General features: G+C 37.8%; 2 protein-coding genes, 1 non-coding gene and 1 pseudogene across 3 annotated transcripts; 2 read left to right on the top strand and 2 right to left on the bottom strand.

The window, feature by feature from the left end:
- Positions 1-34,540: 34,540 nt before the first annotated feature.
- Positions 34,541-49,582, bottom strand: ANGPTL5 (angiopoietin like 5). The gene is made up of 8 exons (XM_068556222.1): positions 49,487-49,582; positions 47,141-47,285; positions 45,401-45,504; positions 44,418-44,511; positions 42,135-42,235; positions 40,380-40,500; positions 38,104-38,289; positions 34,541-34,860 (listed from the first exon to the last, which is right to left on the bottom strand). Exons 1-8 carry the CDS (start codon positions 49,580-49,582, stop codon positions 34,541-34,543), a joined length of 1,167 nt encoding a protein of 388 aa, XP_068412323.1.
- Positions 49,583-54,561: 4,979 nt separating this feature from the next.
- On the top strand, positions 54,562-253,953 carry CEP126 (centrosomal protein 126). The gene is given in 12 exon segments (XM_068556065.1): positions 54,562-54,689; positions 61,067-61,186; positions 202,321-202,466; positions 209,591-209,702; positions 231,982-232,180; positions 237,102-239,262; positions 243,296-243,408; positions 246,337-246,412; positions 248,017-248,226; positions 253,832-253,866; positions 253,868-253,897; positions 253,942-253,953. Coding segments are annotated over 12 exon segments (3,342 nt in total).
- LOC137771751 (motile sperm domain-containing protein 1 pseudogene) lies at positions 233,109-234,311 on the bottom strand (annotated as a pseudogene).
- A 14,474-nt stretch (positions 253,954-268,427) lies between the features above and the next one.
- LOC137772717 (small nucleolar RNA SNORA57) lies at positions 268,428-268,546 on the top strand. Its single transcript, XR_011075522.1, has one exon. It is a non-coding gene; the product is annotated as a small nucleolar RNA SNORA57 (small nucleolar RNA).
- The last annotated feature ends 19,812 nt before the right edge of the window (positions 268,547-288,358 follow it).

The following is a 288,358-nucleotide window of genomic DNA, read 5'->3' as shown; positions in this document are numbered from 1 at the left end:
AAAGCAATGTTTCATCCATATTCGCACCTCTAAAATCTTGAAAAAATTCAGGGTAAGGATTCATACCACATTCCTACTTGGTTTCCTAGTTTGGCCACTGCTGAATGTAGATAATTCTTAGAAAATGAGAGAGAAATATTTTAAGCTTAATCAGGTCTAGACTCCCTTTACCATTCTTATGCATGAAAATCTGATTGAACTGCAAGTGTCTGCAACTCTTTGTCTAAGGCCTTTCTTGACTGAGTACAGAACAGACCAGAAGTACCAGGGAGTAGCCACCAATCAATGACTTATGGGAGCCCTTCGTTGGGTTAAGTCTTAGAGGATTTCTTCACTGCTTCCCAGAGTTTCCCAGAAGGATTAAGACTCAGTTGATCATAGAAGTAACCTGCTTAAAAACACACCGTATTTGGCTTCCATTCTTTTTCTGTATCATTCACATCTCTACTCCCTTATTGGTGCTTTCTGAGATTATCTCCTAAATAACCACTTATGTGCAAGTCCTTGTCTCAGGGTTTTCTTCTGAGGGAACCCAGTGTAAGAGAAATCTATGTCAGGAACAATGGATTGTAAGTTAGTTCCTTTATAATTAAAGGAAACTTTATTTAGAGGGAGAACACTCAGGAAAACCCTCACGATTTCATTTACAAAATCAGTCTATGACAGAAATCCAAAAATACTGATATCAAGGAAAAATCATAGAAAGATATCCTCAGTTTGTGAACCCTCATTCCCAGTTTGTAGTCTCAGGACTGTTTTCAGCTTCCAGTCCTCCCAGAACTATCACTGCTACCATGGTCCCTGGGGTCCACAGTATCTGAACCTTGTTCCCAGCTAATCTCGGGTTCTTACAGGGCTATTCTTTCTGTCAGCTTCCCTTCCTGGGCACACCAAAGGTTGACTTCTACCAAAGTACTATGTGACACTTTCTGTCTCTTCCCCTTAATCACATGTGCTTTTCCTCTGTTCAAACCTAGACATCTTATGACACTAGTCACTCCATAACAGGCCCAAATTTCATTAGTCAGCTTGGGGAAGCTAGATGCTCTGATATTGAAGGTAATCTGAAAGTCTAGGAAAACCCATATATCCACTTCCTTATGGGGCAGGGAGATGGACATCATGTATATAGACCCTGAGCAACTAATAAAGGAAGCAAAAATTAAGCTGCAACATGGATTAGCTGTAATGGGATGTTAAGAACGGCGACTGCATTTCATCAGCATCTACTATCTGAGCAAATTAAATTCTTGCTCTCTGCTCCATCAGGGCTCAGGAGCGTGGTACAGTGATATTGGGGGAGTGTTAAATAACCTTGTCCAGCTATAGTAATGGGCTTAGAGGACACCAACATGAGGGGTAAAACTTGAATTCTTATTTAAAAGTAATAAAAACTCAAACTCATCTAAGCTAAATGGGGCATTTATTTTAATGATAGTTTCTATGAGCTCTGAAGGGAGATCAAGAATCTTGTGATAATTGAAATTTCTGCTGCCCATCTTCAAGAGGAAAACTGAAAGCCTATGGTCTTTACATATACATGCTCCTGAAGGTCAGACTCCAGCAGTGCAGTCCTATCAAAGAGGATGGGTTCATTACAAAGAGATACAAATCTGTCCCTGGCCCTTAATGACATATTAAAATGGACTCTCCATCACAAGCTTGTACTTTAATGTTTGTAACTATGTCATCATAACTCCACCCCAACTGATAAAGCAGCCCTCTTAAAAAGAGTGAAGACATAAAGCCTAGACAAGTATTAGAAACAACCCTTTGAGCACAAGGAGAACTTCTCATTAACCTCAACCTTTTTCTCTAAAACTCCAAATTCAAGATGCATTTCTATTACCTGAACAAGTTCCTAGGGAAATCATGGGGATGAGGAAGGACACAAGGCTAGCTGGAGGCTGCAAGAGAAAAGAAAATAAGCATTCTCCAGCCTGTGATGCAATTCCAGGCCAAACCACCTATGGACAGGAACCACTAAACAGGCTCTGGGGAAAATTTAGACTGTCAGAGGCAGATGTGACACAGGGTCCAGCCTGAAGGGAGCTGAGCCCAAGGTATCCTGGCCTCCAGGAAAAGAGTGCTTACATAGAATCATCATAATGGAAACTCAGGAAGAATAATAAAGAACAGAAAAGAAGAGACCTAGCAATAACTGGGGATCAGAGCTCTTTCCCTCACTACAGTAGCAGAATATTGTTTCAATACAATGAGGCAATGGTTCCAGAGTTCATTACTGTTTGACTCCCTGTTCTACAAGAATATTTGATTGAGGGAATGAGACATGTGCCATTCATCAGGGAGGATCAGGGAGTCTATCTTCAAGTAAATAAACTTGGAAGTCCCAGGAATGGTTTTGAAATCAAAAATCAATGGCTAGGAATGACCATCATTAAAAACTCTACAAATAATAAATGCTGATGATGATGTAGACAAAATGGAACTCTTTTGCACTACTGGTGAGAATGTAAATTGGTAGAGCCTCTATGGAAAACAGCATGCAGGTTCCTCAAAAAATTAAAAATAGATCATATGGTCCAGCAATCCCACTTCTGGGTATATATCAAAAGGAAATGAAATCACCATTTCAAAGAGATATCTGCACCCCATGTTCGCTACAGCAACCTAAATGTCCATTGGCAGATGAATGGATAAAGAGAAAGAAAAGAAATGTACATAATGGAACAATATTCAGCCATAAAAGAAAAGAAGGAAAAACTGCCACTTGCAACAACATGGATGAACCTTGAGGGCATTACGCTAAGTGAAATAAGTCAGAGAAAACCAAATACTGTATGATCTCACTGTGGAACTTTAAAAAAACCAAACACACAAACAAAAGAAGCCAAGCTCATAGAAACATAAAGTAGAATAGTGATTGCCAGGGGATGGGGACTGGGGGAAATGAGGACATGTTGGTCAAAGGTACAAACTTCCAGTTAGAATATGAATAAGTTCTGGGGATCTAATGCATAGCATCATGACTATAGTTAACAATACTGTATTGTATACTTGAAAGTTGCTAAAAGATTAGATCTTAAATTTCTCACAATAACCAGAAAAAAAGATAATTTTATGAGGAGAAGGATGTGCTAACTAACTTCATGGTGGTAATCATTTTGCAATGCATATATGTATCACATAATTATGTTGTACACCTTAAATTTGCACATTATATTCCAATTTTTTCTCAAAAACTGGAGAAAAAAAGAATCAATTGCTAGAGTGACATCAGCAAAATGATGGAGTAATAAGCCAAAAAAATTGATATAAAACTGAATTATAAAAAGAACTCAATTAATCCAAAAATGGAGAGGTAAAAAAAACAAAGAACACATGAGACAAATACAAACAAAGAGCAAGATAACTAACTAATCATATCAATAATTACATTAACTGTATATGGTTGAAAATCCTCAATTTAAAGGTGGAGATTTTAAGATTGGATAAGAAAGCAAAACTGAACTATACACTACCTACAATAAACACATTTTAAATATAAAGATACAAATACATATTTTAAGCATGGTATATCCTTTTCCATTCCAACACTAATCAAGCAAAAGCTGGAGTGGCTACCTTAATAACGAACACAGAACCCTTCAGAGAAAAGAGTATTTTCAGAAATAAAGAGGGTCCTTTTTTTATAATAGAGTAGTTAATTTATCAAAAGACATAAGCCTTTATCTGCCTAATAATCTAGTTCATAAATTATCTCAGCAAAATAGAGATAGAAGGGAATTTTTTCAACCTTATAAAGGGCATCCACAAAAACTTACAGCAAACATCATACTTAATGGTGAAAGATTGAAGGCTTTCTCTAAGATTATTGCCTAAGACTCCAAGTTGGGAAGAAATAAAATTATCTTTATTCATAAACAATGTGATCATTGATGTAGGAAATCTAATCAAATATATTTTAAAATTACTAGAACTAATAAGTAAGTTTATCAAAGTTACAGGAAACAAGATCAATACAAAAATCAATTTTAGAATGGTAAAAGAAATGGTGGTAGATCCAACCATGGAATACCACTTAGCAAGAAAGAGTGAGAAACGATTGGTATACACAAGGAAGCTCAAGGAAATTATGATGAGTGAAAAAAGCCAACTTCAATAATTCAAAACAATACACTGTACTGTTTCATTTATACAACATTCTTTAAATAACGTAATTAAAGATATGGAGAGCAGACTAGCAGTTGGGAAGAGAGAGAGCCTGCTGCAGGGAGCACAGTCAGGAAACCAACAGCCTTCAATGCCAATTCTTTCAGGATCCCTCAGTGTTTGACTTGAAGCCACAATCTTCCTGGGCAGCTCCTGCCAGTGATTGGTCATGTGGGGAATAATAAGGCCTGGTAATTTCTGCCCAGTATTGGACACTTCTAATAGAGAATCTTTGCTCTAGAGTTCCCTGATAAGCTAACCAAATCTTTCTCAAACCTAAGAAATCTGAACCACAATCTGAGGTTCTTCTTATCTAATCTTCCTTCTTTTCCTTTCATGGGTGTCAGACATATATCACATTCTTATTCCATTTCTATTCCTGCCTGCTCCCATTCCCTTTACCTTCCACAAGTATTGCCCCCAATTAATTTATTACAGAAGACCCTTTCAGAGGTGATAAGGAGGAACTACTGCCCCTCAAATGCCAAAGAAAGACTTTGTTCAATAACAGAACCACAGGTCACTGTATAAGTATTACCTTATTTGATGAATTATATAGAAAAGTGTCCAGATATAATAGCTTGGCTACATGCCCAATCTATCATTGTATCATGTGCCCTAATGCCTGTAGACCATGTTTTTGTGGATGAAGGACAATAATCAAGGTAAAGAATGCTAGGCAAACAAACCAATGTCAGTTGAGTTGACTTGGTGGGCTTATATACCTACTACCAATAGCCCATTGTCTGCTAAAAGCATCTATGGGAAGCTCTTGGCATAATCACACTATATTTTGGCCCACTGCTACCCATGTGGCATTATTCTGTGAAACTGAACATTTTGGAGTCCAAACTATACAGTCAAAACTACCCAAGAAATAAGTACTCTATGGTAACAACACTTTGGGTGACTAAACCAGCATTGGTCAAAACACCGTATAAGAGTCCTGGGTGAAAATGGTCTAGGAGTCCTAGAACAAGCCAAATTTATCTTTAAAGAAGAGAATCATAGTGAGGAAAAAACTTATTGGCCCATGTTTTATGCTTAGCAGAGATGTTATTTCAGGAGAAACGGAAAGAGTGAAAGGAGCCTGGACAGGTAGTACAGCTTTTCAGAAGTGAATAGGAGACTCAACAGATAGAATGCTAAGACTCACACTGACCCAGGATGGACGAGTAAGCATGTTCCTCCAGATGGAAGAAGAAAGAGGGGCATTCGTTGAAAACAATTAGAAGCAATTGTTTAACATTGCAGCAGTCTAAAGTAATAGATAAGAATTGGGAAACACAATAGTTTAATCAGAAAACTTAAAAGGAAAAGCTGGCAAATAAAATGTCAATAGAGGCTTTAAAAAGCTGCATATCTTTCAGTATAAAGCATAGGAATCTTCCTGGGATTTTTCTAGATTCCTGAGAATCAAGAAGACCATTTGAATGTGTAGAGCTGTGTGAACTCACAGGGCTATGTGCATGCTCAGGAAAGACCTAAGAAAGCCCTAAACTCTTGCCTCTGGCTGACCTTAAGTTTCTGCACAAGAAGAAAGTGAAGGCTAAGCCAGTGTTGTCAAATGCCTGACTGAGTGTTGAAGGCATGTCCCCAACACACATACAGAGGCACTTAGTAGAGACTGGAAGCCTTATTGATTTCAGGCACTTAAGGAAATCTGTGTCCAATCATTAACTGACCACTAAGCTAACCAAGTACACACTTCAGTGGCCACACATGAAAAAGAATAAGGACTTTACAAAATTAGTTCTGAAAACTCACTAAACAAAAATGCAAATAACAATAAAAGCATCAAAAACAAAAAGCCCTGAAGAATGGAGAAGAATCTGAATTCCAGAGTTGCCACATTATATTATTTTAAATATCCAGTTTTCAACAAAATATTATAAGACATGCAAAGAAACAAAAAAGTATGGCCAACACACAGGACAAAAACAGAATAAAACCAACAAATAAAAACAACCAATCAATAGAAACTGGCCCTGAGGAAGCCCAGATATTGGACTTAGTAAACAAAGACTTTAAATTCACTGTTTAAATAAAGAAAAATAACCGTATCTAAAGACTCATAGTATAAGAATGATGTCTCATCAAATAGAGATTAACAATTTAAAAATAGAAATTATTTAAAAGAACCAAATATAAATTCTGGAGCTAAAGAATATAATAACTGGAGTAAAAAACTCATTTGAGGAACCCAACAGCAGATTTGAGCAGGCAGAAGAAAGAACTATAAAACTTGAATATAGGTCAATTGAGATTACCTAGTCTGAGGATAGAAAGAAAAGGGAATAAGGAAAAATGAATAGAGCCTCAGAGTCCTGTGGGACACTATCAACTGTACCAACATATCGCATAGTGTGAATCCAAGAAGGAGAGGAGAGAAAGAAAGAAGCATTAAAAAATCTGAAGAAATAATGACCAAAAACTTCCCAAATTTGATGAAAATCATTAATCTACATATTCAAGGATCTTAAGAAACTCTAAATAGGATACACTCAAAGATCAGATTAAAATGTTCTAACATTGATTGTGGTGAGGGTTGTACAACTCTGGACATACTAAATGACGTTGAATTGTACTCTTTAAATGTGTGAATTTGAGTAGTATGTGAATTATAGTCTCAATAAAGCTGTTTTTTAAAAAGAAGGAAATGAGGTACTGATACATGTTACAACATAGATGAAACTTGAAAATATTATGCTAAGTGAAAGAAGCCAGTTACAAAAAGTCACGTATTGTCACATTTATATGAAATGTTCATAATAAGCAGTTCCATAGAGAGAGAAAGTAGATTCGTGGTTTTGCAGGGGCTTGGGGAGAAGGCAAATGAGGAATGACTGCTAATGCATACAGGGTTTCTTTTGGGAGTGATGAAAATTTTCTTCAATTACATAGAGATAATGGTTACACAATTTTGTGAATATACTAAAAATACTGAACTATATACTTCTAAGGGGTGACATTTATGGTTTGTAAATTATGTCTCAATTCTTAAAAAAGCAACTCCCTCTCCTCCAAATATTTCAGTGGTGGAAGGAGATAAAATTATTGTTAAGTTTGTACATGATTATGCTGGAAATTTGGCAAACTTGGTTTAAAAAGGCATTTAAGCAATACCTATTTAAAACAATATTCATTGGGAAACAGTTATTGTTTTGGAAAATGTCCTTTTTTGTTTTATGTTCTGTAAATAGCCCAAGTTTCAGGGAAAAGAATAATACGCAATATACAATTTAAAAGGCATGACCAGTAGTCAGAGTGTAGATTATATAGGATACTTATGTTACACCTGGACCAGAACAACACTGCTTATCTCTGGGAATGCCTGGGATCCTGGCACTGACTCTTAGCCAAGATAAGGGCAGTGAGCTAATGATTTATGATGTGCTGTTTAAAGTTTGACCTCTCCTGGTGTCAGCCAGGACCAGCTTTTTTTATTGATTGCTTGTACCCAGTGTAACCAGTTGGACAGCCTGGTTTGGCTATGTCACCAAGAGAGTCATAAAAGACCAAGATGGAAACTTAAATTCCTCTCCCAAAACAAAAATCTATCATCACACAATTCTTGGTAATTCAATCTGGATACAAAATACATCCTTGTGCAAATAAGAACACTGGGGAGCTACACTGGGATGTTTCTTGGGCTCCAGACGCTTGCTTGCACTCTCTTTCTCCTGCTGTTCTATATCTTTTGCTTTTATTGATCATGATCTGTGAGGCCTTGTAAGTCTTTCAATTATCCAACCTAATATACTCTGTACTAGTAATGCATTCCATAAGGCAAATCTTTTTTATAAAAAGTAAAGGAGGGCAAGTTTCAGAAATTCTATTCCACTGAAGCTCTTACAGTGTGAACAAATATAAGCAGAGTGTAGTCCCATTCTTGGGACAGTGCCAACATATCCAGCAGTTGTTCATGAAAAGAGATGCCAAAGAGAATGTAGCTCCTTCCATACCTCGAAACTCAAACCTGGTTGCTGAATTCAAACCACCAAAATTGGTGCATTTGATAGACACAGGTACAGGAGTTATATTTGTGAAAGAGGAGCTTATGCTGCTGAAGAATTTTCTCAGTGAGTCAAAGAACTAAGCGTCAGGCAACCAACCCCTGAATCTAAGAATCTACATTTAAGTACCAACCCACCTCATATCATCTAGCATCTAGAAGATGGTCTAAGTCAAAGACTCTCATAACCTTCCAGAGTACTTCAGCAAACTTATTACAAACATCCTCTGATCGTGTCTAGGTTGGAAAAGGGTTGGGGTTAAAATTTACCAGAACAATCCTGGAACCCAAACATCCAGTTCAGGAGGACAAGATCCCCCAGAATCCCCCACACAATTCACTGTCAGGTGCTCTAGACCCACCAGAGCCTTCCTCACATACAATCCTATCTCTCTGGCACGGGTGTTCAAATTTCTCCAAATTCCACCATTGATAAAGTATCAGGGGTGCATGGTTCCTTATCCTCACAGCTTTGGAGTAAGCTTTGATGCTTCCCTCTGCTTTTCCTGAGTTCACAGTGTCAAGAAAGTACCCAGGGAAAGGCCTGACTCACCGATTCTAATTACCAGACCCACACCCTTTTGGTTGCTATTTAACCACTCTCATTCATTCTATCATGGTGACCTGTCATCCTTTTCACCCAAAGTGTAACGAGCGGACAACCTGACTTGCTGCCACCCCAGAGGATTTTAACAATTTGCTGGTTCTCAAGATACTGGCTTGCATTTGTCACTCACTCTCATGGCCATATCCTAGACCTCACCATCTGGAACCATATGGCTCTAAGATCCATGCATTCAGACAGAACTCTGGCCCCAGCAGCCAGTTCTTCCCACTTGCTTAGGTGATAAAAAGGACTCCCATGGCCTGCAAGAGCCCTAATGCAGGAATTCCTTCCAGGGAATAATCAAGGCCAGTGTAAACCCCTCTGAGCCATGGATTCACTTGTCCTCTTTGAGATACCTTTGAGTATTTCTGTGAAAGCTGACCACACAGGGAGGAAGTGGGTTGTTTTTGTTTGTTAATTTTTGGGTGTGAAGGAAGCCAGTTAACCTTTCCTTCAGGACCCCCTATTTCCTAGGGGAGAGAGTGAACACTGAGGAACAATTCTCTAAAGACTCTCCCAGGAGAAGGCTCTGATCTTAGTCTTAGTTCCAAGGAGAATGACTCTACCTCCCAAGGCAAATTGAAAAACAGTGAAGGACTTTTTTTAAACACACACACACACACACACACACACTACAAACTGCTGACTTTATTGTTCCTCACACATTTGCTTAAGGCAAACATAAATCATTATTCTGCCTAAACTGTTTCCATTTTAAGCTCAGTGTTGGCTCTGTTAGGCCAGTGCATCACCAGCTGAGCACCTAAGAAGAACAATGTGCAGCCTAAGCCATGATGTGTCATCTGGCTGCTCTTATAAGTGTCTGCCCTCAGTGCCCAGAACACTTATAAACACCCATGGGATACAGACACCTAGCAGGGAACTGACTAAATTGGAAACATTTGACCTGAGACAAGACAATGGTTCACATATACAACAGTTGCACTATAAAGAAATGTATAACTGTTTATATTCATAGTCATTTAGAATTAATAGTTAAATTTAAGCACTGCTGCCCAGATGATAGACTTGTCAGATTATCAGCTGCTTTGATATTTTTAATTTAGGATACTAAGTCTGTTTACTTCTTGCATATCTGGCAGATTTTAGGTGTCTTACTTGAGATATTTATGAAGTTTTACCACCCCAAAAAATGTATTTTTGAATCAAAATACTCCAAGTATGAAATTATAGTATTGTTAAGATGTAAATTAATTGTGTTTTCAAACGTGTTTCTAAGAAATCTGTATAACTTATAAGAAATCAAAGTTCTCCTTAAACCATTTGTTTCAGTTTCGAAAGACTAGCCTTCCTGAAATACAAAATGCCTTGGGCATTAGTGGAAAATGAAATACTTTGTCTTATTCCAGGCTGCTTAATGCATTAGATTCTTAAACGCCACGTAACAAGTATTTGATTTCTTAAACTCTGCTTTTATAGAAAACAAAAAGCATGACTGTATTAAATTATAATACTAGGAACCATAAAATGAAAATAGCCTTTTATATGCTTCAATATTACCAATTTTTCTCATTTCTGTTTCTCAACATTTCTAGTTATGCTTGTTTATTTGAATTGAAAGCACAGGTCCTGTGAAGCTCTTACATCATTTCTTGGATTGTAAGCAACCACTATGAGACTGATGGCAAGCCTGGTTGTGGCTGATTTCAGTAGAAAATATAGTTCTGTTTTTGTTTTCTCCTATCTACCTTCATATCTCCTATTACATCAACAAATGGCTTTCCAAGTTTTTCTTTATAAATCACTGAAAATTTATTTCAGACTAGCAAAGGAATTGACTTGTCCTTAGTTATAAAAACATTCACAGCACAGTAGTACAATGTGAACAAGAAATATATTGGGGGCAGGGCCAGACGTATGTAAGCCTCCATATGTCACTACATCCAGCTGTTTCGTCATGGTGGAAGGGGTTCAGAAGACCTGTGTTCAGGGGGGAGTGGCCAAGATGGTGGAGTAGAAAGACCCTGAGCTCACCTCCTCCTACAGACACATCAAAATTACAACTATTTAAAAGCAACTATTGATGAGAAAGCCTGGAAGACTAGCAGAAAAGATCTTCTATACATAAAGATATAAAGAAGGAACAACAACTAGATGGGTAGGAGGGGTAAGGGCACAAAATAGTCAAGACCTATAACCCCAGGTGGGCAACCCACAAACTGAAAGATAATTACAATTGCAGAGGCTTTCCCCAAAGAGTGAGCGGTCTGAGCCCCACATTGGGCTCTGTAACCCAGGACTCCTGCACTGGGAAGACAAGCCCCCAGAACATTTGGATTTGAAGGTCACAGGGTTTACTTTAGGGAGACCCTGAGTGCTGTGTGAAATAGAGACTCCACTCTTAAAATGTGCACACAAAAATCTCACATGCTTTGGGATCCAGAGCAGAAACAGTAATTTGAAAGGAGCCTGGGTCAAACCCATCTGCTGATCTTGGAGACTCTTCAGGATAGGTAAGAAAAAACTGGAGCTCACCCTGGGGACATAAACACTGGAGACAGCCATCTGGGGGAGTTTGTTCTACCACAATGACACTGGCACTGACAAGTGCCATTTTGGAATCCTCCCTCTAGCTTTTTAGCACCAGAACCAGGCCCTACCAACGAGCCTATAGCATCAGTACTGGGATACCTCAGGCCAAGCAGCTAGCCACAAGAGAGTCCTATCCACCAGCAGGCCAGCTTCCTTAAGACCCCCTAAGGCCACAGCAGCCCCAGGACCCAGCCCTGCACACCAGTGCATCAGCACTAGCCCCAGGACCCACAGGGCCCTGCGGCCAGAGACTCCAGGACCCAGATCCACTCACCAGTGGGCCAGCACTAGCCCTGGGACAAGCCTTATTCACCAGTGGGCATACACCTGCCCCAAGACACACTGGACCCCAGCCCCATCCACCAGCATGCTGACATACCAACTGTGGGACACCCAAAGCCCCACAGCCAGAGACCTTGGGACATGGCTCTGCCCACAAGTAGACCAGCACTATCCTCAGACCCCAGCTTCACTCACCAGTGGGCAGCCCAAGCCCTGAGATTCCTTGAGCATCAGTCCTGCCCAACAATGGGCAGACATCAGCCCCAGAATCACTGCAGCCCCACAGACTACAATGTTAGGATGCAGCCCACCCACTAACAAGCCAACACCAGTGCTGGGACACCATAGGCCCCTCAGCCAGAAGCACAGGAAAGCAGCCCCATGCATGAGTGGGCTGACACACCAACTCTGGGACCACGAGGGCCCTATAACCAGAGATCCCAGGACCTGGCTATGCCCACCAATGGGTCGCTACTAGACCTGGAACCCCAATTTGCCCTGACCCCACCCACAAACAGGCCAACAATAGCTCCCAGTTGCCTTGGCCCCTCAGCCTCCTGCCGCAAAATCCAGCTTCACTCACCAGTGGGCCAACATAAGCTTTGGAAAACCCCAGACACTATAGCCAGCCATGTCAGAAACTGGCCCCACCCACCAGCAGGCCAACACTAGGTCCAAGACCCCTGGCCTCACAATATTCACCCCAGAAACAGGCTCCTCCAACCAGTTGGCCAGCTCTAGCCCTGGGACACCCCCTCCAGGGCTCTGCAGCCAGCTGCCTCATGACCCAGCTTGACATATCAGTGGCTGGCAGCCTCCACACAAGGCAAGCCCTGGTAACCAACAAGACTGGGGGCCAGCCATGCCTACCAGACCACACACAGTAAGAAGTAAGCATGCCACAACAGAGGAAAACACACAGCCCACATAAGGGGCACCTCTGGAGCATCTAGCTCTGGTGACTAGAGGAGAGTATGCTGCTGGGACACATTTGTAGGATGACTCGTACAAATGGGCACTTCTCCAAGGTCAAGAAACCTAACCAACCAAATACATTAGAATAAAAACAGCAAATTAGGTAAAATTGCAGAGGAGTATGTTGCAAAAAAAGGAAGAAGATAAAACCCAAGAAGAAGAACTAAGTGAAGTAAAGATAGCAATCTGATAAAGAGTTTACGGTAATGATCATAAAGACACTCAAAGATCTCAGGAGAAGAATGAATGAATGAACACAATGAGAACTTAGAGTTTGCTAACAAACAGTTAGACTATGTAAAGAAGAAACAATAAGAAATGAAGAATGTAATCACTGAAATAAAAAGAAAATACACTAAAGGGAATAAACAGTAGATTAGATAATACAGAGGAACAGATCAGTGTGCTGGAGGACAGGGTAGTGGAAATCATTGAAGCTGAATAGAAAAAAGAAAAAAGAATGAAAAGAAGCGAGGACAGTTTAAGAGACTTCTGGGACAACATCAAGCATACTAAGTCACATTATAGAGGGCCAAGAAAGAGAAGAGAGAGAAAATGGGGCAGAGAACATATTTGAAGACAAAATAACTGAAAACTTCTCTAACCTGGAAAAAGAAACAAACATCTAGGTCAAGGAAGTACAGAGAGTACAAAACAGGATTAACCCAAAAAAGACCACACCAAGACATGCTGTAATTAAAATGGCAAAAAATTAAAGATAAAGAGAGTTGCATACCAGGGAATTCCCATAAGGCTATCAACTGACTTTTCAGCAGAAACTCTGCAAGTCGGAAAGGAGTGGCACGTATATTTAAAGTGACGAAAGGGGAAAACCTACAACCAAGAATACTCTACTTGACAAGGCTTTCATTCAAATTTGAAAGAGAAATCAAAAGTTTTATAGATAAGCAAAAGCAACAGGAGTTTGGCACCACCAAACCAGCTTTACAACATATGTTAAAGGGACTTGTCTAAGCAAAAAAGAAAAGGCCACAATTATAAATATAAAAATTATGAAAGGAAAAAAATCTCATTAGTAAAAGCAAATATAAATTAAAGTTAGTAAATCAACAACATATAAAGCTAGTATGAAGGTTAAAAGACAAAAGTAGTAAAAAAAAAAAAGTGTATATTCACAATAAGTAGGTAAGGGATACACAAAACAAAAGATTGTAAAATATGATGTCACAAATAGTAAATGGAGTGGGAGGAGTAAAAATGCAGGGTTGTTAAAATGCATTCAAACTAAAGAAATCAACAACTTAAAATAATCATATATAGTATGTCTATATCTATAGATACAGATATGATATTGATACATAGCCCTCATGGTAACCACCAACCAAAACTCTATAACAGATATACACACACAAAAGAGAAAGAAATCCAAACACAAAACTAAAGATAGTCATCAAATCACAATGGATAAGAGCAAAAAAAGAAAAGAACAAAAAAGAACTACCAAAGCAATCCCCCCCAAATTAATAAAATGGCAATAAGTACATACCTATCAATAATTATTTTAAATGTAAATGGATGAAATGTTCCAATCATAAGACATAGACTGGCTGAATGGAAACAAAAACAAGACCCATATAAATGTTGCTTACAAGAGACTCACTTCACATATATGAGACAAAGTCTGATTGAAAGTGAGGAGATGGAAAAATGTATACCAGGCAAATGTAAATGAAAAGCAAGCCAGGGTATCAATACTTATATCAAACAAAATAGATTTAAAAACAAAGACTATAACAAGAGACAAAGGAGGACATTACATAATGATCAAGCGATCAATCCAAGAAGAAGATACAATAGAAATATATGTACCTATCATAAAAACACCTAAATACATAAAGCAAATATTAACAGACATAAAGGGAGAAATTGACAGTAAAATGATAATAATAAGAGACTTTAACACCCCACTTACTTCAATGGACAGATCATCCAGATGGAAAACCAATAAGGAAACACTGACCTTAAACAACACATTAGTTCAAATTAGTTTAATAGAAATATATATAGAACACCCCATCAAACGCAGCATACACATTCTCTTCAGGTGTTCATGGAACAGCCTCCAAGATAGATAACATGCCAGACCACAAAATAAGTCTCAGTAAATTTAAGAATATTGAAATCATGTCAAGGAACTATTCCAAAAAAAAAATGGTATGAGACAAGAAATCAACTACAATATTAAAACGTCAAAAAACACAAAAACATGGAGGCTAAACAATATGCTACTGAACAACTAATGGGTCACTGAAGAAATCAAGAGAAAATTTTTAAATTCCTGGAGATAAAAGAAAACAGAAACACAATGCTCCAAAATCTATAAGACACAACAAAATAGTTCTAAGAAGGTAGTTTATAATGATACAAGCCCACCACAGGAAAGAAGAAAAATCCCAAATAAACAACCTAACCTTACACCTAAAGCAACTAGAAAAATAAGAATAAACAAAAGCTAAACTTAGTAGAAGGAAAGAAATCATGAAGATCAGAGCAGAAATAAATTAAAAAGAGACTAAAAACACAATAGAAAGATCAATGAAACTCAGATACTGGTTCTTTGAAAAGAAAAACAAAATTGATAAAAATTTAGCCACACTCATCAAGAACAAAAAAGAGAGCCCAAGTAAATAAAATCAGAAATGAAAAGGGAGAAATAGACAAGCCTCCCAGTCCTGGAGAGGGTGGGGAGGTGTCACCTTCGCCGCCTTCCTCCCTCCACCCCTTCCCCCTGTAGGGAGATGCTGAAGGACCCTTTTGTGCACTCCAAGCTCATTTCAACGCCTATCAACTTCAACCACCTGGTGCACGTGGGCCTTGCAGACGGAAGGCCCAGTGCCAGGTGCCTGCCCCCGGTGAGTGTGAGTCCTCTGGAACAAATCCCAAGCCTCCCTGGTGAGGCTGAGCCAATCACCGGCCTCTGCTTACCTGGGACCCGGGACCTCAGGGCGTCCAGACGGTATGCAGTTCATTTGACCTGGTTCCAGCCTTCCACACTGTCCCCAACAGGCCTCAGAAGAGAAGGGCCGAGGTGCCCGCAGCTCTGGCCCGCAGTGGCCCCACAGCTTCTCTGAGGCCTCACGGCACCCAGCTTCCATGGGCAGTGATGGCCTTGCTGGAGATGCAGACCGCAGTCTCAGAATGGCCCCAGAGCCTCCCCCCAGCCCCTGAATCTGAGAGCTCCCCTTGACACCCTCCAGTGGGGCCCAACCCCCAATCCCAGGACTGAGAGATGTGAGGGAGCAAACAGCTTGAGGAACGTCCTATTCTGGCTGGTAGAGGACGTGTGGAAATTCAGACTCAGGGAGGGTCTGGGCTGGGCAGCCATGGCCTGGGTTGCCAGGACAGGGCAAGGGGTGGGGGTCTGACTCCCAGCCCTCATCCCGCCCTTCGCTCTGCTCCCAGCCCCAGCCTGTGCTAGCCATGGGGAATAGGATGGCCCCCTTCTGCCCTGGGGGACCCCTGTGCCAGTGTCCAGGGGTGATTTTGCCAAAGCTCTCACTTCAAGGACCAAGCCCCAGGAGTCCTGTGAGCAAGAGTCCAGAAGAGGGACAGAGAGGGGCCGGGTTCCTGGGAGCAGACTGGGGTCTTGGCTGTGGACTGTCTAACCCCCAAGGAGGTTGAATTGGGGCATACCCCAGTCTCTGCTCAGGGTCAGGGCAGGAAAGACAGGCTCTAATCCAGAGGAAGAAGTAGAGGTGGAGGGAGAGGATGTCGGTGAAGGAGGTGAGAGAGGCAAGGGGGAGGAAAGGAAGTGCAAGAGGAGGGGATAGTGATTGGAAGGAGGTGAAAGCCATCCAGAGGAGAAGGAGAGAAGGATAAAGGAGGAGCGATGGAGAAGAGAGAGGCCAGAGGAGAGGGGTGGAGGGAGAGGGAGCTGGGAGAGCACACGCACAGGCACTGTCTGGGGGGAGCCGGTGGGGTTGGGAAGAGGGAAGGTCTCCGTGGGCCAACTGACATTATCATCTAATCTGTCCAGGAGGAAGATAACTCCGAGCCAGGGATGGGATGGGGGGGTATTTATAAGGGCTGCTTGGTGGGAGATGGGCAACCTACCGGTTTCCAGGCACACTCTGGCCATTCACAGAAAGGCGGGGGGTCCTTTTTCTCAAAGCTTCAACCACCTGCATATTAGGGGATCATAGGGGCGTTTTATTATTGATCACAGTCATTATTATTGTTATTATATTGTTATTTTTATTAAACCTCCACCTACTGATGAGTAGGGAGCAAAATAAGTATTTATCTCCTCAAATGCCATTTTCCTGGGAGGGATAGACACTGACACTCTGTGAAGCAGTAAGAAACCAATAAAGACAACCTTGTAAGCTAAAAAGAAAAAAAGAAAAAAAAAAGGAAAAAGGAGAAACGCCAATACCACAGAAATAAAAAGAATCATACAATATGACTATGAACAATTATATACTCATAAAATGAATAACCTAGAAGAAATAGACAAATTCCTAGAAATGTACAAACTCCCAGGACAACCAGGAAGAAATAAAAAATATGAACAGACCGATTACCAGTAGTGAAATTGAAACAGTAATAAAAACAACTCCCAAAAAACAAAAGTCCAGGACGAGATGGCTTCACAGATGAATTCTACCAAACATGTAGAGAAGAGTTAACACTCAACTCTATACCAATAAAGTGGACAACCTGGAAGAAATGGACAAATTCTTAGAAAGTTATAACCTTCCAAAACTGAACCAGGAAAAACTAGAAAATATGAACAGACCAATCACAAGTAATGAAATTGAAACTGTGATTTAAAATCTTCCAACAAACAAAAATCCAGGACCAGATGGCTTCACAGATGAATTCTATCAAACATTTAGAGAAGAAATAATACCATCCTTCTCAAATTTTCCAAAAAATTGCAGAGGAAGGAACACTCCCAAACTCATTCTATGAGGTCACCATCACCCAGATATCAAACACAGACAAAGATACTACAAAAAAAGAAAATTACAGACCAATATCACTGATGAATATAGATGCAAAAATCCTCAACAAAATTCTACCAAACAGGATCCAACAACACATTAAAAAGATCATACACCATGATCAAGTGAGATTTAACCCAGGTATGCAAGGATTCTTCAATATACACAAATCAATCAATGTGATACACCATATTAACATATTGAAGAATAAAAACCATATGATCATCTCAATAGATTCAGAAAAAGCTTTTCACAAAATTCAACACCCATTTATAATAAAAAACTCTCCAGAAAGTGGGTATAGAGGAAATATGCCCACTTTCAACATAATAAAGTCCATATATGAAAAACCCACAGCAAACATCATTCTCAATGGTGAAAAACTGAAAGCATTTGCTCTAAGATCAGGAACAAGACAAGGATGTCCACTGTCACCACTATTATTCAACATAGTTCTGGAACTCCTAGCCATGCCAATCAGAGAAGAAAAAGAAAAAAACGGAATACAAATTGGAAAAAAAGAAGTAAAACTCTCACTGTTTGCAGATGACCTAATACTATACATAGAGAATCCTAAAGAGGCCACCAGAAAACTACTAGAGCTAATCAATGAATCTGGTAAAGTTGCAGGTTACAAAACTAATGCACACAAATTTCTTGCATTCCTATGCACTAACAACGAAAGATCAGAAAGAGAAATTAAGGAAACAATCCCATTCACCATTGCAACAAAAAGAATAAAATACCTAGGAATAAACCTACCTAAGGAGGTAAAAGAACTGTACTCAGAAAACTATAAGACAGTGATGAAAGAAATCAAAGATGACACAAACAGATGGAGAGGTATACCATGTTCTTGGATTGGAAGAATCAATATTGTGAAAATGACTACATTGCCCAAAGTAATCTACAGATTCAATGCAATCCCTATCAAATTTCCAATGGCATTTTTTACAGAACTTGAACAAAAAATCTTAAAATTTGTATGGAGACACAAAAGACTCCGAATAGCCAAAGCAATCTTGAGGGGAAAAAATGGAGTGGAGGAATCAGACTCCCTGACTTCAGACTATACTACAAAGCTACAGTAATCAAGACAATATGGTACTGGTGCAAAAACAGAAATATAGATCAATGGAACAGGATAGAAAGCCCAGAGATAAACCCACGCAGCTGTGGTCAACTAATCTATGACAAAGGAGGCAAGGATATACAATGGAGAAAAGACAGCCTCTTCAATAAGTGGTGCTGGGAAACCTGGACAGCTACATGTAAAAGAATGAAATTATAATATTCCCTAACACCATACACAAAAATAAACTCAAAATGGATTAAAGACCTAAATGTAAGACCAGACACTGTAAAACTCTTAGAGGAAAATATAGGCAGAACACTCTTTGACATAAATCACAGCAAGATCTTTTTTGATCCACCTCCCAGAGTAATGGAAATAAAAACAAAAATAAACAAATGGGACCTAATGAAACTTCAAAGCTTTTGCACAGCAAAGGAAACCATAAACAAGACCAAAAGACAACCTCAGACATGGGAGAAAATATTTGCAAATGAAGCAACTGACAAAGGATTAATCTCCAAAATATACAAACAGCTCATGCAGCTCAAATTAAAAAAACAAACAACCCAATCAAAAAATGGGCAGAAGACCTAAATAGACATTTCTCCAAAGAAGACATACAGATGGCCAAGAAGCACATGAAAAGCTGCTCAATATCACTAATTATTAGAGAAATGAAATCAAAACTACAATGAGGTATCACCTCACACCAGTTACAATGGGCATCATCAGAAAATCTACAAACAACAAATGCTGAAGAAGGTGTGTAGAAAAGGGAACCCTCTTGCACTGTTGGTGGGAATGTAAATTGATACAGCCACCATGGAGAACAGTATGGAGGTTCCTTAAAAAACTAAAAATAGAATTACCATATGACCCAGCAATCCCACTACTGATCATATACCCTGAGAAAACCATAATTTTAAAAGAGTCATGCACCCCAATATTCATTGCAGCACTATTTACAATAGCCAGGTCATGGAAGCAACTTAAATGCCCATTGACAGATGAATGGATAAAGAAGTTGTGGTACATATATACAGTGGAATATTACTCAGCCATAAAAAAGAACGAAATTGGGTCATTTGTAGAGACATGGATTGATCTAGACAGAGTGAAGTAAGTCAGAAAAAGTAAAACAAATATCGTATATTAACGCATATATGTGAAACCTAGAAATATGGTACAGATGAACCAGTTTGCAGGCCAGAAATAGAGACACAGATGTAGAGAACAAACATATGGACACCAAGGGGGGAAAGTGGAGGGGGGGGGGGTTGGGATGAATTGGGAGATTGGGATTGACATATATAAACTAATATGTATAAAGTAGATAACTAATAAGAACCTGCTGTATAAAAAATAAATAAAATAAAATTCAAAAATTCAAAAAAAAAAGAGTTAACACCTATCCTTTTCAAACAATTCCCAAAAAATGACAGATGAAGAAACACTTACACATTTATTCTGCCAAGACAGCATCACCCTGATACAAAAAAAATAACAACAAAGATATTACAAAAAAAGAAAATTACATGCCAATATCACTGATGAATATGATGAGTATGGATGCAAAAATCCTCAACAAAATATTTGCAAACCAAATTCAACAACACATTAGAAGAACCATACACCATGATGAAGAGGGATTTATCCCAGAGAAGCAAGGATGGTTCAATATCCACATATCAATCAATGTGATACACCACATTAATAAATTGAAGAATAAAAATTATATGACCATCTCAATAAATGTTTTAAAAAGCTTTTGATTAAATTTAATACTCATTTATGATAAAAACTCTCAACTAAATGGATATAGAAGTAACATACCTCAACATAATCAAGGTCATATATGACTAGCCCACAGCTAACATCATATCAGCTGAAAGCAGTGAAGCTGAAAGCATTTCCTCTAAGATTAGGAACAAGACAAGAATGCTTATTCTCACCAATTTAGTCAACATAGTATAGTCCTAGCCACAGCAGTCAGACAATAAAAAGAATTAAAAGAATCCAAATTGGAAAGGAAGAAGTAAAACTGTCACTGTTTGTAGATAACATACTATACATAGAAAATCCTAAAGATGCCAACAAAAACTATTAGAATTCATCAATGAATTCGTTAAAGTTGCAGGATACAAAATTAATATACAGAAATTTGTTGAATTCCTATACACTAACAATCAGAAAGATAAATTAAGAAAACAATCCCATTTACAATCACATCAAAAAGAAAGAAATGCCTAGGAATAAATCTAACTGAGGTAAAAGACCTGTACTTAGAAAACTATAAGACATTGATGAAATGAATTGAAGAAGACACAAATGGATGGAAATATATATCTTGTTCATTGATTGGAAGAATAAATATTGTTAAAATGACCATACTACCCAAAGCAATCTACAGATTCAATGTAATCCCTATCAAAATACCAATGATATTTTTCACAGAACTAGAATAAATAATTCTAAAATACGTATGGAAATACAAAAGACCCCAAATAACCAAAATAATCTTGATAAAGAAGAAAAAGCTGTAGGTGTCATACTCCCTGATTTCAAACTATACTACAAAACTACAGTAATCAAAATAGTATGGTACTGGCACAAAATCAAACACATAGATCAATAGAACAGAATAGAAAGCTCAGAAATGAACCCACACTTATATGGGCAATTAATCTATGACAAAGAAGGCAAGAATAAACAATGGGAAAAACAGAGCTTCTTCAATAAATGGTGTTGAAAACTGGACAGCTACATGCAAAAGAATCAAACTGGACTACTATCTCACATCATGCACAAAAATAAATTAAAAATGGTTTAAAGACTTAAATGTAAGACCTGAAACCATAAGACTTCTAGAAGAAAACATAGACAATAGCTTTTTGACATTGGTCTTGTTAATATTTTTTTGGATATTGTTCCTCAGGCAAGGGAAACAAAAGCAAAAATAAACAAATGGGACTACATCAAATGAAAAAGCTATTGCACAGCAAGGGAAACTATCAACAAAATGGAAAGGCCACCTAATGAATGGGAGAAGATATTTGCAAATGATATGTCTGATAAGGAGTTAATATCCAAAATACACAAAGAACTCATACAGCTCAACATCAAAACACAAACAACATAATTAAAAACTGGGCAGAGGATCTGAATAGACATTTTTCTAAAGAAGACATACAGATGGCCAACAAGCACATGAAAAGATGCTCAACATCACTAATCATCAAGGAAATGCAAATCAAAACCACAATGAGATATCACCTCCCACCTGTCAGAATGACTATTATCAAAAAGACAACAAATAAGAAGTGTTGATAAGGATGTGGAGAAAAGGGAACCCTCATGCACTGTTGGTGGGAATGTAAATTGGTGCAGCCACTATGGAAAACAGCATGAAGATTTTGCAAAAAATTAAAAATAGAACTACTGTGTGATCTAGCAGTGCCACTTCTGGGTATTTATCTGTGAAAAACAAAAACACTAACTGGAAAAGATATATGCACCCCAGTGTTCATTGCAGTATTATTTACAGTAGCCAAGGTATGGAGGCAACCTAAGTGCCCATCAATAGGTGAATGGATAAAGATATATATGTAATGAAATTTACACTCAACCATAAAAAAATGAAATCTTGCCATTTGGGACAACATGAGTGGACCTAGAGGGCATTAAGCTAAGTGAAACATCAGACAGAGAAAGACATATACTGTGTAATTTCACTTATATGTGGGATCTAAAAAACAAACAAATGAACAAACATAACAATACAAAAACACAGTTACAGATAGAGAGAAGAAACAGGTGATTGCCAGAGGGGAGGGAGGTGGGGGAAGGAAAGAAATAGGTGAGGGAGATTAAAAGGTACAAACTTACAGTTGCAAACTAAATGAGTCACAGGTAAGAAATGTAGTGTGGGGAATATAGTCAATAACCAAGTAATATCTTTGTATGGTGCCATAAATAGACAATCATGGTATAGAAATATTGAATCACTATGTTGTATAACAGGAACTAACATAGTGTTGTTGATCAATTATACTTCAAAAACAAGCAAAAATTATACTTCAAAAACAAGCAAACAAACTCATAGAAAAAGAGATAAGATTCATGGTTATCAGATGAGGAGTTTGGAGGGAGGGGAATTGGATGAAGGCAGTCAAAAGGTACAAATTACCACTTATAAGACAAATAAGTAGTAGAGATATAATGTACAACATGATAAAGATAATCAACACTGCTGTACGTATATATGAAAGTTGTTAAGAGTAAATCTTAAGAGTTCTCAACACAAGGATAAATTTTTTTTCTATTTCTTCAATTTTGTACCTATATGAGATGATGAATGTCCACTAATCTTATTGTAATAATCATTTCATGATGTATGTAAGTCAATTCATTATGCTGTATACCTTAAACCTATACAGTGCTGTAAGTCAATTATATCTCAATAACACTGGAAGAAAAAAAAGAAGCCCCCCACCCAAAAAATGACCTGCATTCAAATTCCAGTTCACCTACACATAAGTGGTATAGTTATGGGAGGTATGTACTGGATTTAAATTTCTTCATCAGTAACTCATAGGATTTTTATAAGGACTAAATCAGATCTGTGAGTAAATACTAAATGTTAGCTATGACCGAATATTCATAACTGTGTATGTGGCTATGTTATGGAATTGGGAAAAACTGGATCCTTCTGACTATTCCTCAGCTCTAGATGAGTATTATCAAAGGTGTGCTCCAACAAGTTCATGTCAATTTACACTAAAACAAAACATATGGTTAAACCCATTTCCCAACTTCTGTACAAACACTGAGTAGTGTTACCTCATAAATGCTGACAGGTCCAATATTAGGTCTTAATTTTCATGATGATTCATGACAAAATTTCATGTTTATTGACCATTTATATTCTGTGAATTGCTGTTCATGTCATTTGCCTATTCTATAAAGATTTCTTTTATTTTAGAATGCATCATACATAAGAAATAGAATTTTTCATTTGCTGAAATACTTTTTCTAGTTTTTCACTTGTCTCTAATTTTGCTTCTGGTGTTGGGGGTATATCGATATTCAAGTAATCAAATGAAATATTTATGCCAAGCCTATAGAGAGACCTTCAAGATGGCAGAGGAGTAAGATGTCGAGATCACCTTCCTCCCCAAAAATACATCAGAAATACATCTACATGTGGAACAACTCCTACAGAACACCAACTGAACGCTGGCAGAATACCTCAGACTTCCCAAAAGTCAAGAAACTCCCCACGTACCTGGGTAGGGCAAAAGAAAAAAGAAAAAACAGAGACGAAAGAATAGGGATGGGACCTGCACCTCTGGGAGGGAGCTGTGAAGGAGGAAAAGTTTCCACACACTAGGAAGCCCTTTCACTGGCGGAGTTGGGTGGTGGGCGGGAGGGAAGCTTCGAAGCCATGGAGGAGGGCACAGCAACAGGGATGCAGAGGGCAAAGCAGAGAGGTTCCCTCACAGAGGATCAGTGCTGACCAGCACTCACCAGCCTGATAGGCTTGGCTGCTCACCCGCCGGGGCGGGCGGGGGCTGGGAGCTGAGGCTCGGGCTTCGGTCAGATTGCAGGGAGAGGACTGGGGTTGGCTGTGTGAACAAGGCCAGAAGGGGGCTAGTGCACCACAGCTAGCCAGGAGAGAGTCCAAGAAAAATTCTGGAACTGCCTAAGAGGCAAGAGACCATTGTTTCGGGGTGTGCGAGGAGAGGGGATTCAGAGCACTGCCTAAACAAGCTCCAGAGACAGGCGCGAGTCGTGGCTATCAGCGCAGACATCAGAGACGGGCATGAAACGCTAAGGTTGCTGCTGCAGCTACCAAGAAGCCTGTGTGTAAGCACAGGTCACTATCCACACCTCCCCTCCCAAGAGCCTGTGCAGCCCGCCACTGCCAGGGTCCCATGATCCAGGGACAACTTCCCCAGGAGAACACATGGTGCACCTCACGCTGTTGCAATGTCACACCAGCCTCTGCCGCTGAAGCCTCGCCCCGCATTCCATACCCCACTCTCCCCCCGGCCTGAGTGAGCCAGAGCCCCCTAATCAGCTGTTCCTTTAACCCTTTTTTTCTAGGCAGGAACAGATGCCCTCAGGCAACCAACACGCAGAGGCGGGGCCAAATCCAAAGCTGAACCCCAGGAGCTGTGTGAACAAAGAAGAGAAAGGGAAATTTCTCCCAGCAGACTCAGGAGCAGCGGATTAAATCTCCACAATCAACTTGATGTCCCCTGCATCTCTGGAATACCTGAATAGACAATGAATCGTCCGAAAATTGAGGCGGTGGACTTTGGGAGCAACTGTAGACTTGGGGTTTGCTTTCTGCAAATCTAATTTTTTCCGGTTTTATGTTTGCCTTAGTTTAATATTTAGAGTTTATTATCATTGGTAGATTTGTTTGCTGATTTGGTTGCTCTCTTCCTTTTTTTTTATATGTAGAGATATATAGAGATTTTTTCCTTTTTCTCTTTTTGTGAGTGTGTATGTGTATGCATCTTTGTGTGATTTTGTCTGCATAGCTTTGCTTTTACCATTTGTCCCAAGGTTGTCTCTGTCCTTTTTTTATAAATTGGTTTACTTTTTTTAACTTTTAATAATTTTTATTTTAATAACGATTTTAATTTATTTATTTTTTCTTTCTCTCTTTTTTTCTCCCTTTTCTTCTGAGCCGTGTGGCTGACAGGGTCTTGGTGCTCTGGCTGGGTGGCAGGCCTGTGCCTCTGAGGTGGGAGAGCAGAGTTCAGGACATTGGTCCATCAGCAACCTCCTGGCTCCACATAATATCAAATGGCAAAAGCTCTCACAGAGATCTCCAACTGAATGCTAAAACCCAGCTCCACTCAAAGACTGGCGAGCTCCAGTGCTGGACACCCTATGCCAAACAACTAGCAAGATAGAATCACAACCCCAACCATTAACAGAGAGGCTGCATAAAATCATAACAAGGTCAGGGACACCCCAAAACACACCACCAGACACAGTCCTGCCCACCAGAGAGACAAGATCCAGCCTCATTCACCAGAACACAGACACTAGTCCCCTCCAACAGGAAGCCTACACAACCCACTGAACCAAACTTACTCACTGGGGGCAGACACAAAAACAAGGGGAACTACTAATCTGCAGCCTGCAAAAAGGAGATTCCAAACAGAGTAAGTTAAGCAAAATTAGAAGACAGAGAAACACACAGCAGCTGAAGGAGCAAGGTAAAAACCCACCAGACCAAACAAATGAGGAGGAAATAGGCAGTCTACATGAAAAAATCAGAGTAATGATAGTAAAGATGATACAAAATCTTGGAAAAAGAATGGAGAAAATAAAAGAAACATTTAACAAGGACCTAGAAAAACTAAAGAGCAAACAAACAATGAGGAACAGTACAATAAATGAAATTTAAAATTCTCTAGAAGGAATCAATAGCACAATAACTGAGGCAGAAGAACGGATAAGTGACCTGGAAGATAAAATACTGGAAATAATTACTGCAGAGCAGAATAAAGAAAAAAGAACGAAAAGAATTGAGGACAGCCTCAGAGACCTCTGGGACAACACTAAACCCACCAACATTCGAATTATAGGGGTCCCAGAAGGAGAGGAGAAAAAGAAAGGGACTGAGAAAATATTTGAAGAGATTATAATTGAAAACTTCCCTAATATGGGAAAGGAAATAGTTAATCAAGCCCAGGAAGCACAGAGAGTCCAATACAGGATAAACCAAGGAGAAGCATGCCAAGACACATATTAATCAAACTATCAAAAATTAAATACAAAGAAAAAATATTAAAAGCAGCAAAGGAAAAACAACAAATAACATACAAGGGAATCCACATAAGGTAAACAGCTGATCTTTCAGCAGAAACTCTGCAAGCGAGAATGGAGTGGCAGGACATATTTAAAGTGATGAAAGGGAAAAACCTACAACCAAGATTACTCTACCCAGCAAGGATCTCATTCAGATTTGACAGGGAAATTAAAACCTTTACAGACAAGCAAAAGCTAAGAGAATTCAGCACCACCAAACCAGCTTTACAACAAATGCTAAAGGAACTTCTCTAGGCAGGAAACACAAGAGAAGGTAAAGACTTACAATCACAAACGCAAAACAATTAAGAAAATGGGAATAGGAATATACATATCAATAACTACCTTAAATGTAAATGGATTAAATGCTCCAAACAAAAGACATAGACTGGCTGAATAGATAAAAACAAGACCCGTACATATGCTGTCTATGAGAGACCAAGTTCAGACATAGGGACACATACAGACTGAAAGTGAGGGGTTGGAAAAAGATATTCCATGCCAATGGAAATCAAAAGAAAGCTGGAGTAGCAATACTCATATCAGATAAAATAGAATTTAAAATAAAGAATATTACAAGAGACAAGGAAGGACACTACATAATGATCAAGGGATCAATCCAAGAAGAAGATATAACAATTATAAATATATATGCACCCAACATAGGAGCATTTCAATACATAAGGCAACTGCTAACAGCTATAAAAGAGGAAATCAACAGTAACACAATAATAGTGGGGGATTTTAACACCCTACTTACACCAATGGACAGATCATCCAGACAGAAAGTTAATAAGGAAACATAAGCTTTAAATGACACAGTAGACCAATAGATTTAATTGATATTTATAGGATATTCCATCCAAAAACAGCAGATTACACTTTCTTCTCAAGTGCACATGGAACATTCTCCAGGACACATCGTATCTTGGGTCACAAATCAAGCCTTGGTAAATTTAAGAAAATTGAAATTGTATCAAGTATCTTTTCCAACCACAACGCTATAAGACTAGATATTAAATACAGCAAAAATCTGTAAATTATACAACATATGGAGGATAAACAATCACTACTTAATAACCAAAAGATCACTAAAGAAATCAAAGAAGAAATCAAAAAATACCTAGAAACAAGCGACAATGAAACATGACGACCCAAAACCTATGGGATGCAGAAAAAGCAGTTCTAAGAGGGAAGTTGATAGGAATACAATCTCAGCTCAAGAAACAAGAAACATCTCAAATAAACAAGCTAACATTACACCTAAAGCAATTAGAGAAAGAAGAAAAAAAAAAAAAAAAACCCAAAGTTAGCAGAAGGAAAGAAATCAAAAAGATCAGATCAGAAATAAAGGAAAGAGAAATGAAGGAAATGATAGCAAAGATCAATAAAACTAAAAGTTGGTTCTTTGAGAAGATAAACAAAATTGATAAACCATTCACCAGACTCATCCAGAAAAAAAGGGAGAAGAATCAAATCAATAGAATTAGAAATGAAAAAGGAGAAACAGCAACTGACACTGCAGAAATACAAAGGATCATGAGAGACTACTACAAGCAACTATATGCCAATAAAATAGACAACCTGGAAGAAATGGAAAAATTCTTAGAAAAACATGACCTTCTGAGACTGAACCAGGAAGGAATAGAAAATAAAAACAGACCAATCACAAACACTGAAATTGAAACTGTGATTAAAAATCTTCCAACAAACAAAAGTCCAGGACCAGATGGCTTCACAGGCGAATTCTATCAAATATTTGGAGAAGAGCTAACACCTATCCTTCTCAAACTCTTCCAAAATATAGCAGAGGAAGGAACACTCCCAACTCATTCTACAAGGCCACCATCACCCTGATACCAAAACCAGACAAAGGTGTCACAAAGAAAGAAAACTACAGGCTAATATCACTGATGAACACAGATGCAAAAATCCTCAACAAAATACTACCAAACAGAATCCAACAGCACATTAAAAGGATCCTGCACCATGATCAAGTGGAGTTTATCCCAGGAATGCAAGGATTCTTCACTATATGCAAGTCAAACAACGTGATATAGCATATTAACAAATTGAAGGAGAAAAACCGTATGATGATCTCAATAGATGCAGAAAAAGCTTTTGACAAAATTCAACACCCATTTATCTTAAAAACCAGAAAGTAGGCATAGATGGAACTTATCTCAACATAATAAAGGCCATATATGACAAAGTCACAGCCAACTTCATCCTCAATGGTGAAAAACTGAAACCATTTCCTGTAAGATCAGGAACAAGACAAGGTTGTCCACTCTCACCACTATTATTCAACATAGTTTTGGAAGTTTTATCCACAGAAATCAGAGAAGAAAAAGAAATAAAAGAATCCAAATCAGAAAAGAAAAAGTAAAACTATCATTGTTTGCAGATGACATGATACTATACACACAGAACCCTAAAGATGCTACCAGAAAACTACTAGAGCTAATCAATGAGTTTATTATAGTAGCAGGATACAAAATTAATGCACAGAAATCTCTTGCATTCCTGTACACTAATGATGAAAAATCTGAAAGAAAAATTAAGGAAACACTCCCATTTACCATTGCAACAAAAAGAATAAAATACCTAGGAATAAACCTACCTAAGGAGACAAAAGACCTGTATGTAGAAAACTATAAGACACTGATGAAAGAAATTAAAGATGATACAAATAGATGGAGAGATATACCATGTTCTTGGATTGGAAGAATCAACATTGTGAAAATGACTCTACTACCCAAAGCAATCTACAGATTCAGTGCAATCCCTATCAAACTACCAATGGCATTTTTCACAGAACTAGAACAAAACATTTCACAATTTGTATGGAAACACAAAAGACCCCGAGTAGCCAAAGCAATCTTGAGAAAGAAAAATGGAGCTGGAGGAATCAGGCTCCCTGACTTCAGACTATACTACAAAGCTACAGTAATCAAGATGGCATGGTACTGGCACAAAAACAGAAATATAGATCAATGGAACAGGATAGAAAGCCCAGAGATAAACCCACGCACATATGGTCACCTTAATTTTGATAAAAGAGGCAAGAATATACAATGCAGAAAAGACAGCCTCTTCATTAAGTGGTGCTGGGAAAACTGGACAGCTATATGTGAAAGAATGAAATTAGAACACTCCCTAACACCATACACAAAAGTAAATTCAAAATGGATTAAAGACCTAAATGTAAGGCTAGACACTATAAATCTCTTAGAGGAAAATTTAGGCAGAACACTCTATGACATAAATCACAGCAAGATCCTTTTTGATCCACCTCCTAGAGAAATGGAAACAAAAACAAAAATAAACAAATGGGACCTAATGAAACTTCAAAGCTTTTTCACAGCAAAGGAAACCATAAACAAGATGAAAAGACAACCCTCAGATTGGGAGAAAATATTTGCAAATGAAGCAACTGACAAAGGATTAATCTCCAATATTTACAAGCAACTCATGCAGCTCAATATCAAAAAAACAAGGAACCCAGTGCAAAAATGGGCAGAAGACCTGAACAGACATTTCTCCAAAAAGATATACAGATTGCCAACAAGCATTTGAAAGGATGCTCAACACCACTAATCATTAGAGAAATGCAAATCAAGACTACAATGAGGTATCATCAGTCAGAATCGCCATCATCAAAAAATCTACAAACAATAAATTCTGGAGAAGGTGTGGAGAAAAGGGAACACTCCTGCACTGCTGGTGGGAATGTAAATTGATAGAGCCACTATGGAGAACAGTATCGAGGTTCCTTAAAAAACTAAAAATAGAACTACCGTATGACCCAGCAGTCCCACTACTGGGCTGAGAAAACCATAATTCAAAAAGAGGAGTCATGTACCACAATTTTCATTGCAGCTCTATTTACAATAGCCAGGACATGGAAGCAACCTAAGTGTCCATCGACAGATGAATGGATAAAGAATATGTGGCACATATATACAATGGAATATTACGCAGCCATAAAAAGAAACAAAATTGAGTTATTTGTAGTGATGTGGATGGACCTAGAGTCTGTCATACAGAGCGAGGTAAGTCATAAAGAGAAAAACAAATACCTTATGCTAACACGTATATATGATATCTAAAAAAAAAAAAGTTTCTGAAGAACCTAGGGGCAGGGTAGGAATAAAGATGCAGACATAGAGAATGGACTTGAGGACATGGGGAGGGGGAAGGGTAAGCTGGGACGAAGTGAGAGAGTGACATAGATTTATATATACTACCAAATATAAAATAGATAGCAAGTGGGAATCAGCCACATTGCCCAGGGAGATCAGCTCGGTGCTTTGTGACCACCCAGAGTGGTGAGATAGGGAGGGTGGGAGACACAAGAGGGAGGGCATGTGGGGCTATATGTGTATGTATACCTGATTCACTTTGTTATAAAGCAGAAACTAACACACCATTGTAAAGCAATTATACTCCAATAAAGATATTAAAAAATAAAACTATTTATGCCTTTGAAATAAAAGATTTACTGTTACCTTTGCCTAATATTTATCCAATAATTTGGGCTTTTTAATGTATTTAATGGATCTGTAATCAATTTTTGTACAATTAGATGTTCCTTTCTATTTTCAAATTGTTAGTAATTTTCCCTCTTTGCCATTCTTCAATCTGTCTCCTCCCCCACTAATATAAAACTCTACTTTTCCTGTATACTACATTATATATTTTTTAATAATTATAGAATTTGTACTCTACTGACCTTTCTGCTTTCCTCATAATAATTATTTTGTCACTTTATTGCAGTAGGCAGAGTTCTAAGATGGCCCCAAGATTCCCAGGCTCTTTTTTACATATACCTTCTCCTAGTTATTCAATTAAACACTAATTTATTTACGGCTTCAAAAAGATTTTGCAGATGTAATTAAGGTCTCAAATCACTTAACCTGAAGATAAGATTATTCAGGTGCATCTGACCTAATCACATGAGCTCTTTTTAAAGCAGTGAATTTTCTGTGGCTGGTCTAGCTGGCTGCACAGTAGGAAGTTAAAGAGCTGTTCTGGCTGCCCTGGAAGAAAACAAATATCCACCCTATACACTGCACCTCGGACCACATGGCAAGGAACCGCAGGCAGCCTCTATGAGCTGAGAGTGGTCCCAGCTCACAACTAGATGGACAACTGGGGCCTCAATCCTACAACCACACGGAAATAAATTCTACCAACAACCAATGAGTTTGGAAGAGGTTCCTGAACCCAGAGGAGAGCTCAGCCTGGATGACATCTTGATTTGAGCATCATAATACCTGAGCAGAACGGTGAGCTGGTAAATGAGTGTCATTTAATTTAAAGTCACTAAGTTTGTGGTAAATTGTCCCATAGTAATTTTTAAAAACTAATATATTTACAGTATCAATTCTTTTTCAAACATTATCTGTTCTCATTCATTACACTTCCAGAAGCTCTTCAAATTTTCTCAAGTAAAAAAAACCGTATTGACAATTCATGGTGTCCTTATGTTAAATTTATGGATTACTATTTGGATCCAAATAGTCTCCCTCCCTTTGGTATGAAGGAACAGGTTCAGAGGATCTGCAGTGGCTCAATGGAAAGAACAAGCTGGTACCAGCTGCTGAGTGAGTGAGCTCCCCCTTTCAAACAAAGCCACTTTCTCAACCATGAAATTGTACTGTTACAAAAATGCCCTCCCATAATGCACTATTCATTAGCATAAGTAGGCTCTCCTACCTGCCAGCCTGTACATTTTTTCCCAATAAACACTATTTCATATATGCCAGTGAAGCAGTGTGTCACTGATCTCCTTGGCATGACCTAAGTCCTCCTCACATATTGTTCTTGCAACTCCAAACTGCTCTTGGCTCTCAAACCCACTACTCCATTCATACATCTGGGGATATTTGCACCAAGTCCTCTATTCAAAGAACATGATTGTGCTGCTATTTAGGGTCATTTATGTTTCTTGGTAATGTTTTATAATTATTTTTAAATAGATTATTAACCTACTTCTATAGCTCTCAAAGCTATTATGAATGTTAACCTTTTTATTTATAACTAATATATGCTGGTATAGAGAGAAGCTTTTGGATCTGTATAGTTTCTTTTGATTTTTAACTGGACACAGTTTCAATTTTACTGATAATTAAATTGACAAAATAATAAATTATTTGTATTTTTAAATGAGACCATTTATCCAGATAAGTCCTCAGATTCTGAAAGAATGAATCTACAGTGATGTCATGCAGACCTTGGGTATGTTACTCCAATCTTTTATGCCTACTTCTAAGAGATGTAGGCATGGTGTTGGGATAATAGAGAGCAAAAAAAGAACCGTTGTCTTGATAACATAACTTCCCCCAAGGTTAAGGTCACTTCATTTCTGGAAGTCTGAAGCTCAGCATTATTATCCAAAATATACCTTCTCCTTTGCAGTGGGGGTTGAGGCCTCTTAATACTTTCACACCTTCTCATAAGGCATCCTGGGGGCCACTGTCTCTTACCCATTCAAAGTCAAATACATCTTCCTATTCCCAAACCCAGAGAAATTAAAATTTCTTGCTTTTGTCTGGGTCTGTCATTCCCTTAACATCCCAACATTTATTCCCATTCTGCTTTTACCCTCAACATTTCCATTATCTCCATAACCTTTATGGTAGGGTAAAAATTTGAAGCCCTTAGACCTTGCAGTACAATAAAGGAGATTCCCCTGTATAGGACCAAGAATTTCAAGGTCCAGAATCCACACATTAGACGTAGCTTGCTGAGTAGCAAAATTCTTTTCTTAATTGTATATAAATTTGTTTCTGGTACTCATATCACTGCAGGCAGTGAACCTACAGTTCTCTGCTCCTGCAACCTAGTAGGCATCTTACCTCACTGTCAAGAAACAGAGCCTCAACTGTGCCTTTATGAGATGGACGGGAAGCCATGGGGAACCATGCTCAACCATTTGCAACTGTATCCCATCTATATTCTGTACATGGTTTATTCACTGCTTGGTGAGGAGATCAAAGTGAAAGCAATCTTGAAAGGTGACCATGTCATTTTTGCTCATCCCTGAACTCAGATCAGGTTCTATGTTCTGATTAAACTAAGCCCTCTGCTGTACTCAGATAACTCACCATGATCTCTGTACCCTCATATGTATTTTTAATTCAGACCTCCTCCCACCTCACTTTTCAGCTACTTCTACCCATTGTATAACCCTAACTCTGGACAAAGTACTTTTCTGTTCAACCTTAATTTTCTTAATTAACTAAACGTGGTCTAGCACATTCCTTGCTGTGTTTTCCCATGGAAGGCTTGCCACTCCAACTCCTTCCAACTTCCTAAAAAAAGCTTGCTCCTAGAGCCACCTCTAGACCACTGATTCATTGTTCTTTCTCCTTCAATTAAATCTCATACCATTCCTATTGCCTTAAAAAGAGTTAGGATATAAATGTGTTTTAGAATGCAACTGATCAGTATGCAAGTAAGTTCATTACAAATAAGAATAAATTTATTAACCACAATAAAATAGGAAAACAAGAAGGACTTTATTTTTGCAGCAAACTCTTATTACCTGTGAAATATTATGGAATCACCTGGAAATAGTAAGGTTTTTAAACTATGTGAAGTTTATATATTACTCTGCACAAAATTATTCCTTGTAACTGTCTTCAATAGAAATTATCTGTAGATTATATATTTAGCCATTTCAAATAAATATAGAAATAAGTATAACACTTTCTTTAATTTTCCTAATAATGCACTATGGTTTACATGCTTTAAAGAAAAGGGAAAATTCTTTAAAAGGACAACAGACTCCAGGTAGATAGGTTGCAATACACTCAAAACAAATTTTATTGTATATTGTTAATATAATTAGTAGTAAAAGCATACGTTGAACCATGTTTTCCTTTATAAAACTACAAAATTAAAGATTTCTATTTAGACTCATAATACCTAGAAGTCACCTATGGTTAAATTTTGGCTAATATGCTTGAAACACTCAGTAAAAAGAGAAACTATGTAAAATTGTTTATATATTATCAAAAACAACTGTGGAACACTCATTACAATTTAAAATGAGATTACTTAAAATATGGATTGTAAATTCTTCTAATTTTCATTGAAACAGATTTAATCTTGACAGGTGAGTTGTTTTTGGTCCATGTGCCCCATCGAATTCCAGTTGCAAGCAATTTTCCAGGGAAGTAATGAATGCCATTCAGATTTGCGAGACCACACTGGTTGAACCACCAGCCGGTATTGTTACTGAAGTGGCTGCAGCTCTTCACAGACTGACCACTGATGGAGCATGCAGGGCGACATCCATCATTATCAACATCTGATGTGCTAAAAGGCATTGCATTTTGATTATCTTCTTTTCTGAAACCCCGGAATGCATCACCTAGGTAAAATAGATTTTTTTAATGACGAAATTTAAAGGCATTTTTTGTAATTTTAATCAACATTTACCAACCCATTATGCAAAAGCATTACATCCCAGAACTAAGGTTTAAATTATATTTTACTAGGTGTTATATTAAAATCTCTTCTCCGGGTGCAATATGCCAAGATCTGGTAATGAATTCCTCAACATGATAGGCATGTTTAAGTAGACATTTGTTGGAACAAATTATGGTGGTCTGTGATGGCCTAGGAAAACTTTGCATATTATCAGTTAATAAATTGAAAACTATTAAATCGTTGCATGATTGTATGAAAGGACCAAACAGTAGCAGTATAAATTGAATGATAGTTTCCTTCGTATGCTTTAAAAACTAAATCCCATCCCTTACCCCTGGTAACCACTAATGTGCTCTCCATTTCTACAATTTTGTCACTCCAATTATTTCATATAAATAGGCTCAGAATATGTAAAAAAAGAATAAGTGGACATTCGATATAAAATCACAAATCACAAAATGGAAGCTTGGCTGTGTAGAGAGAAGCAGATAATTTAGGTCAAAAATATGGTGTATAAACCTGTCATACTTTGGGGAAGAGTAATACGGTAATTGGTAATTTAGGAAGAGAAAATAATTTACACACAAATTTTTATACCAGTACCATTTTACATCACTTTAGGTAGAGAGGTATGGATGAAGGTGAAACCTCTACCTTTAAGGAACAAATTTATAACTGCAAAAGTTGTTTGATTTTATTTAGGGGCCACCAAGTTTATATTAAATGCCCAATGCCCTCAAGAAAAAAAATCAGCTATACCACTGAGGTATGCCTTTTCTTCATGGCTCTCCACATGATATGCATACTAATTGGATAGTTGTTAAAACACCACCATATTTTAAAGACTTACACTGGACATTCTATGTATGGTATCCCTGATAGTCACAGTAATCTTCAAAGATTAAGTATCTTGGCCAAGGCAACCTGGCTAACTAAGTAGCAGGGGTAGAAGTCATGTTTGTTTGTTTCTTTTAAATCACATAAATAAAAGATTCTAATTAGTCCCATTGTACTTAGATTTCACTTATAGATAAAATTTGCTAAAATGTTTGAAACACTAAGTAAAAGTGAAGCTATGTAAAATCTTTGAAGAATTCAAAGCCCACGTTTGTTTCATTATGTTCCAAATGTTTGGCATCTTTTGAGATGTCTTTGAGGAACCTGGAGAACTTCACTAATGGTAGTGGCCTATCCTGTACCCCAGCCCTGTCTCTGACCATGTACTTCATAGGAACAAAATGTCAAAATTGCACATATTTGCAGGGAGAATATCATTTTCAATACCACATGGTGCAAAACCTTTCAGAAGTTCAAATGAGAAAGACAACACTTATGGACCATTGCCTAAATTATATGATCCCTCCACAGATACTCTCCCTAGTTAAGTCCAACCATCAGAAGGATCATACATTATATGAGCTCCTAACTGGATTATATTTAATAATTTACTCTAAAAATATAATGCATAGGTCTATTTTTAAAGAAATGGCCCATTAAAACTCACTGTTACGTTTTCTGTCCGAGTGTGATTAGAAAACATGACACTTTGTTTTCTCTAAGAACCCAGAAAAATGTCTCTCAAGTTTTAAAACCAGGACAATGTGTCCTCATGGAACAACTGTGCTCCTCAAATGTTCAAATTTCATATTTCTATTTTTGCTCTGAGCTCAAAGTCAAATGTCTGGCTCACCTCTACCAAATACCTGATCATACTTAACTATACTGTTATCTTTACATTCTTTTGACATCTTTTTCTTTATTTTGATTATATTATGTGATGAACATTTGAAAGTTACTTAACAACTTTATTGGGAAAAGGCAGAATAGGGCAGGACAAAATTTGAGGCTTCCAAAATGAAAAAATTCTTTCCATTATAAACTGTATCCTCTAATGAGATCCTAGTCATCTTCTAGAGAAATCCCACATAAACTTTTCCTAACATTGTATGTTCCATATTTAGATAGTTCTTTACTCTTTTAGAGATGAAGCCTCAAAAATTATATAACTCCTTAAAATTGTCCCTATATGTCAATATTTAAATTTCAGACTTTTACTTAATATCCTAAGTCTAAACCCCCTCAGATATCAGAGATTCCATCCATACCAGGCAACTTCTCATGTCCAGTAATTTTCCTCCCTCTGTGCCTTGACTCAAGCTGCTCTGTTTGCCAACATTCATTTGTCAAAAGCCTATCCATTCCTCCAAGTACAGATCAGTGATTCTCAACTATAAGGATGCCAACATATCCATCTAGTGAATACAAATACCTGGGCCCAAACTTACTGGATCAGATTCTGCATGAGTATGTACTTTCAAAAAGCATCCCAGGTTGACTCTAACATTAATTCTTTGTTGAAAACTACCCTTCCATGAAGATTTTCTGGATGCAATCCACTGGAATCATTCTCTCTTTCTCTTTGGCCCCAAAAGCTCTATCGGTATTCTGTGTTTTCAGTTTTATTTAATCTCCCCCTCTATATTGTGATCAGTTAAAGAACTGGGAACACAACTCATTCATTTTTGGATTTCTAACACTAAACATACCTAATGAACAAGTACCATGATGAGCAATGAACAGGAGAGCTGAATTTAGTATTAACTCAAATTTAAAATATCAGCATCAAAATATGAATTTAACATCAAGTATTTTGAAGTTCTAAAAATTTAACTTATTTGGAAATGAGTAGATGTACCGAGATATAGCCAAAAAAAGCCCCCACTAAACTAGTTGTTCTATCAGCCTGGGTCCTTGCCCTTGCCCAGATGTGATGAGCTGGGACTCGGGCAAGTCACTTAATCTTTCAGGTTTCTTCACTTGTAAAGTGAGAAGAGTGAAGAGCAGCTCTAACATTCTATGACTTCTAAACACCAGCCTCTCAGTACATGAAAATGTAAATAATGCCTTCCCAGCCTGCCCCACAGATTCGCTATCTAAAGAATCAATTGTGATTACATATGGCAAAATTGTTTTAAAGTGTATAAAGCACTTCAAAATCACGAGGTGATGCAACCATCATAGCAGAGTTTCAAAACTCAAGACTTAGCCAGTTTTCTCATTCCTAACCTATTCTGTTATCAGTTACGTGTCATATACCAAAAGAAATGCATTACTTTTATCTTCATCTAATATTGAGTCAGCTATATTTAAATCTTTTGGATAACTTTAGGAATAAAAAACTTACCAGCATTTCCCGAATATCGTCCTAAGTGCATTTTAAAAAATCTTGTTTCATCCTCTAGCCAAAAATTATCATATGATGCATAAGCGAATGTGTCATCTTCAGATTCCAGTGCCACATACAGCATAAAACCGGTATTCTTCTGATTCACTATGTAAAAAATCTTTTTCAGCCCTAGCCAAAATTCACCTATTTAAAAAAAATGCTTTTTTAAATATATTTTAATACAAGTTAGATAACCCTCTGTTATTAAGTGTTTGATTTTGCTTAGCGTTATAACTAACTCCAATAACTCCAAGATGGCACACATAAATTATTTGAGAGACTAGATTGCCCTGGTTCAAATTATCAGTGTTTGCCTAATTTACCAAAATATATATATATGTGTATCTTCCCACTTCTACTTTACTAGACTTGGGATAACCAGTCTCTGTTTCATTTTTTTATCTCCCCAAATTAAATTCAAAAATTCATTTAAAGGTCACGTAAAAAGTCAAGTTTTACCTTAAGGCATGTCAACAAAAAATGAGTTCAAATATTATGGCAGGTAACAAAATGATGTGTACCAGTAAATATAAGAGGTTTAACCTCCAAATCAGCAACTCCTAAAGAAATATTTTCTGAAAATGCTCAGTAGAAATTATTTTTTCTGTCTTTGAGAATAATGTTTTGTGAACAAATATTTCTTTGTTATAATGCAGCTCGTCAGTTACTTATGAATGAGGACATAAGGTAGCGACACTGGAGCATACCCAGGTTAAGGGTCAATATTTCCAAGATGATTATAGATCCAAGATGGATTATTGAGCTCCCTAATTCAGACTGCATTCTTCTCGCATGTTCTAGCCAATGGCTTTCTACCTCCCTCTACCCACTGTGGCATAACCTAAATGTGGACACTCCTGCTCTGAAGTATATACCTCTGCTTGAATCATGAAATTACTGAAGGAAGTAAGGATCTAGTCAGAGCAAACTTCAAGAATTGGGGGACAATGTGACAGCATTCAAATCTTAAAACTATAGCTAAGATACTAAGTCACTCTCCAGGCCTTACAGGGGCATTTTAGCTACATTCCCACTTAGAACTGAAAAGTATTCTGAAGAAATACTGGAAGAAAGGAAGTATAGGAAGTAAAAAAGAAGTACAAGAAGGAAGGTGGGCCCGCTTAGTTTCTCACAGTCTGACACTACAATTTAAGTGTCCTTGCCATCTTTCCCCTCTACCCCAACTTCAGATTTAACTGAACAGTACATTTTCCTTAATCCCAAGTTTATTTTTTTAAATAGGCCAAGTACAAAGCAGTCTGCTTATGTGAAGTATACCTGCCTGAAGACATTTTTTGTCAAAACTCAGATAATTTTCCCATGGAAATAAGCATTAAGTAAGGAAGATAACAACTTAGAGCCTGCAGATCTATGACAGCTCAATTCAGAAGGCAGCCCTTACTGGAAAATTGGAGGTAATGCTAAGAAAACACAAGTATATCAACTGCATTCCATAGCATGGCAGCTATTTGGCCTTACTTATGACATTTTATTACATTTCATGTCCCTTCTAACACCATTGGCATGCTGTAGGGTTTTTAGCAGTAGGACAAACACCACCACTTATTAAATCCTTGGATGACATTATTATGGGATGTTAGAGACTTTAAATTATAACAACAGTAACTTAAAATAATAGCATAAAAATGATCAAAGTCACCTGAAAATGTTCCAATTAATGTAAAATTCTGCAGGGTTCAGAAATACTGGTGCTTCTATTCACCAGCAAAAGTTGATGCTGCCATGTGGTAATAACGTGAACAGATTTTACAGTTCACCTGGGGTTTACATTTTCCAAGTTTTGAGCATAGTGATTTTTACTGACATTTACGTAATTTGAATTCCTACAGCCATTGACCTCAATTTTCTATTTCGTATGCTTGTGTAGACACAGCACAAATCTCAAGAATTTCAAGGTCCCTGCTCATTCAGGTTTTCATTCTACAAATAGTTGTTGAGTATCTGCCAGAATTCTGCTGGGTGCATAATCAATACTTAATAAATAAGACAATTTAGAATTTTCACTCAAATCACATTTCAACTAAAAATAAAGATTTTCATATCCCAACTGAAGACCTGTTTAAGTAATTTGGCATATAACCAGAGGGTAATTTGTCATATTTTTATATTCACAAGGATTTGCTATTTTTACTAACAGTTTGACCAATAGAGACAGAGTCCATAGGCATATTATCAAAAAGAAGAAAAAAGAGGAGAAATAAATAAAATTTGACCTAAAAGGTCACCAAATCCATCCAGATAATCGCACCATAACCTTTGGAAGTCAATTATCCCATCAATCCTTTTCTGTATCACAGTCCAACCACCTCCTCTGTAATCCATGTCACACATTACCTAAAATAAACCCAGAAAAGACAAAAGTAACATAATATTATTTTCATTCTTTGATATAAAATTCATACTTCACCCTTAAAGCCTAGAGAAAGAGAAGATACTTCCACTGAAAGTTTCAGTGCAACTGTATGTCATTAATGTATTCAGATATTTTTTAAATCTCTAGAAATAATACTGTTTATTATAAAACAAACCTAATTGCGGTCCCTGTATCAGTCATTTTTTTAACATATGTGTTTGTAGCATTTTAAGGTTACCCTCTTATTCCTCAACTCCATAAATATTTTTCAGTTGAGTAATAACTGTACCAATCTGATGTGCCAGAGTGATGTATTTCTTTATAAATTAACTTTTCCTTTTAATTAAAACACTGATTTTTTAAAAACAGCGTTAAATATGCCTGTGTGCCTGTCTTTGATTGCTTTTTTTCCTCCAAAAGCCTGGAAGGCTGTGTTCAGACTGGGATTTTCAGACAGAAAGGCATGATTTGTGCCCCATCTCAGCAGGCACTCATAGGTGCATCTGTGGTGCTCTGTTAAATGCCTCTAAGAGGACAACCATAGGGGACCCATAGAAGTGACACAGTGAGAAAATCAGAGCAATCCTCCCCATCAGAAACTTCCCACACACAGACAGAAAAAGGCAGTGTGGAGGAAGTTAGGGAACCAACACTTTCCCACCAAAGAGGTAATTATGCATCCCACTCTTCACAAAATTAGAAGCCTTCCCTTTCCACATCTATTCAGGCCCATTTTTGAATCTGTAGGTGAAGTAATTTAGGTAATTTAAAATTATTTCCCACTTAGTTCCCAATTTTTGACATCCTGTCAATAGATGTCAAAAAATAATGTTAGTATCTCTGAGATGAGAAACTGGTTTAGAAAAAAATATTTTAATAAAAACTATCAATAAGGTATGATATTGGTATTATAAATTTCTTATGCACAAAAAAGTAACCAGAAAATTATATATATATAATTTTTATATATTATATAGACTATATGTAATATAGTAATATTATAATACATAATTTTAATAACACATAATTTCTAGTAGAAATTTCTTCTAGAAATCATGGTATAGAACTACTAAGGATAAATATAAGAGTAATTTATTTGATTTGATTTAAGAAATGGATCAGGTTCTCAATCTGTCTCACAATTCAGTGAAAGGTTTTTTTAATTATTAATTTCTTATACAATCACAAAAAATCACTTATCATCCAAAGAAAGTATAACCAAGTGTAGGAAGAGAAACTAAAGTATTTTTAGCAAGCCCCAAGGCAAAGCACACAATTATTTTTTAATATCCATAAGCTAATTCAAGCAAGTAAGTATTTATTTTGCATAGTTCTGCCTACTGTAAGGATAACATAAGATCTTGCACCAAATGGATTTACTTTAAAGAGTGTAACCATGAACACTCAAATAGAAAAGTGAAAGACCCTCTAGTTCTTTTATTGGTTTGTGGTTTGGGCAAAGAATTCCAGAAAACAAAAATTTTGAAACTGGAACTTATACTGATTTATTTTAAAATTTTTAAGAAAAATTAAAATATTAAAACAATTAAAATTCTAATATTATTTAAATAAATTAGATGCCTATCCTATTCCATATAATAAGGGAAAACTTTACCTCAAATGGGTAACTAGATCCTTCTGGGTGGATTATATACAAACCACTTGGTGTTTTAGTGACAGAACCAATGGTATCTTTAATATCAGTACAATCTAAACCTAGAAAAGTAAAATTAGTTATTTAGGATATTTCCACATATACATTTAAGACAATCATTTTATAACAGAGAATTGACAGTGCTATCTGAAATTATTATTATTAAAATGTTCAGTAATGATGATTTTAACTTTTTGAAAATGAAAAGTTATCTCAACTTTAGAAATAAGAAACTAGATAGATGTAGGAACTGGGATTGAATAAGTTATGCTGCAATAAACCTTCACTAATAACTAACTCACTGTTATTGATTAGTATTCCATTTGGTATCAACATTTATTTAATATGTTTTATGATTATGCATTCTCTTGTCCAATAAATAATGCCCTTTCAGAAATCTAGGCTTATTTTGGGAACATAATGTGTAACAGAAATCTGTGTGAATGAGGAGGAGAAAATCCAAAGGAATAAGTAGATTAATTACTATTGACACATCCTTTCTCCACTATTTGAAATTTCAGAGATTCTAGTGTTTGGGGGCCCACCATTACAAACAGGCAAAGGGAGAGGAGGGGGAAATCACTTTCTTCACCAGAGAAAATGATGCTGAGGCTAGAGCCTGCTCTGTTGACAATAGCTAGAACTGTAGCAGTCTATAATCACCTTCTCTTAAGCACTCCCCTTTCCAGGGGATTGTAAATATATTATGTAGATACGATATTATAGTTTACTCTGATATACTTTACTTTGTGTTATCTTTTATAAATGTGATAAAACAAATTCAACCCTTACAGCATCAGTTACCAAGAGAACAAACACATGAAAGCCTGAGACTTCAGAGCCAGAAGCTTGGGTTAGATTCCTAGTTCTACTATTTACTAGCCAGAACCATTAGCTAAGTTACTTACCTACTTTTCTTCATGTGCAATATTGTTATAATAATAATACTATCTACTTCATAGTGTCATTCTGACGATTTACATAGTAAGACATTATATCAATATAAAGCACTTAGCACAGTGCCTAGCGCACAGTAAATATGCAGAAAATGTCATCTACAAAAAGGTAGCTATAAAAAATTGCTTGCTTTCCCCTTCACTTCTAGAAGATATAGATTTGTTGCCTTTCTTCTGAATTGCTAAGAGACATTTTCATAATAACTTTATGCTCAGAAATATGATAATAGAAGTTTACAATGAAGGACTAATCTGAGTTGGAATATCTGCTTTGCCATCACCATCCAAATAAATATGAACAGGTTATTCAGATGTTTCTGGGCTCCATATTCCTTATCTGAGTATGGTGATCATCATAGCAAACACTTATACTGTCTTACTATGCATCAAGCAATATTTTAGGAGCTTTTGGTGTATTTATTCATTTAATCCTCATAAGAACCATATGAGGTAGGTACTATCAGTTTACTGATGAAGAAACTGATATCAAGGAAACAGTGGATGAGGGATTTGAAGACAGGTGATCTGACACCAGAGTCCATGCTCATAACCACCATGTTACACTACCTACACTACTCACTTATGGGAAATAAATGAGATATAATCGAATAACAAAAAATAACATGTGAAAGTGCCTGTCATAGTACCTGACACATAGGTGATTCTCAGTAACAGTTTATTTCCTTCTCTTTGTAAGGAAAAAAAGAAAGATCATTCATTAGGCTGTCAATAAATATTTACTTGCTTGGAACTTCTTGTTATTAATTCACAACTGTAAGATATATAGGGCACTTTTCTTAGAAACCCATGACTTTAGGAATTACTATACAGTGTTTTAGTATAAACAGTGCTAAATTCCAGTTTTTTTTGTCTTAAGTTTCTTTTTCTTTCCAAATTTTATGTCCCAATTTGAAACATCTCAAACATGTTAAAAATACTTTTTACAGGTGGGAGGAATTCTGAGACCTTCTTTTCTTCTAACTGAAGATTGATTATTAATATTAAAATGTAAAAGGAGAGCCTGAATTCAGTTACATAAAACTATGCAATTTTCAACAGATTCAGAATATCTGCATACAGCCATAGCTTTCAAATGGTCAGAAAAGCTTCCCAATTCAGGAAAGTACACATTGTCTGGGTTGAAATTTGGCAGGTATTACTCCTCCAGTCTGTTAGATGATAATGAGCTGTATTTTTTAAACAGAAGTTCTAAATGCATCAACCTGTCCAGGAAATTTTTAAGCAATAAAAGACAAGTATGAAAAGGGTGAAATACCAAAGTTCTCACCATGTGACTGAACTGGTCTGTGAGGAAAAGTATCCAGCTGTTTTCTAAAAACTTCTGTAGTCAAAAGGAGAACTCGATTCATGAGCTCATTAACCTAAACACACATGCATACATTTAAGCAAATTTATACTTGAACAAAACTCTCTTAGCTGAATTTTATAAGTGATATCTCTAAGCCTCTTATAAATCCAGCTTTGAAATATATATAATGCCCATTTTTCTTTTGAATTCCTTACTGCTCTAAGCAGTAAAGAAAGGCATTACTAAATAGCAATCATTAAATTGAGTACTGTTTTCCTCCTACACGTTGCTTTCATCTGCCCAATTCTGCATTTAACTGCCCTTGCAGATCTGTTCTTTGTATCTTGCCTGCTCCTTTGCTGTAGTTTCTTATCTGATCTCCCTGTCTCCTCCCTCTGCTCTTCCTCAAGTCATCCTCCTCACTAGCTGTCAATCTAATCATCGCATTTCCCTGCTCAGACACTTCAATGACTCCTTGGTGTGGCATGAGTTAGCTCCTATTTGTTTAAGTCAGTTTTCCTTATACACCTCAACCTCACCAGCCACTCCACCCCTGCACCACTTCAAGCAGTTCCCCAGAATGGAAGGTCCTACTCTTCTTACCCAACATTTGTGACCTTTGAAGCATTTATCCATCTTTCATGATTCAGTTCATAATCTCTGTCATCTGGGAACACTTCTCATAGCTCAGATATTGAATTTCTTTGGTGCATCCCTCTGACAGCATTCACAACATTTTCAATACATTTTTCTGCTCCCTTAGACTGTATAAGCTTTAAGTGAAGATCTTTTTTTGTTGTTATTGCTTTCTGTTTGCCTGAGGCTTACTATGGTGCCTCTAACATAGTAGGCACTAAATAGATGTATGCACTTTAATGTATTAAAAAATTAAACAATTATACCTCTAGCTAAGTATATCAATGTACACATACAATAACAACACAATTCTAAAAAATCCATACCTGATTAGATAAATAATCCAAGGAATCTTGCTGCTCATCCATCATATTTCTTAGCAGTTTTTTGGTACTTCGTGTATAAGAAACAATAGAATTTTGCAAATTTCCTTAAATCATAATAAAATGTGTTTGCTAAATATTATTTTGTTACAGAAAACAAGTACAGTGAAAAATAATTTCAAAATGATTTTGGATAAATATGTAACAATAAAGCTCAATCTAATACATAGAATTGCATATTCTAGTCAGTACTTTTTTGTTCAACCCAGGATTATCCAAGAAAACAATTGTTTCAATACCTCCCAATGAAAGTATGCTTCCTAATAATTTAGATTACCCCCAAATAATTTAATCTGATATAAATGAGAGACAACTTTCTGAATATCAATTCTCACTTTATAAGATGAGAGGTACAGAAGCAGGAGGTCCAAGACTCATCAATTCTTACTACATAAGAAAGTAAAAGGCAATAATTCCATATCATGTAAGTTAATTTTAAAAGTAAATCTTTCTTTAATTTTTTTTCTATTAATGCTATATTGTTATATAAACAAATTACAAACACACATACATATATACCCATAATAAATCTTAGTCAAAAGTTTTAGCTGGTTGGTTTCTGGTTAAACTTTTACTATGTATTTTTGTTTTTATTTTAAAACAATCTTACTTATAGAATAGTTTCAAGAACAGTATGAAGAACTTTTTCTTAATTCTTTTGAGCATGCCACCATGATGCCCCTGGATACTTCAGTGTGTTTTTCTTACACCAAAGACATTCTCCCCAACACAGCCATCAAAATCAGGAAATAAACATTGACTACCATGTACTTCTCAGATTTTATCCAAGTTTATTCAGTTATACTGATGATGTCCTTTACAACAAAAGGAGTCACACATTATGGCATACATTATTCTTTTAAAAATTATTTATTTCTATGTTCCTAACTTTTACTCTAGCAGTAGAATCACATTAACAATTCGTGATATTTTAAAATCTACCTCACCCAGCTTCATCTCTCATTTTTACTTTCAGTCTCTCACTTTCTATTAGACACTCCCTGGATTTAGACATCTGTCTTAATGGATCTAAAGCCACACTCATAGGTTTGAAAAGCCTGAGATACCTGTATTATACATAGAATTAAACACAATAAAGTGAGCTTTTTATACTTTCTGACCTAGGAGTTACAGTCCTATAAGAACTGGATCAGAACCTCCTCCATTTCTGATCCCCCGTCTCACTTCACCGCCTATGTACATATAAATAGATCATGAAAATTACTGCACTGTTACTAGTTTTAAACAAAAATGGAGATTTTAAAACTTTTTATTTTTTATACTTTGCCACATAAATTCGCTGTGAATTTGTATTATATCTATTGTAGAATTTACTCAATATTAGTGAATTCCCTCTCAAAACTCAGGTGAAATTTGCCATTTGTTCAGACGGAAGTAAGAAAATAGTGCTAGGCGAATTGATACTATCAGTGCCTTCTGGCTCGCCCCTTCCCTATGTGGCTAGTTGGTGTCACTGGGCCATATTACATAGAAGAAGGATTTGTTCATTTATCAAACACTTACGAAGCACCTACTATGTGCCAAACACATAAAACTCCTGGCCTAGGATGATCAGGATATATATAAAATGACCCACACAAATGCTAAGCTATATTTTTCCATCTCTACCCTAGAAATAATAAATCATATACCTGTATAATTGTGGTTATTTTTAATACTTACTACACATGAAATGTTTTTCTTCTCGTGTAATCTTAGTTTTAACATCACATGATTCCTCACAATCTTCTTTATAAACAGTAGCATTACTTTTACTTTCACCTTTTGCATTAGATTCATCTTCTACAATGTTATCTACTGGAGAATCCTTTATATTAAAAAAATAGAAATAAGAAAAAATATATGAAATATGTTGTATTACCTAATATGTCATAAATAAGAAGAGTGTAGAAAAAAAGATGAGATTTCAGGACATATACAAGGATGATCATTAGAAAAAAACATAATTAACTGGTTAGTTCAAACTTCCACAAATAAACCTTATGGGTAAATTCTAGGTATGAACAATAAATATATGTTAATTCATTATTTTTGCTCTCCTTTTTTCTTCTCCATTTCCAAAAGGAATCATTTAGGGTCTACGTTCTAGTGTGGTGGCTCTATGGCCTTGACCTTTAACTTTTACACATTTCCATGTGCAATATAGTTCTGACCATCCCTCTTCCAGGAATTGTGCAATTTGAAGTTCTTTGAATGGGTACTAAGAAGGTTACCTGAGATGCCTACATTTCTATGCCAAAAACACTTTTTGCCACTAGTTATTAGGAATCGTGGTTTGGGGGAAATGTGCAGGAGAATTGTTGCTTTTGTATAAGCTAAAGTATTTACAGATTTGAAAGGTAAAGTATGCATAGATTTAAAAGGTACCAGTGAATATTTAAAAAGGATAAACAACAAGGACCTACTGTATAGCACAGAGATCTCTGTTCAATGTTATGTGGCAGCCTGGATGGGAGGGGAGTCTGAGGGAGAATGGATACATGTATATGTATGGCTGAGTCACTTTGCTGTGCAACTGAAACTATCACAACATTGTTAATTGGCTATACTGCAATATAAAATAAAAAGTTAAAAAAATAAAAAAATAGAAGGTAGCAGTGATAACAGAAAAAAAGCATGGAATTTTGCTTTGCAAAATCAACAGATATCATTTTAAAAAGCCAGCAACCTTATATATAGAATGGATAAACAACAAGGTCCTACTGTGTAGCACAGGGAACTATATACAATATCCTGTAATAAACCATAAAGGAAAAGAATATGAAAAAGGATATATATATATTCAGTTACATATGTATAACTGAATCACTTTGCTATACAGCAGAAATTAACACAACATTGTAAATCAACTACGCTTCAATAAAATAAAGTTTTAAAAAATTAAATTTAACTTAAATTAAAATAAAAAGCCAACAACCAACTACAAACCTGTGATTACTAGTGGGGAGAAGGAAGGAGAAAGGTGCAAGATGGGGTAGGAGATTAAAAAGTACTAACGACTATTCAAAAAGAAAAAAGAAAGAAAGCCAATTACAGATGTCATTCTAAAGGTATCTGTTGTTGTTGGCACACTACTGGTTTTTTTAATGTTAAAACATTCTTTGGTAGAAGTTATGTGATTTAAAATAACTCTGTAATTTAAAGAACATAATAACAAGCTTTGTCCTCTTTGACCTGGATATTGAGAGAAAGGTAAAGAGCTAATCACAATATAAAAGATATTTGCCCAAAAAGATGCTTACATTTTGTTACATAGATCTACTTTTAACTTTTTGCTCTTTCCCCTAAACTGCTATAATAATTGACATAGTAGATGTTTTCAAAAACTTAGGTTACAACTATATTTTTTAGATCTAAATAAGATTCTTAAATTTTTAGTATAGAGAATTGTTATTAATATTTCTGTAGCTTTTTTAGAATTTATTCTTGCTTCAACTTTGGAATTTAGTATTGATACAGTGGTAAATACATTTTATAACATTTAACAATTATAAGCCAACATTTAAATGTATAGAGATCCAAATCACCATCTACTCATAGTATTTCATACACTATCTTAGATATCAATCACTCTGACATTGTTTTGAATAAAATTTTCTAATTTTAAATTTTAACATTTCCTAGGTAACCAGTCACAAGACTATATTTGAAGTATGAAAGTTTATAGAATAGTTTTTTTTTAAGCAAAGTGAATTTTTTTTACTACCTACCAGATATTTCATTATTAAAGTTAACTGGAAAGTTGTTGGCTAGTTTTTAACCAAGGCCTGCAATTTCTTTAACAATTTTTCACAAGAAATGTATTAAGAGTCAATCTTCAGTTTATGGTTTCCTAAGCTTAAAAGTAATATTATTTAAGCATAAGTCTCAGCATTTCTATATAAACACTTTAATTTTCCCATAAATCATATTGAGTACTGTAATTAATCTTTTCAAACATCTAATATATATCTTGAAAACTATATAATCATGCTTTCCTAGCTGAAATAATATTGCTGAAATTCTTACCGTAGAATGATGCACACAGTTACCTTGTATAACTTCTCCACAAGTAAAAATACATAGATTTAATAACAAGAGTGAAGCTTGGAAAAGATAAATCATATTTTTCTTGGTTGGAGAAATGAAAATTTTCTTCAAATATCAGTCAGCTTTGTGTGGAAAGAACTCTAGTACACAGAGTCTTCAGTCAAAAATTTCTGGAAGGTGTACAACAAAAACAGAAGCCAGTACTTACTAGTTTCCATGCCCTCGTTTGAAACACCCTTCATATGAGAAACAAGGTAGCCTCTAGAGATCCTGTCATTTTAAGTTATACAAACCCTTTTTTTATCACTACATGCCTGCATTGCAAATCCATGCTTTTGGAATACAGGCAGTAGCCAGCCAGCTAGCTAGCTAAATCAAGTAAGCAAGCAAGAATTTATAGCATCATCTAGTTTTTATGTCAGATTTTTTTTTCCCTTAGAAAAAATGCCTGTGATAAGGTATAGCTCTATAATTGCAAACCAGTTTGCATAAAAATAGTAAGAAAGTAGAAATGAGTGATGTAGAGGGAAGAATATTACATTGGAACTATTTCTACAAAATACTAAGTAGAAATTTAATCAGTGTGGACACCCAGAGCAGATAATTCAGACTTAAAATATGTTTGCAACTGAATTTAGCTATCACAGATGGTCACATTAACCACATAATGCCAAATTTCTAGGACTCTAATTGATTTGTATGTTTTACATCAATAGTGTTAAAACTTCAAAAATTGTGAATATAAGGGGACTATTGCTAGTGAAAATTACCGCTCTCTGAAAGTTGATAGATCAATGTCTGTGGTGAATTTTCAAATTCTCCATGATAGTGGCTCCTGTTTTTCACCACTTGTACATGCCTAAGTCTTCACTATCCTAAAATTAAGATTTTCCTGAGTCTTGTTTCCTATTCAAGGTATTATTTTCTCCATTTCCTTTCCTAGCCCAAGAACAACAGGGCAGAGATCATAGTTTTTGTGGTACTTGCATAGTGATTGGTATGGTATAGGCACTAAGATATCAATTAATGAAGTAATATCTTAAACAAATTATCTATTTTCTGACTTTACATCCTCACCATGCACTATTTAAATGCAAACACTCTTATCTCTTATTCTACTGAAAATTTCTCATTTTCTCCAGTGAGGCAGCATGGGGTGGTTGGGAGTGCTGGCTCTGGTACCAGAATGCCTGGGTGAATCTTGACTCACCACTCCCTTGCTCTGGAAACTTGGGCAAAATTACCTAATATCACTATAGCTTACTTTCTTTGTAGAACGAGGATTGTCATGTGGATTCATTTATTTAATATATGTAAGCACTTAGCACAGTGCAAGAGAAACGACAAGTACTCAAGCGTTAGGTGGTATAATTATTATATTTTTTATTATTATCATCATTATTATTTGACTTGTTCTATAATACAGTTCTAACATTGCTGGCAATACTGATGACCTTTAAAATCTATATTAGAACTAGATGAGTATGTATCTTTAATCTTAAATTTCTAGTTGACGTCTCATAAAGTTGAAAAGAAGATGGCAGAACTTTAGCAATTTTAAATCAGCCAGATGTTAATATACTTTGTTCTTTCACAGCTTGCCCAGAGACAAATTCAGGAAATTCTTACTTGAGCAAGAAAATACTTCAGCAGAAAAAGTAATAGCCTCAGCAAGAAAATACTTCAGCAGAAGAAAAAATAGCCTCAGCCAAGATGAAAGTGAAAGCTCAAGAAATTGTCCATCACACGCTGCCTCACATAATTCACAAGGTTATAACGGTATCCAAATTAGATAAATTACGTGAACATGTTTTGTAGCCATAAAGTGGTTATTATATTTTCTTTTGTAAATAGAACATCATTAACAATTTCTGAAACCATGTTAATGAAGTTGGGTGTCTAATAGGCATCTCACATTTAACATACTTGAAACCTAAATCTTATCCCTTCTCCCACCCTCAACCTACTCCTCCCCATTTTAGGAAATGGCAATACCCTTTATGCAGTTGGCTCCAGCTCCAAATCTGAGAATCACATTTGACTCTTTTTTAAAAAATTCCACTGACTTGCCACAACCATGCATCAACACATCTTACTGGCTCAAGTTTAAAATCTGGAAGACTTCTTGGCACCTCTATTACTACCATCCTAGTCCAAGCCGCCATAATCTCTCACCCAGCCTACCGTTCAATCTAGTCTCATTGTTTCTAGCCTTATCGACTGTAGCCTAGTTTCTCCATAGCCACTAGAGTGATCCTTTTGAAAGATTAAATTAGATCTTACTCTCCTACTCAAAAGTCTCCAATGGCTTTCCCTCCACTGGAAGCTGGATTTTATATTAATTTATATTAATTCCTTGTATACTACATAAGTCCCCACTGCACTAGAAGGACATCCCCCATGCACTGCTCCAATTTCAAGTCCTAGCACACTTCCCCGACCCCACTCTTTTCTAGATACAGTGATCTTCTTGCCGTTCCTTGAACATATCAAAGAAAATTCTGCCCTCAGAGCCTTTTGTATTTAAAGTACCCACTGCTTCTAGATAATATTCTTCATCCAAATATTTGAGTGGCAACCTTCTTTCTTCATTCAGACCTCTGCCCTAATTTCCCTTCCTTGGAGGCCTTCCCTGAGCACCGTATCTAAAATAGAACTGACATCAGTCTCTATCCCTCTATACTACTCCATTTTTCCTCATAGCACTTTTCACTACCTCATATATTCTAGTAGGAAAGAAAAACAAATGCAAGCTTAATGAGCATAGGGACTTTGAAGTTTTGCTCACTACTGTATCCCAGCACCTAGAAAGTGCTTGGCACATAGTAGGTGCTCAATATTTATTTCCTTCATAAAAGAATGAATTATTTTATGGTTTTTAAAGTGTGAAAAGTTAACCATTATATTTAATTAATATGTCTCTTTTAACAAAATAGAGAGACTTTAGTGTAATACTCTTTTTTATTGCTTAAATCATACTTATCTTTCCTGCCAAGAGATAAAACTTATAAATGTCTCAAAATATCTTTCTATTATCCAAATATCTAATCTTAAAGCCTTTTTTTAGAATCAATACAACTTAATAAAGGACTGTACAACTTAAATAAAACATGAAAAACTTGCTTAACATTTTGAAGAAAGGAATAAATAATTTAAAGGTGAAAAAATAGATCTGTAAGTTTTTAAAAAGCTGGTAACATTGTGTTTAAATTTTCTTTTCTTCTTGGGTATCATTGTAAAGCAACATTTGAATGAAGAATGTTTATGTGAGTAAACATCTGTAGGCAACTAAGAAACCAAGTTATGCTTCTTAATGCTAATACACCATGTGACAAAGCAATAAGGTGCCTATGAGTGATGAGATATCAAACTAATAATACAGAAAAAACTAGACTTTCAGGAAGGCTAGCCATGCCCAAATACTTCAAACAGTAAGCACAACCTCCTCACTTTTATTTGCACTTTACACTGCCCTCCTTTGCTTACGCTCTCTCAAATTGGCCCTGGAGAAACAGACTTGTGATGATAGCAGTGGGAATAGAATCAACTTAAATTCCTGTGACTAGGCCAGTTAAAAATTTGCAAAGATAGCTAATCATCCCAGTATACACATTTAGCCTTTCTTTGTCAAGATTATCTATTCTACCCTCTTGGTATGGTCCTGAAGGGGGCTTATGTGTTTTGTGTTTTAACTCAAAACTGGATTTGTTGTGGCACTTCTAAATCTCAGTCACCAGAACACATTCCAGTTTGAGTCATTGTATCCAACTTTGCAAAAACTCTGTTTTAAATAGCTTCAACTGGAAAAGTTTATTATTTGAACTCTAAAAATGAACAAATTGATTCACAAAGACAGAGGTATTTGAATGGTGGGCGAGTGATTTTTATTCTGTTTGTACATTCTGCTTCCAATCTGGGAGTTTCTTCCACACAAAAAGAAAGAAAGAAAAAAAAAAAAAAAACCTGGCTGAAATACAGTCAGAATTTATATGTACTTTTAAAATGAGCTCCAACAAGAGTTTCAGCCTTTTTTCAAATTTTTACTTGCAAAACCACTAAACCTGGTGGCTAAAAAATCCAATTTTCCATAAAAGCTTGGAACAATTTCAATATGATTATCTCTTTTGGCATATCTTCCCAGGAGATTACTAAATTAAATCTGCACTACTTTCCTGGCCGCCGATGCTTTGATGGTCTATTTCCAGAATCTGGCAGCAAGGCTGGCACCATTAAAAGCCTTTGCAATGCGACGTTATAAGTAGGAAAATGGCAAGGAAGACGACTTGCAGACGGAATGGCAGAAGCGTCAGGGAGTGGGTGAGAGAATGCAGAGAAAGGAAATTTCCACTCCACAAACCCTTTTAAAAGAGATGGTGTTTGGGGATAGTGATGCTCCAGAAAGACACAACCCAAACCCCACAGCAGGACTCGGTAGTTAAACAACAAATCCTACCCTGAATTATCCCCGAGGCAATCATTTCAGAATCCCCACGGTGGCGTTTGCCTGTATCTGAAGATTTTGCGTCTCACTGTCTTTCATCACTCTCAATACCCTCACGAAAACATCATCATAAAATGGGAGGTAGAACGGAGTCAGGCTCCGAGGCACAAGTCAGCTCCCCATTCCTGCGAAGACTCGGGTCCCTGAGGATGCCAGGGTTCCCGGCCGCCGCCCACAGTCAGCTCAGAGGGGTGGGGGGAGTAGGCGGGAGTCCGCGCCTGCTATTGGCTGCCTCGGGCGCCCCGCCCCCACACCCTGGTAGCCGTCGCGAAGGACGCGGTGTCGGTTGGTTGTCAACATGGCGGAGGCGTTGGGGTCGCGGCCGCCACCTCTGCCATTGCCAGGCAAGGTCGCCGCTGCTGCAGCTGCCGTCGCCACCACAGCCAAGAGCGCCGCTGTGCGGGAACCAGAGCTGCCGCGGCCAACCTTCCCGCCGCTGTGACGCGGGGCCTGAGAGACGGAGTGCAGGGAGGGGCGGAGGAGGAGGAAGCCGGAGCTGCCATGAGGGAGGCGCTGTGGGCGAGCCGAGAGGCGGCGCTGAGGTGAATGAAGGATGATGACCGGGAGGCCCGGAGCCCGGAGCGCGGTCGCGGGACTGGGCACTGAATCCTCGGACACCCGCGTCAGAGCCCCGCTCAGCCCTCGGTTGAGCGGCGGGCGTCACCGACCTGGCGCTTACCTGTATCCTTCCAGCCGTGGCTGCCGGGGTAGCGGTGTTGGAAGCGGGGCCCATCTTTTTTCCCATTAGATTCCCATCATCACAGATGCAAGGTGATAGCAACTAGCTAGTCATCTTAGTGCGGATATTTGTTTCAGTAACTCTCGTTGCTCCCCTTAAACCTGAAATACCATTTTATCCTATTCTAGGACCAATTTCCCGGCCACCTTGTTATCTCACCCCCATTCAACTTTGGTGCAAATTTTTTGTGAGTTTTCAAATAGATCAACCGTGTGTTCTATGGGGATTGTTTTGTCTTCTCGAGTTATGCCCTTATGCCCTTTCCTTCATATTATCCACCCCCTGATTAATCATGCTGCTTGGAGAAAAGAATTCCACAAATAGGTGAAATGTTTTGCCCTCCTGAAACAGTCCGTTTTAACAGTTAACCTAACACTTCCCTAATTTATTTACCAGAGCTGCTAAAGCCTAACACAGTTGGTTAATTTGTTTTGTTTTCCATCCTCTGCCCAGGCTGTTGTCAGAGAGACAACAGACAGAAAATGAGAAGCAAAGGGCCCGGAGGCTTTGCACTGGATTATCTCTGACCTGTCCCTAAGAATTAGTCTAGCCCACCTTTGATATTGCTGTTGGTTGCATTGTAGAAAATTGACAGAATGAAAGAGTTTTGTTTTCAAAATATGTAAACCATGTTTATTCCTTCAGAGAATGTTATGATAATTAGAGTGTAACCTTTGTATTCTCAAAGGACTTGGTTGGTAGTGATGGTGCTGTATAATCATCTTCATTCTTGTCAGAGAATGGAGTGTCTTCACTTTTCAAGTTAAACCCCATTTTCTTATCCTTGTTGTCTTCCACTTCTGGGATGTTGCACTTTTAAAAGCAAGTCAACAAACAATTTTCATTTAGTGTCTGCTCTTTGACTAGGTGCTTGGGATACAACTCTAGTGAGGAAGACAGATATGTACAAAGCTTAACTGATGGTGAACTATCCCCCCTCTGATCATGCTTTCCTCAAGCTTTTAACCCTTCTGTCTTTTCTTTCTTTAGTCAACTTCTCAGAAACCCTGACCTGCAATAGCAGCTTCTAATTCATTTCATCTATTCATTATTAACCCCATTCACTGTGGCTTTTGCCCTTACTACTCCTCAAAACTGTCCTCGCTCAAGAAGTAATCTGAAATAAACTGTATTGCTTTCTGTATGGATTTGATTCTGTCCCCTTGACATTGTATTTTCTTGGACCCCGAACTCCTATTACACTGACCCTGATTTATAGCTAAATCAGAAAATAGGGAAGCACTGTAAGTGGCTCATTGGCAAAGTGTGTCTTTCCATCATTTTCATTAGTGAAATGGTCATGAACTTAACATTTTTAAATTTATGAGGTATGAATATTGATACAACAAAGGAAATATTTGTAAATAAATTCAGCAGTACCTCAAAGGAACAAAACCAAATAGACATAATTCCAGAATTATGTTGGTTTCCTATAAAGAAATGTATTGCTAAAAATATACTTGAATTCTAAATATATAGTTAAAATTATGAAAGTTGTAGGTGATCATTTCAATAGATGCCCAGAGCTTTGCTAAAATCCAACTTTTGCTAGTATGTGTGTATATATATGCATCTGTATGTATATATAATATATAAGTATATATAATATACTTTTTGCTAGTTTATATATATATATTTGCTAGTATATATAAAATTAGTATATATATTTAAATTGGGATAGAGGAATTCTTTTGAACGTAATAAAGACTATGACACTAAATCAAGAATATCATTATGTTACTAGTTGGAGAAACACTTAAGCACCTTTTGTATTATTTTGGATGTTCTTAGTATCTGTAATGTTTCATATTGGATACCTGGTACAAAGTAGGTATGCAAATTTATTGAATTAATGACTAAATTAAAAAAATGAACTGCAGACTTAAAATAAGCAAGTGGCTTGGTAAAATTTCTACATGTGACTTCCAGACATGAATTCAATACTCAGAGGCCATCCGGCTTTCTGTTGTAGTTCTCTCACTCAAGTCAGAATTTCCTAACTCTAAAGGCAAGGAACAAAACCTTATGAAGTTCATCTAATTAAAATTAGCTGAAGTTCTCTAATTTCAATTTCTTAAAATAATTCAAATAGAAATAGAATAAAGAAGTGAAGGTCTTTCATGTCCCCTTCACACTATGCCTCTTGTTTTCTCATAAATATCTCCAGTCTTTTCCCCTTCTATTTTATCCTAGCCCCCACCTTGCCTCTCTTTATTCCCTACCCAGTTTACACCCTATTCTTAATTATCTACACATATTCTCTCACCAACATCCTTGGTTCTTTGCACTCCTATTCTTCCTCAACCACCCAGTAACTACTACAACCCTATTTCTCTACTCCTTCACTCAACAATAAAAATGCTGTCAGAGAAAATAATCACAAAACCACTACAGCTTGATGGTTTCCAGCTTCACCAGAACAAGAACAGGGTTCTCTCTTGTTCCTCTTAATTAGTTTCTGTGCCAGGTCTTGATCACCTCCTGTCACTCGCAGGAGACTGTCTTACTACAATACTTCATAAGAGAATGGATGCCATGAACTCCCTCAGGTCCCTCCCAACAAACAACACAAACCCTCCTACTCCCATCACCACCTTCAATCCCCTACCCTGCTTTTTATTTCACGCTTGCTGATGGGATATCACTTTTACTGTAGAAGGTGAATCCATCCACTTGTGCCCTATTTTCATCACCTCTCTTCTCAGTAACCCTGGATTGTAAATTATCCTAACTCTCTCTTACAATTTACTTCCAACTTTTGTCAAATAACCTTCTTTCCCTACAGCCTGTAAACATGCTCTGGTCTTAACTATCCTTAAAACTAACAATCAAACCCTTTTAACTGTGTTCTACTACCTCCTGTCTCCTTAGTCAAACCTCTAAAAAAGTGTAGTCTAAATTCACCATCTCTACCTTGAGTCACATTTTACACTACATTCCAAAATATGCTTGAACTGATAAAAAGGGTAAATATAAAAATAAATACAAAATCATAAAGGAAAACTGACAGAAAATAGAACTTCACCTTTTTCATAGTTTGAAGGTATAGTAACTTTACCTTTTGAAAAGAAAGAATCAATTTCAAGTGAAAAATATCTCAAAGATAACTCATTAATTTAAAACTTCAGTGTAAGGGGAAATTGTATAATTAAATAAAATAAAATTATCTGGGGAAAATACTTGTAGTAACTATGATAGAGGGTTAATATTTACACTATTCTATCTCTATTGAATTTGCTGAAATTGATTTTTTAAATGACGTTCTTAATAGATAAATGTCCAGTGACTGAACTAACAATTCACCAAAGAGGAAAATAAAAATTAGTTGCCCAACATGGCAATTATTCTATTTTGCTAATACATACATAATAAAACATGACTTTCCATTCGGTCTTTCTAAAAAAAAGTACTGCCTTATGCTCATGAGGTGTAGAAACTCATGTTCATATATTTCTAATGACATGTAGATTTATAGAACCCTTTTAGAAACCAATTTGTCTGTGAGGCACTAAAAGCTATAAAAATGTGTATACCTTTTATCCTAGTTTATCTACTGAGAATTTTCTCCAAGGAAATCATTCAGTAAGCTTTTATTAAGCCATTACCATATTCTAAGCACCATGCCAGGCATTGGAGTTACAGAAATATAGAGGAGACACATATGACGTACCCATGAGGGTGTCAAGTCATCCAGTGAGGGTTAGAAAAAGCTTCATAGGGGAGGAACTGCTTGAGGTGTCCCTGAAAGGATGAGTAGAATTAGCCAGCAAGTGCCAAAAGATAATGGCATACTACATCATGGCTTGTTCTGTTAATAAGTATCTTAGTGTGGCTGGACATCGGAGTCATGCAGGGAAATGTTGAAAAATGAAGTTGAAAAAACAGACCAGATTATAAAATGCTGTATATTCCAAGAAATTTGTAATGCATCATGAAGGTGATAGGGAGATTTTAGAGAACAACAAAGAATGAGAAACTCAATGAGATTTGTGTTTAGCTGGTTTTGTGGAGGTTCAAATGGAGGATGGCAAGTTTAGGAGTACTGTAATAAGATGAGTTAGAAGACTACTGAAGTAGTCCAGGCAAGGGATTTAGAGCACCTGAGCCAAGTCTGTGGAGAGGTACAGAGAAGAAGGAAAAGAATCTGGATGGCTCTAATAAACTTGACAAGAGTGTGGGTTATATGATTCATAGTTATTAGTGATGGTAACATATTTAAAACAACCTAAATGAGCTACACTTAGAAAAAGACTAAATTGGGAGAGGAAGAGATGAGGATGAGGTGGGGTAGATTAGGCTATGCTTTTAAATTATAATCATTATGTATTACGTGCCCATAGTATTCTTGGGTTTGTTGTTGGTTGGTTTTTCTATTGTTAAATATATAAAAATTACCTTCCTTTGAACAAGTATTTAACAGTGATTCTTATGGAAATATCTTACCTTTACAATACAGCTTGTATGAAAAATAAAAGTTTAACCAGCCATCTAATATTTTTTAAATTTGGATACCATACTTTGAAGAGATGCAAAGGCAGCAGTATTTTTTACACCTCGGCAGGCAATATTATATATGTATTATATATAATACATATGTATATTATATAGAGAAAGAGACATTTAATTAAATCTAGCAATATATAGTTGTCAGAACATTATTACAAACATTACATTTGTGATTTTCTTTATGTTCCTGTGGTGAGACTTCAAGCATGTTAAACAGAGAACAGAATTATCTCCACGTGCATCATATTCCTGCATATTTCTCACCTGAGCCAAAGCAACTTCTCCCTTTTCTCCCCCCCACAATGTTGCTCTTGGGTACTCTGAAAGGAAGTTGCACTTTCCCCCACTGCCATGTTGTGACTTCGTAGTTAGCCATCTTGTTAAAGTCTGACTCCTTCTAATAAAGTACTCTATTAGAGAAGAACAAGCTATATCTTTAGCTGTCTCTGTGCTAACAAAAAAAAAAAAAAAAAACAGGTTGCTTCCCTTTCTGTTCCATTTCTATAAATCCTTCAAAAGAAACTTTAAGTAAAAATATTGTGTGTGAGTGCGTGTATTTGTTTATGGTGAGGTAGTGCAAAATTTTATAATACAGGTAAATTAATTATGAGCAATGGCATAACAATGGTTAAATAGCAAAATAATTGAAAGCTCCCATTAGCAAAGTTTGAAATGACCAAAAAGTTCAAATAAACGTGCTTGTTTTGAAATATATAAGGTTTTTTTTACTATGTTGATGCTGAAGCACTGCAGGATCCTAAAATTAACACATTTTGAATTAACAACTTATGTACAGCATAACTTATTATTTAATGTATTTCTTATATTCTGTTTTACCATTAATATTTATGGCATATAAAAAAATCTTGATTAAATAGAACTCTTAAAGAGAATTGCAAACCTTTATTTTGAGGGGGGAAAATTTAAACACACTGTTTATTCTAAAAAGACAAATAGGCATGCCCTGCAATAAATAACTTCAGTACAATCTTGTATGCATCTACATCTAATGATGAGGTACTGAAAATGGTAATTGAATGACCACTTTTTAAAACTTCAAAATCATTAAAAACAGAAAAATACTGTGATAAATTTGATAAAGGCATTCAATAATGCCAGTTGAAATGTAACTAAATAAGCTCGGACATCAATTAACCATATCAATTCAACTTATTTAAAGAAAGTTTAATTTTATACAGTAAATTTCAAATGAATGGATAATTAGGATAACTAAAATACTCCGTATCTGGCAAAATTCTGAGTAAACATTACTGTGTATGGTTTTCCTAATGGTTTGTTTTTTAACTTATGAGTAAATCACTAAGTAAACTATATTCCCAAACTTTCCAGTTATATTGCTATTTGATTTTTAATATTTGAATATGACTTTCATGCTATGGATTAAAGGATCTACTGAAACATTTAATTCATCTGCTTTCTATTAATGAGATATAACCTTCTTTCATTTTTCTATATACATGCCTAAGATAGTAACTTGTTAATAAGTACTCAAATATCTGTATAATGAATGAAAAGATATGTAGTCTCCTTATCTGGGCTCATTATGTCTAAAAGTAATTAATTTTTTCTCCAAAGAAAGTAAGATGTATCTTCAGTTCTAATACCAAGTTGAGAGTTTTTTTACATAAAACATGTGCCGGTCATACACTAACACTGATGTGTACACATACTAATTGTTCCACAAAAAATCATTACATCATTAGTATGAGGCTGTAATTGTATTTATCAGATAGCACTGATACTCATCCACTAAAGACATAAACCACTGTCCTTAACTTTATGCTGCCATTAGAGATATGAAAATCCATTTTGAGAAAAACTTAGAAGAAGAGCGCCAAATATTACTGCAGCAACAAAAAATATGTCGAAATCAAGCACGTAAATATTTTGTGGAGTCAAACCGGAGAAAAAAGTAAGTAACTATTTTATTCAGAAGCATAGAAACTCAAAGTCATAAATTAATCATTTCTCTACTTTGTAGCATTTTATGAACCTAAGTCATGACAGTGTTTTATCTATAAAATTGATCAAGATTTTTGTGGCTTTTAAATTTTATTGTTTTTCTGCCACAGCACAAAGATAGTGATGTATCATCTAGTTTACTGACCATGACTGTAGCAGTCTTTTCTTGTCATAGAACTTATTAGTGTCATATTCACTTCTTAAAATGACTATAAAAAGAATTCTTCATTTTTTGTAACATTTTGTGATAAAAGGTTACCAATTAGCATTTAGGCTCTATTAGAATATATTTGATTTTAATTCATTATTCACTTATATATAATTTTTCTATATGTGCTACCCTCATTCATCCAGTTAGAAAAATGAGGGAAATATGAATAATTGTGGAAATATGATAAAAAAAATTTTATAAATGATTGCCATTAAAAAAAATGCTTTCTAGTATAAACTGGAAACTAAATAAAGATGCAAACCATCCTATCCCTGCTTGACATTTTTCAAGATGTGTTTGAATTATTAGATTTTTTTAATACAGAGTGGTTATGCCATTTTTATTGTTGTTTTTGCTACCTTGTTCATAGTTCTACAATAGGTGAATAGTAGAAAAGCCCTAGAATTTATTACTACATCATTGGGCATATGTTGCAAATCCCATTTGGGGAATACAAAATTGTTTATCTGTAATTTTTTTCTGGCACTGTATTCTCTTTAGATTAACTATATTGCCTGGCGTAGATGAAAGTATTTAATGAAGCTTGTTTTTGTTTTATATTTGTGTATTTCTGTTTTTCTCCTACCTTTCAGCTCCTGAAGCTTATAAAAGGCACATGATAGGCGTTCAATAAAAATGAATAATCATATGTTGAAAGGGTCATGGGCTTTGGAATCAGAGATCTAGGTTTAAATCCTAGCTTCATGAGTTAGAGCAAGTTATTTAATCTCTTTGAGCTTCAGTTTCTCATTTATGATTGGAATTAATACAATCTTTTTCAAGGAATTGTTACATAGAGCAAAAAAGGTAATATTAGAGATGAATAGTTGAGAACGCATGTACAAGTATTTGTCTGTCACACAGTGCTCTTCATTAAGCTTATTTTATTGATTAATAAATTAATATTTGTCAATTGTATATTTTCTAATAATTGTCTTGCTGTATGAAATAACAGGCTTTATATGTGGAATTTGATTCATAAAGTTCCTACCTGTCTTCTCTCATCAAACACCCATAAGAATTCTGATGTAGAAAATATAGAAGAAAATTTTTGGTTTAAAATTCTAAGAGGCAGAACATTTTCCAATGCAATTTCATTATGTTTTATTTTTCTGTCACCTACAGAGGGGTTAAAAAAAAAAACCCTTTTTGTTTTTGTAAAGCCACATAAAAATTTATTTTAAAACACTAATCTTTTGTTTCTATATTTTACCTTTTAAAAGGGGACCAAATTATTTGTGCACTTCTGAATTTCAGAATATGTCTATCATTATGGATTTTTTGGCCTATCTATCTATGCTTAACCTCATCTAAGTTTATGCTGTCTATTCATATTATGGTCATAGAGTTTAGAAAAAAATATTTTTCCTACAAGTAGAGATATTCTCCTAACACTGTTTTTTTCTACAAAAAGAGACAAATTTATACTTTGACATTATCAGTACTGTTTCCCCAATAGTACTCAAAAGATGTTCATAGCACCAAGTGCTCTTTGTTTACTTGCATTAATCGCTTAAAATCACACACATTTAAATTTTCTTGTTATTTATTATTTTTTGCATTTCTATTGCCAGTATTTTTCTTGTATGTTTTTATCACATTCTTAAGTTTTCCATTCTGTCACTCAGTGTCCATACAGTGGAGTCCCCTTTGTTTCCCTCCAAGTCCTCCTCCCTTCATCACTAGGTACTGCTACAATAGATACCGGTTACCTTTTAGACCTAATGCACAACGGGCATCTGAGACTTCCCTTTATTGGTCTCAGGATTGGAGCCACAGTTTCTTGCCTCATAGCATCCCTTTTTCTGTTTTGTTTTATAACATTAGTTTGCTGGATCATATCCTCAGGTAACTTTCTAGTAGGCTGCTTTGTGGACCAAGTAATTTTAATATATACACACATAAAGAAAATTAACTTATTTCCTACATTGTTTTTAATTTTTAACTTTAGAACTATCTTTTGAAAAATTAGTGAATAGGCAGCAAGCATAGCTAATTGAGTACCAATTATTAAACATCATATTGGGAGAAAAAATAATTTTCGTTAATCTATTTTATCACTAAACGTTAGAAATGTCAATAATCTGACTTAACGTGACTTCATGAGGAAAATAAATTGAAATAAATTTTAGGAAGTAAAGAACTCAAAAGGAACCTTCAGATAGTTTTAAAACAATGTAATATAAGCATGTAGGCTTAAAAGTTCAGATGATCAGACAAAACTCCTATGGAACTGTATAACTAACTCGCAGAATAAGAAAGAAAAGGACAGAATGGGGAAAACTGCCCAAATAAAGAGAAGAGGAAACACTACCAAGTGGTGAGAGACAAGCACTTAGGAAAAATCACTAAAATCTATAATTAAAAAAGATTCCTTACATATCCTATAGGCAGAAAAAAAAATTATCTAGAGAATCACGGAATGAATTACTTGGTGAACATGAAGTATGGGGTAGCTGCATTATCTATTTGTGAGAATGATGGAGTTTGGAGTTCCCCATGAAGCAGGAAAAATGTACCTTAGAATAAATAAGAAGGAATTATACTTTAAGCAATAAGTCATATTAATCAAACCTGCATATATAGAAGTTTGGTATAAGCTAAAAAATATAAACAGATTCAAATAAATCCAGATATCGGTAGGTTTAAATATCCATGGGTATATTATCCATAATATATTCATAATATATTAAAGGAAAGTTAAAGGAATTTAGTATATTTAGAAGTTATCTTTGACCATTTAAAATGTCATACAGGACAGCATTTATTCATTCAACTAACAGTTACTGGGTTTCATATACTAGAGGTTAAAAATAAAATGTATGATTCTTGCCCTCAATTTACTAATAGTGAAGTAATAAAGGATGGCAATGCTATGCAATAAATACTATGATTGAGTCACCTACAAGGTGCTGTAGAAGTACATCTCATATACTGCAGGACAAGGAAGAACTCCTGGAAGAGTAAAGTCTTATTAGATAACCAGGAGTTAGGGTACTTAAGAGATAAAGGAGGGCAATATGTGAAAAAGCTAATGTTATGAAATAAAAGACAAAAGTTTTATGTGATTTAGGCACAGCAAAATGTGGAAGGGTATCAGGAAAGGAAGTTATAGAGTTGATAGGAGTCATTTCATAAAATAACTTCTGTGTCAATCTAAAGAAATTAAACCCTATCCTTAGGACTCTGAGATGTTGTTGAAAGAGTGATATCAGAGAAGTATCATGATCATGTTTATATTTTATCTCATTGTAGCAGAGGGGTAGAGGATGAATTGAAAGCACAGGCTGGAGGCAAAGAAGACAGGTAGAAAGCTGTTATAGTGATCTAAGCCAGAGAAAGTATGAAGGTAGAGTAGGGATTGAGTAGGTAGGGTCAATAGGAGTCAAAGGTCAGTTATGTGTGGTGCATGAAGAGCATTGTCAGAAATGGAATACTTATCAATTATGCAAATGTTATTGACATTTTTAATATAAATCTTTCTGAATTGCAATGCATATTTCTGTAATCTTTTATACAAATTATGATAAATGCAATTTGATCTATTCTTTATACCTTAGAATCATTATTATGAGCATCAAATATTCTACTCTGTTATATTACTGTATTTGTCCTTGAGCTATTAAGCTTTATTTAGTTTACAGTACTAGCCTCAACTGGTAAGCTTGGTGAATTCTTTTTTTTTTTTAATTTAATTTTTATTGAAGTATAGCTGTTTTACAATGTTGTATTAGTTTCTACTATACAGCAAAGTGAATCAGCTACATGTATACATATATCTTCTCTTTTTTGGATTTCCTTCCCATTTAGCTCACCATAGAGCATTTAGTAGAGTTCTCTGTGCTATACAGTAGGTTCTCATTAGTTATCTATTGTATATGTAGTATCAATACTGTATATAATCAATCCCAATCTCCCAATTCATCCCCCCCCACTTTCCCCCTTGGTATCCATACGTTTGTTCTCTACATCTGTGTCTCTGTTTCTGCTTTGCAAATAAGATCATCTATACCATTTTTCTAGATTCCACATATATGCGTTAATATACGATATTTGTTTTTCTCTTTCTGACTTACTTCACTGTGTATGACAATCTCTAGGTCCATCCACATCTCTACAACTGACCCAATTTCATTCTTTTTTATGGCTGAGTAATATCCCATTGTATATATGTACCAGATCTTCTTTAACCAGTCCTCTGTTGATGGACATTTAACTTGCTTCCATATCCTGGCTATTGTAAATAGTGCAGCAATGAACATTGGGGCACATGTGTCTTTTTTAATTATGTTTTTCTCTGGGTATATACCCAGTAGTGGGATCGCTGGGTCATATTGTAGCTCTGTTTTTAGTTTTTTAAAGAACCTCCGTACTGTTCTCCATAGTGGCTGTACCAATCTGCATTCCCAACAACAGTGTAACAGGATTCCCTTTTCTCTACACCCTCTTCAACATTTATTGTTTGTAGATTTTTTGATGATGGCCATTCTGACTGGTGAGAAGTGATACCTCACTGTACTTGTGATTTGCATTTCTCTCATAATTAGTGATGTTGAGCATCTTTTCATGTGTTTGTTGGCCATAAGTATGTCTTCTTTGGAGAAATGTCTGTTTAGGTCTCCACCCATTTCTTGATTGGGTTGTTTCTTTTTTTTGACATTGAGCTGCATGAGCTGTTTGTGTATATTGGAGATTAATACCTTGTCAGTTGCTTCATTTGCTAATATTTTCTCCCATTCTGAAGGCTGTCTTTTCATCTTGTTTATGGTTTCCTTTGCTGTGTAAAAGCTAATAAGTTTAATTAGATCCCATTTGTTTATTTTTGTTTTTATTTTCATACTCTAGGAGGTGGGTCAAAAAAGATCTTGCTGCAATTTATGTCAAAGAGTGTTTTGCCTATGTTTTCCTCTAATAGTTTTAGTGTCCAGCCTTACATTTAGGTCTTTAATCCATTTTGAGTTTATTTTTGTGTATGGTGTTAGGGAGTGTTCTAATTTCATTCTTTTACATATAGTTGTCCAGTTTTCCCAGCACCACTTATAGAAGAGAGCATCTTTTCTCCATTGTATATTCTTGCCTCCTTTATCAGAGATTAGGTGACCGTAGGTACCTGGGTTTATCTCTGGGCTTTCCATCCTGTTCCCTTGATCTATATTTCTGTTTTTGTGCCAGCACCATACTGTTTTAATGACTTTGTAGTATAGTCTGAAGTCCAGAAGCCTGATTCCTCCAGCTCTGTTTTTCTTTCTCAAGATTGTTTGGGCTATTCGGGGTCTTTTGTATTTCCATACAAAATGTTAAATTTTTTATTCTAATTCTTTGTAAAATGCCATTGGTAATTTGATAGGGATTGCATTGAATATGTAGATTGCTTTGGGTAGTATAGTCATTTTCACAATATTGATTCTTCCAGTCCAGGAACATGGTATATCTCTCCATCTGTTTGTGTCGTCTTTGATTTCTTTCATCAGTATCTCATAGCTTTCTGATTACAGGTCTTTTGCCTCCTAGGTAGGTTTATTCCTAGGTATTTTATTCTTTTTGTTGCAATGGTAAATAGGATAATTTTCTTAATTTCTCTTTCTGATTTTTTGTTATTAGTGTATAGGAATGCAAGAGATTTCTGTGCATTAATTTTGTATCCTGCAACTTTACCAAATTCATTGATTAGCTCTAGTAGTTTTCAGGTGGCATCTTTAGTATTTTCTATGCATAGTATCATGTCATCTGCAAACAGTGACAGTTTTACTTCTTCTTTTCCAATTTGGAATCCTTTTATTTCTTTTTCTTCTCTGATTGCCGTGGCTAGGACTTCCAAAACAATGTTGAATAAAAGTGGTGAGAGTGGTCATCCTTGCCTTGTTCCTGAACTTAGGGGAAATGCTTTCACTTTTTCACCATTGAGAATGATGTTTGCTGTGGGTTTGTCATATATGACCTTTATTATGTTGAGGTAGGTTCCCTCCATGCCCATTTTCTGGAGAGTTTTTATCATAAATAGGTATTGAATTTTGTCAAAAGCTTTTTCTGCATCTATTGAGATGATCATATGGTTTTTATTCCTCTATTTGTTAATATGGTGTATCACATTGATTGATTTGCATATATTGAAGGATCCTTGCATCCCAGGGATAAATCCCACTTGATCAGGGTGTATGATCCCTTTAATGTATTGTTGGATTCTGTTTGCTAGTATTTTGTTGAGGATTTTTGCTTCTATTTTTATCAGTGATATTGGCCTGTAATTTTCTTTTTTGTGATATTTTTGTCGGCTTTTGGTATCAGGGTGATGGTGGCCTCATAGAATGAGGTTGGGAGTGTTCCTCCATCTGCAATTTTTTGGAAGAGTTTGAGAAGGATAGGTTTTAGCTCTTCTCTAAATGTTTGATAGAATTTGCCTGTGCAGCCATCTGGTCCTGGACTTTTGTCTGTTGGAAGACTTTAATCACAGTTTCAATTTCTTTACTTGTGATTTGTCTGTTCATATTTTCTGTTTCTTCCTGGTTCAGTCTTGGAAGGTTGTACCTTTCTAAGAATTTGTCCATTTCTTCCAAATTTTCCATGTTTTGGCATAGGCTTGTAGCAGTCTCTTATGATCCTTTGTATTTCTGTGGTGTCAGTTGTAACTTCTCCTTTTTCATTTCTGATTTTATTGATTTGAGTCCTCTCCCTTTTTTCTTGATGAGTTTGGCTAAAGGTTTATCAATTTTGTTTATCATCTCAAAGAACCAGCTTTTAGTTTCATTGACCTTTGCTATTGTTTTCTTTGTTTCTAATTCATTTATTTCTGCTCTGATCTTTGTGATTTCTTTCCTTCTACTAACTTTGGGTTTTGTTTGTTCTTCTTTCTCTAGTTGTTTCTAATGTAAGGTTAGGTTGTTTATTTGAGATTTTTCTTGTTGCTTGAGGTAGGATTGTATTGCTACAAGCTTCCCTCTCAGAACTGCTTTTGCTGAGTCCCATGACATTTGAGTCATCATCTTTTTGTTGTCATTTGTTTTTAGGTATTTTTTGATTTTCACTTTGATTTCTTCAGTGATCCATTGGTTATTTAGTAGCTTATTGTTTAGCCTCCATGTGTTTGTGTTTTTTATAGTTTATTTTCTGTAATTGATTTCTAATCTCATTGCGCTGTGGTTGGAAAAGATGCTTGATATGATTTCAATTTTCTTCAATTTACCAAGGCTTGATTTGTGACCCAAGATGTGATCTGTCCTGGAGGATGTTCCGTGTGCACTTGAGAAGAAAGTGTATTCTGCTGCTTTCGGATGGAATGTCCTATAGATATCAGTTAAGTCTATCTGGTCTAATGTGTCATTTAAGGCTTGTGTTTCCTTATTAATTTTCTGTTTGGATAATCTCTCCATTGGTGTGAGTAGAGTGTTAACATCTCCCACTATTATTGTATTACTGTCAATTTCTTTTATGGCTGTTAGCATTTGCCTTATGTATTGAAGTGCTCCTATGTGGGTGTATAAATATTTGCAATTGTTATATCTTCTTCTTGGATTGATCACTTTATCCTTACGTAGTGTCCTTCCTTGTCTCTTATAACAGTCTTTATTTTAAAGTCTATTTTGGCTGATGTGAGTATTGCTACTCCAGCTTTCTTTTGATTTCCATTTGCATAGAATATCTTTTTCCATCCCCTCACTTTCAGTCTGTATGTTTCCCTAGGTCTGAAGTGCGTGTCTTATAGACAGCATATATATGGGTCTTGTTTTTGTATTTATTCAGCCAGTCTGTGTCTTTTGGTTGGAGCATTTAATCCATTTACATTTAAGGTAACTATCGATATATATGTTCCTATTACCATTTTCTTTATTGTTTTGGGTTTGTTTTTGTAGGTGTTTTTCTTCTCCTGTGTTTCCTGCCTAGAGAAGTTTCTTTAGCATATGTTGTAAAGCTGGTTTGGTGGTGCTGAATTCTTAGCTTTTGCTTGTCTATAAAGCTTTTGATGTCTCTGTAGAATCTGAATGAGAACCTTGCTGGGTACATTGTTCTTGGTTGTAGGTTTTTCCCTTTCATCACTTTAAATATATCCTGCCACTGCCTTCTGGCCTGTAGAGTTTCTGCTGAAAAATCTGCTGATAACCTTATGGGGATTCCCTTGTACTTTATTTTTGCTTTTCCTTTGCTGCTTTTAATATTTTTTTCTTTATATTTAATTTTTGTTAGTTTGATTAATATGTGTCTCGGTGTGTTCCTCCTAGGGTTTATCCTGTATGGGACTCTCTGGGCTTCTTGGACTTGGTTGACTATTTCCATTCCCATGTTTGGGAAGTTTTCCACTTTAATCTCTTCAAATATTTTCTCAGAACCTTTCTCTTTCTCTTCTTCTTCTGGGACCCCTGTAATTTGAATATTGGTGGGGTAATGTTGTCCCAGATGTCTCTGAGACTGATCTCATTTCTTTTCATCCTTTTTTTCTTTATTCTGTTCTGTGGCATTTATTTCCACCATTCTATATTCCAGCTCACTTATCCGTTCTTCTTCCTCAGTTATTCTGCTATTGATTTCTTCTTGTGTATTTTTCATTTAAGTTATTGTGTTGTTCATCACTGTTTGTTTGTTCTTTAGTTCTTCTAGGTCCTTGGTATCTTCTCAATCCATGCCTGCATTCTATTTCTGAGATCTTGAATCATCTTAACTATCATTACTCTGAATCCTTTTTCAAGTAGATTGCCTATTTCCTCTTCATTTATTTGGTCTTGTGTATTTTTACCTTGCTCCTTCATCTGTAACCTATTTCTCTGTCATCTCATTTTATCTAACTTACTGTGTTTGTGGTCTCCTTTCCGCAGGCTACAGTGTTGTAGTTCCTTTTGTTTCTGTTGTCTGCCCCCTGGTGGGTGAAGTTGGTCCAGGGGCTTTTGTAGGTTTCCTGTTGGGAGGGACTGGTTCCTGAACTGGTGGCCGGAGCTGAGTCTTGTCCCTCTGATTGGCAGGGCCTCATCAGATAGTGTGTTTTGTGCTGTCTGTGAGTTTAGTACAACTTTAGGCAGCCTGTCGGCTAATGGATGGGACTGTGTTACTGTCTTGCTGGTTGTTTGGTGTGGGGCGTCCAGCACTGGCGCCTGCAGGCAGTTGGGTGGAGCCGGGTCTTGCTGTCAAGATGGAGACCTCCAGGAGAGCTCATATCGCTTAATATTCCCTGGGGCTGGAAATTCTCTGGCATTCCAGCATCCTGGACTCAGCGCTCTTACCCCTGAGTCTCAGGCCTGACCCCTCGTTGGGGAACCATGACCCTGCAAGCTGTGTGGCACAGGCAGAAAAAAAAAAGAAGACCAACAAAACCCAAGACAAATGATAAAAACAAAACGAAAGAAAGAAAGAAAGAAAAGAAAACAAAAAAAACACAAAAATCCAGAGAACAACCTAACAACCCAAAAACAAAAACAAACAATAAAAACAAAACTAACGAAAACAAAGAACAGAACAAAAACAGAAAGCAAGCCGAAAAAAAGAAAACATTAAACACACAAAAATGATCAAAAACAAAACAAAAACAAGAAATATCACAAAACAAAAAAGTAAAGTAAAAATTAAAAATTAAAAAATATATATTTAGAAAATTTTTAAGTTAAAGCAAAAAAAGAAAAACGTAAAGAATAAGTAAAGAATAAAATATAATTAAAAAACAGAAGAAAACAACAACAGAACAAAATGAAACAAAAAACAAAAAGGAAAAAGGGAGAAAAAGATAATACTAGTAATAATATTTTCCTGAGTCCTTCACTGTCAGTGTCCTTGCCCCCCACTGACAGCAAGCCACAGTCAACCCCCACCTCCCCAGGAGGCCCTCCTGTACCTCTAGGTAGGTCTCTGGACCCACCATGGGCACTGTGGGGGCAGCTCAGATTCTGACCTGGCTCAACTCCCACATGCACTTGCCCCCAAAGTCCACAGCTGCCATAGTTACACCAGTCTCAGTTGTGGGAGTACTCAATGTCCATTCAGACATTCCACAGGTGCAGGGTTTACCAAGCAGATCACTGGGATTTAATCTGCGGCTTGTGCAGCTGCACAGAGAGATTTCCATTCCTCTTCCTTAGTCAGACAGCCCCTGGGGCTCAGCTGTGGTTTTGGCCCCACCTCTTCATGAGGGCCACCCTCAGGTTTCTGTTTGCCACCCAGGTGAGAGAGAGGCAAAAGCAGTGGCCGATTGGGTCCCTCAGTCTGATTGGGGCACTTATTCGCTCAGGCCAGGGAGAGAGAAGGAGGCCACAGCTGTGGCACATGCAAAGTGCTTGCGGCAGAGACCAGCAGGAAGATGCAACAGACTGGGATGTGTCTGGTGGGAGTCCCTCCCAGTGCCCATGGAGGCAGGGGCCAGCAGGTGGGGAAGGGTTTTGCAATGGTGACCCTGCCCCTTGCACACCACTCAACAATGACACCTCGTTTCCAAGGCAGACCATGCTTCCTCTAGCAGCATTCCCAGCCATGGAGCCCCTCACTCCCATCTCCTCAAGTTGTCTCTGCCCAGCCAACAGCAGTCCTCTCCCCAGATCCACTCTTCTAACACCACACCTTAGCACTCAGCTCCCGCCAGAATTGGCGGCTTCCTGTCTCAGGCTGGGGTGCCCAGGGCTGATTCTGGATTAGGCTTTGGCATGGGCATCATGCTCAGGCCCCATGTGCAGTCAAATGAGGCTTTGGCAGTGGTGGAGCTCAGGACTCTGGAGCCTGTGCACCAAGGAGACCTTGGCTTGAGGGGCGGGTGGGCCTGCTCAGACGGGTGCCCCTCCCAGTGCCCACAGAGGCAGGGGGCTGGCGGGTTGGGAAGGGAGTTGCAGTGGCGGCCCCACCCCTTGCATGCCACTCAACAATGGCACCTTGTTTCTATACTGCTCCTGGATTCTTCAGAAAACTTTCCAGGTTGTGAAGCTCCTTACTCCTGTCCCTTCAGGCTGTCTCTTCACAGCCAGCAGCTGTCCCCTCCCTGGGTCCACTCTCCAAACTGCACTTTCCAGCACCCAGCCTCCCTCAACCCCTGGAGACACACAACTCAGGCTGGGGTGTGCAGAGCAGTGGCATGGGCCATGCACACAGTTCTTACTTTGTCCTGCCTTCCACAGACCAGTTGTTGCATTTCCCTTCAATCCCACAAAGGTCCCTTTCTGCCCCAGCTGATTTCCCTGCCATGAATGGGCTTTTGTGAGTGCAGGAACCTCTCCTCACCTTCAGTTCCCTGCCAAGGATGATGGTTCCTTCCTGTTTCCTTTTCTTTTTCTTTCTTTCTTTCATCCGTCCTAGTTGTGTGGGGATTTATCTTGTCCTTTTAGGTGTCTGGGGGCTTCCACTAGTGTTCAGCAGATGCTCTGTGAGAACTGATCCATTTGTAGATATATTCTTGATGTACTTGTGAGGAGAGGCAAATTCCGAGTCCTCCTATTCTGCCATCTGACTCCTCCTCCACAAATTTATTCCTTTTTGATGTTAGTCTTTCTTTTTCTAGAAGCTCCCTCACCTTTCTTCTTTTATATTTCTAATACATTATTACCTAAGTAAACAAAGGATTTTGTTGGAACTGAATCTAATAAGAATTCATGTGAATAAGGACCTAAGAGACTCTTATGATTAAAATTTATGAGCTTCAGTTAATTGATATGGACATGTTTATTTTGGCTGACACCTCAGCCTTTAGAGAAATGAGGTGCTATTATATTTTGCCTTTGTAGTATGTACATTACTAATTCTCTGTGTTAAATCAGAATATGGATCTTTGTTGTTTGGGTATTTTCCCTTCCAATAGTGTGTTAAGGGTCATTTTTAATTTTTTATTTGTTTTCTTTTCCAGCAAAGTGACAGACAATAAGTTGGAAATATGATATTCAACATAGATTGGGGGATTTCAAAGAAGTTTAAGTCTTGGCAAGTACAGGATTAATAACCTCTGGGACATATGTGTTTCTTTGCCAAGCAGTGAAAACTGACAGTATATTCTTCAGTTGTTTTATTTCTTATAGGATGTTGGCATTATTGTTTGTTTAAAATGTTATTCTTTATTTTAAAAAATTATATTTCTCCAATTGTATTTTTTAATTTAAAAGTGTAATATTTTATCCTATTTTAAATGTCTTTAATTTCTATCTATCTCAAAATAGTGCTGAGTTTTAAACTTAAATGTGATCATATCTCTAGAAAGTTATATCTATATAAATCTGAATTATGGTTCCAAACAGGAAAAAGAAATGCATCACAAATGGCCGGTCTCCAGTTCTAGCGGTGGCCCTTGTGACCTCAGTTACTCTTTTATTTTTTTTTAACATCTTTATTGGAATATAATTGCTTTACAATATTGTGTTAGTTTCTGCTGTATAACAAAATGAATCAGCTATGCGTATACATATATCCCCATATCCCCTCCCTCTTGCGTCTCCCTCCCACCCTCCCTATCCCACCCTTCTAGGTGGTCACAAAGCACTGAGTTGATCTGCCTGGGCTATGCAGCTGCTTCCCACTAGCTACCTATTTTACATTTGGTAGTGTTTATATGTCCATGCCACTCTCTCACTTCGTCCCAGTTTACCCTTCCCCCTACCCGTGTCCTCAAGTCCATTCTCTACATCTGCATCTTTATTCCTGTCCTGTCCCTACCTTCTTGAGAACCTTTTTCTTTTTTTAAACATCTTTATTGGAGTATAATTGATTTACAATGGTGTGTTAGTTTCTGCTTCATAACAAAGTGAATCAGTCATACATATACATACGTTCCCACATCTCCTCCCTCCTGGGTCTCCCCCCCTCCCCCCCTCCCCATCCCACCCCTCCAGGCAGTCACAAAGCACCGAGCTGATTTCCCTGTGCTATGCAGCTGCTTCCCACTAGCTAGCTACTTTACATTTGGTAGTGTATATATGTCCATGCCACTCTCTCACCCTGTCACATCTTACCCCTCCCCCTCCCCATATCCTCAAGTCCATTCTCTAGTAGGTCTGTGTCTTTATTCCCGTCTTGCCACTAGGTTCTTGATGACCTTTTTTTTTTTTTCTTAGATTCCATATATATGTGTTAGCATACTGTATTTGTTTTTCTCTTTCTGACTTACTTCACTCTGTATGACACACTCTAACTCCATCCACCTCATTACAAATACCTCCATTTCATTTCTTTTTATGGCTGAGTAATATTCCATTGTATATATGTGCCACATCTTCTTTACCCATTCATCCGATGATGGACACTTAGGTTGCTTCCATGTCCTGGCTATTGTAAATAGAGCTGCAATGAATATTTTGGTACATGAATTTTTTTGAACTATGGTTTTCTCAGGGTATATGCCCAGTAGTGGGATTGCTGGGTCGTATGGTAGTTCTATTTTTAGTTTTTTTAAGGAACCGCCATACTGTTCTCCATAGTGGCTGTATCAATTTACATTCCCACCAACAGTGCAAGAGGGTTCCCTTTTCTCCACACCCTCTCCAGCATTTATTGTTTGTAGATTTTTTGATGATGGCCATTCTGACCAGTGTGAGATGATACCTCACTGTACTTTTGATTTGCATTTCTCTCATAATTAGTGATGTTTAGCATCTTTTCATGTGTTTGTTGGCCATCTGTGTATCTTCTTTGGAGAAATGGCTGTTTAGGTCTTCTGCCCATTTTTGGATTGGGTTCCTTGTTTTTTTGATATTGACCTGCATGAGCTGCTTGTAAATTTTGGAGATTAACCCTTTGTCAGTTGCTTCATTTGCAAATATTTTCTCCCATTCTGAGGGTTGTCTCTTCGTCTTGTTTATGGTTTCCTTTGCTGTGCAAAAGCTTTTAAGTTTCATTAGGTCCCATTTCTTTATTTTCATTTTTATTTCCATTTCTCTAGAAGGTGAGTCAAAAAGAATCTTGCTGTGATTTATGTCATAGAGTGTTCTGCTTATGTTTTCCTCTAAGAGTTTTATACTGTGTGGCCTTATATTTAGGTCTTGAATCCATTTTGAGTTTATTTTTGTGTATGGTGTTAAGGAGTGTGCTAATTTCATTCTTTTACATGTAGCTGTCCAGTTCTCCCAGCCCAACTTATTGAAGAGGCTGTCTTTTCTCCATTGTATATTCTTGCCTCCTTTATCAAAAATAAGGTGAGCATACGTGCATGGGTTTATCTCTCAGCTTTCTAACCTGTTCCCTTGATCTATATTTCTGTTTTTGTGCCAGTACTATACTGTCTTGATTACTGTAGCTTTGTAATATAGTCTGAAGTCAGGGAGCCTGCTTCCTCGAGCTCCATTTTTCGTTCTCAAGATTGCTTTGGCTATTCGGGGTCTTTTGTGTTTCCATACAAATTGTGAAATTTTTTGTTCTAGTTCTGTGAAAAATCCCAGTGGTAGTTTGATAGGGATTGCATTGAATCTGTAGATTGCTTTGGATAGTAGAGTCATTTTCACAATGTTGATTCTTCCAATCCAAGAACATGGTATATCTCTCCATCTATTTGTATCATCTTTAATTTCTTTCATCAGTGTCTTATAATTTTCTGCATACAGGTCTTTTGTCTCCTTAGGTAGGTTTATTCCTAGATATTTTATTCTTTTTGTTGCAATGATAAATGGGAGTGTTTCCTTAATTTCACTTTCAGATTTTTCATCATTAGTGTATAGGAATGCAAGAGATTTCTATGCATTAATTTTGTATCCTGCTACTTTACCAAATTCATTGATTAGCTCTAGTAGTTTTCTGGTAGCATCTTTAGGATTCTCTATGTATAGTATCATGTCATCTGCAAACAGTGACAGCTTTACCTCTTCTTTTCCCATTTGGATTCCTTTTATTTCTTTTTGTTCTCTGATTGCTGTGGCTAACACTTCCAAAACTATGTTGAATAATAGTGGTGAGAGTGGGCGACCTTGTCTTGTTCCTGATCTTAGAGGAAATGGTCTCAGTTTTTCACCATTGAGGACAATGTTGGCTGTGGGTTTGTCATATATGGCCTGTATTATGTTGAGGTAACTTCCCTCTATGCCTAATTTCTGCTGGGTTTCTATCATAAATGGGTGTTGAATATTGCCGAAAGCTTTTTCTGCATCTATTGAGATGACCATATGGTTTTTCTCCTTCAGTTTGTTAATATGTTTTATCACACTGATTGATTTGCATATATTGAAGAATCCTTTCATTCCTGGAATAAACCCCACTTGATCATGGTGTATGATCCTTTTAATGTGCCGTTGGATTCCGTTTGCTAGTATTTTGTTGAGGATTTTTGCATCTATGTTCATCAGTGATATTGGCCTGTAGTTTTCTTTCTATGTGACATCTTTGTCTGGTTTTGGTATCAGGGTGATGGTGGCCTCGTAGAATGAGATGGGGAGTGTTCCTCCCTCCGCAATATTTTGGAAGAGTTTGAGAAGGATAGGTGTTAGCTCTTCTCTAAATGTTTGATAGAATTCACCTGTGAAGCCATCTGGTCCTAGGCTTTAGTTTGTTGGAAGATTTTTAATCACAGTTTCAATTTCAGTGCTTGTGATTGGTCTGTTCATATTTTCTATTTCTTCCTGGTTCAGTCTCAGCAGGTTGTGCATTTCTAAGAATCTGTCCATTTCTTCCAGGTTGTCCATTTTATTGGCATAGAGTTGCTTGTAGTAATCTCTCATGAACGTTTGTATTTCTGCAGTGTCAGTGGTTACTTCTCCTTTTTCATTTCTAATTCTATTGATTTTAGTCTTCTCCCTTTTTCTTCTTGATGAGTCAATTTTGTTTATCTTGTCAAAGAACCAGCTTTTAGTTTTATTGATCTTTGCTATTGTCTCCTCCATCTCTTTTTCATTTATTTCTTATCTGATCTTTATGGTTTCTTTCCTTCTGCTAGCTTTGGGGGTTTTTTGTTCTTCTTTCTCTAATTGCTTTAAGTGCAAGGTTAGATTGTTTATTTGAGATGTTTCCTGTTTCTTGATGTAGGCTTGTATTGCTATAAACTTCCCTCTTAGAACTGCTTTTGTTGCATCCCATAGGTTTTGGGTCGTGGTGTCTCCATTGTCATTTGTTTCTAGGTATTTTTTGATTTCCCCTTTGATTTCTTCAGTGATCAGTTCGTTATTAAGTAGTGTATTGTGTAGCCTCCATGTGTTTGTATTTTTTACAGATCTTTTCCTGTAATTGATATCTAGTCTCATAGCGTTGTGGTCGGAAAAGATACTTGATACGATTTCAATTTTCTTAAATTTACCAAGGCTTGATTTGTGACCCAAGATATGATCTATCCTGGAGAATGTTCCATGAGCACTTGAGAAAAATGTGTATTCTGTTGTTTTTGGGTGTAATGTCCTATAAATATCAATTAAGTCCATCTTGTTTAATGTATCATTTAATGCTTGTGTTTCCTTATTTATTTTCATTTTGGATGATCTGTCCATTGGTGAAAGTGGGGTGTTAAAGTCCCCTACTATGATTGTGTTACTGTCGATTTCCCCTTTTATGGCTGTTAGTATTTGCCTTCTGTATTGAGGTGTTCCTATGTTGGGTGCATAAATATTTACAATTGTTATACCTTCCTCTTGGATCAATCCCTTGATCATTATATAGTGTCCTTCTTTGTCTCTTGTAATAGTCTTTATTTTAAAGTCTATTTTGTCTGATATGAGAATTGCTACTCCAGCTTTCTTTTGATTTCCATTTGCATGGAATATCTTTTTCCATCCCCTCACTTTCAATCTGTATGTGTCTCTAAGTCTGAAGTGGGTCTCTTGTAGACAGCATATATATGGGTCTTGTTTTTGTATCCATTCAGCCAGTCTGTGTCTTTTGGTGGGAGCATTTAATCCATTTACATTTAAGGTAATTATTGATATGTATGTTCCTATTCCCATTTTCTTAAATGTTTTGGGTTTGTTATTGTAGGTGTTTTCCTTCACTTGTGTTTCTTGCCTAGAGAAGTTCCTTTAACATTTGTTGTAAAGCTGGTTTGGTGGTGCTCAACTCTCTCAGCTTTTGCTTGTCTGTAAAGGTTTTAATTTCTCCATCAAATCTGAATGAGATCCTTGCTGGGTAGAGTAATCTTGGTTGTAGGTTTTTCTCCTTCATCACTTTAAGTATATCCTGCCACTCCCTTGTGGCTTGCAGAGTTTCTGCTGAAAGATCAGCTGTTAACCTTATGGGGATTCCCTTGTGTGTTATTTGTTGTTTTTCCCTTGCTGCTTTTAATATGTTTTCTTTATATTTAATTTTTGATAGTTTGATTAATATGTGTCTTGGCATGTTTCTCCTTGGATTTATCCTGTATGGGACTCTCCGTGCTTCCAGGGCTTGATTAACTATTTCCTTTCCCATATTAGGGAAGTTTTCAACTATAATCTCTTCAAATATTTTCTCAGTCCCTTTCTTTTTCTCTTCTTCTGGGAGCCCTATAATTCGAATGTTGGTGCGTTTAATGTTGTCCCAGAGGTCTCTGAGACTGTCCTCAGTTCTTTTCATTCTTTTTTCTTTATTCTGCTCTGCAGTAGTTATTTCCACTATTTTATCTTCCAGGTCACTTATCCGTTCTTCTGCCTCAGTTATTCTGCTATTGATCTGTCTAGGGTATTTTTAATTTCATGTATTGTGTTTTTCATCATTGCTTGGTTCCTCTTTAGTTCTTCTACGTCCTTGTTAAATGTTTCTTGCATTTTGTCTATTCTATTTCCAAGATTTTGGATCATCTTTACTATCATTATTCTGAATTCTTTTTCAGGTAGACTGCCTATTTCCTCTTCATTTGTTAGGTCTGGTGTGTTTTGACCCAGCTCCTTCATCTGCTGTGTGTTTTTCTGTCTTCTCATTTTGCTTATCTTACTGTGTTTGGGGTCTCCTTTTCACAGGCTGCAGGTTTGTAGTTCCTGTTGTTTTTGGTATCTATCCCCAGTGGCTAAGGTTGGTTCAGTGGGTTGTGTAGGCTTCCTGGTGGAGGGGACTAGTGCCTGTGTTCTGGTGGCTGAGGCTGGATCTTGTCTTTCTGGTGGGCACGTCCACGTCTGGTGGTGCGTTTTGGGGTGTCTGTGGCCTTATTATGATTTTAGGCAGCCTCTCTGCTAATGGATGGGGCTGTGTTCCTGTCTTGCTAGTTGTTTGGCATAGGGTGTCCAGCACTGTAGCTTGCTGTTCGTTGAGTGGAGCTGGGTCTTGATGTTGAGATGGAGATCTCTGAGAGATTTTTGCCATTTGGTATTACGTGGAGCTGGGAGGTCTCTTGTGGACCAGTGTCCTGAAGTTGGCTCTCCCACCTCAGAGGCACAGCCCTGATGCCTGGCTGGAGCACCAAGAGCCTTTCATCCACACAGCTCAGAATAAAAGTGAGAAAAAATAGAAAGAAATAAAGAAAGAGGATAAAATAAAATAAAATAAAGCTATTATAATAAAAAATAAGAAAAAAATTATTAAGAAAAAGTATATTAAGAAAAAAATTTTTTTTTAATTTTTTATTTTTTTATTTTTTTTTTGGCTGTGTTGGGTCTTCGTTTCTGTTCAAGGGCTTTCTCCAGTTGCGGCGAGCGGGGGCCACTCTTCATCACAGTGCGTGGGCCTTGCACTGTTGCGGCCTCTCCCGTTGCAGAGCACAGGCTCCAGACGCTCAGGCTCAGTAGTTGTGGCTCACGGGCCTAGCCACTCCGCAGCATGTGGGATCTTCCCGGACTGGGGCACGAATCTGTGTCTCCTGCATTGGCAGGCGGATTCCTAACCACTGCACCACCAGGGAAGCCCCCAAGAAAAAAAACTTTTTTTTAATTTTTTAAAATAAATTTATTAATTTTTTATAATAAAAAATCAGAAAAATTATTAAGAAAAAATTTATTAAGAAAAATTTTTTTTTAAATAAAAAATATGAAAATACTTGTTAAGAAAAATAATTTTTTTAATTTTTAAAAATAGAAAATAAGGAAAAAATTATTAAGAAAACATTTATTAAGAAAAAAAATTTTTTAAGGAAAAAAAAAAACAAAAAAAAATAATGGATGGACCGAACCCTAGGACAAATGGTGAAAGCAAAGCTATACAGACAAAATCTCACCCAGAAGCATACACATATACACTCACAAAAAAAGGAAAATGGAAAAAATTAATATATCCTGCTCCCAAAGTCCACCTCCTGAATTTGGGATGATTCGTTGTCTATTCAGGTATTCAACAGATGCAGGTACATCAAGTTGTTTGTGGAGCTTTAATCCGCTGCTTCTGAGGTTGCTGGGAGAAATTTCCCTTTCTCTTCTTTGTTCGTACAGCTCCCAGGGTTCAGCTTTGGATTTGGACCCGCCTCTGCGTGTAGGTCGCTTGTGGGCGTCTGTTCTTCGCTCAGACAGGACGGGGTTAGAGGAGCAGCTGCTTCAGGGGCTCTGGCTCACTCAGGCCGCGGGGAGGGAGGGGTACGGATGTGGGGCGAGCCTGCGGCGGCAGATGCCAGCGTGACGTTGCAGCTGCCTGAGGCACGCCGTGCGTTCTCCCGGGGAAGTTGTCCCCCGATCACGGGAGCCTGACCGTCGTGGGCTGCACAGGCTCCCGGGAGGGGAGGTGTGGAGAGTGACCTGTGCTTGCTCACAGGCTTCTTGGTGGCGGTAGCAGCAGCCTTAGCATCTCATGCCCGTCTCTGGGGTCCGCGCTAATAGCCACGGCTCACACCCGTCTCTGGAGCTCGTTTAGGCGGCGCTCTGAATCCCCTCTCCTTGCGCACCGCGAAACAAAGAGGCAAGTAAAAGTCTCTTGCCTCTTCGGCAGCTGCAGACTTTTTCCTGGACTCCCTCCTGGCTAGCTGTGGTGCGCTAACCCCTTCAGGCTGTGTTCACACAGCCAACCCCAGTCCTCTCCCTGCGATCCGACCGAAGCCCGAGCCTCAGCTCCCAGCCCCCGCCCGCCCCAGAGGGTGAGCAGACAGTCCTCTCAGGCTGGTGAGTGCTGCTGTGTGCCGAGCCTCTGTGCAGGAATCTCTCCACTTTGCCCTCCGCACCCTTGTGGCTGCGCTCTCCTCCGTGGCTCCGAAGCTTCCCCCCTCTGCCACCCGCAGTCTCTGCCTGCGAAGGGGCTTCCTAGTGTTTGGAAACCTTTCCTCCTTCACAGCTCCCTCCCACTGGTGCAGGTCTCGTCCCTATTCTTTTGTCTCTGTTATTTCTTTTTTCTTTTGCCCTACCCAAGTACGTGGGGAGTTTTCTTGCCTTTTGGGAGGTCTGACGTCTTCTCCCAGCGTTCAGTGGGTGTTCTGTAGGAGCAGTTCCACGTGTAGATGTATTTCTAATGTATCTGTGGGAAGGAAGGTGATCTCCGTGTCTTACTCTTCCACCATCTTGCCCAGACCCCCTACGTCTGCATCTTTATTCCTGTCCTGTCCCTAGCTTCTTGAGAACCTTTTTTTTTTTTTTTTAGATTCCATATATATGTGTTAGCATATGGTATTTGTTTTTCTCTTTCTGACTTACTTCACTCTGTATGACAGACTCTAGGTCCATCCACCTCACTACAAATAACTCAATTTTGTTTCTTTTTATCGCTGAGTAATATTCCATTGTATATATGTGCCACCTCTTCTTTATCCATTCATCTGTTGATGGACACATAGGTTGCTCCCATGTCCTGGCTATTGTAAATAGAACTGCAATGAACATTATGGTACATGACTCTTTTTGAATTATGGGTTTCTCAGGATATATGCCCAGTAGTGGGATTGCTGGGTCATATGGTAATTCTATTTTTAGTTTTCTAAGGAACCTCCATACTGTTCTCCATGGTGGCTGTATCAATTTACATTCCCACCAACAGTGCAAGAGGGTTCCCTTTTCTCCACACCCTCTCCAGCATTTATTGTTTGTAGATTTTTTGATGATGGCCATTCTGACCAGTGTGAGATGATACCTCACTGTACTTTTGATTTGCATTTCTCTCATAATTAGTGATGTTTAGCATCTTTTCATGTGTTTGTTGGCCATCTGTGTATCTTCTTTGGAGAAATGGCTGTTTAGGTCTTCTGCCCATTTTTGGATTGGGTTCCTTGTTTTTTTGATATTGACCTGCATGAGCTGCTTGTAAATTTTGGAGATTAACCCTTTGTCAGTTGCTTCATTTGCAAATATTTTCTCCCATTCTGAGGGTTGTCTCTTCGTCTTGTTTATGGTTTCCTTTGCTGTGCAAAAGCTTTTAAGTTTCATTAGGTCCCATTTCTTTATTTTCATTTTTATTTCCATTTCTCTAGAAGGTGAGTCAAAAAGAATCTTGCTGTGATTTATGTCATAGAGTGTTCTGCTTATGTTTTCCTCTAAGAGTTTTATACTGTGTGGCCTTATATTTAGGTCTTGAATCCATTTTGAGTTTATTTTTGTGTATGGTGTTAAGGAGTGTGCTAATTTCATTCTTTTACATGTAGCTGTCCAGTTCTCCCAGCCCAACTTATTGAAGAGGCTGTCTTTTCTCCATTGTATATTCTTGCCTCCTTTATCAAAAATAAGGTGAGCATACGTGCATGGGTTTATCTCTCAGCTTTCTAACCTGTTCCCTTGATCTATATTTCTGTTTTTGTGCCAGTACTATACTGTCTTGATTACTGTAGCTTTGTAATATAGTCTGAAGTCAGGGAGCCTGCTTCCTCGAGCTCCATTTTTCGTTCTCAAGATTGCTTTGGCTATTCGGGGTCTTTTGTGTTTCCATACAAATTGTGAAATTTTTTGTTCTAGTTCTGTGAAAAATCCCAGTGGTAGTTTGATAGGGATTGCATTGAATCTGTAGATTGCTTTGGATAGTAGAGTCATTTTCACAATGTTGATTCTTCCAATCCAAGAACATGGTATATCTCTCCATCTATTTGTATCATCTTTAATTTCTTTCATCAGTGTCTTATAATTTTCTGCATACAGGTCTTTTGTCTCCTTAGGTAGGTTTATTCCTAGATATTTTATTCTTTTTGTTGCAATGATAAATGGGAGTGTTTCCTTAATTTCACTTTCAGATTTTTCATCATTAGTGTATAGGAATGCAAGAGATTTCTATGCATTAATTTTGTATCCTGCTACTTTACCAAATTCATTGATTAGCTCTAGTAGTTTTCTGGTAGCATCTTTAGGATTCTCTATGTATAGTATCATGTCATCTGCAAACAGTGACAGCTTTACCTCTTCTTTTCCCATTTGGATTCCTTTTATTTCTTTTTGTTCTCTGATTGCTGTGGCTAACACTTCCAAAACTATGTTGAATAATAGTGGTGAGAGTGGGCGACCTTGTCTTGTTCCTGATCTTAGAGGAAATGGTCTCAGTTTTTCACCATTGAGGACAATGTTGGCTGTGGGTTTGTCATATATGGCCTGTATTATGTTGAGGTAACTTCCCTCTATGCCTAATTTCTGCTGGGTTTCTATCATAAATGGGTGTTGAATATTGCCGAAAGCTTTTTCTGCATCTATTGAGATGACCATATGGTTTTTCTCCTTCAGTTTGTTAATATGTTTTATCACACTGATTGATTTGCATATATTGAAGAATCCTTTCATTCCTGGAATAAACCCCACTTGATCATGGTGTATGATCCTTTTAATGTGCCGTTGGATTCCGTTTGCTAGTATTTTGTTGAGGATTTTTGCATCTATGTTCATCAGTGATATTGGCCTGTAGTTTTCTTTCTATGTGACATCTTTGTCTGGTTTTGGTATCAGGGTGATGGTGGCCTCGTAGAATGAGATGGGGAGTGTTCCTCCCTCCGCAATATTTTGGAAGAGTTTGAGAAGGATAGGTGTTAGCTCTTCTCTAAATGTTTGATAGAATTCACCTGTGAAGCCATCTGGTCCTAGGCTTTAGTTTGTTGGAAGATTTTTAATCACAGTTTCAATTTCAGTGCTTGTGATTGGTCTGTTCATATTTTCTATTTCTTCCTGGTTCAGTCTCAGCAGGTTGTGCATTTCTAAGAATCTGTCCATTTCTTCCAGGTTGTCCATTTTATTGGCATAGAGTTGCTTGTAGTAATCTCTCATGAACGTTTGTATTTCTGCAGTGTCAGTGGTTACTTCTCCTTTTTCATTTCTAATTCTATTGATTTTAGTCTTCTCCCTTTTTCTTCTTGATGAGTCAATTTTGTTTATCTTGTCAAAGAACCAGCTTTTAGTTTTATTGATCTTTGCTATTGTCTCCTCCATCTCTTTTTCATTTATTTCTTATCTGATCTTTATGGTTTCTTTCCTTCTGCTAGCTTTGGGGGTTTTTTGTTCTTCTTTCTCTAATTGCTTTAAGTGCAAGGTTAGATTGTTTATTTGAGATGTTTCCTGTTTCTTGATGTAGGCTTGTATTGCTATAAACTTCCCTCTTAGAACTGCTTTTGTTGCATCCCATAGGTTTTGGGTCGTGGTGTCTCCATTGTCATTTGTTTCTAGGTATTTTTTGATTTCCCCTTTGATTTCTTCAGTGATCAGTTCGTTATTAAGTAGTGTATTGTGTAGCCTCCATGTGTTTGTATTTTTTACAGATCTTTTCCTGTAATTGATATCTAGTCTCATAGCGTTGTGGTCGGAAAAGATACTTGATACGATTTCAATTTTCTTAAATTTACCAAGGCTTGATTTGTGACCCAAGATATGATCTATCCTGGAGAATGTTCCATGAGCACTTGAGAAAAATGTGTATTCTGTTGTTTTTGGGTGTAATGTCCTATAAATATCAATTAAGTCCATCTTGTTTAATGTATCATTTAATGCTTGTGTTTCCTTATTTATTTTCATTTTGGATGATCTGTCCATTGGTGAAAGTGGGGTGTTAAAGTCCCCTACTATGATTGTGTTACTGTCGATTTCCCCTTTTATGGCTGTTAGTATTTGCCTTCTGTATTGAGGTGTTCCTATGTTGGGTGCATAAATATTTACAATTGTTATACCTTCCTCTTGGATCAATCCCTTGATCATTATATAGTGTCCTTCTTTGTCTCTTGTAATAGTCTTTATTTTAAAGTCTATTTTGTCTGATATGAGAATTGCTACTCCAGCTTTCTTTTGATTTCCATTTGCATGGAATATCTTTTTCCATCCCCTCCCTTTCAATCTGTATGTGTCTCTAAGTCTGAAGTGGGTCTCTTGTAGACAGCATATATATGGGTCTTGTTTTTGTATCCATTCAGCCAGTCTGTGTCTTTTGGTGGGAGCATTTAATCCATTTACATTTAAGGTAATTATTGATATGTATGTTCCTATTCCCATTTTCTTAAATGTTTTGGGTTTGTTATTGTAGGTGTTTTCCTTCTCTTGTGTTTCTTGCCTAGAGAAGTTCCTTTAACATTTGTTGTAAAGCTGGTTTGGTGGTGCTCAACTCTCTCAGCTTTTGCTTGTCTGTAAAGGTTTTAATTTCTCCATCAAATCTGAATGAGATCCTTGCTGGGTAGAGTAATCTTGGTTGTAGGTTTTTCTCCTTCATCACTTTAAGTATATCCTGCCACTCCCTTGTGGCTTGCAGAGTTTCTGCTGAAAGATCAGCTGTTAACCTTATGGGGATTCCCTTGTGTGTTATTTGTTGTTTTTCCCTTGCTGCTTTTAATATGTTTTCTTTATATTTAATTTTTGATAGTTTGATTAATATGTGTCTTGGCATGTTTCTCCTTGGATTTATCCTGTATGGGACTCTCCGTGCTTCCAGGGCTTGATTAACTATTTCCTTTCCCATATTAGGGAAGTTTTCAACTATAATCTCTTCAAATATTTTCTCAGTCCCTTTCTTTTTCTCTTCTTCTGGGAGCCCTATAATTCGAATGTTGGTGCGTTTAATGTTGTCCCAGAGGTCTCTGAGACTGTCCTCAGTTCTTTTCATTCTTTTTTCTTTATTCTGCTCTGCAGTAGTTATTTCCACTATTTTATCTTCCAGGTCACTTATCCGTTCTTCTGCCTCAGTTATTCTGCTATTGATCTGTCTAGGGTATTTTTAATTTCATGTATTGTGTTTTTCATCATTGCTTGGTTCCTCTTTAGTTCTTCTACGTCCTTGTTAAATGTTTCTTGCATTTTGTCTATTCTATTTCCAAGATTTTGGATCATCTTTACTATCATTATTCTGAATTCTTTTTCAGGTAGACTGCCTATTTCCTCTTCATTTGTTAGGTCTGGTGTGTTTTGACCCAGCTCCTTCATCTGCTGTGTGTTTTTCTGTCTTCTCATTTTGCTTATCTTACTGTGTTTGGGGTCTCCTTTTCACAGGCTGCAGGTTTGTAGTTCCTGTTGTTTTTGGTATCTATCCCCAGTGGCTAAGGTTGGTTCAGTGGGTTGTGTAGGCTTCCTGGTGGAGGGGACTAGTGCCTGTGTTCTGGTGGCTGAGGCTGGATCTTGTCTTTCTGGTGGGCACGTCCACGTCTGGTGGTGCGTTTTGGGGTGTCTGTGGCCTTATTATGATTTTAGGCAGCCTCTCTGCTAATGGATGGGGCTGTGTTCCTGTCTTGCTAGTTGTTTGGCATAGGGTGTCCAGCACTGTAGCTTGCTGTTCGTTGAGTGGAGCTGGGTCTTGATGTTGAGATGGAGATCTCTGAGAGATTTTTGCCATTTGGTATTACGTGGAGCTGGGAGGTCTCTTGTGGACCAGTGTCCTGAAGTTGGCTCTCCCACCTCAGAGGCACAGCCCTGATGCCTGGCTGGAGCACCAAGAGCCTTTCATCCACACAGCTCAGAATAAAAGTGAGAAAAAATAGAAAGAAATAAAGAAAGAGGATAAAATAAAATAAAATAAAGCTATTATAATAAAAAATAAGAAAAAAATTATTAAGAAAAAGTATATTAAGAAAAAAATTTTTTTTAATTTTTTATTTTTTTATTTTTTTTTTGGCTGTGTTGGGTCTTCGTTTCTGTTCAAGGGCTTTCTCCAGTTGCGGCGAGCGGGGGCCACTCTTCATCACAGTGCGTGGGCCTTGCACTGTTGCGGCCTCTCCCGTTGCAGAGCACAGGCTCCAGACGCTCAGGCTCAGTAGTTGTGGCTCACGGGCCTAGCCACTCCGCAGCATGTGGGATCTTCCCGGACTGGGGCACGAATCTGTGTCTCCTGCATTGGCAGGCGGATTCCTAACCACTGCACCACCAGGGAAGCCCCCAAGAAAAAAAACTTTTTTTTAATTTTTTAAAATAAATTTATTAATTTTTTATAATAAAAAATCAGAAAAATTATTAAGAAAAAATTTATTAAGAAAAATTATTTTTTTAAATAAAAAATATGAAAATACTTGTTAAGAAAAATAATTTTTTTAATTTTTAAAAATAGAAAATAAGGAAAAAATTATTAAGAAAACATTTATTAAGAAAAAAAATTTTTTAAGGAAAAAAAAAAACAAAAAAAAATAATGGATGGACCGAACCCTAGGACAAATGGTGAAAGCAAAGCTATACAGACAAAATCTCACCCAGAAGCATACACATATACACTCACAAAAAAAGGAAAATGGAAAAAATTAATATATCCTGCTCCCAAAGTCCACCTCCTGAATTTGGGATGATTCGTTGTCTATTCAGGTATTCAACAGATGCAGGTACATCAAGTTGTTTGTGGAGCTTTAATCCGCTGCTTCTGAGGTTGCTGGGAGAAATTTCCCTTTCTCTTCTTTGTTCGTACAGCTCCCAGGGTTCAGCTTTGGATTTGGACCCGCCTCTGCGTGTAGGTCGCTTGTGGGCGTCTGTTCTTCGCTCAGACAGGACGGGGTTAGAGGAGCAGCTGCTTCAGGGGCTCTGGCTCACTCAGGCCGCGGGGAGGGAGGGGTACGGATGTGGGGCGAGCCTGCGGCGGCAGATGCCAGCGTGACGTTGCAGCTGCCTGAGGCACGCCGTGCGTTCTCCCGGGGAAGTTGTCCCCCGATCACGGGAGCCTGACCGTCGTGGGCTGCACAGGCTCCCGGGAGGGGAGGTGTGGAGAGTGACCTGTGCTTGCTCACAGGCTTCTTGGTGGCGGTAGCAGCAGCCTTAGCATCTCATGCCCGTCTCTGGGGTCCGCGCTAATAGCCACGGCTCACACCCGTCTCTGGAGCTCGTTTAGGCGGCGCTCTGAATCCCCTCTCCTTGCGCACCGCGAAACAAAGAGGCAAGTAAAAGTCTCTTGCCTCTTCGGCAGCTGCAGACTTTTTCCTGGACTCCCTCCTGGCTAGCTGTGGTGCGCTAACCCCTTCAGGCTGTGTTCACACAGCCAACCCCAGTCCTCTCCCTGCGATCCGACCGAAGCCCGAGCCTCAGCTCCCAGCCCCCGCCCGCCCCAGAGGGTGAGCAGACAGTCCTCTCAGGCTGGTGAGTGCTGCTGTGTGCCGAGCCTCTGTGCAGGAATCTCTCCACTTTGCCCTCCGCACCCTTGTGGCTGCGCTCTCCTCCGTGGCTCCGAAGCTTCCCCCCTCTGCCACCCGCAGTCTCTGCCTGCGAAGGGGCTTCCTAGTGTTTGGAAACCTTTCCTCCTTCACAGCTCCCTCCCACTGGTGCAGGTCTCGTCCCTATTCTTTTGTCTCTGTTATTTCTTTTTTCTTTTGCCCTACCCAAGTACGTGGGGAGTTTTCTTGCCTTTTGGGAGGTCTGACGTCTTCTCCCAGCGTTCAGTGGGTGTTCTGTAGGAGCAGTTCCACGTGTAGATGTATTTCTAATGTATCTGTGGGAAGGAAGGTGATCTCCGTGTCTTACTCTTCCACCATCTTGCCCAGACCCCCTACGTCTGCATCTTTATTCCTGTCCTGTCCCTAGCTTCTTGAGAACCTTTTTTTTTTTTTTTTAGATTCCATATATATGTGTTAGCATATGGTATTTGTTTTTCTCTTTCTGACTTACTTCACTCTGTATGACAGACTCTAGGTCCATCCACCTCACTACAAATAACTCAATTTTGTTTCTTTTTATCGCTGAGTAATATTCCATTGTATATATGTGCCACCTCTTCTTTATCCATTCATCTGTTGATGGACACATAGGTTGCTCCCATGTCCTGGCTATTGTAAATAGAACTGCAATGAACATTATGGTACATGACTCTTTTTGAATTATGGGTTTCTCAGGATATATGCCCAGTAGTGGGATTGCTGGGTCATATGGTAATTCTATTTTTAGTTTTCTAAGGAACCTCCATACTGTTCTCCATGGTGGCTGTATCAATTTACATTCCCACCAACAGTGCAAGAGGGTTCCCTTTTCTCCACACCCTCTCCAGCATTTATTGTTTGTAGATTTTTTGATGATGGCCATTCTGACCAGTGTGAGATGATACCTCACTGTACTTTTGATTTGCATTTCTCTCATAATTAGTGATGTTTAGCATCTTTTCATGTGTTTGTTGGCCATCTGTGTATCTTCTTTGGAGAAATGGCTGTTTAGGTCTTCTGCCCATTTTTGGATTGGGTTCCTTGTTTTTTTGATATTGACCTGCATGAGCTGCTTGTAAATTTTGGAGATTAACCCTTTGTCAGTTGCTTCATTTGCAAATATTTTCTCCCATTCTGAGGGTTGTCTCTTCGTCTTGTTTATGGTTTCCTTTGCTGTGCAAAAGCTTTTAAGTTTCATTAGGTCCCATTTCTTTATTTTCATTTTTATTTCCATTTCTCTAGAAGGTGAGTCAAAAAGAATCTTGCTGTGATTTATGTCATAGAGTGTTCTGCTTATGTTTTCCTCTAAGAGTTTTATACTGTGTGGCCTTATATTTAGGTCTTGAATCCATTTTGAGTTTATTTTTGTGTATGGTGTTAAGGAGTGTGCTAATTTCATTCTTTTACATGTAGCTGTCCAGTTCTCCCAGCCCAACTTATTGAAGAGGCTGTCTTTTCTCCATTGTATATTCTTGCCTCCTTTATCAAAAATAAGGTGAGCATACGTGCATGGGTTTATCTCTCAGCTTTCTAACCTGTTCCCTTGATCTATATTTCTGTTTTTGTGCCAGTACTATACTGTCTTGATTACTGTAGCTTTGTAATATAGTCTGAAGTCAGGGAGCCTGCTTCCTCGAGCTCCATTTTTCGTTCTCAAGATTGCTTTGGCTATTCGGGGTCTTTTGTGTTTCCATACAAATTGTGAAATTTTTTGTTCTAGTTCTGTGAAAAATCCCAGTGGTAGTTTGATAGGGATTGCATTGAATCTGTAGATTGCTTTGGATAGTAGAGTCATTTTCACAATGTTGATTCTTCCAATCCAAGAACATGGTATATCTCTCCATCTATTTGTATCATCTTTAATTTCTTTCATCAGTGTCTTATAATTTTCTGCATACAGGTCTTTTGTCTCCTTAGGTAGGTTTATTCCTAGATATTTTATTCTTTTTGTTGCAATGATAAATGGGAGTGTTTCCTTAATTTCACTTTCAGATTTTTCATCATTAGTGTATAGGAATGCAAGAGATTTCTATGCATTAATTTTGTATCCTGCTACTTTACCAAATTCATTGATTAGCTCTAGTAGTTTTCTGGTAGCATCTTTAGGATTCTCTATGTATAGTATCATGTCATCTGCAAACAGTGACAGCTTTACCTCTTCTTTTCCCATTTGGATTCCTTTTATTTCTTTTTGTTCTCTGATTGCTGTGGCTAACACTTCCAAAACTATGTTGAATAATAGTGGTGAGAGTGGGCGACCTTGTCTTGTTCCTGATCTTAGAGGAAATGGTCTCAGTTTTTCACCATTGAGGACAATGTTGGCTGTGGGTTTGTCATATATGGCCTGTATTATGTTGAGGTAACTTCCCTCTATGCCTAATTTCTGCTGGGTTTCTATCATAAATGGGTGTTGAATATTGCCGAAAGCTTTTTCTGCATCTATTGAGATGACCATATGGTTTTTCTCCTTCAGTTTGTTAATATGTTTTATCACACTGATTGATTTGCATATATTGAAGAATCCTTTCATTCCTGGAATAAACCCCACTTGATCATGGTGTATGATCCTTTTAATGTGCCGTTGGATTCCGTTTGCTAGTATTTTGTTGAGGATTTTTGCATCTATGTTCATCAGTGATATTGGCCTGTAGTTTTCTTTCTATGTGACATCTTTGTCTGGTTTTGGTATCAGGGTGATGGTGGCCTCGTAGAATGAGATGGGGAGTGTTCCTCCCTCCGCAATATTTTGGAAGAGTTTGAGAAGGATAGGTGTTAGCTCTTCTCTAAATGTTTGATAGAATTCACCTGTGAAGCCATCTGGTCCTAGGCTTTAGTTTGTTGGAAGATTTTTAATCACAGTTTCAATTTCAGTGCTTGTGATTGGTCTGTTCATATTTTCTATTTCTTCCTGGTTCAGTCTCAGCAGGTTGTGCATTTCTAAGAATCTGTCCATTTCTTCCAGGTTGTCCATTTTATTGGCATAGAGTTGCTTGTAGTAATCTCTCATGAACGTTTGTATTTCTGCAGTGTCAGTGGTTACTTCTCCTTTTTCATTTCTAATTCTATTGATTTTAGTCTTCTCCCTTTTTCTTCTTGATGAGTCAATTTTGTTTATCTTGTCAAAGAACCAGCTTTTAGTTTTATTGATCTTTGCTATTGTCTCCTCCATCTCTTTTTCATTTATTTCTTATCTGATCTTTATGGTTTCTTTCCTTCTGCTAGCTTTGGGGGTTTTTTGTTCTTCTTTCTCTAATTGCTTTAAGTGCAAGGTTAGATTGTTTATTTGAGATGTTTCCTGTTTCTTGATGTAGGCTTGTATTGCTATAAACTTCCCTCTTAGAACTGCTTTTGTTGCATCCCATAGGTTTTGGGTCGTGGTGTCTCCATTGTCATTTGTTTCTAGGTATTTTTTGATTTCCCCTTTGATTTCTTCAGTGATCAGTTCGTTATTAAGTAGTGTATTGTGTAGCCTCCATGTGTTTGTATTTTTTACAGATCTTTTCCTGTAATTGATATCTAGTCTCATAGCGTTGTCGTCGGAAAAGATACTTGATACGATTTCAATTTTCTTAAATTTACCAAGGCTTGATTTGTGACCCAAGATATGATCTATCCTGGAGAATGTTCCATGAGCACTTGAGAAAAATGTGTATTCTGTTGTTTTTGGGTGTAATGTCCTATAAATATCAATTAAGTCCATCTTGTTTAATGTATCATTTAATGCTTGTGTTTCCTTATTTATTTTCATTTTGGATGATCTGTCCATTGGTGAAAGTGGGGTGTTAAAGTCCCCTACTATGATTGTGTTACTGTCGATTTCCCCTTTTATGGCTGTTAGTATTTGCCTTCTGTATTGAGGTGTTCCTATGTTGGGTGCATAAATATTTACAATTGTTATACCTTCCTCTTGGATCAATCCCTTGATCATTATATAGTGTCCTTCTTTGTCTCTTGTAATAGTCTTTATTTTAAAGTCTATTTTGTCTGATATGAGAATTGCTACTCCAGCTTTCTTTTGATTTCCATTTGCATGGAATATCTTTTTCCATCCCCTCCCTTTCAATCTGTATGTGTCTCTAAGTCTGAAGTGGGTCTCTTGTAGACAGCATATATATGGGTCTTGTTTTTGTATCCATTCAGCCAGTCTGTGTCTTTTGGTGGGAGCATTTAATCCATTTACATTTAAGGTAATTATTGATATGTATGTTCCTATTCCCATTTTCTTAAATGTTTTGGGTTTGTTATTGTAGGTGTTTTCCTTCACTTGTGTTTCTTGCCTAGAGAAGTTCCTTTAACATTTGTTGTAAAGCTGGTTTGGTGGTGCTCAACTCTCTCAGCTTTTGCTTGTCTGTAAAGGTTTTAATTTCTCCATCAAATCTGAATGAGATCCTTGCTGGGTAGAGTAATCTTGGTTGTAGGTTTTTCTCCTTCATCACTTTAAGTATATCCTGCCACTCCCTTGTGGCTTGCAGAGTTTCTGCTGAAAGATCAGCTGTTAACCTTATGGGGATTCCCTTGTGTGTTATTTGTTGTTTTTCCCTTGCTGCTTTTAATATGTTTTCTTTATATTTAATTTTTGATAGTTTGATTAATATGTGTCTTGGCATGTTTCTCCTTGGATTTATCCTGTATGGGACTCTCCGTGCTTCCAGGGCTTGATTAACTATTTCCTTTCCCATATTAGGGAAGTTTTCAACTATAATCTCTTCAAATATTTTCTCAGTCCCTTTCTTTTTCTCTTCTTCTGGGAGCCCTATAATTCGAATGTTGGTGCGTTTAATGTTGTCCCAGAGGTCTCTGAGACTGTCCTCAGTTCTTTTCATTCTTTTTTCTTTATTCTGCTCTGCAGTAGTTATTTCCACTATTTTATCTTCCAGGTCACTTATCCGTTCTTCTGCCTCAGTTATTCTGCTATTGATCTGTCTAGGGTATTTTTAATTTCATGTATTGTGTTTTTCATCATTGCTTGGTTCCTCTTTAGTTCTTCTACGTCCTTGTTAAATGTTTCTTGCATTTTGTCTATTCTATTTCCAAGATTTTGGATCATCTTTACTATCATTATTCTGAATTCTTTTTCAGGTAGACTGCCTATTTCCTCTTCATTTGTTAGGTCTGGTGTGTTTTGACCCAGCTCCTTCATCTGCTGTGTGTTTTTCTGTCTTCTCATTTTGCTTATCTTACTGTGTTTGGGGTCTCCTTTTCACAGGCTGCAGGTTTGTAGTTCCTGTTGTTTTTGGTATCTATCCCCAGTGGCTAAGGTTGGTTCAGTGGGTTGTGTAGGCTTCCTGGTGGAGGGGACTAGTGCCTGTGTTCTGGTGGCTGAGGCTGGATCTTGTCTTTCTGGTGGGCACGTCCACGTCTGGTGGTGCGTTTTGGGGTGTCTGTGGCCTTATTATGATTTTAGGCAGCCTCTCTGCTAATGGATGGGGCTGTGTTCCTGTCTTGCTAGTTGTTTGGCATAGGGTGTCCAGCACTGTAGCTTGCTGTTCGTTGAGTGGAGCTGGGTCTTGATGTTGAGATGGAGATCTCTGAGAGATTTTTGCCATTTGGTATTACGTGGAGCTGGGAGGTCTCTTGTGGACCAGTGTCCTGAAGTTGGCTCTCCCACCTCAGAGGCACAGCCCTGATGCCTGGCTGGAGCACCAAGAGCCTTTCACCCACACAGCTCAGAATAAAAGTGAGAAAAAATAGAAAGAAATAAAGAAAGAGGATAAAATAAAATAAAATAAAGCTATTATAATAAAAAATAAGAAAAAAATTATTAAGAAAAAGTATATTAAGAAAAAAATTTTTTTTTAATTTTTTATTTTTTTATTTTTTTTTTGGCTGTGTTGGGTCTTCGTTTCTGTTCAAGGGCTTTCTCCAGTTGCGGCGAGCGGGGGCCACTCTTCATCACAGTGCGTGGGCCTTGCACTGTTGCGGCCTCTCCCGTTGCAGAGCACAGGCTCCAGACGCTCAGGCTCAGTAGTTGTGGCTCACGGGCCTAGCCACTCCGCAGCATGTGGGATCTTCCCGGACTGGGGCACGAATCTGTGTCTCCTGCATTGGCAGGCGGATTCCTAACCACTGCACCACCAGGGAAGCCCCCAAGAAAAAAAACTTTTTTTAATTTTTTAAAATAAATTTATTAATTTTTTATAATAAAAAATCAGAAAAATTATTAAGAAAAAATTTATTAAGAAAAATTATTTTTTTAAAATAAAAAATATGAAAATACTTGTTAAGAAAAATAATTTTTTTAATTTTTAAAAATAGAAAATAAGGAAAAAATTATTAAGAAAACATTTATTAAGAAAAAAAATTTTTTAAGGAAAAAAAAAAACAAAAAAAAATAATGGATGGACCGAACCCTAGGACAAATGGTGAAAGCAAAGCTATACAGACAAAATCTCACCCAGAAGCATACACATATACACTCACAAAAAAAGGAAAATGGAAAAAATTAATATATCCTGCTCCCAAAGTCCACCTCCTGAATTTGGGATGATTCGTTGTCTATTCAGGTATTCAACAGATGCAGGTACATCAAGTTGTTTGTGGAGCTTTAATCCGCTGCTTCTGAGGTTGCTGGGAGAAATTTCCCTTTCTCTTCTTTGTTCGTACAGCTCCCAGGGTTCAGCTTTGGATTTGGACCCGCCTCTGCGTGTAGGTCGCTTGTGGGCGTCTGTTCTTCGCTCAGACAGGACGGGGTTAGAGGAGCAGCTGCTTCAGGGGCTCTGGCTCACTCAGGCCGCGGGGAGGGAGGGGTACGGATGTGGGGCGAGCCTGCGGCGGCAGATGCCAGCGTGACGTTGCAGCTGCCTGAGGCACGCCGTGCGTTCTCCCGGGGAAGTTGTCCCCCGATCACGGGAGCCTGACCGTCGTGGGCTGCACAGGCTCCCGGGAGGGGAGGTGTGGAGAGTGACCTGTGCTTGCTCACAGGCTTCTTGGTGGCGGTAGCAGCAGCCTTAGCATCTCATGCCCGTCTCTGGGGTCCGCGCTAATAGCCACGGCTCACACCCGTCTCTGGAGCTCGTTTAGGCGGCGCTCTGAATCCCCTCTCCTTGCGCACCGCGAAACAAAGAGGCAAGTAAAAGTCTCTTGCCTCTTCGGCAGCTGCAGACTTTTTCCTGGACTCCCTCCTGGCTAGCTGTGGTGCGCTAACCCCTTCAGGCTGTGTTCACACAGCCAACCCCAGTCCTCTCCCTGCGATCCGACCGAAGCCCGAGCCTCAGCTCCCAGCCCCCGCCCGCCCCAGAGGGTGAGCAGACAGTCCTCTCAGGCTGGTGAGTGCTGCTGTGTGCCGAGCCTCTGTGCAGGAATCTCTCCACTTTGCCCTCCGCACCCTTGTGGCTGCGCTCTCCTCCGTGGCTCCGAAGCTTCCCCCCTCTGCCACCCGCAGTCTCTGCCTGCGAAGGGGCTTCCTAGTGTTTGGAAACCTTTCCTCCTTCACAGCTCCCTCCCACTGGTGCAGGTCTCGTCCCTATTCTTTTGTCTCTGTTATTTCTTTTTTCTTTTGCCCTACCCAAGTACGTGGGGAGTTTTCTTGCCTTTTGGGAGGTCTGACGTCTTCTCCCAGCGTTCAGTGGGTGTTCTGTAGGAGCAGTTCCACGTGTAGATGTATTTCTAATGTATCTGTGGGAAGGAAGGTGATCTCCGTGTCTTACTCTTCCACCATCTTGCCCAGACCCCCTACGTCTGCATCTTTATTCCTGTCCTGTCCCTAGCTTCTTGAGAACCTTTTTTTTTTTTTTTTAGATTCCATATATATGTGTTAGCATATGGTATTTGTTTTTCTCTTTCTGACTTACTTCACTCTGTATGACAGACTCTAGGTCCATCCACCTCACTACAAATAACTCAATTTTGTTTCTTTTTATCGCTGAGTAATATTCCATTGTATATATGTGCCACCTCTTCTTTATCCATTCATCTGTTGATGGACACATAGGTTGCTCCCATGTCCTGGCTATTGTAAATAGAACTGCAATGAACATTATGGTACATGACTCTTTTTGAATTATGGGTTTCTCAGGATATATGCCCAGTAGTGGGATTGCTGGGTCATATGGTAATTCTATTTTTAGTTTTCTAAGGAACCTCCATACTGTTCTCCATGGTGGCTGTATCAATTTACATTCCCACCAACAGTGCAAGAGGGTTCCCTTTTCTCCACACCCTCTCCAGCATTTATTGTTTGTAGATTTTTTGATGATGGCCATTCTGACCAGTGTGAGATGATACCTCACTGTACTTTTGATTTGCATTTCTCTCATAATTAGTGATGTTTAGCATCTTTTCATGTGTTTGTTGGCCATCTGTGTATCTTCTTTGGAGAAATGGCTGTTTAGGTCTTCTGCCCATTTTTGGATTGGGTTCCTTGTTTTTTTGATATTGACCTGCATGAGCTGCTTGTAAATTTTGGAGATTAACCCTTTGTCAGTTGCTTCATTTGCAAATATTTTCTCCCATTCTGAGGGTTGTCTCTTCGTCTTGTTTATGGTTTCCTTTGCTGTGCAAAAGCTTTTAAGTTTCATTAGGTCCCATTTCTTTATTTTCATTTTTATTTCCATTTCTCTAGAAGGTGAGTCAAAAAGAATCTTGCTGTGATTTATGTCATAGAGTGTTCTGCTTATGTTTTCCTCTAAGAGTTTTATACTGTGTGGCCTTATATTTAGGTCTTGAATCCATTTTGAGTTTATTTTTGTGTATGGTGTTAAGGAGTGTGCTAATTTCATTCTTTTACATGTAGCTGTCCAGTTCTCCCAGCCCAACTTATTGAAGAGGCTGTCTTTTCTCCATTGTATATTCTTGCCTCCTTTATCAAAAATAAGGTGAGCATACGTGCATGGGTTTATCTCTCAGCTTTCTAACCTGTTCCCTTGATCTATATTTCTGTTTTTGTGCCAGTACTATACTGTCTTGATTACTGTAGCTTTGTAATATAGTCTGAAGTCAGGGAGCCTGCTTCCTCGAGCTCCATTTTTCGTTCTCAAGATTGCTTTGGCTATTCGGGGTCTTTTGTGTTTCCATACAAATTGTGAAATTTTTTGTTCTAGTTCTGTGAAAAATCCCAGTGGTAGTTTGATAGGGATTGCATTGAATCTGTAGATTGCTTTGGATAGTAGAGTCATTTTCACAATGTTGATTCTTCCAATCCAAGAACATGGTATATCTCTCCATCTATTTGTATCATCTTTAATTTCTTTCATCAGTGTCTTATAATTTTCTGCATACAGGTCTTTTGTCTCCTTAGGTAGGTTTATTCCTAGATATTTTATTCTTTTTGTTGCAATGATAAATGGGAGTGTTTCCTTAATTTCACTTTCAGATTTTTCATCATTAGTGTATAGGAATGCAAGAGATTTCTATGCATTAATTTTGTATCCTGCTACTTTACCAAATTCATTGATTAGCTCTAGTAGTTTTCTGGTAGCATCTTTAGGATTCTCTATGTATAGTATCATGTCATCTGCAAACAGTGACAGCTTTACCTCTTCTTTTCCCATTTGGATTCCTTTTATTTCTTTTTGTTCTCTGATTGCTGTGGCTAACACTTCCAAAACTATGTTGAATAATAGTGGTGAGAGTGGGCGACCTTGTCTTGTTCCTGATCTTAGAGGAAATGGTCTCAGTTTTTCACCATTGAGGACAATGTTGGCTGTGGGTTTGTCATATATGGCCTGTATTATGTTGAGGTAACTTCCCTCTATGCCTAATTTCTGCTGGGTTTCTATCATAAATGGGTGTTGAATATTGCCGAAAGCTTTTTCTGCATCTATTGAGATGACCATATGGTTTTTCTCCTTCAGTTTGTTAATATGTTTTATCACACTGATTGATTTGCATATATTGAAGAATCCTTTCATTCCTGGAATAAACCCCACTTGATCATGGTGTATGATCCTTTTAATGTGCCGTTGGATTCCGTTTGCTAGTATTTTGTTGAGGATTTTTGCATCTATGTTCATCAGTGATATTGGCCTGTAGTTTTCTTTCTATGTGACATCTTTGTCTGGTTTTGGTATCAGGGTGATGGTGGCCTCGTAGAATGAGATGGGGAGTGTTCCTCCCTCCGCAATATTTTGGAAGAGTTTGAGAAGGATAGGTGTTAGCTCTTCTCTAAATGTTTGATAGAATTCACCTGTGAAGCCATCTGGTCCTAGGCTTTAGTTTGTTGGAAGATTTTTAATCACAGTTTCAATTTCAGTGCTTGTGATTGGTCTGTTCATATTTTCTATTTCTTCCTGGTTCAGTCTCAGCAGGTTGTGCATTTCTAAGAATCTGTCCATTTCTTCCAGGTTGTCCATTTTATTGGCATAGAGTTGCTTGTAGTAATCTCTCATGAACGTTTGTATTTCTGCAGTGTCAGTGGTTACTTCTCCTTTTTCATTTCTAATTCTATTGATTTTAGTCTTCTCCCTTTTTCTTCTTGATGAGTCAATTTTGTTTATCTTGTCAAAGAACCAGCTTTTAGTTTTATTGATCTTTGCTATTGTCTCCTCCATCTCTTTTTCATTTATTTCTTATCTGATCTTTATGGTTTCTTTCCTTCTGCTAGCTTTGGGGGTTTTTTGTTCTTCTTTCTCTAATTGCTTTAAGTGCAAGGTTAGATTGTTTATTTGAGATGTTTCCTGTTTCTTGATGTAGGCTTGTATTGCTATAAACTTCCCTCTTAGAACTGCTTTTGTTGCATCCCATAGGTTTTGGGTCGTGGTGTCTCCATTGTCATTTGTTTCTAGGTATTTTTTGATTTCCCCTTTGATTTCTTCAGTGATCAGTTCGTTATTAAGTAGTGTATTGTGTAGCCTCCATGTGTTTGTATTTTTTACAGATCTTTTCCTGTAATTGATATCTAGTCTCATAGCGTTGTGGTCGGAAAAGATACTTGATACGATTTCAATTTTCTTAAATTTACCAAGGCTTGATTTGTGACCCAAGATATGATCTATCCTGGAGAATGTTCCATGAGCACTTGAGAAAAATGTGTATTCTGTTGTTTTTGGGTGTAATGTCCTATAAATATCAATTAAGTCCATCTTGTTTAATGTATCATTTAATGCTTGTGTTTCCTTATTTATTTTCATTTTGGATGATCTGTCCATTGGTGAAAGTGGGGTGTTAAAGTCCCCTACTATGATTGTGTTACTGTCGATTTCCCCTTTTATGGCTGTTAGTATTTGCCTTCTGTATTGAGGTGTTCCTATGTTGGGTGCATAAATATTTACAATTGTTATACCTTCCTCTTGGATCAATCCCTTGATCATTATATAGTGTCCTTCTTTGTCTCTTGTAATAGTCTTTATTTTAAAGTCTATTTTGTCTGATATGAGAATTGCTACTCCAGCTTTCTTTTGATTTCCATTTGCATGGAATATCTTTTTCCATCCCCTCACTTTCAATCTGTATGTGTCTCTAAGTCTGAAGTGGGTCTCTTGTAGACAGCATATATATGGGTCTTGTTTTTGTATCCATTCAGCCAGTCTGTGTCTTTTGGTGGGAGCATTTAATCCATTTACATTTAAGGTAATTATTGATATGTATGTTCCTATTCCCATTTTCTTAAATGTTTTGGGTTTGTTATTGTAGGTGTTTTCCTTCACTTGTGTTTCTTGCCTAGAGAAGTTCCTTTAACATTTGTTGTAAAGCTGGTTTGGTGGTGCTCAACTCTCTCAGCTTTTGCTTGTCTGTAAAGGTTTTAATTTCTCCATCAAATCTGAATGAGATCCTTGCTGGGTAGAGTAATCTTGGTTGTAGGTTTTTCTCCTTCATCACTTTAAGTATATCCTGCCACTCCCTTGTGGCTTGCAGAGTTTCTGCTGAAAGATCAGCTGTTAACCTTATGGGGATTCCCTTGTGTGTTATTTGTTGTTTTTCCCTTGCTGCTTTTAATATGTTTTCTTTATATTTAATTTTTGATAGTTTGATTAATATGTGTCTTGGCATGTTTCTCCTTGGATTTATCCTGTATGGGACTCTCCGTGCTTCCAGGGCTTGATTAACTATTTCCTTTCCCATATTAGGGAAGTTTTCAACTATAATCTCTTCAAATATTTTCTCAGTCCCTTTCTTTTTCTCTTCTTCTGGGAGCCCTATAATTCGAATGTTGGTGCGTTTAATGTTGTCCCAGAGGTCTCTGAGACTGTCCTCAGTTCTTTTCATTCTTTTTTCTTTATTCTGCTCTGCAGTAGTTATTTCCACTATTTTATCTTCCAGGTCACTTATCCGTTCTTCTGCCTCAGTTATTCTGCTATTGATCTGTCTAGGGTATTTTTAATTTCATGTATTGTGTTTTTCATCATTGCTTGGTTCCTCTTTAGTTCTTCTACGTCCTTGTTAAATGTTTCTTGCATTTTGTCTATTCTATTTCCAAGATTTTGGATCATCTTTACTATCATTATTCTGAATTCTTTTTCAGGTAGACTGCCTATTTCCTCTTCATTTGTTAGGTCTGGTGTGTTTTGACCCAGCTCCTTCATCTGCTGTGTGTTTTTCTGTCTTCTCATTTTGCTTATCTTACTGTGTTTGGGGTCTCCTTTTCACAGGCTGCAGGTTTGTAGTTCCTGTTGTTTTTGGTATCTATCCCCAGTGGCTAAGGTTGGTTCAGTGGGTTGTGTAGGCTTCCTGGTGGAGGGGACTAGTGCCTGTGTTCTGGTGGCTGAGGCTGGATCTTGTCTTTCTGGTGGGCACGTCCACGTCTGGTGGTGCGTTTTGGGGTGTCTGTGGCCTTATTATGATTTTAGGCAGCCTCTCTGCTAATGGATGGGGCTGTGTTCCTGTCTTGCTAGTTGTTTGGCATAGGGTGTCCAGCACTGTAGCTTGCTGTTCGTTGAGTGGAGCTGGGTCTTGATGTTGAGATGGAGATCTCTGAGAGATTTTTGCCATTTGGTATTACGTGGAGCTGGGAGGTCTCTTGTGGACCAGTGTCCTGAAGTTGGCTCTCCCACCTCAGAGGCACAGCCCTGATGCCTGGCTGGAGCACCAAGAGCCTTTCACCCACACAGCTCAGAATAAAAGTGAGAAAAAATAGAAAGAAATAAAGAAAGAGGATAAAATAAAATAAAATAAAGCTATTATAATAAAAAATAAGAAAAAAATTATTAAGAAAAAGTATATTAAGAAAAAATTTTTTTTTTAATTTTTTATTTTTTTATTTTTTTTTTGGCTGTGTTGGGTCTTCGTTTCTGTTCAAGGGCTTTCTCCAGTTGCGGCGAGCGGGGGCCACTCTTCATCACAGTGCGTGGGCCTTGCACTGTTGCGGCCTCTCCCGTTGCAGAGCACAGGCTCCAGACGCTCAGGCTCAGTAGTTGTGGCTCACGGGCCTAGCCACTCCGCAGCATGTGGGATCTTCCCGGACTGGGGCACGAATCTGTGTCTCCTGCATTGGCAGGCGGATTCCTAACCACTGCACCACCAGGGAAGCCCCCAAGAAAAAAAACTTTTTTTAATTTTTTAAAATAAATTTATTAATTTTTTATAATAAAAAATCAGAAAAATTATTAAGAAAAAATTTATTAAGAAAAATTATTTTTTTAAAATAAAAAATATGAAAATACTTGTTAAGAAAAATAATTTTTTTAATTTTTAAAAATAGAAAATAAGGAAAAAATTATTAAGAAAACATTTATTAAGAAAAAAAATTTTTTAAGGAAAAAAAAAAACAAAAAAAAATAATGGATGGACCGAACCCTAGGACAAATGGTGAAAGCAAAGCTATACAGACAAAATCTCACCCAGAAGCATACACATATACACTCACAAAAAAAGGAAAATGGAAAAAATTAATATATCCTGCTCCCAAAGTCCACCTCCTGAATTTGGGATGATTCGTTGTCTATTCAGGTATTCAACAGATGCAGGTACATCAAGTTGTTTGTGGAGCTTTAATCCGCTGCTTCTGAGGTTGCTGGGAGAAATTTCCCTTTCTCTTCTTTGTTCGTACAGCTCCCAGGGTTCAGCTTTGGATTTGGACCCGCCTCTGCGTGTAGGTCGCTTGTGGGCGTCTGTTCTTCGCTCAGACAGGACGGGGTTAGAGGAGCAGCTGCTTCAGGGGCTCTGGCTCACTCAGGCCGCGGGGAGGGAGGGGTACGGATGTGGGGCGAGCCTGCGGCGGCAGATGCCAGCGTGACGTTGCAGCTGCCTGAGGCACGCCGTGCGTTCTCCCGGGGAAGTTGTCCCCCGATCACGGGAGCCTGACCGTCGTGGGCTGCACAGGCTCCCGGGAGGGGAGGTGTGGAGAGTGACCTGTGCTTGCTCACAGGCTTCTTGGTGGCGGTAGCAGCAGCCTTAGCATCTCATGCCCGTCTCTGGGGTCCGCGCTAATAGCCACGGCTCACACCCGTCTCTGGAGCTCGTTTAGGCGGCGCTCTGAATCCCCTCTCCTTGCGCACCGCGAAACAAAGAGGCAAGTAAAAGTCTCTTGCCTCTTCGGCAGCTGCAGACTTTTTCCTGGACTCCCTCCTGGCTAGCTGTGGTGCGCTAACCCCTTCAGGCTGTGTTCACACAGCCAACCCCAGTCCTCTCCCTGCGATCCGACCGAAGCCCGAGCCTCAGCTCCCAGCCCCCGCCCGCCCCAGAGGGTGAGCAGACAGTCCTCTCAGGCTGGTGAGTGCTGCTGTGTGCCGAGCCTCTGTGCAGGAATCTCTCCACTTTGCCCTCCGCACCCTTGTGGCTGCGCTCTCCTCCGTGGCTCCGAAGCTTCCCCCCTCTGCCACCCGCAGTCTCTGCCTGCGAAGGGGCTTCCTAGTGTTTGGAAACCTTTCCTCCTTCACAGCTCCCTCCCACTGGTGCAGGTCTCGTCCCTATTCTTTTGTCTCTGTTATTTCTTTTTTCTTTTGCCCTACCCAAGTACGTGGGGAGTTTTCTTGCCTTTTGGGAGGTCTGACGTCTTCTCCCAGCGTTCAGTGGGTGTTCTGTAGGAGCAGTTCCACGTGTAGATGTATTTCTAATGTATCTGTGGGAAGGAAGGTGATCTCCGTGTCTTACTCTTCCACCATCTTGCCCAGACCCCCTACGTCTGCATCTTTATTCCTGTCCTGTCCCTAGCTTCTTGAGAACCTTTTTTTTTTTTTTTTTAGATTCCATATATATGTGTTAACATATGGTATTTGTTTTTCTCTTTCTGACTTACTTCACTCTGTATGACAGACTCTAGGTCCATCCACCTCACTACAAATAACTCAATTTTGTTTCTTTTTATCGCTGAGTAATATTCCATTGTATATATGTGCCACCTCTTCTTTATCCATTCATCTGTTGATGGACACATAGGTTGCTCCCATGTCCTGGCTATTGTAAATAGAACTGCAATGAACATTATGGTACATGACTCTTTTTGAATTATGGGTTTCTCAGGATATATGCCCAGTAGTGGGATTGCTGGGTCATATGGTAATTCTATTTTTAGTTTTCTAAGGAACCTCCATACTGTTCTCCATGGTGGCTGTATCAATTTACATTCCCACCAACAGTGCAAGAGGGTTCCCTTTTCTCCACACCCTCTCCAGCATTTATTGTTTGTAGATTTTTTGATGATGGCCATTCTGACCAGTGTGAGATGATACCTCACTGTACTTTTGATTTGCATTTCTCTCATAATTAGTGATGTTTAGCATCTTTTCATGTGTTTGTTGGCCATCTGTGTATCTTCTTTGGAGAAATGGCTGTTTAGGTCTTCTGCCCATTTTTGGATTGGGTTCCTTGTTTTTTTGATATTGACCTGCATGAGCTGCTTGTAAATTTTGGAGATTAACCCTTTGTCAGTTGCTTCATTTGCAAATATTTTCTCCCATTCTGAGGGTTGTCTCTTCGTCTTGTTTATGGTTTCCTTTGCTGTGCAAAAGCTTTTAAGTTTCATTAGGTCCCATTTCTTTATTTTCATTTTTATTTCCATTTCTCTAGAAGGTGAGTCAAAAAGAATCTTGCTGTGATTTATGTCATAGAGTGTTCTGCTTATGTTTTCCTCTAAGAGTTTTATACTGTGTGGCCTTATATTTAGGTCTTGAATCCATTTTGAGTTTATTTTTGTGTATGGTGTTAAGGAGTGTGCTAATTTCATTCTTTTACATGTAGCTGTCCAGTTCTCCCAGCCCAACTTATTGAAGAGGCTGTCTTTTCTCCATTGTATATTCTTGCCTCCTTTATCAAAAATAAGGTGAGCATACGTGCATGGGTTTATCTCTCAGCTTTCTAACCTGTTCCCTTGATCTATATTTCTGTTTTTGTGCCAGTACTATACTGTCTTGATTACTGTAGCTTTGTAATATAGTCTGAAGTCAGGGAGCCTGCTTCCTCGAGCTCCATTTTTCGTTCTCAAGATTGCTTTGGCTATTCGGGGTCTTTTGTGTTTCCATACAAATTGTGAAATTTTTTGTTCTAGTTCTGTGAAAAATCCCAGTGGTAGTTTGATAGGGATTGCATTGAATCTGTAGATTGCTTTGGATAGTAGAGTCATTTTCACAATGTTGATTCTTCCAATCCAAGAACATGGTATATCTCTCCATCTATTTGTATCATCTTTAATTTCTTTCATCAGTGTCTTATAATTTTCTGCATACAGGTCTTTTGTCTCCTTAGGTAGGTTTATTCCTAGATATTTTATTCTTTTTGTTGCAATGATAAATGGGAGTGTTTCCTTAATTTCACTTTCAGATTTTTCATCATTAGTGTATAGGAATGCAAGAGATTTCTATGCATTAATTTTGTATCCTGCTACTTTACCAAATTCATTGATTAGCTCTAGTAGTTTTCTGGTAGCATCTTTAGGATTCTCTATGTATAGTATCATGTCATCTGCAAACAGTGACAGCTTTACCTCTTCTTTTCCCATTTGGATTCCTTTTATTTCTTTTTGTTCTCTGATTGCTGTGGCTAACACTTCCAAAACTATGTTGAATAATAGTGGTGAGAGTGGGCGACCTTGTCTTGTTCCTGATCTTAGAGGAAATGGTCTCAGTTTTTCACCATTGAGGACAATGTTGGCTGTGGGTTTGTCATATATGGCCTGTATTATGTTGAGGTAACTTCCCTCTATGCCTAATTTCTGCTGGGTTTCTATCATAAATGGGTGTTGAATATTGCCGAAAGCTTTTTCTGCATCTATTGAGATGACCATATGGTTTTTCTCCTTCAGTTTGTTAATATGTTTTATCACACTGATTGATTTGCATATATTGAAGAATCCTTTCATTCCTGGAATAAACCCCACTTGATCATGGTGTATGATCCTTTTAATGTGCCGTTGGATTCCGTTTGCTAGTATTTTGTTGAGGATTTTTGCATCTATGTTCATCAGTGATATTGGCCTGTAGTTTTCTTTCTATGTGACATCTTTGTCTGGTTTTGGTATCAGGGTGATGGTGGCCTCGTAGAATGAGATGGGGAGTGTTCCTCCCTCCGCAATATTTTGGAAGAGTTTGAGAAGGATAGGTGTTAGCTCTTCTCTAAATGTTTGATAGAATTCACCTGTGAAGCCATCTGGTCCTAGGCTTTAGTTTGTTGGAAGATTTTTAATCACAGTTTCAATTTCAGTGCTTGTGATTGGTCTGTTCATATTTTCTATTTCTTCCTGGTTCAGTCTCAGCAGGTTGTGCATTTCTAAGAATCTGTCCATTTCTTCCAGGTTGTCCATTTTATTGGCATAGAGTTGCTTGTAGTAATCTCTCATGAACGTTTGTATTTCTGCAGTGTCAGTGGTTACTTCTCCTTTTTCATTTCTAATTCTATTGATTTTAGTCTTCTCCCTTTTTCTTCTTGATGAGTCAATTTTGTTTATCTTGTCAAAGAACCAGCTTTTAGTTTTATTGATCTTTGCTATTGTCTCCTCCATCTCTTTTTCATTTATTTCTTATCTGATCTTTATGGTTTCTTTCCTTCTGCTAGCTTTGGGGGTTTTTTGTTCTTCTTTCTCTAATTGCTTTAAGTGCAAGGTTAGATTGTTTATTTGAGATGTTTCCTGTTTCTTGATGTAGGCTTGTATTGCTATAAACTTCCCTCTTAGAACTGCTTTTGTTGCATCCCATAGGTTTTGGGTCGTGGTGTCTCCATTGTCATTTGTTTCTAGGTATTTTTTGATTTCCCCTTTGATTTCTTCAGTGATCAGTTCGTTATTAAGTAGTGTATTGTGTAGCCTCCATGTGTTTGTATTTTTTACAGATCTTTTCCTGTAATTGATATCTAGTCTCATAGCGTTGTGGTCGGAAAAGATACTTGATACGATTTCAATTTTCTTAAATTTACCAAGGCTTGATTTGTGACCCAAGATATGATCTATCCTGGAGAATGTTCCATGAGCACTTGAGAAAAATGTGTATTCTGTTGTTTTTGGGTGTAATGTCCTATAAATATCAATTAAGTCCATCTTGTTTAATGTATCATTTAATGCTTGTGTTTCCTTATTTATTTTCATTTTGGATGATCTGTCCATTGGTGAAAGTGGGGTGTTAAAGTCCCCTACTATGATTGTGTTACTGTCGATTTCCCCTTTTATGGCTGTTAGTATTTGCCTTCTGTATTGAGGTGTTCCTATGTTGGGTGCATAAATATTTACAATTGTTATACCTTCCTCTTGGATCAATCCCTTGATCATTATATAGTGTCCTTCTTTGTCTCTTGTAATAGTCTTTATTTTAAAGTCTACTTTGTCTGATATGAGAATTGCTACTCCAGCTTTCTTTTGATTTCCATTTGCATGGAATATCTTTTTCCATCCCCTCCCTTTCAATCTGTATGTGTCTCTAAGTCTGAAGTGGGTCTCTTGTAGACAGCATATATATGGGTCTTGTTTTTGTATCCATTCAGCCAGTCTGTGTCTTTTGGTGGGAGCATTTAATCCATTTACATTTAAGGTAATTATTGATATGTATGTTCCTATTCCCATTTTCTTAAATGTTTTGGGTTTGTTATTGTAGGTGTTTTCCTTCTCTTGTGTTTCTTGCCTAGAGAAGTTCCTTTAACATTTGTTGTAAAGCTGGTTTGGTGGTGCTCAACTCTCTCAGCTTTTGCTTGTCTGTAAAGGTTTTAATTTCTCCATCAAATCTGAATGAGATCCTTGCTGGGTAGAGTAATCTTGGTTGTAGGTTTTTCTCCTTCATCACTTTAAGTATATCCTGCCACTCCCTTGTGGCTTGCAGAGTTTCTGCTGAAAGATCAGCTGTTAACCTTATGGGGATTCCCTTGTGTGTTATTTGTTGTTTTTCCCTTGCTGCTTTTAATATGTTTTCTTTATATTTAATTTTTGATAGTTTGATTAATATGTGTCTTGGCATGTTTCTCCTTGGATTTATCCTGTATGGGACTCTCCGTGCTTCCAGGGCTTGATTAACTATTTCCTTTCCCATATTAGGGAAGTTTTCAACTATAATCTCTTCAAATATTTTCTCAGTCCCTTTCTTTTTCTCTTCTTCTGGGAGCCCTATAATTCGAATGTTGGTGCGTTTAATGTTGTCCCAGAGGTCTCTGAGACTGTCCTCAGTTCTTTTCATTCTTTTTTCTTTATTCTGCTCTGCAGTAGTTATTTCCACTATTTTATCTTCCAGGTCACTTATCCGTTCTTCTGCCTCAGTTATTCTGCTATTGATCTGTCTAGGGTATTTTTAATTTCATGTATTGTGTTTTTCATCATTGCTTGGTTCCTCTTTAGTTCTTCTACGTCCTTGTTAAATGTTTCTTGCATTTTGTCTATTCTATTTCCAAGATTTTGGATCATCTTTACTATCATTATTCTGAATTCTTTTTCAGGTAGACTGCCTATTTCCTCTTCATTTGTTAGGTCTGGTGTGTTTTGACCCAGCTCCTTCATCTGCTGTGTGTTTTTCTGTCTTCTCATTTTGCTTATCTTACTGTGTTTGGGGTCTCCTTTTCACAGGCTGCAGGTTTGTAGTTCCTGTTGTTTTTGGTATCTATCCCCAGTGGCTAAGGTTGGTTCAGTGGGTTGTGTAGGCTTCCTGGTGGAGGGGACTAGTGCCTGTGTTCTGGTGGCTGAGGCTGGATCTTGTCTTTCTGGTGGGCACGTCCACGTCTGGTGGTGCGTTTTGGGGTGTCTGTGGCCTTATTATGATTTTAGGCAGCCTCTCTGCTAATGGATGGGGCTGTGTTCCTGTCTTGCTAGTTGTTTGGCATAGGGTGTCCAGCACTGTAGCTTGCTGTTCGTTGAGTGGAGCTGGGTCTTGATGTTGAGATGGAGATCTCTGAGAGATTTTTGCCATTTGGTATTACGTGGAGCTGGGAGGTCTCTTGTGGACCAGTGTCCTGAAGTTGGCTCTCCCACCTCAGAGGCACAGCCCTGATGCCTGGCTGGAGCACCAAGAGCCTTTCATCCACACAGCTCAGAATAAAAGTGAGAAAAAATAGAAAGAAATAAAGAAAGAGGATAAAATAAAATAAAATAAAGCTATTATAATAAAAAATAAGAAAAAAATTATTAAGAAAAAGTATATTAAGAAAAAAATTTTTTTTTAATTTTTTATTTTTTTATTTTTTTTTTGGCTGTGTTGGGTCTTCGTTTCTGTTCAAGGGCTTTCTCCAGTTGCGGCGAGCGGGGGCCACTCTTCATCACAGTGCGTGGGCCTTGCACTGTTGCGGCCTCTCCCGTTGCAGAGCACAGGCTCCAGACGCTCAGGCTCAGTAGTTGTGGCTCACGGGCCTAGCCACTCCGCAGCATGTGGGATCTTCCCGGACTGGGGCACGAATCTGTGTCTCCTGCATTGGCAGGCGGATTCCTAACCACTGCACCACCAGGGAAGCCCCCAAGAAAAAAAACTTTTTTTAATTTTTTAAAATAAATTTATTAATTTTTTATAATAAAAAATCAGAAAAATTATTAAGAAAAAATTTATTAAGAAAAATTATTTTTTTAAAATAAAAAATATGAAAATACTTGTTAAGAAAAATAATTTTTTTAATTTTTAAAAATAGAAAATAAGGAAAAAATTATTAAGAAAACATTTATTAAGAAAAAAAATTTTTTAAGGAAAAAAAAAAACAAAAAAATATAATGGATGGACCGAACCCTAGGACAAATGGTGAAAGCAAAGCTATACAGACAAAATCTCACCCAGAAGCATACACATATACACTCACAAAAAAAGGAAAATGGAAAAAATTAATATATCCTGCTCCCAAAGTCCACCTCCTGAATTTGGGATGATTCGTTGTCTATTCAGGTATTCAACAGATGCAGGTACATCAAGTTGTTTGTGGAGCTTTAATCCGCTGCTTCTGAGGTTGCTGGGAGAAATTTCCCTTTCTCTTCTTTGTTCGTACAGCTCCCAGGGTTCAGCTTTGGATTTGGACCCGCCTCTGCGTGTAGGTCGCTTGTGGGCGTCTGTTCTTCGCTCAGACAGGACGGGGTTAGAGGAGCAGCTGCTTCAGGGGCTCTGGCTCACTCAGGCCGCGGGGAGGGAGGGGTACGGATGTGGGGCGAGCCTGCGGCGGCAGATGCCAGCGTGACGTTGCAGCTGCCTGAGGCACGCCGTGCGTTCTCCCGGGGAAGTTGTCCCCCGATCACGGGAGCCTGACCGTCGTGGGCTGCACAGGCTCCCGGGAGGGGAGGTGTGGAGAGTGACCTGTGCTTGCTCACAGGCTTCTTGGTGGCGGTAGCAGCAGCCTTAGCATCTCATGCCCGTCTCTGGGGTCCGCGCTAATAGCCACGGCTCACACCCGTCTCTGGAGCTCGTTTAGGCGGCGCTCTGAATCCCCTCTCCTTGCGCACCGCGAAACAAAGAGGCAAGTAAAAGTCTCTTGCCTCTTCGGCAGCTGCAGACTTTTTCCTGGACTCCCTCCTGGCTAGCTGTGGTGCGCTAACCCCTTCAGGCTGTGTTCACACAGCCAACCCCAGTCCTCTCCCTGCGATCCGACCGAAGCCCGAGCCTCAGCTCCCAGCCCCCGCCCGCCCCAGAGGGTGAGCAGACAGTCCTCTCAGGCTGGTGAGTGCTGCTGTGTGCCGAGCCTCTGTGCAGGAATCTCTCCACTTTGCCCTCCGCACCCTTGTGGCTGCGCTCTCCTCCGTGGCTCCGAAGCTTCCCCCCTCTGCCACCCGCAGTCTCTGCCTGCGAAGGGGCTTCCTAGTGTTTGGAAACCTTTCCTCCTTCACAGCTCCCTCCCACTGGTGCAGGTCTCGTCCCTATTCTTTTGTCTCTGTTATTTCTTTTTTCTTTTGCCCTACCCAAGTACGTGGGGAGTTTTCTTGCCTTTTGGGAGGTCTGACGTCTTCTCCCAGCGTTCAGTGGGTGTTCTGTAGGAGCAGTTCCACGTGTAGATGTATTTCTAATGTATCTGTGGGAAGGAAGGTGATCTCCGTGTCTTACTCTTCCACCATCTTGCCCAGACCCCCTACGTCTGCATCTTTATTCCTGTCCTGTCCCTAGCTTCTTGAGAACCTTTTTTTTTTTTTTTAGATTCCATATATATGTGTTAGCATATGGTATTTGTTTTTCTCTTTCTGACTTACTTCACTCTGTATGACAGACTCTAGGTCCATCCACCTCACTACAAATAACTCAATTTTGTTTCTTTTTATCGCTGAGTAATATTCCATTGTATATATGTGCCACCTCTTCTTTATCCATTCATCTGTTGATGGACACATAGGTTGCTCCCATGTCCTGGCTATTGTAAATAGAACTGCAATGAACATTATGGTACATGACTCTTTTTGAATTATGGGTTTCTCAGGATATATGCCCAGTAGTGGGATTGCTGGGTCATATGGTAATTCTATTTTTAGTTTTCTAAGGAACCTCCATACTGTTCTCCATGGTGGCTGTATCAATTTACATTCCCACCAACAGTGCAAGAGGGTTCCCTTTTCTCCACACCCTCTCCAGCATTTATTGTTTGTAGATTTTTTGATGATGGCCATTCTGACCAGTGTGAGATGATACCTCACTGTACTTTTGATTTGCATTTCTCTCATAATTAGTGATGTTTAGCATCTTTTCATGTGTTTGTTGGCCATCTGTGTATCTTCTTTGGAGAAATGGCTGTTTAGGTCTTCTGCCCATTTTTGGATTGGGTTCCTTGTTTTTTTGATATTGACCTGCATGAGCTGCTTGTAAATTTTGGAGATTAACCCTTTGTCAGTTGCTTCATTTGCAAATATTTTCTCCCATTCTGAGGGTTGTCTCTTCGTCTTGTTTATGGTTTCCTTTGCTGTGCAAAAGCTTTTAAGTTTCATTAGGTCCCATTTCTTTATTTTCATTTTTATTTCCATTTCTCTAGAAGGTGAGTCAAAAAGAATCTTGCTGTGATTTATGTCATAGAGTGTTCTGCTTATGTTTTCCTCTAAGAGTTTTATACTGTGTGGCCTTATATTTAGGTCTTGAATCCATTTTGAGTTTATTTTTGTGTATGGTGTTAAGGAGTGTGCTAATTTCATTCTTTTACATGTAGCTGTCCAGTTCTCCCAGCCCAACTTATTGAAGAGGCTGTCTTTTCTCCATTGTATATTCTTGCCTCCTTTATCAAAAATAAGGTGAGCATACGTGCATGGGTTTATCTCTCAGCTTTCTAACCTGTTCCCTTGATCTATATTTCTGTTTTTGTGCCAGTACTATACTGTCTTGATTACTGTAGCTTTGTAATATAGTCTGAAGTCAGGGAGCCTGCTTCCTCGAGCTCCATTTTTCGTTCTCAAGATTGCTTTGGCTATTCGGGGTCTTTTGTGTTTCCATACAAATTGTGAAATTTTTTGTTCTAGTTCTGTGAAAAATCCCAGTGGTAGTTTGATAGGGATTGCATTGAATCTGTAGATTGCTTTGGATAGTAGAGTCATTTTCACAATGTTGATTCTTCCAATCCAAGAACATGGTATATCTCTCCATCTATTTGTATCATCTTTAATTTCTTTCATCAGTGTCTTATAATTTTCTGCATACAGGTCTTTTGTCTCCTTAGGTAGGTTTATTCCTAGATATTTTATTCTTTTTGTTGCAATGATAAATGGGAGTGTTTCCTTAATTTCACTTTCAGATTTTTCATCATTAGTGTATAGGAATGCAAGAGATTTCTATGCATTAATTTTGTATCCTGCTACTTTACCAAATTCATTGATTAGCTCTAGTAGTTTTCTGGTAGCATCTTTAGGATTCTCTATGTATAGTATCATGTCATCTGCAAACAGTGACAGCTTTACCTCTTCTTTTCCCATTTGGATTCCTTTTATTTCTTTTTGTTCTCTGATTGCTGTGGCTAACACTTCCAAAACTATGTTGAATAATAGTGGTGAGAGTGGGCGACCTTGTCTTGTTCCTGATCTTAGAGGAAATGGTCTCAGTTTTTCACCATTGAGGACAATGTTGGCTGTGGGTTTGTCATATATGGCCTGTATTATGTTGAGGTAACTTCCCTCTATGCCTAATTTCTGCTGGGTTTCTATCATAAATGGGTGTTGAATATTGCCGAAAGCTTTTTCTGCATCTATTGAGATGACCATATGGTTTTTCTCCTTCAGTTTGTTAATATGTTTTATCACACTGATTGATTTGCATATATTGAAGAATCCTTTCATTCCTGGAATAAACCCCACTTGATCATGGTGTATGATCCTTTTAATGTGCCGTTGGATTCCGTTTGCTAGTATTTTGTTGAGGATTTTTGCATCTATGTTCATCAGTGATATTGGCCTGTAGTTTTCTTTCTATGTGACATCTTTGTCTGGTTTTGGTATCAGGGTGATGGTGGCCTCGTAGAATGAGATGGGGAGTGTTCCTCCCTCCGCAATATTTTGGAAGAGTTTGAGAAGGATAGGTGTTAGCTCTTCTCTAAATGTTTGATAGAATTCACCTGTGAGGCCATCTGGTCCTAGGCTTTAGTTTGTTGGAAGATTTTTAATCACAGTTTCAATTTCAGTGCTTGTGATTGGTCTGTTCATATTTTCTATTTCTTCCTGGTTCAGTCTCAGCAGGTTGTGCATTTCTAAGAATCTGTCCATTTCTTCCAGGTTGTCCATTTTATTGGCATAGAGTTGCTTGTAGTAATCTCTCATGAACGTTTGTATTTCTGCAGTGTCAGTGGTTACTTCTCCTTTTTCATTTCTAATTCTATTGATTTTAGTCTTCTCCCTTTTTCTTCTTGATGAGTCAATTTTGTTTATCTTGTCAAAGAACCAGCTTTTAGTTTTATTGATCTTTGCTATTGTCTCCTCCATCTCTTTTTCATTTATTTCTTATCTGATCTTTATGGTTTCTTTCCTTCTGCTAGCTTTGGGGGTTTTTTGTTCTTCTTTCTCTAATTGCTTTAAGTGCAAGGTTAGATTGTTTATTTGAGATGTTTCCTGTTTCTTGATGTAGGCTTGTATTGCTATAAACTTCCCTCTTAGAACTGCTTTTGTTGCATCCCATAGGTTTTGGGTCGTGGTGTCTCCATTGTCATTTGTTTCTAGGTATTTTTTGATTTCCCCTTTGATTTCTTCAGTGATCAGTTCGTTATTAAGTAGTGTATTGTGTAGCCTCCATGTGTTTGTATTTTTTACAGATCTTTTCCTGTAATTGATATCTAGTCTCATAGCGTTGTGGTCGGAAAAGATACTTGATACGATTTCAATTTTCTTAAATTTACCAAGGCTTGATTTGTGACCCAAGATATGATCTATCCTGGAGAATGTTCCATGAGCACTTGAGAAAAATGTGTATTCTGTTGTTTTTGGGTGTAATGTCCTATAAATATCAATTAAGTCCATCTTGTTTAATGTATCATTTAATGCTTGTGTTTCCTTATTTATTTTCATTTTGGATGATCTGTCCATTGGTGAAAGTGGGGTGTTAAAGTCCCCTACTATGATTGTGTTACTGTCGATTTCCCCTTTTATGGCTGTTAGTATTTGCCTTCTGTATTGAGGTGTTCCTATGTTGGGTGCATAAATATTTACAATTGTTATACCTTCCTCTTGGATCAATCCCTTGATCATTATATAGTGTCCTTCTTTGTCTCTTGTAATAGTCTTTATTTTAAAGTCTATTTTGTCTGATATGAGAATTGCTACTCCAGCTTTCTTTTGATTTCCATTTGCATGGAATATCTTTTTCCATCCCCTCCCTTTCAATCTGTATGTGTCTCTAAGTCTGAAGTGGGTCTCTTGTAGACAGCATATATATGGGTCTTGTTTTTGTATCCATTCAGCCAGTCTGTGTCTTTTGGTGGGAGCATTTAATCCATTTACATTTAAGGTAATTATTGATATGTATGTTCCTATTCCCATTTTCTTAAATGTTTTGGGTTTGTTATTGTAGGTGTTTTCCTTCTCTTGTGTTTCTTGCCTAGAGAAGTTCCTTTAACATTTGTTGTAAAGCTGGTTTGGTGGTGCTCAACTCTCTCAGCTTTTGCTTGTCTGTAAAGGTTTTAATTTCTCCATCAAATCTGAATGAGATCCTTGCTGGGTAGAGTAATCTTGGTTGTAGGTTTTTCTCCTTCATCACTTTAAGTATATCCTGCCACTCCCTTGTGGCTTGCAGAGTTTCTGCTGAAAGATCAGCTGTTAACCTTATGGGGATTCCCTTGTGTGTTATTTGTTGTTTTTCCCTTGCTGCTTTTAATATGTTTTCTTTATATTTAATTTTTGATAGTTTGATTAATATGTGTCTTGGCATGTTTCTCCTTGGATTTATCCTGTATGGGACTCTCCGTGCTTCCAGGGCTTGATTAACTATTTCCTTTCCCATATTAGGGAAGTTTTCAACTATAATCTCTTCAAATATTTTCTCAGTCCCTTTCTTTTTCTCTTCTTCTGGGAGCCCTATAATTCGAATGTTGGTGCGTTTAATGTTGTCCCAGAGGTCTCTGAGACTGTCCTCAGTTCTTTTCATTCTTTTTTCTTTATTCTGCTCTGCAGTAGTTATTTCCACTATTTTATCTTCCAGGTCACTTATCCGTTCTTCTGCCTCAGTTATTCTGCTATTGATCTGTCTAGGGTATTTTTAATTTCATGTATTGTGTTTTTCATCATTGCTTGGTTCCTCTTTAGTTCTTCTACGTCCTTGTTAAATGTTTCTTGCATTTTGTCTATTCTATTTCCAAGATTTTGGATCATCTTTACTATCATTATTCTGAATTCTTTTTCAGGTAGACTGCCTATTTCCTCTTCATTTGTTAGGTCTGGTGTGTTTTGACCCAGCTCCTTCATCTGCTGTGTGTTTTTCTGTCTTCTCATTTTGCTTATCTTACTGTGTTTGGGGTCTCCTTTTCACAGGCTGCAGGTTTGTAGTTCCTGTTGTTTTTGGTATCTATCCCCAGTGGCTAAGGTTGGTTCAGTGGGTTGTGTAGGCTTCCTGGTGGAGGGGACTAGTGCCTGTGTTCTGGTGGCTGAGGCTGGATCTTGTCTTTCTGGTGGGCACGTCCACGTCTGGTGGTGCGTTTTGGGGTGTCTGTGGCCTTATTATGATTTTAGGCAGCCTCTCTGCTAATGGATGGGGCTGTGTTCCTGTCTTGCTAGTTGTTTGGCATAGGGTGTCCAGCACTGTAGCTTGCTGTTCGTTGAGTGGAGCTGGGTCTTGATGTTGAGATGGAGATCTCTGAGAGATTTTTGCCATTTGGTATTACGTGGAGCTGGGAGGTCTCTTGTGGACCAGTGTCCTGAAGTTGGCTCTCCCACCTCAGAGGCACAGCCCTGATGCCTGGCTGGAGCACCAAGAGCCTTTCATCCACACAGCTCAGAATAAAAGTGAGAAAAAATAGAAAGAAATAAAGAAAGAGGATAAAATAAAATAAAATAAAGCTATTATAATAAAAAATAAGAAAAAAATTATTAAGAAAAAGTATATTAAGAAAAAAATTTTTTTTTAATTTTTTATTTTTTTATTTTTTTTTTGGCTGTGTTGGGTCTTCGTTTCTGTTCAAGGGCTTTCTCCAGTTGCGGCGAGCGGGGGCCACTCTTCATCACAGTGCGTGGGCCTTGCACTGTTGCGGCCTCTCCCGTTGCAGAGCACAGGCTCCAGACGCTCAGGCTCAGTAGTTGTGGCTCACGGGCCTAGCCACTCCGCAGCATGTGGGATCTTCCCGGACTGGGGCACGAATCTGTGTCTCCTGCATTGGCAGGCGGATTCCTAACCACTGCACCACCAGGGAAGCCCCCAAGAAAAAAAACTTTTTTTTAATTTTTTAAAATAAATTTATTAATTTTTTATAATAAAAAATCAGAAAAATTATTAAGAAAAAATTTATTAAGAAAAATTATTTTTTTAAATAAAAAATATGAAAATACTTGTTAAGAAAAATAATTTTTTTAATTTTTAAAAATAGAAAATAAGGAAAAAATTATTAAGAAAACATTTATTAAGAAAAAAAATTTTTTAAGGAAAAAAAAAAACAAAAAAAAATAATGGATGGACCGAACCCTAGGACAAATGGTGAAAGCAAAGCTATACAGACAAAATCTCACCCAGAAGCATACACATATACACTCACAAAAAAAGGAAAATGGAAAAAATTAATATATCCTGCTCCCAAAGTCCACCTCCTGAATTTGGGATGATTCGTTGTCTATTCAGGTATTCAACAGATGCAGGTACATCAAGTTGTTTGTGGAGCTTTAATCCGCTGCTTCTGAGGTTGCTGGGAGAAATTTCCCTTTCTCTTCTTTGTTCGTACAGCTCCCAGGGTTCAGCTTTGGATTTGGACCCGCCTCTGCGTGTAGGTCGCTTGTGGGCGTCTGTTCTTCGCTCAGACAGGACGGGGTTAGAGGAGCAGCTGCTTCAGGGGCTCTGGCTCACTCAGGCCGCGGGGAGGGAGGGGTACGGATGTGGGGCGAGCCTGCGGCGGCAGATGCCAGCGTGACGTTGCAGCTGCCTGAGGCACGCCGTGCGTTCTCCCGGGGAAGTTGTCCCCCGATCACGGGAGCCTGACCGTCGTGGGCTGCACAGGCTCCCGGGAGGGGAGGTGTGGAGAGTGACCTGTGCTTGCTCACAGGCTTCTTGGTGGCGGTAGCAGCAGCCTTAGCATCTCATGCCCGTCTCTGGGGTCCGCGCTAATAGCCACGGCTCACACCCGTCTCTGGAGCTCGTTTAGGCGGCGCTCTGAATCCCCTCTCCTTGCGCACCGCGAAACAAAGAGGCAAGTAAAAGTCTCTTGCCTCTTCGGCAGCTGCAGACTTTTTCCTGGACTCCCTCCTGGCTAGCTGTGGTGCGCTAACCCCTTCAGGCTGTGTTCACACAGCCAACCCCAGTCCTCTCCCTGCGATCCGACCGAAGCCCGAGCCTCAGCTCCCAGCCCCCGCCCGCCCCAGAGGGTGAGCAGACAGTCCTCTCAGGCTGGTGAGTGCTGCTGTGTGCCGAGCCTCTGTGCAGGAATCTCTCCACTTTGCCCTCCGCACCCTTGTGGCTGCGCTCTCCTCCGTGGCTCCGAAGCTTCCCCCCTCTGCCACCCGCAGTCTCTGCCTGCGAAGGGGCTTCCTAGTGTTTGGAAACCTTTCCTCCTTCACAGCTCCCTCCCACTGGTGCAGGTCTCGTCCCTATTCTTTTGTCTCTGTTATTTCTTTTTTCTTTTGCCCTACCCAAGTACGTGGGGAGTTTTCTTGCCTTTTGGGAGGTCTGACGTCTTCTCCCAGCGTTCAGTGGGTGTTCTGTAGGAGCAGTTCCACGTGTAGATGTATTTCTAATGTATCTGTGGGAAGGAAGGTGATCTCCGTGTCTTACTCTTCCACCATCTTGCCCAGACCCCCTACGTCTGCATCTTTATTCCTGTCCTGTCCCTAGCTTCTTGAGAACCTTTTTTTTTTTTTTTTAGATTCCATATATATGTGTTAGCATATGGTATTTGTTTTTCTCTTTCTGACTTACTTCACTCTGTATGACAGACTCTAGGTCCATCCACCTCACTACAAATAACTCAATTTTGTTTCTTTTTATCGCTGAGTAATATTCCATTGTATATATGTGCCACCTCTTCTTTATCCATTCATCTGTTGATGGACACATAGGTTGCTCCCATGTCCTGGCTATTGTAAATAGAACTGCAATGAACATTATGGTACATGACTCTTTTTGAATTATGGGTTTCTCAGGATATATGCCCAGTAGTGGGATTGCTGGGTCATATGGTAATTCTATTTTTAGTTTTCTAAGGAACCTCCATACTGTTCTCCATGGTGGCTGTATCAATTTACATTCCCACCAACAGTGCAAGAGGGTTCCCTTTTCTCCACACCCTCTCCAGCATTTATTGTTTGTAGATTTTTTGATGATGGCCATTCTGACCAGTGTGAGATGATACCTCACTGTACTTTTGATTTGCATTTCTCTCATAATTAGTGATGTTTAGCATCTTTTCATGTGTTTGTTGGCCATCTGTGTATCTTCTTTGGAGAAATGGCTGTTTAGGTCTTCTGCCCATTTTTGGATTGGGTTCCTTGTTTTTTTGATATTGACCTGCATGAGCTGCTTGTAAATTTTGGAGATTAACCCTTTGTCAGTTGCTTCATTTGCAAATATTTTCTCCCATTCTGAGGGTTGTCTCTTCGTCTTGTTTATGGTTTCCTTTGCTGTGCAAAAGCTTTTAAGTTTCATTAGGTCCCATTTCTTTATTTTCATTTTTATTTCCATTTCTCTAGAAGGTGAGTCAAAAAGAATCTTGCTGTGATTTATGTCATAGAGTGTTCTGCTTATGTTTTCCTCTAAGAGTTTTATACTGTGTGGCCTTATATTTAGGTCTTGAATCCATTTTGAGTTTATTTTTGTGTATGGTGTTAAGGAGTGTGCTAATTTCATTCTTTTACATGTAGCTGTCCAGTTCTCCCAGCCCAACTTATTGAAGAGGCTGTCTTTTCTCCATTGTATATTCTTGCCTCCTTTATCAAAAATAAGGTGAGCATACGTGCATGGGTTTATCTCTCAGCTTTCTAACCTGTTCCCTTGATCTATATTTCTGTTTTTGTGCCAGTACTATACTGTCTTGATTACTGTAGCTTTGTAATATAGTCTGAAGTCAGGGAGCCTGCTTCCTCGAGCTCCATTTTTCGTTCTCAAGATTGCTTTGGCTATTCGGGGTCTTTTGTGTTTCCATACAAATTGTGAAATTTTTTGTTCTAGTTCTGTGAAAAATCCCAGTGGTAGTTTGATAGGGATTGCATTGAATCTGTAGATTGCTTTGGATAGTAGAGTCATTTTCACAATGTTGATTCTTCCAATCCAAGAACATGGTATATCTCTCCATCTATTTGTATCATCTTTAATTTCTTTCATCAGTGTCTTATAATTTTCTGCATACAGGTCTTTTGTCTCCTTAGGTAGGTTTATTCCTAGATATTTTATTCTTTTTGTTGCAATGATAAATGGGAGTGTTTCCTTAATTTCACTTTCAGATTTTTCATCATTAGTGTATAGGAATGCAAGAGATTTCTATGCATTAATTTTGTATCCTGCTACTTTACCAAATTCATTGATTAGCTCTAGTAGTTTTCTGGTAGCATCTTTAGGATTCTCTATGTATAGTATCATGTCATCTGCAAACAGTGACAGCTTTACCTCTTCTTTTCCCATTTGGATTCCTTTTATTTCTTTTTGTTCTCTGATTGCTGTGGCTAACACTTCCAAAACTATGTTGAATAATAGTGGTGAGAGTGGGCGACCTTGTCTTGTTCCTGATCTTAGAGGAAATGGTCTCAGTTTTTCACCATTGAGGACAATGTTGGCTGTGGGTTTGTCATATATGGCCTGTATTATGTTGAGGTAACTTCCCTCTATGCCTAATTTCTGCTGGGTTTCTATCATAAATGGGTGTTGAATATTGCCGAAAGCTTTTTCTGCATCTATTGAGATGACCATATGGTTTTTCTCCTTCAGTTTGTTAATATGTTTTATCACACTGATTGATTTGCATATATTGAAGAATCCTTTCATTCCTGGAATAAACCCCACTTGATCATGGTGTATGATCCTTTTAATGTGCCGTTGGATTCCGTTTGCTAGTATTTTGTTGAGGATTTTTGCATCTATGTTCATCAGTGATATTGGCCTGTAGTTTTCTTTCTATGTGACATCTTTGTCTGGTTTTGGTATCAGGGTGATGGTGGCCTCGTAGAATGAGATGGGGAGTGTTCCTCCCTCCGCAATATTTTGGAAGAGTTTGAGAAGGATAGGTGTTAGCTCTTCTCTAAATGTTTGATAGAATTCACCTGTGAGGCCATCTGGTCCTAGGCTTTAGTTTGTTGGAAGATTTTTAATCACAGTTTCAATTTCAGTGCTTGTGATTGGTCTGTTCATATTTTCTATTTCTTCCTGGTTCAGTCTCAGCAGGTTGTGCATTTCTAAGAATCTGTCCATTTCTTCCAGGTTGTCCATTTTATTGGCATAGAGTTGCTTGTAGTAATCTCTCATGAACGTTTGTATTTCTGCAGTGTCAGTGGTTACTTCTCCTTTTTCATTTCTAATTCTATTGATTTTAGTCTTCTCCCTTTTTCTTCTTGATGAGTCAATTTTGTTTATCTTGTCAAAGAACCAGCTTTTAGTTTTATTGATCTTTGCTATTGTCTCCTCCATCTCTTTTTCATTTATTTCTTATCTGATCTTTATGGTTTCTTTCCTTCTGCTAGCTTTGGGGGTTTTTTGTTCTTCTTTCTCTAATTGCTTTAAGTGCAAGGTTAGATTGTTTATTTGAGATGTTTCCTGTTTCTTGATGTAGGCTTGTATTGCTATAAACTTCCCTCTTAGAACTGCTTTTGTTGCATCCCATAGGTTTTGGGTCGTGGTGTCTCCATTGTCATTTGTTTCTAGGTATTTTTTGATTTCCCCTTTGATTTCTTCAGTGATCAGTTCGTTATTAAGTAGTGTATTGTGTAGCCTCCATGTGTTTGTATTTTTTACAGATCTTTTCCTGTAATTGATATCTAGTCTCATAGCGTTGTGGTCGGAAAAGATACTTGATACGATTTCAATTTTCTTAAATTTACCAAGGCTTGATTTGTGACCCAAGATATGATCTATCCTGGAGAATGTTCCATGAGCACTTGAGAAAAATGTGTATTCTGTTGTTTTTGGGTGTAATGTCCTATAAATATCAATTAAGTCCATCTTGTTTAATGTATCATTTAATGCTTGTGTTTCCTTATTTATTTTCATTTTGGATGATCTGTCCATTGGTGAAAGTGGGGTGTTAAAGTCCCCTACTATGATTGTGTTACTGTCGATTTCCCCTTTTATGGCTGTTAGTATTTGCCTTCTGTATTGAGGTGTTCCTATGTTGGGTGCATAAATATTTACAATTGTTATACCTTCCTCTTGGATCAATCCCTTGATCATTATATAGTGTCCTTCTTTGTCTCTTGTAATAGTCTTTATTTTAAAGTCTATTTTGTCTGATATGAGAATTGCTACTCCAGCTTTCTTTTGATTTCCATTTGCATGGAATATCTTTTTCCATCCCCTCCCTTTCAATCTGTATGTGTCTCTAAGTCTGAAGTGGGTCTCTTGTAGACAGCATATATATGGGTCTTGTTTTTGTATCCATTCAGCCAGTCTGTGTCTTTTGGTGGGAGCATTTAATCCATTTACATTTAAGGTAATTATTGATATGTATGTTCCTATTCCCATTTTCTTAAATGTTTTGGGTTTGTTATTGTAGGTGTTTTCCTTCTCTTGTGTTTCTTGCCTAGAGAAGTTCCTTTAACATTTGTTGTAAAGCTGGTTTGGTGGTGCTCAACTCTCTCAGCTTTTGCTTGTCTGTAAAGGTTTTAATTTCTCCATCAAATCTGAATGAGATCCTTGCTGGGTAGAGTAATCTTGGTTGTAGGTTTTTCTCCTTCATCACTTTAAGTATATCCTGCCACTCCCTTGTGGCTTGCAGAGTTTCTGCTGAAAGATCAGCTGTTAACCTTATGGGGATTCCCTTGTGTGTTATTTGTTGTTTTTCCCTTGCTGCTTTTAATATGTTTTCTTTATATTTAATTTTTGATAGTTTGATTAATATGTGTCTTGGCATGTTTCTCCTTGGATTTATCCTGTATGGGACTCTCCGTGCTTCCAGGGCTTGATTAACTATTTCCTTTCCCATATTAGGGAAGTTTTCAACTATAATCTCTTCAAATATTTTCTCAGTCCCTTTCTTTTTCTCTTCTTCTGGGAGCCCTATAATTCGAATGTTGGTGCGTTTAATGTTGTCCCAGAGGTCTCTGAGACTGTCCTCAGTTCTTTTCATTCTTTTTTCTTTATTCTGCTCTGCAGTAGTTATTTCCACTATTTTATCTTCCAGGTCACTTATCCGTTCTTCTGCCTCAGTTATTCTGCTATTGATCTGTCTAGGGTATTTTTAATTTCATGTATTGTGTTTTTCATCATTGCTTGGTTCCTCTTTAGTTCTTCTACGTCCTTGTTAAATGTTTCTTGCATTTTGTCTATTCTATTTCCAAGATTTTGGATCATCTTTACTATCATTATTCTGAATTCTTTTTCAGGTAGACTGCCTATTTCCTCTTCATTTGTTAGGTCTGGTGTGTTTTGACCCAGCTCCTTCATCTGCTGTGTGTTTTTCTGTCTTCTCATTTTGCTTATCTTACTGTGTTTGGGGTCTCCTTTTCACAGGCTGCAGGTTTGTAGTTCCTGTTGTTTTTGGTATCTATCCCCAGTGGCTAAGGTTGGTTCAGTGGGTTGTGTAGGCTTCCTGGTGGAGGGGACTAGTGCCTGTGTTCTGGTGGCTGAGGCTGGATCTTGTCTTTCTGGTGGGCACGTCCACGTCTGGTGGTGCGTTTTGGGGTGTCTGTGGCCTTATTATGATTTTAGGCAGCCTCTCTGCTAATGGATGGGGCTGTGTTCCTGTCTTGCTAGTTGTTTGGCATAGGGTGTCCAGCACTGTAGCTTGCTGTTCGTTGAGTGGAGCTGGGTCTTGATGTTGAGATGGAGATCTCTGAGAGATTTTTGCCATTTGGTATTACGTGGAGCTGGGAGGTCTCTTGTGGACCAGTGTCCTGAAGTTGGCTCTCCCACCTCAGAGGCACAGCCCTGATGCCTGGCTGGAGCACCAAGAGCCTTTCATCCACACAGCTCAGAATAAAAGTGAGAAAAAATAGAAAGAAATAAAGAAAGAGGATAAAATAAAATAAAATAAAGCTATTATAATAAAAAATAAGAAAAAAATTATTAAGAAAAAGTATATTAAGAAAAAAATTTTTTTTTAATTTTTTATTTTTTTATTTTTTTTTTGGCTGTGTTGGGTCTTCGTTTCTGTTCAAGGGCTTTCTCCAGTTGCGGCGAGCGGGGGCCACTCTTCATCACAGTGCGTGGGCCTTGCACTGTTGCGGCCTCTCCCGTTGCAGAGCACAGGCTCCAGACGCTCAGGCTCAGTAGTTGTGGCTCACGGGCCTAGCCACTCCGCAGCATGTGGGATCTTCCCGGACTGGGGCACGAATCTGTGTCTCCTGCATTGGCAGGCGGATTCCTAACCACTGCACCACCAGGGAAGCCCCCAAGAAAAAAAACTTTTTTTTAATTTTTTAAAATAAATTTATTAATTTTTTATAATAAAAAATCAGAAAAATTATTAAGAAAAAATTTATTAAGAAAAATTATTTTTTTAAATAAAAAATATGAAAATACTTGTTAAGAAAAATAATTTTTTTAATTTTTAAAAATAGAAAATAAGGAAAAAATTATTAAGAAAACATTTATTAAGAAAAAAAATTTTTTAAGGAAAAAAAAAAACAAAAAAAAATAATGGATGGACCGAACCCTAGGACAAATGGTGAAAGCAAAGCTATACAGACAAAATCTCACCCAGAAGCATACACATATACACTCACAAAAAAAGGAAAATGGAAAAAATTAATATATCCTGCTCCCAAAGTCCACCTCCTGAATTTGGGATGATTCGTTGTCTATTCAGGTATTCAACAGATGCAGGTACATCAAGTTGTTTGTGGAGCTTTAATCCGCTGCTTCTGAGGTTGCTGGGAGAAATTTCCCTTTCTCTTCTTTGTTCGTACAGCTCCCAGGGTTCAGCTTTGGATTTGGACCCGCCTCTGCGTGTAGGTCGCTTGTGGGCGTCTGTTCTTCGCTCAGACAGGACGGGGTTAGAGGAGCAGCTGCTTCAGGGGCTCTGGCTCACTCAGGCCGCGGGGAGGGAGGGGTACGGATGTGGGGCGAGCCTGCGGCGGCAGATGCCAGCGTGACGTTGCAGCTGCCTGAGGCACGCCGTGCGTTCTCCCGGGGAAGTTGTCCCCCGATCACGGGAGCCTGACCGTCGTGGGCTGCACAGGCTCCCGGGAGGGGAGGTGTGGAGAGTGACCTGTGCTTGCTCACAGGCTTCTTGGTGGCGGTAGCAGCAGCCTTAGCATCTCATGCCCGTCTCTGGGGTCCGCGCTAATAGCCACGGCTCACACCCGTCTCTGGAGCTCGTTTAGGCGGCGCTCTGAATCCCCTCTCCTTGCGCACCGCGAAACAAAGAGGCAAGTAAAAGTCTCTTGCCTCTTCGGCAGCTGCAGACTTTTTCCTGGACTCCCTCCTGGCTAGCTGTGGTGCGCTAACCCCTTCAGGCTGTGTTCACACAGCCAACCCCAGTCCTCTCCCTGCGATCCGACCGAAGCCCGAGCCTCAGCTCCCAGCCCCCGCCCGCCCCAGAGGGTGAGCAGACAGTCCTCTCAGGCTGGTGAGTGCTGCTGTGTGCCGAGCCTCTGTGCAGGAATCTCTCCACTTTGCCCTCCGCACCCTTGTGGCTGCGCTCTCCTCCGTGGCTCCGAAGCTTCCCCCCTCTGCCACCCGCAGTCTCTGCCTGCGAAGGGGCTTCCTAGTGTTTGGAAACCTTTCCTCCTTCACAGCTCCCTCCCACTGGTGCAGGTCTCGTCCCTATTCTTTTGTCTCTGTTATTTCTTTTTTCTTTTGCCCTACCCAAGTACGTGGGGAGTTTTCTTGCCTTTTGGGAGGTCTGACGTCTTCTCCCAGCGTTCAGTGGGTGTTCTGTAGGAGCAGTTCCACGTGTAGATGTATTTCTAATGTATCTGTGGGAAGGAAGGTGATCTCCGTGTCTTACTCTTCCACCATCTTGCCCAGACCCCCTACGTCTGCATCTTTATTCCTGTCCTGTCCCTAGCTTCTTGAGAACCTTTTTTTTTTTTTTTTAGATTCCATATATATGTGTTAGCATATGGTATTTGTTTTTCTCTTTCTGACTTACTTCACTCTGTATGACAGACTCTAGGTCCATCCACCTCACTACAAATAACTCAATTTTGTTTCTTTTTATCGCTGAGTAATATTCCATTGTATATATGTGCCACCTCTTCTTTATCCATTCATCTGTTGATGGACACATAGGTTGCTCCCATGTCCTGGCTATTGTAAATAGAACTGCAATGAACATTATGGTACATGACTCTTTTTGAATTATGGGTTTCTCAGGATATATGCCCAGTAGTGGGATTGCTGGGTCATATGGTAATTCTATTTTTAGTTTTCTAAGGAACCTCCATACTGTTCTCCATGGTGGCTGTATCAATTTACATTCCCACCAACAGTGCAAGAGGGTTCCCTTTTCTCCACACCCTCTCCAGCATTTATTGTTTGTAGATTTTTTGATGATGGCCATTCTGACCAGTGTGAGATGATACCTCACTGTACTTTTGATTTGCATTTCTCTCATAATTAGTGATGTTTAGCATCTTTTCATGTGTTTGTTGGCCATCTGTGTATCTTCTTTGGAGAAATGGCTGTTTAGGTCTTCTGCCCATTTTTGGATTGGGTTCCTTGTTTTTTTGATATTGACCTGCATGAGCTGCTTGTAAATTTTGGAGATTAACCCTTTGTCAGTTGCTTCATTTGCAAATATTTTCTCCCATTCTGAGGGTTGTCTCTTCGTCTTGTTTATGGTTTCCTTTGCTGTGCAAAAGCTTTTAAGTTTCATTAGGTCCCATTTCTTTATTTTCATTTTTATTTCCATTTCTCTAGAAGGTGAGTCAAAAAGAATCTTGCTGTGATTTATGTCATAGAGTGTTCTGCTTATGTTTTCCTCTAAGAGTTTTATACTGTGTGGCCTTATATTTAGGTCTTGAATCCATTTTGAGTTTATTTTTGTGTATGGTGTTAAGGAGTGTGCTAATTTCATTCTTTTACATGTAGCTGTCCAGTTCTCCCAGCCCAACTTATTGAAGAGGCTGTCTTTTCTCCATTGTATATTCTTGCCTCCTTTATCAAAAATAAGGTGAGCATACGTGCATGGGTTTATCTCTCAGCTTTCTAACCTGTTCCCTTGATCTATATTTCTGTTTTTGTGCCAGTACTATACTGTCTTGATTACTGTAGCTTTGTAATATAGTCTGAAGTCAGGGAGCCTGCTTCCTCGAGCTCCATTTTTCGTTCTCAAGATTGCTTTGGCTATTCGGGGTCTTTTGTGTTTCCATACAAATTGTGAAATTTTTTGTTCTAGTTCTGTGAAAAATCCCAGTGGTAGTTTGATAGGGATTGCATTGAATCTGTAGATTGCTTTGGATAGTAGAGTCATTTTCACAATGTTGATTCTTCCAATCCAAGAACATGGTATATCTCTCCATCTATTTGTATCATCTTTAATTTCTTTCATCAGTGTCTTATAATTTTCTGCATACAGGTCTTTTGTCTCCTTAGGTAGGTTTATTCCTAGATATTTTATTCTTTTTGTTGCAATGATAAATGGGAGTGTTTCCTTAATTTCACTTTCAGATTTTTCATCATTAGTGTATAGGAATGCAAGAGATTTCTATGCATTAATTTTGTATCCTGCTACTTTACCAAATTCATTGATTAGCTCTAGTAGTTTTCTGGTAGCATCTTTAGGATTCTCTATGTATAGTATCATGTCATCTGCAAACAGTGACAGCTTTACCTCTTCTTTTCCCATTTGGATTCCTTTTATTTCTTTTTGTTCTCTGATTGCTGTGGCTAACACTTCCAAAACTATGTTGAATAATAGTGGTGAGAGTGGGCGACCTTGTCTTGTTCCTGATCTTAGAGGAAATGGTCTCAGTTTTTCACCATTGAGGACAATGTTGGCTGTGGGTTTGTCATATATGGCCTGTATTATGTTGAGGTAACTTCCCTCTATGCCTAATTTCTGCTGGGTTTCTATCATAAATGGGTGTTGAATATTGCCGAAAGCTTTTTCTGCATCTATTGAGATGACCATATGGTTTTTCTCCTTCAGTTTGTTAATATGTTTTATCACACTGATTGATTTGCATATATTGAAGAATCCTTTCATTCCTGGAATAAACCCCACTTGATCATGGTGTATGATCCTTTTAATGTGCCGTTGGATTCCGTTTGCTAGTATTTTGTTGAGGATTTTTGCATCTATGTTCATCAGTGATATTGGCCTGTAGTTTTCTTTCTATGTGACATCTTTGTCTGGTTTTGGTATCAGGGTGATGGTGGCCTCGTAGAATGAGATGGGGAGTGTTCCTCCCTCCGCAATATTTTGGAAGAGTTTGAGAAGGATAGGTGTTAGCTCTTCTCTAAATGTTTGATAGAATTCACCTGTGAGGCCATCTGGTCCTAGGCTTTAGTTTGTTGGAAGATTTTTAATCACAGTTTCAATTTCAGCGCTTGTGATTGGTCTGTTCATATTTTCTATTTCTTCCTGGTTCAGTCTCAGCAGGTTGTGCATTTCTAAGAATCTGTCCATTTCTTCCAGGTTGTCCATTTTATTGGCATAGAGTTGCTTGTAGTAATCTCTCATGAACGTTTGTATTTCTGCAGTGTCAGTGGTTACTTCTCCTTTTTCATTTCTAATTCTATTGATTTTAGTCTTCTCCCTTTTTCTTCTTGATGAGTCAATTTTGTTTATCTTGTCAAAGAACCAGCTTTTAGTTTTATTGATCTTTGCTATTGTCTCCTCCATCTCTTTTTCATTTATTTCTTATCTGATCTTTATGGTTTCTTTCCTTCTGCTAGCTTTGGGGGTTTTTTGTTCTTCTTTCTCTAATTGCTTTAAGTGCAAGGTTAGATTGTTTATTTGAGATGTTTCCTGTTTCTTGATGTAGGCTTGTATTGCTATAAACTTCCCTCTTAGAACTGCTTTTGTTGCATCCCATAGGTTTTGGGTCGTGGTGTCTCCATTGTCATTTGTTTCTAGGTATTTTTTGATTTCCCCTTTGATTTCTTCAGTGATCAGTTCGTTATTAAGTAGTGTATTGTGTAGCCTCCATGTGTTTGTATTTTTTACAGATCTTTTCCTGTAATTGATATCTAGTCTCATAGCGTTGTGGTCGGAAAAGATACTTGATACGATTTCAATTTTCTTAAATTTACCAAGGCTTGATTTGTGACCCAAGATATGATCTATCCTGGAGAATGTTCCATGAGCACTTGAGAAAAATGTGTATTCTGTTGTTTTTGGGTGTAATGTCCTATAAATATCAATTAAGTCCATCTTGTTTAATGTATCATTTAATGCTTGTGTTTCCTTATTTATTTTCATTTTGGATGATCTGTCCATTGGTGAAAGTGGGGTGTTAAAGTCCCCTACTATGATTGTGTTACTGTCGATTTCCCCTTTTATGGCTGTTAGTATTTGCCTTCTGTATTGAGGTGTTCCTATGTTGGGTGCATAAATATTTACAATTGTTATACCTTCCTCTTGGATCAATCCCTTGATCATTATATAGTGTCCTTCTTTGTCTCTTGTAATAGTCTTTATTTTAAAGTCTATTTTGTCTGATATGAGAATTGCTACTCCAGCTTTCTTTTGATTTCCATTTGCATGGAATATCTTTTTCCATCCCCTCCCTTTCAATCTGTATGTGTCTCTAAGTCTGAAGTGGGTCTCTTGTAGACAGCATATATATGGGTCTTGTTTTTGTATCCATTCAGCCAGTCTGTGTCTTTTGGTGGGAGCATTTAATCCATTTACATTTAAGGTAATTATTGATATGTATGTTCCTATTCCCATTTTCTTAAATGTTTTGGGTTTGTTATTGTAGGTGTTTTCCTTCTCTTGTGTTTCTTGCCTAGAGAAGTTCCTTTAACATTTGTTGTAAAGCTGGTTTGGTGGTGCTCAACTCTCTCAGCTTTTGCTTGTCTGTAAAGGTTTTAATTTCTCCATCAAATCTGAATGAGATCCTTGCTGGGTAGAGTAATCTTGGTTGTAGGTTTTTCTCCTTCATCACTTTAAGTATATCCTGCCACTCCCTTGTGGCTTGCAGAGTTTCTGCTGAAAGATCAGCTGTTAACCTTATGGGGATTCCCTTGTGTGTTATTTGTTGTTTTTCCCTTGCTGCTTTTAATATGTTTTCTTTATATTTAATTTTTGATAGTTTGATTAATATGTGTCTTGGCATGTTTCTCCTTGGATTTATCCTGTATGGGACTCTCCGTGCTTCCAGGGCTTGATTAACTATTTCCTTTCCCATATTAGGGAAGTTTTCAACTATAATCTCTTCAAATATTTTCTCAGTCCCTTTCTTTTTCTCTTCTTCTGGGAGCCCTATAATTCGAATGTTGGTGCGTTTAATGTTGTCCCAGAGGTCTCTGAGACTGTCCTCAGTTCTTTTCATTCTTTTTTCTTTATTCTGCTCTGCAGTAGTTATTTCCACTATTTTATCTTCCAGGTCACTTATCCGTTCTTCTGCCTCAGTTATTCTGCTATTGATCTGTCTAGGGTATTTTTAATTTCATGTATTGTGTTTTTCATCATTGCTTGGTTCCTCTTTAGTTCTTCTACGTCCTTGTTAAATGTTTCTTGCATTTTGTCTATTCTATTTCCAAGATTTTGGATCATCTTTACTATCATTATTCTGAATTCTTTTTCAGGTAGACTGCCTATTTCCTCTTCATTTGTTAGGTCTGGTGTGTTTTGACCCAGCTCCTTCATCTGCTGTGTGTTTTTCTGTCTTCTCATTTTGCTTATCTTACTGTGTTTGGGGTCTCCTTTTCACAGGCTGCAGGTTTGTAGTTCCTGTTGTTTTTGGTATCTATCCCCAGTGGCTAAGGTTGGTTCAGTGGGTTGTGTAGGCTTCCTGGTGGAGGGGACTAGTGCCTGTGTTCTGGTGGCTGAGGCTGGATCTTGTCTTTCTGGTGGGCACGTCCACGTCTGGTGGTGCGTTTTGGGGTGTCTGTGGCCTTATTATGATTTTAGGCAGCCTCTCTGCTAATGGATGGGGCTGTGTTCCTGTCTTGCTAGTTGTTTGGCATAGGGTGTCCAGCACTGTAGCTTGCTGTTCGTTGAGTGGAGCTGGGTCTTGATGTTGAGATGGAGATCTCTGAGAGATTTTTGCCATTTGGTATTACGTGGAGCTGGGAGGTCTCTTGTGGACCAGTGTCCTGAAGTTGGCTCTCCCACCTCAGAGGCACAGCCCTGATGCCTGGCTGGAGCACCAAGAGCCTTTCATCCACACAGCTCAGAATAAAAGTGAGAAAAAATAGAAAGAAATAAAGAAAGAGGATAAAATAAAATAAAATAAAGCTATTATAATAAAAAATAAGAAAAAAATTATTAAGAAAAAGTATATTAAGAAAAAAATTTTTTTTTAATTTTTTATTTTTTTATTTTTTTTTTGGCTGTGTTGGGTCTTCGTTTCTGTTCAAGGGCTTTCTCCAGTTGCGGCGAGCGGGGGCCACTCTTCATCACAGTGCGTGGGCCTTGCACTGTTGCGGCCTCTCCCGTTGCAGAGCACAGGCTCCAGACGCTCAGGCTCAGTAGTTGTGGCTCACGGGCCTAGCCACTCCGCAGCATGTGGGATCTTCCCGGACTGGGGCACGAATCTGTGTCTCCTGCATTGGCAGGCGGATTCCTAACCACTGCACCACCAGGGAAGCCCCCAAGAAAAAAAACTTTTTTTTAATTTTTTAAAATAAATTTATTAATTTTTTATAATAAAAAATCAGAAAAATTATTAAGAAAAAATTTATTAAGAAAAATTATTTTTTTAAATAAAAAATATGAAAATACTTGTTAAGAAAAATAATTTTTTTAATTTTTAAAAATAGAAAATAAGGAAAAAATTATTAAGAAAACATTTATTAAGAAAAAAAATTTTTTAAGGAAAAAAAAAAACAAAAAAAAATAATGGATGGACCGAACCCTAGGACAAATGGTGAAAGCAAAGCTATACAGACAAAATCTCACCCAGAAGCATACACATATACACTCACAAAAAAAGGAAAATGGAAAAAATTAATATATCCTGCTCCCAAAGTCCACCTCCTGAATTTGGGATGATTCGTTGTCTATTCAGGTATTCAACAGATGCAGGTACATCAAGTTGTTTGTGGAGCTTTAATCCGCTGCTTCTGAGGTTGCTGGGAGAAATTTCCCTTTCTCTTCTTTGTTCGTACAGCTCCCAGGGTTCAGCTTTGGATTTGGACCCGCCTCTGCGTGTAGGTCGCTTGTGGGCGTCTGTTCTTCGCTCAGACAGGACGGGGTTAGAGGAGCAGCTGCTTCAGGGGCTCTGGCTCACTCAGGCCGCGGGGAGGGAGGGGTACGGATGTGGGGCGAGCCTGCGGCGGCAGATGCCAGCGTGACGTTGCAGCTGCCTGAGGCACGCCGTGCGTTCTCCCGGGGAAGTTGTCCCCCGATCACGGGAGCCTGACCGTCGTGGGCTGCACAGGCTCCCGGGAGGGGAGGTGTGGAGAGTGACCTGTGCTTGCTCACAGGCTTCTTGGTGGCGGTAGCAGCAGCCTTAGCATCTCATGCCCGTCTCTGGGGTCCGCGCTAATAGCCACGGCTCACACCCGTCTCTGGAGCTCGTTTAGGCGGCGCTCTGAATCCCCTCTCCTTGCGCACCGCGAAACAAAGAGGCAAGTAAAAGTCTCTTGCCTCTTCGGCAGCTGCAGACTTTTTCCTGGACTCCCTCCTGGCTAGCTGTGGTGCGCTAACCCCTTCAGGCTGTGTTCACACAGCCAACCCCAGTCCTCTCCCTGCGATCCGACCGAAGCCCGAGCCTCAGCTCCCAGCCCCCGCCCGCCCCAGAGGGTGAGCAGACAGTCCTCTCAGGCTGGTGAGTGCTGCTGTGTGCCGAGCCTCTGTGCAGGAATCTCTCCACTTTGCCCTCCGCACCCTTGTGGCTGCGCTCTCCTCCGTGGCTCCGAAGCTTCCCCCCTCTGCCACCCGCAGTCTCTGCCTGCGAAGGGGCTTCCTAGTGTTTGGAAACCTTTCCTCCTTCACAGCTCCCTCCCACTGGTGCAGGTCTCGTCCCTATTCTTTTGTCTCTGTTATTTCTTTTTTCTTTTGCCCTACCCAAGTACGTGGGGAGTTTTCTTGCCTTTTGGGAGGTCTGACGTCTTCTCCCAGCGTTCAGTGGGTGTTCTGTAGGAGCAGTTCCACGTGTAGATGTATTTCTAATGTATCTGTGGGAAGGAAGGTGATCTCCGTGTCTTACTCTTCCACCATCTTGCCCAGACCCCCTACGTCTGCATCTTTATTCCTGTCCTGTCCCTAGCTTCTTGAGAACCTTTTTTTTTTTTTTTTAGATTCCATATATATGTGTTAGCATATGGTATTTGTTTTTCTCTTTCTGACTTACTTCACTCTGTATGACAGACTCTAGGTCCATCCACCTCACTACAAATAACTCAATTTTGTTTCTTTTTATCGCTGAGTAATATTCCATTGTATATATGTGCCACCTCTTCTTTATCCATTCATCTGTTGATGGACACATAGGTTGCTCCCATGTCCTGGCTATTGTAAATAGAACTGCAATGAACATTATGGTACATGACTCTTTTTGAATTATGGGTTTCTCAGGATATATGCCCAGTAGTGGGATTGCTGGGTCATATGGTAATTCTATTTTTAGTTTTCTAAGGAACCTCCATACTGTTCTCCATGGTGGCTGTATCAATTTACATTCCCACCAACAGTGCAAGAGGGTTCCCTTTTCTCCACACCCTCTCCAGCATTTATTGTTTGTAGATTTTTTGATGATGGCCATTCTGACCAGTGTGAGATGATACCTCACTGTACTTTTGATTTGCATTTCTCTCATAATTAGTGATGTTTAGCATCTTTTCATGTGTTTGTTGGCCATCTGTGTATCTTCTTTGGAGAAATGGCTGTTTAGGTCTTCTGCCCATTTTTGGATTGGGTTCCTTGTTTTTTTTGATATTGACCTGCATGAGCTGCTTGTAAATTTTGGAGATTAACCCTTTGTCAGTTGCTTCATTTGCAAATATTTTCTCCCATTCTGAGGGTTGTCTCTTCGTCTTGTTTATGGTTTCCTTTGCTGTGCAAAAGCTTTTAAGTTTCATTAGGTCCCATTTCTTTATTTTCATTTTTATTTCCATTTCTCTAGAAGGTGAGTCAAAAAGAATCTTGCTGTGATTTATGTCATAGAGTGTTCTGCTTATGTTTTCCTCTAAGAGTTTTATACTGTGTGGCCTTATATTTAGGTCTTGAATCCATTTTGAGTTTATTTTTGTGTATGGTGTTAAGGAGTGTGCTAATTTCATTCTTTTACATGTAGCTGTCCAGTTCTCCCAGCCCAACTTATTGAAGAGGCTGTCTTTTCTCCATTGTATATTCTTGCCTCCTTTATCAAAAATAAGGTGAGCATACGTGCATGGGTTTATCTCTCAGCTTTCTAACCTGTTCCCTTGATCTATATTTCTGTTTTTGTGCCAGTACTATACTGTCTTGATTACTGTAGCTTTGTAATATAGTCTGAAGTCAGGGAGCCTGCTTCCTCGAGCTCCATTTTTCGTTCTCAAGATTGCTTTGGCTATTCGGGGTCTTTTGTGTTTCCATACAAATTGTGAAATTTTTTGTTCTAGTTCTGTGAAAAATCCCAGTGGTAGTTTGATAGGGATTGCATTGAATCTGTAGATTGCTTTGGATAGTAGAGTCATTTTCACAATGTTGATTCTTCCAATCCAAGAACATGGTATATCTCTCCATCTATTTGTATCATCTTTAATTTCTTTCATCAGTGTCTTATAATTTTCTGCATACAGGTCTTTTGTCTCCTTAGGTAGGTTTATTCCTAGATATTTTATTCTTTTTGTTGCAATGATAAATGGGAGTGTTTCCTTAATTTCACTTTCAGATTTTTCATCATTAGTGTATAGGAATGCAAGAGATTTCTATGCATTAATTTTGTATCCTGCTACTTTACCAAATTCATTGATTAGCTCTAGTAGTTTTCTGGTAGCATCTTTAGGATTCTCTATGTATAGTATCATGTCATCTGCAAACAGTGACAGCTTTACCTCTTCTTTTCCCATTTGGATTCCTTTTATTTCTTTTTGTTCTCTGATTGCTGTGGCTAACACTTCCAAAACTATGTTGAATAATAGTGGTGAGAGTGGGCGACCTTGTCTTGTTCCTGATCTTAGAGGAAATGGTCTCAGTTTTTCACCATTGAGGACAATGTTGGCTGTGGGTTTGTCATATATGGCCTGTATTATGTTGAGGTAACTTCCCTCTATGCCTAATTTCTGCTGGGTTTCTATCATAAATGGGTGTTGAATATTGCCGAAAGCTTTTTCTGCATCTATTGAGATGACCATATGGTTTTTCTCCTTCAGTTTGTTAATATGTTTTATCACACTGATTGATTTGCATATATTGAAGAATCCTTTCATTCCTGGAATAAACCCCACTTGATCATGGTGTATGATCCTTTTAATGTGCCGTTGGATTCCGTTTGCTAGTATTTTGTTGAGGATTTTTGCATCTATGTTCATCAGTGATATTGGCCTGTAGTTTTCTTTCTATGTGACATCTTTGTCTGGTTTTGGTATCAGGGTGATGGTGGCCTCGTAGAATGAGATGGGGAGTGTTCCTCCCTCCGCAATATTTTGGAAGAGTTTGAGAAGGATAGGTGTTAGCTCTTCTCTAAATGTTTGATAGAATTCACCTGTGAGGCCATCTGGTCCTAGGCTTTAGTTTGTTGGAAGATTTTTAATCACAGTTTCAATTTCAGTGCTTGTGATTGGTCTGTTCATATTTTCTATTTCTTCCTGGTTCAGTCTCAGCAGGTTGTGCATTTCTAAGAATCTGTCCATTTCTTCCAGGTTGTCCATTTTATTGGCATAGAGTTGCTTGTAGTAATCTCTCATGAACGTTTGTATTTCTGCAGTGTCAGTGGTTACTTCTCCTTTTTCATTTCTAATTCTATTGATTTTAGTCTTCTCCCTTTTTCTTCTTGATGAGTCAATTTTGTTTATCTTGTCAAAGAACCAGCTTTTAGTTTTATTGATCTTTGCTATTGTCTCCTCCATCTCTTTTTCATTTATTTCTTATCTGATCTTTATGGTTTCTTTCCTTCTGCTAGCTTTGGGGGTTTTTTGTTCTTCTTTCTCTAATTGCTTTAAGTGCAAGGTTAGATTGTTTATTTGAGATGTTTCCTGTTTCTTGATGTAGGCTTGTATTGCTATAAACTTCCCTCTTAGAACTGCTTTTGTTGCATCCCATAGGTTTTGGGTCGTGGTGTCTCCATTGTCATTTGTTTCTAGGTATTTTTTGATTTCCCCTTTGATTTCTTCAGTGATCAGTTCGTTATTAAGTAGTGTATTGTGTAGCCTCCATGTGTTTGTATTTTTTACAGATCTTTTCCTGTAATTGATATCTAGTCTCATAGCGTTGTGGTCGGAAAAGATACTTGATACGATTTCAATTTTCTTAAATTTACCAAGGCTTGATTTGTGACCCAAGATATGATCTATCCTGGAGAATGTTCCATGAGCACTTGAGAAAAATGTGTATTCTGTTGTTTTTGGGTGTAATGTCCTATAAATATCAATTAAGTCCATCTTGTTTAATGTATCATTTAATGCTTGTGTTTCCTTATTTATTTTCATTTTGGATGATCTGTCCATTGGTGAAAGTGGGGTGTTAAAGTCCCCTACTATGATTGTGTTACTGTCGATTTCCCCTTTTATGGCTGTTAGTATTTGCCTTCTGTATTGAGGTGTTCCTATGTTGGGTGCATAAATATTTACAATTGTTATACCTTCCTCTTGGATCAATCCCTTGATCATTATATAGTGTCCTTCTTTGTCTCTTGTAATAGTCTTTATTTTAAAGTCTATTTTGTCTGATATGAGAATTGCTACTCCAGCTTTCTTTTGATTTCCATTTGCATGGAATATCTTTTTCCATCCCCTCCCTTTCAATCTGTATGTGTCTCTAAGTCTGAAGTGGGTCTCTTGTAGACAGCATATATATGGGTCTTGTTTTTGTATCCATTCAGCCAGTCTGTGTCTTTTGGTGGGAGCATTTAATCCATTTACATTTAAGGTAATTATTGATATGTATGTTCCTATTCCCATTTTCTTAAATGTTTTGGGTTTGTTATTGTAGGTGTTTTCCTTCTCTTGTGTTTCTTGCCTAGAGAAGTTCCTTTAACATTTGTTGTAAAGCTGGTTTGGTGGTGCTCAACTCTCTCAGCTTTTGCTTGTCTGTAAAGGTTTTAATTTCTCCATCAAATCTGAATGAGATCCTTGCTGGGTAGAGTAATCTTGGTTGTAGGTTTTTCTCCTTCATCACTTTAAGTATATCCTGCCACTCCCTTGTGGCTTGCAGAGTTTCTGCTGAAAGATCAGCTGTTAACCTTATGGGGATTCCCTTGTGTGTTATTTGTTGTTTTTCCCTTGCTGCTTTTAATATGTTTTCTTTATATTTAATTTTTGATAGTTTGATTAATATGTGTCTTGGCATGTTTCTCCTTGGATTTATCCTGTATGGGACTCTCCGTGCTTCCAGGGCTTGATTAACTATTTCCTTTCCCATATTAGGGAAGTTTTCAACTATAATCTCTTCAAATATTTTCTCAGTCCCTTTCTTTTTCTCTTCTTCTGGGAGCCCTATAATTCGAATGTTGGTGCGTTTAATGTTGTCCCAGAGGTCTCTGAGACTGTCCTCAGTTCTTTTCATTCTTTTTTCTTTATTCTGCTCTGCAGTAGTTATTTCCACTATTTTATCTTCCAGGTCACTTATCCGTTCTTCTGCCTCAGTTATTCTGCTATTGATCTGTCTAGGGTATTTTTAATTTCATGTATTGTGTTTTTCATCATTGCTTGGTTCCTCTTTAGTTCTTCTACGTCCTTGTTAAATGTTTCTTGCATTTTGTCTATTCTATTTCCAAGATTTTGGATCATCTTTACTATCATTATTCTGAATTCTTTTTCAGGTAGACTGCCTATTTCCTCTTCATTTGTTAGGTCTGGTGTGTTTTGACCCAGCTCCTTCATCTGCTGTGTGTTTTTCTGTCTTCTCATTTTGCTTATCTTACTGTGTTTGGGGTCTCCTTTTCACAGGCTGCAGGTTTGTAGTTCCTGTTGTTTTTGGTATCTATCCCCAGTGGCTAAGGTTGGTTCAGTGGGTTGTGTAGGCTTCCTGGTGGAGGGGACTAGTGCCTGTGTTCTGGTGGCTGAGGCTGGATCTTGTCTTTCTGGTGGGCACGTCCACGTCTGGTGGTGCGTTTTGGGGTGTCTGTGGCCTTATTATGATTTTAGGCAGCCTCTCTGCTAATGGATGGGGCTGTGTTCCTGTCTTGCTAGTTGTTTGGCATAGGGTGTCCAGCACTGTAGCTTGCTGTTCGTTGAGTGGAGCTGGGTCTTGATGTTGAGATGGAGATCTCTGAGAGATTTTTGCCATTTGGTATTACGTGGAGCTGGGAGGTCTCTTGTGGACCAGTGTCCTGAAGTTGGCTCTCCCACCTCAGAGGCACAGCCCTGATGCCTGGCTGGAGCACCAAGAGCCTTTCACCCACACAGCTCAGAATAAAAGTGAGAAAAAATAGAAAGAAATAAAGAAAGAGGATAAAATAAAATAAAATAAAGCTATTATAATAAAAAATAAGAAAAAAATTATTAAGAAAAAGTATATTAAGAAAAAAATTTTTTTTTAATTTTTTATTTTTTTATTTTTTTTTTGGCTGTGTTGGGTCTTCGTTTCTGTTCAAGGGCTTTCTCCAGTTGCGGCGAGCGGGGGCCACTCTTCATCACAGTGCGTGGGCCTTGCACTGTTGCGGCCTCTCCCGTTGCAGAGCACAGGCTCCAGACGCTCAGGCTCAGTAGTTGTGGCTCACGGGCCTAGCCACTCCGCAGCATGTGGGATCTTCCCGGACTGGGGCACGAATCTGTGTCTCCTGCATTGGCAGGCGGATTCCTAACCACTGCACCACCAGGGAAGCCCCCAAGAAAAAAAACTTTTTTTAATTTTTTAAAATAAATTTATTAATTTTTTATAATAAAAAATCAGAAAAATTATTAAGAAAAAATTTATTAAGAAAAATTATTTTTTTAAAATAAAAAATATGAAAATACTTGTTAAGAAAAATAATTTTTTTAATTTTTAAAAATAGAAAATAAGGAAAAAATTATTAAGAAAACATTTATTAAGAAAAAAAATTTTTTAAGGAAAAAAAAAAACAAAAAAAAATAATGGATGGACCGAACCCTAGGACAAATGGTGAAAGCAAAGCTATACAGACAAAATCTCACCCAGAAGCATACACATATACACTCACAAAAAAAGGAAAATGGAAAAAATTAATATATCCTGCTCCCAAAGTCCACCTCCTGAATTTGGGATGATTCGTTGTCTATTCAGGTATTCAACAGATGCAGGTACATCAAGTTGTTTGTGGAGCTTTAATCCGCTGCTTCTGAGGTTGCTGGGAGAAATTTCCCTTTCTCTTCTTTGTTCGTACAGCTCCCAGGGTTCAGCTTTGGATTTGGACCCGCCTCTGCGTGTAGGTCGCTTGTGGGCGTCTGTTCTTCGCTCAGACAGGACGGGGTTAGAGGAGCAGCTGCTTCAGGGGCTCTGGCTCACTCAGGCCGCGGGGAGGGAGGGGTACGGATGTGGGGCGAGCCTGCGGCGGCAGATGCCAGCGTGACGTTGCAGCTGCCTGAGGCACGCCGTGCGTTCTCCCGGGGAAGTTGTCCCCCGATCACGGGAGCCTGACCGTCGTGGGCTGCACAGGCTCCCGGGAGGGGAGGTGTGGAGAGTGACCTGTGCTTGCTCACAGGCTTCTTGGTGGCGGTAGCAGCAGCCTTAGCATCTCATGCCCGTCTCTGGGGTCCGCGCTAATAGCCACGGCTCACACCCGTCTCTGGAGCTCGTTTAGGCGGCGCTCTGAATCCCCTCTCCTTGCGCACCGCGAAACAAAGAGGCAAGTAAAAGTCTCTTGCCTCTTCGGCAGCTGCAGACTTTTTCCTGGACTCCCTCCTGGCTAGCTGTGGTGCGCTAACCCCTTCAGGCTGTGTTCACACAGCCAACCCCAGTCCTCTCCCTGCGATCCGACCGAAGCCCGAGCCTCAGCTCCCAGCCCCCGCCCGCCCCAGAGGGTGAGCAGACAGTCCTCTCAGGCTGGTGAGTGCTGCTGTGTGCCGAGCCTCTGTGCAGGAATCTCTCCACTTTGCCCTCCGCACCCTTGTGGCTGCGCTCTCCTCCGTGGCTCCGAAGCTTCCCCCCTCTGCCACCCGCAGTCTCTGCCTGCGAAGGGGCTTCCTAGTGTTTGGAAACCTTTCCTCCTTCACAGCTCCCTCCCACTGGTGCAGGTCTCGTCCCTATTCTTTTGTCTCTGTTATTTCTTTTTTCTTTTGCCCTACCCAAGTACGTGGGGAGTTTTCTTGCCTTTTGGGAGGTCTGACGTCTTCTCCCAGCGTTCAGTGGGTGTTCTGTAGGAGCAGTTCCACGTGTAGATGTATTTCTAATGTATCTGTGGGAAGGAAGGTGATCTCCGTGTCTTACTCTTCCACCATCTTGCCCAGACCCCCTACGTCTGCATCTTTATTCCTGTCCTGTCCCTAGCTTCTTGAGAACCTTTTTTTTTTTTTTTTTAGATTCCATATATATGTGTTAGCATATGGTATTTGTTTTTCTCTTTCTGACTTACTTCACTCTGTATGACAGACTCTAGGTCCATCCACCTCACTACAAATAACTCAATTTTGTTTCTTTTTATCGCTGAGTAATATTCCATTGTATATATGTGCCACCTCTTCTTTATCCATTCATCTGTTGATGGACACATAGGTTGCTCCCATGTCCTGGCTATTGTAAATAGAACTGCAATGAACATTATGGTACATGACTCTTTTTGAATTATGGGTTTCTCAGGATATATGCCCAGTAGTGGGATTGCTGGGTCATATGGTAATTCTATTTTTAGTTTTCTAAGGAACCTCCATACTGTTCTCCATGGTGGCTGTATCAATTTACATTCCCACCAACAGTGCAAGAGGGTTCCCTTTTCTCCACACCCTCTCCAGCATTTATTGTTTGTAGATTTTTTGATGATGGCCATTCTGACCAGTGTGAGATGATACCTCACTGTACTTTTGATTTGCATTTCTCTCATAATTAGTGATGTTTAGCATCTTTTCATGTGTTTGTTGGCCATCTGTGTATCTTCTTTGGAGAAATGGCTGTTTAGGTCTTCTGCCCATTTTTGGATTGGGTTCCTTGTTTTTTTGATATTGACCTGCATGAGCTGCTTGTAAATTTTGGAGATTAACCCTTTGTCAGTTGCTTCATTTGCAAATATTTTCTCCCATTCTGAGGGTTGTCTCTTCGTCTTGTTTATGGTTTCCTTTGCTGTGCAAAAGCTTTTAAGTTTCATTAGGTCCCATTTCTTTATTTTCATTTTTATTTCCATTTCTCTAGAAGGTGAGTCAAAAAGAATCTTGCTGTGATTTATGTCATAGAGTGTTCTGCTTATGTTTTCCTCTAAGAGTTTTATACTGTGTGGCCTTATATTTAGGTCTTGAATCCATTTTGAGTTTATTTTTGTGTATGGTGTTAAGGAGTGTGCTAATTTCATTCTTTTACATGTAGCTGTCCAGTTCTCCCAGCCCAACTTATTGAAGAGGCTGTCTTTTCTCCATTGTATATTCTTGCCTCCTTTATCAAAAATAAGGTGAGCATACGTGCATGGGTTTATCTCTCAGCTTTCTAACCTGTTCCCTTGATCTATATTTCTGTTTTTGTGCCAGTACTATACTGTCTTGATTACTGTAGCTTTGTAATATAGTCTGAAGTCAGGGAGCCTGCTTCCTCGAGCTCCATTTTTCGTTCTCAAGATTGCTTTGGCTATTCGGGGTCTTTTGTGTTTCCATACAAATTGTGAAATTTTTTGTTCTAGTTCTGTGAAAAATCCCAGTGGTAGTTTGATAGGGATTGCATTGAATCTGTAGATTGCTTTGGATAGTAGAGTCATTTTCACAATGTTGATTCTTCCAATCCAAGAACATGGTATATCTCTCCATCTATTTGTATCATCTTTAATTTCTTTCATCAGTGTCTTATAATTTTCTGCATACAGGTCTTTTGTCTCCTTAGGTAGGTTTATTCCTAGATATTTTATTCTTTTTGTTGCAATGATAAATGGGAGTGTTTCCTTAATTTCACTTTCAGATTTTTCATCATTAGTGTATAGGAATGCAAGAGATTTCTATGCATTAATTTTGTATCCTGCTACTTTACCAAATTCATTGATTAGCTCTAGTAGTTTTCTGGTAGCATCTTTAGGATTCTCTATGTATAGTATCATGTCATCTGCAAACAGTGACAGCTTTACCTCTTCTTTTCCCATTTGGATTCCTTTTATTTCTTTTTGTTCTCTGATTGCTGTGGCTAACACTTCCAAAACTATGTTGAATAATAGTGGTGAGAGTGGGCGACCTTGTCTTGTTCCTGATCTTAGAGGAAATGGTCTCAGTTTTTCACCATTGAGGACAATGTTGGCTGTGGGTTTGTCATATATGGCCTGTATTATGTTGAGGTAACTTCCCTCTATGCCTAATTTCTGCTGGGTTTCTATCATAAATGGGTGTTGAATATTGCCGAAAGCTTTTTCTGCATCTATTGAGATGACCATATGGTTTTTCTCCTTCAGTTTGTTAATATGTTTTATCACACTGATTGATTTGCATATATTGAAGAATCCTTTCATTCCTGGAATAAACCCCACTTGATCATGGTGTATGATCCTTTTAATGTGCCGTTGGATTCCGTTTGCTAGTATTTTGTTGAGGATTTTTGCATCTATGTTCATCAGTGATATTGGCCTGTAGTTTTCTTTCTATGTGACATCTTTGTCTGGTTTTGGTATCAGGGTGATGGTGGCCTCGTAGAATGAGATGGGGAGTGTTCCTCCCTCCGCAATATTTTGGAAGAGTTTGAGAAGGATAGGTGTTAGCTCTTCTCTAAATGTTTGATAGAATTCACCTGTGAGGCCATCTGGTCCTAGGCTTTAGTTTGTTGGAAGATTTTTAATCACAGTTTCAATTTCAGTGCTTGTGATTGGTCTGTTCATATTTTCTATTTCTTCCTGGTTCAGTCTCAGCAGGTTGTGCATTTCTAAGAATCTGTCCATTTCTTCCAGGTTGTCCATTTTATTGGCATAGAGTTGCTTGTAGTAATCTCTCATGAACGTTTGTATTTCTGCAGTGTCAGTGGTTACTTCTCCTTTTTCATTTCTAATTCTATTGATTTTAGTCTTCTCCCTTTTTCTTCTTGATGAGTCAATTTTGTTTATCTTGTCAAAGAACCAGCTTTTAGTTTTATTGATCTTTGCTATTGTCTCCTCCATCTCTTTTTCATTTATTTCTTATCTGATCTTTATGGTTTCTTTCCTTCTGCTAGCTTTGGGGGTTTTTTGTTCTTCTTTCTCTAATTGCTTTAAGTGCAAGGTTAGATTGTTTATTTGAGATGTTTCCTGTTTCTTGATGTAGGCTTGTATTGCTATAAACTTCCCTCTTAGAACTGCTTTTGTTGCATCCCATAGGTTTTGGGTCGTGGTGTCTCCATTGTCATTTGTTTCTAGGTATTTTTTGATTTCCCCTTTGATTTCTTCAGTGATCAGTTCGTTATTAAGTAGTGTATTGTGTAGCCTCCATGTGTTTGTATTTTTTACAGATCTTTTCCTGTAATTGATATCTAGTCTCATAGCGTTGTGGTCGGAAAAGATACTTGATACGATTTCAATTTTCTTAAATTTACCAAGGCTTGATTTGTGACCCAAGATATGATCTATCCTGGAGAATGTTCCATGAGCACTTGAGAAAAATGTGTATTCTGTTGTTTTTGGGTGTAATGTCCTATAAATATCAATTAAGTCCATCTTGTTTAATGTATCATTTAATGCTTGTGTTTCCTTATTTATTTTCATTTTGGATGATCTGTCCATTGGTGAAAGTGGGGTGTTAAAGTCCCCTACTATGATTGTGTTACTGTCGATTTCCCCTTTTATGGCTGTTAGTATTTGCCTTCTGTATTGAGGTGTTCCTATGTTGGGTGCATAAATATTTACAATTGTTATACCTTCCTCTTGGATCAATCCCTTGATCATTATATAGTGTCCTTCTTTGTCTCTTGTAATAGTCTTTATTTTAAAGTCTATTTTGTCTGATATGAGAATTGCTACTCCAGCTTTCTTTTGATTTCCATTTGCATGGAATATCTTTTTCCATCCCCTCCCTTTCAATCTGTATGTGTCTCTAAGTCTGAAGTGGGTCTCTTGTAGACAGCATATATATGGGTCTTGTTTTTGTATCCATTCAGCCAGTCTGTGTCTTTTGGTGGGAGCATTTAATCCATTTACATTTAAGGTAATTATTGATATGTATGTTCCTATTCCCATTTTCTTAAATGTTTTGGGTTTGTTATTGTAGGTGTTTTCCTTCTCTTGTGTTTCTTGCCTAGAGAAGTTCCTTTAACATTTGTTGTAAAGCTGGTTTGGTGGTGCTCAACTCTCTCAGCTTTTGCTTGTCTGTAAAGGTTTTAATTTCTCCATCAAATCTGAATGAGATCCTTGCTGGGTAGAGTAATCTTGGTTGTAGGTTTTTCTCCTTCATCACTTTAAGTATATCCTGCCACTCCCTTGTGGCTTGCAGAGTTTCTGCTGAAAGATCAGCTGTTAACCTTATGGGGATTCCCTTGTGTGTTATTTGTTGTTTTTCCCTTGCTGCTTTTAATATGTTTTCTTTATATTTAATTTTTGATAGTTTGATTAATATGTGTCTTGGCATGTTTCTCCTTGGATTTATCCTGTATGGGACTCTCCGTGCTTCCAGGGCTTGATTAACTATTTCCTTTCCCATATTAGGGAAGTTTTCAACTATAATCTCTTCAAATATTTTCTCAGTCCCTTTCTTTTTCTCTTCTTCTGGGAGCCCTATAATTCGAATGTTGGTGCGTTTAATGTTGTCCCAGAGGTCTCTGAGACTGTCCTCAGTTCTTTTCATTCTTTTTTCTTTATTCTGCTCTGCAGTAGTTATTTCCACTATTTTATCTTCCAGGTCACTTATCCGTTCTTCTGCCTCAGTTATTCTGCTATTGATCTGTCTAGGGTATTTTTAATTTCATGTATTGTGTTTTTCATCATTGCTTGGTTCCTCTTTAGTTCTTCTACGTCCTTGTTAAATGTTTCTTGCATTTTGTCTATTCTATTTCCAAGATTTTGGATCATCTTTACTATCATTATTCTGAATTCTTTTTCAGGTAGACTGCCTATTTCCTCTTCATTTGTTAGGTCTGGTGTGTTTTGACCCAGCTCCTTCATCTGCTGTGTGTTTTTCTGTCTTCTCATTTTGCTTATCTTACTGTGTTTGGGGTCTCCTTTTCACAGGCTGCAGGTTTGTAGTTCCTGTTGTTTTTGGTATCTATCCCCAGTGGCTAAGGTTGGTTCAGTGGGTTGTGTAGGCTTCCTGGTGGAGGGGACTAGTGCCTGTGTTCTGGTGGCTGAGGCTGGATCTTGTCTTTCTGGTGGGCACGTCCACGTCTGGTGGTGCGTTTTGGGGTGTCTGTGGCCTTATTATGATTTTAGGCAGCCTCTCTGCTAATGGATGGGGCTGTGTTCCTGTCTTGCTAGTTGTTTGGCATAGGGTGTCCAGCACTGTAGCTTGCTGTTCGTTGAGTGGAGCTGGGTCTTGATGTTGAGATGGAGATCTCTGAGAGATTTTTGCCATTTGGTATTACGTGGAGCTGGGAGGTCTCTTGTGGACCAGTGTCCTGAAGTTGGCTCTCCCACCTCAGAGGCACAGCCCTGATGCCTGGCTGGAGCACCAAGAGCCTTTCATCCACACAGCTCAGAATAAAAGTGAGAAAAAATAGAAAGAAATAAAGAAAGAGGATAAAATAAAATAAAATAAAGCTATTATAATAAAAAATAAGAAAAAAATTATTAAGAAAAAGTATATTAAGAAAAAAATTTTTTTTTAATTTTTTATTTTTTTATTTTTTTTTTGGCTGTGTTGGGTCTTCGTTTCTGTTCAAGGGCTTTCTCCAGTTGCGGCGAGCGGGGGCCACTCTTCATCACAGTGCGTGGGCCTTGCACTGTTGCGGCCTCTCCCGTTGCAGAGCACAGGCTCCAGACGCTCAGGCTCAGTAGTTGTGGCTCACGGGCCTAGCCACTCCGCAGCATGTGGGATCTTCCCGGACTGGGGCACGAATCTGTGTCTCCTGCATTGGCAGGCGGATTCCTAACCACTGCACCACCAGGGAAGCCCCCAAGAAAAAAAACTTTTTTTTAATTTTTTAAAATAAATTTATTAATTTTTTATAATAAAAAATCAGAAAAATTATTAAGAAAAAATTTATTAAGAAAAATTTTTTTTTAAATAAAAAATATGAAAATACTTGTTAAGAAAAATAATTTTTTTAATTTTTAAAAATAGAAAATAAGGAAAAAATTATTAAGAAAACATTTATTAAGAAAAAAAATTTTTTAAGGAAAAAAAAAAACAAAAAAAAATAATGGATGGACCGAACCCTAGGACAAATGGTGAAAGCAAAGCTATACAGACAAAATCTCACCCAGAAGCATACACATATACACTCACAAAAAAAGGAAAATGGAAAAAATTAATATATCCTGCTCCCAAAGTCCACCTCCTGAATTTGGGATGATTCGTTGTCTATTCAGGTATTCAACAGATGCAGGTACATCAAGTTGTTTGTGGAGCTTTAATCCGCTGCTTCTGAGGTTGCTGGGAGAAATTTCCCTTTCTCTTCTTTGTTCGTACAGCTCCCAGGGTTCAGCTTTGGATTTGGACCCGCCTCTGCGTGTAGGTCGCTTGTGGGCGTCTGTTCTTCGCTCAGACAGGACGGGGTTAGAGGAGCAGCTGCTTCAGGGGCTCTGGCTCACTCAGGCCGCGGGGAGGGAGGGGTACGGATGTGGGGCGAGCCTGCGGCGGCAGATGCCAGCGTGACGTTGCAGCTGCCTGAGGCACGCCGTGCGTTCTCCCGGGGAAGTTGTCCCCCGATCACGGGAGCCTGACCGTCGTGGGCTGCACAGGCTCCCGGGAGGGGAGGTGTGGAGAGTGACCTGTGCTTGCTCACAGGCTTCTTGGTGGCGGTAGCAGCAGCCTTAGCATCTCATGCCCGTCTCTGGGGTCCGCGCTAATAGCCACGGCTCACACCCGTCTCTGGAGCTCGTTTAGGCGGCGCTCTGAATCCCCTCTCCTTGCGCACCGCGAAACAAAGAGGCAAGTAAAAGTCTCTTGCCTCTTCGGCAGCTGCAGACTTTTTCCTGGACTCCCTCCTGGCTAGCTGTGGTGCGCTAACCCCTTCAGGCTGTGTTCACACAGCCAACCCCAGTCCTCTCCCTGCGATCCGACCGAAGCCCGAGCCTCAGCTCCCAGCCCCCGCCCGCCCCAGAGGGTGAGCAGACAGTCCTCTCAGGCTGGTGAGTGCTGCTGTGTGCCGAGCCTCTGTGCAGGAATCTCTCCACTTTGCCCTCCGCACCCTTGTGGCTGCGCTCTCCTCCGTGGCTCCGAAGCTTCCCCCCTCTGCCACCCGCAGTCTCTGCCTGCGAAGGGGCTTCCTAGTGTTTGGAAACCTTTCCTCCTTCACAGCTCCCTCCCACTGGTGCAGGTCTCGTCCCTATTCTTTTGTCTCTGTTATTTCTTTTTTCTTTTGCCCTACCCAAGTACGTGGGGAGTTTTCTTGCCTTTTGGGAGGTCTGACGTCTTCTCCCAGCGTTCAGTGGGTGTTCTGTAGGAGCAGTTCCACGTGTAGATGTATTTCTAATGTATCTGTGGGAAGGAAGGTGATCTCCGTGTCTTACTCTTCCACCATCTTGCCCAGACCCCCTACGTCTGCATCTTTATTCCTGTCCTGTCCCTAGCTTCTTGAGAACCTTTTTTTTTTTTTTTTAGATTCCATATATATGTGTTAGCATATGGTATTTGTTTTTCTCTTTCTGACTTACTTCACTCTGTATGACAGACTCTAGGTCCATCCACCTCACTACAAATAACTCAATTTTGTTTCTTTTTATCGCTGAGTAATATTCCATTGTATATATGTGCCACCTCTTCTTTATCCATTCATCTGTTGATGGACACATAGGTTGCTCCCATGTCCTGGCTATTGTAAATAGAACTGCAATGAACATTATGGTACATGACTCTTTTTGAATTATGGGTTTCTCAGGATATATGCCCAGTAGTGGGATTGCTGGGTCATATGGTAATTCTATTTTTAGTTTTCTAAGGAACCTCCATACTGTTCTCCATGGTGGCTGTATCAATTTACATTCCCACCAACAGTGCAAGAGGGTTCCCTTTTCTCCACACCCTCTCCAGCATTTATTGTTTGTAGATTTTTTGATGATGGCCATTCTGACCAGTGTGAGATGATACCTCACTGTACTTTTGATTTGCATTTCTCTCATAATTAGTGATGTTTAGCATCTTTTCATGTGTTTGTTGGCCATCTGTGTATCTTCTTTGGAGAAATGGCTGTTTAGGTCTTCTGCCCATTTTTGGATTGGGTTCCTTGTTTTTTTGATATTGACCTGCATGAGCTGCTTGTAAATTTTGGAGATTAACCCTTTGTCAGTTGCTTCATTTGCAAATATTTTCTCCCATTCTGAGGGTTGTCTCTTCGTCTTGTTTATGGTTTCCTTTGCTGTGCAAAAGCTTTTAAGTTTCATTAGGTCCCATTTCTTTATTTTCATTTTTATTTCCATTTCTCTAGAAGGTGAGTCAAAAAGAATCTTGCTGTGATTTATGTCATAGAGTGTTCTGCTTATGTTTTCCTCTAAGAGTTTTATACTGTGTGGCCTTATATTTAGGTCTTGAATCCATTTTGAGTTTATTTTTGTGTATGGTGTTAAGGAGTGTGCTAATTTCATTCTTTTACATGTAGCTGTCCAGTTCTCCCAGCCCAACTTATTGAAGAGGCTGTCTTTTCTCCATTGTATATTCTTGCCTCCTTTATCAAAAATAAGGTGAGCATACGTGCATGGGTTTATCTCTCAGCTTTCTAACCTGTTCCCTTGATCTATATTTCTGTTTTTGTGCCAGTACTATACTGTCTTGATTACTGTAGCTTTGTAATATAGTCTGAAGTCAGGGAGCCTGCTTCCTCGAGCTCCATTTTTCGTTCTCAAGATTGCTTTGGCTATTCGGGGTCTTTTGTGTTTCCATACAAATTGTGAAATTTTTTGTTCTAGTTCTGTGAAAAATCCCAGTGGTAGTTTGATAGGGATTGCATTGAATCTGTAGATTGCTTTGGATAGTAGAGTCATTTTCACAATGTTGATTCTTCCAATCCAAGAACATGGTATATCTCTCCATCTATTTGTATCATCTTTAATTTCTTTCATCAGTGTCTTATAATTTTCTGCATACAGGTCTTTTGTCTCCTTAGGTAGGTTTATTCCTAGATATTTTATTCTTTTTGTTGCAATGATAAATGGGAGTGTTTCCTTAATTTCACTTTCAGATTTTTCATCATTAGTGTATAGGAATGCAAGAGATTTCTATGCATTAATTTTGTATCCTGCTACTTTACCAAATTCATTGATTAGCTCTAGTAGTTTTCTGGTAGCATCTTTAGGATTCTCTATGTATAGTATCATGTCATCTGCAAACAGTGACAGCTTTACCTCTTCTTTTCCCATTTGGATTCCTTTTATTTCTTTTTGTTCTCTGATTGCTGTGGCTAACACTTCCAAAACTATGTTGAATAATAGTGGTGAGAGTGGGCGACCTTGTCTTGTTCCTGATCTTAGAGGAAATGGTCTCAGTTTTTCACCATTGAGGACAATGTTGGCTGTGGGTTTGTCATATATGGCCTGTATTATGTTGAGGTAACTTCCCTCTATGCCTAATTTCTGCTGGGTTTCTATCATAAATGGGTGTTGAATATTGCCGAAAGCTTTTTCTGCATCTATTGAGATGACCATATGGTTTTTCTCCTTCAGTTTGTTAATATGTTTTATCACACTGATTGATTTGCATATATTGAAGAATCCTTTCATTCCTGGAATAAACCCCACTTGATCATGGTGTATGATCCTTTTAATGTGCCGTTGGATTCCGTTTGCTAGTATTTTGTTGAGGATTTTTGCATCTATGTTCATCAGTGATATTGGCCTGTAGTTTTCTTTCTATGTGACATCTTTGTCTGGTTTTGGTATCAGGGTGATGGTGGCCTCGTAGAATGAGATGGGGAGTGTTCCTCCCTCCGCAATATTTTGGAAGAGTTTGAGAAGGATAGGTGTTAGCTCTTCTCTAAATGTTTGATAGAATTCACCTGTGAGGCCATCTGGTCCTAGGCTTTAGTTTGTTGGAAGATTTTTAATCACAGTTTCAATTTCAGTGCTTGTGATTGGTCTGTTCATATTTTCTATTTCTTCCTGGTTCAGTCTCAGCAGGTTGTGCATTTCTAAGAATCTGTCCATTTCTTCCAGGTTGTCCATTTTATTGGCATAGAGTTGCTTGTAGTAATCTCTCATGAACGTTTGTATTTCTGCAGTGTCAGTGGTTACTTCTCCTTTTTCATTTCTAATTCTATTGATTTTAGTCTTCTCCCTTTTTCTTCTTGATGAGTCAATTTTGTTTATCTTGTCAAAGAACCAGCTTTTAGTTTTATTGATCTTTGCTATTGTCTCCTCCATCTCTTTTTCATTTATTTCTTATCTGATCTTTATGGTTTCTTTCCTTCTGCTAGCTTTGGGGGTTTTTTGTTCTTCTTTCTCTAATTGCTTTAAGTGCAAGGTTAGATTGTTTATTTGAGATGTTTCCTGTTTCTTGATGTAGGCTTGTATTGCTATAAACTTCCCTCTTAGAACTGCTTTTGTTGCATCCCATAGGTTTTGGGTCGTGGTGTCTCCATTGTCATTTGTTTCTAGGTATTTTTTGATTTCCCCTTTGATTTCTTCAGTGATCAGTTCGTTATTAAGTAGTGTATTGTGTAGCCTCCATGTGTTTGTATTTTTTACAGATCTTTTCCTGTAATTGATATCTAGTCTCATAGCGTTGTGGTCGGAAAAGATACTTGATACGATTTCAATTTTCTTAAATTTACCAAGGCTTGATTTGTGACCCAAGATATGATCTATCCTGGAGAATGTTCCATGAGCACTTGAGAAAAATGTGTATTCTGTTGTTTTTGGGTGTAATGTCCTATAAATATCAATTAAGTCCATCTTGTTTAATGTATCATTTAATGCTTGTGTTTCCTTATTTATTTTCATTTTGGATGATCTGTCCATTGGTGAAAGTGGGGTGTTAAAGTCCCCTACTATGATTGTGTTACTGTCGATTTCCCCTTTTATGGCTGTTAGTATTTGCCTTCTGTATTGAGGTGTTCCTATGTTGGGTGCATAAATATTTACAATTGTTATACCTTCCTCTTGGATCAATCCCTTGATCATTATATAGTGTCCTTCTTTGTCTCTTGTAATAGTCTTTATTTTAAAGTCTATTTTGTCTGATATGAGAATTGCTACTCCAGCTTTCTTTTGATTTCCATTTGCATGGAATATCTTTTTCCATCCCCTCCCTTTCAATCTGTATGTGTCTCTAAGTCTGAAGTGGGTCTCTTGTAGACAGCATATATATGGGTCTTGTTTTTGTATCCATTCAGCCAGTCTGTGTCTTTTGGTGGGAGCATTTAATCCATTTACATTTAAGGTAATTATTGATATGTATGTTCCTATTCCCATTTTCTTAAATGTTTTGGGTTTGTTATTGTAGGTGTTTTCCTTCTCTTGTGTTTCTTGCCTAGAGAAGTTCCTTTAACATTTGTTGTAAAGCTGGTTTGGTGGTGCTCAACTCTCTCAGCTTTTGCTTGTCTGTAAAGGTTTTAATTTCTCCATCAAATCTGAATGAGATCCTTGCTGGGTAGAGTAATCTTGGTTGTAGGTTTTTCTCCTTCATCACTTTAAGTATATCCTGCCACTCCCTTGTGGCTTGCAGAGTTTCTGCTGAAAGATCAGCTGTTAACCTTATGGGGATTCCCTTGTGTGTTATTTGTTGTTTTTCCCTTGCTGCTTTTAATATGTTTTCTTTATATTTAATTTTTGATAGTTTGATTAATATGTGTCTTGGCATGTTTCTCCTTGGATTTATCCTGTATGGGACTCTCCGTGCTTCCAGGGCTTGATTAACTATTTCCTTTCCCATATTAGGGAAGTTTTCAACTATAATCTCTTCAAATATTTTCTCAGTCCCTTTCTTTTTCTCTTCTTCTGGGAGCCCTATAATTCGAATGTTGGTGCGTTTAATGTTGTCCCAGAGGTCTCTGAGACTGTCCTCAGTTCTTTTCATTCTTTTTTCTTTATTCTGCTCTGCAGTAGTTATTTCCACTATTTTATCTTCCAGGTCACTTATCCGTTCTTCTGCCTCAGTTATTCTGCTATTGATCTGTCTAGGGTATTTTTAATTTCATGTATTGTGTTTTTCATCATTGCTTGGTTCCTCTTTAGTTCTTCTACGTCCTTGTTAAATGTTTCTTGCATTTTGTCTATTCTATTTCCAAGATTTTGGATCATCTTTACTATCATTATTCTGAATTCTTTTTCAGGTAGACTGCCTATTTCCTCTTCATTTGTTAGGTCTGGTGTGTTTTGACCCAGCTCCTTCATCTGCTGTGTGTTTTTCTGTCTTCTCATTTTGCTTATCTTACTGTGTTTGGGGTCTCCTTTTCACAGGCTGCAGGTTTGTAGTTCCTGTTGTTTTTGGTATCTATCCCCAGTGGCTAAGGTTGGTTCAGTGGGTTGTGTAGGCTTCCTGGTGGAGGGGACTAGTGCCTGTGTTCTGGTGGCTGAGGCTGGATCTTGTCTTTCTGGTGGGCACGTCCACGTCTGGTGGTGCGTTTTGGGGTGTCTGTGGCCTTATTATGATTTTAGGCAGCCTCTCTGCTAATGGATGGGGCTGTGTTCCTGTCTTGCTAGTTGTTTGGCATAGGGTGTCCAGCACTGTAGCTTGCTGTTCGTTGAGTGGAGCTGGGTCTTGATGTTGAGATGGAGATCTCTGAGAGATTTTTGCCATTTGGTATTACGTGGAGCTGGGAGGTCTCTTGTGGACCAGTGTCCTGAAGTTGGCTCTCCCACCTCAGAGGCACAGCCCTGATGCCTGGCTGGAGCACCAAGAGCCTTTCATCCACACAGCTCAGAATAAAAGTGAGAAAAAATAGAAAGAAATAAAGAAAGAGGATAAAATAAAATAAAATAAAGCTATTATAATAAAAAATAAGAAAAAAATTATTAAGAAAAAGTATATTAAGAAAAAAATTTTTTTTTAATTTTTTATTTTTTTATTTTTTTTTTGGCTGTGTTGGGTCTTCGTTTCTGTTCAAGGGCTTTCTCCAGTTGCGGCGAGCGGGGGCCACTCTTCATCACAGTGCGTGGGCCTTGCACTGTTGCGGCCTCTCCCGTTGCAGAGCACAGGCTCCAGACGCTCAGGCTCAGTAGTTGTGGCTCACGGGCCTAGCCACTCCGCAGCATGTGGGATCTTCCCGGACTGGGGCACGAATCTGTGTCTCCTGCATTGGCAGGCGGATTCCTAACCACTGCACCACCAGGGAAGCCCCCAAGAAAAAAAACTTTTTTTTAATTTTTTAAAATAAATTTATTAATTTTTTATAATAAAAAATCAGAAAAATTATTAAGAAAAAATTTATTAAGAAAAATTATTTTTTTAAATAAAAAATATGAAAATACTTGTTAAGAAAAATAATTTTTTTAATTTTTAAAAATAGAAAATAAGGAAAAAATTATTAAGAAAACATTTATTAAGAAAAAAAATTTTTTAAGGAAAAAAAAAAACAAAAAAAAATAATGGATGGACCGAACCCTAGGACAAATGGTGAAAGCAAAGCTATACAGACAAAATCTCACCCAGAAGCATACACATATACACTCACAAAAAAAGGAAAATGGAAAAAATTAATATATCCTGCTCCCAAAGTCCACCTCCTGAATTTGGGATGATTCGTTGTCTATTCAGGTATTCAACAGATGCAGGTACATCAAGTTGTTTGTGGAGCTTTAATCCGCTGCTTCTGAGGTTGCTGGGAGAAATTTCCCTTTCTCTTCTTTGTTCGTACAGCTCCCAGGGTTCAGCTTTGGATTTGGACCCGCCTCTGCGTGTAGGTCGCTTGTGGGCGTCTGTTCTTCGCTCAGACAGGACGGGGTTAGAGGAGCAGCTGCTTCAGGGGCTCTGGCTCACTCAGGCCGCGGGGAGGGAGGGGTACGGATGTGGGGCGAGCCTGCGGCGGCAGATGCCAGCGTGACGTTGCAGCTGCCTGAGGCACGCCGTGCGTTCTCCCGGGGAAGTTGTCCCCCGATCACGGGAGCCTGACCGTCGTGGGCTGCACAGGCTCCCGGGAGGGGAGGTGTGGAGAGTGACCTGTGCTTGCTCACAGGCTTCTTGGTGGCGGTAGCAGCAGCCTTAGCATCTCATGCCCGTCTCTGGGGTCCGCGCTAATAGCCACGGCTCACACCCGTCTCTGGAGCTCGTTTAGGCGGCGCTCTGAATCCCCTCTCCTTGCGCACCGCGAAACAAAGAGGCAAGTAAAAGTCTCTTGCCTCTTCGGCAGCTGCAGACTTTTTCCTGGACTCCCTCCTGGCTAGCTGTGGTGCGCTAACCCCTTCAGGCTGTGTTCACACAGCCAACCCCAGTCCTCTCCCTGCGATCCGACCGAAGCCCGAGCCTCAGCTCCCAGCCCCCGCCCGCCCCAGAGGGTGAGCAGACAGTCCTCTCAGGCTGGTGAGTGCTGCTGTGTGCCGAGCCTCTGTGCAGGAATCTCTCCACTTTGCCCTCCGCACCCTTGTGGCTGCGCTCTCCTCCGTGGCTCCGAAGCTTCCCCCCTCTGCCACCCGCAGTCTCTGCCTGCGAAGGGGCTTCCTAGTGTTTGGAAACCTTTCCTCCTTCACAGCTCCCTCCCACTGGTGCAGGTCTCGTCCCTATTCTTTTGTCTCTGTTATTTCTTTTTTCTTTTGCCCTACCCAAGTACGTGGGGAGTTTTCTTGCCTTTTGGGAGGTCTGACGTCTTCTCCCAGCGTTCAGTGGGTGTTCTGTAGGAGCAGTTCCACGTGTAGATGTATTTCTAATGTATCTGTGGGAAGGAAGGTGATCTCCGTGTCTTACTCTTCCACCATCTTGCCCAGACCCCCTACGTCTGCATCTTTATTCCTGTCCTGTCCCTAGCTTCTTGAGAACCTTTTTTTTTTTTTTTTAGATTCCATATATATGTGTTAGCATATGGTATTTGTTTTTCTCTTTCTGACTTACTTCACTCTGTATGACAGACTCTAGGTCCATCCACCTCACTACAAATAACTCAATTTTGTTTCTTTTTATCGCTGAGTAATATTCCATTGTATATATGTGCCACCTCTTCTTTATCCATTCATCTGTTGATGGACACATAGGTTGCTCCCATGTCCTGGCTATTGTAAATAGAACTGCAATGAACATTATGGTACATGACTCTTTTTGAATTATGGGTTTCTCAGGATATATGCCCAGTAGTGGGATTGCTGGGTCATATGGTAATTCTATTTTTAGTTTTCTAAGGAACCTCCATACTGTTCTCCATGGTGGCTGTATCAATTTACATTCCCACCAACAGTGCAAGAGGGTTCCCTTTTCTCCACACCCTCTCCAGCATTTATTGTTTGTAGATTTTTTGATGATGGCCATTCTGACCAGTGTGAGATGATACCTCACTGTACTTTTGATTTGCATTTCTCTCATAATTAGTGATGTTTAGCATCTTTTCATGTGTTTGTTGGCCATCTGTGTATCTTCTTTGGAGAAATGGCTGTTTAGGTCTTCTGCCCATTTTTGGATTGGGTTCCTTGTTTTTTTGATATTGACCTGCATGAGCTGCTTGTAAATTTTGGAGATTAACCCTTTGTCAGTTGCTTCATTTGCAAATATTTTCTCCCATTCTGAGGGTTGTCTCTTCGTCTTGTTTATGGTTTCCTTTGCTGTGCAAAAGCTTTTAAGTTTCATTAGGTCCCATTTCTTTATTTTCATTTTTATTTCCATTTCTCTAGAAGGTGAGTCAAAAAGAATCTTGCTGTGATTTATGTCATAGAGTGTTCTGCTTATGTTTTCCTCTAAGAGTTTTATACTGTGTGGCCTTATATTTAGGTCTTGAATCCATTTTGAGTTTATTTTTGTGTATGGTGTTAAGGAGTGTGCTAATTTCATTCTTTTACATGTAGCTGTCCAGTTCTCCCAGCCCAACTTATTGAAGAGGCTGTCTTTTCTCCATTGTATATTCTTGCCTCCTTTATCAAAAATAAGGTGAGCATACGTGCATGGGTTTATCTCTCAGCTTTCTAACCTGTTCCCTTGATCTATATTTCTGTTTTTGTGCCAGTACTATACTGTCTTGATTACTGTAGCTTTGTAATATAGTCTGAAGTCAGGGAGCCTGCTTCCTCGAGCTCCATTTTTCGTTCTCAAGATTGCTTTGGCTATTCGGGGTCTTTTGTGTTTCCATACAAATTGTGAAATTTTTTGTTCTAGTTCTGTGAAAAATCCCAGTGGTAGTTTGATAGGGATTGCATTGAATCTGTAGATTGCTTTGGATAGTAGAGTCATTTTCACAATGTTGATTCTTCCAATCCAAGAACATGGTATATCTCTCCATCTATTTGTATCATCTTTAATTTCTTTCATCAGTGTCTTATAATTTTCTGCATACAGGTCTTTTGTCTCCTTAGGTAGGTTTATTCCTAGATATTTTATTCTTTTTGTTGCAATGATAAATGGGAGTGTTTCCTTAATTTCACTTTCAGATTTTTCATCATTAGTGTATAGGAATGCAAGAGATTTCTATGCATTAATTTTGTATCCTGCTACTTTACCAAATTCATTGATTAGCTCTAGTAGTTTTCTGGTAGCATCTTTAGGATTCTCTATGTATAGTATCATGTCATCTGCAAACAGTGACAGCTTTACCTCTTCTTTTCCCATTTGGATTCCTTTTATTTCTTTTTGTTCTCTGATTGCTGTGGCTAACACTTCCAAAACTATGTTGAATAATAGTGGTGAGAGTGGGCGACCTTGTCTTGTTCCTGATCTTAGAGGAAATGGTCTCAGTTTTTCACCATTGAGGACAATGTTGGCTGTGGGTTTGTCATATATGGCCTGTATTATGTTGAGGTAACTTCCCTCTATGCCTAATTTCTGCTGGGTTTCTATCATAAATGGGTGTTGAATATTGCCGAAAGCTTTTTCTGCATCTATTGAGATGACCATATGGTTTTTCTCCTTCAGTTTGTTAATATGTTTTATCACACTGATTGATTTGCATATATTGAAGAATCCTTTCATTCCTGGAATAAACCCCACTTGATCATGGTGTATGATCCTTTTAATGTGCCGTTGGATTCCGTTTGCTAGTATTTTGTTGAGGATTTTTGCATCTATGTTCATCAGTGATATTGGCCTGTAGTTTTCTTTCTATGTGACATCTTTGTCTGGTTTTGGTATCAGGGTGATGGTGGCCTCGTAGAATGAGATGGGGAGTGTTCCTCCCTCCGCAATATTTTGGAAGAGTTTGAGAAGGATAGGTGTTAGCTCTTCTCTAAATGTTTGATAGAATTCACCTGTGAGGCCATCTGGTCCTAGGCTTTAGTTTGTTGGAAGATTTTTAATCACAGTTTCAATTTCAGTGCTTGTGATTGGTCTGTTCATATTTTCTATTTCTTCCTGGTTCAGTCTCAGCAGGTTGTGCATTTCTAAGAATCTGTCCATTTCTTCCAGGTTGTCCATTTTATTGGCATAGAGTTGCTTGTAGTAATCTCTCATGAACGTTTGTATTTCTGCAGTGTCAGTGGTTACTTCTCCTTTTTCATTTCTAATTCTATTGATTTTAGTCTTCTCCCTTTTTCTTCTTGATGAGTCAATTTTGTTTATCTTGTCAAAGAACCAGCTTTTAGTTTTATTGATCTTTGCTATTGTCTCCTCCATCTCTTTTTCATTTATTTCTTATCTGATCTTTATGGTTTCTTTCCTTCTGCTAGCTTTGGGGGTTTTTTGTTCTTCTTTCTCTAATTGCTTTAAGTGCAAGGTTAGATTGTTTATTTGAGATGTTTCCTGTTTCTTGATGTAGGCTTGTATTGCTATAAACTTCCCTCTTAGAACTGCTTTTGTTGCATCCCATAGGTTTTGGGTCGTGGTGTCTCCATTGTCATTTGTTTCTAGGTATTTTTTGATTTCCCCTTTGATTTCTTCAGTGATCAGTTCGTTATTAAGTAGTGTATTGTGTAGCCTCCATGTGTTTGTATTTTTTACAGATCTTTTCCTGTAATTGATATCTAGTCTCATAGCGTTGTGGTCGGAAAAGATACTTGATACGATTTCAATTTTCTTAAATTTACCAAGGCTTGATTTGTGACCCAAGATATGATCTATCCTGGAGAATGTTCCATGAGCACTTGAGAAAAATGTGTATTCTGTTGTTTTTGGGTGTAATGTCCTATAAATATCAATTAAGTCCATCTTGTTTAATGTATCATTTAATGCTTGTGTTTCCTTATTTATTTTCATTTTGGATGATCTGTCCATTGGTGAAAGTGGGGTGTTAAAGTCCCCTACTATGATTGTGTTACTGTCGATTTCCCCTTTTATGGCTGTTAGTATTTGCCTTCTGTATTGAGGTGTTCCTATGTTGGGTGCATAAATATTTACAATTGTTATACCTTCCTCTTGGATCAATCCCTTGATCATTATATAGTGTCCTTCTTTGTCTCTTGTAATAGTCTTTATTTTAAAGTCTATTTTGTCTGATATGAGAATTGCTACTCCAGCTTTCTTTTGATTTCCATTTGCATGGAATATCTTTTTCCATCCCCTCCCTTTCAATCTGTATGTGTCTCTAAGTCTGAAGTGGGTCTCTTGTAGACAGCATATATATGGGTCTTGTTTTTGTATCCATTCAGCCAGTCTGTGTCTTTTGGTGGGAGCATTTAATCCATTTACATTTAAGGTAATTATTGATATGTATGTTCCTATTCCCATTTTCTTAAATGTTTTGGGTTTGTTATTGTAGGTGTTTTCCTTCTCTTGTGTTTCTTGCCTAGAGAAGTTCCTTTAACATTTGTTGTAAAGCTGGTTTGGTGGTGCTCAACTCTCTCAGCTTTTGCTTGTCTGTAAAGGTTTTAATTTCTCCATCAAATCTGAATGAGATCCTTGCTGGGTAGAGTAATCTTGGTTGTAGGTTTTTCTCCTTCATCACTTTAAGTATATCCTGCCACTCCCTTGTGGCTTGCAGAGTTTCTGCTGAAAGATCAGCTGTTAACCTTATGGGGATTCCCTTGTGTGTTATTTGTTGTTTTTCCCTTGCTGCTTTTAATATGTTTTCTTTATATTTAATTTTTGATAGTTTGATTAATATGTGTCTTGGCATGTTTCTCCTTGGATTTATCCTGTATGGGACTCTCCGTGCTTCCAGGGCTTGATTAACTATTTCCTTTCCCATATTAGGGAAGTTTTCAACTATAATCTCTTCAAATATTTTCTCAGTCCCTTTCTTTTTCTCTTCTTCTGGGAGCCCTATAATTCGAATGTTGGTGCGTTTAATGTTGTCCCAGAGGTCTCTGAGACTGTCCTCAGTTCTTTTCATTCTTTTTTCTTTATTCTGCTCTGCAGTAGTTATTTCCACTATTTTATCTTCCAGGTCACTTATCCGTTCTTCTGCCTCAGTTATTCTGCTATTGATCTGTCTAGGGTATTTTTAATTTCATGTATTGTGTTTTTCATCATTGCTTGGTTCCTCTTTAGTTCTTCTACGTCCTTGTTAAATGTTTCTTGCATTTTGTCTATTCTATTTCCAAGATTTTGGATCATCTTTACTATCATTATTCTGAATTCTTTTTCAGGTAGACTGCCTATTTCCTCTTCATTTGTTAGGTCTGGTGTGTTTTGACCCAGCTCCTTCATCTGCTGTGTGTTTTTCTGTCTTCTCATTTTGCTTATCTTACTGTGTTTGGGGTCTCCTTTTCACAGGCTGCAGGTTTGTAGTTCCTGTTGTTTTTGGTATCTATCCCCAGTGGCTAAGGTTGGTTCAGTGGGTTGTGTAGGCTTCCTGGTGGAGGGGACTAGTGCCTGTGTTCTGGTGGCTGAGGCTGGATCTTGTCTTTCTGGTGGGCACGTCCACGTCTGGTGGTGCGTTTTGGGGTGTCTGTGGCCTTATTATGATTTTAGGCAGCCTCTCTGCTAATGGATGGGGCTGTGTTCCTGTCTTGCTAGTTGTTTGGCATAGGGTGTCCAGCACTGTAGCTTGCTGTTCGTTGAGTGGAGCTGGGTCTTGATGTTGAGATGGAGATCTCTGAGAGATTTTTGCCATTTGGTATTACGTGGAGCTGGGAGGTCTCTTGTGGACCAGTGTCCTGAAGTTGGCTCTCCCACCTCAGAGGCACAGCCCTGATGCCTGGCTGGAGCACCAAGAGCCTTTCATCCACACAGCTCAGAATAAAAGTGAGAAAAAATAGAAAGAAATAAAGAAAGAGGATAAAATAAAATAAAATAAAGCTATTATAATAAAAAATAAGAAAAAAATTATTAAGAAAAAGTATATTAAGAAAAAAATTTTTTTTTAATTTTTTATTTTTTTATTTTTTTTTTGGCTGTGTTGGGTCTTCGTTTCTGTTCAAGGGCTTTCTCCAGTTGCGGCGAGCGGGGGCCACTCTTCATCACAGTGCGTGGGCCTTGCACTGTTGCGGCCTCTCCCGTTGCAGAGCACAGGCTCCAGACGCTCAGGCTCAGTAGTTGTGGCTCACGGGCCTAGCCACTCCGCAGCATGTGGGATCTTCCCGGACTGGGGCACGAATCTGTGTCTCCTGCATTGGCAGGCGGATTCCTAACCACTGCACCACCAGGGAAGCCCCCAAGAAAAAAAACTTTTTTTTAATTTTTTAAAATAAATTTATTAATTTTTTATAATAAAAAATCAGAAAAATTATTAAGAAAAAATTTATTAAGAAAAATTATTTTTTTAAATAAAAAATATGAAAATACTTGTTAAGAAAAATAATTTTTTTAATTTTTAAAAATAGAAAATAAGGAAAAAATTATTAAGAAAACATTTATTAAGAAAAAAAATTTTTTAAGGAAAAAAAAAAACAAAAAAAAATAATGGATGGACCGAACCCTAGGACAAATGGTGAAAGCAAAGCTATACAGACAAAATCTCACCCAGAAGCATACACATATACACTCACAAAAAAAGGAAAATGGAAAAAATTAATATATCCTGCTCCCAAAGTCCACCTCCTGAATTTGGGATGATTCGTTGTCTATTCAGGTATTCAACAGATGCAGGTACATCAAGTTGTTTGTGGAGCTTTAATCCGCTGCTTCTGAGGTTGCTGGGAGAAATTTCCCTTTCTCTTCTTTGTTCGTACAGCTCCCAGGGTTCAGCTTTGGATTTGGACCCGCCTCTGCGTGTAGGTCGCTTGTGGGCGTCTGTTCTTCGCTCAGACAGGACGGGGTTAGAGGAGCAGCTGCTTCAGGGGCTCTGGCTCACTCAGGCCGCGGGGAGGGAGGGGTACGGATGTGGGGCGAGCCTGCGGCGGCAGATGCCAGCGTGACGTTGCAGCTGCCTGAGGCACGCCGTGCGTTCTCCCGGGGAAGTTGTCCCCCGATCACGGGAGCCTGACCGTCGTGGGCTGCACAGGCTCCCGGGAGGGGAGGTGTGGAGAGTGACCTGTGCTTGCTCACAGGCTTCTTGGTGGCGGTAGCAGCAGCCTTAGCATCTCATGCCCGTCTCTGGGGTCCGCGCTAATAGCCACGGCTCACACCCGTCTCTGGAGCTCGTTTAGGCGGCGCTCTGAATCCCCTCTCCTTGCGCACCGCGAAACAAAGAGGCAAGTAAAAGTCTCTTGCCTCTTCGGCAGCTGCAGACTTTTTCCTGGACTCCCTCCTGGCTAGCTGTGGTGCGCTAACCCCTTCAGGCTGTGTTCACACAGCCAACCCCAGTCCTCTCCCTGCGATCCGACCGAAGCCCGAGCCTCAGCTCCCAGCCCCCGCCCGCCCCAGAGGGTGAGCAGACAGTCCTCTCAGGCTGGTGAGTGCTGCTGTGTGCCGAGCCTCTGTGCAGGAATCTCTCCACTTTGCCCTCCGCACCCTTGTGGCTGCGCTCTCCTCCGTGGCTCCGAAGCTTCCCCCCTCTGCCACCCGCAGTCTCTGCCTGCGAAGGGGCTTCCTAGTGTTTGGAAACCTTTCCTCCTTCACAGCTCCCTCCCACTGGTGCAGGTCTCGTCCCTATTCTTTTGTCTCTGTTATTTCTTTTTTCTTTTGCCCTACCCAAGTACGTGGGGAGTTTTCTTGCCTTTTGGGAGGTCTGACGTCTTCTCCCAGCGTTCAGTGGGTGTTCTGTAGGAGCAGTTCCACGTGTAGATGTATTTCTAATGTATCTGTGGGAAGGAAGGTGATCTCCGTGTCTTACTCTTCCACCATCTTGCCCAGACCCCCTACGTCTGCATCTTTATTCCTGTCCTGTCCCTAGCTTCTTGAGAACCTTTTTTTTTTTTTTTTAGATTCCATATATATGTGTTAGCATATGGTATTTGTTTTTCTCTTTCTGACTTACTTCACTCTGTATGACAGACTCTAGGTCCATCCACCTCACTACAAATAACTCAATTTTGTTTCTTTTTATCGCTGAGTAATATTCCATTGTATATATGTGCCACCTCTTCTTTATCCATTCATCTGTTGATGGACACATAGGTTGCTCCCATGTCCTGGCTATTGTAAATAGAACTGCAATGAACATTATGGTACATGACTCTTTTTGAATTATGGGTTTCTCAGGATATATGCCCAGTAGTGGGATTGCTGGGTCATATGGTAATTCTATTTTTAGTTTTCTAAGGAACCTCCATACTGTTCTCCATGGTGGCTGTATCAATTTACATTCCCACCAACAGTGCAAGAGGGTTCCCTTTTCTCCACACCCTCTCCAGCATTTATTGTTTGTAGATTTTTTGATGATGGCCATTCTGACCAGTGTGAGATGATACCTCACTGTACTTTTGATTTGCATTTCTCTCATAATTAGTGATGTTTAGCATCTTTTCATGTGTTTGTTGGCCATCTGTGTATCTTCTTTGGAGAAATGGCTGTTTAGGTCTTCTGCCCATTTTTGGATTGGGTTCCTTGTTTTTTTGATATTGACCTGCATGAGCTGCTTGTAAATTTTGGAGATTAACCCTTTGTCAGTTGCTTCATTTGCAAATATTTTCTCCCATTCTGAGGGTTGTCTCTTCGTCTTGTTTATGGTTTCCTTTGCTGTGCAAAAGCTTTTAAGTTTCATTAGGTCCCATTTCTTTATTTTCATTTTTATTTCCATTTCTCTAGAAGGTGAGTCAAAAAGAATCTTGCTGTGATTTATGTCATAGAGTGTTCTGCTTATGTTTTCCTCTAAGAGTTTTATACTGTGTGGCCTTATATTTAGGTCTTGAATCCATTTTGAGTTTATTTTTGTGTATGGTGTTAAGGAGTGTGCTAATTTCATTCTTTTACATGTAGCTGTCCAGTTCTCCCAGCCCAACTTATTGAAGAGGCTGTCTTTTCTCCATTGTATATTCTTGCCTCCTTTATCAAAAATAAGGTGAGCATACGTGCATGGGTTTATCTCTCAGCTTTCTAACCTGTTCCCTTGATCTATATTTCTGTTTTTGTGCCAGTACTATACTGTCTTGATTACTGTAGCTTTGTAATATAGTCTGAAGTCAGGGAGCCTGCTTCCTCGAGCTCCATTTTTCGTTCTCAAGATTGCTTTGGCTATTCGGGGTCTTTTGTGTTTCCATACAAATTGTGAAATTTTTTGTTCTAGTTCTGTGAAAAATCCCAGTGGTAGTTTGATAGGGATTGCATTGAATCTGTAGATTGCTTTGGATAGTAGAGTCATTTTCACAATGTTGATTCTTCCAATCCAAGAACATGGTATATCTCTCCATCTATTTGTATCATCTTTAATTTCTTTCATCAGTGTCTTATAATTTTCTGCATACAGGTCTTTTGTCTCCTTAGGTAGGTTTATTCCTAGATATTTTATTCTTTTTGTTGCAATGATAAATGGGAGTGTTTCCTTAATTTCACTTTCAGATTTTTCATCATTAGTGTATAGGAATGCAAGAGATTTCTATGCATTAATTTTGTATCCTGCTACTTTACCAAATTCATTGATTAGCTCTAGTAGTTTTCTGGTAGCATCTTTAGGATTCTCTATGTATAGTATCATGTCATCTGCAAACAGTGACAGCTTTACCTCTTCTTTTCCCATTTGGATTCCTTTTATTTCTTTTTGTTCTCTGATTGCTGTGGCTAACACTTCCAAAACTATGTTGAATAATAGTGGTGAGAGTGGGCGACCTTGTCTTGTTCCTGATCTTAGAGGAAATGGTCTCAGTTTTTCACCATTGAGGACAATGTTGGCTGTGGGTTTGTCATATATGGCCTGTATTATGTTGAGGTAACTTCCCTCTATGCCTAATTTCTGCTGGGTTTCTATCATAAATGGGTGTTGAATATTGCCGAAAGCTTTTTCTGCATCTATTGAGATGACCATATGGTTTTTCTCCTTCAGTTTGTTAATATGTTTTATCACACTGATTGATTTGCATATATTGAAGAATCCTTTCATTCCTGGAATAAACCCCACTTGATCATGGTGTATGATCCTTTTAATGTGCCGTTGGATTCCGTTTGCTAGTATTTTGTTGAGGATTTTTGCATCTATGTTCATCAGTGATATTGGCCTGTAGTTTTCTTTCTATGTGACATCTTTGTCTGGTTTTGGTATCAGGGTGATGGTGGCCTCGTAGAATGAGATGGGGAGTGTTCCTCCCTCCGCAATATTTTGGAAGAGTTTGAGAAGGATAGGTGTTAGCTCTTCTCTAAATGTTTGATAGAATTCACCTGTGAGGCCATCTGGTCCTAGGCTTTAGTTTGTTGGAAGATTTTTAATCACAGTTTCAATTTCAGCGCTTGTGATTGGTCTGTTCATATTTTCTATTTCTTCCTGGTTCAGTCTCAGCAGGTTGTGCATTTCTAAGAATCTGTCCATTTCTTCCAGGTTGTCCATTTTATTGGCATAGAGTTGCTTGTAGTAATCTCTCATGAACGTTTGTATTTCTGCAGTGTCAGTGGTTACTTCTCCTTTTTCATTTCTAATTCTATTGATTTTAGTCTTCTCCCTTTTTCTTCTTGATGAGTCAATTTTGTTTATCTTGTCAAAGAACCAGCTTTTAGTTTTATTGATCTTTGCTATTGTCTCCTCCATCTCTTTTTCATTTATTTCTTATCTGATCTTTATGGTTTCTTTCCTTCTGCTAGCTTTGGGGGTTTTTTGTTCTTCTTTCTCTAATTGCTTTAAGTGCAAGGTTAGATTGTTTATTTGAGATGTTTCCTGTTTCTTGATGTAGGCTTGTATTGCTATAAACTTCCCTCTTAGAACTGCTTTTGTTGCATCCCATAGGTTTTGGGTCGTGGTGTCTCCATTGTCATTTGTTTCTAGGTATTTTTTGATTTCCCCTTTGATTTCTTCAGTGATCAGTTCGTTATTAAGTAGTGTATTGTGTAGCCTCCATGTGTTTGTATTTTTTACAGATCTTTTCCTGTAATTGATATCTAGTCTCATAGCGTTGTGGTCGGAAAAGATACTTGATACGATTTCAATTTTCTTAAATTTACCAAGGCTTGATTTGTGACCCAAGATATGATCTATCCTGGAGAATGTTCCATGAGCACTTGAGAAAAATGTGTATTCTGTTGTTTTTGGGTGTAATGTCCTATAAATATCAATTAAGTCCATCTTGTTTAATGTATCATTTAATGCTTGTGTTTCCTTATTTATTTTCATTTTGGATGATCTGTCCATTGGTGAAAGTGGGGTGTTAAAGTCCCCTACTATGATTGTGTTACTGTCGATTTCCCCTTTTATGGCTGTTAGTATTTGCCTTCTGTATTGAGGTGTTCCTATGTTGGGTGCATAAATATTTACAATTGTTATACCTTCCTCTTGGATCAATCCCTTGATCATTATATAGTGTCCTTCTTTGTCTCTTGTAATAGTCTTTATTTTAAAGTCTATTTTGTCTGATATGAGAATTGCTACTCCAGCTTTCTTTTGATTTCCATTTGCATGGAATATCTTTTTCCATCCCCTCCCTTTCAATCTGTATGTGTCTCTAAGTCTGAAGTGGGTCTCTTGTAGACAGCATATATATGGGTCTTGTTTTTGTATCCATTCAGCCAGTCTGTGTCTTTTGGTGGGAGCATTTAATCCATTTACATTTAAGGTAATTATTGATATGTATGTTCCTATTCCCATTTTCTTAAATGTTTTGGGTTTGTTATTGTAGGTGTTTTCCTTCTCTTGTGTTTCTTGCCTAGAGAAGTTCCTTTAACATTTGTTGTAAAGCTGGTTTGGTGGTGCTCAACTCTCTCAGCTTTTGCTTGTCTGTAAAGGTTTTAATTTCTCCATCAAATCTGAATGAGATCCTTGCTGGGTAGAGTAATCTTGGTTGTAGGTTTTTCTCCTTCATCACTTTAAGTATATCCTGCCACTCCCTTGTGGCTTGCAGAGTTTCTGCTGAAAGATCAGCTGTTAACCTTATGGGGATTCCCTTGTGTGTTATTTGTTGTTTTTCCCTTGCTGCTTTTAATATGTTTTCTTTATATTTAATTTTTGATAGTTTGATTAATATGTGTCTTGGCATGTTTCTCCTTGGATTTATCCTGTATGGGACTCTCCGTGCTTCCAGGGCTTGATTAACTATTTCCTTTCCCATATTAGGGAAGTTTTCAACTATAATCTCTTCAAATATTTTCTCAGTCCCTTTCTTTTTCTCTTCTTCTGGGAGCCCTATAATTCGAATGTTGGTGCGTTTAATGTTGTCCCAGAGGTCTCTGAGACTGTCCTCAGTTCTTTTCATTCTTTTTTCTTTATTCTGCTCTGCAGTAGTTATTTCCACTATTTTATCTTCCAGGTCACTTATCCGTTCTTCTGCCTCAGTTATTCTGCTATTGATCTGTCTAGGGTATTTTTAATTTCATGTATTGTGTTTTTCATCATTGCTTGGTTCCTCTTTAGTTCTTCTACGTCCTTGTTAAATGTTTCTTGCATTTTGTCTATTCTATTTCCAAGATTTTGGATCATCTTTACTATCATTATTCTGAATTCTTTTTCAGGTAGACTGCCTATTTCCTCTTCATTTGTTAGGTCTGGTGTGTTTTGACCCAGCTCCTTCATCTGCTGTGTGTTTTTCTGTCTTCTCATTTTGCTTATCTTACTGTGTTTGGGGTCTCCTTTTCACAGGCTGCAGGTTTGTAGTTCCTGTTGTTTTTGGTATCTATCCCCAGTGGCTAAGGTTGGTTCAGTGGGTTGTGTAGGCTTCCTGGTGGAGGGGACTAGTGCCTGTGTTCTGGTGGCTGAGGCTGGATCTTGTCTTTCTGGTGGGCACGTCCACGTCTGGTGGTGCGTTTTGGGGTGTCTGTGGCCTTATTATGATTTTAGGCAGCCTCTCTGCTAATGGATGGGGCTGTGTTCCTGTCTTGCTAGTTGTTTGGCATAGGGTGTCCAGCACTGTAGCTTGCTGTTCGTTGAGTGGAGCTGGGTCTTGATGTTGAGATGGAGATCTCTGAGAGATTTTTGCCATTTGGTATTACGTGGAGCTGGGAGGTCTCTTGTGGACCAGTGTCCTGAAGTTGGCTCTCCCACCTCAGAGGCACAGCCCTGATGCCTGGCTGGAGCACCAAGAGCCTTTCATCCACACAGCTCAGAATAAAAGTGAGAAAAAATAGAAAGAAATAAAGAAAGAGGATAAAATAAAATAAAATAAAGCTATTATAATAAAAAATAAGAAAAAAATTATTAAGAAAAAGTATATTAAGAAAAAAATTTTTTTTTAATTTTTTATTTTTTTATTTTTTTTTTGGCTGTGTTGGGTCTTCGTTTCTGTTCAAGGGCTTTCTCCAGTTGCGGCGAGCGGGGGCCACTCTTCATCACAGTGCGTGGGCCTTGCACTGTTGCGGCCTCTCCCGTTGCAGAGCACAGGCTCCAGACGCTCAGGCTCAGTAGTTGTGGCTCACGGGCCTAGCCACTCCGCAGCATGTGGGATCTTCCCGGACTGGGGCACGAATCTGTGTCTCCTGCATTGGCAGGCGGATTCCTAACCACTGCACCACCAGGGAAGCCCCCAAGAAAAAAAACTTTTTTTTAATTTTTTAAAATAAATTTATTAATTTTTTATAATAAAAAATCAGAAAAATTATTAAGAAAAAATTTATTAAGAAAAATTATTTTTTTAAATAAAAAATATGAAAATACTTGTTAAGAAAAATAATTTTTTTAATTTTTAAAAATAGAAAATAAGGAAAAAATTATTAAGAAAACATTTATTAAGAAAAAAAATTTTTTAAGGAAAAAAAAAAACAAAAAAAAATAATGGATGGACCGAACCCTAGGACAAATGGTGAAAGCAAAGCTATACAGACAAAATCTCACCCAGAAGCATACACATATACACTCACAAAAAAAGGAAAATGGAAAAAATTAATATATCCTGCTCCCAAAGTCCACCTCCTGAATTTGGGATGATTCGTTGTCTATTCAGGTATTCAACAGATGCAGGTACATCAAGTTGTTTGTGGAGCTTTAATCCGCTGCTTCTGAGGTTGCTGGGAGAAATTTCCCTTTCTCTTCTTTGTTCGTACAGCTCCCAGGGTTCAGCTTTGGATTTGGACCCGCCTCTGCGTGTAGGTCGCTTGTGGGCGTCTGTTCTTCGCTCAGACAGGACGGGGTTAGAGGAGCAGCTGCTTCAGGGGCTCTGGCTCACTCAGGCCGCGGGGAGGGAGGGGTACGGATGTGGGGCGAGCCTGCGGCGGCAGATGCCAGCGTGACGTTGCAGCTGCCTGAGGCACGCCGTGCGTTCTCCCGGGGAAGTTGTCCCCCGATCACGGGAGCCTGACCGTCGTGGGCTGCACAGGCTCCCGGGAGGGGAGGTGTGGAGAGTGACCTGTGCTTGCTCACAGGCTTCTTGGTGGCGGTAGCAGCAGCCTTAGCATCTCATGCCCGTCTCTGGGGTCCGCGCTAATAGCCACGGCTCACACCCGTCTCTGGAGCTCGTTTAGGCGGCGCTCTGAATCCCCTCTCCTTGCGCACCGCGAAACAAAGAGGCAAGTAAAAGTCTCTTGCCTCTTCGGCAGCTGCAGACTTTTTCCTGGACTCCCTCCTGGCTAGCTGTGGTGCGCTAACCCCTTCAGGCTGTGTTCACACAGCCAACCCCAGTCCTCTCCCTGCGATCCGACCGAAGCCCGAGCCTCAGCTCCCAGCCCCCGCCCGCCCCAGAGGGTGAGCAGACAGTCCTCTCAGGCTGGTGAGTGCTGCTGTGTGCCGAGCCTCTGTGCAGGAATCTCTCCACTTTGCCCTCCGCACCCTTGTGGCTGCGCTCTCCTCCGTGGCTCCGAAGCTTCCCCCCTCTGCCACCCGCAGTCTCTGCCTGCGAAGGGGCTTCCTAGTGTTTGGAAACCTTTCCTCCTTCACAGCTCCCTCCCACTGGTGCAGGTCTCGTCCCTATTCTTTTGTCTCTGTTATTTCTTTTTTCTTTTGCCCTACCCAAGTACGTGGGGAGTTTTCTTGCCTTTTGGGAGGTCTGACGTCTTCTCCCAGCGTTCAGTGGGTGTTCTGTAGGAGCAGTTCCACGTGTAGATGTATTTCTAATGTATCTGTGGGAAGGAAGGTGATCTCCGTGTCTTACTCTTCCACCATCTTGCCCAGACCCCCTACGTCTGCATCTTTATTCCTGTCCTGTCCCTAGCTTCTTGAGAACCTTTTTTTTTTTTTTTTTAGATTCCATATATATGTGTTAACATATGGTATTTGTTTTTCTCTTTCTGACTTACTTCACTCTGTATGACAGACTCTAGGTCCATCCACCTCACTACAAATAACTCAATTTTGTTTCTTTTTATCGCTGAGTAATATTCCATTGTATATATGTGCCACCTCTTCTTTATCCATTCATCTGTTGATGGACACATAGGTTGCTCCCATGTCCTGGCTATTGTAAATAGAACTGCAATGAACATTATGGTACATGACTCTTTTTGAATTATGGGTTTCTCAGGATATATGCCCAGTAGTGGGATTGCTGGGTCATATGGTAATTCTATTTTTAGTTTTCTAAGGAACCTCCATACTGTTCTCCATGGTGGCTGTATCAATTTACATTCCCACCAACAGTGCAAGAGGGTTCCCTTTTCTCCACACCCTCTCCAGCATTTATTGTTTGTAGATTTTTTGATGATGGCCATTCTGACCAGTGTGAGATGATACCTCACTGTACTTTTGATTTGCATTTCTCTCATAATTAGTGATGTTTAGCATCTTTTCATGTGTTTGTTGGCCATCTGTGTATCTTCTTTGGAGAAATGGCTGTTTAGGTCTTCTGCCCATTTTTGGATTGGGTTCCTTGTTTTTTTGATATTGACCTGCATGAGCTGCTTGTAAATTTTGGAGATTAACCCTTTGTCAGTTGCTTCATTTGCAAATATTTTCTCCCATTCTGAGGGTTGTCTCTTCGTCTTGTTTATGGTTTCCTTTGCTGTGCAAAAGCTTTTAAGTTTCATTAGGTCCCATTTCTTTATTTTCATTTTTATTTCCATTTCTCTAGAAGGTGAGTCAAAAAGAATCTTGCTGTGATTTATGTCATAGAGTGTTCTGCTTATGTTTTCCTCTAAGAGTTTTATACTGTGTGGCCTTATATTTAGGTCTTGAATCCATTTTGAGTTTATTTTTGTGTATGGTGTTAAGGAGTGTGCTAATTTCATTCTTTTACATGTAGCTGTCCAGTTCTCCCAGCCCAACTTATTGAAGAGGCTGTCTTTTCTCCATTGTATATTCTTGCCTCCTTTATCAAAAATAAGGTGAGCATACGTGCATGGGTTTATCTCTCAGCTTTCTAACCTGTTCCCTTGATCTATATTTCTGTTTTTGTGCCAGTACTATACTGTCTTGATTACTGTAGCTTTGTAATATAGTCTGAAGTCAGGGAGCCTGCTTCCTCGAGCTCCATTTTTCGTTCTCAAGATTGCTTTGGCTATTCGGGGTCTTTTGTGTTTCCATACAAATTGTGAAATTTTTTGTTCTAGTTCTGTGAAAAATCCCAGTGGTAGTTTGATAGGGATTGCATTGAATCTGTAGATTGCTTTGGATAGTAGAGTCATTTTCACAATGTTGATTCTTCCAATCCAAGAACATGGTATATCTCTCCATCTATTTGTATCATCTTTAATTTCTTTCATCAGTGTCTTATAATTTTCTGCATACAGGTCTTTTGTCTCCTTAGGTAGGTTTATTCCTAGATATTTTATTCTTTTTGTTGCAATGATAAATGGGAGTGTTTCCTTAATTTCACTTTCAGATTTTTCATCATTAGTGTATAGGAATGCAAGAGATTTCTATGCATTAATTTTGTATCCTGCTACTTTACCAAATTCATTGATTAGCTCTAGTAGTTTTCTGGTAGCATCTTTAGGATTCTCTATGTATAGTATCATGTCATCTGCAAACAGTGACAGCTTTACCTCTTCTTTTCCCATTTGGATTCCTTTTATTTCTTTTTGTTCTCTGATTGCTGTGGCTAACACTTCCAAAACTATGTTGAATAATAGTGGTGAGAGTGGGCGACCTTGTCTTGTTCCTGATCTTAGAGGAAATGGTCTCAGTTTTTCACCATTGAGGACAATGTTGGCTGTGGGTTTGTCATATATGGCCTGTATTATGTTGAGGTAACTTCCCTCTATGCCTAATTTCTGCTGGGTTTCTATCATAAATGGGTGTTGAATATTGCCGAAAGCTTTTTCTGCATCTATTGAGATGACCATATGGTTTTTCTCCTTCAGTTTGTTAATATGTTTTATCACACTGATTGATTTGCATATATTGAAGAATCCTTTCATTCCTGGAATAAACCCCACTTGATCATGGTGTATGATCCTTTTAATGTGCCGTTGGATTCCGTTTGCTAGTATTTTGTTGAGGATTTTTGCATCTATGTTCATCAGTGATATTGGCCTGTAGTTTTCTTTCTTTGTGACATCTTTGTTTGGTTTTGGTATCAGGGTGATGGTGGCCTCGTAGAATGAGTTGGGGAGTGTTCCTCCCTCTGCTATATTTTGGAAAAGTTTGAGAAGGATGGGTGTTAACTCGTCTCTAAATGTTTGATAGAATTCACCTGTGAAGCCATCTGGTCCTGGGCTTTTGTTTGTTGGAAGAATTTTAATCACAGTTTCAACTTCAGTGCTTGAGATTGGTCTGTTTATTCTTTCTATTTCTTCCTGGTTCAGTCTCAGAAAGTTGTGCATTTCTAAGAATTTGTCCATTTCTTCCAGGTTGTCCATTTTATTGGCATAGAGTTGCTTGTAGTAATCTCTCATGATCTTTTGTGTTTCTGCAGTGTCAGTTGTTACTTCTCCTTTTTCATTTCTCATTCTGTTGATTTGAGTCTGCTCCCTTTTTTTCTTGATGAGTCTGGCTAATGGTTTATCAGTTTTGTTTATCTTCTCAAAGAACCAGCTTTTAGTTTTATTGATCTTTGCTCTTGTTTTCTTCTTTTCTTTTTCATTTATTTCTTATCTGATCTTTATTATTTCTTTTCTTCTGCTAACTTTGGGGTTTTTTTTATTCTTCTTTCTCTAACTGCTTTAGGTTCAAGATTAGGTTGTTTATTTGCGATGTTTGTGGTTTCTTCTGGTAGGAGTGTATTGCTCTAAACTTCCCTCTTAGAACTGCTTTTGCTGCATCCCATGGGTTTTGGGTCATCGTGTTTTCATTGTCATTTGTTTCTATGTATTTTTTGATCTCCTCTTTGATTTCTTCAGTGATCTCTTTGTTATTTAATATTGTATTGTTTAGCCTCCATATGTTTGTATTTTTTACGGAGTTTTTCCTGTAACTGATATCTAGTCTCATAGCGTTGTGGTCAGAAAAGACACTTGATATGATTTCAGTTTTCTTAAATTTACCAAGGCTTGATTTGTGACCCAGGATATGATCTGACCTGGAGAATGTTCCATGAGCACTTGAGAAGAAAGTGTATTCTGTTGTTTTTGGATGGAATGTCCTATAAATATCAATTAAGTCCATCTTGTTTAATGTATCATTTAAAGCTTGTGTTTCCTTATTCATTTTCATTTTGGATGATCTGTCCATTGGTGAAAGTGCAGTGTTAAAATCCCCTAGTATGATTGTGTTACTGTCAATTTCCCCTTTAGTGGGTGTTAGCATTTGCCTTATGTATTGAGGTGCTCCTATGTTGAGTGCATAAATATTTACAGTTGTTATATCTTCTTCTTCGACTGATCCCTTGATCATTATGTAGTGTCCTTCTTTGTCTCTTGTAATAGTCTTTATTTTAAAGTCTGTTTTTTTCTGATATCAGAATTGCTATTCCAGCTTTCTTTTGATTTCCATTTGCATGGAATATATTTTTCCATACCCTCATTTTCAGTCTGTATGTGTCTGTAGGTCTGAAGTGGGACTCTTGTAGACAGCATATATAAGGGTCTTGTCTTTGTATCCATTCAGCCAGTCTATGTCTTTTGGTTGGAGTATTTAATCCATTTACATTTAAGGTTATTATCGATATGTATGTTCCTATTACTATTTTCTTAATTTGGGGGGTTTTGTTATTGTAGGTGTTTTCCTTCTCCTGTGTTTCCTGCCTAGAGAAGTTCCTTTAGCATTTGTGGTAAAGCTGGTTTTGTGGTGCTGAAATCTCTTACCTTGCTTGTCTGTATACGTTTTGATTTCTCCATTGAATCTGAATGACATCCTTGCCAGGTAGAGTAATCTTGATTGTAGGTTTTTCCTTTTCATCACTTTAAATATGTCCTACCACTCCTTTCTGGCTTGCAGAGCTTCTGCTGAAAGACCAGCTGTTAACCTTATGGGGATTCCCTTGTACGTTATTTGTTGTTTGTCCCTTGCTGCTTTTAATATTTTTTCTTTGTATTTAATTTTTGATAGTTTGATTAATATGTGTCTTGGCATGTTTCTCCTTGGATTTATCCTGTATGGGACTCTCTGTGCTTCCTCGACTTGACTGACTATTTATTCTCCCATATTAGTGGAGTTTTCAACTATAATCTCTTCAAGTATTTCTCAGTCCCTTTGTTTTTCTCTTCTTCTTCTGGGAGCCCTATAATTCGAATGTTTGTTCATTTAATGTTGTCCCAGAGGTCTCTGACTGTCCTCAATTCTTTTCATTCTTTTATCTTTATTCTGCTCTGCTGTAGTTATTTCCACTATTTTATCTTCCTGGTCACTTATCCGTTCTTCTCCCTCAGTTATCCTGCTATTGGTTCCTTGTAGAGAATTTTTAATTTCATTTATTTTGTTGTTCATCATTGTTTATTTACTCTTTAGTTCTTCTAGATCCTTGTCACACATTTCTTGTATTTTCTCCATTTTATTTCCAAGATTTTGGATCACCTTTACTATCATTATTCTGAATTATTTTTCAGGTAGACTGCCTATTTCCTCTTCATTTGTTTGGTCTGGTGGGTTTCTACCTTGCTCCTTCATCTGCTGTGTGTTTCTCTGTCTTCTCATTTTGCTTAACTTATTGTGTTTGGAGTCTCCTTTTCTCAGGCTGCAGGTTTATAGTTCCCGTTGTTTTTGGTGTCTGCCCCCAGTGGGTAAGGTTGTTTCAGTGAGTTGTGTAGGCTTCTTGGTGGGGGGGACTGGTGCTTGTGTCTTTTGAATGAGGCTGGATCTTGTCTTTCTGCTGGGCAGGATCCTCTCTGGTGGTGTGTTTTGGGGTGTCTGTGACCTTGTTATGATTTTAGGCAACCTCTCTGCTAATGGGTGATGTTGCGTGCTTATCTTGCTAATTGTTTGGCATAGGGTGCCCAGGACTGTAGCTTGCTGGTCTTTGAGTGCAGCTGGGTCTTAGCCTTGAGATGGTGATCTCTGGGAGAGCTTCTTTTGCCATTTGATATTATGTGGAACCGGGAGGTCTCTGGTGGACCAATATCCTGAACTCGGCTCTCCCACTTCAGAGGCATAGGCCTGACACCCGGCCAGAGCACCAAGACACTGTCAGCCACCGGCTCAGGAGAAAAGGGAGAAAAAACGAAAGAAAGAAAGAAAAAAATAAAAGAAAAGGAAGTTATTAAAAATTTTAAAATATATTAAAAATTAAAAAATATTAAAAAGTAATATAAAAAAAGACAAACAGAACCTTGGGACAAATGGTAAAGGCAAAGCTATACAGACAAAATCACACAAAGAAACATACACACTCACAAAAAGAGAAAGAGGAAAAAAATATATATCTATATATTTTTTAAAAAAAGGAAGAGAGCAACCAAATCAATAAACAAATCTACCAATGATAATAAACTCTAAATACTAAACTGAGATAAACATAAAACCAGAAACAAATTAGATGCAGAAAGCAAACCCCAAGTCCACAGTTGCTCCCAAAGTCCAATGCCTCAATTTTCGTATGATTTGTTGTCTATTCAGGTATTCTGGAGATGCAGGGTACATCAAGTTGATTGTTGACATTTAATCCACTGCTCCTGAGGCTGCTGAGGGAAATTTTCCTTTCTTTTCTTTGTTCGCACAGCTCCTGGGGTTCAGCTTTGGATTTGGCCCCACGTCTGCATGTAGGTCACCTGGGGGCATCTGTTCTTCCCTCAGACAGGATGGGGTTAAAGGAGCAGCTTATTAGGGGGCTCTGGCTCACTCAGGCCAGGGAGAGGGAGGGGTACGGAATGCAGGGCAAGCCTGCAGTGGCAGAGGCCAGCGTGATGTTGCAACAGCCTGAGGTGCGCCGTGTGTTCTCCCGGCGAAGTTGTCCTTGGTTCATGGGACCCTGGCAGTGGTGCGCTTGCCAGTCTTCCGGGAGGGGAGTTGTGGATAGTGACCTGTGCTTGTACACAGGCTTCTTGGTGGCTGCAGCAGCAGCCTTAGTGTTTCATGCCCGTCTCTGGTGTCTGTGCTGTTAGCCACAGCTCACACCCATCTCTGGAGCTCATTTAGGCGGTGCTCTGAATCCCCTCTCCTCACACACCCTAAAACAATGGTCTCTTGCCTCTTAGGCAGTTCCAGACTTTTTCCCAGACTCCCTCCAGCTAGCTGTAGCACACTAGCCCCTTTCAGGCTGTGTTCACACAGCCAACCCCAGTCCTCTCCCTGGGATCTGAACTCTGAAGCCAGTGCCTTAGCTCCCAACCCCCACCCATCCTGGTGGGTGAGCAGACAAGCCTCTTGGCCTGGTGAGTGCTGGTCAGCATTGATCCTCTGTGCAGGAATCTCTCCTCTTTGCCCTCTGCACCCCTGTTGCTGCACTGTCCTCCATGGCTCTGAAGCTTCCCCCCCCGACCACACGCCACCTCCACCAGTGAAAGGCCTTCCTAGTGTGTGGAAACTCCCTCTCAGAAGTGCAAGTCCTGTCCCTATTCTTTTGTCTCTGTTTTTTTTCTTCTGCCCTACCCAGGTACAGGGGGAGTTTCTTGCCTTTTGGGAAGTCTGAGGTCTTCTGCCAGCATTCAGTAGGTGTTCTGTAAGAGTTGTTCCAAATGTAGATGTATTTCTGATGTATTTGTGGAGAGGAAGGTGATCTCCACGTCTTACTCTTCCACCATCTTGAAGGTCTCCCCCTCAGTTACTCTTAATTACTACTGCTTGGGTTCTATTGTTAAAGAAAGTTATTGCAATGGTGGTTATTTGTTCTCTTCTTAAGAGTATTTCCAACAGAAGAAAATTATATGCCATAGTTGTAAATTCCCAGGAAACCAGAACAAACAGTTTAGCATATGGCCATCATTTTATGAGGTGTCTTGCTTTGAGCCAAGTGTTCTACATCTTTCATGAGGCAAGTTGTACATGTTAAATAGACCCTTTTAAAGTTACTAAGGCACATTATTCACAATACGCAATCTAAAAGTCTGTTAATGGATGAATGGATAAAGAAAATGTGGAATATATACCATGGAATATTACTCAGCCTTACAAAAAAGGAAATCCTGTCATTTGCAACAACATGAATGAATCTGGAGGACATTATACTAAGTGAAATAAGCCAGACACAGAAAGACAAATATTACATGATCTTTCACTTATATGTAGACTCTAAACAAAAGAAGTTGAATTCATAGTAACAGAGTGGAATTGCGGTTTCCAGAGGCTGGTGGGAGGGTGTGGGATAAAAGGAGAGAGATTGATTAAAGGATACAGACTTTCATTTATAAGATGAGTAAGTTCTGGAAACCTAATTCACAGTGACTGTAGTTAGTAATAATGTATTATATATTGGAAATTTGCTAAGAGGGTAGAGCCCAAGTGATCTCACCACACGTACAAAAGAAGTAACTATGAGAGGTGATCAATATGTTAAGTAGTTTGATTGCTGTAATCATTTCATAATGTATACATATATATCAAAACATCATGTTGTAAACCTTTAATATGTATACTTTTTATTTATAAAAAAATTTTTTTTCCATTGCCTAGGAAGACCATGTTTCTTCTGTGAAAAAGGCTAATCCCAGGGTTAATGGGATGCAGCAACATACTCTTCCAACTCTGAATTCTACAATGGCAGAGAAGCTATCTTTCTCATTTTTATCACCAGATCCTTCTATTCCCACAGCACTTACCACAGTGCCTGGCACATGTTAGCATAAAAGAAAATCAGTAACTAGTCATTAACTGAATAACGAAGGAACTACAGAAATCATCACTACAATTGCTTATCAAAACTTTTTATTATTGGGCCTATTAGTTTAGGAGTGGAAACGTCTGCTTTTTTTTTTTTTATAAGATGTACATTTATTGCTTTTAGCATAGGCAATTTTTATTTATTTATTTATTTATTTATTTTCAGCTGTGTTGGGTCTTCGTTTCGTGCGAGGGCTTTCTCTGGTTGCGGCAAGCGGGGGCCACTCTTCATCGTGGTGTGGGGGCCACTCTTCATAGCGGTGCGCGGGCCTCTCACTATCACGGCCCCTCCCGCTGCGGGCCACAGGCTCCAGACGCTCAGGCTCAGCAGTTGTGGCTCACGGGCCCAGTTGCTCCACGGCATGTGGGATCTTCCCAGACCAGGGCTCGAACCCGTGTCCCCTGCATTAGCAGGCAGATTCTCAACCACTGTGCCACCAGGGAAGCCCAACGTCTGCTTTTTGATCACATTCCATCTCTGGTTTAATTTGATTCAGTCTATCACAGGCTTTATTTCCTATGGTCCAAGAAAGGGCTGTGTGAAATTATTATTACTATCTGTATACGTTTTATCCCAGAGAACAGGGCCACTGTGGAACAATATAAAAGTATAGTGATGGTAATTTGCTATCAAAATGACTTTCTGATTATAGCAAGGAAAATATCACTCTTAGCATTGGAAATCCATCATCCCTCATTGCCAAACTTTGCTAAACTGGTGGTATTTTCTCAATTTCTGAAAAATTGTTAATTTTTTTTCTTTTTCTCAGCATAGGACCTTTGCATGCTATTTCTTCTGCCTAGAGCATTTCCCTCCCCCCATTCTTTTCATGACTAGCCTCCTTTTTCTGAAAATTTTTGCTTAAATGTCATGTCTCCAGAGAAATGTTCCCTGTTTACCTTATTTAAAGTGAGTTTCCTTGGTTCCCTATCATGGACTAAAGTTTCTTTACTTCATAGCATTTATGACAATTAGGAGTTCTTTGTTTACTTAGTTTTGTTACTTGCCTCAGTAGATTGTAAATAACTACATAGACCATATCTGTTTTACTTATCCCCAGCAGATAAATTATTAAGTTAAAATAATAGATAACTGCTTTTAAAAGTGCTCCAATCTATTTGAATTTAACATATGGTCAGGCATTCATTCAATTGTTAAAGCATTTACCAGGTGCAAGGTTTGTGTTAGGCCCAGGAATTCCAGAAATTAAATTTTCAGTCCATGTACTCAGTGAACTTAGAGACAGACAGTTAATATGCAATTAATTCTTTAATTCAACAATGACTATTCCAAACACTATGTTATGTGCAGACACTGTTCTTCTTATGATACTTAGAGTCTAATAAGTAATACAGAAAAGTAAATAAATAATTATAGTTTAGTGAGCAAATAGTATGATAAATTTAAGCTTAGAGTTCCTTGGGAAGACAAAGTTTTGTTACATGTGGATGTTGGAGACAGAAGTGCTTTGGAAGAAAAGAGAAAAATTACAAAAAGGCTGTTACATAGTGTATAGTATAGTGGTTAAAAACCAGGCAAAATCAGACTGACTAGTTTAGACTACCAGTTCTTCCACTTAGTGATTATGTGACCTTGAAAAAAAGTACTTAACCTTTCTAAGGCTCAGTTTTTTAATCTGTAAAATATTCAACTCAGAAAACTGTTGTGAGATAAAACAAAATAATATACATAAAATACCTATCATATACAGTGCCTGACCATAGTAACACTTGTAATAAATGATTGTTTTATTATGTCATTTTCAGAGGTCACCTTATGTGTAGTAATTAACTTTTCTTTCCCAGCAAGCTTCTCCCAAACTTTCTAAACCAGTCTCTGGAATCCTGATCGTATCCCCTGCCCAGGGGATTATATAAACACTTACCCACATGTGTAGTGCCTTTCAGAAGAAAGTAAACATGGAAAACGTTTACCCCCTCCAAAATGAAATTAAGACTTAAAGCAGTTGAAGATGTGATTATATTAGAAACTGTTCCTAGAACCTCAAATTTAGGTTAATATGGATAAAAGTAAATTTTTAGGTGTATAACAAATTCTTTGCTTATAGCCTCTGTTTTTCTCTATGATAAAGTACGTGAGAGGAAGGTAGAAGGTGATATTGTAGAAAGTATGAAGAAACTAGTAGATATTTGATAGGCTTAAAGGATGAGGTATAAGGAATCATTATTGCTCCTCATTATCACCTCTAACAATTGCTCTCTCTTTTCTTTAAAATTCCCCAGTTCTTCTGAAGCAAATCCCATCAGACTATGTTGCTCACCACTTCCTCTCTGATTGTAGCCACTTATAGATCCTCTATGTCATCCCTTGAAAGTTCTAGCACCTGGCTCTTTTTGTCTCCCTACCACTATTCCAGTGATTGTTCTTTGTAATTTTAATATTTGCCTAGACCATCCATCCAACCTGGTGACCTGTTATTTTCTTGAACTTCACCCAGTCAACGGCACCTCACCTCAGCTATTACCGATTACTCCTCCATCTCCAAAACCTAAATTTCAAGCATCTCAGTCTCTAATCTATACCTCCTATCTTTCCATATCACTTCCTCCTAGTACTCTGCATTCAGCAATTCTAAGACTACACCCCAGTCCACTTATCCTATCGCCCTTTCTCTGTTCATTCCATGCCTCATATCTGCACTTTTATTCAAACTGAGCTTCTCACTCCATGATCTGTCATTATCATTCCCTTGCATATACCATCAAATCCCTTGTAGTTAATTTCTACCTTTATAACAGCCACTGTTCTGATTTCTGTCATCAGAATTAGTTTTGCCTGTTTTTGCACTTTTGTTTCTGGCTTCTTTTTCTTAATGTTGAGAGTCATCCATGTCATTACACATATCAGTAGTTCATTCTTTTTTATTGCTGAGTGGCATTACATTGTAAGAAAATACCATAATTTGTTTATCCATTTTCCTATTGATGGACATTAGGTTTTTGAAATTTAGGACTATTAATAAAGCTGCTGGCTGAAAGATAATTCACATGAAAGAATCAATAATTAAGAAATTTTTTTTGTGGACATGTGTTTCATTTCTCCCAATAAATACCTAAAAGTAGACTTGCTGGGTCTTAGGATATGTGTGTGTTTATCCATATATGAAGCTGTGAAACAGTTTTACAAAAGGGCTAACCATTTACACACCCACCAGCAATGTACATGAGCCCCAGTGGCTTTTATAACCTTCCAACCCAATCTGTTTCATTTTAGCCGTATAATAGGTTTTAAATGGTTTTATTTTGCACTTCCTTGACTAGCCATTCCTGTATGGTTTTTGTGAAGTCTCTGTTCTAATATTTTGTTCATTTTTTAATTGGGTTGTCATTTTATTCTTGTAAGATTTTTCTATGTATTCTGGATACAATTTCTTCATATCATAAACATAAACCCCCTAATTCAAAGACAAAGAGTTTCCATAGGAAAAGCAGTAGCCAAAGCAATATCCTGTGTCAGTTCCCCAACCTCCAGTCCCCAAAGGGCAGTGCACTGAAGGCCAGACAGCATTTATACATGCAGTGGGTTTCATTACAGAGTCGGAACCACACAATTGGGAAACTCTGATCTTATACATGGCTGCTGCCCATCCTCCCCTCCAGAGAGGGAGAGGCATCCTATCTTTACTCTGGAATGTAAGCAAGGAGAGATCTCTATCTTTACTACCCCAGGTTGTCTCCAGGAAGAGAGACCTCTCTAAGCTTTACTATCCTGGAATGTCTCCTTATACAAACATTTTTAACTGGTTTGTAAATGCCTTCACACAGAGGACCCGGACTGTGTGGAAATGTGAAATATTCATAGAGAATTATCTCCCAAAACCAAGACTCTGCCTTTTAAATGGAGTGTTTTGTCCATTTCCATTTAATAATTATTGAAATGGTTTGATTTAGGTCTATCACTTAACTTCATTTTCTATTAATTCTGTATTTTTTCTACTGTTTGTCTTTTCCTGCTTCCCTGTCTTACTTTGACTTAGTAAAAAAAAATTTTTTTCAATTTTCCTTTTATTCAGTGGCTCCTCTAGGAATTACAATATTCATTCTTAACTATTTAGAGTTAATATTGGATCATTTCACATAAAATATGAGGATCTTTTAACATTATAATTCTGTCTACCCCACCTCAACTCTGACATCGTTTGTGCTATTATTGTTATTTCTTTTACATCTTTACATGTTATAAACCCAAAATACAATGTTGTATTTTTTGTATTAAACCCTCAGTAGTCTTTTTAACAGTTAGAGAAGAGAGAATTAACATACTCTTTTCCATTTACCCATAAATTTATTTTTCCAGTGCTCTTCATTCCTTTGTGGAGATCCATGTTTCCATCTGGTGTAATTTCCCTTTAGCCTGAAGAACTTCCTTTGGCATTTCTTGTAGTGGAGGACATCTGGCAACAAACACTCTCAGCTTTTGTTTATCTGAAGATAACTTTATTTTGCTTTCATTTTTGAAAGATAGTTGCACTGAACACACAATTCTGAGTTAAGAGCTATTTTCTTTTAGCACTATAAAAATGCCACTCTCTTGCCTTCTGACCTTCATGTTTCTCACTGAGAATTAGCTGTCATTCATATTGTTGTTCCCCTATATGTAATGTGTCTTTTTTCTGTAACTACCTTTAAGATTTTTTTAAATCATGCAAGTAATATATGTTTAATATAGAAATTTTTTAAATTTAACTTTTATATTATAGTTTATCTACAATGATGTGTTAGATTCAGGTGTACAGCAAAGTGAATCCATTATAAACATATATCCATTCTTTTTCAGATTCTTTTCCCATAGAGGATATTACAGAATGTTGAATAGAGTTCCCTGTGCTATGCAGTAGGTTCTTGTTGACTATCTATCTTACATATAGTAGTGTATGTGTTAATCCCAAACTCCTAATTTATCTCTCCCCTGCACCTTTCCCCTTTGGTAACCATAAGTTTGTTTTCTAAGTTTGTGAGTCTGTTTCTGTTTTGTAAATAAGTTCATTTGTACCATTTTTGAAGATTCCACATATAAGTGATATATATATTTGTCTTTATCTGTCTGGCTTACTTCACTTCGTATGATAATCTCTAGGTCCATCCATGCTGCTGCAAATGGCATTATTTCATTCTTTTTATGGCTGAGTAATATTCCATTGTATACTTGCACCACATCTTCTTTATCCATTCCTCTGTCAATGAACATTTAGCTTGCTTCCATGTCTTGGCTATTGTAAATAGTGCTGCAGTGAACATTGGGTTGCATATAACTTTTCAAATTATGTTTTCTCTGGACATATGCCCAGGAGTGGGATTGCAGGATCATATGGTAGCTCTATTTTTAGTTTTTTAAGGAACCTCCATACTGTTCTCCATAATAGCTGTACCAATTTACATTCCCACCAACAATCTAGTAGGGTTCCCTTTTCTCCACACCCTCTCCAGCATTTGTTATTTGTAGACTTTTTGATGATGGCCATTCTGACCGGTGTGAGGTGATACCTCATTGTAGTTTTGACTTGCATTTCTCTAATAATTAGTGATGTTGAGCATCTTTTCATGTGCTTATTAACCATCTGTATGTCTTCTTTGGAGAAATGTCTAGTTAGATCTTCCGCCTATTTTTTGATTTTTTTTTTAATTGAGCTGCATGAGCTGTTAGTATATTTTGGAGATTAATTCCTTGTCAGTTGCTTCGTTTGCAAGTATTTTCTCCCTTTCTGAGGGTTGTTTTTTTCATTTTGTTTGCTGTTTCCTTTGTCGTGCAAAAGCTTTTAAGTTTAATTAGGTTCCATTTGTTTATTTTTGTTTTTATTTTCATTACTCTAGGAAGTGGGTCAAAATATCTTGCTGTGATTTATGTCAGAAAGTGTTCTGCCTATGTTTTCCTCTAAGAGTTTTATGGTTTCTGGCCTTACATTTAGGTCTTTAATCCATTTTGAGTTTATTTTTGTGTATGGTGTTAGGGAGTGTTCTAATTTCATTCTTTTACATATAGCTGTCCAGTTTTCCCAGCACCACTTATTGAAGAGACTGTCTTTTCTCTGTTGTATATTCTTGCCTCCTTTGTCATAGATTAGGTGACCATAAGTGTGTGGGTTTACCTCTAGGGTTTCTATCCTGTTCCACTGATCTATATTTCTGTTTTTGAGCCAGTATCATACTGTTTTGATGGCTGTAGCTTTGTAGAATAGCCTGAAGTCAGGGAGCCTGATTCCTCCAGCTCCGTTTTTCTTTCTCAAGATTACTTTGGCTATTAGGGGTGTTCTGTGTTTTCATACAAATTATAAAATTTTTTGTTCTAATTCTGTGAAAAATGCCATTGGAAATTTGATAGGGATTGCATTGAATCTGTAGATTGTTTTGGGTAGTATAGTCATTTTCACAGTATTGATTCTTCCAGTCTGTCTGGTTTTGGTATCAGGGTGATGGGGACCTCATAGAATGAGTTTGGGAGTGTTTCTTCCTCTGCAAATTTTTGGAAGAATTTGAGAAGGATAAGTGTTGGCTCTTCTCTAAGCATTTGATTGAATTCACCTGTGCAGCTATCTGGTCCTGGACTTTTGATTGTTGGAAGATTTTTAATCACAGTTTCAATTTCATTACTTGTGATTTGTCTGTTCATATTTTCTGTTTCTTCCTGGTTCAATCTTGGAAGGTTGTACCTTTCTAAGAAGTTGTCCATTTCTTCCAGGTCGACCATGCTTCGGCATATAGTTGCTTGTAGTAGTCTCTTATGATCCTTTGTATTTCTGTTGTGTCCGTTGTAACTTCTCCTTTTTCATTTCTAATTTTATTGATTTGAGTCCTCTCCCTTTTTTTCTTGATGAGTCTGGCTAAAGGTTTATCAATTTTGTTTATCTTTTCAAAGAACCAGCTTTAGTTTTATTGATCTTTGCTATTTTCTTCATCTCTATTTCATTTATTTCTACTCTGATCTTTATGATGTCTTTCGTTCTGCTAACTTTGGGCTCTGTTTGTTCTTTCTCTAATTGATTTAGGTGTAAGGTTAGGTTGTTTATTTGAGATTTTTCTTGTTTCTTGAGCTGGGATTGTATTGCTATAAATTTCCCTCTTAGAACCACTTTTGCTTAGTCCAATAGGTTTTGGATTGTTGTATTTTCATTGTCATTTGTCTCCAGGTATTTTTTTTTTATTTTCTCTTTGATTTCTTCAGTGATCCATTGTTTATTTAGTAACATATTGTTTAGCCTCCATGTGTTTGTATTTTTTACGGTGTATTTTCTATAATTGATTTCTAGTCTCATAGCATTGTGGTTGGAAAAGATGCTTGATATGATTTCAGTTTTCTTAAATTTACCGAGGCTTTATTTTTGACCCACAATATGATCCATCCTGGAGAATTTCTATGTACACTTGAGAAGAAAGTGTATTCTGTTGCTTTTGGATGGAATGTCCTATAAATATCAATTAAGTCTATCTGGTCTAATGTGTCATTTAAGGCTTGTGTTTCCTTATTAATTTTCTTTCTGGATGATCTGTCCATTGCTGTAAGTGGAGTGTTAAAGTCCCCCACTATTATTGTGTTACTGTCGATTTCCCCTTTTATGGCTGTTAACAATTGCCTTATATATTGTGGAGCACCTATGTTGGGTGCATATATATTTACAATTGTTATGTTTTCTTCTTGGATTGATCCCTTGATCATTATGTAGTGTCCTTCCTAGTCTCTTGCAACAGTATTTATTTTAAGGTCTATTTTGTCTGATGTGAGTATTGCTACTCCAGCTTTCTTTTGATTTCCATTTTCATGGATATCTTTTTCCAACCCCTCACTTTCAGTATGTATGTGTCCCTAGGTCTGAAGTGGGTCTCTTGTAGACAGCATATATATGGGTCCAGTTTTTGTATCTGTTCAGCCAGTCTGTGTCTTTTGGTTGGAGCATTTAATCCATTTACATTTAAGGTAATTATCGATATGTATGTTCCTATTCCCATTTTCTTAATTGTTTTGGGTTTGTTTTGGTAAGTCTTTTCCTTCTCTTGTGTTTCCTGCCTAGAGAAGTTCCTTTAGCATTTGTTGTAAATCTGGTTTGGTCATGCTGAATTCTCTTATCTTTTGCTTGTCTGTAAAGCTTTTGATGTCTCTGTAGAATCTGAATGAGATCCTTGCCGGGTAGACTAATCTTGGTTGTAGGTTTTTCCCTTTCATCACTTTAAATATATCCTGCCACTGCCTTCTGGCCTGCAGAGTTTCTGCTGAAAGATCACCTGTTAACCTTATGGGGATTCCCCTGTGTGTTATTTGTTGCATTTCCCTTGCTGCTTTTAATATTTTTTCTTTGTGTTTGGTTTTTGTTAGTTTGATTAATATGTGTCTCAGTGTGTTCCTCCTTGGATTTATCCTATATGGGACTCTCTGGGCTTCTTGGATCTGGGTGACTCTTTCTTTTCCCATGTTAAGGAAGTTTTTGACTATAATCTCTTCAGATATTTTCTCAGACCCTTTCTCTTTTTCTTCTTCTTCTGGGACCCCTATAATTCAAATATTGGCACGTTTAATGTTGCCCCAGAAGTTCTGAGACTGCCCTCATTTCTTTTCATTCTTTTTTGTTGTTGTTGTTCTGTGGCAGTTATTTCCACCATTCTATATTCCAGCTCACATATCCATTCTTCTGCCTCAGTTATTCTGCTATTGATTCCTTCTAGTGTATGTTTCATTTAAGTTATTGTATTGTTCACCTCTGTTTACTTGTTCTTTAGTTCTTCTAGGTCCTTGTTAAACATTTCTTGTATGTTCTCGATTTATGCTTGTATTCTATTTCTTATATCTTGCATCATCTTTACTATCATTACTCTGAATTCTTTTTCAGGTAGATTGCCTATTTCCTCTTCATTTATTTGGTCTTGTGGATTTTTACCTTGCTCCTTCATCTGTAACTTATTTTTCTGTCGTCTCATTTTGTCTAACTTACTGGGTTTGTGTCTCCTTTCCACAGGCTGCAGGGTCGTTGTTCCTCTTGTTTCTGGTGTCTGCTCCCTGGTGGGTGATGTTGGCCCAGGGGCTTGTGTAGTCTTCCTGGTAGGTATGACTAGTGCCTGTGCTGTGGTGGGTGATCTTGTCCCTCTGGTGGGCAGGGCCATGTCAGAGGGTTTGTTTTAGGGTATTTTTAAGCTTAGTACAACTTTAGGCAGCCTGTCTGCTAATGGGTGGGACTGTGTTCCTGTCTTGCTGGTTGTTTGGGCTGAGGAGTCCAGCACTGGAGCTTGCAGGCTGTTGCGTGGAGCTGGGTCTTGGTGCCAAGATAGGCACCTCTGGGAGAGCTCACATCATTTAATATTCCCTGGGGCTGGGAATTCTTTGGCAGTCCAGTGGCCTGGCCTCAGCCCACCCACCATGGGGGACCAGGCTCGACCCCTGGCTTGGGAATCAAGACCAAGATTTAATTTTTATCTTTGCTTTTCAGTGGTTTGACTAAAATTACCTATGTCTGTGTTTTTGGTATTTATCTTAATAGGAGTTCACTGAGCTGCTTTTATCTGTAATTTAATATATTTCACCAAATTTAGGAAATTTTAGGCCATAGTTCTTCAAACGTTTTCTGCCTCATTCTCTTTCTCTTCTGTATCTGGGACTCCGATTACACATGTATTGTACCACATACACATAATAATTACTGCTTACTATTTAGTGACCCGCAGGTCACTAAAGCTGTTACTCATTCTTTTCCCATCTCATTTGTTCTGTTCTTCTGACTAGATGATTTCTAATTAATCTGTCCTCAAGTTTACTGACTCTTCTGATATCCATACTCTGCTACTAAGCCTACTAGTAAAATTTTTGTTTCAGATATTGTACTTTTCAGCTCCAAAATTTCCATTTATTTATTTTTTAAATAACTTTCATTTCTCTCCTCATTATGTTTTTATTTTCCTTTAAGTGTTTAACCTATAAAAGGTTCTCACACATTTGCTATTCTGTATCTACTAATATAAAACCAATGTAAACATCAATTATATTTTCTCTCTCTTATAAGAGTAATAATGGATAATGGGTAACAAATTCTCAATTATTATTCCTTGCTCACTAGAATCTTTTCAATATCATCTATCTTTACAATAACAATAAAATGGTTATAATTCATTTTTCCTGTTTTGAGATGCTAAACAACAAATAACTTGTTTCCTTGTTGTTGTAAGTGTCTGCTATACCAAATAAAAATTCAATGTCTTATTTGATGATTCAGATATGAGATATTATTGAGCCACTTTACATATTTGAATTACAGGAAGTTTATTTATTTACTTTATTTATTTTAAAAATTCCCTTAAACATCTAGACAGCCATGGATTTCTCAAGCCAACTCTCAGATGTACAGTTTTGTCTAGAATGAGCTTCATATTAGCCAGATTAAAGGACAGATCATCAATGCATTTGCCCAGGAAAAAATATCTATAAGTATCACTGAAGCATCACTAAATTAGTAATATATTGTAGCTAAGGTTTCTTCCTTATCTGACTAGATAGTTATAAATCGTTCTCATTACCAGTGAAAGAGACAGTGCTTTAGAACAAAAATACAAAAATTTTAAAAATCCCTAGAACAGACATCTCTGTTTTTTTTAAAAAGTAGTAGTAAGTGTAAGTTGTTTTGTTCAATTACATGCTACACTGTCAGCCATGAGACATAAAAATGACAGTTGCCTAAGTTGGCAGTTGCAAATTACTGATACTCTGAAACTGAACAATTCATGACATAGTGCTGTTTACAGAGGATATTTTATTAGCAAAACACTAATTTCCAGTGTGCTTCTTAACTTTTCCTAGTCATAAAAGCTTGTATAATAGATGGACTAATAAATCCTTTATAATTAGTATAAATAAGAAAGTAAAGATTATTTAGTAATAAAAATGTATTCCCATCCCCACTAAATAAATGTTAACTGGTTTTTTAAAAATATTGGTTTAAAGTTATTCTGATCATTTCCTGCTATTAAAACAGACAACCCTAAAGCTTAGTGGCTTAAAACAATTTATTACACTTCTGTTTGTTGGCTGGTTCAGGTGGTTAATTCTCACTTGGGAATCTCATGCTGTTGCACTCAGATTTTGGTGGTGGGTGGAGTTATCTGAAGGTTCTACTGAGCTAGACATCCAAGACGGCTTCTTGTAACATATTTTGTCCTTGGGCTGGGATGGCTAGAACAGCTGGAGGCTAGCCAGGAATCTCTCTCCATGTGCTCTCTCTCCCTTTAGCTAGTTTGGACTTGTCCGCATGGTGATCTCAAGATCATTCAACTTCTTACATGGAGTCTGTCTTTTCCTAGAGCAAGCATTCCAAAAGAACAACTTGGAAGCTACAGAGTTTCTAATCTCACTTGGGATGTCACACAGCATGACTTCTATAACATTCTGTTGGTTATAAGAGAGACACAGGGCCAGACTGATTCAAGCAAAGAGGACTACATAATCATGGTTCGTTGGAGACTATCTTTGGAACTTTCTGAATTGACTCTATCAGCTTCTGCCAAGCAAGCCTCCTAACAAAAGTAGAATACTCTTTAATGCCTCCATTTAATTACCTCTGTTTTCTTTATCTCTTTTCAAAGGCTGCATTATAATAAATGAACTGGCATTCCATATGTTTTATTTTTCTTTTCTAAATTTCCAGTTCTCTCTTTATAGTTCTGTTCAATTTAAGTGTCTTAAGATTCACGTGTGACTTGAACCTCTGCCTTCCTCTTTCCTCAAAGGTGTCCTTCCTCTAAACAAGTGGAAATCAGGGATAGAAGTAGTGAAGTAGTGAAGTCACCCTCATTGTTCACCTAGTGAAAGCTAGTAATATTTCTCCATATTTCTCCATATGGAGATATATATATCTCCATATCAACTGACCCTCCCCATCCCCAATTTTGTTGGGTCCTGCTGCTGGTTATTGCCAAAAAGTTTTGGACCTAGTCCCCTCGATACAATTCTGTTCAGCCTGCACTTGTGACAGTAGAAGTGTAAATATCTTGCAAGTCTGCCATTCTCAGGATTCCACCACACAAGGCTCTAGGGGTATATCACACTAGAAGGATTTCCCAGTGGATGGGCCTTTAGTTTTGGGAGTAGAATAATTCTTTTTTGTATGAAATTGTCTCATGCATTATATGACATTTAGCATTCTTTGTCCTAGGGAACTAAAATCTGGGAGCCCACCCCAATTATTGTGACAATCAGACTCCTCCACAAATTCCCAAGCACCCTGAGGGAAAGGGAAATGTTGAGAATCACGGGATTAGAATAATTAAAGGAAACTCTGTTTAAAAACAAAACTTTTGTAAAATTAAATGACAACTGTGTGTTTTTCTATGGTATAAGGGAAAATTATTTAAGAAGTTAAATTAATCCCTTTATAGGCCTTCCTAGTTTTTAACCTCACTTCCTTGTCCTCAAGTCTTTGCCTGCTACAAAAGCCCTTCCTTCTTCAGAAAACCACACGGCCTACCAACAAAGTCTATTAAGATAGCTGCTAGTCTGATGTGTCCATTGAGTACTTAAGATGTGACTAGTCCCAACTGAAATGTAAAACAACACTTAGTACAAAAAAAGAAATAAAATATTCCAATAATTTTTTCATTGATACATGTTGAAATAATAATATTTTGGATATACTGAGTTAAATAAAATACTGAAATTCTCCTGTTTTTTAATGTGGCTACTAGAAAATGTAAAATTACATATACAGCTTACATTTTATTTCTAGTGGACAGTGCTGATAAATTATATCTCAGTATGGAGAGGCTTAGGGGTTCAATCTGGTTGTACAAAGGAGCTTACAGGTGCACTTGCACTGTACATTGCGTAAGGTTGAGAAAACATCTTCAATATCAAAGACCTGGGGGGATGCTTATTTTTTATTGTGATAAATTATGCATAACAAAATTTACCAGTTGAACCATTTTTAAGTATATAGTTGTGACATTAAGTACATTCAGACTGTTGTGCAACCACCACAATCATCCATCTCCAGAACTTTTTCTTCTTCCTCAACTGAAACTCTGTGCCTATTAAACACTAACTCCCCATACCCTCCCTTCCTCCAGCCCCTGGCAACCACTACTGCATTTTCTCTCTCTGTGAACTTGACTACTCTAGGTACCTCATATAAGTAGAATTATATAAGATTTTTCCTTTTGTGACTGGCTTATTTAACTTAGCAGAATGCCTTCAAGGTTCATCCATGTTGTAGAATGTGTCAGAATTTCCTTATTTTTAAGGCTGAACAATATTCCATTGTATGTGGATGTTACATTTTGATTATCATTTCATTTGTCAATGGATGCTTGAGTTGCTTCCATCTTTTGGCTATAGTGAATAATACTGCTATGAACATGAGTGTAAAAACATATGTTTAAGCCCCTGATTTCACTTCTTTTGGTTATATTCCCAGAAGTGGAATCATGGTAATTCAATGTAGTTTTTTGAGGAATCACAGTACCATTTTCTACAGCAGCTGCTTGTTTTACATTCCCACCAGCAATGAATAAAGATTCCAATTTCTCCACATCCTCATCAACAGTTGTAATTTTCTGTGTTTTTTATAAATATAATAGTCATCCTGATGGGTATAAAGTGGTATCTCAATGTGGTTTTGATTTGCATTTTCCTAATGATTAGTGATGTTGAGCATCTTTTCATGTGCTTTGTGGCATTTGTGTATCTTCTTTGGAGAAATGTCTATTCAAGTCCTTTGCCCATTGTTTAACCAGGTTATTTTTATTGTTGAATTGTAGGAGTTCTTTATATATTCATGATATGAATCCCTTATCAGATATATGATTTGCAAATATTTTCTCCCATTCCGTGGGTTACGTTTTGACTGTTAAAAATGTTCTTTGATGCATAAAAGTTTTTAATTTTGATGAAGTCCAATTTATTTTTTCTTTTGTTGCCTATGCTTTTGGTGTCATGTCCAAGAAATTGTTGCCAAATCCAGTGAAGCTTTTTCCTTATGTTTTCTTCTAAGAGTTTTATAGTTTTGGCTCTTATGTTTAGGTCTTTGATCTATTTTGAGTTAATGTTCATATATGCTGTAAGATAAGGGTCCAAGTTCAGTCTTCTGCATATGGATATCCAGTTTTCTCAATACCATTTACTGAAAAGACTATCTTTTCCTCAAAGACACAAGGTTTTGGCGCCCTTGTCGAAAATCATTTGACCATGCAAGGGTTTACTTCTGGTCTGTCTAATCTACTCTGTTAATCTATGTGTCTGTCTTTATGCCAGTACTACACTGCTTTGATTACCATAGATTTGTAGTAAGTTTTTAAATCAGGAAGTGTGAGACCTCCACCTTTGTTCTTTATCAAGACTGTTTTAGCTATTTGGGGTCCCTTGAGATTTCATATGAATTTTAGGATAGATCTTTCTATTTCTGCAAAAAAACACCATTGAGGTTTTGATAAGAATTGTCACTTTGGATAGTATTGGTATCTTAGCAATATTAAGTCTTCCAATCTATGAACATGGTGTGTCTTTCCATTTATTTGTCTTTTAAAATTTCTTTCATCTATGTTTTATAGTTTCAGTGTACAAGTCTTTCCACTCCTTGGTTAAGATTTTTCCTATATATTTTGTTATTTTTGATAATAATGAAAATGGAATTTTGTTCTTAACTTCCTTTCCATACTGTTCATTGTTAGGTATAGAAACACAAATGATTTTTGTGTGTTGATTTTGTATCCTGCAACTTTGCTGAATTTGTTTATTGGTTCTAACAGTGTCTTTGTGCAATTGTTAGGGTTTTCTACACATATCATGTTATCTGTGAATAGAGAAAAGTTTACTTTTTCTTCTCCAATTTGGGTGCCTTATTTTTCTTGCCTAATTACTCTGGCTAGGACTCTCAGTACTATGTTGAATCAAGTTGTGAATGACGCTTTCCTTGACTTGTCCTGGGGGAATTCTTTTTTTCTTCTTCTTCTTCTTTATTAGAGTATAATTGCTTTACAGTGTTGTGTTAGTTTCTGCTGTACAACAAAGTGAATCAGCTACATGTATACATGTATCCCCATATCCTCCCCCTCTTGAGCCTCCCTCCACGCTCCCTAACCCATCCCTCTAGGTCATCACAAAGCATCGAGCTGGTCTCCCAGTGCTATGCAGCAGCTTCCCACTAGCCATCCATTTTACATTTGGTAGTGTATATATGTCAATGATACTCTGTCACTTTGTCCCAACTTCCCCTTCCCTGCCATGTCCTCAGTTCCGTTCTCTACATCTGCATCTTTATTCCTGCCCTCCCACTAGGTTCACTAGTACCACTTTTTTAGATTCCATATATATGTGTTAGCATACAGTATTTGTTTTTCTTTTTCTGACTTGCTTCACTCTATATGACATACTCTAGGTCCATCCACCTCACTACAAATAACTCAGTTTCATTTCTTTTTATGGCTGAGTAATATTCCATTGTATATATGTGCCACGTCTTCTTTATCCATTCATCTGTCAATGGACAATGAGGTTGCTTCCATGTCCTGGCTATTGTAAGTAGTGTTGCAATGACCATTGTGCTACATGTATCTTTTTGAATTATGGTTTTCTCAGGGTATATGCCCAGTAGTGGGATTGCTGGGTCATATGGTAGTTCTATTTTTAGATTTTTAAGGAACCTCTATACTGTTCTGCATAGTGACTGTATCAATTTACATTCCCACCAACACTGTAGGAGGTTTCCTTTTCTCCACACCCTGTCCAGCATTTATTGGTTCTAGATTTTTTGATGATGGCCATTCTGACTAGTGTGAGGTGATACCCCATTGTACTTTTGATTTGCATTTCTCTAATAATTAGTGATGTTGAGAATATTTTCATGTGTTTGTTGGCAATCTGTATATCTTCTTAGGAGAAATGACTGTTTAGAACTTCCACTCATTTTTTGATTAGGTTATTTGTTTTTTTTTGATATTGAGCAGCATGAGCTGTTTGTATATTTTGAAGATTAGTCCTTTGTCAGTTACTTTGCTTGCAAATATTTTCTCCCATTCTGAGGGTTGTCTTTTCATTTTGTTTATGGTTTCCTTTGCCATGCAAAAGATTTTTATTTCAATTAGATCCCATTTGTTTATTTTTGTTTTTATTTTCATGACTCTAGGAGGTGGATCAAAAAATATCTTGCTGCAATTTATGTCAAAGTGTGTTCTGCCTATGTTTTCCTCTAAGAGTTTTATAGTGTCCAGCCTTATATTTAGGTCTTTAATCCATTTTGAGTTTATTTTTGTGTATGGTGTTAGGGAATGTTCTAATTTCATTCTTTTACATGTAGCTGTCCAGTTTTCCCAGCACCACTTATTGAAGAGGCTGTCTTTTCTCCATTGTATGTTCTTGCCTCCTTTATCATACATTAGGTGACCATAGCTTGTCTCTGTGGTTTCTATCCTGTTCCATTGATCTATATGTCTGTTTTTCTGCCAGTACCATACTGTCTTGATTACTGTGGCTTTGTAGTATAGTCTGAAGTTGGGGAGTCTGATTCCTCCAGCTCTGTTTTTCTTTCTCAAGATCGCTTTGGCTATTCATGGTCTTTTGTGTTTCCATACAAATTGTAAATTTTTTGGTTCTAATTCTGTGAAAAATGCTCTTGATAATTTGATAGGGATTGCACTGAAACTGTAGATTGCTTTGGGTAATATAGTCATTTTCACAATACTGATTCTTGCAATCCAAGAACATGGTATATCTCTCCATCTGTTTATGTCATCTATGATTTCTTTCATCAGTATCTTATAGTTTTCTGCATACAGGTCTTTTGCCTCCTTAGGTAGGTTTATTCCTAAGTATTTTATTCTTTTTGTTGCGATGGTAAATGAGACTGTTTCCTTAATTTCTCTTTCTGATTATTCGTTGTCAGTGTATAGGAATGCAAGAGATTTCTGTGTATTAATTTTGTATCCTGCAACTTTGTATCTTGCAGCTTAATTTCATTGATTAGCTCTAGTAGTTTTCTAGTAGCATCTTTAGGATTTTCTATGCCTAGTATCATGTCATCTGCAAACAGTGACAGGTTTACTTCTTCTTTTCCAATTTGGATTCCTTTTATTTCTTTTTCTTCTTTGATTGCCATGGATAAAACTTCCAAAACTATGTTGAATAATAGTGGCAAGAGTGGCCATCCTTGTCTTCTTACTGATCTTAGAGGAAATGCTTTCAGTTTTTCACAATTGAGAATGATGTTTACCATGGATTTGTCATATGTGGCCTTTATTATATTGAGGTAGGTTCCCTCTCTGCCCACTTTCAGAAGAGTTTTTATCATAAACGGGTATTGAATTTTGTCAAAAGATTATTCTGCATCTATTGAGATGATTTTATCATTTTATTCTTCAATCTGTTAATATGTTGTATCACACTGATTGATTTGTGTATATTGAAGAATCCTTGCATCCCTGAGATAAATCCTACTTGATCAGAGTGTATGATCCTTTAAATGTGTTGTTGGATTCTGTTTGCTAGTATTTTGTTGAGGATTTTTGCATCTATGTTCATCAGGATATTTGCCTGTAATTTTCTTTTTTTGTTATATCTTTGACTGGATTTGGTATCAGGGTGATGGTCCCATTGTAGAATGAGTTTGGGAATGTTCCTCCCTCTGCTATATTTTGGAAGAGTTTGAGAAGGATAGGTGTTAGCTTTTCTCTAAATGTTTGATAGAATTCACCTGTGAAGCCATCTGGTCCTGGACTTTTGTTTGTTGGAAGATTTTTAATCACAGTTTCAATTTCAGTGCTTGTGATTGGTCTGTTTATATTTTCTATTTCTTCCTGGTTCAGTCTTGGAAGGTTAAGAATTTGTCCATTTCTTCCAGGTTGTCCTTTTTTTTTTTTTTTTTTTGGCATATAGTTGCTTTTAGTAGTAGTATTTCTGTAGTATCAGTGTAACTTCTCCTTTTTCTTTTCCAATTTTATTGATTTGAGTCCTCTCCCTTCTTTCCTTCATGTTTCTGGCTAAAGATTTATCAATTTTGTTTACCTTCTCAAAGAACCAGCTTTTAGTTTCACTTATCTTTGCTATTGTTTTCTTTGTTTCTATTTCATTTACTTCTAGTCTGATCTTTAAGATTTCTTTCCTTCTACTAACTCTGGGTTTTGTTTGTTCCTCTTTCTCTAGTTGCTTCAGGTGTAAGATTAGGTTGTTTATTTGAGATTTTTCTTGTTTCTTGAGGTAGGATTGTATTGCAAGAAACTTCCCTCTTAGAACTGCTTTTGCTGCATCCCATAGGCTTTGGTTATCGTGATTTCATTGTCATTTTTTTCTAGGTGTTTTTTTATATCCTCTTTGATTTCTTCAGTGATCCATTGTTTATTTAGTAACACATTGTTTAGCCTCCATGTGTTTGTGTTCTGTACAGTTTATTTTCTGTAATTGATTTCTAATATCATAGCATTGTGTTCAGAAAAGATGTTTGACATGACACGGGGAGGGGGAAGGGTAAGTTGGACAAACTGAGAGGGGAACATTGACACATATACACTACCAAATGTAAAATAGATACCTAGTGGGAAGCAGCTGCATAGCACACGGAGATCACCTCGGTGCTTTGCGACAACCTAGAGGGGTGGGATAAGGAGGGTGGGAGGGAGACACAAGAGGGAGGGTATATGGGGATATATGTATGAATATACCTGATTCACAGTTATACAGCAAAAACTAACAAAACACTGTGAAGCAATTATACTCCAAAAAAGATGTTTAAAAAACGAATTTTCAGTTTTCTTAAATGTACCAAGGCTTTATTTGTGACCCAAGATGTGATCTATCCTGGAGGATGTTCCATGTGCACTGGAGAAGAAAATGTATTCTGCTGCTTTCAGATGGCATGTCATATAAATATCAATGAAGTCTGTCTGGTCTAATGTGTCATTTAAGGCTTGTGTTTCCTTATTAATTTTCTGTCTGGATGACCTGTCCTTCGGTGTAAGTGGGGTGTTAAAGTCCCCCACTATTATTGTGTTACTGTTGATTTCCCCTTTTATGGCTGTTAGCTTTTGCCTTATGTACTGAGGTTCTCCTATGTTGGGTGCATAGGTATTTACAATTGTTATATCTTCTTCTTGGACTGATCCCTCGATCATTATGTAGTGTCCTTCCTTGTCTCTTATAACAATCTTTATTTTAAAGTCTATTTTGTCTGATATGAGTATTGCTCCTCCAGCTTTCTTTTGATTTCCATTTGCATGGAATACCTTCTTCCACCCTCTCACTTTCAGTCTGTATGTGTCCCTAGGTCTAAAGTGGGTCTCTTGTAGACAGCATATATATGGGTCTTGTTTTTGTATCCACTCAGCCAGTCTGTCTTTTGGTTGACTCATTTAATCCATTTACATTTAAGGTAATTATTGATATGTGTATTTCTATTGCTATTTTCTTGTTTTGGGTTTGTTTTTTTACATCCCTTTTCTTCCCTTCCTCTTTTGTTCTCTTCTCTTGTGGTTTGATGACCATTTGTAGTGTTGTGTTTGGGTTGCTTTTTCTTTTGTGTGTGTGTATCTATTGTAGTTTTTGAGTTTGCTGTTTCCATGAGGTTTTGATATACAGTCTATATAAGTACAAGGGGTTTTTTAAATTTTCTTTAGCTGCTAGTCTGTTTCCCACCTAGAGGAGTTCCTGTAGCATTTGTTGCAAAGCTGGTCTGGTGGGACTAAATTCTCTTAGCTTTTGCTTGTCTGTAATGCTTTTGATTTCTCCATCAAATCTGAATGAGAGCTTTGGTGGATAGAGTGTTCTTGGTTTTAGGTTCTTCCCTTTCATCACTTTAAATTATTGTGCCACTCCCTTCTGGCTTGCAGAATTTCTGCTGAGAAATCATCTGATAACTTTATGGGAGTTCCCTTGTATGTTATTTGTCCTTTGTCCCTTGTTGCTTTTAATATTTTTTTTGTCTTTAATTTTTTTTTCAGTTTGATTACCATGTGTCTCAGCATGTTCCTCCTTGGGTTTATCCTGCCTCTGAGTCTCTGCACTTCCTGGTCTTGGTTGACTGTTTCCTATCCCACGTTAGGGAAGTTTTCAGCTGTTGTCTTTTCAAATATTTTCTCGTGTCCTTTCTCTCTCTCTTCTCCTTCTGGGACCCCTATAATGCAAATGTTTGTGTGTTTAATGTTGTCCCAGAGGTCTCTTAGGCTATCTTCATATCTTTTCATTCTTTTTTCTTTATTCTGTTCCATGGCAGTGATTTCCACCATTTTTTCTTCCAGGTCTCTTATCCGTTCTTCTGCCTCAGTTATTTTGCTATTGATTCCTTATAGTGTGTTTTTCATTTCAGTTACTGTATTATTCATCTCTGTTTGTTCTTTAGTTCTTCTAGGTCTTTGTTAAACATATCTTGCATCTTCTCAATCTTTACTTCCATTCTTTTTCTGAGATCCTGGATCATCTTCACTATCTTTTCTCTGAATTCTTTTTCTGGAAGGTTGTTTATCTCCACTTCATTTAGTTGTTTTTCTGGGGTTTTATCTTGTTCCTTCATCTGGGGCATAATCCTCTGCCTTTTCCTTTTGTCTAACTTTCTGTGATTGTGGTTTTCATTCTGCAGGCTGCAGGACTGTATTCTTGTTGCTTCTGTATCTGCCCTCTGGTGGATGAGGCTATCTATCTAAGAGGCTTGTGCAAGCTTCCTGGTGGGAGGGACTGGTGGTGGGTAGAGCTGGGTCTTGCTCTGGTGGGCAAGGCCTCAGTAAAACTTTAATCCACTTGTCTGCTGGTGGGTGGGGCTGTGTTCCCTCCCTGTTAGTTGTTTGGCCTGAGGCAATCCAACCCTAGAGCCTATAGGCTGTATGTTGGGGCTAATGGGGGCCTCTGGGAGGGCTCATGCCAATGGGTACTTCCCAAACTGCTGCTGTCATTGCCCTTGTCCCCACAGTGAACCACAGCCACCCCCTGCCTCTGCAGGAGACCCTCCAACACTAGCAGGTAAGTTTGGTTCAGTCTCCTATGGGGTCCCTGCTCTTTTCCCCTGCATCCTGGTGCATCCAAGACTTTGTGTATGCCCTCCAAGAATGGAGTCTCTGTTTCCCCCAGTCCTGTAGAAGTCCTGCAATCAAATCCCACTGGCCTTCAAAGTCAGATTCCCTGGAGATTCCTAGTCCCATTGCCAGATCCCCAGGCTGGGGAGCCTGACATGGAGCTCAGAACCTTCACTCCAGTGGGAGAACTTCTGTGGTATAATTGTTCTCCAGTTTGTGGGTTGCCGAACTGGCGGGTATGGGATTTGATTTTATCGTGATTGCACCCCTCCTAACATCTTATTGCAGCCTCTCCTTTGTCTTTGGATGTGGTGTATCTTTTGTCGTGGGTTCCAGCGTCTTCTTGTCAATGGTAGTTCAGCAGTTAGCTGTGATCTTGGTGCTCTCGCAAGAGGAGGTGAGTGCATGTCCTTCTACTCCACCGTCTTGAACCTTGGGTTTGGTTTTGTAGGTCTTTTTTCTCCCCTTCCACTTTTGTTCTCTTCTCTTGTGTTTCTTTTTTTTTTTTTTTTCCTTATTTAGATTTTGTTTTATTCATTGATTGATTGATTGCTATGTTGGGTCTTCGTTTCTGTGCTAGGGCTTTCTCATAGTTGCAGCAAGCGGGGGCCACTCTTCATCGTGGTGCGCGAGCCTCTCACCATCGTGGCCTCTCTTGTTGCGGAGCACAGGCTCCAGACACGCAGGCTCAGTAGTTGTGGGTCACGGGCCTAGTTGCTCCGCGGCATGTGGGATCTTCCCAGACCAGGGCTCGAACCTGTGTCCCCTGCATTAGCAGGCAGATTCTCAACCACTGCGCCACCAGGGAAGACCCTCTTGTGCTTCTTGCCTAGAGAATTTCCTTTAGCAATTGTTGTCAAGCTGGTTTGGTGGTGCTGAATTCAGTTAGCTTTTGCTTGTCTGTAAAGCTTTTGATTTCTCTGTCAGATCTGAATGAGAGCCTTGCTGGTTAGAGTATTCTTGGATTTGGTTTTTCCTTTCATCACTTTAAGTATATCCTGCCACTCCCTTCTGGACTGCAGAGTTTTTGCTGAAAAATCAGCTGAAAAGCTTATGGAGAGTCCCTTGTATTTTATTTTTGCTTTTCCTTGTTGCTTTTAATATTTTTCTTTGTATTTAATTTTTGTTAGTTTGATTAATATGTGTCCCGGCATGTTTCTCCTTGGGTTTATCCTGTATGGGACTCTCTGTGCTTCCTGGACGTGGGTGACTATTTCCTTTCCCATGTTAGGCAAGTTTTTGACTATGATCTCTTCAAATATTTTCTCAGGCCCTTTCTCTTTTTCTTCTTCTTCTGGGACCCCTATAATTGGAATGTTGGTACATTTAATATTGTCCCAGAGGTCTCTGAGACTGCATTTAATATTGTCCCAGAGGTCTCTGAGAACAGAATAAAGAATTTTTCTTTATTCTGTTCCATGGCAGAGATTTCCACCATTCTGTCTTCCAGCTCACTTATCCATTCTTCTGCCTCTGTTATTCTGCTATTGATTCCTTCTAGTGTATTTTTTATTTCAGTTATTGTCTTGTTCATCTCTGTTTGTTTGTTCTTTAGTTCTTCTAGTTCTTTGTTAAACTTTTCTTGTATCTTCTTGATCCATGCCTCCATTCTGTTTCTGAGATCTTGGATCATCTTTACTATCATTACTCTGAATCCTTTTACAGGTAGATTGCCTATTTCCTCTTCATTTATTTGGTCTTGTGGATTTTTACCTTGCTCCTTCATCTGTGACTTATTTTTCTGTCATCTCACTTTGTCTAACTTACTGTGTTTGTGGTCTCCTTTCTGCAGGCTGCAGTGTTGTAGTTCCTCTTGTTTCTGGTGTCTGCCCCCTGTTGGGTGAGGTTGGTCCAGAGGCTTGTGCTGTTATCCCCTTGATAGGGGCTTTGATTGGTGTTGTGGTGATCAGAGCCTGCCCTAGATATTGAGCAGGGGCTCCCCTTTGCTCTGTGGTTGTCACTGCCCTGTCAGGGGTGGAGTCTGCTCCCTAGGTGTTGGAGTAGAGGCCCCCAGATCTGTTTCTTCGCTGTGGTTCTGATCTGTGGTGCAAGGTAGGCAGAATTGGAGCATTCTCACTAGGAGAGAAGCCACTGAGTTTTCCTCCTTTAGAGCTGTTCACCTGTGTATGTGCTCTGTTGTGTCCCCTTTCACCCATTGTGTGGGCTCACAAAGTATCTGTTGTTGGCACTGCTCTCAGTCCCACCTTAACTGTGGGTATGCTGGCAATTGGCCCTGGTAACTCTTGGACATTCTTTTCACCCAGCCACCAGCGCAGGTCTACTGAGGTTAGGTCCCAGTACTGCAGTAATCATGCACCTGGACCCGCTGTGGGAGCTATGGAGGCAGCTCAAATTCTGGTCTGGCCCTACTCCCACATGTACATGCCCACAGAGCCCACAGCTGGTAAAGCCAGACTCGTCCCAGATGCAAGAGCACTTGTCCTTTCAGATGTTTCGCAGACACTGAATTTAGGAATCTGTCAGCCAAGGTGTAAGTCCACAGTTTGTGCAGCCACGAGGAGAGATTTCAGCTCTTCTTTCTTAGTCACATAGCCCCTGGGGCTCAGCTGTGGTTTCAGCCACTCCTCTGGGTGAATTTCCTAGTGCAGGGAACTATCTGTGCCCTCCTAGGACACCAGGGCAAGTCCTGGCACCCACTAGCAAATTTCCTAGTGGGAGGAGTTATCCACACACTCCCAGGACAGTTGGCTGGTCCTGGAAGCAACTGGCGGATTTCCTAGTAGTGAAAGGTTTCCATGCGCTCCTGGGACAGCAGGGCTGGTTCCAGTACCCAATGATGGATTCTGGGGGAATTCTTGAAGGAGATTGTTTTGAGAAGTAAAAATATCCTCTCTCACCTGTGGCACCACACCACTACCTCGTACCTACCTCAGAGACTGAACCACTTGAAGATCTACGGCCCTACTGCCCAGAATTATAGTTCCTAAAATCTGAGTTATTAAACTAGAATAATGCTCCAGCCAGTGGAGGTCTTTGGAAGGATGGTTAATAGTAACCTATGGCACTGAAAAATTTAAAGAGTTCTTACCAACCACCTCCCAACCCCATGTATTCCAAAGAGGTACGTGGAGGTTTCTCTACCAGTGAGCTGTAGACTTGCTTCTTCATTTTTCTCATTATCCAGAAGATAATTATTGAATCATTCAAACACACACATTCTTATGAACATAATTAATTCTTTGAAATTAATTCTTTGAATATAAACTCAAATGCCTAGGGACAATCAGAAATAAATGAATCAGGAAAGTTAAGAAAAATAGAGATGGTAAGAATTATAGGCAGGTGTTTATAACCATGTGTGAATAAGAGTCCAGGGTAGCCAAATCTTTCATATTTTCAAGAGAAGTCGAGAATCAAGATTTTTATGTAAATTGTCCGGATTTTTAGCACAGTTCAGACTCAACATGACTGCCAATTTTGAACTTTTGGCTAAAAGAAAAAGAGAAATATACAATATTTCCCTTGTTACCCATAATTTTCAAGACTGATTCTTTTACCAATGAGTTAGTTCTTCACATTATAGAAAATAGTGTAGCTTTTTAGGAAAGACTTTTTCCACAGCAGGGCTTGGGAAGTGGAAGTGGGACATGTGTGCAGGCCTGCCCAAAATTAGAAAGAGCTTCATTAAAGGCCTCTCTTAGTTGCAGAAGACCTAGATAAGGTTCTGAAATTACTATTTGCAAAGGTATTTAAATTCTTAGCAAAGGGCCTTTTTTAATTTAAAACGTTGTTTCTAAGTAATTAAACTTTTGAAATATGAAAACACTCTTATATAATAAATGCATTGTTTTGGAACTATTTTCTGTGTTGTGATTTTATAAACTTATTGTCTAATTCTGTTGTCTACCTTGTGTTTTAAATACAGAGCTTTTGAAGAGAAACGAAAACAACAAGAAGAAAGAGAACACCAAATCAGAGAACAAATACTTCAACAACGAAAACAAAAGTTTGAAGAAGTTACTGAAAAATTCCAGCGTGCCCATATTCCTCTTTCACAGCGGAAGAGAACAGGTGCCTTAATTTCTAGAACAATATAAAAACAAAAAATGAAAGTTATAATCACATTCAGCTTGAGTAGCCAATAAAATAAATTAAGAAACAAAGTGGAAATTCAGACTAAAAAGACTACTATGCCTTTTGAATAATAGGACTTTAACCAAATGAAAAATTGCAATTTGATATAGGTTTAATTTGGAGAATTAATATTTTGTTGGCTCTATTTGTAAATTTGGAAAGTACACAAGTTTGATTCTACTTAATACTGGCTTACAGTGTTTTGTCTTTTTAAACCTGATTTAATAAATAGCTTAACATAAAAAGAAAATTTAGCATTTAGGTTTAGTAAATTTATATATATATATATACATATATGTATACATATATGTGTGTGTATATATATATATATATATATCCTTTTTTTTTTTTTTTTGGCTGCACCACACGGCATGTGGAATCTTAATTCCCTGACCAGGGATCAAGCCCGTGCCCCCTGCAGTGGAAGCATGGAGTCTTAACCACTGGACCGGCAGGGAAGTCGTTAGGTTTAATAATTTAATGTCAGATTCATTTTGGCATTTTGTCCACCTTTTTGCTCAAATTCATATTTGAGAGACTGGCAAAATAAAACAAAAGTACAGAGTGACATAATCCAACAATCTAAGACCGAAACCAATTCAGAATTTTTAAATGATTATGTTTGATTCTTCAATATCACATCTACATTTTTTATGCCTTAAATAGTAACACAGAATTAGCAACAAAATGTCAAAGCTTCAAAAAAAAAGGAGAAGCAGAACCTTTATGTATTCAGCAAACATATGTTGTGCTGCATTGTACACAGCCCTGGGCTAAGCTGAGATGCTGAGATACAGAGAAATCTAATTGTATTCTACCATTAAAGACCTCACAGTTTATTTTGGAGATGAGAGTAATATAAACAATTAATGTCAATAAATATAATTGCTATGGTAGCAGAATGTGTAAAGTACTATGAGAGCACAGAGGAAAGAACACAAAACTTATACAGGGATATGAGGGGTATTATCCCTGGAAAAATTTGAATCTTGAAGAATAAGCATTTTGCCAAGCAAAGAGACAATTTAAAAACATCCCAGACATAAGGAACAGCTTTTGCAAGTAAATTATATAATGCAAATACAAAGTGTATCCAAAGCATAGGATGGGGGAAAAAATGGATATAGGCCTAGAAAAATGAGTTGGAACAATTCTCTAAGAGCTTTGTATGCCATGCTAGGAATTTTGTCTTTATCCAATATACAGTCCACTTAAAGTTGTTTAACTGGAAACAAGCCAGTTAACTGGGTCAATAAGAGATCTTACTGAAAGTAAGGGCAGCTAGTAACATTGCTAAAAATAATAATATCTTAAACATCATAGGGGTTTATTTTTCTCTAGTGTAATGTGAAGTCCTCAGTTCGGCAGTCAGGAGCTGGTTTGATGATTATGCAAAGTCACTGGGAACACAGACTCCTTCTGTCTCTCAGCTCAGCTGCCCTCAGTATGTGATTTACATAGCTTCACCCTCATGGTCATATGGTAGCGGCTGAAGCTCCAGACATCATGTCAGTGTTGTAGACAGGAAGAAGGAAGAAATGTAAAGGACAGAAGGGTATACCTCTGAGTTCCCTTTAAATTGTTTTCCTAGAAGCCCCCCATCTATCTGCTTATATCTAATTGGCAACTCCATCTGCAAGGGAGACTGGAAAATATAGTTGTTGTTTTTTTTAATGTGGCTATATGGCCACCCCTAACAATATAGGGTGTGTTACCAAGGAACAAAGGGAAAATGGATATTAGGTAGGAAACTAAGAGTCTGTGCTAAAATTAGATTTGTTTGTTAGAAAGATAATTATCCATACAACATGGAAGGTGAATTGAAGTAGAGACATATTAAAGTAAGTAGACTAGTAGTAGACTATTTCCGTATTTGTGGCAAGAAGTGTTAAGCTGCTAAATTAAAGCACTGCACTGGATATAGAGACAGGAGGTAATACATTCAAGAGATATAATCAGTAGATTCAGTTACTAATTTATCAAGATGGCTGGAAGAAAGACTAGGAGAACAGTGCCCCTAGGAACTAGCACAGAGCCTCACAAATTTTTAGCACTCAATAAGGACTTTGTTAATGAATTAATTATTTTGGTGGATGATGATATTAATCAAGGTTGCAAATAAGAAGAATCAGATTAGAGATATGAAAGATTATTTATTAAATTTTAAGTGCATTGATTTTGAGCTTCCCATGACTCATGCAAATGGGGAAATCAAATCAACAACTAGAAATATGTATCTGAAACTTAAGAAAAAGATATGGAATAGAAATTATATTTAAGAGTCACTGATTAATAGATATATAGTTGGTAAAGGAAGCCATGTGGAAAGGTAAGGTAAATATTGGATATAGACGCAGATTGAAGATAGGGCCTAAAATAGAACCTTAGTGCACACTAGCATTTATTATAAGTAGAGAAATGAAAACTAAAAGTGGATTTTGAGAAGTAGTTATCAAGAAAGCAGGATGGGAAACAAAAGCAAACAAAGAAAATTGTTATAAGAGGCAAAAGAAAAGGTAGTTTTAAGAAAGCGGATGTGGTCAGTTGTATTAAATGCCTCAGAGTACTCACCACTCATGAGTATCATTTGCCCCAGAAAGGGTGCTGACTACCCAAGGGCCTATGTACAGAAAGTGAGGAGTTTTAGTAAAAACAAATGACGTACATATTCACTCAATAGAATATAATGCAACTATTAAAAAAACTGGGAAATTCTGTATGGACTTAAACGGAACAATCTCCAGCAGAGACAGATTTACAATAAAGCCAATAAGGTTTAAGTTTCACTGTCATGGCCTCTACATCTAATTTTATATAAGTAGTTTTGCAGTATTTTTTCTTAATGAAGCCCCCCAAATTGTATAGATTCATATCAGTATACATAATATTCTACCTTCTGTGTAAGACAAGAGGGAAATTAGAATATGTATTAAGGAAGGAGATCAAGATGGTGGAGTAGGAGGACATAGAACTCACCTCCCCCAACAAACACATCAAAAATACATCTACATGTGAAACAGTTCTCACTGGAAACTGGTAGAAAGACTCCTGAAAGAAAGATCCACATGGAATAGGGTAGGAAAGAAAGAGAAGCGATCAGGTTGGGACCTGTGCCCCAGGAAGGGTACTCAGAGGAAAAGGGAGATTACACAGGCAGAAATCCTCCCTGAGAAGTGAGTGATTCTGTTCCAGCCACATATTGGGCGCCCCAGTCCTGGGTTCCAACACAGGGAAGATGAGCCCCTAGGCTGGTTGGAGGGCTGGTGGGACTAACAGGAGGGCTGTGGGAAGCCTGTACTCGAGCTTGGGAGGAGTACACGCACACTTGCTTACTCCCAAAAGAGGGCAGAGAGGCAGATTGAAACTGCGCAGGTGGCTGACTGGTTTCCTGAAACTGCTCTGGAGCACACCGCAGCCTGAGCCAAGTGAATGCTCAATCCCTGCTTACTTCATGTCACAGCTCCACACTGGAGCGAGGGCTGCCACAACCAAAGAAAGAGCTCAGCCGTGAGACACGGAGGCAATTCAGAACCAAAGTGGTATCCTTTGGGTGAGGGCATGGACACTTGCACAGGCAGCGCATCAGAAGCAGCCCAAACTCTTTATGTGGCCAAACTGTTGCAGCCTGCACCTGGTCACACACCAAGAGCTCACACTGGCCCCTCTTGTTCCAGCACTGCTCACCTCAGGGGCAAGAGTGCTGGTGCTGGGAGAGGGGAAGCTCACACTTAAATGGAACAGAGCTAGCTCAGACCCAATCCTTAGGGCTTCTGCTCCAGCAACTTGGGACCTGACCCTGGCCCCAATAAGGTGGTGACAGTCCCTGAGCAGAGAGAAAGCCCCAGCTCTCTCCTGGCTCTGGCCCTAACCCCTCCTTCTCCAGCCCCACATCCTTCCAAAGTGATAGCTGCCAGCACACCCTGAAGAAAGACATGACTTGTGTTCATGTCAAATCCAGCTCTCCCACCAAAACCACTGGACACACAGGCTGTATAGGGATGCTCCCACATAAGGACACCCCTTCAAGACAGCAATAGGTAGCTGTTTCACCTAATTTCATAGAGACAGAGACTGTTAAGCAAAATGAGAAGATAGAAGAATTGGTCTCCATTGAAAGAGCAAGAGAAAAACACAAATAATGAAACAAATAATTTACCAGATAAAGAATTCAAAGCAATAGTAATAAGAATTCTAACTGAATTAGGGAAAATATATACAATGAAATATTAGCCACAAAAAAGAATGAAATTCTGCCATTTGCAACAATATGGATGGACCTATAGAGTATTATCCTTATTGGAATAAGTCAGAGAAAGACAAGCTCTGTTATCACTTATATGCAAAATCTAAAAAATAAAACAAATGAATGTATATTTAAAAACAGAAATAACCTTACAGATACAGAGAACAAACTAGTGGTTACCAGTGTAGAGGGTGAAAAGAGTGGGAAAAATAGGGGTATGGGTTAAAACGGGTCCCCAACCCCCAGACCGCAGACCACCAGTGGTCCGCAGCCTGTTAGGAACAGGGCTGCACAGCAGGAGGTGAGCAGTGGGCGAACGAGCGAAGCTTCATCTGCCGCTCCCCATTGCTCCCCGTCACACCCCATCGCTCGCATTACTGCCTGAACCATACCCCCCACCCCTGTCTGTGGAAAAATTGTCTTCCACGAAACCAGTCCCTGGTGCCAAAAAAGGTTGGGAACTGCTGGGTTAAAAGACACAAACTACTGTGTATAAAATAGGCAAGCAGCAAGGATATACTGTACAGCACAGGGAAATATAGCCATTATTTTTTAATAATGTTAAATGGAGTATAATCCATAAAAATATTGAATATCTGTGTTGTACACCTGAAACTAATATAGTATTGTAAATTAACTATACTTCAACTTTTTAAAATAGAATATATACTTATGTATGTTTGTATTTGCATAAACAGTGATAGAATACACAAATGACCAATAAGAACAAGACTTCCAAATGTGTATTTTATTTTTTTGATTTCTGAACATGAATATATTACCTGTACAAAATATTAAATTAAAATTTTAAGAAAATGTAATGCCATGAGTGAAGAGCAACAACAAAGCTATGATAAATAACTGTGTATTTAATTGTCTATTGGTTTAGTTTATTCCCAAATTATGAGAGTTAAACCAAAGGTTCACCCGATGTACATGATAGCTGATGCTTCCCCTTGCTTCGAAAAAGGGATTGGGAGTTTCGATGAGGTCAGAAAATTGTTGGAGTCAGAGAATTGTTGGAGTTAGAATATTAGAGCAAAAGAACTGGAAGGAGGAGGCTAGTGGTTTAAATGAAATAATAAAGCCCGAATACACCGTAAGTACTCAAAAAATGTAAGCTTAAATTTTCATCAGTGAGTATGAGGTAGTGACTAGAAGGTCATTAGACAACAGCAACAAGAAAGAGTAATGGGTGTTTGTAAACTGTTTGTAAAACTACCTTAGTTTTAAAGGTAGTTTTTAAGTTCTCTTTGATAGACAATAAGTGGTGAGTGTTAATAAAAGCGAAGTCTCAGACTATAGTCTAGCACAACTAAACATTTTTAGTAAAGCAGACACAAAACGATTGGTACGACTTGTTCTCTAAGCTCAATAAAGTCCCAGTTCTCTATCCTTTTAGGTGCTCTGACTACACTTTACGTGAAAGATCCACTCAGACTTACACAGTCACATTCCAGAGACAAAATTTTTGTGCCTTCTGGTATTGGACCATCAGAAATGTTCCTGTTTAACAGCTGGAGCCAAGACTAATCAGAGATCAAACCTCAATACCATCTGTAAGGGTATAGGGTATAGACCTCCCTAGATTCTTATTCTCTGTTCATGCAAGGGTAGAGAGTGATTAAAATATTTTAGGAAAGTCCAGTTGTCTTAAATATCTTCAATTTCAGCAAAGAAAGTCCATTTTTAACATTCATCAGGCTGTGCAACTGGCCATTAGTTTTACCAATAAGCAACCATTTGGGACATTGATTATGCTAATTAGAAAACCAATCAAAATCTAAAGCTTGATAGTTTCTGCCTCAAGAGGATTGGTCCTTTATGATTAGAATATCCAGCAAACCATCTTGTAACTGCATTTTTCACTAGTATTTTATGCAATCACCCCTTGACTCTAGAGTTCAAGTTTGAACTAACCCATTCATAAAAATATACTGGTTTTGCTTAAACATTTTAAGGTAAATAACAAACATTATAATAGTGGAAAAGTCTGAGGACATGGGTTTTTTAAAGGAGAAAGGAGGAAACAGTTTGGTAGTGTCATTGGAGAGCTAGAAAGTCACCTACTCTACCTTCAGACCTTGAGTTATTTTTAGTTATTTGTGCCTCCCCATAAGAGGGCTGAAGGAAAAGCAATATCCTTTAAAAAGCAGCTATGTTTCAACTGAAACAAGAAGGTGTGTACCAAAGTGTACAATGGAAATTCTTGGGAAAGTGGATACTTATGGGAGCTAGGGTTGGATTAGAGGTTGTTCAGAGCGGTATGTGGATGAGTGTCCATATAATGTATGACTTTGAACAAGTTACTTAGCTTCTCAATGCTTCAGTTTCCTCAGATGCAAAATGGAGATTCAAATAGCATCTGCCTCAAAGGCCTTAGTAAGAATTCAATTAATTAATACTTATACAGTGCTTAAAAATAATGTCTTTAACAGTAAATGCTCAATAAATGTTAAATGGTGTTTTTATATCTTCGCCTTTTCTTCATAAGAATATTTGTAAATTTTGTCAGAAGTTTATGGAACTATGAAATCAGATATAATGGAGTTTGCATGCCAGACTAAAAAGGCTGGACATTTCTCAATGTTTCATTTTTCCAAATAAATATTCTTAAAATTGGTGATGATAATTTTGAGGTAACTGTTTCTTATTGGGGAATTGGGTGTCTAAATTTAAAATATTTACACTATTCTAAAAAATATATTTTTACAAAAGTTTTAAGGTAGTATTTTATCATTGACCAATTAAATTATATATAAAGAGAGTGTTGAAGATGAAGTGATTCTGTACTATTTGACCTTTATTATCCCCTTAGTTTTTCAAAAACCAGTTCCTCCATTAGAAGAGGCCCTCAAACAAATTCAGGAATCCAACTTAAAATCAGAGGTAAACCTTCCCTCTTCCCACAGACCAATAATAGACTGGAGGTAAGTAATTTATGATTATCATGTGTAATTACTAATATATAATAATTAAATAGCTCTCTAGTTGCTGAGTTTGTAGGTCTTTTCATCAGTTACTCCTTACCTCTGTTTTAGAGTTTACTATTTTGTTTTCACACATTGAATTGAGGTAGAGTACAATATAAGCTGCTTCAAGAGTAAGTAGGAATTTTAATTTGTTGTCTTTGGTATTACAATGCTGCCTATGTTAGTAATTTTCTATGGGAATTATCATAAAAACCATTTAAAAACATTGATATTGGTTTTACTGAGAGAAAAAAAATATTTTGAGTTGTAATGATATAAATTTAGGTAAAAGGAGTAACTTTATAGTAGAAATGGGTTTTTCCTTACTGAAAATCTTTCCTGGATATCTTTAAAAAGCTACAGTGCCTCCTGGTTCCTCTCCAGGTTAGTTTAAATGAATTATCTTGAAGCAATAGGATGGACCAACCAACCAGAGTACCCTCTGACATCCTGTATTTTCCATTTATTTATTATAAATGTTTCTTGAACCTACTATGTACATAACATTATATCAGGCATTGAGAAGGGGATATGGAGAAGTGTAATATTCAAAAATGTAATCCCAAGAGTATAATCTAGGAGAGAAGTAAAATAATGCTTCAAAAAGTATAGAACAGTACCAAATAGATAATGATAATAATATTTAATATTAATTTATGTAATGATGTCTACAATTCATATGTAATTTATGTTAATATTTTACCTGTTTATAATGTTATTTACTAAAGTACTTCCATTTTTAGAATACCTGTGGCAAATAGTTCCCTTGATCAGATCTAAGAACAATTAAATTCATTCTCTCAGTCTTTATGATAGTTCAAGAAAGACTTCATGGAATAAAAAACTCTTCAGCAAAGCTTTGAAGAAAATAGGAGTTAATCATGAAACAAGTGGGTAGATGGTATTCCAGACAGAGGGGTGAGCATGTGGAAAGGCCAGGAGTAACAGAAGGAATGATGTGTTCTAGGAGTCAGAGATGGCTGAATAATAGAATGCAGAATACCAATAGCTCACTAGATGTGAGATTGGAGAGGTAAATGACCTACATGCTAAGGAATATAAACTTTATCCTGAGCATTTAGGAGGAGTCAATGAAGGATTTGAGCAGATGGGAGATAAGATCAACTTTTCTTTTTTAACATATCATTCCAATCTATTGTGAACAAGTGTGGATAACTGATTGAAAGAGGACAAAACAGGAGGCTATTTCAATATATGTAATTGAAATTACATGGGTCTAGAGCTCAAGAGAAAGACCTAGGCTTAAGACATTTGAAGCCAAAACAGTGAATGAGATCAGCTGTGGAGATTATATACTATGACAACAGAGCTAGGTTAGAACACTAAAGAACAGCAACATTTAAGGAAGTGAAAAAAAGAGAAGCCTACAGATAGGAACAGAATGGTTGATACCGGACTATATATAGAGAGAAGGTAGAACTAAGGAAGTACAGACTTTCATGGGGAAAAAAGCAGTTTACAGAGATCAAATGGCTTCTAGAGAATCAGTAAAATAAAAAGTTTGTATCAGTCAGGATGCTGGCGGAAAACATGTAACGTTTAAACGGGGTAATGAAAAAAGGTTAGTAAAGAGACTGGGAAGCCAACAGTGGATGATGAAGCAACCCCAGAACTGACAACAAAGTCAGTAATACCACCACAGACCTGAACTGAAAAGAGCTATAGCTATAGGAGAGGGCTGATAGGTAGAGGAACATTGCCACTACTAAACCAAGCCCAACAGAGAGGAAGCCAGAGGAACAATTATCAAAAACCTCTTTCTTCTGTCACTCTCCCATCTCTTCCTAGTACCTTTCATTGGTCAAAGTCAGCCATAAATCAAAAGGCAAGGGATCATTTGGTCTCTGCCTAGCAGAGACAAGTAGAGAAGTATGGAAAGTGAATCTGGAGGGGTAAAGAGAAAATATCCAGCTTAGAGGCAATGTGTCCACTGTACTTCACAACAAAAAAGTCACACTGGCAACTTTTGTCAGAGAAATTTCAGTGGAGGGATAGGGACAGAAAAGAGATTGTGATGAGTTGGAAATAAATGGAGAGCAAGAAAGAAAAAATACCAAGTGTAGCTTGGCTGTGAAAGGAAAAGAGCGGTAGAACAATAGCCAGAGGGGATGTAGGGCCAAGATATGGCTTTTTCCCTTAATATGGAAGATATGTTATCATGTTTAAATATGGATGTCAAACTGATGAGTAACAGAATTGCAGTCTAGAAAAGTAGAGAATAAAAATGTGAAGTGTCTTAAGTACCTATTATTTGGACATTGATTAACAAGGGTTATACATATGAATAAGATATGGTCCTCTGCCCAAGAAGGGTTTTCAGTTACATTATAATACTGTTTAATGGTGGTTACATCATAAGACAAGTAATACTGCATTATGGAGACATTTACAGAAATACTAACAAAGTGATAAAGAAGTACGAAATTTGAAGTTGGAGAGGAGACTTAAAGGATGAGTACCAATTGTATACTAAAGTAGCATAGGTTGATTTTAGGCATGTTCAGGCCTACATTGTTGTAAAGGGCAAAGACACCTAAGGAAATAGAACTTGTTCAGAGTGGCAGGACTGTAGTATGTGTTGCTGGTAGGACAGGAGATTATCTAGAAATGTAGATTGAGATCAGATATGAAATGCTTGTATGTCTAGGAACTTTTAATTTTTATCCTATAACTAGTAAAGAACCAGTGGAGGTTTTTAAGCATGGAGTGATATAATCCTCTTTATTATTATTGAAAGATAATTGGTATGAATGTTGGAGAATGAAAAGAGTGGAAAGAAATTGGAAGCAAGGAGACTAAAAAAACTTAATGGACTAATCCAAGGGATAGATCATTACTGCCTAAACTAAAATAGTACTATTTTGTATAGTGAGAAAAGGATAAATCTGACAAAGAATAAAAATATTTTGAGTGGTTAGAAGGAAAAGATGAGAGAAGAAAAAATGAAAATGCCTTTTCACAGCAGAGAAGAAACATAAATAAGAGTTTAAGAATGTTGATCAAATAGAAGTGTAAGAATTGGAGTATGGAAGGTGGGAGATGAAGAGGATGTGAGCTTACCTCCCCTGACAAAGAATTCAAAAATACATCCACATGTGGAACAATTCTAATGGAAAATTAACTGGAAACATGCAGAAGGACTCCTATACAATGAAGGCTGTAAGAAAGATACACATGTAATTGGCTAGGATGGGAAGAAAAGCATCAGGTAAGAGGCCTGTGCCTCTGGGAGAGGACTAAGAGGAAAAGGGAGATCACACAGGCAGGCATTCACCCTGGGAAGTGAGTGGGTCAAGCCACAGATTGGACGTCCCCCTCCTGAGGTCCTACATATAGGAGACAAGCCCCTTTGGCTGCTTGGAGAACCACTGAAAGGCTAGAGAAGCCTAGACTCCACTCATGAGGAGTGTGCAATATTAGCTTACCACCAGACAGGGCAGAGAGAGGTGTGCCCTAGTGGCTGCCGCCTTGCCACACACCCCAGTCTGAGCCGAGTGAATGTCAAGCCCTGCTCACTCCAAGCCACAGCTTGGCCCTGGATCTAGGCCAGACAGGACCTGGGAAAAGACTCAATCTAAAGATGCAGAGGCGATCTAGGGGCCTGGGCTGTGGTCTAAGTGGAGCAGTGTCCATTGTTGGCAGTTATTTAAACAGCACCCCAGAAGCAGCCCAGACTTCTGATGGCAGTGCAGGTGCTTGAACTCCCATGACCACCATTCCATGCTCCCCAGTTTCAGACAAGCAAACACTCCAACCCCTCCCACTCCATGCCATAGCCTTACACTAGATCTGGGGCAATCACAACAGGGGAAAAGATGCAAACTTAGGCTGCATCTGAGTGGAGCCACAGATGTCTACAGGGCAGCATATCAGCATATCTGTAAGCACATGAGCCCCACTTGCTTCAGCACTCCCCGCCTTTGGGTCAAAGGCCCAGTGCAAGAAGAAGGAAAAACACACACTTAAAGGAAGCAGAACCAGCTTGAGCCCAAATCTCAGGGCCTCTGCTCCAGCAACTTTGGATCAGATCTCACTCCTGACAGGGCAGTGATGGCCACTAAGCAGAGAGGAAGTACATCTCACACCCCACACAGGCTCTAACTCCTCCATTACTAGCCACATTCCCTACCAAGGTGATAGAGGCCAGCATACCATGAGGAAAGATATGACTGGCATCCACGTCAAATCCACCAAATTCACTGGGCACACAGTCTGCATAGGGACACACCCACATAAGAACACCCCTTCAAGACCACAATAGGTAACAGTTTCACCCAAAATCATAGAGATACAGAAAGTTAAATAAAATGAAAAGGCAGAGGAACCTGCAACCTAAGATTGTCTACCCAGCAAGATTATCATTTAGAATAGAAGGTGAGATAAAGAACTTCTCAGACAAGCGAAAACTAAAAGAATTCAGCAATACTAAACCTACCTTAAAAGAAATGTTAATGGGTCTTCTCAAAATGGAAAAGAAGTAAGAATCTATCAGAAAGGGAAAAATCCCAATAGGAAAGACATATATATGGGGATTGAAGATCACTTAAATAAGCCAGTACATAGATTAAAAGACAAAAAGTTGTAAAAGCAACTCCTACTACAATAAATACTTATGTGATAAACATGAAGCTGTAAAAAAATACATCAAAAACAAAATATGGGGGAGGGGAGTAAAAACTGTAGATCTCTTAGAATGTGTTTGAAGTTAAATGACCGTGAGTTCAAAGCAAGTAGATATAATTATGAGTTAACAATATATGAACCCCATGGTAACCACAAAGCAAAAACCTACAATAGATACACAACAACCAAAAAGATAGGAACTCAAGCATACTACAAAAGAATATCATCAAACCACAATGGGAGAAACAAAAAGAAGAAATCAATGGAGGAAAAAGTACAAAACAACTGGGAAACAAGTAATAAAATGGTATTAAGTACATACCTATCAATAAATTACTCTAAATATCAATGGATTAATGCTTTAATCAAAAGACATAGGATAGCTGATTGGTTAAAAAAAAAAAACAAGACCCTTCAATATGCTGCCTACAAGAGACTCACTTCAGGGCAAAAGACACACACAAACTGAAAGTAAGGGGATAGAAAAGGATATTTCATGCAAATGGAAATGACAAGAAAGCAGGAGTAGCAATACTCATATCAGACAAAATAAAACAGAGACTATAATGAAAGACAAAAAGAGCATTATATAATGATAAAAAGGGATCAATACAAGAAGAGGATATATACTCTTTAACATATACACACCCAATACAGGAGCATCTAAATGTATAAAGCAAATACTAACAGACATAAATGGAGAAACTGACAATAGTACAATAATTGTAGGAGACTATAACACCCCACTGATATCAATGGACAAATCATCTAGACAGAAAATCAATAAGGCAATAGTGGTCCTAAATGGCACAGCAAGACTAGTTGGACTTAACTGATATCTTCAGGACATTCCATCCAAAACCAGCAGAATACACATTCTTTTCAAGTGTACATGGAATGTTCTCCAGGATATATCACATACTAGGTCACAAAACAAGTCTCAACAAATTTAAAAGGATAGAAATTATATCAGGCATTTTTTTCAACCTCAGTGGTATCAATTAGAAATCAACTACAGAAAGAAAAACAGAAAAGAACAAACACATGGAGACTAAACAACATGCAACTAAAAACCAAGGGTGAATGATGAAATCAAAGAGTAAATCAGAAAATACCTCAAAACAAATTAAAGTAGAAAACAACTTTCCAAAATTTTGGGGATACAGCAAAAGCAGTTCCAAGAAGGAAATTCATAGCAAGACAGGCCTTCCTCGAGAAATAAGAAAAATCTCAAATAAACAACCTAACCTACCATGTAAAAGAATTAGAAAAAGAAGAACAAACAAAGCCCAAAGTCAGCAGAAGGAAGGAAATAATGATATCACATACACATGGAATCTAAAAAATAATACAAATGAATCTATGTACAAAACAGAAACTGACAGAAAGATTGGTTCAAGATGGTGGAGTAGAAGGATGTGTGCTCACTCCCTCTTGCGAGAGCACCGGAATCACAACTAACTGCTGAACAATCATTGACAAGAAGACACTGGAACTCACCAAAAAAATACCCCACATCCAAAGTCAAAGGAGAAGCAACAATGAGACGGTAGGGGGGCGCAATCACAATAAAATCAAATCCCATAACTGCTGGGTGGGTGACCCACAAACTAGAGAACACTTATACCACAGAAGCCCACCCACTGGAGTGAAGGTCCTGAGCCCAACGTCAAGCTTCCCGACCTGAGGGTCTGGCAATGGGAGGAGGAATTCCTAGAGAATCAGACTTTGAAGGCTAGAGAGATTTGATTGCAGGACTTTGACAGGACTGGGGGAAAGAGAGACTCCTCTCATGGAGGGCACACACAAACTAGTGTGCACACTGGGACCAAGGGGAAGGAGCAGTGACCCCATAGGAGACTGAACCAGACCTGCTAGTGTTGAAGGGTCTTCTGCAGAGGTGGGGGGTGGCTGTTGCTCACCGTGAGGACAAGGGCACTGGCAGCAGAAGTTCTGGGAAGTACTCCTTGGTGTGAGCCCTCCCAGAGTCCACAATTAGCCCCACCAAAGAACCGGGTAGGCTCCAGTGTTCGGTCGCCTCAGGCCATAAAACCAACAGGGAGGGAACCCAGCCCCACCCATCAGCAGATAAGCTGATTAAAGTTTTACTGAGCTCTGCCCAGCAGAGCAACCCCCAGCTCTACCCACCACCAGTCCCTCCCATCAGGAAACTTGCACAAGCCTCTTCGATAGCCTCATCCACCAGAGGGCAGACAGCAGAAGCAAGAAGAACTACAGTCCTGCAGGCTACGGAACAAAAACCACATTCAGAGAAAGATAGACAAGGTGAAAAGGCAGGGGGGCTATGTACCAGATGAAGGAACAAGATAAAACCCCAGAAAAACAACTAAATGAAGTGGAGATAGGCAACCTTCCAGAAAAAGAATTCAGAATAATGATAGTGAAGATGATCCAAGACCTCGGGAAAAGAATGGAGGCAAAGATCTAGAAGATGCAAGAAATGTTTAACAAAGACGTAGAAGAATTAAAGAAAAAACACCTACAAGAATTAAACAACAAAGAAACAGAGATGAAAAATGCAATAACTGAAATGAAAAATACACTAGAAGGAATCAATAGCAGAATAACTGAGGCAGAAGTATGGGTAAGTGACCTGGAAGATAAAATAGTGGAAATAACTACCGCAGAGCAGAATAAAGAAAAAAGAATGAAAAGAAATGAAGACAGCCTAAGAGACTTCTGGGACAACATTAAACACACCACCATTCTCATTATAGGGGTCCAAGAAGGAGAAGATAGAGAGAAAGGACCCAGGAAAATATTTGAAGAGATTATAGTTGAAAATTTCCCTAACATGGGAAAGGAAATAACCACCCAAGTCCAGGAAGCGCAGAGAGTCCCAGGCAGGATAAACCCAAGGAGAAACATGCCAAGACACATTCTAATCAAACTGACAAAAAATTAAAAACAAAGAAAAATTATTGAAAGCAACAAGGGAAAAACAACAAATAACATACAAGGGAACTCCCATAAGGTTAACAGCTGATTTCTCAGCAGAAACTCTACAAGCCAGAAGGGAGTGGCATGATATACTTAAAGTGATGAAAGGGAAAAACCTACAACCAAGATTACTCTACCTGGCAAGGATCTCATTCAGATTCGAAGGAGAAATCAAAAGCTTTACAGACAAGCAAAAGCTAAGAGAATTCAACACCACCAAACCAGCTCTACAACAAATGCTAAAGGAACTTCTCTAAGTGGGAAACGCAAGAGAAGAAAAGAACCTACAAAAACAAACCCATAACAATTAAGAAAATGGTAATAGGAACATACGTATCGATAATTACCTTTAACGTGATGGATTAAATGCTCCAACCAAAAGACACAGGCTCGCTGAATGGATACAAAAACAAGACCCATATATATGCTGTCTACAAGAGACCCACTTCAGACCTAGGGACACATACAGATTGAAAGTGAGAGGATGGAAAAAGATATTCCATGCAAATGGAAATGAAAAGAAAGCTGGAGTAGCAATACTCATATCAGATAAAATAGACTTTAAAATAAAGAATGTTATAAGAGACAAGGAAGGACACTACATAATGATCAAGGGATCAATCCAAGAAGGAGATAGAACAATTATAAATATATATGCACCCAACATAGGAGCACATCAATACAAAAGGCAACTGCTAACAGCTATAAAAGAGGAAATCAACAGTAACACAATAATAGTGCGGTACGTTAACACCTCACTTACACCAATGGACAGATCATTCAGACAGACAATTAATAAGGAAACACAAGCTTCAAATGACACAATAGACCAGACAGATTTAATTGATATTTATAGGACATTCCATCTGGAAACAGCAGATTACACTTTCTTCTCAAGTGCACATGGAACATTCTCCAGGATAGATCACATCTTGGGTCACAGATCAAGCCTCAGTAAATTTGAGAAAACTGAAATCATATCAAGCATCTTTTCTGACGCTATGAGATTAGAAATCATTTACAGGGCAAAAAACGTAAAAAACACAAACACATGGAGGCTAAACAATACGTTACTAAATAACCAAGAGATCACTGAAGAAATCAAAGAAGAAATTAAAAAATACCTAGTGACAAATTACAATAAAAACACAATGATTCAAAACCTTTTGGATGCAGCAAAAGCAGTTCTAAGAGGGAAGTTTATAGCAATAAGAGCCTACCTCAAGAAACAAGAAAAATCTCAAATAAACAATCTAACCTTACACCTAAAGGAACTAGAGAAAGAAGAACAAACAAAACCCATAGTTAGTAAAAGGAAAGAAATCATAAAGATCAGAGCAGAAATAAATGAAATAGAAACAAAACAGTACAAAAGATCAATAAAACTAAAAGCTGATTCTTTGAGAAGATAAACAAAATTGATAAATCATTGGCCACACTCATCAAGAAAAAGAGGGAGAGGACTCAAATCAATAAAATTAGAAATGAAAAAGGAGAAGTTACAACAGACACCGCAGAAATACAAAGAATCCTAAGAAACTACTACAAGCAACTCTATGCCAATAAAATGCACAACATGGAAGAAATGGACAAATTCTTAGAAAGGTATAACCTTCCAAGACTGAACCAGGAAGAAATAGAAAACATGAACAGACCAATCACAAGTAATGAAATTGAAACTGTTATTAAAAATCTTCCAACAAACAAAAGTCCAGGACCAGATGGCTTCACAGGTGAATTCTATCAAACATTTAGAGAGGAGCTAACACCTATTCTTCTCAAACTCTTCCAAAAAATTGCAGAAGAAGGAACACTCCCATACTCATTCTATGAGGACACTGTCACCCTGATACAAAAACCGGACAAAGATACTACAAAAAAATAAAATTACAGACCAATAGCACTGATGAATATAGATGCAAAATTCCTCAACAAAACACTAGCAAACAGAATCCAGCAACACATTAAAAGGATCATACACCGTGATCAAGTGGGATTTATCCCAGGGATGCAAGGATTCTTCAATATACGCAAATCAATCAATGTGATACACCATATTAACAAATTGAAGAATAAAAACCATGTGATCATCTCAGTAGATGCAGAAAAAGCTTTTAACAAAATTCAACACTGATTTATGATAAAAAAAAAACTCTTCAGAAAGTAGGCATAGAGGGGACCTACTGCAACATAATAAAGGCCATATATGACAAACCCACAGCAAACATCATTCTCAATGGTGAAAAATTGAAAGCATTTCCTCTAAGATCAGGAATAAGACAAGGATTCCACTCTTGCCACTATTATTCAACATAGTTTTGGAAGTCTTAGCCACGGCAATCAGAGAAGAAAAAGAAATAAAAGCAATACAAATTGGAAAAGAAGAAGTAAAAGTGTCACTGTTTGCAAATGACATGATACTATAAACAGAGAATCCTAAAGATGCCACCAGAAAACTACTAGAGCTAATCAATGAATTTGGTAAAGTTGCAGGATACAAAATTAATGCACAGAAATCTCTTGCATTCCTATACACTAATGATGAAAAATCTGAAAGAGAAATTAAGGAAACACTCCCATTTACCATTGCAACACAAAGAATAAGATACCTAGTAATAAGCCTACATAAGGAGGTAAAAGACCTGTATGCAGAAAACTATAAGACACTCATGAAAGAAATTTAAGATGATACAAAGAGATGGAGAGATATACCATGTTCTTGGATTGGAAGAATCAACATTGTGAAAATCACTATACTACCCAAAGCCATCTACAGATTCAATGCACTCCCTATCAAATTACCAATGGCATTTTTTACAGAACTAGAACAAAAAATCTTAAAATTTGTATGGAGATACAAAAGACCCCGAATAGCCAAAGCAGTCTTGAGGGAAAAAAATGGAGCTGGAGGAATCAGACTCCCCAACTTCAGACTACACTACAAAGCTACAGTAATGAAGACAATATGGTACTGGCACAAAAACAGAAATATAGATCAGTGGAACAAGATAGAAAACCCAGAGATAAACCCACACACCTGTGGTCAACTAGTCTATGACAAAGGAGGCAAGGATATACAATGGAGAAAAGACAGTCTCTTCAATAAGTAGTTTTGGGAAAACTGGACAGATACATGTACAAGAACAAAATTAGAACACTCCCTAACACCATACACAAAAATAAACTCAAAATGGATTAGAGACCTAAATGTAAGACTGGACACTATAAAGCTCTTAGAGGAAAACATAGGAAGAACACTCTTTGACATAAATCACAGCAAGATCTTTTTTGATCCACCTCGTAGAGTAATGGAAATAAAAACAAAAATAAACAAATGGGACCTAATGAAACTTCAAAGCTTTTGCACAGCAAAGGAAACTACAAACAAGATGAAAAGACCACCCTCAGAATGGAGAAAATATTTGCAAATGAATCAATCGACAAAGGATTAATCTCCAAAATATATAAACAGCTTATGCAGCTCAATATTATAAAAATAAACAACCCAATCAAAAATGGGAAGAAGACCTAAATAGACATTTCTCCAAAAAAGACATACAGATGGCCAAGAGGCACATGAAAAGCTTCTCAACATCACTAATTATTAGAGAAATGCAAATCAAAACTACAATGAGGTATCACCTCACACCAGTTAGAATGGGCATCATCAGAAAATCTACAAACAACAAATGCTGGAGAGGGTATGGAGAAAAGGGAACCCTCTTGCACTGTTGGTGGGAATGTAAATTGATACAGCCACTATGGAGAACAGTATGGAGGTTCCTTAAAAAACTAAAGATAGAATTACCATATGACCCAGCAATCCGACTACTGGGCATATACCCAGAGAAAACCATAATTCAAAAAGACACATGCACCCCAATGTTCATTGCAGCACTATTTACAATAGCCAGGTCATGAGTGCATCCTAACTGCCCATCGACAGATGAATGGATAAAGAAGATGTGGTACATATATACAATGGAATATTACTCAGCCAGAAAAAGGAACAAAATTGGGTCATTTGTAGAGACATGGATGGATCTAGAGACTGTCATACAGAGTGAAGTAAGTCAGAAAGAGATAAACAAATACCGTGTGCTAACGCATATATGTGGAACCTAGAAAAATGGTGCAGATGAACCGGTTTGCAGGGCAGAAATAGAGACACAGATGTAGAGAACAAATGTGGACACCAAGGGAGGAAAGTGGCGGAGGGGTGGGTGGTTGTGAGATGAATTGGGAGATTGGGATTGACATATATACTAATATGTATAAAATAGATAACTAATAAGAACCTGTTGTATAAAAAAATAAATAGAATAATATTCAAAAATTAAAAAAAAAAAGAAACTGACTCACAGGCATAGAAGACAAACTTTTGGTTACCAAAGGGGAAGGAGAGGATAAATTACAAATACGGGATTAACAGATACAAACCAGGATACATAAAATAGATAAGCAGCAAGGATTTACTGTATAGCTCAAGGAATTATATTCGATATCTGGTAATAACCTATAATGGAAATAATCTGGATATATATATATATATATATATATATATATATATATATATATATATATATATATATATCTGAATCACTTTACTGTATACCTAAAACTAACACCGTATTGTAAATCCACTATACTTCAATTAAAAAAAAAAAAAGGTCATTTCCTAAGAGAGAAAAAAATAATAGAAAATATCAATGAGCTGGTTTTATGAAAAAATAAACAAAATTGATAAATCTTTAGCCAGGCTCAACAAGAAGAATAGAGAGAGGATCCAAATAAACACAATAAGAAAAGAAAAAGGAGAAATAACAACCAGTACCACAGAGATACAAAAAACCATAAGAGAATACTATTATCAGTTATATGCCAACAAACTGGACAACATAGAAGAAATGGACAAATTTCTAGAAACATACAGCTTACCAAAACTGAGTCAAGAAGAAACAGACAATTTGAACAGACCAGTCACTAGAAGTGAAATCAAATTTGCGATTAAAAAAAAACTCCCAGCACACAAAATTCCAGGACGGGACAGCTTCACAGGGGAATTCTATCAAATGTATAAAGAAGAACTAATACCTGTCCTAATCAAACTATTCCAAAAACTTTAAGAGGATGGAACACTCCCAGATTCATTCTACAAGGCCACCCTTACTGTGATACCAAAACCAGGCAAAGACACTACAAAAAAATATAATTACAGGCCAGTATTTTTTATGAATATAGATGCAGAAATCTTCAACAAAATATTCACAAACTAAATCCAACAATACATAAAAATGATCGTATATCATGATCAAGTTGGATTTATTCCAGGGTCACAAGAATAGTTCACATACACAAATCAATCACTAGGATCCACCACATTAACAAAAGGAAAGATAAAAATTATGATTGTCTCAATAGATACAGAAAAAGTATTTAACAAATTCAATATCTATTTATGATAAAAACTCTCATCAAAGTGTGTATAGAGGGAATATATCTCAACATAATAAAGGTCATTTACAACAAACCCACAGCCAAATCATACTCAACTGTGAAAAATGAAAGTTTTCCTTTAAAATCAGGAACAAGACAAGAATGCCCACTTTTGGTGCTTCTGTTTAACATAGTATTGGAAGTCCTAACCACAGCAATCAGACAAGAAAAAGTGATAAAAGATGTGCAGATTTGAAGAGGAAGAGGTAAAACTTTCACTATTTGCAGATGACATGACACTCTATATAGAGTACCCCTAAAGTCTCCACCCAAGAACTATTAGAACTAATGAATTCAGAAAGGTTGCAGGATACAAGAATAATATACAGAAATCTGTTGTCTTTCTATACACTAGTAATGAAATATCAGAAAGAGAAAGTAAACAATCCTGTTTATAATCACATAAAAAAATAAAATACTTAGGAATAAACTTAACCAAGGAGGTGAGAGACCTGTACTCTGAAAACTATAAAACACTGATAAAGGAAATTGAAGATGATCCAAAGAAATGGAAGGATATCCCATGCTTTTAGATTGGAGGGAGTGATATTATTAAAATAGACATACTGCCCAAAGCAATCTACAGATTTAATGCACTCTCTATCAAAATACCCATGACATTTTTCATAGAACTAGAACAAATAATCCTAAAATTTATATAGAATCACAAAAGATGCTGAATTGCCAAAGCAATCCTGAGAAAAAAGAACAAAGCTAGAGGCATAACCCTCCCAGACTTCAGACTATACTACAAAGCTACAGAAATCAAAACAATGTGGTATTAGCACAACAACAGACACATAGATTAATGGAACAGAACAGAGAGCCCAGAAATAAACCCACACACTTATGGTAAATTTACCAATGACAAAGGAGGCAAGAATATACAATGGAGAAAAGACACATGGTCCAGGGAAAACTGGACAGCTACACGTAAAAGGATGAAATTAAAACATTTTCTAACACTGTATACAAAAATAAACTCTAAATGGATTAAAGACCTAAATGTAAGACTGGAAACCATAAAACTCCTAGAAGAAAACGTAAAGGTTAACGCTCTTTGACATAAATTATAGCAATATTTTTTTGGATCTGTCTCCTAAAGCAACGGAAATAGGAGCAAAAATAAACAAATGGGATCTAATTAAACATAAAACCCTTTGCACAACAAAGGAAACCATAGACAAAGCAAAAAGACAACCTACTGAATGGGAGAAAATATTTGTAAATAATATGACTGATAAGGGGTTAATAGCCAAAATATATAAACAGCTCAACTCAATACAGCAAAAAGAAACAACCCAATCAAAAAACAGATAGAAGACCTGAATGGATGTTTTTCCAAAGAAGACATACAGATGGCCAACAGGCATATGAAAAGATGCTCAACATCACTTTCGAATTAGTAGAGAAATGCAAATCAAAACCACAATGACGTATCACCTTACACCTGTCAGAATGGCCATCATCAAGATGTATACAAATAACAAATATTGAAGAGGATGTGGAGAAAAGGGAACCCTAGTACACTATTGGTGGGAATGTAAGTTGGTGCAGCCACTATGGGAAACAGTATGGAGATTCCTCAAAAAACTAAAAACAGAACTACCGTATGATCCAGTAATTCCACTATTGGGTATATATCTGGAAAAAATGAAGTCACTAATTCGAAAACATACATGCACCCCAATGTTCATAGCAGCACAGTTTACAATAGCCAAGACATGGAAGCATCCCAGGTTCCCAGATGATTGGATTAAGAAGATGTGTTTTGGGGGCTTCCCTGGTGGCGCAGTGGTTGAGAGTCTGCCTGCCAATGCAGGGGACACGGGTTCGAGCCCTGGTCTGGGGAGATGCCACATGCTGTGGAGCAACTAGGCCCGTGAGCCACAACTACTGAGCCTGCGTGTCTGTAGCCTGTGCTCCACGACAAGAGAGGCCGCGATAGTGAGAGACCCGCGCACCGCGATGAAGAGTGGCGCCTGCTTGCCGCAACTAGAGAAAGCCCTCGCACAGAAACAAAGACCCAACACAGCCAAAAATAAATAAATAAAATAAAGAATTATTAGGGAAAAAAAAAAAGATGTGTTTTATATATGTGGTGGAATATTACTCAGCCATAAAAAATAATGAAATTCTGCCATTTGCAGCAACATGGATGGACCTAGAGAATACAATGCTTAGTGAAATAAGTCAGACAAAGACAAATACTGTATGATATTACTTATATGTGGAATCTAAATAATAATACGTATGAATGTACATGCAAAACAGAAAGACACACAGATAGAGAAACAAACTTGTGGTTGCCAGAGGGGAAGAGGGGAAGGACAAATTAGGGATATGAGATTAACTGATACAAACTACTATATATAAAATAGATAAACAACAAGAATATACTGTATAGCATAGGAAATTATGCCCATTATCTTACAATAACCTGTAATGGAGCATAATCTGCAAAAATACTGAATCAGGTGCCAAATACCTGAATTTAACACAATATTATAGATCAACAAAAAATAAATTAATTTTTAAAAAGTAAGAGTAGTGTGATAGGTTTCATATAGAATAAAATGTCCCTTGATAGTAAAAACAAAATTGGAGTATGGACAGAACAGTGCAGGAAAATCAAGAGGTATCCAGCCATGAGTTTAAAAGGACTTATGTTAAAAGGGTGGTAGTGAAATAGAAAAGACAGACAGAAGGAAAAGATATTTCATGGAAAGACTAGATTATGAGTTTGGTGTATGGTGGAATAATGAAAATGAAAAAAACAGAAAAATCAAAAGAAGCTGAAATTTTGAGTCTTTGATATTTGAAGGAATTTGGTGACTTTAAAAATTAAAAATGTAATGAAATGGTACAGGTTTGGCAAGATATTATTAAAGTTCATTTGAGCCTTCTGAATTTAGGGAGTAAATATCCAAGTAGAAATGTATAAAACCAGTTTGACCTAAGATGAAACAGGAGGTCAAGGCTATAGAAATAAATTTTAAAGTCCTGATTGTGTATGTTGCTCAATTTTTATGTGTACTTATGTCTCCCCAACCAGATTGTAGTATTGTAGAGAACAATGGCTAAATCTTACACATGCAGATATTCCCTATGGTGCTTAGCTCAGTGCTATGCATGTTGGAGGTATTCAATAAATACTTTGAATAGAGACACATCACTGGCATAATGAAAACTTCTCAGAGGATATAAACTTGACCTGAAGTTTAATAGATGAGAAACATATTCATCAGAGACATTGAGAGGGAACTCCAGAAAGAGGGAACTCCAGAAAGAGGGAACAAGTAGTGTGTGAAAAGGAATGAAGGTATGAAAGGACATGTTGTATTAAGGGAGCTGAAAGTAAGTAGTTCATTTTGTGGGGGTTTTTTGTTTGTTTTTATTTTATTTTATTTTATTTTATTTTGAAGCATAGTTGATTAACATTGTTGTGTTAGTTTCAGGTGTACAGCAAAGTGATTCAGTCATACATATACATGTATCTATTCTTTTGCAATTTATTTTCCCATTTAGGTTATTACAGAATATTGAGCAGTGTTCCCTGTGCTATACAGTAGGTCCTTGCTGGTTATCTATTTTAAATAAAGTAGTGTGTACATGTCAATCCCAAACTCCCAGTCTATCCCTCCCCCCCACTCTTCCCCGCTGGTAACCATAAGTTCATAGGTAGTTCATTTTGACTAGTGTGTACAGTGAGAGATTGTAGGCAGTTAGGTTGTTTAGAAAGGAAGCCATGAGTTAAATCATGAAGAGCCTTGTTAAGGAGTTTGTCCTAAAAACAATTGCTGAAAAATTTGAACCAAGCATATAACATTTACATTTTAGGAATATTGCCAGAATGAGAATGAGTAAGGTAAGACTAAAAGTGGGAAAATCAGATAAAATGGTACTTTATTTAATGAAAACAATGGCTTCTTAAGACCTGTTTAGGAGGTAGAATCAATGTGATTTAGTAACTTTTTAAGAACTGAAAGGTGAATGGGAGGAATCAAGGATGACTCTGGAGATGGAGTTTGGTCAGTTAATGGATAGTGAAACCATTTATCAAAATAAGGACCATTCAGTACAAAGAGGTTTAAGGGAGAGAGTAACTGGAAGGATGATGATAAACTGTGAGTTTGAGACACTTATGGGCTATTCTGGAGTCAATTTCTCATTTGTGAGATGCCTGGGCCATGAATATAGATATGATAGTTGTCAATGAATGAATGAAGTTAAAGCCATGGTTCAATACCCACCAGTGGGGGTCTTGGTTCAGCTAAACAATCAAACTCCCATGACTACAATAGACCAGGTTTGGCCTCAATTAGAAGACATAAAACATTGTATGATAGGCAACATTCTTCAACAGGAGGACTTTTCATGGCATGCCACGAAACAGTCAAAGGGCTGATCTTTGCTGTGCCCCTGTTCCCACAAGTGATGACATCACAATGTGCAGACAGCCACCCTGGGTTAGAAATCCCATGTTCCAAAAAGAAGCCAATATTTCTTGTAATGGCTCTATATGAATAGTTTCCATGCAAGAGATATGTCCAGTTATAAGAATTACCACACTCAGGGAAACCTAAAGCTATAGCTTCCTACCAGGTATCTATGATTTATTCACAGTCATCCCAGTACAGATACAGTTTACCAACGAAGGGTCATTTTTTACATAGTCAATGTGCCTGAAACACAGTTCAAGGCCTGCTAATAATCCAGGGAACAGAGTTAGAAAATTAACCCAAAGTTGAATTGGTCCACAGAGGATAGATTTTATAAACCCTTCACTCACATACAGATACAGATAAGATCACACAGACAGTATAAATAAGATTACACACAGAGTATGGATAGATAAGCAAAGAAGAGGATGACATAACTCTCAAAAATTCCAGCATATCCAAGCAAAGAAAGAGGAGCTCGAAAAAGACCCTGAGAAGAAACAACCAGAGAAGTCAGAAAATAACCAGAAATGTATGATGATATGGAAATAAAGGGAATTAAAGTCAGGAAAGATAGTGGTCAAGAACAGTCTAGGTCTGCAATTAGGTCAATTAGTTAATCGCGAGCAAAAGCAGTACATTGGAGCAGTAGAGGTAGAAGCCAGATAGCAGTATGTTAAGGAACAAATGGAAGTTGCGGCAGTGAACACAGTATAATTTTAGAGTATTCTGTGGAAAGTTTTGTCTGAAAAGGAAGATTACAGACAATTAGTGGGGGTGGGGGGTTAGGGTCAAGGGGAATTTAGAGTGATAAAAAATTCCAAATCATTTAGTATAGAAGTAATGTGCATTTTTGTATACAGGTTTTCTTCACTATTAGGTTTCTTTTTCTGTGTATTATTACCCTTTGTGTTATCAGATATTTTCAATTAAAAAAGCTCTTTTGCATTATGAATGAAAGGATAGACTTATTTGTTCAACAATGTACAGTTCCTTAAAGTCTTAGAAGAGATAACGTGTCAGACAACTTTGATTTCCCTGTAGCACAAACATATAGTTATCATTATACCAAATCTTGCTAAGACCATTATATCAACTTTGTTTTATGAGAAATTATCTCAATTCTAAATTAGAATACAGAGTTTTCAGTTATTATTGTAATATACTATTATGACTATGACTTCATGATATTTATATCTACCTATACGTACACACACATAAATTTTATGTGTTTGGAAAACAACAAATGTATACAATTTATAGAGAGAACACTATTGTTTACTTATTTAAAAGTTGAACTCCTCTCCACGGATAACTAACAGTATTAAATAATGTATGTGAAAATGCTTTGTAAACTATAAAATACCATACTATAAATATGACAGCTTGGAATATTAAAGATCAAGTATTAGGTTAATAGAAACATTTATATGTACTGTTATTGAAAATATAATTAAACTACAAATACTTATAAGCTATTCTCACATTAAAAATACATTTTCTGTACAATATAAGCCTAAAATGTGTTAGAGAATAAAGTAATGTCAAGAAACAGGGAGCTTCCAAAGAAGGGGAGGTATATCAGTACTCACAAATGATTATTCTAATGTAGAAAATATTAGTGGTAGATTAAAATAATTTAAGATGTTGTAATGTGATAATCTAAAGGAGAAAAAAACTGTATGAAAAAAAATGGAGGGCATTCAATGCTTAAGCCTCAAGAAAAATCAGAGACTTATGTCCATATGAAAATAAAAGCTACTTAGGAAATAATGAGATATAAGAATATTAATAAATGACTAATAAAAATAAAAGCCTTCCATCACAACCAAATCCTTATCACAAAGATAATGTACTTGACCGTTCTGGTAGACGTAGGGTAAAATAAGCTATATTTTCCCCATATTTTTATACTTTAAAATGATGTTATTAGATATCTATCTCCAATATCCATGTATTTGTGGTGAGACAGTTGATCCTGAACCACAGGCTACCCTGAGAAATCTGACCAGAGCTGAGCAGTAATCTATTTGACCTCTTTTTGCCCTTTGTACCAGTACTTTAAACCAGATTTTCTAGCCCATATTCATTATCTGTATGACTATCAGACTTCTGAGAGGTGAAAATACTCTAAGTGGAAGGAATGAGAAAGGGGAACCTGAATAAGTAAGCTATGTACATTTCTCAGCTCATGAGAGGACACTGTTGATCAGAAGAACATCATGCACGGACCCTCAGAACAAAACATAATATGAATTGAAAGCCTCGAGGCAGCCCAATAAATCAAAAAACCATCTTAATAAGACTGTCTCTCTACTTCCTGTTCAAATGCTTTTCCACCTGTGCAGATCCATTCCTGCCTGTCCAGCTGTCTCCATACCTGATCCCCACTTACCTGATCAGCTGTCTCCTTTAAGAGCCCCATTGCTGTCCCACCATTCCCAAATTCTTCCCAACTATCCAACTGTTTCTCCCACCCACCAGCCCCATACCCTGCCTATCTGTCCATCTGTTCCCTCTACTCTTCCAAAGAACTTCTTACCAGCCCCATTACTGTCCTACCCATTCAAATATCTTCCTCGCCCTCCATCCCCAGTTACTTCCAGCTTTTCTAGCAGTTTCCCTCGTCTATCAGCCCCAATTCCTTCTGGTCCACCTGACTATTTACCCCACCCACCCCGAGGTTCACCAGTCATTCCTGATTCTGACTCACAGAGTAAGTTATTTTACAAAACTTTCAGACCCAAACATTTCCTTCCAGCACAACGTTCTACCCCAACGACTCTAATGCCGGCCCTTGTTCATCGTTCCCTTCTAGCTCAACTGATTGTTTCCCCAACCCCTTTGGAAGGTCTCCCTGTTTTGAAGTCTTCCTGTTTGTCCAGTCATCCCCCTCATCAACCAATCCCCACTCTTTCTTCTATCACTCCATTGCCTGAACATCCTGCTAGCTTAGATCATTTTCAGTCAGTCCAGCAATCTGTCCCACAAACCATAACATTGTCAAATCTGCCCCAGGCCTTTGTAGATCATCCACCTACATCAGTTTTCTCCCATCCACCTCCCTGTCATTCTCCATCCTCTTCTTTGTCTTCATCTCCTTCTACTTCCGTATCCTCTTCTTCATCCTCTATACAGTTTTCTTCCTCTTCATCTGTTCTTTCCTCTCCTTCACCTTCCTCTTCTACCTCTCCATTCTTACCTCTTTCATCTATCCCTCTTTTTTCCTCTCCTTTGCATTCATCTCCCTCTCTGTATTTGCCTCCAACAAATTTAGATTTCCCGTCTCCAATTCCTCCTGTTTCTTCTTCCTTTATGATTTCTTCTTCCTTTCCCCCAATGCTTCACTCTTCCTCTCTTTCTACCTCCCCATCTCCTTTTATTCCTATCCATTCCTTCAATCCTCCTCATGAATTGAAAGTAGAGAAGAGAAGAGAAGCAAGTGGAGTAGAGAAGAAAGAAATAGAGAAGAAAAAGTTGACAGACGACAACTTTAAAGGTAAATAAATTTAGTTTATTAGATATTTTGTAGATTTAGCAATATTTCATTTGGGAAGGGTGACTGAAGGGGAAGGAATATGGTAAGAGTAGGAACCCTAAAAGCGAGAGAGAGGAACGTATTCTCAGTGTTCAGGAACTTGTGTTAAGTACCTTTTTGCTCTTGTTGATCCCTCTGTGGTCACAAAATTATAGTCAGGAATCTAGTAATCATTGACTTTGACTATTCCAGTCTGTCCAAATAAAGATATATATGGGTATTGGAGATAGATATATGTCACATGTGGCCATGTGTCACCTTCCAAAACATTTGAATTCTCATTGAACTGGGAATAATTCCAATGAATTGGGAATAAATACCCTTGGGATTCACACTACTGGCCCTAATGCAACAGCAGTCAGCTATTTGATATACTTCACCCCCCCCAAAAAAAAATTCTTCCTTTGTTCTTTTCTTTTCACTTTGTACATATACTGAAACGTTACATGCTATAAGTTTCCAGAAGATTCGAAATTCTAAAAGAAGATGATGTCATCCACAATAATTTGGGGATGGCACTTTAATACACTAAAAATAAAGGTACCCCCCTCTGTGGCATGAAAACCATGCTTATATTTGTGGTACAACTGAAAACAAATATGTACACTCTCCTCCATGCAATAAAATCCAAGCTTCCAAACCTAGTAAAGTTAGATGGAAATTCCTGTCTACCCTAACAAGAAATTTTATTTTCTATCTGCTTGAATCCTCAACCAACTCTATTAGGGTTATAGGGATACCTACCATCCATGACATCAACTCAGAACTAAGGGTATGCAGTATATCATTATCCAGATAGGAATTCTCTTAAAGAACTGAGGACTGACTCTATACATCTACAGGAATTACTTCTATATCTATCCCAAACAATAGATAGAGGAATAGGATTTAATAATCAAAGCCATGAATAATTGGATATTCCTACATGAAGACGGAGTGCTTTATTGGCACTGTAATCTCACATCCATTTTTATTCTACTGTTGACTCCTTGAAATTCCCATTCTAATATGTCTATATATTTCTCCAATATCCTTATATGTGATTATCTGGACACACACACACACACACACACACACACACACATACATATGAATATGTCATATGTATGCTAACTTTATTTAAATGTACTAAACATTTTTTATGTATGGTTCACAGAGTTACAGATAATTCCTTGCCTTCATCATTGTCAAAAAATGATCACAAGCAACAGAAACATCTCCTATCCAAAATCAATTGTGATAAAGAAATGAAGGAAAACAGCAAGGCAAACTTGACTACTAACAAAGATGCATTCCAGCTTAAACTGGAGGAAACTCGGAAACTCCTAGAAGATCAACATCTAAGCAGTTTGCAAGTATGAAACTCTAAATACATTATTAATATTTTAATATCTAGCAATAATTCTGTCCCATTTTTGCAGTGTTCTCCACTAAAGAAATGTATACCACTAGCCAAGGGTATGTTTGGATGAATCAGCACAAATTCATCACAGATACTAGTGAAATAAGTTTTTAGTATTTTTTTTAACCTTTTACTCCATTTTTCTCTCTGCTTTTATTCTTATTTTTCCATCTCTCATATTTAGAAAAATATGCTTCATGGATGCTATTTTCTGAAAAACATGAAAGCTATTTGAAAGTATAATGTAATATAAGTAACATTATTAAAGACTGGATTATAAAAAGCAACTTGAAAATTATAATACATATGGACATTAGGTTCTTAATGAAAATATGGCACAATTAGCTAGAAATGGTGTCTCTATTCTGACTCTAATATGGTATTTACTTTGGTTTTTCCCACAAATGAGTATGGACTTCATACTAAATTTCCTGAAATGTTCATGCACTTTATTTTTTATGAGTAATTACACACAGGTATGAGATTCTTAGTAGGCTGATATCAAGATTAAATTCATAACCTTGGCCTAATTTATCCAATAACTGAGCAATTGTGGCAAGACTAGAAAAGTGAAGCAGGAGACTTCTTCTGGCTATGATGAAGTGCCTTCCTGCCATAAACAACTATAATTCTGAATAAATAATATGAAACAATTATTTTTAGACAGTATAGAACAGGTAGTATAAGATATGATCATGAAAAAAAAAGGGAAACAAATGAGGTAAGCCCTATGATCACATAAGCTTTTTACCTGGACATGTCCTCTGGACAAGCCTAAAAAAATTCCACAGGTATTCCAACTACCTGTCAAAAAAAAACCCAACCCTTTCTTTTTTTTTTTTTTTTAGGAAATAAATGTAATTTTATTTTCAGGCTGGTCAGTTTGCTCTTTTAGGCCTTTAACTTTGAAGGACACATGATCTCAACAATCAAAGTGAATTAGAAAAAAGATGAGAAAATAACGAATGTCTTAATTAAAGTCTTTTGCACGGTAAGCTTAGATATAAAAAGAATTTCTTCAAAAAATTTCCTAAGTGTCACTCAGAAGCTTCCTTGCTGTCTGTAACATAATGTGCTGGAGTCCTTGGAATAAAATTATAGAGTAATTTAAAATATATATTATACATTTGCAATGATTGTAAATCAATCAATAGTTTGTAGCACGTTAATGGGGTGAAATAGAGATAAAAGGCAGTCCACATTCATATTTTCAAGATAAATTTACTTCAGAAGTCAAGTGAATTCCTTGCTCATGTTCTAAGTATAGCCATTGTGATAAGACCTAAGATATAAGCAGCCACTAATTTTTGATTGACACTTAAGTGGAGGTAGAGAGGCACCAGCAATTCCACATCCCCCAGCGTGGGAAGCATCAGAGCTGCAATACACACCACTCCCAGGAAGACAGTTAGTAAACTAGGTCCTGAGGAGACAGTTCTGTTTTCTGGTTGAAACGACTGCTCAAAAAATAAACTTTCAGTTAAATGTTCCTTTATTCTTTTTTCCTCTTCTTCCTTTTGTTGTTCTTTTGCCGACGGGAGAAGAGTAGCCACGACCTCTTTCCTTCCTAAAGCCTTCCTCTGGCTTTGCTCGGAAACTTGGAGACGGAATTTGTCTATCACACCATAGTGACAGGATCGAACATCTCTATGACGAATCACAATATCCACACAACACTGAGGCTTTACTGCACCTGCAGCGTCAGCGACAACATACTTATTTGGAGTAGTACACAAAACTTTGAACTTTAAGGCAAACTCATAGGGATTATACAGCGTCAACACTTGCTTATGTGTTGACTGGTCATCTGCGTAAAATATCATCTCTGTGGGAAACACAAAGACAGGAAGATTTCCTTCCACTAACTCTGGCTGTCTTTTTTGTTGATGCATTGGCACTGAATCTCCCTTGCTGCGGCTTCAGTTTTTACAGTCTCAAATCTATTTTGGGCTTTTCTTAAAATCACTTAAAAACTCCAAAGCATTTTGGCAATCTCGGCAACACCGGGTCCTCGGAAAGCAGCTGCGACTGCTCCCTCCAGTCCTTTGTCAGCATCTCTAGGCTGCATTGCCTGCTGGGATACCGGAGGACTCAAATGCCCCAACCCTTTCTTAAAGAAGATTGAAATCTAGACATACAGCATAATGTTCACAACGTCCAACACTCAATCAGAACTTACTAGACATGTGAAAAAGCAGAAACCTATATGGCCCATAACCAGGAGAAAAATTAGCCAATATAATCAGACACATAAATGACAGAGATAACAGAATTATCAGGCAAGAATTTAAAATAACTTTTTAAATATTTTCAAGGAATTAAAGAAAAATGAACATAATGAAAATGAAATTTTTGGAAGAACCAAATAGAACTTCTAGATCTGAAAACATATTATCTGAGATTAAAATTACACTGGATGGACTTAACAGAACAGGCATTACAGACAAAAAGATCAGTGGACCGAAATCATCCAAACTGAAGCACTGGGAGAAAAAAGACAGAAAAATATATAACAAAATGTTAGTGACCTGAGGGACAATATCTAAATCTAACATACATTTAATTTAAATCTCACAAAGGGGAGAGGGAATGTTTAAAGAAAACAGTGGCTGAAAATGTTTCAAACTTGATGAAACTATAAATCCACAAATCAAAGAAGCTCAACAAACTCCAAGAAGGATAAGTGTGCACCCATGTGCATGTGCACACACCCCCCTCACAAAAGCACATGAAAATTAGATTAAGCTAGAGGGGGAAAAAGATGTATTACGTGCAGGTGAACAAAGATAAGATGGACCATACTAATTTCAAGCCAGAAGACAGTGAAACAATATTTTTAAAGTTCTGAGAAAGAAAAAATACAACCAACTTATAATCTATATTTAACTAAAATGTCCTTCTAAGTGTCCTTCTAAAATGAAGGCAAAATAAGCATTTTCAAACAAATATCAGCTGAACACCACTATATTACACCAGTATCTGCACTATAAGAAATTCTCCCAGAAGTTTTTCAGGCAGAATGAAAATGATAACAGATGAAAACTCAGATCTATAGTGACAGAAAACAGATTAGTGGTTTTTAATGGGTAAGTATTGACTACAAAGAACCAAGAGGGAAATTTCAACAGATGGAAAGGTTCTAAAATATTTCAGTATGATGGTTATGGGTAAATAATTTGTCAAAACCTATTGAACTATACATTTTAAATGAGTGCATTTTATTGTAGATAAGTATATCTCAATAAAGTTGATTTAAAAACTAAAACACAAGGCATGTTAAGTCTAGTACAGTTTATATCAGTAACTTACAAGCAAAACTTGAAGCTGATCATAACGTTTCATTTTTTAGTGTAAGAAAAATTCTGAGGGAAATAATTGTATAATTTAGTGAAATCAGAAGTTGCTGAACTTCTTCTGAGGTGCTTTGGGAAATGAAGCCATCACAGACCTATGCGAAGAGAAATCTTAAAGCCATGAACATCGCACTTAAAGCTAGAAGGACCTTCTAACCCAGATTTCTATATCTCATTAGATGCAATCTCAAAGAAATTCATATTAGAGTCATAGAGCTTTTAGGAGCCTCATTATCAAATAATATAACTCAATTCCAAAAACAGGCACTGAAGGAGCTGTGCTTTGATTTGTTCTAGTTAGGTTGAGTGACTATCTCTTTAAAAAGATATCACGGCACTGAAGGATGTGACAGGCAGGGAGTAAATGCTAGTAATAGCAAACTCTTATGAATCATTTTCAAAACATTTCACAATAGTATATCAATAAGCATGAACTATACAAACTAAAATATTTTATCTGTAACTGATTTCATTGGTTTCTCAGTTTATTTGGGGGGCTAGAAAAATAGTAAATTTTTGTTTAATACCAAAATATTTAAATTTTCTAAAATTTGTGTAAAATTTTAAGGGAACTAATTTTCTTTGAGTCCATTTAACTTTTTGACTAGATTAACAATTTAAAGTCTTCTTGAATTTATTTCTACGTATGTGATAGAGATTAATGCATTCTAAACATATGTTATATATGTGAGAAATTAGAAATAGTTTTAAACATTGACTATACTTTGAAGTGATCATGAAATTTTATTAAAAACTGATAATTTCCATGAAATTTCATTGAAGTAGTGATGAGAACATGTAAGGAATTCATAGAAATTATTACTGTGCTAAATCTCCAAAAACGAGTCATTAAAATCAATCCTAAATCCACATTAGAGTTACCTGGGGAATTTAAAAATAATAATAATACCACCAGTACCTGGACCGCATCCAAGTATTCAATCAGCAGGACCTGGCATGTTTTTACAAAGCTTCTCATGTGGTTCTAATATGCAGCCAGAGTTGAGAACTCTATTATACAGACCATGAGATTAACTTTTATAAAAAGATGTAGCCTTACCAATAGGAAGCTCACATTAGAGTCATAGGGCTTTTAGGAGCCTCGTTCAAGTCCAGTGAAGGTTTCAGGAAAAAAATACCATTTGTAAATAACTATTTTTCAGAATTTCACATGCCGTTATGAAATCTTCAAGAAACTCTATTCTCTGAATGGAATAGCAATAGCAAAATTATTTTTTAAGCTATAACTATGGCTAGGATAATTGAGTAATTATCAGTACTTTAAGGTGAAGAAATTAAGGCAAACACACTTTATTGTAAGTCTTTGTTGGCTCCCTCTTTTTCACTCTGAGGACTGCTCCAGGGATATAGATTATTTATATACCTATACTGTTTGTAGTCGTACTACTCTATTTTATATGCCAAATAGAATTGGGCTCAGTAACAATGGTGTGTTGAATCATTAATTTTGGCACTTAAAATTTTCTAAGCTATAAAACAGTGTTCTTTTTTTTCTTTCAGAAATTTTGTGATGAAGTTAATCAGATAACAAATTCTGAAACCCTCTCAAGTATAGACAGTCTTGAGGCTGGAGAACGTGAAGAAATATATTTAACACTTAATAAGGAGCCTTCCACATCAATCCAGCAGCAGAATTCTATTTCCCTCAAATCCGCAAATCTGCAATCAACTAATCTAAGCTGCTTTGATGAAGATAAGCTGTCATTCTCTAAAACTCAACATATAAATAATTGGCTTATAAATTTAGATGATCCAAACACTCAGGCTGTCACACCTTTCTCAGATATTTTAAGTAAACCTAATGTTCTACCTTCACATAAATGTCTTAATAGTAAAGAACAAAATTCATCTGCTCTGAGTAGAACTGTGGAAAGAGCCACAAATACTGCTAACAATTCAGTAGCCTTTGTATATAGTCCACCCATATTTGTAAAAGATAAAAAAAGCAAAAAAAACTCTGAAACTAGTGCTATGAGGACAACTGACACCACTTCTGGAGCATTCAAAAGGGAGAGACCATTAGTTACTGAGAGCCCAACATTTAAATTCAGCAAAGCCCAGGCCACTCCAGATTCTCCAACCCAGGAAATGGCAACAATTTCAGACCAAGAGAAATATTCTGAATTGACTCAAGGAAATAGAACTATTTCAGTTCCCACTTCATTTGTACCTGTGGCAACACCTTTAGTTTTGCCATCGAATACACAATCAGCTAGGCCTTTACCAAAAAACAGTATACATATAAAAGAAATTGACCCAGTGCAGTGTTCTGATAAGTTAGGGGAAATGAAAGACATTAAAGATGAAAAGATAAGATATTTTAACTGTAATGAGGAAGAGTTGTCTTTATTTTCAGATAATTTTCAAGCTGGCTTTATACCTTACAACTCTGACTCAAAAGGTAAAAAACAGAAAATAGCTGAAGCATCAACATCATTGTATACTATAATTTCTAATTGTGACTTAGTTGGTCAGCACAAGAAAATGAAATGCAATATTCATGAGAGAAATGGTGTGAGGTTTCTTAAAAGTATTTTAAAGAAAGAATCTAAATACAAACATGATTATTTTAAGGCACTAGTTACAAACCAAGGCTTTAAGTTAGGAAATCAAAAAGCAGCAGATATCAGAGATAGTATTGAATTAACAAAAGAAAAAGGGAAAAGTGCAGAAATTCCAAAGACTATTAAAAAACTGAGATGGTTTGATGAAACTGAAGATACAGAAAAAAATGTTGAAGATAATCATTCACTGAAAAATAGAATAGGAATAACTCAACAGTGGTCTCAACCATTCCACATTCAAACTAAAAGTGTTGCTGCCAGCAACATAACTAGTGTTATTCCTGCTTCTTCTGTGAATTCTGCTGATAAGAAAAAGCCCAAGGATGATTTTATCTCTGAAAATGTCACTGCTTTAGGAGGATCTGGAATAGACCACGTGCCTTTGAACTGTTTTATACCTTCAGGTTATAACATTGCTAAACAAGCCTGGCCAGACTCAAAAGAAGAGGAAAGTAAATCCCCTGTAAATAGTGGTGGTTCTAAAACTCAGAAAACTAATCCACAAAAGGGTGGAGCAAAAGTAATTAGAAGAACAAGATCTGCTAAAGTCCAATCAGGCTTTATATATACGAACAGAAAAGGCGCTGTTATTCGACCACATTCTGCGAGCAAAGCCAACACATTTTTACAAGCTCAGGGTAAATTAATTGTACCTCATCCTCCTCCTAAATCTCAATTAAATATTAGAAGTTGTAAAAATATACAAGTATCTCAGTATCAATCTGTAATGCCTGAAAATTCTCAAAACATCAGTGCATGTGACTATGTTAATTCAAAACACGTGCTTCCAACAGAACACAAGTTAAATCAGTGGAATCAAGAAAGTAGTCTTCCACTCTCACATGTTTGTCCTGACTTAATCATTGTGATGCCATCTCTACCATATTGTTCTTCTGAGTGCCAAACTTTAGCAAAAATAAATCATTCAAATGGCAATCAAATGGTTGCCCAGCAAGGCGGGACATTATATTGCACCCAAAGATGTCCAACATATGAAGAAAGTCATTCCTCTGTGACTCTTAAAACTACTAAAGAAGAATTTGTTCCCCTGTGGAAAATACAGCATAATATTCTGGGTCAAAATGAAAAGGCCGCTGGTAAGAATAAATTTATATATTTTTATAGGTAAAAAGTACAAGTTTTTAAATTCATGTGAACTTTCTCTTATTGAGATATGGCAATGTGCACCTTATAAGATATTAATATTAAATAATAACAGCTTTATAGAAATAACTTATCACCCTTAATATTGTACCCTTGTCTATCTAGTAGCTATTGCTTTTAAGCGAATGACCCAACCTTTGCTCAACTAAAACTAGAAACTTTTGCCAACCTCCATTTTTTCCATGACTTTTCTTGTTAGTTTAAAAGAGGGAAGACAAAGAATGCGGTTTTATTCTTGTCCCATATCATTCTGTTATTACCCCAATATTACGGTCAAAATTTCTGTCAAAGTAAGCACAGTGAAAAATGTTGTTTAAATTATTCTAAATAGGTGAATAAATGTGATTATAATACTTTTCTTTATTCTTCTTTAAAATGTTTGTTAAATTTAATTGTTATAAGCTAATAATAGGTGTGCCTACCCCTCTCATTCCCTTTCCAAAAGAGTGGCAACCCTACTTTTATCTGTTATGTATGTAGGGTTTCATATGGAGAAGAAATGATAGCATTCCTTTAAACATTTTTGAAAATTAATTCTCTATACTATGCCTTTGCCCTTAGTAGCTGGTTGACTCCTCATGAAGCTACTTTCCTCTAAGGGAATGGACTATAGGCCCATAAATCTTCCTACGAGTAGAAATTAATTGCCTATTCAGATATAGATAAGACTTGGGAAATATCAGAAAAGCAACTCTTTTCTTCTCCCAAAGGTATGAATAAATATAAAGAGGATATAATGAGGGAGTTAGTTTAAAGTTAAACTATTTAAAGCCTTCTTCAATTAGACCATGAGATTTTAAGGACAAGGGACTATTTTTGTAATTCTTCACCTTATCCCCAGGTTTTAACAGTGCCTGGCACTTAGTAGGCACCCAGTCTTTTCTTGAATTGAATGGACACAAGCCATATTAGCAGATGGGAAGCTAAATGCAAAGACCTTAATCTAAACCTAGATTTTTAACTATTATTTCTCTCGCTAAAGGTTTTATTTTCTTTTTATCCAGCCACTTCACAATGTAACTTCAGTTTTCACACTCCTTCCAGAAAATGAAAGCATCATGTAGATTTGATATTTTAAAGGAAATTATGGTAAATAAATTATGATGGTTGCCTTTTTTGAATTCCTACTCTGTGCCAGTTATAGTGCTAAGTCCTTTACAATTATTGTCTCATTTAAACCTCACAGCAACCCTGACAAATAAGTATTTTTTAAAACCCCATTTTGCAAAGAAGGAAATAGAATTGCCCAAGGTCAAGAGCTAGGAAATAGCAAAAATGGTACTTTCATTCAAATATCTATGGCTCCAAGTCCTATAGTTTTTCTACTAAAACTATGTAGTAAATATAATTATTAAGTAAACATATATCGGAGTCTGAGCTGATCAGGAAAAATATTAGGAAATATAGTTTCCCAATAGCTCAAGCATAAAAGGGTAACATATGAAAATTATGATCTCCTTCTCTGATAAAAGAAAAAAATATATATATATATAAAATCTAAGAAACCAATATTTTTCTAACATTTAATCAAAGTAGGTAGTAGTTCTTAGGGGTCTTTGTATGAGGAACACTGGAAAATGTAATGAATTTTAACATTTTTTGCCATGTTTTTAAAGAGATAGAAATATTGAAATTGTTATATATGTCTATACTTATTTTTTTGTTCATTGTTTTGCTTTTATTGAAGTATAGTTGATTTATAATATATTAGTTTCAGGTGTACATCATAGTGATTCAATATATTTATAGATTATACTTTATTTAAAGTTATTGAAAATGATGGCTGTATTTTCCTGTGCTGTACAATATATCCTTGTTGCTTATCTATTTTATTCATAGTAGTTTGTATCTCTTAATTCCATACCCCTGTCTTGCCTCTCCCCCATTCCCTCGTCCCACTGGTAACCACTAGTTTGTTCTCTACATCTGTGAGTCTGTTTTGTTATATAGATTCATTTGTTTTATTTTTTAGATTCTGCATATAAATGATGACATAGAGTATTTGACTTTCTCTGTCTGGCTTATTTCACTAAGTATAATACTCTCTAGGTCCATCCATGTTATTGCAAATAACGGAATCTCGTTCTTTTTGTGGCTGAGTAATATTCCATTATGCATTGCTTCCATATCCTGGCTATTGTAAATAATGCTGCTATGAACATTGGGGAGCAAGTAGCTTTTCAAATTAGTGTCTTCACTTTCACCAGATATATATCGGGGAGTGAAAGTAGTTCTATTTTTAGTTGTTTGAGGAACCTTCATGCTGTTTTCCATAGTGACTGCACCAATTTACATTCCCACCAACAGTGTATGAGGGTTCTCTTTTCTCCACATCCTCTCCAACATTTGTTATTTGTAGACTTTTCGGTGATAGCCATTCTGACAGGTGTGAGGTGATACTTCATTGTGGATTTGATGTGCATTTCTCTACTAATTCTAAAGTGATGTTGAGCATCTTTTCATATGCCTGTTGGCCATCCATATGTCTTCTTTGGAAAAATATCTGTGCAGGTCTTCGGCTTGGGTTTTTTTTTTTTTTTTTGATTGGGTTTTTTGTTTTTTGCTGTTGAGTTGTATGAGCTATTTATATATTTTAGATATTAACCCCTTATTGGTCATATGATTTACAAGTATTTTCTCCCATTCATGAGGTTGTCTTTTCATTTTGTTGATGGTTTCCTTTGCTGTGCAAAAGCTTTTAAGTTTAATTGGATTCCATTTGTTTATTTTTGCTCTTATTTCCTTTGCTTTAGGAGACAAAGCCAAAAAAAATACTGCAATGATTTCTGTCAAAGAGTGTTATGCCAATGTTTTCTTCTAGGAGTTTCCAGTCCTACATTTAGGTCTTTAATCCATTTTGGTTTTCAATCTTACATTTAGGTCTTTAATCCATTTTGATTTTCAGTCTTACATTTAGGTCTTTAATCCATTTTGATTTTATTTTTGTATATGGTGTTAGAGAATGTTCTAATTTCATTCTTTTACATGTAGCAGTCCAGTTTTCCCAGCACCACTTATGGAAGAGACTGTCTTTTCTCCATTGTACATTCTTGCCTCTTTTGAAGTAGGTTAATAGACCATAAGTGCATGGATTTATTTCTAGGCTCTCTATTCTGTTCCATTGTTCTATGTGTTTGTTTTTGTGCCAGTACCACTCTGTTTCGTTGTATATGTCTATACTTCTTAATTCTGTAATTATACTTGGAAAATCTAATATTAACAGGATTACATCTGTTCACTATTACGTTACTGAACATCTTTGTACGTTCAGTCATTCAAGCTTTTTTTTTCAAAACTATTTAAATATTAAACATTTCAAGTGAACCCTTTGCTAATACTGGATTATAGTTCAGTGAGCATCTATTCATTTTTTTTTTCAACTCTCCTATTTGCCAGGTCACTTTTATTCTCACACTCAGTGTAACCAGAGTTGACAATTGTGGAGGGCATCTTGCTCTCCATTAGCATATCCAGAACTCTCCAGCAAAACTCTCAGTAAAAACTCTATTCCCATGAATAGAGTTAGAACCTCTACTGTTCCTCCAAGATAACTTTGTTTACTGTATGCAATATATGACCATCTACCTTGCAAACTGACAAAGATGCCAGTGTCAATCATATATTACCATAGTAAAGTTTAAATTTCTAATTTTTAGATAATAAATTTAAACTGGAATTTTAATATGTTCTTCCTGTGCAGCAGTGATTTATTCTGGTGCTCTACCACCACCTTTAGAGGTCACTGCTCTAAACTATAAACCCCTCAAAAACAGAGATTTTGTTCAATTCTTTATTGTAACTGTGCCATGCACAGTACATAAAAGAGAAGCTCAATAGAAGTTTGCCAACTGAATGAAAGAAACAGGGTTTTCTGTGATGTTTGAAGGTAACTTGGAAGTTTACAGTGGGTATATACTGTCTACTAAACATGTGTAAATTTTGACATTGTCCTGGGATTTGTTTAAGATTCTACTGTTACAAGAAGAAAACAAATTGTTGAAAATAAGCACAGAAGTCTTTTAGAGCAAAAAAGACAAAACCCTGGATCTGTAGGACAGAAGTACAGTGAGCAGATGAATGTAAGTAGAGTGTTGGTAAAAATCTTTATTCAATAGTGAAAAATTGCTTGGAAAACAGAATATTCTTACAGGATTGTGCTTTTCCTGTAAACTGTGCACCACAACATAAATGATATAGCCAAAGCCATTGTGAAGCAGCCCAGACTCTATGCTAGAGGCTTACTGCACTAAGTACTAATACACTATATTCTAGTTAGCCTAAATGATCAGTTACTAATGAATATTTTAAACTAACTTTAAGAAATCACATTATTTTACTTGTTATTATTTATACTCAACTCTGGGAAAACTGAGGTTATTTGCAACAAAGTTATTTAAATATACATTAAAAAATGAAAAAAAAATAGAAAAGTAAATTAGAGCCATGGAAACAGGAAGCAAGTATGCTTATCATGAAGACTAATATAGTTCCGTGTGTTTAAATATCCTGTTGGTATCTAAGCTTCCTGGAAGACATGGCAAGAAGGCAAATAAGGTGTTGCATAGTTGTCAGGGGATATCAATAATGATTTCGTATGAGGTATACTGTATTAAAACACATTTTCCATTGAGAATCCTCTATAGGGGACCTTGAAGTTCATAATAGATATATCCCTATTAACAGTCAACAACAAATAAATAAGGAGTTTCATGTGCTGTTTGAAATAGAGATCTTCAATAAAGGTCAAAATCATAATAATGTTGATTTAAAAATTAGTGGATGTAATTCTGTGAGAGCTAAGTAAATGTGACCTAAATATGACATTTTCTAGAGGTCTAGCATGATCCAAGGGTTGAATTTAAAATATTAAAAAACCTTGGGGACTTCCCTGGTGGCGCAGTGGTTAGGAATCCGCCTGCCAATGCAGGGGACACGGGTTCAAGCCCTGGTCTGGGAAGATCTCACATGCCGCAGAGCAACTCAGCCCGTGCGCCACAACTACTGAGCCTGCGCTCTTGAGCCTGCGAGCCACAACTACTGAGGCTGCGTGCTGCAACTACTGAAGCCCGCACACCTAGATCCCATGCTGTACAATAAGAGAAGCCACTGCAATAAGAAGCCTACTCACCGCAATGAAGAGAAGCCCCAGCTCGACGCAACTAGAGAAAGCCTGCATGCAACAATGAAGACCCAATGCAGCCATAAATAAATAAATAAATAAATAAATAAATAAATAAATAAATAAATAAAATTTACAAATATTAAAAAATCTAGATGGATGAGTGAATAGCATTTCACTTGAAGTTTCTACCTTAAATACCACTTCTGATTTTTAATGGAACTGGAAATAGAGTGTTTTATGAAGAATTTATACTCCACGTCAAAGGTTGAGGGTCCTATTATTTGTATACTGTAGAAACTATTGATTTTTATATGGATGATTATTAATATGAAGAATTATCAACAATGATTTCATTTTATCAGCAAAACAAGTCATTTAGTTTTTTATTTATGTAAATATAGTTGTCTCATTACCAATATATTTTTACTGTTTAATAACAAACTTAATTACAAACATAACTTCCTGATTACAAATAGAATAATGCCTAAGTCCTTCCTTTTTAATTTCCATGTTGTCTACATCAAACATCTCAAAATCTATAAAGTGAACAAATTTTATCTTTATTTTTTCTTTATTTTTATTTATGTATATTAAATTTAAAAGTAATGTGTAGTTGTTATAACAAAAATTGAACAAATTAAATTTTAAATGCCATTATTAGTGCCCTTTCTAAATTCATCTTTATTTTTCTGTGTCTTATTCTGTTCTTCTGTGTCTTGCTCCTTTGCATACTATCTTGCTGTCTTTAGAGTCCATTTCTATTCTTTACAGAAGCTTCACTTCCACTTTCACATAATACACATCTTCCACTCACACACCACTTATACATCTACCAAAGTCTTGTTAGCTTTAAAATAGGTCAGTGTTCCTGAATCAAAACAAAGTTTTGTGGTTTATTTTTTTTCATCCTTGTTGTTTTGTTTTGATATTTGGTTTTGGGTTGGGTTTGATTTTGTTTTTACTCAGGAGCTTAAACAAGCATTCAGTTACTATAGCACCGGCCCTGTCACCTTGTATTAGGAAATATATTTTATCACAATGGATTTTTTCCCAGACACTACTTCTATGTGGAGAGAATCTAAAAGAGGTCAGTGAAAGACGGGTAAAGCACAATTGCCACTTTGTGCCAGGGTCTCAGTTCAGGTTGTCTCAAGTCTATAATGGAGTTTAGGCAAGGCTATGAGAACTATCGAAGCAGGGCTGTTGAAGAAACCTGCATCGGTTACTCTTCAAATTAGACTGAACAAAAGCTAGGTATAGTCATAGCCAGGCAATTTTATCTAAGAGAAAAAGTCATTTCTTAAGAGTGGAACAGAATGGGGGTAAAGAATCAAAGTAGACCATATCCAAGGAAGGAGAGTTGGTATCACTCAGAGTGTTGAATGGGAGTGCTAATTGCCAGTGCTCTGATATTTTTCATTTCCCAGTACTGTGCAACATCGAGGCAGCTATTTCTGTTTTTAAGTTTTGTCATCTAAGACACTTACCTGTCCTTGGCATTAGACATAATCAGAGGCTTTTGGCTACTATCGATAATTGTGACTTACCCTTACAAGGATAAACCAGCCTTAAGGTAATTTTTTACCTTTCCTTTAGTTAGCACTTCTGATTGCCACCCAACTTACTTCCTTCTTTCAAATGTCCAAGACAATATTGCAATCTGAAAATTTAGCAAAATCTACATAAAACATTTTTCTAATCTTTAGGCATCATAGAAAGGTCTTATTCCAGTAATTCTTGATTTCCGCTCCAAAAAAAAAGAAAATATATATTATATGAACAGTGACAGCTGAAAATATAAACAGCAAGTAAAAGTCTGTTAAGTCAATATATCATTAATTTTAAATACGGAATTATATTCGGATTCAATATTCTATTTTTATAGAATTTTGGACAAAGTGTCCAGCTAAGTTCAAGTGAGCCAAAACAAACCACAAGGGCTACTTCTAATATTGAAGAAGGTATGTTTTAGTTTAAACGTTTTCCTCTTAGCTTTGTTCCCAATGATTTCTTTTTTATTGTTCTTATACATATTTTCCCAAGTACTTAAATGTTACATGACTGTTAAACTACCATTTGGGGACCTGAGTTCTCCTCACCCTGCACATTTAGATTGTTGGCAGTTTTTTAATTTATTCTAAATAGTAATGTACTGAACATCTATCTACATCGTTTTTTCAGACTTTTCAATTATTTCCATATTTAGATTCCCAGAATTAAAATTACAGTACTTGGCATTAATTGGCACCCAATTAATATTTGTTGAATGAAACTCTGTATTAAATGGGTACTGGATCAAAGGAAATAAACATTGTTAGAGGTTTTTATACATATTCCTACTATAGCATTTTCCTGAAAAGTATTATCATTCAAAATTCTTCTGGGGTGTATGCCAACTTGAGGTAGAATCACTTCTATTATTTACTTATAAGACAGACAAAGAAATGGTATATAATTAGTTTTTATTTGTACATCTTTTATTAATAATAGGCTTAATTGTTTATGTATATTTATTTTGGTGAATTATTTCTTCATATTCTTTTTCCCTGTAAATATTGGAGTTTTAGTATTTTCTTAATCATTTCTGCGAACTCTAAATATCAAGGATTCTGATCCTTATGTTAGTTACAAATGTTTTTACCACCTTACTATGTGCATTTTATTCCACTTATGTTTTATTTTTACATATAGAAGTCTTACTTTACATTTCTTCATTCAATAAATAATTATTGAGAGCCAATTTCCTGCCTGCAACTAAATATTTTGGATATACAATAATTAACAAAACATACAAAAGTCTTGGCCTTCAGAATTTAAAATCTATTAGGTAAGACTGACCTTAAATAAACATGTTTTTAGTCTTTTCTTAGTGATTTGTCCATTACTCAAAGAAATTTCCCAATGCAGAAAATTAGAAATGTTTCTTTTCCTCTAGATTATTTTAATGGTTTGATTCATTAAATTTAATTCTTTAATGTCTTTGGAATTTGTTTAAATAGATGATGTGAAGTGGTACTCCAAATTGATTATTTTATAAACAACAAACTAATTTATTGAGTCATCTTTCCCTTCTCTCACGTCTTTGATACTTCTTCGATCATATGTTCTTTTATTGAATTTGGTCAGTTTCTAGGCTTTCAGTTCTGTTCAGCTGGTCATCTAATTTTCTAAAATTTCCATAAGTTCCTTTTCTCTTACTCTTATTTATAACTCATCATAATTGCTATTATAAAGACAATCTACTTCACCTTCTCCTTGAACTACCAATGAATAACAAAAGCAAAACAGAAATAATCTACATATACATAATGTATTTTTTTCCTTAGCTCAGGTAACACTCTAGAAATTACCTCACTGCCATCATTTTGAGTATTTTTTTTTAATTAGAGATGGGAAAATGCTAGCTATAGAAGATCCTGGTAAATAATATGCAAAGTAACAAAAGATTTACTAGGTTTCTGTTTGTGAAATGAATACATATGGACATATGTCAGTTAAGTATGTATAAGGGCTAATCCCAAAGACAAAAAGGGATCAAAGAATAGTTAATGTAAAGTTTCTATAGTTTCAGGCAGTACTTCTGAATTTTTGATGGCTGAAAACCTAGTGAAAGCTTCAGTGCCTGAGGATGAAATTCTAACTGTCATGAATAGCAAGCAGCTACAGAAATCAAATCTGACTTTAAATAAAACCCAGCAATTTAACATCTGTGCACTATCAGCTGAAGAACAAAAGATCCTACAGTCCCTTAATCATCTCAGTGCAAGGTTACACTGTAAGTATGGAAGAACACCTTTTGTAAGAAATGTTGAATTTTATATTTAGACAATTTTAATTTAAAATTTAATTTAAAAATTGAAAATAAAAATACAAAATGTATCCAGATTATCACCTACTTGAATCAAGTATATAACAAAAATTTATTTGAATATACCATACTATTTCAGGTATACTGTACTCATTTCATTTATGCTGATGCCAATTTCATTGGCAGGCTTAACAGTCTTTTGGGAATGTATGAATAGACTTCATTTCAGCAGTGTGACAGGCTATCTGTACTGACCATCCATCAAAAACAACCATAAATTCAGGATTAAGTACTTTAAAAATCTTAAATATAGCAATGAGCTGGTAAGAATATAAGAAATTCTTAAGACCAGGAAGTAAATATAAATAAGAACCTAGAATGATAAGGAGAGTGCTGCTGCTAGCTTTTCTCTTGAGAACATTTAACCCACAGAATGAAATTGAGCTTTGCTTTTCATGGCCTCACAGAAAAATGGGAACAGAAGACAAAATCCATGGCCTACTTAAGATGAGTAGTCTTGTAGGAGATCCTCCTACCCTAAAGTTGGGCCTCCCAAAGAGCTACGTCTTATACAGACTTACACTGCCAGAGAAACAGAGAGAGGGGTAAAAAAAAAAAAAAAAAAAAAGCTTACATAACTTAAGTTTCAGTATTAAGCAGATGAGGGGAGAAGACATGCAAGCTTTTTTCACCTCTCTGTATGTCTGTGTAGGATGTAACTCTTTAAGAGGTTTTGTCAACAGCAGTCTCTTACTAAAGGAAATTCTAAAGAATGTACTTCAGCAAACCAAAAGTAATCTCAGATGGACAGTCTGAGAGGGTAAATTTGAACATTGTATAAAACAATAAATGTAATTTAAAAGTAGTATGTTGTTCAAAGAGAAAACAATTTAAATACCTATCAAAAATAATACATAAGTTGGAGAACATAAATGGTGTTAAAGTGTGCTAGATTCTTGTATTATTAAGGAATTGAGTAAAGATATAGGTTAACTTTAGATGTTGATAAATGAAGCATGTCTATGGTAATTACTAAGGTCACAACTAAAGAGTCAGAAATAGAGTATACAAATTCCAGACTCTTAGAGAAAGAAAGTGACATGCAAAAGAAAGAAATCAAATCATACCAAATTAACACAGGAAAGGAGATAAAAATAATCATAGAAGAGATAGGACAAAAGGACACATACAAATACTATACTATAAGATGGTGTATACAAATGTATATAATAAATGTAAAAATATGTGTGTATTTTCATATATACAGTATTCATATATAATGCATATATATAAATAAACGTGTATTTACTGTGTGTGTGTGTATATATTCCATGTCTGCCTAAAATGTAGAAAATTGGAATATAGCAATCACACACTAAGAATAAGAAAAAGCAGATAAACAACAAAAGTATAGGTTTTCTTAAACCCATTAGAGAGCTGAGGTTCCAGCACAACCAAGTAGCCTGACATCCAAGGAAAGACAGGAACTTCCAAGGAGAGACATGACATGACAATTGGCTCACCTGTGGCTGAATATGGGAGAAAAAAATGCCAGGTTCCATACAAGCTGATATTAGGAATTATTCATAAATTTTTAGCAAATTGCTAAAGGATAAATGTGAACTATTGTGAGAACATAAAACCCCCAGAAGCCTAGACACTCTTCTTCTTCACTCCACTCATAGATTCTTCTTTATGAACCTACACTGTGTGTTCATGAGAAAAAGAGGGGGCAGAGCAGGAAACCAGAGAAATCCTCTCTCACTGGTGCAGGCTTGGAAAAGGGGAGCAGCCACCACTGTAGGAATGGTGTGAAGCCCCATGCAGAACCTTCTCTCCTACAGAATAAAGGCCATAAAGTACTGGGACAGAGGCAGCAAACTTCGTTGATTGCCCCCAGGGCACAAATGAAGACTTACTCTGGGTAGGGGAAAGGTAAAAGAAGTAAGCTTCTACTTCTGGAGAAGGGGGAAGAAAGAGGCATGGGCCCAGATTATTAGAGGTATCCTGCTATAGGAGGAGGGACACAAAATTGTCTTGCGCAAAACCTGCCAAAGATACAAGGCAAAGTTGACTGCCATGGGAAGGAGGAGCAGGATGACTAAGAAGGCATAGAGGACATGCCTAAGACTAAGCCTCGACCAGGACAACAGAAAAATCCCCCTACTCCCCGACCACAAGGCCAGCAAGTACCAAAACACAAGCAATAGAAATCAGCTGGAGAAAGGCAAGGGCATAGAGAGAATCTAGTGGTATTGTGTAGACACACAGGAAGGCCAAAAGCTGAAAGTAGAGCAGGAAAATTGAAGGAAAAAAACCTCCATGACTCCTGCAGAAGCACAAAATAACACTAGAGGATTTTGAAACCATTGGGGTACTGAAGGTAACCATAGCAACAATAAAACCCAAACCTAGCTCAATTCCTAAGTTGATTACACACAGACACACACAGAGACACAGATACACACACACACACACACATACATACACACACCAATTGCCTAACAGAAAAGAATTGCCCATTTCCAGGCACAAACACTATTTACCTCAGTATCCACTATTGTAAACAAGAAGTCCAACATTCAATCAAAACTTACAAGACACAAAGCAGCAAGGAAAAAAACTCTGTCAAGGGACAAAGCAATTAACAGATTGAGACACAGAGATGACCCAGATGTTGGAACTATCAGATAGGTAATTTTAAATAACTATGACTAATATGTTAAAGGTTATAGTGGAAAACGTGGACAACATGGGAAAGAGTCTACAAACATGGACAGATACAGAATTTCAGCAGAGAGGTGGAACCCATACAAAAGACTCAAATGTGAGAGGGCTTCCCTGGTGGTGCAGTGGTTGAGAGTCTGCCTGCCAATGCGGGGGACACGGGTTCGAGCCCTGGTCTGGGAGGATCCCACGTACCGCGGAGCAACTGGGCCCGTGAGCCACAATTGCTGAGCCTGCACGTCTGGAGCCTGTGCTCCGCAACAAGAGAGGCCGCGATGGTGAGAGGCCCGCGCACCGCAATGAAGAGTGGTCCCCACTTGGCGCAACTAGAGAAAGCCCTTGCACAGAAACGAAGACCCAACACAGCCATAAATAAATAAATTAAAAAAAAAAAAGAAATACAACCAAATTAATTTTTAAAAAAAAGAAATGTGAGAAATAAGAACACCGTAACAGAAATGAATAATGTATCCTATGGGCTTGTCAGATTCAACAGAGATGAGGAAAGAATCAATGAATTTGAGGATAGGTGAGAGAAAATTTCCAAACTGAAACATCAAGAGAAAAAACAAAAAGGTTGAGGGAAAATACAAGAACAGAGGATCTAAGAAGTGTGGGACAATATAAATCAGTCTCACAAATATGTGATTGGGATCCCAAAGTGAGAAATTGCAGCCTTTTTTGCTGGGAGAAGGAGCTACTGATTGGGTTTAGGTAAAGCCCCTTTCACATGAGGTGAGAACATGTTCTTGGGTCCCAGGTAACTATGAAGAACTTCTGGGGTCATTTTGAGACTTCATATTGTAACAATTGGATACCAAATAGAAAGAAATTAAATTGAACCCCTACCAAATAACATATATAAAAGTCAGTTACAAGGTGACTAAAGATTAAATGTGAAAGAAAATATATAAAGCTTTTAGGAGATAATAAAAGAAAGTATTTTCTAGCCTCAGGGTAAGGAAGGATTTCTTAGAGTACAAGGATCAAAATCCATAGAGGAGAAAAATAATAAATTTGACTATATTAAAATTACAAACTTTTCTTCATATCAAAACATCATTAAAATAATGAAAAAACAGGCCACAAAATAAGAGAATATATTTATAATACATAGGAAAAAGACTCTTGTCCAAAATATATAAAGAACTCCTCAAATCAATAAGGGAAAAGGCAACTTAGTAGAAAAATGGGGGGGGCGGGGGAAGACTTGAACAGGAACTTCACAACAAAGGAAATGAAAATGACAATAAACATTGATAGATATTCAACATTATTAGTAATGCAAAATAAAACAATGCGATATAGTTATATACACATCAGAAATACATGACTTTATTTTTTTTTTTTTTGGTCACCACGTGGCATGTGGGATCTTAGTTCTCCAACCAGGGATCGAACCCGTGCCTCCTGCACTGGAAGCATGGAGTCTTAACCACTGGACTGCTAGGGAAGAAGTCCCAAGACATGACTTTAAAAGCCTGGCAATGCTAAGGGTTGGCAAAGACATACAGCTATTAGAGCTCTCTTATAATGCTGGTAGGAATGTAAACTGAGGCAATCTTTTAGGAAATTTTTTGCCACCACCTAATAAATTGAACATGAACATACCCTACAATCCAGCAATTTTACTTCTAGACGCATACCTAGAGAAAACCCTGCACATGTGTATCAGGAGACATTTATAAGTATATAGAGATCATCATTGTTACAAAATCCAAAAATTAAAAGTATGTAAATGTGGTATATTCATGTGCTGGAATCCTAATCAGCAAGGAAAATGAATAAACTACAGCTACACACAACATCATGGATGAATCCAAATAACATATAATTTTGAGCAAAATAAGACAAATCACAGGAGAATAAAGACAGTACAATACTATTTATGTAAAACTCAGAAACATGCAAAACTAAACAATGTTGTTTGGGGGATATACACATATGTATTAAACCTATAAAGAAACAAAGTCAGTTTAGAGAGTTACCTCTGTGGAGAAGGGAAGGGAGTACAATCCGCAGGGCAGTGTTGAGGTAGGGAGCTCCAGGATGCCTCCGAAGTGGTGATAATGTTCAAATGTCTTAGCCTAAGTGGTTACACAAGACATTAGCTTTATTATTACTAATTAAAATATGCATATATGTTTTATATACTCTGTGTTAATTTCAAAATTAAAATGTTTAAATAATATATTAATAAAAGGCAGGGTGCTAAAACACAAAGCAATACAGAACTAAAGCTATAAGTTTAAGTGGTAAAATTATGAAGATAAAGAGTAAAAACCTCAAGTCAGTTTTTTTGGAGGGTTCTTTTTTTCCATTAGATATTTCCACGTATCTTAAATGCTTCATGTAAAAGATTCTGCCTGAATTTTTTTCTTTTGCCCAGACCCTTGTTATTATATGGACAAAAGCCAAAACATTAAAAAGGCAAGAGCTCATCAAATTACTAAACTTTTTTGTGCCTCAGTAGTTAAATAAACATCTCCTCCTTTTTCCTGAGATGCTCCAAGAAAGAAATTCACTTTTGGTTTAAAAAGAAGAAAGAAAAATTTAAAAGAAAAGATAACCTAGCATTTGAACAAAGATTGGTTTAGAATAGTCAAAGTACTAGGAATGCCTTTTTAGCAACATAAATTTTATGTAATTGTTTTTAATCAAATTAACTCTATTTCGTCACCTAATATAAGTATAAAGACTGTTTCTGGGGACTATAGGAAAAAAAGTCTCTTACTCGATTTTGAATATTTTGACATATCAGAATTTAATATTTGATTCTTTAGTCATTCTTCTCTTTCAATATACATAACTAAATTATTTGTATATCATGGTATAATTATTTCAGATGTACAAGAAACCATTTGCAAAAATCCATCCATCAAAAAGTACTTTACAAATAATACCACTTTTAGTAAGTATTTTCAGAGCTTTTATTTTTGTTTTTTCTTGTTTTAGGAAATTTCATGAGTTTATATGTAAGAATCCTGTATTGATATTAATTTTTCTTGAGATTGGCTTTTAGGGAGTTTTTCTCCCCAATCAACTTCTAATTATAAGATGTTTTATTAGAATCAAGCAAAATATCCTCTCATTTAAAAAATCATAATATAAAGATTTCTACATTGAGAGTATTTCATCAGTCGTGGGAACAGAAACAAGCATCAGTGCACTACTCTTCAAATAATTTTAGATATGTAGCCTAATTAGAAGATTGTTAAGGAGTTTATGTTGATAATGAGCGCATCCTTGCTCATATCCCTTCCATGTCTTCAGATTTCAAAACTGGACATTACTAGTTTGAATTTTTTTTTTTTTAAGTTTTGCCTTGACTCTGGATTCTGGCAGAGACACACATATAAATGAAAAACAGTCATTGCATTCAGGAATTTTCAGTCCAACAGGGATAAAGACATAAATGCATAGTATAAACAAATACCTGTAATGTAAGGTAAGATAAGACTATGTGAGGCACAATCTTAGGAAATCACAAAAGGAAAAAATCATATCTGGCCAGATGTGATCAGGAGACATTCAGGTCTATGGAAAGGGCATCCTCAAATTAAGATATTATCTGTACTCTCACAATCCTCAATTTAAATGTTCAACAAAGAAATGTTATTTTAGAGAATTAATTGGATGCTTGCTCAATTGATTTTCATCATGTGCCCTCAGTTATGAAATCGCGACAGGAGAAAGTAAGTTTATGCAAATACACTTCATTTCTTGTTATTTGGTTTTACATAAATAAAGTTATACATGTCTTACTTATGTTTCATATTTCTGCTATGCTCTGGGTATAGCAGTGAATAATAGTAAGTAAGAAAGAGGCTGTCCCTGCTCTCATGCAGTTTATTATCTACCTCTGAGCACATGGTTCTCAGAAGTGACCTTTCCGGTGTGGCATTTTTAATGCTGTGATTTTTAGATGGAACCCTTGGCAAAGGTCACTTCGATTCCTGATGTATTTTTTCATGGTTACTTTTTACAGCCTAGCTGTGTTTTTTGCTTAATTTTTCATCTCCACCAATTCAGCAATTTAAGTAATTTTTGCAGTGTTAATTTTTCTGGGTCTGAATTTTGATTGTGACAATTTTTTGTTATTTATGATATTTATGATGCTTACTTCACTTAAGTGAGATAATACCTACAGTGACTGAGATCACTCTTCTACACACTTCAACTCAAGTTGAAAACAATTTACTAAACACAAATGACTGAGCATGAATTGTAAATACTACTCAACAGGAAGGGAAAGTTACCTAATCAGCAAATTACTGTCTTGTGCACATTGGTGCACTGTGTCATGTTGCTAGACTATCTACTAACTGAAAAGTTAATGGTGTGGATTAGGGTCTGGTAGGATTAAAATCATTTTTATCTCATATCTTTTTCATTCTTTTTGACAGGTGGTAACCATTAGCTTTCTTAGTCTCTTTATCTCCAACATGTTACTCTTCCGTATTTTAACATCATTAACATAGGTCAGCAACCTTCTTTTTTTTCAGGGAAAATGGTATAAATTCACAGAATTATTAACTCCCTGTTTAAGCAGCTGGCATCAAAATTACTTCATCCCCCTCCTCCATCAATACTGCTTCATTTGCCATATTCTGCATAGGGATTTGAACATTTTATTCTTGTTTGCCCTTTTGTCTGCTATTTTTATTTTATGTTACTTTACTCTTTACTTAGATTCACCAATTGTTGACATTTTGCCATGCTTGATTTATCTGATAGAGGGATGGATGGATGGATGGATGAAAGAGTAGAATAAAATACATAGGATAGGATAGGATAAGACATACTTACACACACACAAACATACATTTTAATGAACTGCTTAAAACTAAATAACAGACATGATGATACTTCCCCTCTAAATACTTCAGCATACATCTTGTCCTAAGAACAGATATTCCCCTACATAACCACAATACCATCATCACACCCAAGAAATTTAATATCAGATATGATATTATCTGATACCCATTCCATATTCAGAGTTCTTCAGTTGTCTATAAAAAAGTCTTCTGTAGCTATTTTATTTCTCTGATCCAGAATCAAACCCAGGATTATACATTGCAATTAGTTGTCATGTCTTTTAACCTAGAAAAGTCTCTTTGCTCTTTTTCAATCTTTCATGCACATTGACACTTTCAAAGAATCCAGACCAGTTATCTTGTTGAATATCCTGTAATCTGGATTTGTCTGATTGTTTTCTCATTATTAGATTCAGGTTAATATTTATGGTGAATGCAGAGTTTCAAAGTTTATGTTTATATAGCCTGTTTATTTTCTTTTAATCACCTGGACTTACTTCTACCTATATATTGCCTTCAAGTCTTCTATTTAACTGCTTGTTATTTAGAGTCCCAAAAACAGATATCCAAGCTTTTAGAGTTATGTTAAAGCAAATAAACAGGTACTTAGTGCCTCCCCTGGGAATAAAGTGAATGGGCTTTAGATATACTTTGGTCTTTTAAAAGATTTCAAAATTTGTTCCTGGATCTCCATTGTATTTTATATACATAAAATTATTTAATATGCAAGTTCTAGAAAGGCAGTATATAACCATATTCTTACACCTTCTGTATGTATGACACAAGAGACCATTAAAACTGTGACCAGGACAACTGTGGTATAGCCTATTTCTAGTCAATAGAGATTTTTCTAAAAAAGATTTCCATCTCTTCAAACAATGGCAAAAATATCTATTGAGGAGTATTTGTTATTTTGGAGATGTTGCAGGTAAGCTTTTTATCAATGTTTTTTATTTTACATTTCACTTCCAATGTTTTCATACCCATATGAACTTAACAAGAATTTTGTTTTTAAATTATACTGTGTTATATAACAACTTTACAATGTACAAGTATTATGTAGTTAATTCAGAAACTGAATTTCTCAGCCTAGCAACATTAATTATGTAATATCAGGTACCCCAATACTGAAAACCCAAATGTCATTGGTTTAAGATTTGAGAATTGGGCTTCCCTGGTGGTGCAGTGGTTAAGAATCCGCCTGCCAATGCAGGGGACACGGGTTCGAGCCCTGGTCCGAGAAGATCCCACATGCCGCGAAGCAACTCAGCCTGTGCGCCACAACTACTGAGACTGCACTCTAGAGCCCGTGAGCCACAACTACTGAGCCCGCCTGCCACAACTACTGAAGCCCGTACACTTAGAGCCCATGCTTCGCAACAAGAGAAGCCACTTCAGTGAGAAGACTGCACACCACAACGAAGAGTAGCCCCCGCTCGCCGCAACTAGAGAAAGCCCACACGCGGCAACAAAGACCCAATGCAGCCAAAAATTAAATAAGTAAATAAAAGAAAACAAAGATTTGAGAATTGATGTTTAATTCCCAGAAATTGTATCTCTCGCTGGAAAATTCACAACGTGGGTGAAGTTTATATATTAATCCACTACTCCCCACCCCACACACGTGTGGTTTTGTTGTTGTTGCTGTTTGTGTATTTACCCCATTCTATTGCCCTTTGGGGTTTGTTTCCCCACACCAGTGATTGATGGTGCTGATCTGGGTTTATCTCAGGCATAGAAGTAAACTGATGTATTCATTCTTGCTAAGGTGTTTAGCATGAATTTTAAAAGACACTTTACCATTTCAAAAAATCATTTTAAAAGATCTAAAACCATTTCAATCATTTAAAACCATTATCTGGCTACTGAGCCTGCGCGTCTGGAGCCTGTGCTCCGCAACAAGAGAGGCCACGATAGTGAGAGGCCCGCGCACCGCGATGAAGAGTGGCCCCCACTTGCCGCGGCTAGGGGAAGCCCTCGCGCAGAAACGAAGACCCAACACAGCCAAAAGTTAATAATAATAAATAAATAAATAAATAAAATTAAAAAAAAAAAAACCATTATCTGGAAAGAACAATAATGAATTTCTAATAGTGGGATTTCAGGCACTTTAACACTCGAGTGAGAGGAATAATTTGGAGCAGGAAGCCTTCTCAGTATCTTTCATAGCACAGGCAATCTGCTACTATTTCTTAGAGCAAGTGCAGTTCTGAGATTTTCAGAAGAAAAGTATTCAACCTTCTCTTTCCTGTATCCCTTCACTGAACACTCATAATCAACTTAATAATCATAGTATCTATCCCCATGGAGCACCTGTGAAGATTATGTGAGATAATCACCCATGTAAAACACTTAAAACAGAGCCTGTAACATAATGTATGCTAAATACATGTTAAGCTAAATTATTACTATTATTGCCACCATAATGATTATCTTAATAAGTTTAAATTGTCTCAAAAAAAAGTAACATTCCAGAAAGTACTTACATGAAATTTACATGCAAAGTATAACTTTCCCTTCTAAAAAACAGGAATTATTCTAACAATTTGTAGTCCCACCTGCCTTTCCTCTTACAGTGTCAATCTTCCATTCCAGCCAAACACATTTAGAGTGTTTGGCTGGAATCAGTTTGCAATACTCTGTTCTGCCTTCATGTTTTTCTTATACTTCACTTATATTCATGCCCAATTCCTATCTACACTATATTTTTGCTCTGCTCTTCAGGTACAACCATCAAAGCTCCAACTTAATGTTACTTCTCCCATGAAGTCTCCTGTGACCAATCCAGCTATGATACTCTCACCCTCCTCTGAACTTTTTACTGTAGTATTTCTGTTTTTATACACATACTCCGTATGCACTTTTTTTTAACATCTTTATTGGAGTATAATTGCTTTATGATGTTGTGTTAGTTTCTGCTGTATAACAAAGTGAATCAGCTATATGTATACGTATATCCCCATATCTCCTCCCACTAGCATCTCCCTCCCACCTTCCCTATCCCACCCCTCTACGTGGTCACAAAGCACCGAGCTGATCTCCCTGTGCTATGCAGCTACTTCCCACTAGCTATCTATTTTACACTTGGTAGTGTATATACGTCAATGTTACTCTCTAACTTCGTCCCAACTTACCTTTCCCCCTCCCTGTATCCTCGAGTCCATTCTCTACATCTGTGTCTTTATTCCTGTCCTGCACCCTAGGTTCATCAGAACCATTTTTTTTTAGATTCCATATATATGTGTTAGCATATGGTATTTGTTTTTCTCTTTCTGACTCACTTCACTCTGTATGACAGACTCTAGGTCCATCCACCTCACTACAAATAACTCAATTTCATTTCTCTTTATGGCTGAGTAATATTCCATTGTATACATGTGCCACATCTTCTTTATCCATTCATCTGTCAGTGGACACCTAGGTTGCTTCCCTGTCCTGGCTATCGTAAACAGAGCTGCAATGAACATTGTGGTACATGACTCTTTTTGAATTATGGTTTTCTCAGGGTATATGCCCAGTAGTGGGATTGCTGGGTTGTATGGTAGTTCTATTTTTAGTTTTTTAAGGAACCTCCATACTGTTCTCCATAGTGGCTGTATCAATTTACATTCCCACCAACAGTGCAAGAGTGTTCCCTTTTCTCCACACCCTCTCCAGCATTTATTGTTTCTAGATTTTTTGGTGATGGCCATTCTGACCGGTGTGAGATGATACCTCATTGTAGTTTTGATTTGCATTTCTCTAATGATTAATGATGTTGAGCATTCCTTCATGTGTCTGTTGGCAATCTGTATATCTTCTTTGGAGAAATGTCTATTTAGGTCTTCTGCCCATTTTTGGATTGGGTTGTTTGTTTTTTTGTTATTGAGCTGCATGAGCTGCTTGTAAATCTTGGAGATTAATCCTTTGTCAGTTGCTTCATTTGCAAATATTTTCTCCCATTCTGAGGGTTGTCTTTTGGTCTTGTTTATGATTTCCTTTGCTGTGCAAAAGCTTTTAAGTTTCATTAGGTCCCATTTGTTTATTTGTGTTTTTATTTCCATTTCTCTAGGAGCTGGGTCAAAAAGGATCTTGCTGTGATTTATGTCATAGAGTGTTCTGCCTATGTTTTCCTCTAAGAGTTTGATAGTGTCTGGCCTTACACTTAGGTCTTTAATCCATTTTGCAGGAGGATTTTTATCATACATGGGTGTTGAATTTTGTCAAAAGCTTTTCCTGCATCTATTGAGATGATCATATGATCCTTCTTTTTGTTAATATGGTTTATCACATTGATTGATTTGCGTATATTGAAGAATCCTTGCATTCCTGGGATAAACCCCACTTGATCATGGTGTAAGATCCTTTTAATGTGCTGTTGGATTCTGTTTGCTAGTATTTTGTTGAGGATTTTTGCATCTATGTTCATCAGTGATATTGGCCTGTAATTTTCTTTCTTTGTGACATCTTTGTCTAGTTTTGGTATCAGGGTGATGGTGGCCTCGTAGAATGAGTTTGGGTGTGTTCCTCTCTCTGTTATATTTTGGAAGAGTTTGAGAAGGATAGGTGTTAGTGCTTTTCTAAATGTTTGATAGAATTCACCTGGGAAGCCATCTGGTCCTGGACTTTTGTTTGTTGGAAGATTTTTGATCACAGTCTCAATTTCAGTGCTTGTGATTGGTCTGTTTATATTTTCTATTTCTTCCTGGTTCAGTCTCAGAAGGTTGTGCTTTTCTAAGAATTAGTCCATTTCTTCCAGCTTGTCCATTTTATTTGCATATAGTTACTTATAGTAATCTCTCATGATCCTTTGTATTTCTGCAGTGTCAGTTGTAACTTCTCCTTTTTCATTTCTAATTCTATTGATTTGAGTCTTCTCCATTTTTTTCTTGATGAGTCTGGCTAATGGTTAATCAATATTGTTTATCTTCTCAAAGAACCAGCTTTTAGTTTTATTGATCTTTGCTATTGTTTCCTTCATTTCTTTTTTCATTTATTTCTGATCTGATCTTTATGATTTCTTTCATTCTGCTAACTTTGGGGGTTTTTTGTTCTTCTTTCTCTAATTGCTTTAGGTGTAAGGTTATGTTGTTTATTTGAGATGTTTCTTGTTTCGTGAGGTAGGATTGTATTGCTATAAATTTCCCTCTTAGAACTGCTTTTGCTGCATCCCATAGGTTTTGGGTCATCGTGTTTTCACTGTCATTCGTTTCTAGGTATTTTTTGATTTCCTCTTTGATTTCTTCAGTGATCTCTTGGTTATTAAGTAGTGTACTGTTTAGCCTCCATGTGTTTGTATTTTTTACAGATTTTTTCCTGTAACTGATATCTAGTCTCATAGAGTTGTGGTCAGAAAAGACACTTGATATGATTTCAATTTTCTTAAATTTACCAAAGCTTGATTTGTGACCCAAGTTATGGTCTCTCCCAGAGAATGTCCCATGAGCACTTCAGAAGAAAGTGTATTCTTGTATTTTTGGATGGAATGTCCTATAAATATCAATTAATTCCATCTGGTTTAATGTGTCATTTAAAGCTTGTGTTTCCTTATTTATTTTCATTTTGGTTGATCTGTCCATTGGTGAAAGGGTGTGTTAAAGTCCCCTACTATGATTGTGTTACTGTCGATTTCCCCTTTTATAGATGTTAGCATTTGCCTTACATAATGAAGTGCTCCTATGTTGGATGCATAAATATTTACAACTGTTTTATCTTCTTCTTGGATTGATTCTTTGATCATTATGTAGTGTCCTTCTTTGTCTCTTGTAATAGTCTTTATTTTAAAGTGTATTTTGTCTGATATGAGAATTGCTACTCCAGTTTTCTTTTGATTTCCATTTGCATGGAATATCTTTTTCCATCCCCTCACTTTCAGTCTGTATGTGTCCCTAGGTCTGAAGTGGGTCTCTTATAGACGGCATATGTATGGGTCTTGTTTTTGTATCCATTCAGCCAGTCTATCTCTTTTGGTTGAAGCACGTAATCCATTTACATTTAAGGTAATCATCGATATGTAGGTTCCTATTACCATTTTCTTAATTGTTTTGGGTTGTTGTTTTAGGTCTTTTCCTTCTCTTGTGTTTCCTGCCTAGAGAAGTTCCTTTAGCATTTGTTGTAAAGCTGGTTTGGTGGTGCCTAATTCTCTTAACTTTTGCTTATCTGTAAAGGTTTCAATTTCTCCATTGAATCTGAATGTGATCCTTGCTGGGTAGAGTAATCTTGCTTGTAGGTTTTCCCCTTTCATCACTTTAAATATGTCCTGCCACTCCCTTCTGGCTTGCAGACTTTCTGCTGAAAAATCAGCTGTTAACCTTATGGGGATTCCCTTGTATGTTGTTTGTTGCTTTTCCCTTGCTGCTTTTAATATTTTTTCTTTGTATTTAATTTTTGATAGTTTGATTAATGTGTCTCAGCATGTTTCTCTTTGGGTTTATCCTGTATAGGACTCTCTGTGCTTCCTGGACTTGACTGATTATTTCCTTTCCCATCTTAGGGAAGTTTTTGACTATAATCTCTTCAAATATTTTCTCAGACCCTTCCTTTTTCTCCTCTTCTGCTGGGACCCCTGTAATTCGAATGTTGGTGTGTTTAATGTTGTCCCAGAAGTCTGTGAGAGTGTCCTCAATTCTTTTCATTCTTTTTTCTTTATTCTGCTCCCTGGCAGTTATTTCCACCATTTTTTCTTCCAGGTCACTTGTCCGTTCTTCTGCCTCAGTTATTCTGCTATTGATTCCTTCTAGAGTATTTTTAATTTCAGTAATTGTGTTGTTCATCACTGTTTGTTTGTTTGTTCTTTAGTTCTTCTAGATCTTTGTTAAATGTTTCTTTCATTTTCTCTATTCTGTTTCTGAGATTTTGGATCATCTTTACTATCATTACTCTGAATTCTTTTTCAGGTAGGTTGCCTCTTTCATCTTCATTTATTTGGTATTGTAGGTTTTTACCTTGCTCCTTCATCTGTAGCATACTTTTTTGTTGTTTCTTTTTTTTTTTTTTTTTTTTTTTGATGGGTGGTGCTGTATTCCTGTCTTACTGGTTGTTTGGCCTGTGACGTCTAGCACTGGAGTTTTCAGGCAGTTGGATAGAGCCAGGTCTTGGTGCTGAGATGGGGACCTCCAGGAGGCCTCACTCCAATTGATATTCCCTGGGGTCTGAGGATCTCTGTTAGAGCAGTTTGGACTTGGAGTTCCCACCACAGGAGTTCAGGCCCGACCTCCGGCCTGGGAACCAAGATCCCTCAAGCTTCATGGAGTGGTAAAAAAAGAGAAAGAAAGAAAGAAAGAAAGAAAAACGGAGCAGTACAATATCAAAGAATAAAAAACAAAATAAAATCAGAAAGATAAAAAATATATTAGGAGAAATAAAACTATATTTGAAACAACCGGTCGCTGGTGGTTCCTCCCATCCCCTTAGGTGTCCATGGTCCCCCATCGGTGCCTGGTAAGTGCCCTAGTTGTGAGGAGACGTGAATTCTGCATCCTCCTAGTATGCCATCTTGACTCTGCCCTCTCCATATGCACTTTTGTTAGTTGTCTTTATATGTGAATAATCTTCTTTGGAACTGTAATCTGAGAGGCTATTTTTCATTTATCTGCCTACTTCATAGAAACTTGCACATACTAAATACTTGAAAATATTTGTTGAGATTTTATGATTTTTTATACATGGCCTTTGAATATATAAATTATCCACATTTTTCAGACTACAATAAAATGCAGAGATTTATTTGAAACTGGAATTTTTTTTAATATTCTGACCATTTTATACTCCATAAAAGTACAACTGTTTCTAGAGTTCTTCCAAAGCCCTTTACTGAGTGTTAATATTTAATCAATTAATACTCTTTGTGGCAACTGAACCTTGTTGAGATATAATTAGAAGAAAGGAAACTCACACTTACTGGGTTCCTATCCTTAAAAAGCACTGTGCCAAATGGTGTCACTCATATTCTTCTGTTTAATCTTCTCAGCTAAAGACATCAAGTAATTTTCTCAAGTCTCAGAACTGTTCAGTGGCGAACTATGGTTTACAATTTCCCATCTTCCCCCCAAAATCTGTTCTACCTTTTACAATTCTTATTTCAATTAATGACACCATCATATACCAAATTTCCCAGAGAGAAATTTGTATCTTATCCAGGCTTCTCATTCTCCCTTACCCCTAGTCAATAAATCCTATTAATAATAAAGTGCATCTCAAATCCACTCACTTCTCTCCATTTCTACTGATAGTATCTTGGTTTAAGAATTCATCATGTCTCATCTAGACCATTTCAACAGCCTTCCTGTTTGCTCGCTCCACTGCATCTTTCACACCACCACTACCAGAGTAATCTTTTTAAAGCACAAATGTGAACATATCACTCTCTCTCTTAAAACCCAACCTCAGTAGTTACACATCACCTAAAAGATAAAATTAAATCTCCAGAGAACTACATTCAAGACCTTTTCACCCTTATCTCCAGTTGCTCCACAGCTCATAATTTACACACTCCTGAATAGCAGGCAGGTCTCCCTGGAACTTCTTGCAGCTTCCAAGGCCCACTCTTCTCCCACTGCCTCACAGGACTTGCTCATAAATGTCTCTCTCCTACTATTCTTTAAGACTTGACTTCAGTGTCATCCCCTTTAGATGGGCTTATTCAGCCCAAACTTTGTCCTATCCAAAATTTAGAATTTCTTCTTTTTGGCAAACCATAGCAGCCTGATTTTCTTCTTTTTGTAAAAAAAGATGATTTTAAAAAGCACCTCTTAAGCACATCTTACCAAAGAGTAAAGATTATGAACTATTATGATTAGTATGATGCCTTATATAAAGTAGTAGTCACTATGTTGAGACTGATGTATATGTAGCATTTGAGAAATTGAATTATGAGTTTAGTCTTATTAAAGTCTGTAATCTGTAAGGAGAGCCACGTTACAGATTTTACCTTAAAAAAGTCTATGAATACTACAGTTAAAGAATATTCTGAAATTATGTTACAGAACAGCCAGCCAAGGACCAATCCATCCTGATGTTGGATCCAGATCACAGAGAAAACACTGATGATGTATAACAGTAACTATTAAAAGGAATCATTATTTTTGAGAATCTCCTGTAAATATATCATATATTTATGCATTTGTTAATTATTAAAACACTATAACCATAAGATAAAGGTAAATAATAACATGGGCAATGGAGATAAATTGACTAGTTTACATTTATGCTACAAATTATACTTTATTATGTTTTTATTGATAAATACATTTTTAACAAATGAAAATACTTCGTTGTTTTTAATGAGAATGCTACTGGAAATAAAGTCATTGTATTTAAATATAAAATAAGATATTTTATTATTCAAATTATGTATTAGCTATAGTACTGAAGCTTGTTTTTCTGAAATTCCTAATAAATTCTACAAAATTTTTGTACAGCGGTGTAAAAAGTTTATTATTAATAATTCCTCTCATAAATAGTAATACTATTTATCTTAGACTTTGAAGGATCTCAGTACTTTGGAGATGTTACCAAGGGGTCTTGTTCTCAATTCTGCAGGTTCAGAAATTAAAGTTATCACTTTATCCAGGGCTGATGGGTCTCTAAAAAACTGACTTTACCAGCAAAGCTCACAAGGTAAATGGTAAATATAAAAAATAAATTGCCATCGCAACTGGATTACTTGAATTGCCTGATCAGTATGTTCTTTTCCCAATAAGAATGTCTGCTGGAGAAACCAGATATATATTAGAAGTTTGTTTTTTTCAGTGTAGAAACAAAGCCAAAAGCTGTATGATCATAAAAAAATTTTTTCATAGAATTATGACAGTCTCATACATCCTTTTATTTTCCATCAACTATTTCTACTTCATGCTCTCATCACCTCTCGTCTGGACTATTTCAAGATGAATTTCTTACCTCTGGCACCAATAAGGCTGCTAGAATGGCGTTTCTAAAGTGTGAGTGAAATGACCAGAATGAAAATTGTATCAATCCCATCTTAAATGTTTTTAGAGCTTCCTCTCTGGCTACTAGAGAAAATTTACACTCCTGAGCGTGGCATGTAAGGCTCTTCATATTCTGAGTCCTCCCTCCTCACCTACATCATCTTTAACACCTTTCTCACCACACCACTTATTCCAATATACTGAACTCTTTATAGACCCCCAAATACAACCTGCTATTTCATGCCTCTCTGCTTGTACATATACTACTATCTTGGAATGCCTTCCCTTTCACTCTACTTACATCTGCCTAATAAAATTTAATTCATTCTTTTAAATTCTGCTTAGGTTGAATTTTCTCCAGTTTTTCCTAATAATCATCTCTACTGCCTCCTGTATATAAATTATGTACTTTGTACCCTGAACTGTAATTATTTGTGTGTATAAATGTCTCTTCTTCTAAATCAAGAGCTCCTGGAAACTAAAGATTGTCATTCGTTTGTGCCCTTAGGGATTAAAATAGGGTACATAGTGGCAGATCAAAATAACAAATAAAGGAAAAAATATTCTATTGTTCAACTTATCGAGCCCCTACTCTGTGCTAGGTACTGCTCTGTGTGTTAGAGCTACAATAAAAGACAAAACTTATTATTTGCCATTATGGAACTTAAATTTTAGTGAGGATTACAGATTTTAAAACATAAAACTATAACATCAGATAGTTATACAGTATACCGAATGAAAACCAGAGCATGGTAAGGGACAGAGAATAATGGGAGTACTATTTTAGAGAGAGAGGTAGAGTGCTCAGAGAAGGGCTCTGAGAAGGTGACATTTGAGCAAATATCTGAGTGAGTAGGAGAGCTAACCTTGGTGGTAGTAGGAGAATAGAATTCTACATAGAGGGGACCTTCCACAGGAGTGTGCTTAACATGTTTAAGGAATAGAAAGGCTAGCATAGCTATTGAGCAGCGAGCAAGGCAGCATTACTGGGAAATAATGTAAGAGAGGTAGCCACAGGCAGGACCATGTAGGGCTTGTAGGCCATGGGATTTCAGTCTAGATTTATGTGAATGAATCCGTTGCAGGGTTTAGGGTAAGGGAGGAACATGATCCTTTTAAAGGATCACCCTGGTGTCTGGCACATATATTTTGGAGAGGGAAGAAGGTGGCAAGTATTTAAGGAGGGGACCAATTAAAGAACTTTTGCAATAGCCTAAGTGAGAGAAGTTTATGGCTTGGATCAGGTTAATAATGGTGGCAGTAATAAGTGGTCAGATAAAGAATATATTTTGAAATATTTTATGATGGAATGGATGTGAAATAAAGAAAAAAAGGAGAAATCAAGGATGATTCCAATATTTTTGGGCCTGAGTACCTGTGTGAATGATGGAACCATTTCCTGAGATGAAGAATATAGAAGGAGAAGCAGGTTTTGGCTGAAAATCAGTTTTTAGGTTTAAGATGCTTATTATCTATCCAAGTGGTGATACTAAATAGGCAGTTAAATACACAAGTCTGGAATTTGGGTGTGTGGCCCTGAGTGAACATGTAACTTGGGAATTGCCAGTGTGCAGATGATATTTACAGCCGTGAAATTAGATGAAATCACCTGGAGAGAGAATGTAGCTAGAGAAGAGATCTGAGCAGCAAAGAAAGAAATTGTCTCAAGAAGGAGGGAGGAATCAACTGTGTCAAAGCTGGTAATAAGTTTGGGTTAAATTAAGACTGAAAAACTCCTGCTGGATTTGGTTACCTGGAGGTCACTGTTGGTTTTGACAAAAATGGTTCAGCAGAGTTTTGGGACAAAAATCTAATTGGAATGGGTTCAAGAGGGAGTTAAAAAAAAAAAAAGATAATAATAAGGTATTATCAGAAATTTTATAGTAATAAACTTAAAAGTTAGACAAAATGGAATTGGTTAGCAGAATTATGGTCCCCCAAGATGTCCACATCCTCCTCTTCAGGACTTGTGAAGATATGACCTTAGATGGCAAAAGGAACTTTGCAAATATGACTAAGTTAAGGATATTAAGATGGGGATGTTATCCTGGGTTGTCTGGGTGGATTCAATGTAACCATAAGGGTCCAGATAAGTAAAAGAGGAAGGCAGGAGGGTCAGTGTCAAAGTCAGAGAGAGATATGCATATTATGCTAAACTGCAGGTTTTGAAGATGGAGGAGGGGACCACACCCTTAGGAATATAGGTCGCCTCTAAAAGCAAGAAAAGGTAAGGAAACAAATTCTGCCCTAGAGCCTACAGAAGTAACAGTCCTATCAACACCTTGATTCTAGGCCACAGAAACTCATTTTAGATTTCTGATCTTTATAACTAAGTAACAAATTTATATTGTCTTAAGACACTAAGTTTGTGGTATTTTGTTACATCACAATAGGAAACTAACACACCATTTTACATAACATAGTCATGAGTTATGGGGATTAGAATGTGACTATTTTTGGTGAACCATTATTCTGTTACCATAATCCAGAGGCAGTTAAAGCCACCCAAGTTCATGACCAACTGAAAGAAGAAGCATTTTGTACCATCTTATTTGGGGTGTATAAGAGCAGAATTTAGGAAGGCAAGGGAAAATTTAGAGCTCAGATTTTAAAAAATAGAAAGTTGCATGCCTCTACTAGTAAATATTTTGGGACTTTTTTTATGCCATCAATACAATTTTGTGAATTGTGATGTCATTTATTAAATGACATTCCTCTCAGTCCCGGTAATGTATGGAGGTTGAGGGAAAGGGCTCCGGCCTTCCCGGTGTCACATCTTCGGCACGGAAGGCTTCCAGTCCGTGGGTTCTAACCTCAAGTGCCCGGACACCGGGCTCCAAGGAGCAGGGCAAAACCAGGGTTCAGCAGGCTCCTTCCTGGGGTACTCACGCTTTCTTTGATTTCAGATCTGTGGAGCTGCCCTAGGAGCCAGAGTTGTGGTATCCCCTCCTCTTCCACATTGCATTGCAAACAATAAAGGCTGTTCTACAGTCAACAAACAAATAAATAAATAAAACAAAATGATATTCCAATGGGGTAAGCAGGCCAAATGGGTGTGCCATGATGTTTGTGAAGTATTCCAAACATCGCAAGTGAAAATTTGTGGGTTTTTTTTAAAGACAAAGACTTGTATTTATATGCTACTGTAGATGTATTCAACAGCATCCTACATGCCAAACCAACTCCACATTTAATAATCCCTAACTTTAATTCCTTTCATTTGTGCATCAAAGAATGCCTCTACAAACAAGGATAGTTAAAAATAGTTAAAATCCAAAGTCAGGCTAGGCCAAAACAGCCTCACTAGTAAGCTGGTAAAGCAGGATAAGATTTGTACTTTACTAATACATTATGACATTGTCCTTTTATGAAACTGCAGTACAACTAGAATCACTGTGCAATATTGGCCATAACTCCCCCAAAAATAAATGTTAGAATTTTAGATCCAGAGTGGGTTCATTAGAAGTGAGAAGAGTAGAAAGACAAAGAGTAGAGGTTCCTTTTGAATTAAAGGGAAAGAGAATAGCATTTTGCATGCTACAAAAGTGAAGACAGTGAGAATGTGATAGTATATACATTTTTAAATAATGTAAGAAAGAAAAATGCCTTATCACACTGAGTTTTAAGTTTTAGGGAAAAAGAATTCTCTTTCAAATTGAGAAAATAAATTTAGAAGAATCAAAGAAAGCATCACTTTCCTCAATGAATAAATGTATAAAACTCACTACAAGATATAGTAATCTCTTAGGCAAAGGATATCGAAAAATCAAAAGGGGACTTCCTTAGTGGTGCAGTGGTTAAGAATCCACCTGCCAGTGCAGGGGACACAGGTTCGATCCCTGGTCCAGGAAGATCCCACATGCCGTGGAGCAACTAAGCCCGTGCACCACAACTACTGAGCCTGTGCTCTAAAGCCCACGAGCCACAACTACTGAGCCTGCATGCTGTAACTACTGAAGCCCGCATGTCTAGAGCCCATGCTCCACAACAAGAGAAGCCACCGCAATGAGAAGCCCACACACCGCAACGAAGAGTAGCCCCCACTCGCCACAAATAGAGAAAGCCTGCATGCAGCAAAGAAGATCCAATGCAGCCAAATAAATAAATAAATTTAAATAAATAAAGGGATTTGAAAAAATAATGAAAAGAAAATTTAGACACACTTGTAGGAGGCAGAGCTTCTAATAACTGATAAGGGAAATTTAGACAGGTTTATCTTTAAAATCACCATCAGAGAGGATCACTTGCTTACAAGAGCATGGAAACACATTTGGATATTTGAACTGTCCAAGCATGAGTCTGGAAATTTTCTAAGCAAATGTTTTAATTAAAATATAACACACATATAAAGGGGGAACAAATCATGTATATATCATATATATCTTGATAAAATTTTATGAAGTAACCACCACCTAGATTAAGATATGGAACATTACTAGCACCCCAGAAGTATTATACATTACCCCCCAAAGATAACTGCTATTCTGTCACCAGAGATTTAATTAGTCCATTTTGAGCATTTATATAAATAAAATCATACTGGGAAGTATATATATGTAATATTAAAATAAAATTGGCATCAAAAAGGATTACCATAACCTCATTTTAAATCCATGTTGGCAAAGCACATTAAGAGATGCTCAACATCACTAATTATTAGAGAAATGCAAATCAAAACTACAATGAGGTATCACCTCACACTGGTCAGAATGGCCATATCAAAAAATCTACAAACAATAAATGCTGGAGAGGGTTTGGAGAAAAGGGACCCCTCCTACACTGTTGGTGAGAATGTAAATTGGTACAGCCATTATGGAGAACAGTATGGAGGTTCCTTAAAAAACTCAAAATAGAACTACCAAATGATCCAGCAATCCCATTCCTGGAGAAAATCATAATCCAAAAAGATACATGCTTGACCACCTAGAGGTGTCGGATAGGGAGGGTGGGAGGGAGACACAAGAGGGAGGAGATACGGGGATATATGTATATGTATAGCTGATTCACTTTGTTATACAGCAGAAACTAACACAACATTGTAAAGCAATTATACTCCAATAAAGATGTTTTTAAAAAAAAAAGATACATTCACCCCAATGTTCATTTCAACACTACTTACAATAGCCAGGACATAAAAGCAAACTAAATGTCCATCAACAGAAGAATGGATAAAGAAGATGTGGTATATATATACACACACACACACACACACACACACACACACACACACAATGGAATATTACTCAGCCATAAAAAAGAATGAAAATGCCATTTGCAGCAACATGGATGGACCTAGAGATTGTCATACTGAGCAAAGTTAAGTCAGACAGAGAAAGACAAATATCATATGATATCACTTATATGTGGAATCTAAAAAAAACTGATACAGATGAACTTATTTACAAAACAGAAATAGTCACAGATGTAGAAGCAATCTTGTGGTTACCAGAGGGGAAAGGGGGGGAGGGATAAATTGGGAGATTGGGATTGACATATACATGCTATTATATATAAAATAGATAACTAATAAGGACCTACTGTGTAGCACAGGGAACTCTACTCAATACTCTGTGATGACCTATATGGGAAAAGAATCTAAAAAAGAATGATATATGTATATGTATAACTGCTTCGCTTTGCTGTACAGCAGAAACTAACACAACATTATAAATCAACTATACTCCAGTAAAAATTTTAAAAATAAATGAATCACATTGGCAATAAAATGCACCAACACCACTCAATACAAGAAACATAGAGGTAAATTTTTGTTTCCAATAAGAACAAAATCTCATTAGTTTGAGTCAGAATGGCAATGCCTGTGTTCCTACAAATGTTGATGCTTTTAGAGAAAACAATATTGTATACATACATAAATACACACACACTTGCATATATTTTAATAGCTTGTAACATGTAGCAGATTTTCTCAATTTCATGTAATTTTATCTCTTTCAATTAAAAAAATTCTTTAAATGTGTAACTAAATATGATTTAGTTTTTATATCTCTATAAACATTTTATATAAAAAATTCCAAAAATGTTTATTCCTTTATTTATTCAAAAATGTTTATTTCTTTCTTCTTTCTTTGGCATTAAGAAACCTGGCTCTCATTATCCACAATGAGTGCATTAATTTGTTTAACCCTGGTACACAATGAAAAGTAGTTTCATAACTGCTAACCCATATACCTATGAGAAACAAATTTACCAACTAAAGTACAGTGTTTATACCATTCTCTTTGTCTTTAGTCTTACTGATTCACTCAATATACTGTTTTCTAAAGGTATGTGGGTCAGCTCCTTTCTTCCCCATCCCCTTCAGTGTGGTTATGTCGTTAATTTTAATAGTTAGATTTATTCATCACGATCTGCATTCCATGTTGAGTTCTTCCAATGTTCTGGCTAAAGTTTTTTCTAATTTGCACATAGTAAAATTCACTCTTTGCGGTATACAATTCTATGAGTGTTGACAAATGCAGAGAGTTGTGCATCTACCACCACTGTACCATGAAGATTTGTCAAGCCAAAATTTCCCTTGTGCAGCCCTGAGCAACCACTGACCCATTTTTTGTTCTTATGGTTTTGCCTTTTCCAGAAAAGGGGAAAGCTAGAATAAAACCTGTGGTGCTGGATGGGAGTCAGAGTCAGCATGAATTCATGCTGTTTTAAAATATATATACAGATAGATGGATACAAAAATATAGATATGTATATGTACATCGGTCAGCACACATATGCATATTTCCTTGCTCTGTCTGCTGAGAGAACCTGACACTCAGATCCTGGTTTCTAAAAACTATTCTCTAATAGAAGGAACCAGGGCTTTGGGGGAAGTAATTGATTCTAGAACTGGTACAGGAAAAATACAAGATAGGCCTGGAGTAAATAAAAATGGAAATATTTTAAAAGGACACAGGAACTAACCTAAAAGTGCTTCCAATAGCCAAAACTGGAACAATTTGACGAAAAAAATAAATAATGATAATATTGTATTATAACCCAAAGAATAAGACAAATATCCATAAGTCCATACTGACATAAATGATTGAATAAATAGATGAGAGGGAAGAAACAACTCTTCTTTACAAAAGAATTCCAATTAATAAATGTAGGAGAAATGAGCGAAATAGAAAAATCACCATTAGAAAATTGTTACAAGCGAGATCCACAAATGAATGCTAAAATCAGATGGAAAGTTTAAGGAGAAGCAGAATATTTACATAGCCTCAAAGTATCTCACCCAAAGTATTTATTCATCTCCAAGGGAAAAAAGTAATCTTATAGGAAAGAGGACCCTGGCTGCTGTCACTTTAACCAAGTGATAAAGGTTAAAATTACTAGTAAGAGAATATGTCAATATGTTGTACCCCCTACTATATCACACTGAGAAGGGTACATTACTTCTGTGGCACCCTTCCCCAAAATCTATAAACTCAATAATCCGGAGAAACACATCACACAAACTTAGACAAATTGAGGACATTCTGCAAAATGCCTGACCAGTACTTTACAAAATTATCAAGGTCGTGAAAGGAAAGGAAAAAAACAAAGGAACTGTGACAGATTAGAAGAGACTAAAGGACAGAACAAAATGTAACATGATTATCTTGGGTTGGACCCTGAAACAGAATAAGGACATTAACAGAAAAAACTATTGAAATCCTAATAAAATCTGTGGTTTAGTTAATAGTTTTGTACAAATGTTTGTTTCTAAGTTTTAACAACTCTACTATGGTGATATGAGATGTTAACATTAGGGAAAGCTGAGTAATGGGTATGTAGGAACTCTCTGTACTGTCATGACCTGTAAGTCTAAAATGATATCAAAATTAAAAGTTAAAATGTTTTAAATTCTTAAAATTTTTAAAAATTTTTGTTGTACCATACATCCCAATTTTTGGTTCAGAACAAATGTCACTCTAATTATATAAAACATTAAAACATATGTTTAATAGTTTGCTTAAAAACATATTAATCACTTATGTATGTATGCCATTTTGATATGGATTATACAGAGTAACATTCCTACCCATAGGAACTGATCATATAGATAATCTGCTTGAAAGCCATATTACAAGCCCAACATCAGTGACACTGTAGAAGAAAAATCTCACTCTTGCCAAAGTAGTAGAAGACCCTCAAGGTGTTTAATAACAAAGCTGTATTCCCCACTGCATCTGCAGGGGCAGCAAATGTAAGAACTCTTTGGATGGGAAATACTGTGAGAGACTTTTTGAGGCCCGTGGAGTCTGATACCCACCAGCCCAGGCTATCGCATCCCACATCAGGGGCTTCACTTTACCTTCACCAAGGTCCTCGTGCTCTCAAGCCCCCATTTGCTTATGCCATATGTCTTATCAAAATGGCAAGAATAAACTTCTTACAGCCATAGTGGGGGAAAAAAATCCATTAAGCGCTGGTTATTTGAAAGAAAAAGAAAAGTCTACACACCAAGAAAAAAATGCTTTTATCTTTCAGTAAAGATCTTTATCTTGTAATAATAGCCAACATTTATTGAAAGCTCACAATATGCCAAATCTTGTGCAAAGCTCTTTACACGCAGGACCTCATCTAATCCTCCTAGCAACCCAGTGAGGGAAGTACTGTTGCTGTGTCCATATTTCAAACGAGGGAACTGAAGTGGTGAGGTTGAGTAATGTGCCCAAGGTCACAAAGCTAGAAAAACATACCCAGGACTCAAACCAAAGTCTATTTGATTTTAGACCTCACTTAATCCTTTTTAATGTACAACCAGGTCTCTTTACTGAGCAGAATTTCCTAGATGATTATGAGTATGAGCATATCTATAAGATTTAAAACGAGCTAAAAATATTTTTTAATCTTTTTGCAAGCATATCTAAAGTGAACATATAACAAAAACTTTTATAAAAAAATACATATACCACTTGGATGGAGAATTGTTTAATTTGCCACATGAGTACTTGGGGCATGTTGAAACTTGACTCTAATTCCTTTAGCTTTTGTACATCACAATGGAATGTACTAGGCACCCTTGTCTTCTTAATGCTAAAGGTATCAAGGTTGTTAACTGCTAGCCAAGTGACAAACATAACCACTTTGCCTACTTGGCTATTGTAAGATAGGGACAGAAGAACAAAGATTATTTAGTCTCAGCTGTGTATTGCTAAAGTGAAGATCATTCCCCAAGGTGTCATGGGGGAAATATCAGGGAAAACTAAATTATCCTCCAAAATTCATCTCCCTTTCCTTTTCTTATTTGGCAAAGCCTAACTCTACCTCACCATCAGCAAGTCAAAGCAGCCTGTCTTTCATTTGGTATGGAGACTGAATAGATGCTTTTTAGTGACATGTACAGAAGGAGAGCGTAGAAGGATCAATGGAGAGATTATGGAGGAAATTATCTCATTACAGCATCTATTCATAGCACTTTTATTTGCTCATTTATTAAATATGCATTTTAAGCACTGTCTATGTGATAGGCACAACCACAGCAAGAGAAACAAAAATGAACAACACATCCCTTGCCTTCCAGCAGCTCAGTTTCCTAACGAAAAGAGACATAAGTCATCAACTCTAAGAGGACTAAACTTGGTTCCAAAGGAGTGGAATGGAGAAAGCACACGCTTGCACTTAACTTTGCCTGGGAAAGTCAGGATTTTGGAGTGTGAGGTGTAAATTGGGGTTCAACAGGCAGAGAGAAGCACAAACAATATTCCAGGAAGAGAGAACAGCGTGTGCAAGACAATTAGGAGCAGTCAGCATGACCGCAGCTCAGCTTGCAAGCTGGGGAGTGGCAGGATATGAGGCTGGAAAGGCAGACACAAGCCAAACCTAAGTGAATAACTAACTGCCTTGTGTTATCACCCTTGTCTTCTTACTAAATTATAGAACATGTCTTATTCATCAGTATATCCCTAACTCAATGTATGCCATGTGGTAGGTCCTCACATACCATTAAACTAACAGTCCAACATAAAATTACGTGTAATTTTATGTTTCTCATAATCAGTTGTAAAACTAGGTCGAGCTGTATTAAGTTGTATTGTCTGAGATTTTTTTTTAAACTAATGTAATATACTGCCCTCTAGTGGTTAGGAGACAATGGGCTTTCTATCACAGTGAATGCCAGTAGCTTTTACCCTTTAAAATCGGGTGTTGGTCGTTTTCATGTCTTGGCTATTGTAAATAATGCTGCAGTGAACATGCGGGTGCAGATATTTTTTTGAGATAGTGATTTCATTTCCTTCACATAAATACCCAGAAGTAGAATTGCCGGATTGTTTGGTAGTTCTACTTTTTATTTTTTGAGGAATTTAACAGTTGCTTGGAAGTTAACTAAATTTATTGTGGCAATCATTTTGCAATATATACATTATTTTGTATACTTAAAATGAATACAATGTTATATGTCAATTATATCTCAATTAAAAGAACAAAACAGTGCTGGTTACAACCAATAAAATATCTTCACTCACTGATATCTTGCAACCTAGTTTGAAGATCAGTGGTATCTGACAACACTTGTTTTATGTTAATATATTGTTTTATATAGAGAAAGAAAAACCAGGAAATCTATGCAACAGAATATTAGCAGTGGTGGTTTCTCAGTAGTATATTTTTCACACTATATTTTTCACACTATCTACTTTGTACATTTATTTTTTTATCAGATAAGCCAAAAAATTAAGAGCAAATGAGAATGTCTTTGATAAAAGTGTACACATGAGAGGCTAAAGAATACCCCTTAAAGTCTGCCTTTCCAGAGTTCCGATGAAGCTGAATTATAGATCCTATAACAGTTTTTCCACATTGGAGACTAAGTTTGCTTGTCACAAAAGCAACTTCCAGGGCATTCTTTAAACAAATATTCCTGAAAGGGGCTCCTGTAGCTTCAGAATCAGAAGAGGAGTAACTAATCATAAACTTGCTTTATTTCTTCCTGTATATGAACATCAATGAAATAAACTCTCCAAGGACTTCCTTGAAAAGGTTAGATTAGAATGACTTTCGTTCTGTGGTCGGTGCTTTTGAAAACAAAGTATAGTAAAGCACTATTAGTATTGTACTACAGAGTGGTAAACTATGTAAGCAAAAATACAATATTGAAGGGTTGCCTTAATGATTGTTATTGCTTATATTTCCTAAAAGTTGGGTTATGAGCCAAAAAATACTTATTAAACACTTAAAATATTTTTTAAATCTCTTCTCCATTTTTAACATTTTATCCTCATACTTTATTGTTTATGTAGTAGTTGTCATAATGCCTTTCTTCTAGAGATTTTTATAATGCCTAGATACTAAAATTAGAAGTTTGAATACTAAACATTTAAAGAACTTAAGAGAGAGAGAGAGAGAACTTTACACATCATCTACTCCTAACCCATATTAGTGATAAACTCAAGTACTTTTAAAATGGCATTGGTTAAGACATTAACATCTATGAGTCTAATGACCGTCGAAATGAAACTAGTATTGCTTTTTTGGTTTCTAGAGTCCAGCAAATAAAGAAAAGAAAAAATATTTATCTACAGAAAAGTGAGAGCTTTTTAAGTTACTGCAAACTCAAAGCTGTGTGATTTATTTATGTATCAATATATATTCACTCAGTATAACTCTGTTGAATACCTCTTAAATCACCTCTGTGCTTGGGACTGGGGACTCCAATAGAGATCAAATACAATCCCCATCAATAAATGTGTAGTCTATGAGATGTTAAAGGCTGGTAAACAAGGATTTAGCACAAAGTGTGATCAATGTTACAATAAGAGGAACAAAGTTTATACTGCAATCACATAGAAGGAGTATCTAACCCAGACTTGGGCTGTGAAGGCAGGCGTCCTGGAGAATGTGACTACTACTTTGAGACCTGAAGGGTGGGTTAGGCAAGCAGAGATGGAGAAGAAAGAAGGGGTAATTCGGGCCATGAGAAACAGCCTATGTCAAACTCCGCCCACTTTACCTTTGTTTCATAAATCTCCAAATCCAGATACTGACAGAGCTTCCAGGCAAGAACAATTGAACACACAATTTACCTCTGCTCTTTCCTGAACCCAACTTAAATGACAATTAAGGGATAAAAAAGAGAGAGACCAGGGGAGAAGACAGCATCAGACCTTTGAAGGTCAGAAAGCAGGTAGTCAAGTGGTAACTGACTTGGATGACCAAAGAAAGCTAAAACCTATGCTGCAGTGGGAGAAGCCTAAGAGCAAGCCAGTCTGTCCTGCAGAACCACAAGAAAAGCTCAGGTTACCCGGGGTAAAGGTGAGGCCGATGCAGGACGAGTTGAAAGTCTGTTTAAGAAGCAGTCATATATGGAATCTAAGGGAAACAAACAAAAAAAAGGTCATGAAGAACCTAGTGGCAAGATGGGAATAAAGACACAGACCTACTAGAGAATGGACTTGAGGATATGGGGAGGGGGAAGGGTAAGATGTGACAGGGTAAGAGAGTGGCATGGACATATATACACTACCAAACGTAAAATAGATAGCTAGTGGGAAGCAGTCGCATAGCACAGGGAGATCAGCTCGGTGTTTTGTGACCACCTAGAGGGGTGGGATAGGGAGGGTGGGAGGGAGGGGATGCAAGAGATATGGGAACATATGTATATGTATAACTGATTCACTTTGTTATAAAGCAGAAACTAAGACACCATTATAAAGCAATTATACTCCAATAAAGATGTTAAAGAAAAAAAAAAAAAAGAAGCAGTCAGACCCCACATCCAATTCCCCACTCCGTACAGGTAGGCACCTCCTCTCCTTTTGCCAAAGCAGGAGCATTTAACAAAACTAAGAATAAAAGAGAACTCTTCAATCTGTTAAAGGACATTTAATAGTTGCTCTGATACTCGGCTGAGACTCCCCCTTCAGGCCTAAGTAGTATTTCCCAGCTGGTGAGAATGTCGACAGCTGGCAGCTCTCATTTGAGTCATTCTCCAGACAATGGCCTCAGGCCAAGAGTCTCCTCGCATAGGGTCACACCCAGTCCCTGAGAGCAGCCCTTAGCCAGTAACTGGTAGATGTGGGATATAAAGGCCAGGCCTCTTTGCCTCAAAGTAGGACAATTCTGAAAGGCATGACGATACTCCAGCAAGAAACAGAAAATATAATTTTTTGAAGAAAAGATGCCATTTACAACAATGACAAAAATTTAAAGTACCAATGATGAATCTTTAAAAAGATATGCAAGCCTTTTCTGGAAAAATATATATATATAATATTGAAAGACATTTAAAAAGAAATAAACAGAAGGATATACCATGTCATTGGATTTGAAGACACACTACTATACAGATGTCAGTTCTTCCCAATGATCTTAAATATTCAATGCAATTCCGGTCAAAACACTAAAGGGCTGTTTCTGGAACTTGACAAGCTGATCGGAAAATTTATGTGAATGAGGAAAGAAACAAGAATAGTTCAGATACACCTGTATAAGTAGAAAAACATGGAGATACTTGCTTTACAAATAACAAGACTTAATAGAAAGTTCTTATAATTAAGACAATATGGTATTGGCACAGGGGTACATATAAAATCAGTGTAACAGAATAAAGAACCCCAAAATAAACCCATGCAAACAAGAAGACCTGATTTATGACAAAGCAGGCATTGCAGATCAGTGGGGGAAGGATAGAAGTGACAGTCATGGGTGTGCACTGTTTAGATTTCCCTTTGTAAGTAAAAAGAACAAAGACTGTCACTCATCATCATACAAAGGGTTAAGATGCAACACAGCAACAGTGTACCCTGAGGGGAATTCAGGATGGGAAAATCAAGATGAAAGTTCTGTGTTTTGGATATTTGGACCCCTAGATAGTTAAGGTGCATATCTAAGGGAGAATTTCAACGACCCCAGATTCTTGCATCTTCCTACAGCAGAAAAGCACTAAAATCATTAACTTGAGATGTCTGTATTTGTGAATAGCAGTAATGTTTTATCAAGATGTATGCATGACTACATGTATTTTCCAGCCAAAAAATTCATGCGTATACTAACTGTCTCCTCCCCTACCTCTTTGGAGCAGTCCCCTCAGACCTACTGAGAGTCTGTTTCCCGGGCTATAGCTCTCAGTAAGATCCCTGAATAAAACTTAACTCACAACTTCGTTTTTCTTTAAGTCGACACCTTTGACCCAGGGAAGATATTGGCTGAAGCCTCTACCTGGGGTACCTTCAGCATCCCCAGTGTTCAAACCAATGCCTCACTCCCCCAGGCTCTTCCCTGTGACTGAGTAGTGAGTGAACTAGAAGAGGACTGTTCTGGCCCAATGGGGCCTCGTCCAGTGGGCAGTCTTTGCTGACAAGTGACTCATTAGCCTGGGCAAGACTTTCTTAAAGCTGCTTCTTCCTTCCTTCTTTCCACATCATAATATCAAAACTTTCCCAGCTACCCCACATTAGCCTTCACAGGTGTTTCCTCCTAATAAATCTCGTACGTCTCCAATTCCATCATGGTATCTGCTTCTCAGAGGAACTGAACTGAATAGTTGGTACTGGGAAATGGTCCAAGAAAGCAGCCTGTAGAGGGAAGGACAGATCACTCACTGGCTGGCAAGGAAAACGCCAACTTGAGTGGGATGTTGGGCGCAAATCGTCCCTGGCACAAGATGGTGGCTTAACTGCTGAATATTTCACAGATGATGGTCTGGGGAAACATACCCAGTGGAGAAAAACAGACTTACCAGTGCAGTAATTCAGGCCTTTAAAAGACACAGGAGGGACCATACCTGCAAGGACGGTGACTAGTTTTTACTAAGTGAGTGGAAGCCCTTCAGAGGGTTAATGAGAAACTGAGGGCAGCTGGCAAACAGTTAAAGGCTAAGCGTGAGAACCAACGTGGGCTTGTTGTGGTACCTCTTACAAAGAGGTCCTTCTCTCCCTGCAGTGGAAGAGAACACAGCTAAGGAGCAATCACAGGACTTAATATGTAGAACAGGGAGCTGCAGAGGTGATTAAATGCTATGTTACACTACGGTATCAGAGCATTTAGTGAAACATGGGATGGGAGACATCTGGGTGGATGTCCCCCAGTATTGAGGCTCAACAGACCCCCAGCTCTGTGCCCATTCTCTTACCATCAGCCCCAGACTACAGAGGGGAACCAGCACTGAAGTTCTTAGTGATGCTGGTCCCTCTCTCACCAGACAGATTCTTCTGGCAGATCCTTCAGGCCTAGCACTTCCTTAGCGATATTGTGCTGGGATTTCATAATAGTTATCTGTCTGGCAGCCAGAAGAGGAAGTGGGGACAACTCTGAGGCATACTCACTGCTTTGTGGTGGAGAGGCCTCAGTAGGGTCTTACAAGGGGTAAGCGCTAGCTCTTACAGAGGCAGGTGCTATCACTAAGAACTTCAGCGCCAGTTCTCCTCTGTAGTCCAGGCCTAAATGTAGAAGAGGATGTCACAGAGCCGGGCTCATTAATAGTGATGGACATGATGAGTCCCCAAAGTAAGAGAAACCAGGTAGCCGCACTTAACTGCCAGAAGTCAGGGGACCACAGTTACCATAAAACCAGCAAGGTTAAAGAGGCAGCTGAGAGAACTTAACTGGCAGAGAGAGAATTAATAGAAATTTGGAGTTTCTAAGGACAAAATACTCAGACACCCTTCCAGGGTACTACTTAACATCTTCAATTAAGGGTAAGAATGGAGGAGCAGGAGGCTGAGGACAGTGGTCCCAATAAAAAGTCACAATGTCTTGCTCAGTTCCCAGACCTGAGCCAATTTTCAGATCTGGAACCACTGAGTGAAAAGATGGCCAGGTCCCCAGGAAGAAGGACCCTGCAATACATCCAAAAAATATACTGTAAAGATTCCCTCGGTCCTTGCCTAAAGGGACCATTTCAGTGAATATACACTGAGAAAAGGGGAATCAACCAAATATTAAGGAATATTGCACAGGATATGAGTGTACCATGATCTTAAGCTACTAGAGGATGTGATCTACTAAAACAAAGGAGTAAACTAAAGAAAAAAAGATATGAAATCTAAGAAACAGGTGGCTATGGTGGCCATGAGAATGCACCTGACAGCCCTCCAACTATAGGAGGATATTGAGCAAGGGCCCTAGGTGCTGTGCTCGGAAATCCAGCCCAGCCCACACTTTCCATGTGGTGGCCCCAGTGAATGACTCCATTACTAAGGCAGGCTTATTCCTGGGAGACACAGGACTCTTCTGATGGGCCACTTGAAGTTTGGTTTAACCTTCCTTCCATCTAACCATCCTTCCCTGAGGGTCAGACTTGTCTTCTGTTTTGATGGATTCCCTCAGCCTCTCCCAGTTCCCTCTCTGTTTTTGCTCACAGGCATTTCATTAATAAATTATTGCTCATTTAACCCCATCTTGGCATTTAGTTCTTGGAAGACCCAGTGCCAATACAGGAAAAGTCTAAAAAAAAAAAAACCCTAGGATGATGGTAAAGGAAGATTCCAGCTGTGCACCAAGCATAGAAAGCAACCATTAAGACAAATGCAGAAGAGATGGCTACAAAAACATAAAAAGAATAGAAAATCTACTATGTTTGATGTTATTTATTACTCTGCACTCTGGCAGAGTTAGAATTAACAATAAATTACATAAAAAACTGAACAGAAAGTCATGATTTTTAATAACAACCCAAACAAAAAGTTGAATAAGGAATAAATATGTTCATCGTATGCTACATAACAACAGCAAAATATTATATTTACAGAGTAATTTATTAAATATTAATGTAACAAATTAGAATATATTGGTAAGTACTTTACAGGCTGAAAGGAAAGGTGGTATGGGGAGAAGGGTAGAGAATGCTATAAGAACTACCGTAGGAGGTGAATATATCACATATAAAACTGAAATATCAAGAATGACAGTATAAGCATGTTGCTTAGAAATATTGAGGTAAATACTGAAAGAAAGAACTAAAAGAATTAAAAGTGATTATCACTGGGAAGAAAGAATGGAGATGGGTGCTGGTAATTATTTCATAATAACACTTGTAGATTTTTAAGCTATGTGTAGCTTTGGGAAAGTTTAAATTAAAAATAATTATTAAAAATCAACAATTTGACAATTATATGTGGAATATATAAAGAGTTATTAGAAATCAACAAAAGGCAAGCACCACAATGTGAATAAACAAGTGATTCATAAAAAAACTGAAAATGTGAATTAAATGTAAAAACATTTTATTTCAGAATTAATTTAATTAACTAAAATTTAACAAAGGTTATGAAATGACTTCTAGATTTATACCCAAGAGAATGTAAAGCATATGTCCACATAAAAACATGTACACAAATATTTGTATCAGCTTTATTCATAATAGCTAAAAAAAAAAGTTGATGGACCCAAATGTCCATCAGCTGATGGATAAATCAAATGTGATATATCCATATAACAGACTATTATTCTGCAATTAAAAAAAGAATAAAGTACTGACACAAGCTACAACACGGATTATGCTAAGTGAAAGAAGCCAGTCAAAAAAGGTCACATATCATATGATTCCATTTATATGAAATGTCCAAAATAGGCAAATCCACAGAAGCAGAAAATAGTTTAGTGGTTGCCAGAGACTAGTGGAGGGGGAAATAGGGATCTTCTGCTAATGGGTATGGAGTGTTTTTATGGGATTGCGAAAATATTCTAAAATTAGATAGTGGTGATGATTGCACAACTCTATTAAAAACCACTGAATTGTATACTTTATAAGGGAAAACGTTATGGTATGAGAATATATCTCAATAAAGCTGTTGTAAAATTAAAATCACAAACCCCCCCCCCGAAGAAAACAAAGAGAAATGCACAGCAGAAAATAGTAAGATTGAAAGAGAAAGAAACAGAAGAAAAGCTGAAAGCCACAATTCAAGCGAATGTGTTTCATGGTTAAATAAGTGAGTGATAAGTTATAGAGATCCTCACTCATGGAATCACACATGGAAATTTATGTCTCAAATTTAGACACAATAAATAATATTCTTTCGGATGTGTCATTTCTGTATACAAAATATTTTATTTTACATACCGATTACCACAAATAAATGTTCAAATAGCTCAAGATATTTTTTTAAACATCTTGATGGGCTAAGGATTAGAATAAAAACCTATGACAGAATCTATTTCATCAACAAAGAGAAGTAAGAGTGTTTTCTTCTTGGCCTGAGAAGAAAAACAAAGAATAAATGGATTTTTTAAATAAACTGTTAAAGCCACAGGTTTAGCAAGGAGATACCGCATTTCTAGGAGAATCTAGTTGAACTACCCCAATGCAAAATATTCCATTGTGTTTACTTATGTTGCTTTCCAAGTGTGCATGTTGCCTGAAGTGGGTAAGGTTTTCAAATGGCTTTTTGCCAAATGAATTGGGAAGGCAAAAATATCATCAAAGACCCAGAGATTCTATCAGAGTATTACAAGAAAAGACCTGGAAGGAGTGCCTGACCAGGAAGCCAAGAATTCATTCATCCAAATGAATCATAAGCCAAAAGCATCATTTTCAATGGGAAAGCTTCTTCCATAAAACCATCTCCTCACTTCCCAGTTTATTTTCATGACAAACAAGCTAGAAATACATGGGATTTAATTGGCAAGGTTAGTTTTTTAATCGTTTGAGACATATTTATAAGTTTGATATAAACAAAAGGTAATCTCCTCCCAGAAACATCTGCTAGAGTATTTCTCATACATGGAGCTTCAGTGACACATATTCTCCACCAGTCAAATCAATTCTTAAATAATTCATGTAACTTAATCTTTCATCTTGGGTACCTAAATAAACATCAAATAAAACACAAACACTTTGGATTTTTTTAAAGAAAATATAACAAAAAAAGAATCATTTTAAGGAATACGGTATTCAAGCACAGCATTTCCTGCCTTTGGAAGGCAGGAGTGTATGTAAGCCTTCTGAATAAGCCTAGCTAATATATCTTTCAAGATCATGGGTCTATTTTTTATCCCTATGAATTAGAAATGCTATAGCAATATTAAAATCTATACATTATGACCACACTACTATTAAAATCTTAAAATAATGTTAAATATTTATATTCAGGTATGCTATTTTGAGACTTCCTCATTTTCAAAAATACTGATTGTTTTCGTGTCCCACAATTTCCAGGATATATTTAATTTTAAGGTAAAATTCAAACTTTCTATTATTGAAATATTTTGATATGCCTTCTTTTAAGATTAAAGGAATCAAATAAAAATAATTCAAGTGCCAGTTGATTTAACATATATGACCCGACAATAGATTCATATACCCCATAAATGGAAAGGCAAGAAAGCTCCAACTAAATTTTAGGTCAGTTTTTATTGAGGACCCACTTTATGTCAAGCCCTCATAAACTAAAGTACTCCAGATAATTTTTCAGGCGTAAACAGTGGTGTGCAGTCATGAGCAGCTTTTGGATGAGTTACTGTAATGATAATTTATTGACATTTACAACTGATGTCAATTGATATTGCCAATGATAATTTAAGGACAATTTATCATGCACTTACAATGTGCCAGGCATTTTGCTAGACACAGTACATGATCATTTCATTTAATACTCTCAAAACCTTATAATGTAGCTGGGACAGTTTTACCCCTTTAAACAAATGGAACTGTGAAGCATAGAGAAGTTAAGAAACTTTCCCAAAGCCACACAGGATGTGTGACAAGCTGGAATTCTAAACCACGTGATCTGACCCCAGAACCTACACTCTTAGCTACTATACTATCTCTTGAAATTCAGAATGAATTTTCCCTTGGAACTATATTGTAACTGTAATTAGTTTCACAAGCTAGTCTATAAAAGCCTAGAAACATATCTAGACAACAGACTATACACACATAACTGGACTGTTCTGACTGATGGGCCAATTCAGATGGAGAATGAATTGATAGCAAAAGGGGTGTTTTAGCTCTATTTTTAGCAATAGTCATTACCTTGAAAAAAAAAAAAAAGGATTTTGAACATTTTAAAGCCAAAGAATCCTCTTTGCAAATGAGATCTTACCCAGCACTTCAGTTTCTAAAACAGATCAAAGTAGGGCTGCTCTAACTGAAGCAGGAAAGGAAAAACCATACTCTCCTTCCTCCACCCCCCAAAATAAACTTCAAGCACTTTCCCAAAATTTCAGGGCTCCAAGGAATACAGCCTGAAAAACCACTGAAGGAGATGAGATTGCCACAGACCCAATGGATTTTATTTTCCAGAAATCACTGGAGAAAGTATCATGATATTCTCATAGACAAAACAGATAAATGTAAATTGTAAAATAGCTATGGTTATATTAACAGTAGATCTGCCCATCTAATGGAAGGTCTTTCTTTAGTGTCATGCCAGAGGATTTTGTATCTGGTCCTATTCCCGTTCAACATTTTTCGTCAATAACTTGGATGAAGTCACAAAAGGTATGCCTATGAAACAAAATAGAAAACAGTTGTAAATTATCACCAAACATAATCAAAGAGAGTGTAAGCTGCAAGCAACTCAGGAATACACATTTTAAAACGCTGAATATTTTACACAGAATTCTTTTTACGAGAGACCTAGTGTAGGAGCAGACCCTTGAAGGAGTCAAAGCATTCAAGACTCCATCTTAAACCTAAACCCCAAGGTGAACTCACCTCCTTGCACAGTTAACTTTCCAGCTGTATGAATTCCTGCCCTCTTCCCCAGGCTACAGGAATGGATTGTTCACAAGAACACAGGCAATGCCAAAATCAAAGAACAGAAAACTAAACTTCAAGGAGACAGTGATGTATAAATTAATTGATCCAGAAACAGATTCTAAAACCAGGGTAAGGAGCCAAGAATACAAAAACCAGGGAGACAAGCAATAACTGATCCATGGATCACAAGGAGTGGTCTGGGTCAAATGTTTTCCTTTTTTTTGCTTATGTAAACTGGCCAGGGTGTGGAGCAGGGGCTGACAGCCAAGTTTAAAGGTCCAGAGTCGAAACAGACACAATTCTCTCCAAGGTAGGGTGGAAAAAGTATTTTCCTGGTTAACCCAATGGGAAGTTATGATAAGTTCCAGGCTATCCTTGAGGTGAACGCATATACACGTGACCTCTTGCAACCCCAAAGCACTCTTACAGATATACTAAGTATTTGAACTGAGATGGTCTCAAAAGTAATCTAATGCTTTTCCACTCTGTATTTAGTTCCCTGTCTCAGATAACAGAGTGTGGGGTAGAGGGCAGCATTTCAGCTCGCCAGGTGAAGCAAGGAAGTGGTGGAAGATGGGATAGATAACCATGGAACAGTGTAATGACTGTGGGAATATCATAGCATTAGTGAATTCCACAAAGATGAAAAGCCCAGTTTCTGGTCATTTACTGTCTTTGTCACTGTTTTACAGGAAGGCAATGCATGTATGTTGGAAAGAGAGATAAACAGTGTCTCCCTTATTGCCCAGTAAAAATAGGTCTATGCTTTGTACTACTATAATACCCACATAACAGTGTTTCTGAGAGAATTAAAGGAAAACCCATAGAGAATGCTTAGAACAATGCCTGATAAAACAGTACATGCTTAAAAATATTAGCTATTCCTTTACTATTATATTACTCATCACTATGATTATCATCTTGGCATCTATCAGTCCTCTTCAACAGCCTATAAATCCCCCAGGTATTGACCAGCTGCTTCGGGTAGCAGTATAGAGACATCATGAAATTGGGAGTGCTTTAGCCCAGATCTGGGATAAGGGCAAGGCTAATTCTAGCCTTGTTTCAACAGCCTCCAGTGTATCTTCTGTTAATTGCCCTCTCTGGACCAGATGAGTGATGATGCTTCCTGTAGGCTAGGCTCTGGGGTTTGCCTAGGTTGGAAATCAGAAAAAGTAAGAACAGATAATGATCTAGAGCACTCATTAAACTAGTGCTCAGTAATGGTGACGCAGAAAGAGCACTAAGGAGGTAGAGAGTCTGATGAAATCTCTACAAGTTGGCAACTACATAAGTGTGGAGAAAGTTTTGTTTTGGACTTGAATAGGGAATATACGACTCGGACCCCAGCCAAAAACTCTGTTTTGAAATGACATCAATTTAGGGGATCCCTTCCACTCCCAGGCAAAGTCTGAAAATAACCTCTGGGAGGTAAGCTTTGATGAGGATGCAAGACCCATGTGGGACAGGAAGCTGGGATGGAGGGAGGTTTTGTATGGAAGGACTTTGTGGAGGTCATAGATAATGGTATGACAGAATTCAGAGGTAAAGGAAGTTGCAGAGGGTGGATTTCCAGGCAAAAGAGACTGAGAGCTAGAGAGAGACACATGTAACACATGAGCAAAACTATTGGTCCTCAGAATCCAACCCCAGGTGTAATTCATGGGACAGTTTTACAGATCACTATGACGCCTAGTAGAAAGTGTCCACCACAAAGGCTACCTCTTCCAGAGAAGATTTTGGTTTGATGAGCAGTTGGACCAAGACTTGAAGTATATTCTAACCTTTTTTTCCTATGTATGTATATGTTTTGTAAATAATGGGCTCATCATTACACAGCTTTTCTTAGCTGCTCTTTTTTGCCTAAAAATATAACAAGAAGCTCTTTTCAAATAATGTTTTATCAACTCTTTCATTCAGCAAACGTTTACTGAGCACATACTACGTGTCAGGTGCTGTCCTTGGCACCAAGGATACAGTGGTGACTATGACAGATTAAGTCCTCAGTC

This window comes from Eschrichtius robustus, chromosome 11 (genome assembly GCF_028021215.1).
Source record: "Eschrichtius robustus isolate mEscRob2 chromosome 11, mEscRob2.pri, whole genome shotgun sequence".
Lineage (NCBI taxonomy): Eukaryota > Metazoa > Chordata > Mammalia > Artiodactyla > Eschrichtiidae > Eschrichtius > Eschrichtius robustus.
Note: the sequence above shows the minus strand (reverse complement) of the source record. Positions and strands in the feature narration are given on the sequence as shown.

Bases quoted from the DNA above. Each gene is read 5' to 3' on its own strand.
- ANGPTL5 (XM_068556222.1), bottom strand. From the start codon at position 49,582: ATGATTTATCTTTTCCAAGCTTCACTCTTGTTATTAAATCTATGTATT. The intron at 42,236-44,417 runs GTGAGAACTTTG...TTACTTTTCTAG, and splicing joins CAGACCAGTTCAGTCACATG to GTTTAGATTGTACTGATATT. The intron at 34,861-38,103 runs GTAAGTTTTTTA...TATTTTACCTAG, and splicing joins ACGATATTCGGGAAATGCTG to GTGATGCATTCCGGGGTTTC.